Raw genomic sequence first — 288,358 nt, forward strand, 5'->3', positions numbered from 1 at the left:
AGAGCTTGGGAGCAAGTGTCGATCGCAACATGAATGTACTTAAGACGGCCAAATGGCGCGTACTCTGTGATATCCACTTGCCATACCTGGTTCGGAGCATACCCCCGGGGTTAATGCCTGGGTAGTATAAGGGCTGGTTCAGCTTTGCTGCTTGACATGCTGGACAGGCTGCCACTATAGTCCAAACATGTAAGGTGGGCAGTCGGAACTGACGTCGTATGGCGTGCGCGCCCTGATGTAGTATTCTCTGTATCACTTTTGTAGGCATGTGACCAAGCACGGAATGTTAATGATTATACCTAGTATAATGCCTATATCACAATTCCGATTTTAGCCAAGGATAGCAACCACCCAGTTGTGCCACACACAACCTTAGCCAATAAAACTACTGATTACGTTATACATATTCATGACTGCTAAGCAAAACTAAGTTTCACTACCTTCTAGTAATTTTCTACTACAGCATTCTTCTACTATTACAGACATAACAACTCCAGCAACCTTCTTGTCTACAAAGCCAGTGACTAGTTTTTTGCAAGCTTCTGTTGAAACAAGCCAGAAATTCTGCTAACAATGTCTTGTATCTTAAAGCTTCCCTTCTCATTCCATGGCTTTCTTCCAACAAGCATGATTGTATCCCTCTCCCAAGGTAAGTTTGCTTTCACTGACACTGTACTGGCTCAAGAAATACCCACATCTCTCTCTTCTTTATGAGAAGAGGCTTGTTTCAACGCTTTATCTATTAAAGTCTGCACATATTTCAACACACACACGGAATACAGATCAAAATACATATATAAAAAGAATGAATAAGCATCCTACAGCTATTTGTAATAAGCTTATATCAATCCACCAAAAAGATTTCTGAACATATCAAAACCATCACTTTGTTGCAGTTTTTGAACTCCTTTTTGCAAGTTTTGAATACTTTGTGAATATATTCCGAATAATCAGACAGATTCATGCAGCAAAGCCCATCGAAATCCTGAAAACCATGATTTTGTGCTAATAATAAAAAATCTATTGCTGATCTATTCTGTTACCAACCCGACTACGCCAAAGACACCGCCGAGCAAGAGGATGATGATCAGCCGGGTCAGAGCAGAGAAAGGAGGCAGGCGCAGCACCTTCAGGGCGTCTCCTGTTGTAAATAAAGTATCCTCTGGGTCTCCCCTCTCTCCTTCACTCCGAGCCATCTCGGTTTTTACCCTCAGCAGATTCAGTGGCAGAGTACTGACTAGACGTTGATGCATGCGTGGCCAGCACATGCAACAAGGCCTGTCAAATATGTGCTTGTTGACGCGGAAGTAAGGGACACAGCTGACGACCAATATGATCAAGCAAATGTGGATTTATTGTTGATACATCCCGGTTAATATAGCCCTTCTAATTCCGTATCATGCGCAAGCTCTCTACTAATTGGTTAACTATATCATGCACGCGCTCCTAGCTAAAACATGATTCGTTAAGTCTCTTTGTTCATGCTCTCTCCACCTGCACCCTGCTTCATGTTCAGCCCCCAGTCACGTATGCCAGCTGTTTTCCTTCTTCTCAAGGTTGCTTCATTTACTTTCTCACAGGAAGCTTCATTACTTTCTCACAGGCGGCCTAATTATTTTCTCACAGGTGGCTTCAGTACTTTCTTACAGGCAGCTTCAGTACTTTCTCACAAGTGGCTTCAGTGATGTCCTTGAGGCCTGCTGCTCACAAACATAACAATTCCATTCGGTCTGGATTGTTCACTAAGTGCCCCTGGTACTCCAGGTATCCAACATGTGCTCTGCAGGCTAACAGCGGTTCTGTTTTGTGAACTAGCTTAGTGTATAGAATCTACATCAGTTAGCAGCATTGATAGTGCCGATGCAGTTGCGTTTGTTTGCTTAGCAAGCCAACGGCCCAGTTTATTTAGCGTAGCTAACGCCTGGGCACTTGCCACACCAGGTGCAAAGATTGCAGCAGCAATAATTTCACTTGGTTTCCAAAACTCTATATTACCTTGGCAATCAGATTCAAACCTATGTGTACATTCTTTAGGTGCTTTATGCTGTCTGGATTTTGATGTGTTAGTGCTTGCATGATTATACCATGCTGTATCATTGCAATGTATAGATCTTAAAGCATTTACAATCATTACCCCTCCAGAAACATTAGCTCCTGAATAGTTAAAAAAAAAAAAAGACAGAAGTCAGACAGTACGGATCCCAGAAGTTCTATCTCTTGTGGCTTAGCACTCTGCACTCACAGCTGCTGTTGTTTTACACAGAGTTGCTGTCCTACCGTTATCTGGCAGGTCGATCAAGCATGTTCTGAAAGGGTCACATGCAGATGACACAGACAGACAAATGGCACCAGCCATAGTTACCCACATGTTTGTTCCCTCCGTGACCGATGTCCATGGGGCTGCCACACAGCTTGTTTAACAATCCGACGAACACAAGGCAGCTTGGAGTGCTGGCCGTACCCATCGTGCAGGGATCCACTTGGTCACTGCTCCTGTAGAGACACAAGCATATCCTTTCCCCCACATCATAAGAGGGAATGGTCCTTCTCAATTACCTGTTTCCAGATTCTTAACCATCACCGGAGCTTGCCCTCGGATGGCCTCGTGTACGGGAGATGATCCAAAATGTTTCTGTACTGGGGAAGAATTGTCACTCCATCGATTTAGAAAAGTGAGCACATACATTGCTTTTGCTAGCTTTTTGTTTGCAGATGTTCCATCCTTTTTTTTTTGGAAACTGGTCATACAACAAAGGATTATCAATTTCCTTTAACATTGTCCATTTAGCGCACTGTATTACATTGACCACACAGGCAGAATCAGAGACAATACTGAGGGATTAATCTTTCCACTTATACAAAGCTCGTACCACCACTGCAAGTTCTACAATTTGGGTTGAACCTTCTACCAACTGTACGTCATGGTGCCACTTATCATTTTTCTTCCACACAATTACAGATTTGTGCGTTTTTCCTGATCCATCTGTAAATATTGTCAAGGCATTTTTTATGGGAGTGCAACTTAAATGAGTTGCTGGATACAACATTAATTCTCTTAAAAATTGCAGCATTGGTTGCTTAGGCCAATGAATGGAGACCTGTAGCAAAACTGTTTGTAATGCCGTTTGTGCTTCTGGAGTCAGTCTCCTAGAAGAGGTTAAATCTGAGTCTCCCTTAAGTATTTGGAATAGTGGAGAAAGCAATTCTGTAGAGGCCTAATACCGGTCGTACCCAGTTGATAGCTCCCAGCAATTTCTGCAAACCGTTTAAGGTAAACACTGTTTGAGGGATTTTTAACTTTTGCGGCCTAATTGTTCTTTCCATAATTTGCCAGCCGAGATACTGCCAGGGACACACCTTTTGAATTTTTCCTTGAGCAATAACCAATTTAAATTGGGATAATGCACTGGTGATATCATTAAGAACTCTGTCCACCAGAGAATCATCAGGTGCTGCAATTAAGATATCATCCCTATAATGATAAACAAGGCTATTCCTATGCAAGCACCTTACTGGTGTTATGGCCTGTGCGACGTACCATTGGCAGGTGGTTGGGCTATTTTTCATACCCTGGGGAAGTTCCATCCAGTGATATCGCTGATTAGGTTCTCCCATATTGATTGAAGGCACAGAAAATGCCAATTGTGGAGCATCCGATTTTTCTGTATTACAAACACAGGTGTATTCCAGGGACTGTCTGTTGGCTGTATGTGTCCAAGATGTAATCGCTCGTCAGCTCACTCATTCAAATGGTGCAGCTTTTCTCTTGCTAAAGGCCACTGGTCGACTCAGACGGGAGTATCCTTAACCATGGCAGTTTTTGGGTAAGCTGCCCGCGCCCCGCCGGATGGGGGTGGGTGCCTGGCGGCGGCCGGGACCCCGGGCACATAAGAGAGAAAAAAAACCAAACCCAAAACCTGGCGGCGGCCGCGACGAGAGATCCTTAAAGCCACCGTCACAGGCAAAACAGACTCGACCTGGGGAAAATTATTCATTTATTACTAAAACCAAAGCAGAATAATGAGAAACGGAACAGGACAACCTCCTCCCCCGCCCCTCCCTCTTCCCGGGCTTAACACCATCTCCACCTCCTTCCCCCGCCCCCCGAGCGGGACAGGGCGGGGGGGCGGGAAGAGGGAATGGGGGGCCACGGTCGGCCAATCACACTTTGCCTTACGCTGCAGTTTACTAAGAGGAAACCTACAATAATAACAAAATATAAGGACATTAATATATACAAAATGAACAATGTACAATCTCTCACCACTCAATGTCCAAATGAATTATACTCTGGGGGTTTTTTTGTTTATTTGTTTGGTTTTTGGTTTGGTTTGGGTTTTTTGTTTTTTTTTTTTTTGGCCCAGCTTCCTGCACCTGCTCGTTAACGAGACTTGGAAAGCCAGACAGTGTCCTTGGTCTCATTCACAACAACTCTTATCATCAGAGCATTTTATCAACATTCTTCACACACAAAATCCAAAGCTTCTGAGAGGAAAATTAACTCCATCCCTGCTGAAACCAAGACAGTATTCACCCCTTATTTCATACCATTTACTTCATGCTTATATGCACACACACAAACACGCCACCTTTATAACGAGGAAGCTCCAAAGACTGAAGGCTCCTTTTCCAGATCTATGGGACCTGGATCAAAGGGATTTTCCGGCTCGCTGTTAGTCTTTGTTTCCAGGGACGAAGGAGCGGACGGTGTAACGGGTGCTGTTGGATCTCTGTCGTGGTTTTGTTTAGTAGGGGGGGGCCTAAGGTGGTAGCTTCTGTAGGAAACTGCTAGAACTCGCTCCCCTTTGTTCAGGGGACTTGGCCAGGCCTAGGGCGGACCCACTGCTGGCCAAGGCCGAGCCGATTGGTAGCAGAATGTCTCGTGATAACGCCTCTGCGATAACGTATTTAAGAATGGGAAAACAGAAAAAAAAAGAGAGAGAAGAGAAGATGTGAAGAAGTTGAGCGGGGGCAGAGGCGCAGAGGGGGAGGCGCAGGCCTCATGGGCCTTGCATGCCTCACCCTCTGGCCTCTCGCCAGGCAGCCGACTGGGCCCAACTCGGTCCATCCCGGCTGCAAGAAGTGGAGAGGAGATGAGAAGAAGTGAATAAGATGTAAAAAAGATCCTGAGAGACACCTACCAGCCTGTTGTGAGGAACGGCTGCAGACACCAAGGTCAGTTCAGAAGGAGGGGGAGGAGTAATGCGGCTCCTGGCCAAGATTCCCCTGCAGCCTGTGGTGATGACCATGGTGGAGCAGGTTGTCCCCCTGCAGCCCATGGAGGTCCACGGAGGGGCAGAGATCCACCTGCAGCCCGTGAAGGACCCCGTACCGGGGGAGGTGGATGCCTGAAGGCAGCTGTGGCCCATGGAGGGCCCGCTGGGACAGCTGTTCTGAAGGGACTGAACTCCGTGGAAGAGATGACCCACGCCGGAGCAGTTCCACGAAGGACTGTGGCCCGTGGGAGGGACCCCACGATGGAGCAGGGGAGGAATGTGAGGAGTTCTTCCCCCGACCATGAAGCAGCGGTGTGAAACAACGTATGATGAACTGACTGCAACCCCCATTCCCTCTTCCCCGCTGTGCCACTCGGGAGGGGAAGGTGGTAGAGATAATGTTAAGCTTGGGAAGAGGGAGGGGTGGGGGGAGGTTATCTTGTTCTCTGTCTCATTATCCTGCTGTTTGTAGTAATAAATGAATCGTTTTCCCCAAGTCGAGACTGTTTTGCCCATGACGGTAACTTTAAGGATTTCTCCCTGTCCTTATCTCAAACCTCGAGCCGTTTTTCCTTATATTTTCTCTCCCTGTTTTCTCGGAAGGTGGGGGGAGTGAGAGAGAGACTGCATAGTCTGGTCCGATCGGGGCTGAACTACGACAATCTCCTTTCTGCGTGTGATTCTTCAAGGCTTCAAACATTACACGCCACGCCGGTAATAACTTTTGAGCAGCAGGGTCACCCCATGTTGCACAGTCCCACAGTCTAATACCTATGGTGTTCTAGGAGCCCACTGTATAGATATTACAGAGGTTTGCATTTGATACGTGAGCGGACACCCAAGTCAACAAGCTCTTCAGGTCAGTGTTATTAATAGCACAGTTCTGTTCTTCTAACACTTTTGTTAGACTCGTTAAAACTGATTTATGTTCCTTTGAAGCAGTGCTTCTCGTCGTTCTGGTCTGGAGGACCGCGGCTCTATCACCCGCCGCTTTATCCTTGGTCTCGGGGACCGTGGCTCTTTTCCCCACCGGGAAAGCGCTCGGACCACGCTCCGCATCCCGCGACTCCTCGGGTGCCACTTCGAAACTGGCTCCCGCCTCACTATCGCCCCTCCGCGAATCCACAAGCGGTGGAGCCGACGGGGTAGAGGGCACCCCCGCGTCCTCGCATCCGGGGTGTCGCCCCCTTGGCAAGCAAGGCGCAACACACGGGGGAGCACACCCAAACTCCATCGCCCCTTTATCACTGTCAGAGGCTCTTGGCCGAACGGGACCCCACACATGTCACCAACAAAGATGTTGAACAGGGCTGGGCCCAACACGGACCCCTGAGGGATGCCACTCGTGACCCGTCTCCACATGGACATTGAGCCGTTGACCACCACTCTCTGAGTGCGGCCATCCAGCCAACTCCTTATCCACTGAGTGGTCCATCCATCAAACCCATGTCTCACCAGTTTAGAGAGAAGGATGTCGTGTGGGACAGTGTCAAATGCTTTGCACAAGTCCAGGTAGATGATATCCGTTGCTCGTCCCTTGTCCACTGATGCTGTTACCCCATAATAGAAGGCCACCAAATTGGTCAGGCACGACCTGCCCTTGGTGAAGCCATGTTGGCTGTCACCAACCACCTCCTCGCTCTCCATGTGCCTTAGCATGGTTTCCAGGAGAATCTGCTCCATGACCTTGCCAGGCACAGAGGTGAGGCTGACCGGCCTCTAGTTGCCCGGGTCCTCCTTGTTCCCCTTTTTAAAAATTGGGGTTATGTTCCCTCTCTTCCAGTCATCGGGGACCTCACCAGACTGCCACGACTTCCCAAATACAATGGCCAGTGGCTTGGCAACTTCATCCACCAGTTCCCTCAGGACCCGCGGATGGATCTCATCAGGTCCCATGGACTTGTGCACCTTTAGGTTCCTCAGATGATCCCGAACCTGCTCTTCGAGTACAGTGGGCGGTTCTTCATTCTCGCAGTCCCTGCTTGCACCTTCTACAGCTTGGGCGGTGGGACAGGAACTCTTGTCGGTGAAGACTGAGGCAAAAAAGTCATTGAGAACCTCAGCCTTCTCCATGTCCTGGGTAACCAGGACACCAGTTCCCTTCTGGAGGGGGCCTACATTTTCCCTGGACTTTCTTTTGTCCCCTATGTACCTATAAAAGCTCTTCTTGTTGCATTTTATATCCCTGGCCAGATTCAGTTCTGCCAGGGCTTTGGCCTTCCTTACCTTATCCCTGGCCACTCGCGCAGCCTCTTTGTAGTCCTCCCAGGCTACCTATCCCCACTTCCACCCTCTATAGGCTTCCTTTTTCACTTTCAGTTGGTCCAGGAGCTCCTTGCTCATCCACGCCGGCCTCCTGGCCTTTTTGCCCAACTTGTTCTTCATCAGGATGCACCTCTGCTGAGCTTGGAGGAGGTGCTCCTTGAATATAGACCAACTTTCCTGGGCCCCTCTTCCCTCCAGGGCCGCCTCCCATGGCACTTGGCCCATCAGGTCCCTGAAGAGGCCGAAGTCCACCTTCCTGAAGTCTAGGGCAGAGAGCTTGCCACGTAGTTTCCTTGCTGCCCTGTGGATCTTGAACTCCACCATGTCATGGTCGCTGCAGCCAAGGCTGTCCTTTAGTTTCACATCCCCCACCAGCCCCTCCCTGTTGGTGAGCACAAGGTCGAGCATGGCACCCCTCCTTGTCGGCTGCTCTATCGCCTGCAGGAGGAAGTTGTTGTCCACGCATTCCAGGAACCTCCTGGACTGCCTGTGCCCTGCTGTGTTGTCTCTCCAACAGATGTCAGGGTGGTTGAAGTCCCCCATGAGGACCAGGGCCTGTGACCGTGAGGCTGCTCCTATCTGCCTATAGAGCACTTCGTCTGCTCTGTCTTCCTGGCCAGGCGGCCTGTAACAGACCCCCACCATAACGTCCCCTGTCCGTCCCCATCCTCTAATCTTGACCCATAAGCTCTCTGTCAGCTCTTCCTCCATCCCCAGGCGGAGCTCCACACACTCCAGCCGGTTGCTGAGATAGAGAGCGACACCCCCTCCTCATCTCCCCTTCCTGTCTTTTCTAAAAAGCCTATACCCCTCCATGTTGACGCTCCAGTCGTATGTGTCATCCCACCACGTCTCCGTGATGCCAATGAGGTCGTAGCACTGCTCGTGTGCACGCATCTCCAGCTCTTCCTGTTTATTCCCCATGCTGCGTGCATTGGTATAGAGACACTTCAGCTGGGCCCCCAACAAAGCCAACTTGCTGGCTGGAGGTACAGGGGTGCTATTGGACCGCAGTTTAGATTCATTTCAACTTATCTGTGATCCTTCCTCAGCTTCTGGACCCTCGGTGCTGGCACTGGCGCCATGCTGACAGCAGTGGGCTGAACTGTGCTCCCCCTCCCCCAGCAACACTAGTTTAAAGCCCTCCTGATGAGCCTGGCAAGTCTTTGTCCAAACACACTCTTCCCCCTCTTGGTTAGGTGCACGCCATCCGCCCCTAGCAGCCCGGGCTTCTCAAAGCACGCCCCGTGATCTAGATACCCAATTTCAAATTCAGTATTAATATATATTCTCTCATACATTTACCAAGCTCCACTTTCAAAGGAGACAGGTTGCTCACTACCATTTCTGCTATTAGAAAGCTGCCATGAATCTTTGTTTCTTAAATGGTTAGAAACCTCTGATTTTTCTCCTACTTAGTTAATTTTCCATAAATATGGGAGACCAGTCTTGCTTAGAGTGGCCTAGATTATGGCTCATAGTCATCTTTTATTTGTATACTAATTATTCCCTATTGCTGTAGGGAATGCTTTATCTGATCCATGACAGGCTAACTTTTGTCTTTTTCATGGCTGTAATACATAGTCATAATCAACTTTTACATCCTTCTTTTTTATCATTCCAAATTGGTGAGTCTTAAAAGTTTGCCAAACATTTTTGCTGTCAAACTTCATAAGCAAATTCTTCTATTAGCACTCTCTGACTTTGTAGCACTGTCACGCTGAAAAATATTAAACAAGAACAATCCAAGAAGACAAAAAAAACCCAAGAACGCTTATTTAAGAACTTTACCCTTTATCTATTTGCCCCAAACGATATTCTTTAGTCCTCAAATATCATGGTGGTAGTGTAGTTATTTTAGTGTTAACTTTATATTGCATTTCAAAGTCACTGCTGACATATTCTCATTTCTGAGCAACATAATATGCTGAAGATGAGCCTTTTGGAAGGTTTCAGAGGAACTGATCAGGGCATATATTTAATTCTAGTTTTCTCTCCACTGTTAGCTTTTTTGAAGTTGTATAATGTTGGATACGTGGAGAGCCAGGGGCACTTAGTGAACAATCCAGACCGAATGGAATTGTTATGTTTGTGAGCAGCAGGCTTCAAGGACATCAGTGAGGCCGCCTGTGAGAAAGTACTGAAGCCACCTGTGAGAAAGTAATGAAGCCTCCTGTGAGAAAGTAATGAAGCAACCTTGAGAAGAAGGAAAACAGCTGGCATACGTGACTGGGGGCTGAACATGAAGCGGGTTGCAGGTGGAGAGAACCGTGCGCATGAACAAAGAGACTTAACGAATCATATTTTAGCTAGGAGCGCGTGCATGATATAGTTAGCCAATTAGTAGAGAGCTTGCGCATGATACGGAATTAGAAGGGCTATGTTAACCGGGATGTATCAACAATAAAGTGGCATTTGCTTGATCATATTGGTCTTGTGCAGTGTCCGTGACTTCCGCGTCAGCAGTATAGCATGTTGAATTCAGAGTTACCTATTGCTTAAATATTAAAATATTCAGTTCAGGCTTAAACTATTTTACAAATTTAGTATATACTTGTTACAAACAGTATTATAAACCTAAATATTACACAAACACAGATGTGACAGCATAAATATTAGGTATTCATGAGATCTTATGAGATAGGAAGGGAAATTAATGTCTCCATCATTTGATTGACAGGATTCAGATTTATTTTTCAATCAGAGCAAGTCAAAATAAGAATAAAATCCAACTCCCTATTTTAGAGACACTGAACTACTGCAGAGTAACATCTCAGATGTTCTTGGTTGTGGCTTGTGAAATTTCTCAGATTTTTTTTTTTTTAGAAAATATGAAAGATATCCTTGTCTCAGAGACAATCATGGTGAAAGTGCTCTTTGACTATAATAAATTCTCAATTTCAGACTGTATTTAGAGATTTCTTCTCTACTTAGATGATCTACTTAGATGCAAGATTATCTTTCTGGTCCAAAATCCAAGCTTTCCAAACTAATTTTATTATTCAGTGCTCCTATATACCATGCTATATTTTCATGGATGTAACCTGTATCTCAGATAAACAACACCCTTTTAAAAGTACCAGGCCTTTAGAATAAGCACTTAGATAACATGTAAAGAATCAGAGGAAGGAGGAGAAATACTACCGGGGAGTAAGAGCTGTGGAGTAAATCTTTTGTATGCAGCTCACGCTTATAAAATTGTTCAAGTAATGTCGTAGTTCAGCCCCGATCGGACCAGACTACGCAGTCTCTCTCTCACTCCCCCCACCTTCTGAGAGAACAGGGAGAGAAAATATAAGGAAAAACGGCTCGAGGTTTGAGATAAGGACAGGGAGAAATCCTTAAAGTTACCGTTATGGGCAAAACAGACTCAACTTGGGGAAAACTATTCATTTATTACTACAAACAGCAGGATAATGAGACAGAGAACAAGATAACCTCCCCCCACCCCTCCCTCTTCCCGAGCTTAACATTATCTCTACTACCTTCCCCTCCCGAGCGGCACAGGGGGGAAAAGGGAATGGGGGTTGCAGTCAGTTCATCATACGTTGTTTTACGCCGCTGCTTCATGGTCGGGGGAAGAACTCCTCACATTCCTCCCCTGCTCCAGCGTGGGGTCCCTCCCACGGGCCACAGTCCTTCGTGGAACTGCTCTGGCGTGGGTCATCTCTCATCTCTTCCACGGGTGCAGTCCCTGTAGAACAGCTGTCCCAGCGGGCCCTCCACGGGCCACAGCTGCCTTCAGGCATCCACCTCCCCCGGTATGGGGTCCTTCACGGGCTCCAAGTGGATCTCTGCTCCTCCGTGGACCTCCATGGGCTGCAGGGGGACAACCTGCTCCACCATGGTTGTCACCACAGGCTGCAGGGGAATCTTGGCCAGGAGCCGCATTACTCCTCCCCCTCCTTCTGAACTGACCTTGGTGTCTGCAGCCGTTCCTCACAACAGGCTGGTAGGTGTCTCTCAGGATCTTTTTTACATCTTATTCACTTCTCATCTCCTTTCCACTTCTTGCAGCTGGGCTGGACTGAGTCGGGCCCAGTCGGCTGCCTGGCGAGAGGCCAGAGGGTGAGGCCTGCAAGGCCCATGAGGCCTGCGCCTCCCCCTCTGCGCCTCTGCCCCCGCTCAGCTTCTTCACATCTTCTCTCCTCTCTCTCTTTTTTTCTGTTTTCCCCTACTTAAATACGTTATCGCAGAGGCGTTATCACAAGACATTCTGCTACCAATCGGCTCGGCCTTGGCCAGCAGTGGGTCCGCCCTAGGCCTGGCCAAGTCCCCTGAACAAAGGGGAGCGACTTCTAGCAGTTTCCTACAGAAGCTACCACCTTAGGCCCCCCCTCACTAACAAAACCACGACAAGTAAAGAGGATTTTAGTTTGTTTATTTTAAAGAAACTGAAGTTCCACATGTGAGAAAAAAGTATGAGGCTTTGAATTCTCACCAGTTACTTTCCATATGTACCATTACTTTCCCACAGCTCTGTAACGTTCAGTTGCCTAATGTTAATACTATGTATTTTTTTGTTATAAATACCTGTCTTTCTAAATATATTTATAGCTCCACTTTCTCCTGCTGTCTTTACATACCTAAGTCCCTGTATGACAAGCAGTTCCACACACTGCTCTGTCTCATATAACCAAGGCTCTTCCACACAATTATTCATGCCATATGGACTGATAGATTGCTATGTGCTGAATTAAGACATTCTTTTTTAGTTAGGCAAAAGTTTATGATTGATGCCATCTAGAATGTCAACTTTCTAAAATATATCTTCCTCCAAAGTCTCCTAATAAGTTTTGCACATTAGTATTATCACCACACATATTGACATATTATTTTATTATTCAAGATTCAAATACCTCCACTCTCTTGAGCAAGTTCATCCTTCTTGATAATCTTATCATAGACTGTGCTTTCTACATGTCGTAGTTCAGCCCTGATCGGGACCAGACTATGCAGTCTCTCTGCCACTCCCCCCACCTTACGAGAGAAAAGGGGGAGATGATATAAGGAAAAAGGCTCAAGGTTTGTGATAAGGACAGGGAGAAAATCCTTAAAGTTACTGTCACGGGCAAAACAGACTCCACTTGGGGAAAACTATTCATTTACTACTAAAACTAGCAGAAGAATGAGACAGGGAACAAGATAACCTCCCCCCCACCCCTCCCTCTTCCTAGGCTTAACATTATCTATACCACCTTCCCCCCCGAGCGGCACGGGGGGAAGAGGGAATGGGGGTTGCGGTCAGTTCATCACATGTTGTTTTACGCCACTGCTTCCTCCTCAGGGGAAGACCTCCTTACATTCCTCCCCTGCTCCATTGTGGGGTCCCTCCCACGGGCCACAGTCCTTCATGAACTGCTCTGGCATGGGTCATCTCTTCCATGGGGTGCAGTCCTTCCAGAACAGCTGCCCCAGCGGGCACTCCATGGGCCACAGCCTCCTTCAGGCCTCCACCTGCTCCAGCGTGGGGTCCTCCACAGGCTGCAGGTGGATCTCTGCCCCTCCGTGGACCTCCATGGGCTGCAGGGGGACAACCTGCTCCACCATGGTCTTAGAATCATAGAATGGTTAGGGTTGGAAGGGACCTTCAAAGGTCATCTAGTCCAGCCCCCCTGCAAGGAGCAGGGACATCCCCAACTAGGTCAGGTTGCTCAGAGCCTCATCCAGCCTGGCCTTGAACGTTTCCAGGGATGGGGAATCCACCACCTCTCTGGGCAACCTGGGCCAGTGTTCTATAACTCGCATTGTAAAAAATTTCTTCCTAATTTCCAATCTAAATCTACCCCCCTCTATTTAAAAACCATTACTCCTTGTCTTATTGCAACAGGCCCTACTGAACAGTCTCTCCCCATCTTTCTTGTAGGCCCCCTTGAGGTACTGGAAGACCGCTATCAGGTCTCCCCAGAGCCTTCTCTTCTCCAGGCTGAACAGCTCCAACTCTCTCAGCCTGTCCTCATAGGGGAGGTGCTCCAGCCCTTTTATCATTTTCATGGCCCTCCTCTGGACCTTCTCCAACTGGTCCATGTCCTTCTTGTGTTGGGGGCTCCAGAACTGGACACAGTACTCCAGGTGGGGTCTCACCAGGGCAGAGTAGAGGGGCAGAATCACCTCCCTCGACCTGCTGGCCACACTCCTCTTGATGCAGCCCAGGATGCGGTTGGCCTTCTGGGCCACAAGAGCACATTGCTGCCTCATGTTGAGCTTCTCATCCACCAGCACTCCCAAGTCCTTCTCCTCAGGGCTGCTCTCAATCCATTCCCCGCCCAGCCTGTATTTGTGCCTGGGATTGCCATGACCCAGGTGCAGGACCTTGCACTTGGCCTGGTTGAACTTCATGAGGTTGGCACGGGCCCACCTCTCCAGCCTATCAAGGTCCCTCTGGATGGCATCCCTCCCTTCCAGTGTGTCGACAGCACCACACAACTTGGTGTCGTCGGTGAACTTGCTGAGGGTGCACTCTATCCCACTGTCCATGTCACTGACAAAGATGTTGAACAGGGCCGGGCCCAACACGGACCCCTGAGGGACGCCACTCGTGACCGGTCTCCACATGGACATTGAGCCGTTGACCACCACTCTCTGAGTGCGGCCATCCAGCCAACTCCTTATCCACCGAGTGGTCCGTCCATCAAACCCATGTCTCTCTAGTTCAGAGAGAAGGATGTCGTGCGGGACAGTGTCAAAAGCTTTGCACAAGTCCAGGTAGATGATGTCAGTTGCTCGTCCCTTGTCCACCAATGCCATCACCCCGTCATAGAAGGCCACCAAATTGGTCAGGCACGATCTGCCCTTGGTGAAGCCATGTTGGCTGTCACCAACCACCTCCTTGCTCTCCATGTGCCTTAGCATGGTTTCCAGGAGAATCTGCTCCATGACCTTGCCAGGCACAGAGGTGAGGCTGATCGCCCTGTAGTTACCCGGGTCTTCCTTATTCCCCTTTTTAAAAATTGGGGTTATGTTCCCCCTCTTCCAGTCATCGGGGACCTCACCAGACCGCCACGACTTCTCAAATACGATAGCCAGTGGCTTGGCAACTTCATCCGCCAGTTCCCTCAGGACCCGCGGATGCATCTCATCAGGTCCCATGGACTTGTGCACCTTTAGGTTCCTCAGATGATCCCGAACCTGCTCTTTGAGTACAGTGGGCGGTTCTTCGTCCTCGCAGTCCCTGCTTGCACCTTCTACAGCTTGGGTGGTGGGACAGGAACTCTTGTCGGTGAAGACTGAGGCAAAAAAGTCATTGAGAACCTCAGCCTTCTCCATGTCCTGGGTAACCAGGACACCAGTTCCCTTCTGGAGGGGGCCTACATTTTCCCTGGACTTTCTTTTGTCCCCTATGTACCTATAAAAGCTCTTCTTGTTGCATTTTATATCCCTGGCCAGATTCAGTTCTGCCAGGGCTTTGGCCTTCCTTACCTTATCCCTGGCCACTCGCGCAGCCTCTTTGTAGTCCTCCCAGGCTACCTATCCCCACTTCCACCCTCTATAGGCTTCCTTTTTCACTTTCAGTTGGTCCAGGAGCTCCTTGCTCATCCACGCCGGCCTCCTGGCCTTTTTGCCCAACTTGTTCTTCATCAGGATGCACCTCTGCTGAGCTTGGAGGAGCTGCTCCTTGAATATAGACCAACTTTCCTGGGCCCCTCTTCCCTCCAGGGCCGCCTCCCATGGCACTTGGCCCATCAGGTCCCTGAAGAGGCCGAAGTCCACCTTCCTGAAGTCTAGGGCAGAGAGCTTGCCATGTAGTTTCCTTGCTGCCCTGTGGATCTTGAACTCCATCATGTCATGGTCACTGCAGCCAAGGCTGTCCTTTAGTTTCACATCCACAGGCTTCACCACAGGCTGCAGGGGAATCTTGGCCAGGAGCCGCATTACTCCTCCCCCTCCTTCTTCACTGACCTTGGCATCTGCAGCCATTCCTCTCAGAAGAAAAATTCCTTACAACAGGCTGGCAGACGCCTCTCAGGATCATTTTACATCTCATTCACATCTTATCTCCTCTCCACTTCTTGCAGCCAGGCCAGGCCGAGTTGGGCCCAGTCGGCCACACGGCGGGATGCCAGAGGGTGAGACCTGCAAGGCCCACAAGGCTTGCGCCTCCCCGTCTCTGCCCCTGCTCAGCTGCTTCGCATCTTTTCTCCTTTTTTTTTTTTTTCTGTTTTTCCCTTCTTAAATACACTGTCACAGAGGCGTTATCATGGAACATTCTGCTACCAATCGGCTCGGCCTTGGCCAGCAGCGGGTCCTCCCTAGGCCTGGCCGAGTCCACTGAACAAAGGGGAACAACTTCTAGCAGTTTCCTACAGAAGCTACCACCTTAGCCCCCCCTCACTAAACAAAACCAGAACACTACAAAACAGGAAAGAAGTTTGTTTGAAAGTACTTTTAATTGTATATCTAAGAAACTATGCATGAGTGCGCATGTATTGCTTTTTGCTAGCCCATAGGAAATTAACCTGCTATCCTTCAAATAGGGAAGCCGGAGCTTTTCCTCTATCGCCATCTAGTGGGGAAGCAACAAAAAGTGCTGGAGGACCGTACAGTGGCCGTGGACCGGCAATCGGAGCAATTACTTTCTATTGATTCTGCTCCTGTGAACAGCGCTTGGGAATACACTCAGTTCTCCTCACTTCCCACAGACATGCACATAACGTATCTGAACTTCATGAGTGTGAAAATATACATTTTACTGGAGCTACGGTATTTTAGTGTACGTGCTTCCAAACTCCATGTAAACTATTAAAGGGTGGCATTTCTCTCTTCACATGTCAATATAGAGTTTAGAGTTCTTTTTCTGACCTAGCTATGTGTCATGGTTTAGCCCTGCTCTGGGCCAAGCTACACAGTCTCTTACTCACTCCCCCCACCCTCCAGTGGGACAGGGAGGAGAACTGGTAAAGAAAAGAAGGCAAAACTCATGGGTTGAGATGAAAAAAAAAAAAGTTTAAGAGAATAACAGAAGAAAACAAAACAGATGGAAAAGAAACAAAACTAATAACAGAAAATACTGAATCATGTAATTTACGATAGAATAGCTCACAGCAGGTCCTGATGCCTGACTTCCTCCTGACTAAACAGGACACTCCCTTCACCACCCTCCTCATTGATATACTGAGCATGATGTCACATGGGATGGAAGAGCCCTTCGGATAATTTGGATAAAACTTATACCAGCCACGGGGGCCACCAGCTCCAATTCCTCTCCAGGCTCAGGTGAAAATTAACTGTATCCTAGCCAGAACCAGGACATTATCCACCCCTTATTCCATACCATCTACACCATGCCCAGATCTTACACCTTCCAATTAATCATCACCTTGCTTTTATGTCTTTGATATACATATATATACATACAATACAGATATCACTTCCTTCGTCGATGGGCCATCCCTACAAAATGTCTGTTGAGTTCATTTAGTCCATAACTTTGGGCTCCATCTGTAATAACAGTTTCTCAGGGCAGGACAGATGACGCGGTGTTTGCTCAGTTGGTGTATCTGGTGCGACTGGTTTATGTTCATGGTCTGCAGGTTGAAGATGTTGATCTCGAGTTGCTGGGTGCTAGTTGCCAAAGCCAGTTGGGGATCCATCATGGCTGCATTTTGCTCTGTTGTATCAAAGTTCATTCTTTGTTGATCCAGGTGATTCTTACTATAATACCTTTGATATGACATATAACAGCTAGAGAAGTAATGACATGCAGTATTATGTAGTAATTAACATCATACAGTTCAAATTACTGGCTATTTTCACCTAAAATCAAATCCCCTTGAGGTAAACATCAGACTTCTCCATCTTTCTGAATTACCCACCAAGTACACCCAGGTCCTGGAGCAAAAGCAATCCCACAGATGGGTTTGCCTTTGCGCAGGGGAGGAATAACCCAGACTGTCTTTCCTAACATATTCCTTACATGCACCCCAAGGACTTTATTCCCTTCCACAGTACATAGAAGTTCAGATTGGGCAGGGCCAGCTTGATTCGTGGATCCCCGAGTGTTGACTAAACAGGTGGCTCTTGCTAAATGTTTGTCACAATTTTTGAAGGTTCCACCACCCATTGCTCTCAGTGCAGCCTTCAGCAGTCCATTGTACCATTCAATCTTTCCAGAGGCTGGTACATGATAGGGGATGTGGTATACCCACTTGATGCCGTGCTCTCTGGCCCAGGTATCTATGAGGTTGTTTTGGAAATGGGTCCCATTGTCTGACTCAATTCTTTCTGGAGTGCCATGTCACCAGAGAACTTGCTTCTCAAGGCCCAGGATAGTGTTTTGGGCGGTGGCATGGGGTACGGGATATGTCTCTAGCCACCCAGTGGTTGCTTCCACCATTGTAAGCACGTGGCGCTTGCCTTGGCGAGTTTGTGGGAGTGTGATGTAACCAATCTGCCAGGCCTCTCCATATTTATACTTCAGCCATCGTCCTCCATACCACAGAGGCTTTAATCGCTTGGCTTGCTTAATTGCAGCGCATGTTTCACATTCATGGATAACCTGCACAATGGTATCCATGGTCAAGTCCACCCCTCGATCACGAGCCCATTTGTATGTTGCATCTCTTCCTTGATGGCCCGAGGCGTCATGAGCCCACCGAGCTAAAAATAGTTCACTTCTGTGTTGCCAGTCTAAGTCCACTTGGGAAACTTTAATCTTAGCAGCCTGATCCACCTGCTGGTTGTTTTGATGTTCTTCAGTGGCTCGACTCTTGGGTACATGAGCATCTACGTGACATACTTTTACAACAAGCTTCTCTAGCCGGGCAGCAATATCTTGCCACAGTGCAGCAGCCCAGATGGGTTTGCCTCTGCGCTGCCAGTTGCTCTGCTTCCATTGCTTTAACCACCCCCACAGAGCATTTGCCACCATCCATGAGTCAGTGTAGAGATAGAGTTTTGGCCATTTTTTTCCCGTTCAGCGATGTCCAAAGCCAACTGGATGGCCTTCACCTCTGCAAACTGACTCAATTCACCTTGGCCTTCAGTGGCTTCTGCAACTCGTCTTGTAGGACTCCACACAGCAGCTTTCCACTTTCGATGTTTTCCTACAATACGACAGGACCCATCAGTGAACAGGGCGTATCTCTTCTCATCTTCTGGTAAATTATTATATGGTGGGGCTTCTTCAGCACGTGTCACCTCTTCCTCTGGCGGCATTCCAAAATCTTTGCCTTCTGGCCAATCTGTGATTACTTCTAAGATTCCTGGGTGATTGGGGTTTCCTATTCGGGCTCGCTGTGTGATCAGTGCGACCCATTTACTCCACGTGGCATCAGTTGCATGATGTGTAGAGGGGACCTTCCCTTTGAACATCCAGCCCAGCACTGGTAGTCGGGGTGCCAGCAGGACCTGTGCTTCAGTACCAATCACTTCCAAAGCAGCTCGAACCCCTTCATATGCTGCCAACATTTCTTTTTTTAGTTGGAGTATACTGGGCCTCAGATCCCGTACATCCCCGGCTCCAAAACCCAAGGGGTCGACTTCGAGTCTCCCCTGGTGCTTTCTGCCAGGGACTATTGTCAGTAAGGGACTAGTCAATATGGGACTATTAAAGGGTGAGTGAATCTTGATGATCGCTCCCTGGCTCTCCAGTTGATGAATCAGCTTATGGATGGGGATCAGGGAGTGTTAGTTGGTACGATATTGCCACCGGTGCACCGTGGTGGTAGCAATTGGTACCTGGTGTTCTTCGACCCTCAGGAGCTCCACAACAGAAGGATCATCTGAGAGACCAGGCAAGGTGGACAACTATACTATTTTCTCCATTTCCAAAGCACCTACACCAGAAGCCCACCAGTACCCTTTTGGGTCCTTGAAATACCCTCTCCTGAAATAGTCTATACCAAGAATGCACAGATCATCTGGGCCAATCACTATGGGGTGCTTTTGCCACTCATTCCCTGTCAGGCTCACTTCAGCCTCCAATACAGACAGCTCTTGGGATCCTCCTGTCACTCCAGAAATACAAATGGGTTCTGCCTCATTATATCTTGAAGGCATCAAGGTACATTGTACACCAGTGTCCACTAGAGCTTTATACTCCTGTGGTACTGACATGCCAGGCCATCGGATCCACACAGTCCAATAAACTCTGTTGTCCCTCTCCTCCACCTGGCTGGAGGCAGGGCCTCTCTAATACTGGCCACAGTATTCATTGTTCATTCCTTTTAAACATGCATCAGAAGTCCCTTTGAGAGGGTCAGAACTAGGACTATTCCTTCTACTCTGCCTATTGGAGACTGGTACAGCCATTTTCCGGGGAGAACTTCTATTTGCAATTGGTTTTCCACGCAACTCATGTACCCACATCTCTAGGGCAGAGGTAGGTTTCTCATCCCACTCCCTCATGTCCTCCCCTTGGTCACACAATGTAAACCACAGGGTACCTCACCACATGTACAGTCTCTCTTGAGCCGGGTAATGTTTACTCCTAATAGCTGAAATATTGGCCTGTACTGGTGGGGAATAGGACATATCCTCTTTGAATTGCTGGAACTCCTGGGACAGTTTCTCCACAGCTGAGACGCAGGCCCATAGATAGGAAGACAGACTTTCTTCATACTGCCAGAGTCGGCCAGCCAGTTAATCCAGTGTTTCTCCCTCTCCATCTTTCCAGGTCCTAATTGCCAATGAGTTGGCCTAGGACAATGGTACGCTTCAAACAAACCTCCTGACACGCGGATCAAACTCTACAACTCGGAAAGAGTTATAAAGCAGGCATGTTTATTTGGCGCTGGGTGCGTGGGGGATCGCTCCTCCAAAAGCACGCACACTGACAGCACATTTCTCCAAAAATTTATCCGGTGCAGGTATACATATCCATAGGATTGCACAATACAAGCATACATATGCATAAGTGAGGCGGGGTTATTAAAAAAACACTTGTGTTAGCATTTCAGATCTGTCTCTGGTGGTCGTTTACTTCTTCAGAGGTCTGATCTTCCTCTAGATGAACTTTAGTCATTCACCCATGCTCTCCTTTCCCTTGGGGATTTCAGCAGTTTCCCGACTTCTGACCGGATTTGTGGTGGAACTAACACTCCGTCCTTTGCTAGACATATTAGTCCTTGACAAATACCAGTTTCTTGACAAATACCAGTCCCTGATAAGCTTAAGTGAGTTTCAAGGCAAACAGGATTGTTAGGCATTCTCTAGCAGACAGTTAGTCTCCTAAATCAAGCGATATTTAGCAGACCGTTAATTCCCTGTATCACTCCACCACATTGGCCATGTGCACCTGACTTCATCTGGATCCTTAGGGTTGTCCAGGTCACTGTCCAGGTCATCATAAGTGACCTCCAGCACAGCTAATTCCCTCAGGTACTGGATGCCCTTCTCCATGGTGGCCCACTTGCCTGGGTGACACATTACAGCCTCCTTGAAAGGACACCTCTCCTTCACACCTGACAGGAGTCACCTCCAGAGGCTGAGGGCTTGTGTCCCTTTTCCCATTGCTTTGTTAATGCCTCCTTCCCTAGAAATGGATCCCAGCTGCCTAGCTTCTCTACCCTCTAATGCCAGGCTACTGGCCCCATTATCCCAGCACCACAGCAGCCAGCTGACAATGTGCTCATCTGGATGATGGCTGAAGTCTTTTCACATGTCTCGTAGCACGCTCAGGGATAGAGATCGGGTGGTTACAGTATCATTTAGGAGTTATTCCTCTGAGGAAGAGGAGGGGCCCTCCTGCCAAGTTCTTCCTTGGCATGAAGCAAGTAATTCTTCCTCCGGTCTTCATGGTGGCCCTGTGTCGTAGTTCAGGCTCGATCAGGACCAGACTACGCAGTCTCTCTCTCACTCCCCCCACACTCCGAGAGAACAGGGAGAGAAAATATAAGGAAAAACGGCTCGAGGTTTGAGATAAGGACAGGGAGAAATCCTTAAAGTTACCGTCACGGGCAAAACAGACTCCACTTGGGGAAAACGATTCATTTATTACTACAAACAGCAGGATAATGAGACAGAGAACAAGATAACCTCCCCCCACCCCTCCCTCTTCCTGAGCTTAACATTATCTCTACTACCTTCCCCCCTCCGAGCGGCACAGGGGGGAAGAGGGAATGGGGGTTGCAGTCAGTTCATCACACGTTGTTTCACGCCGCTGCTTCATGGTCGGGGGAAGAACTCCTCACATTCCTCCCCTGCTCCATTGTGGGGTCCCTCCCACGGGCCACAGTCCTTCGTGGAACTGCTCCGGCGTGGGTCATCTCTTCCACGGGTGCAGTCCCTCTAGAACAGCTGTCCCAGTGGGCCCTCCACGGGCTACAGCTGCCTTCAGGCATCCACCTCCCCCGGTACGGGGTCCTTCACAGGCTCCAGGTGGATCTCTGCTCCTCCGTGGACCTCCATGGGCTGCAGGGGGACAACCTGCTCCACCATAGTCTTCACCACCACCTGCAGGGGAATCTTGGCCAGGAGCCGCATTACTCCTCCCCCTCCTTCTGAACTGACCTTGGCGTCTGCAGCCGTTCCTCACAACAGGCTGGTAGATGTCTCTCAGGATCTTTTTTTACATCTTATTCACTTCTCATCTCCTCTCCACTTCTTGCAGCCGGGATGGACCGAGTCGGGCCCAGTCGGCTGCCTGGCGAGAGGCCAGAGGGTGAGGCCTGCAAGACCCATGAGGCCTGCGCCTCCCCCTCTGCGCCTCTGCCCCCGCTCAGCTTCTTCACATCTTCTCTTCTCTCTTTTTTTTCTGTTTTCCCTTTCTTAAATACGTTATCGCAGAGGCGTTATCACGGGACATTCTGCTACCAATCGGCTCGGCCTTGGCCAGCAGTGGGTCCGCCCTAGGCCTGGCCAAGTCCACTGAACAAAGGGGAGCGACTTCTAGCAGTTTCCTACAGAAGCTACCACCTTAGGCCCCCCCCACTAAACAAAACCACAACACCCTGCTTCAGAGTAGTTTGCCTCCTGGCTGACAGGGCAGTATGCTGCTTCCTCATGCTCCCTCTTAGGAGAAGCTTCTTCATCCCTTACTAAATGAGCTGACTTCCGCTTCCAAAGGTTTCTTCTTGCATACAAGGGCAACTGATACCAGCACAGGTTCATTCTCTGATTCAGTTGCAGTGCCTGTTGCTGGGGTTTGAGTACCTATAGTGCAGGTCAGTATGTCTTCCCTTTCTTTCTCTGGAGGGTGCTGTATAACATTAAGCAGCATTTGGTAGATACTGGCCAGGGCCCAACACAGTGCAGTAAGTTGTGCTTCTTTGGAGTAGTCACAACATTTTTTCTTCAAATGTTCTCTCACTTCATGAGGGTATTTTAGTTATTCAGGACTAAAATTCCAAACCATTGGAGGTGAAAAATTCTCTAGATATCTGCCCATGTTTTCTTACATACCATGCCACACATTACTACCTCACCTCAGGGCAGATCTCTGGAGGATATTCCTAAGAAGTGTTTTTGTAACCCTAAACAAGACCTGGCACACATTCAAGAGACATTGCAATAACATCATGCTGGCTTGAATATTCCCCCGGATATTCAAAGTTCTCAAAAACTGTTTTAACTACCCTGGAGGTGAAAGGGTTGGGCAAGTCATCCGCATACAGATACCAACTCATCTTTAAGGCCACTGATGTTACCATATCATAAATTGATATTGCATAGTACAACAAAATTATAATTCTCATCATTTTCCCTGAGGTGATAAACAGCATCCCTGGGAACACATAGTACATATAAGAGTGTAAATAACACAATAACATGACCAACCACTGCAACATCATGACCAGCAACTAATAACCGATACAATAAGTGTGTATAATAAATTTTGTTTCAAGCCACTGTCCTGGTTTTATTTAGCGAGCGGGGCTACAGTGGCAGCTTCTGTAAGAAGCTGCTAGAAGTCATTTCTCCTTTGTCCAGTGGACTTGGCTGGGCCTCCAAGCCTAGGGTGGACCCACTGCTGGCCAGGGCCAAGCCAACTGGTAGCAGAATGTTCCCTGATAACGCCTCTGCGATAACATATTTAAGAAGGGGAAGAAAAAAAAAATAAAAAAGATGTGAAGAAGTTGCGTGGGAGGCAGAGAGGAGGAGGCACGAGCCTTGTGGGCCTTGCAGGCCTCACCCTCTGGCCTCCCACCAGGTGGCCGTCTGGGCCCGACTCAGCCCAGCCCAGCTGCAAGAAGTGGAGAGGAGATAAGAGGTGAAGAGAACCTGAGAGGCATCTACCTGCCTGTTGTGAAGAATTTCTTGAGAGAGGAATGGCTGCAGATGCCAAGGTCAGTGAAGAAGGAGGGGGAGGAGTAATGCTGTTCCTGGCCAAGATTCCCCTGCAGCCTGTGGTAATGACCATGGTGGAGCAGGTTGTCCCCCTGCAGCCCATGGAGAAGCAGAGATCCACCTGCAGCCTGTGGAGGACCCCACATTGGGGGAGGTGGATGCCTGAAGGCAGCTGTGGCCCATGGAGGGCCCGCTGGGGCAGCTGTTCTGGAGGGACTGCACTCCATGGAAGAGATGACCCACTCCAGAGCAGTTTCACAAAGGACTGCAGCCCATGGGTGGGACTCCACGATGGAGCAGAGGAGGAATATGAGGAGTTCTTCCCCTGACAACGAAGCTGTGGCGTGAAGCGACGTGTGATGAACTGACCATAACCCCCATTCCCTCTTCCCCCCTGTGCTGCTCGGAGGGGGGAATGTAGTAGAGATAATGCTAAGCCCGGGAAGAGGGAGGTGTGGGGGGAGGTTATCTTGTTCTCTGTCTCATTATCCTGCTTTGGTTTTAATGATAAACAAATAGTTTTCCCCAAGTCGAGTCTGTTTTGCCCATCACGGTAACTTTAAGGATTTTCTCCCTGTTCTTATCTCAAACCTTGAGCCTTTTTTTCTTATATTATCTCCCCCTGTTCTCTCAGAGGGTGAGGGCAGTGAGAGACTGCGTAGTCTGGTCCCGATTGGGGCTAAACTACGACAGGTGCCAAATAACTGTCATAGTTTAGCCACGCTTGGGACCAAGCTACACAGTCTCTCTCTCACTCCCCTCACCCTCCAGGGGGACAGGTAGGAGAATTGGTAAAGAAAAGAAGGCAATACTCATGGGTTGAGATGAAACAAAACATAAATTAAGGAGAAATAACAGAAGAAAACAAAACAGAGATGGAAAACAAATATAGTACAATAGCTCACAGCGAAATCCTGATGCCCAGTTTCCTCCCAAGTAGCAGGAGGCTCCTATCACCCTCCTCACTTATATACTGAGCATGATGTCACATGGTGTTCTGGTTTTGGCAGGGATGGAGTTAATTTTTCCTCTCAGTAGCTGGTGTGTTTTGGATTTTTTTTTTTGTGTGAAGAATGTTGATAAAATCACCCTGATGATATGAGCTGTGAATGAGACCAAGGACACTGTCCTGCTTTCCAGGTCTTGCTAATTTGCAGATGCAGGAAGCTGGGAGAAAGACAGACAGGATAATTGACCCAAACTGGCCAAAGAGAGTATTCCATGCCATAAACATCATGCTCAGTATATAAGTGAGGGCAGGCCAGGGCGGGTATCTGCCTTCCTGGCATCCATCTTTCTCCCTCATTTGCTGCTATTGTTCCCCCTACCTTGCTGGCTCCCTTTCGCTCCTTTGCTTGCTGCTCAGTTTTGTTTCCATGATTGCTTCTCGGGACGGGCTGTATCGGTCATTGGGACATCGGGTGGTGAGAAAACGTACAATGTTCATTTTGTATATTTTAATATCCTTATATTCTATTATTATTGTAGTTTTCCTTTGCTATTCTAGTAAACTGTCTTCATCTCAACCCATGAGTTTTCCTTCCTTCCCAATTCTCTCCCCCATCCCTCTGGGGAGGGGGAGTGAGAAACTGTGTGGTAACTCTGGGTAAACCATCACACATGGGATGGAATGGCCCTTGGGCTAATTTGGGTAAACTTACCCCAGCTGTTGGCTAATTAGTAAACTATCCCAGCTGGGTGCCCCAGCCACAGGGGCCACCAGCTCCAGTTCCTCTCTCAGCTCAGGTGAAAATTAACTCTATTCTAGCCAGAACCAGGACACTATGTATTTCCATACCTAAATTTCTTGTAAATATAATCCCAGTACTGAATTTCTTGACATAAGACCTAAATACAAACTGACAAATACCATGAGGGACATTCAGTTTAAAGCACTGCAAAAAAAGCATTGGTATGGACAACCTTAACTATCAAACAAGGCCAAAGGCAGGCAAGATGCCTTTTACAAGCAAAGGTTTATGGGTGTTCTGAAAGACTGAACTCAGAGTAGAAAAAAATATTTTATATTATCTCCTCATTTATTTCTGATGGAAGAAAAACAAATTGTGGATTTTAACTCCCCTCAAAGAATCATAGCCACTTTTTAGGCTGTAGTGTAAGAAAAAAGAAGTCCTTTCTGGAGTCTAACTGACAAGGAGATCAGGAGGTCAACAGAATCAACCAGAACTTCAGAAGTTCCCAGTGCTCCCAACACTTCCTCATATGAAAAGGAAAGCTCTACATTTGACTGAAGAGAACCAAACAACAAAATTCACTGAGTTAATACAGTACCCTTGTTTATTCTTGTTTTTTTAAACTTGCACAAGTTCTGTAAGAAAAAGCAGACAGACATTCTCATATGTCATAGAAACTCACAAAAATTAAATTAGACAAAGTGATAAACTAAAATGAGATTTATTTGTAAAAAACTGATAATGAATTCAAACTCAGCTCTACTTTAACTGAAAATGCTTTAAGACTCCAATATCACTAACAATCTACAGGTTCAAAATGTTACTTGGGAATTAATACTGCACTCAGGAATTCCAATGATCCAAAATGTGCAATCTAGCAAATGGAGGGCTTTCAACCTCTAGGAGTTTCCTTAGGCAGCATCCCAACCTATGGGGAGAGTTCCCAATTGCAGACCCGCTGCTCCAAGAAAAATTGGCTCAAGCTCACCCTCTGGCAGGCTCCATTTATACCTTAGTCAAATCTGAGCTGTGGTCACATATGGTCACATCAGTTCTCATTGGCTGAAGACTCCACTTTATGACAGCCACATGGTTCTGGAAGCTTCCTAGCTTAGGGCAGGTGTACCTGCCACACAATCCACCCTGTGACCGCAGTCATGATTCGACTGGTCTCCTTGGAGTGGTGGTACAGTCACCTCTTGCTTCCAAGATTAAAAGGGAGTGCAGTCTTGGTGAGTTTGATGCTCACTGTGAATCACCATGTCTCAGTTGCTTAAGGTCATACTAGAACATCAGTCACATGAACAGACTCTATGACTGGCTTAATACAATTCACCATATCACAAACTGCAACAATTATAACCACAACCATTAGCAAAGATTAAAGGAGGCTAGTCAGCCACCCAGAAAGAGAAAATCCAAGCATGTAAAAAAATTTTCCTTCGACAGTATCGGGTCCAATGCAGCTCGGTTCTGGAGGGTCACTCCACTGGCATGCTGTCCTTGCCACAGCACCATTCACGCTCAACCCCGTGGCCCCACTGGTGAGTTGAAGGATATAACTTTGCTGTCCACGTTGGCCACTATCACCACTGCCAGTAGGAGCAGCAGGACAGTTCTCTTCTTCACGGTCCTGTAAGGAAGCACAAAATCGAGCCTCAGATCAGATCCAGCCTCAGTCCGAGAACTAGCGGACCATTGGCAGGAATTCCCTATGCGGAGTAGGCGGTCTGAGCCCCTAATGTGACTGCTAGTTTTTTAACTCTTCCTATTCCCCTCATAGAGTCACAAAAGGGTTAGGTTTTCCTCCTTGAGGGAGTGCAGTTGCCAGCATTTCCCTAGTGTTTTCCTCTAACGATTCCACCAGCTCCTGAATACAATCGGTGGATTGCCGCATGGCCCAGGGTACTCCCAGTGCTAGTGCCTTTCACCCAATGCTAGTGCCTTTCGCCAAAGGTCGTTCCTCTCTGGATCATAGGGTCGATCTGGTTTCCCTCAGGAGGGCTCAGACTCCCAGGAGGGGGGGCCAATTGGACCCTCCTATTCCCATCTGTGCCACTGCCCAGATCAGTCTATCCCAGCTCACGCCCCTGAGTCACAATATCATGTAACATCTCTGCCCAAGTAAGCACGTCCACGGGTGGATTCTGAGGGTTCTGCAGATTTTGTTATATGGCTCTCTGGATCCTTTCTCTAAGGGACTGAACATGTATTTTTAAAGCATCCAGTAGCCCTCTAATGAGAGGTCTAAGGTGGCTGGGGTCCACCGGTGCAGCCATCGGCACTCCTTGCTGCCCTCTCATAGCCTGAATACAAGCGGCTTTTTGCACTCTTTCCGCTAGCTCAAATAATACCTTTACTCTAATAATAACATATTTCCTGTTATAGTTTATCTGTCCTCTTTGTCTAATTAAATGACAGCAATTGGCCAATTAAAAATTTGGTTTATTAAAGCAAGCGACCAGTAAGCAAAACAGCGCTGGGCGGCCAGGGAGTCTCCTGCTCCGCCAACTGCGCGCGCTGAGGTAGCAAACCGCCCCATTCTTATACAGTAAAACAATGAATATTTCGTTGACGCTTATACATATTCATTACCTAAACCCACCTACTCTCGCTTCGTATGTTAATTAGCTTATCAGTCCTTCGCGCTTGCGCAAATTCTCCCAGGAATTGTGGGCGAGGGTCTTCGGGGGTCTTTTGGGAGGAAGGCTGTAGGTCTTCTTCATGGTGTACTTTTCACCTTTGCCTGGAATGTGCTGATCCTACAAGTTGGCAGTGTCCTTATCAGTCTGGGCCGATTCATGTCCTTGTTAACCACCCGTTTTCCTTGAGCAAGGAGATTTATGTGATGGATGCCATCCTATGTTTGAATCCTTGCTCCTCTTAATCACTCCCTCGAGATAATGTGAGACTGTTTCTCACTCCTCATGAAAACAGACTTCCCCCTCCCACTAATTGCTTCTTCAAACTATATGGTTAGAAAGTTACTGGTTTTATACCCTTCGTCTTCATGAGCCCCCCCCTCCTTTTGCAGTCCTGCATGCTGTGTTTACATAGCGGGATGCCTGTGGCCAACCCTGCATATTTTATGTAAATTTCCATTGTTCTGACAAGGTTTGATGAACAAACAGTTCACAGTTTATTACATTTCCCTCACTCTTTGGGGTCCACATCGCCAGCCCAATAAGCCACTTGGGACGTTATCGACTGGTTGCCTGCTGGCCTATCGCTTAAAAGCACTCCGGGTCCCCAGAACCCCCCTGCCTCCTCTTAACAATATCCGATCCCCACCCCCCACTCGTTAAAGAGACATGCCACAGGTATTCAGTCTCCATTTCTCCTGGTCTGCATGAAAACTTAGTTTGCAATTCGCTAAGCTTGAGTCTCGTCCAGGGGGTCGTGCGGACAGTGATTTGGGGGCTCCCACCTTGCAGACCTGTATGCCTTTCTGTTTTAATAAGGGGTCGCACGTTCCTTTCCTCCAGCTCCTCCTCTTCTTCAGAGCTGCTCTCTTCAGAGTCTCCCCAGATGTTCCCATCCCAATCCTCAGGATCTGCGCCTTTGATTAACTTTTGGATTTGGACAATACTAAGGGGGGCTAGCATGTGCTAGCGTGATCTCATTTTTTTGTTCTAATAGACATGTTCGCTCTTGCTCTCTTTTCAGTTCCCCTTTTAAACAGTCTATCCCTAGTTGTTTCTTTAAATTGTCCTTGGCTCGAGTCAAGCAGGCACCTAGGATGGCACACATAAGTAAGCAGCATTGTTCTATCCTCTCTACGATCACTGCTGGGTGGACCACCTAAGCTTCCTAGCTTAGAGTGGGTGTACCTGCCACAGCAACTTATTGTTATTTTGCAAAATAGTTTCCTTCTCTTTTTACTTTTGTCGTAGTTCAGCCCCGATCGGGACCAGACTACGCAGTCTCTCTCTCGCTCCCCCCACCCTCCGAGAGAACAGGGGGAGATGATATAAGAAAAACGGCTCAAGGTTTGAGATAAGGACGGGGAGAAATCCTTAAAGTTACCGTCACGGGCAAAACAGACTCGACTTGGGGAAAACTATTCATTTATTTTCTAAAATTAGCAGGAGAATGAGACAGGGAACAAGATAACCTCCCCCCACCCCTCCCTCTTCCCGGGCTTAACATTGTCTCTACTACCTTCCCCTCCCGAGCGGCACAGGGGGGGGAAAAGGGAATGGGGGTCGCGGTCAGTTCATCACGCGTTGTTTTACGCCGCTGTATCATCGTCAGGGGAAGAACTCCTCGCATTCCTCCTCTGCTCCAGCGTGGGGTCCCTCCCACGGGCCACAGTCCTCCGTGAAACTGCTCCAGCGTGGGTCATCTCTTCCACGGGGTGCAGTCCCTCTAGAACAGCTGTCCCAGCGGGCCCTCCACGGGCCACAGCCTCCTTCAGGCCTCCACCTGCTCTGGCGTGGGGTCCTCCACGGGCTGCAGGTGGATCTCTGCCCCTCCGTGGACCTCCATGGGCTGCAGGGGGACAACCCGCTCCACCATGGTCTTCACCACAGGCTGCAGAGGAATCTTGGCCAGGAGCCATATTACTCCTCCCCCTCCTTCTTCACTGACCTTGGCGTCTGCAGCCGTTCCTCACAACAGGCTGGCAGACGTCTCTCAGGATCCTTTTTACATCTTATTCACTTCTCATCTCCTCTCCACTTCTTGCAGCCGGGCCGGGCCGAGTTGGGCCCAGTCGGCTGCCTGGCGGGAGGCCAGAGGGTGAGGCCTGCAAGGCCCATGAGGCTCGCGCCTCCCCCTCTCTGCCCCCCGCTCAGCTGCTTCACATCTTCTCCTCCTCTTTTTCCTGTTTTCCCCTACTTAAATACGTTATCGCAGAGGCGTTATCACGGGACATTCTGCTACCAATTGGCTCGGCCTTGGCCAGCAGCGGGTCCGCCCTAGGCCCGGCCGAGTCCACTGAACAAAGGGGAGCGACTTCTAGCAGTTTCCTACAGAAGCTACCACCTTAGGCCCCCCCTCACTAACAAAACCAGAACAACTTTTAAGGGTTGTGGTTGCAGTTGTACACCATGTATGCTTTCTAGATTAGAAAACTAAGCCTAATGTTGAAATAAAAACCAAATGTGCAAAACACTTTTCAGAGAAGAAGTTATACAGATGTGTTATACATTTAAATATTCTAATGCCTAGTTTGTTATAGAAAATGTGATACCAGTATTCATGAATTGTCACACCAGTACAAGTAACTCATCTTGCTTGGCCTTAAGCAGTCTAGGAGCTGCAATTCGTACATCCATTCATACAACTTAAGAGGCTTCTGGAAAAAGCTCTCCTGCACTAGCACAGGTGACATTAACTTCTTGCAGAAATTCTTCCACCAGAACACTTTCCACATGATCCCAGCTACCAAGACATGCCTAATAACCTTAATAACTTGGAGTAAAAGTAACAATTTTCTTCTGCATTTACTTTAAGCTATATGCCTCCCTTTCTTCCTAAAAAATGTAAATGTCTCTTACTGTATGGTATGGTTCAGAACAGTATCCTTTGGGAATTAGAGAATAAAAAAGAATGGAAAGAAAAAGTGGTCCAAAGAAGGAACCCTGATCCAGCAAAGATGTCAGAGAAGGAAAATTAAAAAAAAAAAATTAAAAAAAACCCCATTTAATTGCAGCCATTAAGGGCAGGGAAAATTCCAGAGACATACAATGCTATGAACCCAGGAGACAATCTGAGGAAGGGAAATGGGATTTCTAGAGTTCAGTACAGCCAAGAGAGGAAAGAGTCTGAGAACTGAGAAATCGATAGTTTTTTAATACGCTTTATATAGGATAACTGAAGCTTTTTGAGGGATTGAATTGCCACTTGAAGTTGAGGAGAAGCAGGAATAGAGAAATGGAGGAATAGTTGAAGAAAGAGACATTTTATCTAAATGACCCCTCATATGACATTATTTTAAAAAGTAAGTACATTTACTACCATTTTCTTTAATTCCTCTGCAATTCTAATTGGGAAATACTATATATCAAAATACATAACATATTACCATACACTTAAGTGCTTGAATTGAGAAATCATAGAATCATAGAATCATAGAATGGTTAGGGTTGGAAGGGACCTTCAAAGGTCATCTAGTCCAACCCCCCTGCAAGAAGCAGGGACATCCCCAACTAGATCAGGTTGCTCAGAGCCTCATCCAGCCTGGCCTTGAACGTTTCCAGGGATGGGGCATCCACCACCTCTCTGGGCAACCTGTTCCAGTGTTCTACAACTCGCATTGTAAAAAATTTTTTCCTAATTTCCAATCTAAATCTACCCCCCTCTATTTTAAAACCATTGCCCCTCGTCCTGTCACAACAGGCCCTACTAAACAGCCTCTCCCCATCTTTCTTGTAAGCCCCCTTGAGGTACTGGAAGACCGCTATCAGGTCTCCCCGGAGCCTCCTCTTCTCCAGGCTGAACAGCCCCAACTCTCTCAGCCTGTCCTCATAGGAAAGGTGCTCCAGCCCTCTGAGCATCTTCGTGGCCCTCCTCTGGACCTTCTCCAACTGGTCCATGTTCTTCTTATGTTGGTGGCTCCAGAACTGGACACAGTACTCCAGGTGGGGTCTCACCAGGGCAGAGTAGAGGGGGAGAATCACCTCCCTCGACCTGCTGGCCACGCTTCTCTAGATGCAGCCCAGGATGCGGTTGGCCTTCTGGGCCGCAAGGGCACATTGCCTGCTCATGTTGAGCTTCTCGTCCACCAGCACTCCCAAGTCCTTCTCCTCAGGGCTGCTCTCAATCCATTCCCCGCCCAGCCTATATTTGTGCCTGGGATTGCCATGACCCAGGTGCAGGACCTTGCACTTGGCCTGGTTGAAACTAAATGCAAGCTAGGACCCCAGGTCTCAGGTCAGGACACCTCCATGACTCCAGTTTTTGCTCAAGAGAAAAAAAAAATTGTTTCTGAAAGGTGACAACCCACCTGAGAGGAGCAACTGTTCTCCACTGACTGAGGGCAACATATGTCCTCAAGGGATGAGGAGATTGCTGACCTGGGGCAGCAAGTATGCCGCAGGGTCTACAAAGTTTTCCACTGCAAAACTTAAAAAAAGAAAGGAAAAAAATCAATGACACATATTGACACATATCTCCACAACACTTACTAAGGAGAAAACACGATGGATGACTTTACCTAATGACATTTAAGTCCATCTCTCTTGTCAGTAGTCGTTTCCCCCATTTCACACTGCCCATAATGAAACAGTTCTTACAACCTTGACCTGTCTATAGTGTTTAAGTGCGACGGAGCTTGAGGCAGGATCCAAGTCTCTGAGAGAAATAATCTTCTACGGGGGAGGTTGGGATTTGGCAGAAAAGGAGTTAAAAGTTGAGCGTCGGCTACGAGGAGCCCAGCGGACTGTTCCATTACCCGGGGAGGGGGGAATCTACCTCCACGCTATTAATTATTCGCTATAAAATTAATGACAAAATTTCAAAAGGAGACCGATAAATAGTCATTATAAAGCAAGAAGAGGAGATCTATTAATTAAAAGAGGTGAATCTGAGGTAAAATCCTGAGGTCACCTCTCTCCTTTCTCCTGCGTGGGCAAATTCTACTCAGCAGCCGGGTTAGTGTCGCAGCCTGGTTTGAGGGAGGAAGCAGGTTACACCCCGGTAGCGTGTAGGGGGTGGCTGGGCGTTTTAGGAGCTTTTAGATCCACTTTTCTTTCTCCTTCCAGCATCACCAGAGTTTCCCTCCTCACTGGCGCAGTGGCTGCTCATAACAGGCCTCATTTACCTGAACGGTACTGGGAGGAGAGAAGAAAGCACGGGAGAAGTGATGGGAGATGGGGTTTGGAGCGACAAAGGTGTGGGCAGCGGCCACCGCAGGGGCAGTGCGGGGTGCCGCTCAATCAGAAGTCCAGTAGCTTTCTTTAGTGCAAATAATCATATAATCTGACGTACTGAGCCAAAATCTGCTCAGTAGAAGAGGTTTAACAAATACGCTTGGCTAACGGGAGTCCTGCGCATAAATGCAAGTAATTGGACCAGATTTCATTCAACGTGTTTTAAGAACCGGAGGCTGAGTGACTGAGACCCACCACAGGCAGTTCTCAGGAACGTGCTCGGGCATTGAGTGCTTCTCCAGACATTTGATTACACTGTTTTGGAACATTTTAGATATATTGATTCTGTTCTTTAAGATCGATTTAAAATGTAAGTGTATACAAAAATACTTTTTGCTATTAAGTGATTATACTGTGACGTCTTTGATTTAGAGCCCCATAATAAAAATTTTTCAAGAAAATGAGGAATTGGGTTCTTTGATCTGCGCCTAGACAGAAGGAAACTGAGGGCACTTAAAATCTTCATGAAGTAGCTGATGTAAGAACAGCTATTAGTGATAAACATGAGAGCTTTCCATCATATTAAAAATATTTCTTTAGAATCATAAGCATGTGCAGTGCTTCCCAGGCAACTATAAAATGCCATGCCCACTTCCTCTGAGAAATTGAAACTTAAAAGCAAACCAAAACCACACAGAATAAACAAATTAGGAGCATAAAATGAGGTGAATAGGAGGGGTATCTGTCGGGGACGACGAGTATCAGAAGCCATGAGAATGAGAAACAAGAAGCCATGGGAATGAGAAACAAGGGGCTTTCCAACAGAAGGAAAACAAGATAAAGGACACCTGGTGGTGGTTGGGCGATCGGAGGGTATATAAGCACATAAGCTGTAACAATAAAAGATTTTCGCTTAGCAAGCAGCGGGGGTCCGTGACTATGTTCCCGCACAAATGGCGCCCAAACAGGGACTTGTTAGAAGTAGTGAAGATTAGAAGATTGTGATTCTGATGGGAACGCCCGGCCAATTGGTAGGAAGCCTGCGCACTGAGTTTGTTACCTCGAGGAAGGGAGGTAAGCAGCCGGGAACGAGGTGGGGCACTGCTCCAAAAAGAAACCTAGGCGAACTGGGGAAGACTGCGCAGTATCCGTTACCTCAACTAAGGGAGGTAATGCGGCTAGGAATGACAAGAAGCACTGCTTCCAAGGAACATAAATCAATTTTAACGATTCTAACAAAAGTGTTGGAGGAACAGAACTGTGCTATTAATAACACTGACCTGAAGAGTTTGTTGGCTTGGGTGTCCACTCACGTATCAGATGCTAACACCTCTAATATATATACAGTGGGCACCTGGGACAGTATAAGTGTTGAACTATGGGACTGTGCAACATGGGATGACCCTGCTGCTCAAAAGTTATTACCGGTGTGGCGTGCAATGTTTGAAGCCTTAAAGAATCACATGCAGCACCCATTACCCCGTCCATTCCTCTGTCCATGGAAACAAAGACTAAGAGTGAGCCAGAAAATCCCTTTGATCCAGGTCCCATAGATCCGGAAAAGGAGCCCTCAGTCTTTGGAGCTTCCTCGTTATAGAGGTGGCGTGTTTGTGTGTGTGTCCTTTGTGTCGAAGGTGTCGTGCTTTTTTGTGTGTGTTTGTGTGTCCTTTGTGTCAAGGGTGTCATACTTTTGTTACTGTTCAGTGTTGTTGATGTGGACGTAAGCTTATTCCAGCTGATTTATATTTGTGCTACAGCTGAGTGTTCTGGTGTGTGCGGTGTTGCAGGTCGACCCCGTTGGAACAAGTGATACATCCAGGTTGGTATTGTTGCTGTACAAGGCGTAGCATTAAGTTATAAGATCTTTAAGTGGAAACGGACAGGCAGTGCAAACAGAGAAATTAACAGATTACAGTCTGGAGGAAAGTAAAAAAATTTCCAAGACAGGTATAAGCAGTGTGTGTGTGTGTGCATATAAACATGAAGTAAATGGTTTGAAATAAGGGGTGAATACTGTCTTGGTTTCAGCAGGGATGGAGCTAATTTTCCTTTCAGTAGCTTTGGGTTTTGTATGTGAAGAATGTTGATAAGAATGCTCTGATGATAAGGGTTGTTGTTAATGAGACCAAGGACACTGTCTGGCTTTCCAAGTCTCGTTAACGAGCAGGTGCAGGAAGCTGGGCCAAAGGCCGACAGAGTATCGGTCATTTGGACATCGGGTGGTGAGAGATTGTACATTGTTCATTTTGTATATATTAATGTCCTTATATTTTGTTATTATTGTAGGTTTCCTCTTAGTAAACTGCAGCGTAAGTCAACGTGTGATTGGCCGACCGTGGCCCCCCATTCCCTCTTCCCGCCCCCCCGCCCTGTCCCGCTCGGGGGGGCGGGGGAAGGAGGTGGAGATGGTGTTAAGCCCGGGAAGAGGGAGGAGGGGGAGGAGGTTGTCCTGTTCCCTTTCTCATTATCCCGCTTTGGTTTTAGTGATGGGTGAGTGGTTTTCCCCAGGTCGGGTCTGTTTTGCCTGTAGCGGTGGCTTTAGGGATCCCTCCCTGTTCTTGTCTTAAACCTCAGGTTTTGGGCTTGTTTTTTTTCTCTCTTATGTGCCCGGGGTCCCGGCCGCCGCCAGGCACCCACCCTCATCCGGCGGGGCGCGGGCAGCTTACCCAAAAACTGCCATGGTTACGGATACTCCCGTCTGAGTCGACCAGTGGCCTTTAGCAAGAGAAAAGCTGCACCATTTGAATGAGTGAGCTGACAAGCAATTACAACTTGGACACATACAGCCAACAGACAGTCCCTGGAATACACCTGTGTTTGTAATACAGAAAAAAATCAGGTAAATGATGACTCTTACAGGATTTAAGGGCAGTAAATTTGGTAACTGAGGATATGGGACCTTTGCAACAGGGGTTACCATCTCCTTCAATGATACCTCGAGACTGGAATATTATCATTATTGATTTAAAAGATTGTTTTTTCACTGTGCCTTTGCATCCTGAGGATGCTCCACGATTCGCATTTTCTGTGCCTTCAATCAATATGGGAGAACCTAATCAGCGATATCACTGGATGGAACTTCCGCAGGGTATGAAAAATAGTCCAACCACCTGCCAATGGTACGTCGCACAGGCCATAGCACCAGTAAGGTGCTTGCATAGGAATAGCCTCGTTTATCATTATAGGGATGATATCTTAATTGCAGCACCTGATGATTCTCTGGTGGACAGAGTTCTTAATGATATCACCAGTGCATTATCCCAATTTAAATTGGTTATTGCTCAAGAAAAAATTCAAAAGGTGTGTCCCTGGCAGTATCTCGGCTGGCAAATTATGGAAAGAACAATTAGGCCGCAAAAGTTAAAAATCCTTCAAACAGTGATGATTTGCAGAAATTGCTGGTAGCTATCAACTGGGTATGCCTGGCTCTAGGCCTCTCTACTGAATTGTTTTCTCCACTATTCCAAATACTTAAAGGAGACTCAGAGTTAACCTCCACTAGGCGATTAACGCCAGAAGCCCAACAGGTATTAGAAACAGTTCTATTACAAATCCAAGTTACACAAGCCGATCGATGTGACCCCAATTTACCCTTTAATATATATGTTTTTGCTGGAAGAGCACAACCTAAAGCATTGATAGGCCAACAGGTGGAGCAGCAGCTCCTGTGAATAGAATGGATTTTTTTATCCCGTATAGGTAAAAAGACGCTGACTACTTGGGCAGAGCACTTGGCACAGTTAGTGGCCAAAAGTAGGACTCGGCTTTGCCAACTAACAGGGCAAGATGTGCAAGAGCTGTACTTGCCACTCACTATGGAACAATTGAATTGGCTATGGCAGTTTAGTGAACATTTTAACTATGCCATGGCAGGATTCACAGGGCAGATTTCCATTCATCGGCCTAAGCAGCCCATGCTGCAATTTTTAGGAGAATTAATGTATCCAGCAACTCATCAAAGTTACACTCCCATAGAAAATGCCTTGACAATATTTACAGATGGATCAGGAAAAACACACAAATCTATAATTGTTTGGAAGCCGGATGGTAAGTGGCTTCATGACGTACAATTGGTAGAAGGTTCAACCCAAATTGTAGAACTTGTGGCGGTGGTACGAGCTTTGTATAAGTGGAAAGATGAATCCCTCAACATTGTCTCAGATTCTGCCTATGTGGTCTGTTGGATACCTGGAGTACCAGGGGCACTTAGTGAACAATCCAGACCGAATGGAATTGTTATGTTTGTGAGCAGCAGGCCTCAAGGACATCACTGAAGCTCCTTGTGAGAAAGTACTGAAGCTGCCTGTAAGAAAGTACTGAAGCCACCTGTGAGAAAATAATGAGGCCGCCTGTGAGAAAGTAATGAAGCTTCCTGTGAGAAAGTAAACGAAGCAACCTTGAGAAGAAGGAAAACAGCTGGCATACGTGACTGGTGGCTGAACATGAAGCAGGGTGCAGGTGGAGAGAGTCATGCGCGTGAACATAGAGACTTAACGAATCATATTTTAGCTAGGAGCGCGTGCATGATATAGTTAACCAATTAGTAGAGAGCTTGCGTATGATACGGAATTAGAAGGGCTATATTAACCGGGATGTATCAACAATAAATTGGCATTTGCTTGATCATATTGGTCGTCAGCAGTGTCTGTGACTTCCGCGTCAACAGGTGGCGCCCGAACAGGGACCCTCAGATCGGTGTTGGACATCCCGACGGAACCGAAGAAGGAAAGAAGAAATGAGGGGGCGGAAGCCGGTCGAAGGCGAGTGCTGCCCCGGCACTCGGGAAGTCGCTATAGCGCAAAAAGGTACCAAAGGTACGGAGGGAATCTCGTCTTGGCCAGGCGAGCGGCCGGGGAGGAGATGGGGTCCACACTGACCAAAGAGGAGTCAGCAGTGGTTAAGCTCCTCCAACATATGCTCTCTGTGAGAGGACTGAGTTATGACTTGGCCGTCCTAGAAGCTTTGCTGCAGTGGGCAAAGAAAAGGGAATTAATCTCCACAGTTGATGCTGCTTTTGAACTCCCGACATGGGAAAAGACAGGAAAAGAGCTGTGGGATGAAATAAGTAAAGGATCAAAGGAGGCGAGCAAACTCTCCACTGTGTGGAGGCTAATTAATGAAACATTGATAAGCATGAAAGCCGAACGTTCAGTTGCCGCAACCACTTTTGCAGCCTTAACTCCAGCCCACGGGTCCACCTCCGCTACCAGCATGCTGTTCTCGGGTTTAACGAGCCCTGCCGCCGCCCCGGCTCGTGCTGAGGGTGGGGGGGTTCGAGCCCCAGCAAGGACTCCAGGAAATGCAGCCACAGCCCCTATAACTATAGATATGTGGGCACCAGAGGGAAAAACTGCCAAAGGCTTTTCACCACCATCGGACGTACCACCGCCAGGCACCCCGCCACGCTGCGCCAGTGCAGGCTCAGAGTCACGAGCCTTTTCGCTGGCGCCAACAGCTCCGGTTTATCCCCCGTTACCACCTTCTTCCCTGCCATCACGGTAGGAGGAAGAGGGGGATGAACATTCATCCGGCTTGAAGGACGCACAGCTGCAAGAGAAGCTAAAAAGGCTGGAAGCCCTAGAGGTTTGCCTAGAAGCGTCACTGGAAAATTCATCAACTCCTTCGCCTGTGCCACATCGAGACCTGCCAGCATCCAACCTATTCGTTCCGAACGGAGCATCGGGTGAGATCAGTCTTTTTGCACCTTTGCAAGGGATGCCGGCGGGAGGGGCCGGGGATCCGAATCCAACAGCGCAGTGGAAAGGGGTGATTCGAGATGCCGTGATAGAAGGAGAGCCTTTGCCCATGGCATTTCCAGTTGTGACTGATAATACTGGGAAAAGTGTGTTGAAAGCATTAGACTGGAAAATATTGAAGGAAGCTAAAGGCGCAGTTACTCAGTATGGGCTAAAATCATCATATGCTCAATATGTGTTGCAGCATATGTTTTTTTTGTCACAGTTGTTAGCTCCTTATGATATTAGAGTGATTGTCCAGGTCGCAGCAGCTGCAGTTCTTTCAGTACTGGCAGGCTGCTTGTGATAGGGCAGCTGCATCGCCTCGACAACAGGGTGATCCATTATTCGGGATGCAAACTCAAATGCTGATGGGAGCGGGACCCTACACACGATCTGATTGGCAAGCGCAATTTGCTACCGAAGTGTTACAACTGGGCCAAGATTTGGCTTATAGAGCGCTTGCTAGGGTGTACAATGAAAAGTCCGGACCTGCCTTTACATCAATAAGACAAGGTCCCACAGAACCATATGGGAAATTTATTGATCGGTTGCACACTGCAATTATGGCTCACCCTGATCCGGATGATGACATGAAAGCAAAGTTCTTAGATATGCTTGCCTTTAATAATGCTAATAAAAAAAAAAAAAAAACCAAAAAAAACCCAAACAAACAAACAAACAAAAAAAACTAAGAGAGCCCTTAGTGTGCTGCCAAAAGGATCTAGTACAGGGCAACTGCTGGAAGCTTCCGAGCGAATGTTAGAACAAGAAAAGGCTACAGTCATGGCTGCTGCTGTAGGTGCAGCAGTTAAACCGTTGATATCAATAAAGCAGTGCGTGATTAACTGTCTGTAACCCCCATTCCCTCTTCCCGCCCCCTCCGCCCCCCATCCCTGTCCCGCTCAGGGGGCAGGGGAGGGAGGTGGAGATGGTGTTAAGCCCGGGAAGAGGGAGGGGTGGGGGGAGGTTGTCTTGTTCCCTTTTTCCTTATCCTGCTTTGGTTTTAGTGATGGTCTGTTTTGCTTGTAGCGGTGGCTTTAAGGATCCCTCCTTATTCTTGTCTTAAACCTCGGGTTTCAGTTTTCTTTCCTCCTATATGCCCGGGGCCACAGCCGCCGCCAGGCGCCCCCACCCCCCCCCCGCCCCTGACATGGTTAACAGATACTCCTGTCTGAGTCGAGCTTTGTATAAGTGGAAGGACCGTTCCCTCTTATAACATGGGGGAAGGGATACTCATGTCTTTACAGGAGCAGTAAACAGGTGGATCCCTGTCTGTATCATCTGCGGGTAAGCCTTTCAGAACATGCTTGGTTGACCTGCCAGATACCGGTAGGACGGCAACTCTGTGTAAAACAGCAGCAGCCACGAGTGCTGAGTGCTAAAACTACAAAAGATGGAACTTTTTGGGATCAGTAAAGAGGGACTTCTGTCTATTTTTTTTTAACTATTCAAGAGCTAATGTTTCTAGAGGGGTAATGATTGTAAATGCTTTAAGACCTATACATTGCAACGACACAGCATGACGTAATCATGCGAGCACATATCAAAATCCAGACAGCATAAAAGACCTAAACGAAGCATACATAGCATTGAATCTGGTTGCCAAGATAATACAGGGTTTTGGAAACTAAGTAAAATTATTGCTGCTTCAGTCTTTACACCTGGTGTGGCAAGAGCCCAGGCGTTAACTATGCTAAATAAATTGGACTGTTGGCTTGCTAAGCAAATAAATACAACTGCGTCAGCACAATCAACGCTGTTAACTGATGTAGATTCTATATACTATGCTACTTTACAAAACAGAACCGCTGTTAGCCTGCAGAGGACATATTTGACAGGCCTTGTTGCATGCGCTGGCCACGCATGCCGCAACGTCTAGTCAGGCCTTGTTGTATGCGCTGGCCACACATGCAGCAACACCTAGTCAGTACTCTTTCACTGAATCTGCTGAGGGTATAAACAGGGGTGGCTCAGAGTGAAGGGGAGAGGACGGACCCAGAGCACACTTTATTTACAACAGGGGACGCCCTGAAGGTGCTGCGCCTGTCTCCCTTCTCTGCTCTGACCCGGCTGATAATCATCCTCTTGCTCAGCGGTGTCTTTGGCGTAGTTGGGTTAGTAACAGAATAGATCAGCAATAGATTTTTTTTATTATGTTCTGGTTTTGTTAGTGAGGGGGGGCCTAAGGTGGTAGCTTCTGTAGGAAACTGCTAGAAGTCGCTCCCCTTTGTTCAGTGGACTCGGCCGGGCCTAGGGTGGACCCGCTGCTGGCCAAGGCCGAGCCAATTGGTAGCAGAATGTCCCGTGATAACGCCTCTGCGATAACGTATTTAAGTAGGGGAAAACAGGAAAAAGAGGAGGAGAAGATGTGAAGCAGCTGAGCGGGGGGCAGAGAGGGGGAGGCGCGAGCCTCATGGGCCTTGCAGGCCTCACCCTCTGGCCTCCCGCCAGGCAGCCGACTGGGCCCAACTCGGCCCGGCCTGGCTGCAAGAAGTGGAGAGGAGATGAGAAGTGAATAAGATGTAAAAAGGATCCTGAGAGACGTCTGCCAGCCTGTTGTGAGGAATGGCTGCAGACGCCAAGGTCAGTGAAGAAGGAGGGGGAGGAGTAATGCTGCTCCTGGCCAAGATTCCCCTGCAGGTGGTGGTGAAGACCATGGTGGAGCAGGTTGTCCCCCTGCAGCCCATGGAGGTCCACGGAGGGGCAGAGATCCACCTGCAGCCCATGGAGGACCCCACACCAGAGCAGGTGGAGGCCTGAAGGAGGCTGTGGCCCGTGGAGGGCCCGCTGGGACAGCTGTTCTAGAGGGACTGCACCCCGTGGAAGAGATGACCCACGCCGGAGCAGTTTCACGAAGGACTGTGGCCCGTGGGAGGGACCCCACGCTGGAGCAGAGGAGGAATGCGAGGAGTTCTTCCCCTGACGATGATACAGCGGCGTAAAACAACGCGTGATGAACGCGTGGTGGAGTCTCCGTCCCTGGCAGTGTTCAAGAGGCGGCTTGATGAGAAGCTACAGGATATGGTTTAGTAGCTGTGGCAGCAATGGTAGTGGGAAGACGGTTGGACTAGATGATCTTATAGGTCCCATCCAACCATGTGATTCTATGATTCTATGATTCTATGACCGCGACCCCCATTCCCTTTTCCCCCCCCGTGCCGCTCGGGAGGGGAAGGTAGTAGAGATAATGTTAAGCCTGGGAAGAGGGAGGGGTGCGGGGAGGTTATCTTGTTCCCTGTCTCATTCTCCTGCTAATTTTAGAAATAAATGAATAGTTTTCCCCAAGTCGAGTCCGTTTTGCCCGTGACGGTAACTTTAAGGATTTCTCCCCGTCCTTATCTCAAACCTTGAGCTGTTTTTTCTTATATCATCTCCTCCTATTCTCTCGGAGGGTGGGGGGAGCGAGAGACAGACTGCGTAGTCTGGTCCTGATCAGGGCTGAACTACGACATATTATTAGCACAAAATCATGATTGTCAGGATTTTGATGGGCTTTGCTGCATGAATCTGTCTGATCATTCGGAATCTATTCACAAATGTATTCAAAACTTGCAAAAAGGAGTACAAAAACAGCAACAAAGTGATGGTTTTGATATATTCAGAAATCTTTTGGTGACTTGATATAAGCTTGTTACTAATAGCTGTAGGATGCTTATTCATTCCTTTTATATATGTATTTTGATCTGTATTCTGTGTCTTAAAATGTGTGCAGACTTTAATAGATAAAGCATTGAAACAAGCCTCTTCTCATAAACAAAGAAGGGGGAGATGTGGTATTTCGCTGAGCCAGTACGGTGTCAGTGAAAGCACACCGACCTTGGGGGAGGAATGCAATCATGCTCTCAGGAAGAAAGCCATGGAATGAGAAGGGAAGCTTTAAGATACAAAACATTGTTAGCAGAATTTATGGCTTGTTTCGACAGAGGCCTGCAGAAAACTAGTCACTGCTCTTGTAGATAAGAAAGTTACTGGAGTTGTTATATCTATAATAGTAGAAGAATGTTATAGTAGAAAATTACTAGAAGGTAGTGAAACTTAGCTTTGCTTCGTAATCATGAATATGTATAACGTGTGATCAGTAATTTTATTAACTAAGCTTGTGTGTGGCATAACTGGGTGGTTGCTGTCCTTGGTTAAAATCGGAATTGTGATACTAGGCATCATACTAGGCATAATCATTAACATACCATGCTTGCAAAAAATGATTGACAACTCAATACAGACAATCTGGCTCAAAAAAAAAAACAAACAAAAAAAAAACCAAAAAAAACCCCAAAACCCAAACAACCATGAACCTAGTTGATATTGTAGTAAAATAAGGTCAGGAGTACCAAAAAGGGCCATAGGAGGACCATGTTATTTTGAAAAATTGATAATGTTTGCTCCATCTATGAGAACATTATGGAATCATACTCGAGCAAGAAGATCGCTAGAAGTATTGACTCCCCATTGTGATGGCAATTTAACCCTGTTGGGTACAGCTGAGCGGATAGCATTATCTTTATTTGTTCCTTGGGCAGCAACTGCAAAAACTTCAGCTAACTTAAATAAATTAGCTTGTTGGGCACAAAAGCAAATGAATTTAACCTCTAGCATGTTATCAGGATTATTAGAAGACATGGATAGCATGCGTCATGATATTTTTGCAGAATCTAGCAGTCATTGATTTTTTGTTATTAGCGCATGGACATGGATGTGAAGATTTTGAAGGTATGTGTTGCATGAATGTTTCTGATCACTCTAAGTCGATACGCTATCAGTTGGCAGAGTTATGATGCAACATGCATGCAATACAAGTGGAAAGCAGGTTAACAGACTGGTTGAAATCCTTGGGGGTCACAGGCTGGCTAAAAGATTTGATAGTTTATGGGTTGGTATTATTGATGGGTTTGCTGTTGACACTGATGATTTTGGGGTATATTTTAAAATGCTTTGTGAAAGCTATGGAACGTATGATGAAAGTGGGTCTGGATTGTTCAAAACAAAAAGGGGGATTTGTTGGATACCTGGAGTACCAGGGGCACTTAGTGAACAATCCAGACCGAATGGAATTGTTATGTTTGTGAGCAGCAGGCCTCAAGGACATCACTGAAGCCTCTTGTGAGAAAGTACTGAAGCTGCCTGTAAGAAAGTACTGAAGCCACCTGTGAGAAAATAATGAGGCCGCCTGTGAGAAAGTAATGAAGCTTCCTGTGAGAAAGTAAACGAAGCAACCTTGAGAAGAAGGAAAACAGCTGGCATACGTGACTGGTGGCTGAACATGAAGCAGGGTGCAGGTGGAGAGAGTCATGCGCGTGAACATAGAGACTTAATGAATCATATTTTAGCTAGGAGCGCGTGCATGATATAGTTAACCAATTAGTAGAGAGCTTGCGTATGATACGGAATTAGAAGGGCTATATTAACCGGGATGTATCAACAATAAATCGTCATTTGCTTGATCATATTGGTCGTCAGCAGTGTCCGTTACTTCCGCGTCAACAGTGGTCAATGTAGTACAATGTGCTGAACGAAAGGAAATTAATAATCCTTTGTTGTACGATCAGTTTCAACAGCTATTATCGGTGTTACATGTGCGGGATCATCCTTACCTTATTGTACATCTGAGAGCTCACACCTCGCTTCCAGGACCTGTCACAGAAGGTAACAGAAGAGCAGATGCTCTCACTAATGTGGCCCTGGTTCCAAACACACTCATGCAGGCCAAGCTGTCCCATGAATTTTATCACCAAAACTCTGCAGCCCTTCAATGACAATTTAAGCTGACACAGGAACAAGCTCGGGCAATTGTGCATTCCTGTAGCAGTTGCCAGAACACAATTATGCCACCTTTATATGGGGTTAATCCGCGGGGTTTGTGCTCTCAAGAATTATGGCAATCTGATATAACTCATGTCCCGTCATTTGGCCGACACAAATATGTACATGTAACCATTGATACCCATTCCAGCTTATTGTTTGCCTCTGCTCGTACAGGAGAACATGCTCGAGATGTTTGCCAACACTGGATGTCAGCGTTTGCTTTCATGGGGGTTCCCATGCGTATAAAAACAGATAACGGGCCAGCGTATGCTTCTCGTGCAGTCCAAACCTTCCTTGCTCTTTGGGGCATCGAGTATGTTACTGGTATCCCACATAACCCCACTGGACAGGCCATCACTGAACGTGCCCATGGCACACTTAAAAATATGCTGTTAAAACAAGAAGGGGGAATGGAAGGGAAATCTGCAAATGAGAAGTTAGGGAAAGCAATGCATGTGCTCAATTTTCTAAATCGTTGGAGTGACAATTCTTCCCCAATACAGAAACATTTTGGGTCATCTACTGTACATGAGGCCATCCGAGGGCAAGCTCCGGTGATGGTTAAGAATCTGGAAACAGGTAATTGGGAAGGACCATTCCCTCTTATGACGTGGGGGAAAGGATATGCTTGTGTCTCTACAGGAGCAGTGAACAAGTGGATCCCTGCACGATGGGTACGACCAGCGCTCCAAGCTGCCTTGTGTTCGTCGGAGTGTTAAACAAGCTGTGTGGCAGCTCCATGGACATCAGTCACGGAAAGAAGAGATGTGTGGGTAACTATGGCTAATGCCACAGGACAGGACACCATTTGTCTGTCTGTATCATCTGCAAATAAGCCTTTCAGAACATGCTTGGTCAACCTGCCAGATAATGGTAGGGTGGCACTCTGTGTAAAACAACAGCAGCCGCGAACGCTGAGTGCTGAACTACAAGAGATAGAACTTTTGGGATTAATAAAGATGGACTTCTGTCTATTTTTTAATGATTCAGAAGCTAATGTTACCAGAGGGGTAGTGATTGTAAATGCTTCATACATTGCAATGACACAGTGTGGTGTAATCATTCGAGCACTAACATATAAAAATCCAGCACTACTCCAGTGGCCTCCCTGATGGTGTGGGTTTATATATATATGGAGACTGTGCGTGGGCAGGGACACCTTCCCATATAAAAGGGGGCCCCTGCACCATGGGAACCTTGGAGATGTTTATACCCAATAATACAGTGATTTTACAGCATAAAAGACCTAAATGAAGCACACATAGCTTTGAATCTGACTGCCAAGACAATATAGAGTCTTGGAACCTAAGTGAGATTATTGCTGCTTCAATCTTTGCACGTGGTGTGGCAAGTGCCCAGGCATTAGCTACGCTAAATAAACTGAGCTGTTGGCTTGCTAAGCAAACAAACGCAACTGCATCGGCACTATCAACGCTGTTAACTGATGTAGATTCTATATACTATGCTACTTTACAAAACAGAACCACTGTTAGCCTGCAGAGCACATATTTGACAGGCCTTGTTGCATGTGCTGGCCACACATACAGCAACGTCTAGTCAGTATTTTTCTGCTGAATCTGCTGAGGGTGTAGACAGAGGTGACTCGGAGCAGGGAGAAGGGATCCAGAGCACACATGCGAACAACAGGGGACGCCCTGAAGGTGCTGTGCCTGCCTCCTTTCTCTGCTCTGACCCGGCTGATCATCATCCTCTTGCTCAGCGGTGTTTCCGGTGTAGTTGGGTTGGTAACAGAATAGAATCATAGAATCATAGAATGGTTAGGGTTGGAAGGGACCTTCAAAGGTCATCTAGTCCAACCCCCCTGCAAGGAGCAGGGACATCCCCAACTAGATCAGGTTGCTCAGAGCCTCATCCAGCCTGGCCTTGAACGTTTCCAGGGATGGGGCTTCTACCACCTTTCTGGGCAACCTGTGCCAGTGTTCTATAACTCGCATTGTAAAATATTTTTTTCCTAATTTCCAATCTAAATCTACCCCCCACTATTTTAAAACCATTACTTCTTGCTCTTGAATAGAGCAGCAATAGATTTTTATTAGTAGTACAAAGTCATGGTTGCCAGAATTTTGATGGGCTTTGCTGCATGAATCTGTCTGATTATTCGGAATCTATTCACAAAAGTATTCAAAACTTGCAAAAAGGAGTACAGAAACTGTAGAAAGTGATGGTTTTGATATATTCAGAAATCTTTTTGGTGGATTGATATAAGCTTATTACAAATAGCTGTAGGATGCTTATTCATTCCTTTTATATATGTATTTTGATCTGTATTCTGTGTGTGTTGAAATGTGTGCAAACTTTAATAGATAAAGCGTTGAAACAAGCCTCTTCTCATAAACAAAGAAGGGGGAGGTGTGGGTATTTCTTGAGCCAGTACGGTGTCAGTGAAAGCAAACTGACCTTGGGAGAGGGATACAATCCTGCTTGTTGGAAGAAAGCCGTGGAATGAGAAGGGAAGCTTTAAGATACAAGACATGGTTAGCAGAATTTATGGCTTGTTTCAACAGAGGCTTGCAAAAAACTGGTCACTGGCTTTGTAGACAAGAAGGTTGCTGGAGTTGTTATGTCTGTAATAGTAGAAGAATGCTGTAGTAGAAAATTACTAGAAGGTAGTGAAACTTAGTTTTGCTTAGCAGTCATGAATATGTATAACACGTGATCAGTAATTTTATTGGCTAAGCTTGTGTGTGGCATAACTGTTGATTGGACAAGAAGGAATAAGGATGGATTATGTTATTGTTGACCATGGCATGTGTTCTCCCTTGTATTTTACGAAGCCCTCACAAGAACTTTTGATAGAAGCGCATATGCTGTGCTGTTAAAACAAGAAGGGGGAATTGTTGGGGATGACAAGTATCAGAAGCCATGAGAATGAGAAACAAGAAGCCATGGGAATGAGAAACAAGGGACTTTCTGAGAGAAGGAAAACAAGAGAAAGGACACCTGGTGGTGGTTGGGCAATCAGAGGGTATATAAGCACATAAGCTGTAACAATAAAAGATTTTCGCTTAGCAAGCAGCGGGGGTCCGTGACTACATTCCCACAGGTAACGTCTTTGGGAAGCCAAATTATTTTTTTTAATGTGATATTTTCATCTGTATGATTAATAAGAACATTTCTTGTCTGCCCAATTACTCCTAAGTACCAGCTGAGTAGTATAAGCAGTAATACTGTGGTAACATGGTATATATGGAGAGTCCACATACTAAAGAGAAAGATAGAAGAGATTGGACTACATGACAACAATGGTGGTCCCTCTGGGGCACACCAGTGAAAGAGCACCAGGAAGTTTGCATTAATCATTGTTCCTGTGCTATTTGGGGTTTTTTTTGTTTTTTTGGGGTTTTTTTTGTGGGTAAATAGGGACTTTAGTGCACTAAGATAGCAATCCAGAACCTTTCTTGAGCTCTACATTAACACATAACCAAAAATAGCATTTAATTAAAAAAAAAAGTTGCAATATGTTTTTGCAGTCAAAGGGAAGTGTGTATACTGGATGAAACCTATTAGATTAATAGTACTGTAACTTTTTGCTTGGCACATACACAGTTGTAAGAATTTGTCCTTTACATTTCTGCAGATGAAAAGAAAACATATTCCTAAAGGCAATAATTAGCTATTATTCTACAGCTACCAAAATACATGGTTGTATTTCTATAGCCTGATTATTACAGGTCTATAACTTCCCTGAAATTACATGTGAAATTTTCTATTTCAGGCATTTTGGCATCAGTATATAGCATTTTGAATGAAATTTTGGTGAACTGGACAAATTATATTTATTACATGTGAAGAGCACCAGCCATAAAGAAATCTTATATAGACATCTCTGAACTGCTTTTAGAAGAGGGTAAAGCTGTTAATAAGCCTGATAAGAAAAATCTTCATTGAAATATACATATTTGTTTTTATTGTTAGGAGGGAAGATTATTAAAGGAGTGAGAAGGAGAAAAAAGATGTAAGTAACTGCTAAGGATAATCAGTTTGATAGATCGTGAATGTTCAACAGTTACACAGTTTTATGCTAACTTCATAACACTATGAAGGTCATCAGAGTGCTGTGTTCATAATAATGAAACAAAGCCTCACAGGCTATAAAATATGTATGTGACACTCCTTCCCCCATAGGCCATGTTATATTTTTTAGTTAATCATCAACAATACAGGAATACTAAGCATTTTTCTCTTTTCAAGCTCTAGCTGGTATTAATTAGAAGATTTAGAAAATAAGGGGACCATAAAAATATCATGTGACTAACTGTAAAATAAAACATGATGGTTCCATTCAGAGTTCAAATGGACTAGAAAAAGCTGCATTTACCTTTATTAATCTAGATTCTAAAAACAAAACAAAATCCCCAAACTTCTATTAGTACTTGTTTAGATGACCGATTTTTAATGAAACTGCATTCTTAAGGAAAACTCAGATGAGGTTAACATCAAAATACATAGCCTGTACAACTCTACTTAACATGCCCCTACACTGGACAGTCAACTTCAGTACTTCTGAAAATTATGTGGAAGCTCTTCACAGACAATCATAAACATAGCACATTTACATTTTAAATAAAAATTAAATTAAATATTTGCACTCTATAGTTTAAATTAAGTTTCTGAAACTAGATGTGAAAAAACTGAAAATGGAAAGATCATATTTTCAAGTCTGCACATATATAACAATTTTTCTGAAACAGTATTTTCATGTAAGTACTTTTAATGCTATACTATATTTTAAATATAAATTTTATATCATGGGTTTTACAATTAATCTCTTTACTGACAGATTATCTCTTATTTAAGTTACTTTTTTATCCAAATGTTATTCAACACAAATACCTTTTCTATAGTATTAAAATGGCATACCCACCAAAGCAAATTTTACATTCACCTTCTACTCAAAGACATAGTAAATTCTTCTTTTGCCTCTATGGGCTTTTAACTAGTCTGTAAACATGATTATGAGAAAAAATAAAACCAGTAAGATCATTGCTTATAGAGAGATCCCCTTTTAAGCCAGTGGATTCTTTAAGAGAAGCAGGTAGAGATTCATATTTTTGAATATTTTTGCCGTTGAAGAAGAGTCAAAATAGGAAAAGGCGGCAAGTAAGGGCTTTTATATGCTGCCTCTGTCTTTGGGAGCAAGTGAGAAGGAAACAGTCCAAAACATTAGGGAAAACACAGTCTAATGTCAGAGGAAAGATAAATGTTGCCCAAGGAAATGCAGGAGAAACAAGCACTTCGACCAGAAGAGAGTGATCACTAGTGTAGCCTGGAGTAAACACAAGACTGACTTAAGTCTGGAAATGAAGGGAAACAGCAATGGAACCATGGAAGGTATGAAAGTAATGAGTAACTTCAGGAAAATATCTAGTGAATGAAAGTATAAAAAATATTTTATGGGGCATCTGCATATATTTTGCTGTCAGGAAAATTCATATTTTGAATGATGCCAGGTTATTGTAATTTATGGATTCATTTAGAAGGCAACAGTCTTCAAAACCGGAAATGTATTCTTACATGCTTTGACTTGAATGGCTAATAGATTGTCTCTGTCAGAAAAAATATATGATGGCATCAGATATTTTGATGTACTCTATTTATAAAGATTGTGCCTACATTCTTTTCCTCTGAAATCATGGGAAAATTTCACTTGAAGTCTCAAATCCTTTTTGCTTGACAGTGATCTTGAATCTCTCTTGCTCCATTTTTCTTAGAGCTACATTCCTAGTGATTGCTCAGGCCTGTGTATGGGTTTTGGGTTTCTGTCTTCTCTGCATCTATTTCTATGGCATTTTACATATTTTTTTTCTCACACATACTTATCCTCAAAATATCCAATAAAACATGTGCTGCCCACATGTGCCTTTGTTTTGTGTGGTGACATGTACCCATGTTTCTGTGGAGGCTGGTTTTGTTCCAGAAAGTTTAACTACTTCTTACAATGATTTTTAAGAGCACTGTCTATGATAACTAGCTGTAATATGTTTTATCTAACAACAATATTATGGATAACAGGCCACCTTAATGCATTGAACTCTGCGTAGAAAACATACTAGCAAAAGCACAGGTATACATATTACAGCCTCTTTAGTAAAGTAACTATATAATCTTTAATATGAGTACTTGCACTGGATTGAAATCTTTACTGGGAATACAGTAGAGAAAGTTGGAAAACCTACAAAATGTTCAATAGTAACTCAAAACTATAAATTAACATAAATTAACAATGCTGTGCACACTAGTGCTTTCATTATAGTCAAGATTTGTAAAAAATTTGCACTTACCTATAACCTTTAAGAAAACTGCTCATGCTTATTCTGTTATTTATCCAAATATATACTTCTTAAGGCCAAGATTTTCTATGCTGTTCTTCTCTTCAAAGATGAATTATGTTTAGGGAACCTGAGGGAAGTCAGGTTAAAACAGTGGGAGGACAAATAGATACATTTAAACATAAAAAAATAGAACTTAAATACATCATGATACAGAAAAGGACAGTTTTCATAAATAGATCATTTGGACTTGATTTTTAAGTTATGGTGTTATGAGTGAAAAGCTGGTGCAGATCCCCCAGGGATGAGGCACAACATGCAACAAGTGAAAGCTTTGGCTTTAATGAAAGCATAGCATTAGCACTGTGGAAGCCCTGGGACACCGCTGCTGATCAAACAGGGACCCAAAGCAATGGAGCCCTGCTAGGAAGTGAAGCTCAAAGGAAAGCACCGCAGGGGTGCACAATAAAATTTGCGCTGATTAACGTATACATATGCAATGTCTTGTTTTGCTTATTAGCAAACTAGCTGATGTAATGCAGGTGCTTGTGCTGGTTTTAACTGGGATAGAGTTAATTTTCTTCATAGTAGCTAGTATGAGGCTATGTTTTGGATTTGTGCTGGAAACAGTGTTGATAACACAGGGATGTTTTAGTTACTACTGAGCAGTGCTTACACAGAGTCAAGGCCTTTTCTGCTTCTCACATCGCCCCACCAGCGAGTAGGCTGAGGGGTGCACAAGAAGTTGGGAGGGGACACAGCCAGGACAGCTGATCCCAACTGGCCAAAGGGATATCCCATACCATATGATGCCATGCTCAGCATATAAACCTGGGGGAAGAAGAAGGAAGGGGGGACATTCAGAGTGATGGCATTTGTCTTCCCAAGTAACTGTTACGTGTGATGGACCCCTGCTTTCCTGGAGATGGCTGAACACCTGCCTGCCGATGGGAAGTAGTGCATGAATTCCTTGTTTTGCTTTGCTTGCGTGCATGGCTTTTGATTTACCTATTAAACTGTTTCTATCTCAATCCATGAGTTTTTTCATTTTTACCCTTCTGATTCTCTCCTCCATCCCACCAGGGAGGAGTGAGCGAGCAGTTGTGTGCTGCTTAGTTGCCAGCTAGGGTTAAACTATGACAGTGCTGTTGTCCAAATTCCAAGATCCGCAACTGGCTGCCCTCCTTGGTGCAGGGGTATGTGCAGATGTGGGGCAGGGGGACGCGAACTATCCTGGGTTAACGTGACAAGATAAGACGTACTTGGGACTCTACATACTCGGATGGGGGAGGTAAACTATCCTGGGTTACCGTAACAAAATCTTATCGTGCCCTACATATGGCTATTTGAAAATTCCATGTTAACCATTCCTAAAGGGTATATTCTTATCTCAGTCTTTCTTTTTTCTACTGTAACTGAGTTGCACCACCTAGGCAGAGACATTTATCTGTATTTAATTGCATTGTAAAGCCCAAGCAGCTTCTACAAGTCAACAATTCAATTTTATGGACCGCTTTATCTCTACGTGAGGGATCACAGTTCCCTCTTACTTAGTTTCCTTTTGGCTAATCACTCCAAGGACACTGCATTAGATGTGTCTGTAAAATGCAATGTAAATGAAACCACCACAAAACATTCACAGAGATTGGAAATAATTTGTCAAAAAACTATGTATTAAAATGTTAGAACAGATCTTGGCACAGGCTAAAAGCATGCCAGCTAGTACTTTCCCAAACAATTCCTGGGCACAGTTTAGGAGTTAATGTGAGTCAGGAATCATTCCCAATGGGCAGTAGATGCATGTGACTATCCTGTTTTGAAGAATAAAAGGGCTTAATAATAAAGGTATAAAACATTGTACTGCTACCAACCTCAATGCTACGGAACAGTCCCAGGCATGTTAAACCTATTAGTTTATATGTAGCCATTGAATGCTTTGGCTGAGATGGTTAAAGGTAAAGTATCTAAAGACTGGAAAAGTTCTACTTACTTTCAAAGAAACAGTTTTTAAAGGCCTAACTCAAAGAAGCTCTTTTAACATACATAATTTAGATAATGATCTCTCTGTCTTAAATCTTCTTTTTACTGGCAAGTTCATCAAAAAGGGAGTGGCAAGGCAAGGGCTTTAAACTAGTGTTGCTGGGGGAGGGGGAGCACAGTTCAGCCCACTGCTGTCAGCATGGCGCCAGTGCCAGCACTGAGCGTCCAGAAGCTGAGGAAGGATCACAGGTAAGTGCGAGAGAACCTAAACTGCGGTCCAAAAGAACTTCTGCTGCTCCAGCCAGCAAGTTGACTTTGTCGGGGGCCCAGCTGAAGTGTCTCTATACCAATGCACGCAGCATGGGGAATAAACAGGAAGAGCTGGAGATGCGTGCACACAAGCAGGGCTATGACCTCGTTGGCATCACGGAGACGTGGTGGGACGACTCCTATGACTGGAGCGTCAACATGGAGGGGTATAGGCTTTTTAGAAAAGACAGGAAGGGGAGATGAGGAGGGGGGTGTCGCTCTCTACATCAGCAACCAGCTGGAGTGTGTGGAGCTCCGCCTGGGGATGGAGGAGGAACTGATAGAGAGCTTATGGGTCAAGATTAGAGGAAGGGGAGGGACAGGGGATGTTATGGTGGGGGTGTGCTACAGGCCACCTGGCCAGGAGGACAGAGCGGACGAGGCCCTCTACAGGCAGATAGGAGCAGCCTTGTGGTCACAAGCCCTGGTCCTCATGGGGGACTTCAACCACCCTGACATCTGTTGGAGAGACAACACAGCAGGGCACAGGCAGTCCAGGAGGTTCCTGGAATGCATGGATGACAACTTCCTCCTGCAGGCGATAGAAGAGCCAACGAGGAAGGGTGCCATGCTCGACCTTGTGCTCACCAACAGGGAGGGGCTGGTGGGGTATGTGAAACTCAAGGGCAGCCTTGGCTGCAGTGACCATGACACAGTGGAGTTCAAGATCCATGGGGCAGCGAGGAAGCTACGCAGCAAGCTCTCTGCCCTGGATGTCAGGAGGGCAGACTTTGGCCCCTTCAGGGATCTGATGGGCAAAGTGCCATGGGATGCAGCCCTGGAGGGAAGAGGGGCCCAGGAAAATTGGTCCATATTCAAGGAGCACCTCCTCCAAGCTCAGCACAGGTGCATCCCAATGAAGAACAAGTCAGGCAAAAAGGCAATGAGGCCCACGTGGATGAGCAAGGAGCTCCTGGACCAAAGGAAAGTAAAGAAGGAAGCCTATAGAGGGTGGAAGCGGAGACAGGTAGCCTGGGAGGATTACAGAGAGGCTGTGCGAGTGGCCAGGGATCAGGTGAAGAAGGCCAAAGCCCTGATGGAACTGAATCTGACCAGGGATATAAAAAGCAACAAGAAAGGCTTCTATAGTTATGTAGGGGACAAAAGGAGGTCCAGGGAGAATGTAGGCCCCATCCGGAAGGAAACCAGTGTCCTGGTTACCCGGGACATGGAGAAGGCTGAGGTACTCAATTACTTTTTTGCCTCAGTCTTCACCAATAAGGGCTCTTGTCTCACCACCCAAGCTGTAGAAGGCGCAAGCAGGGACTGGGAGGATGAAGAACCGCCCACTGTACTGGAAGAGCAGGTTCAGGAACGTCTGAGGAACCTGAAAGTGCACAAGTCCATGGGACCTGATGAGATGCATCCGTGGGTCCTGAGGGAACTGGCGGATGAAGTTGCCAAGCCACTGGCCATTGTATTTGGGAAGTCGTGGCAGTCTGGTGAGGTCTCCGATGACTGGAAGAGGGGGAGCATAACCCTCATTTTTAAAAGGGGGAATGCTGACGCAGAAGTCATGGACACTGCACACAACAAATATGATCAAGCAAATGCCACTTTATTGTTGATACATCCCGGTTAATATAGCCCTTCTAATTCCGTATCATGCGCAAGCTCTCTAATTGGCTAACTATATCATGCATGCGCTCCTAGCTAAAATATGATTCGTTAAGTCTCTTTGTTCACGTGCACAGTTCTCTCCACCTGCACCCTGCTTCATGTTCAGCCCCCAGTCATGTATGCCAGCTGTTTTCCTTCTTCTCAAGGTTGCTTCGTTTACTTTCTCACAGGAAGCTTCATTACTTTCTCACAGGCGGCCTCATTATTTTCTCACAGGTGGCTTCAGTACTTTCTTACAGGCAGCTTCAGTACTTTCTCACAAGCGGCTTCAGTGATGTCCTTGAGGCCTGCTGCTCACAAATATAACAATTCCATTCGGTCTGGATTGTTCACTAAGTGCCCCTGATACTCCAGGTATCCAACAGGGGAACAAGGAGGACCCGGGCAACTACAGGCTGGTCAGCCTCACCTCTGTGCCTGGCAAGGTCATGCAGCAGATTCTCCTGGGAACCATGCTAAGGCACATGGAGAGCAAGGAGGTGGTTGGTGACAGCCAACATGGCTTCACCAAGGGCAGATCGTGCCTGGCCAATTTGGTGGCCTTCTATGACGGGGTTGCAGTGTTGATGGATAAGGGACGAGCAGTGGACATCATCTACCTGGACTTGTGCAAGGCATTTGACACTGTCCCGCACGACATCCTTCTCTCTGAACTGGAGAGGCATGGGTTTGATGGATGGACCACTCAGTGGATAGGGAACTGGCTGGATGGCCGCACTCAGAGAGTGGTAGTCAATGGCTCAATTTCCAAGTGGAGACCAGTGACGAGTGGTGTGCCTCAGGGGTCCGTGTTGGGCCCGGCCCTGTTCAACATCTTTGATGGCGACATGGACAGTGGGATAGAGTGCACCCTCAGCAAGTTCGCTGATGACACCAAGCTGTGTGGTTCTGTCGACATGCTGGAGGGGAGGGATGCCATCCAGAGGGACCTTGACGGGCTGGAGAGGTGGGCCCGTGCCAACCTCATGAAGTTCAACCAGGCCAAGTGCAAGGTCCTGCACCTGGGTCATGGCAATCCCAGGCACAAATACAGGCTGGGCGGAGAATGGATTGAGAGCAGCCCTGAGGAGAAGGACTTGGGAGTGATGGTGGATGAGAAGCTCAACATGAGCAGGCAATGCACCCACCATGCAGCCCAGAAGGCCAACCGCATCCTGGGCTGCATCAAGAGGAGCGTGGCCAGCAGGTCGAGGGAGGTGATTCTCCCCCTCTACTCTGCCCTGGTGAGACCCCACCTGGAGTATTGCATCCAGCTCTGGAGCCTCCAACATAAAAAGGACATGGACCACTTGGAGAGGGTCCAGAGGGGGGCCACAAAGATGATAAAAGGGCTGGAGCACCTCTCCTGTGAGGACAGGCTGAGAGAGTTGGGGCTGTTCAGCCTGGAGAAGAGAAGTCTCTAGGGAGACCTGATAGTGGTCTTCCAGTACCTCAAGGGGGCCTACAGGAAAGATAGGGACAGACTGTTCAGTAGGGCCTGCTGTGACAGGACTAGGGGTAATGGTTTTAAAACAGAGGGAGATTGATTTGGACTAGATATCAGCAAAAAAAAATTTACACTGAAGGTTGTAGAACACTGGCACAGGTTGCCCAGAGAGATGGTAGATGCCCCATCCCTGGAAACATTCAAGGCCAGGTTGGATCTTCTCTGAGCAACCTGATCTAGTTGGGGATGTCCCTGCTCCTTGCAGGGAGGTTGGACTAGATGATCTTTGAAGGTCCCTTCCAACCCTCACCATTCTATGATTCTGTACCCTCTGCTGGGGTAGTCTATAGCAAGGATGCATGGAGCATCTGGGCTAGTCACTATATGGTGCTTTTGCAACTCATTCCCAGTCAGACTCACTTTGACCTCCAACACAGTTAGCTGTTGGGATCCTCCTATCACACTGTAGTAGTTCAACCCCAATTGGGACCAGACTACACAGTCTCTCTCTCACTCCCCCCACCCTCCAGTGGGACAGAAGGGAGAATTGGTAAACAAAAGGCAGCAAAAACCACATGGGTTGAGATGAAACAAATTTAAAAAAATAAACTTAACAGCAATAACAGAAAAAAAAACCCAACAAAAAAAAAAAAACAGTGATGGAAAACAAATACAGTACAATGGCTTAAAACAAATCCCAACACCCAGGTTCTTCCCACATGGCAGGAGACTCTCCTTACCACCCTCCCCACTTATATACTGAGCGTGATGTCACATGGGATGGAAGAGCCCTTTGGCTAATTTGGGTAAATTAACTCCAGCTGCTGCCTAATTAGTAACCTATCCCAGCTGGGTGCCCCAGCCATGGGGGCCACCAGCTCCAGTTCCCCTCCCAGCTCAGCTGAATATTAACTCTATTCTAGCCAGAACCAGGACACACTCCAGAAATACAAATGGGTTCTGCCTCTCTATAGCTTGATGGCATTAGGGTACACTGCACCGGTGTCTACTAGAGCTTTATACTCTTATTAGTCTGATGTACCAGGCCATCTAATCCACACAGTCCAGTAAACCTGGTTGTCCCTCTCCTCCACATGGGACCCTCTAGTCCTGTTCATAGTATTTGTTACTCACTTTTTCTAAATACAAATAAGAAGTCCCTTCAAGAGGATCAGAAATAAGTTCAGACCTTCTACGCTGTCTGGGGAACTGCCCACTGGAAACTGGAGCAGCAGTTTTCCTGGAAGAATCCCCTTTTTTTGATTGTTTTTCTTTGCAACGCACATACCTGTGCCTCTAGAGCCAAGGTAGGTTTCCCATCCCACTTCCTCATGTCCTTTCCTTGGTCGTACAGGTAAAACCACAGGGTGCCTTGTGGTATGTACCATCTATGAATTCTCTTGAGCAGAGGAACGCTTACTCCCAATAGCTGAAATACCAGTCTGTACAGGTGGGGAGTAGAACTTATCCTCGAATCGCTGGAACTCTCAGGATAGTTTCTTGACTAGCATTTCTGGCAGTTTCTCCACAGCTGAGATGCAGGCCTGTAGTGAGGAAGAGAAATTTCCTTCATATTGCCGGAGCTGGCTAGGCAATTCATCCACTATCTATCCCTCACCTTCTTTGCATGACATTACTGCCAATGAGTTGGCATACAACAATGTTGCACTTTGTAGAAACCTTTGCCACATGGATTCATAGAATCATAGAATCATAGAATCACATGGTTGGATGGGACCTATAAGATCATCTAGTCCAACCGTCTTCCCACTACCATTGCTGCCACAGCTACTAAACCATATCCTGTAGCTTCTCATCAAGCCGCCTCTTGAACACTGCCAGGGACGGAGACTCCACCACCTCCCTGGGCAGGCCGTTCCAGTGCCTTACCACTCTTTGAGAGAAAAAGTTTTTCCTCAAGTCCAATCTAAACCTCCTCTGGTACAACTTGTGGCCATTTCCTCGGGTCCTGCTTGTTGCCTGGAAGAAGAGGCCAAACCCCTGTTCATCACAACCTGCCTTCAGGAAGCTATAGAGTGCAATGAGATCTCCCCTGAGCCTCCTCTTCTCCAGACTAAACAATCCCAACTCTCTCAGCCGCTCCTCATAAGACTTGTGCTCCAGACCCCTCACCAGCTTTGTTGCCCTTCTCTGGACATGTTCCAGGGCTTCAATGTCTTTCTTGTAGTGAGGGGCCCAAAACTGAACACAATACTCAAGGTGCGGCCTCACCAGTGCCGAATACAGGGGGATGATTACCTCTCTGCTCCTGCTGGCCACACTATTTCTAATGCAGGCCAGGATGCCGTTGGCCCTCTTGGCCACCTGGGCACACTGTCGGCTCATGTTCAGCTGAGCATCAACCAACACCCCCAGGTCCCTTTCCTCTTCACAGTCCTCCAGCCACTCAGCTCCGAGCCTATAGCGCTGCATGGGGTTATTGTGGCCAAAGTGCAGGACCCGACACTTGGCCTTGTTGAACCTCATGCCATTCAGCTCAGCCCAGCGATCCAGCCTATCCAGATCCCTCTGAAGGGCCTCCCTACCCTCAGGCAGATCAACACCGCCACCCAACTTGGTGTCATCTGCAAACTTACTGAGGGTACACTCAATCCCCTCATCTAGGTCATCAATAAAGATATTGAACAAGATGGGCCCAAGTACCGACCCCTGGGGGACACCACTTGTAACAGGCTGCCAGCTGGACTTGACTCCATTAACCACCACCCGCTGGGCACGGCCCCCTAGCCAATTCTTTATCCAAAGAAGGGTATACCTACCCAGTCCACAGGCAGCCAGTTTCCCTAGGAGAATACTGTGAGAGACCGTGTCAAAGGCCTTGCTGAAGTCCAGGTAGACCACATCAACAGCCCTTCCTTCATCCACCAGTCTGGTCACCCAGTCGTAAAAGGAAATGAGGTTGGTCAAGCACGACCTGCCCTTCGTGAACCTGTGCTGGCTGGGCCTGATCCCCTGGATGCCACTCATATGCCGAGTGATCTCACCCAAGATGATTTGCTCCATAACTTTCCCAGGATTGTGTGTGTTGGCCTTCATCTGCATCTGTGGGTAACTGCTTGTTATTCTGATCATTATAAATCACCTCCAGCATGGCTAATTATCTCAGGTACTGGATACCTCCTCTCCATGGTGGTCCACTTGCCTGGGTGATATGTAACATCTTCCTTGAAGGCAGACCTTTCCTTCATACTTGACAGGAGTCGCCTCCAGAGGCTGAGAACTTGTGTCTTTTTTCCAGTTGCCTTGTCAATGCCACCGTCCCAATCTACTAGAAAATGAGAAGTGATATACCCTGTTCACTGATGGGTCCTGCCATATTGTAGGAAAACATCGAAAGCGGAAAGCTGCAGTGTGGAGTCATACACAACAAGTTGCAGAAGCTGCTGAAGGCCAAGGTGATTGGAGTCAGTTTGCAGAGGTGAAAGCCATCCAGCTGGCTTTAGATATTGCTGAAAGGGAAAAAATGGCCTGTGCTTTAACTCTACACTGATTCATGGATGGTGGCAAATGCTCTGTGGGGGTGGTTAAAGCAATAGAAGCAGCTATCAGATGCAATGGAAGCAACTATCCCAGCTTAAGCGCCTCTATGCTAACACACGTAGCATGGGGAACAAACAGGAAGAGTTAGAGATGTGTGCACGTTTGCAGGGCTACGATATTGTTGGCATCAGGGAGACCTGGTGGGATGGCGCCTGTGACTGGAGTGTTGGAACGGAAGGATCTAGGCTCTTTAGGAAGGACAGGCAGGGGAGACGAGGAGGAGGTGTCGCCCTCTATGTCAGCAACCAGCTGGAGTGTGTGGAGCTCCACCTGGGGATGGAGGAGGAGCTGACAGAGAGCTTATGGGTCAGGATTAGAGGGAGGGCAGGGACAGGGGACATTACAGTGGGGGTTTGCCACAGGCCACCTGACCAGGAGAATGGAGTGGACAAGGACCTCTATAGAGATAGGAGCAGCTTCATGGTCACAAGCCCTGGTCCTCATGGGGGTCTTGAACCACCCCAATATCTGTTGGAAGGACAACACAGCAGGGCACAAGCAATCCAGGAAGTTCCTGGAATGCATTAATGATAACTTCCTCCTGCAAATGATAGAGGAGCCAACAAAGAGAGGTGCTGTGCTGGATCTTGTTTCTCACCCACAGGGAGGGGCTGGTGGGGAGTGTGAAACTCAAGGGCAGCCTTGGGTGCAGTGACCATGAGATGGTGGAGTTCAAGATCCTTAGGTCAGCGAGGAGGGAGTGCAGCAAGCTCTCTACCCTGGGCTTCAGGAGAGCAGACTTTGGCCTCTGCAGGGATCTGCTTGGCAGAGTACCATGGGATAAAGCCCTGGAGGGAAGAGAGTCCCAAGAAACCTGGTTGATATTCAAGGATCACCTCCTCCAAGCTCAGGAATGATGCATCCCAATGAAGAAGAAGTCAGGCAAAAACACCAGGAGGCCTGCATGGATGAATAAGGAGCTCCTGGACCAATGAAAATCAAGAAGGAAGCCTACAGAGGGTGGAAGCAAGGACAGGCAGCCTGGGAAGATTACAGAGAGATTGTCCAAGCGGCCAGGGATCAGGTAAGGAAGGCTAAAGCCCTGATGGAATTGAGTCTGGCCAGGGACATCAAGGGCAACAAGAAAAGCTTCTTTACATACGTCGGGGATAAAAGGAAGTCCAGGGAGAATGTAGGCACTCTCCGAAAGGAAACGGGTGATCTGGTTACCTGGAACATGGAGAAGGCTGAGGTAATCAGTGACTTTTTTTGCCTCAGTCTTTGCCTGCAAGGGCTTTAGCCACATCGACCAAGTTGCAGAAGGCAAAAAACAGGGACTGGGAGAATGAAAAACCGCCCAGTGTAGCAGAAGAGCAAATTTGGGACCATCTGAGGAACCTGAAGGTGCACAAGCCCATGTGACCTGATGAGATGCATTTGTGAGTCCTGAGGGAACTGGCAAATGAAGTTGCCAAGCCACTGTCCATTATATTTGAGAAGTCATGGCAGTCTGGTGAGGTTCCTGCTGACTGGAAAAGGGGTAACATGTAAACCACACCCTGCCCCACAACAATGTTTGAGACATTAACACACATAAATTCTGTCAGTCCCTCACAGATGCTGAGGGTCGAAGAACAACAGGTAACAATCGCAACCACCACTATGCACTGGCAGCAATATCGCACCAAGACTCCCTGATCTGCATCCATAAGCTGATTCGTCAACTGGAGAACCAGGGAGTGATCAGAAAGACCCACTCACCCTTTAACAGTCCCATATGGCCAGTGACAAAATCTAGTGGAGAGTGGAGACTAACAGTGGACTATTCTGGCCTGAATGAGGTTACACCACCACTGAGTGCTGCCGTGCCAGACGTGCTAGAACTTCAGTATGAACTGGAGTCAAAGGCAGCCAAGTGGTATGCCACCAGTGATATTGCCAATGCGTTCTTCTCCATTCCTCTGGCACCAGAATGCAGGCCACAGTTTGCTTTCCCTTGGAGGGGCATCCAGTACACCTGGGATCGACTGCCCCAGGGGTGGAAACACAGCCCCACCATTTGCCATGGACTGATCCAGGCTGCACTGGACAAGGTTGAAGCTCCAGAACACCTGCAATACATTGATGACATCATTGTATGGGGCAACATAGCAGCAGAAGTTTTTGAGAAAGGGGAGAAAATAATCCAAATCCTTCTGAAAGCCAGTTTTGCCATAAAAGGAAGCAAAGACAAGGGTCCTGCACAAGAGATCCAGTTTTTAGGAATAAAATGGCAAGAAGGACGTTGTCACATTCCAATGGATGTGGTCAACAAAATAACAGCTATGGCTCCACCGACTAACAAAAAGGAAAGACAAGCTTTCTTGGGCATTGTGGCTTTCTGGAGAATGCATATCCTGAATTACAGTATGATTGTAAGCCCTCTCTATCAAGTTACCTGAAAGAAGACACATTTTAAATGAGGCCCTGAACAACAACAAGCCTTTGAACAAATTAAACAAATTAAACATGAGATTGTTCATGGCCTGTGGGCCAGTCCAGACAGGACAAGATGTGAAAAACGTGCTCTACACTGCAGCCAGGGAGAATGGCCCTACCTGGAGTCTCTGGTAGAAGGCACCATAGGAGACTCAAGGTCGACTCCTGGGATTTTGTGGCGAGAATATAGAGGATCTGAGGCCCACTATACTCCAACTCAAAAAGAAATACTGGCAGCATATGAAGGAGTTTGAGCTGCTTCAGAAGTGATTGGTACTGAAGCACAGCTCCTCCTGGCACCCCGACTGCCAGTGCTGGGCTGGATGTTCAAAGGGAAGGTTCTTTCTACACATCATGCAACTGATGCTACGTGGAGTAAATGGGTTGCACTGATCACACAGAGGGCTTGAACAGGAAACCTCAATCACCCAGGGATCTTAGACATGATTATGGACTGGCCAGAAGGCAAAGATTTTGGAATGTCATCAGAGCAGAAGGTGATACATGCTGAAGAGGCCCCACTGTATAATAATCTACCAGAAAATGAGAAGCGCTATGCCCTATTTACTGATGGGTCCTGTTGTATTGTAGGAATACATCAAAGGTGAAAAGCTGCTGTGTGGAGTCCTACATGAGGAGTCACAGAAGCCACTGATTGCCAAGGTGAATCAAGTCAGTTTGCAGAGGTGAGAGCCATCCATCTGGCTTTAGATATTGCTGAATGGGAAAAATGTCCTGTGCTCTATCTCTACACTGACTCATGGATGGTGGCCAATTCCCTGTTGGGGTGTTTAAAGCAATGGAAACAGAGCAACTGGCAGCGTAGAGGCAAACCCATCTGGGCTGCTGCACTGTGGCAGGATATTGCTGCCCAGCTAGAGAATCTGGTTGTAAAAGTACGTCACGTAGATGCCCATGTACCCAAGAGTCGAGCCACTGAAGAACATCAAAACAACCAACGGGTGGATCAGGCTGCTAAGATTAAAGTTTCCCAAGTGGACCTAGACTGGCAACATAGGGGTGAACTATTTTTAGCTTGGTGAGCCCATGACACCTCAGGCCATCAAGGAAGAGATGCAACATACAAATGGGCTCGTGATCGAGGGGTTGATTAGACCATGGACACTACTGCACAGGTTATCCATGAATGTGAAACATGCGCTGCAATCAAGCAAGCCAAGCGGTTAAAGCCTCTGTGGTATGGAGGACGATAGCTGGAATATAAATATGGAGAGGCCTGGCAGATTGGTTACATCACACTCCCACAAACCCACCAAGGCAAGCACCATGTGCTTACAATGGTGGAAGCAACCACTGGGTGGCTGGAAACATATCTCATACCCCATGCCACCACCTGAAACACCATCCTGGGCCTTGAGAAGCAAGTTCTCTGGCGACATGGCACTCCAGAAAGAATTGAGTCAGACAATGGGACTCATTTCCAAAACAACCTCATAGATACCTGGGCCAAAGAGCATGGCATCGAGTGGGTATATCACATCCCCTATCATGTACCAGCCTCTGGAAAGATTGAACGGTACAATGGGCTGCTGAAAACTACACTGAGAGCAATGGGTGGTGGGACCTTCAAAAATTGTGACAAACATTTAGCAAAAGCCACTTGGCTAGTCAACACTCGAGGATCCACCAATTGAGTTGGCCCTGCCCAGACCTTTTACATACTCTTGTTCTGGTTTTGTTAGTGAGGGGGGGCCTAAGGTGGTAGCTTCTGTAGGAAACTGCTAGAAGTTGCTCCCCTTTGTTCAGTGGACTCGGCCGTGCCTAGGGCGGACCCGCTGCTGGCCAAGGCCAAGCCAATTGGTAGCAGAATGTCCCGTGATAACGCCTCTGCGATAACGTATTTAAGAAGGGGAAAACAGGAAAAAAAAGGAGAAGATGTGAAGCAGCTGAGCGGGGGGCAGAGAGGGGGAGGTGCAGGCCTCATGGGCCTTGCAGGCCTCACCCTCTGGCCTCCCGCCGGGCAGTTGACTGGGCCCAACTCGGCCCGGCCTGGCTGCAAGAAGCGGAGAGGAGATGAGAAGTGAATAAGATGTGAAAAGGCTCCTGAGAGGCGTCTGCCAGCCTGTTGTGAGGAACGGCTGCAGACGCCAAGGTCAGTTCAGAAGGAGGGGGAGGAGTAATGCGGCTCCTGGCCAAGATTCCCCTGCAGCCTGTGGTGAAGACCATGGTGGAGCGGGTTGTCCCCCTGCAGCCCATGGAGGTCCACGGAGGGGCAGAGATCCACCTGCAGCCCGTGGAGGACCCCACGCCGGAGCAGGTGGAGGCCTGAAGGAGGCTGTGGCCCGTGGAGGGCCCGCTGGGACAGCTGTTCTAGAGGGACTGCACCCTGTGGAAGAGATGACCCACGCTGGAGCAGTTCCACGAAGGACTGTGGCCCGTGAGAGGGACCCCACGTTGGAGCAGAGGAGGAATGCGAGGAGTTCTTCCCCTGACGATGACACAGCGGCGTAAAACAACGCGTGATGAACTGACCACGACCCCCATTCCCTTCCCCCCCCCCCCCCCGTGCCGCTCGGGAGGGGAGGTAGTAGAGATAATGTTAAGCCCGGGAAGAGGGAGGGGTGGGGGGAGGTTATCTTGTTCCCTGTCTCATTCTCCTGTTAATTTTAGAAATAAATGAATAGTTTTCCCCAAGTCGAGTCTGTTTTGCCCGTAATGGTAACTTTAAGGATTTCTCCCCGTCCTTATCTCAAACCTTGAGCCGTTTTTCTTATATCATCTCCTCCTATTCTCTCGGAGGGTGGGGGGAGCGAGAGAGAGACTGCCTAGTCTGGTCCTGATTGGGGCTGAACTACGACAACTCTAGAAGGGGATAAAGTCCCTGATGTGCGGAAAACAGACTCCACAATCTGTAAGATTGTAAAGTAGGTATGTTTATTCAGCACTGGGCAGCACGGGGCGGGTAGTCCCACCAAAACTGTGCGCGCCTGACGTGGTAGCTCACTTTAAATTTATATAACCAAGTGTTACATATACATAAAGTTTCACAATACGCCTATAGATATGCATGAGTTATCCCCGCTTCATATTAAAATTAGTCCCAAGAGGTCATTTTCATAAACTCCTCCTGTCTGCGCTTGCGCAGTGTCTCCTGGTGGTGGTCGTTGGGGGTCATGGGGATGAAGGCAGGTGACTCCTCTTCATCACCGCTAGTAACCTTTTCTTCTTGTGCAAACTCAGTTATCCCTTGGCTTTCATTCAAGCTGCAGGGTCGGTTTTAGTTGGTTCCTGAAGTGACCCCCCTAGTCCTTACCAGGAACTGTCTTTCGTGAAGAATTGCAAGACTTGCTGCTTCAGATAGTTTGCACAATGGTTAGCAAATTATTAAGCAAGTAGTTAGCAAAACATTAAGCACTATTTATCAACTTGATTCCTTAGGATGCACAGCAATAATTAATCAATGCCATATCTACTAAAATTTCTTTAACTCCTTCTCTCATCCCTGTGGTGCATTTAAGGAATATGTTGGGGAAGACAGTCTGGGTTATTCCTCCCCTGGGCAAAGCAAACCCATCTGTGGAATTGCTTTTGCTCAAGGACCTGGATGTACTTGGTGGGTGATGCAGGAGGATGGGGAAGTCCAATGTGTACCTCAAGGAGATCTGATTTTAGGTGAAAACAGCCAATAATTTGAAATCTATATAATCATTTCTGTAGTTCTTATATGTCATATCAAAGGTATTGCAACAAGAACCACCCTCATCAGTGAAGAATGAGCTTTGATGAAAATGAGTGATGTGCAGCAGTGATGGAACCAGAACTGGCACCCAACAACTTCCTCGAGATCAACATCTTCAACTCGCAGACCATCGACATGATGGACCAGCCATGCCAGATGTACCAACTGTGAGCTCCAGATGAAGTATGCCACAACCCCACAGTGCATTCCATCTCTTCTGCCCTGAGAGACTGTTATGACAGATGGAGTCCAAAGTCATGGACTAAATGAACTCAACAGACTTTGGAGGGATAGTCCGTAGATTGAGATAGTGATATCTGTGTGTATGTATATAAGCATGACGTAAATGGTATGGAATAAGGGGTGGATGCCATCTTGGTTTCAGCAGGGACTGAGTTAATTTTCCTCTCAGTAGCTGGTGTGTTTTGGATTTCATATGTGAAGAATGTTGATAAACATAAACCCTGATGATACCAGTTGTTGTGAATGAGACCAAGGACACTGTCTGGCTTTCCAAGTCTCGCTAATGTGCAGATGCAGGAAGCTGGGAGAAAGACAGACAGAATAATTGACCCAAACTGGCCAAAGAGAGTATTCCACGCCATAAACATCATGCTCAGTATATAAGTGGGGGTTACCTGTGTGTGTGGGGCACCTCTCCCTCTCTCGCTCCTTTGCTTGCTGCTTGGGTTTCATTTCCGTGATCGCTGCTCGGGACGGGCTGTATCAGTCATTGGGACATCCGGTGGTGAAAAATTGTATATTGTTCATTTTGTATATATTAATGTCCTTATATTCTGTTATTATTGTAGTTTTCCTTTGCTATTTTAGTAAACTGTCTTCATCTTAACCCATGAGTTTTCCTTTCTTCCCAGTTTTCTCCCCCATCCTGCTGGGGAGGGTAAGCAAGAAACTGTATGGTGACTCGGACTAAACCACAACAACAAGGATCCCAGCTGCCTGGCTTCTCTACTCTCTAATTCCTATCTACTTGCCCAGTTATCCCAGCATCAGAGTAGCTTGGTGACAATGTGCTCACCTGGATAACGGCTGAAATCTTTTCGCATATCTTGCAGCTCACTCAAGGATAGGGATTTGGTGATTATTTCTCATTCTGCCTCTTCCTCCTGTTCTCACAATGACCCTAGTTCACCATCATCCCTCACTAAGTGAACTGATTTTTTTGTATATTTCTTCTTCTATATAGGGACAACTGATACCAGCACAGGTTGATTCTCTGGTTCAGTTGCAGTGCCTCTTTCTGGGGTTTGAATAGGCACAGTGCCTGTTGCCAGGGTTGGCGTAGCTGTGATGCTTGTCACGAGCATTGGAATAGCTGCAATGCTTGTCGATCTGTTTTCCCTCTCTCCCTCCTGAGGGTGCTGCATAGTATCGAACAGTGTTTGGTAGATACTGTCCAGGGCCCAGCACAGTGCTTTAATTTGTGACTCTTTGGAATAGCCATGGCATTTCCCCTTCAAATATTCTGTCACTCCATCAGGATCCTGTAGTTGTTCGGGAGTGTAATTCCAGAGCACTGGAGGTGAGAAATTCTCTAGATACCTGCCCATATTCTTCCACATGCCATGCCACCCATGACCATCCAGCCTCAGGGCAGATCTCTGGGTAGTATTCCTAAAAAAATTTTTGTAACCCTAAACAAGACCTGGGACACATTCAGGAAACATAGCAATAAGCGCATGCTGGCTTGAACATTCACAGGATATTAAAAATTCTCAAAAACTGCTGTAACTAGCCTGAAGGAGAAAGGAGAGGTGAAAGAGTGGGGGAAATTATCTCCCTCCTCATCTTCCCCATAGATTGCATGCGATTATTAATAAGTTCCAAGAGATGGTGTCCGAGGTACGGGCATGACAGCAATGCTACATACAGATACATACATCATGGCCATTGATGTTATCATATCAGAAGTCAATATTACACAGTACAGCAAAATGATAACCCTCATCATTCTCCCCGAGGTGATAAACAGTACTGCAGGGAAAATACAGTAAATATAAGGATTTACATACTACAACCATGTGACCAACCAAAGGAACATTGTGACCAGCAAATATTTAACTAATATAATAAGTGCATATAACAAACTTTGTTTCAACACACTCTGGTCAGATCTGTCGTTATCCGAACCCTTCAAGCCCCACATTGGGCACCAAAAAAGACTATCATGGTTTCGCCCCAGCCAGCAACTAAGTACCACGCGGCCATTCGCTCACTCCTCCCCTCCCAGTGGGACAGGAAGGAGAATTGGAAAAAAGGCAGGCAAAACTCATGGGTTATGATAAAAACAGTTTAATAGGACAGCAAAGGAAGAGAAAACAAGGGAAAAAAACCAATAACAGTAACAGAATATATTAAGCGTGTGATTCATAGTACAATTGCTCATAGCCTGCAACCCAATGCCCAGTCTGCTCCAGAGCAGAGATTCCCATCCCACCCCCCCACCCCTGTCTCCACTTTATATACTGAGCATGATGTCATATGGTATCAAATATCCCTTTGCTCAGTTTGGGTCAGCTATTCTGGCTGTGTCCCCTCACAGCTTCTTGTGAAAATTAAATCTATCCCAGATTGAACCAGGACAGATGTTCTTAGATTTCTTTAATCCATACAAGTGTGGTTTTCAGCTTGCACTGAATACAACAGTCCATTAGGCCAATTTTTAATTTCTGTCCTTTGCCAGAAGATGAATGTCCACATTAACTTGCTGACCCATCAAGCTGTATTGATTTACCTTTACATCTTAAAAAGTTGAAAAAAAAAAAAAGTCTGAATGTTTTTATCTTCATCTCTCAAAATAATCCATAGAGATCCTCACAGCTCTTGTATGAAATTGCACGGGATTTGTTATGTAACTGACATGCAGTTCTATATCTCTATTATAAAACATAACATTAAGTTGCTTTCCCACTACCTGTCCAAAACAAGACTTTTGAGGATAAAGTCATATGAAGCTCAGAATAAAGAAAAAAAAATTGTGGGAAGTTCAGGAAGTTATAGTCAGAATGGTACCTGCTTCCTTTCTGAAGTTCACCAATAGTGAATCCACAGACAAGAGCCTAAAGAGCATCTTTAGCCAGATTTCAGATTTCTTTCAATGATAATGTATAACAATACCGGGACAGTCTACTTGTCCAGCAGAATAATCTATCACTGACCTCTTTTTCTGTTATATAATGTATTTTATTTATATATTTTATAGTCTAAATTATATTTTACATTATCTATATTCTAACTTTATTCAGAATCCCTAGTGCCTTGCATAATCAAAAACCAACTGTAACATTCAAATGAAAATATTAGAGCTTTGTATTCTATCATTTTTCCTCCATAGAGAACTGTTTTTTACAAATATACGTTTTAAAAGATATATCTGCCATAGAATTCATATCCCTTCTTCATACAAACAGAAGCACATTCTTAACATGGTAGAGATAGTGCAAGTTTGTCATTTAGAAAAAATTAAAAAATGAAATAGTATTATTTCATTCCATATAAAATATTGTTTAGATTAATTAGAATAAGAATAAAACAAAACAACAAAAAAAACAAACCTCCATCTGCCTTACCAGAAAAAAACCCAAAAATCATTAGTCACCATCAAGTTGTAAACTTAGAGCAAGTACCTATACAAATATTTTACTCATCAATCTGTGGGGTTCCTTGGCTTTTTATTTTACCTGTACCACTGAAGGCCTCATCTGATATTTAGGTTGCATACTTCTTACGATGAATATTCCCCAGTGAATTAATTACATGGTGCTACTATTTGCTCCTTTGAACTAAAGTCAATGCAAAGAACATAAGTTTATCTTGCTTGTCATACAGCAGTCATCATTACATTTTTCCGATTCACTGTTGTAGTCCAGCCTTAACACCAGATTCCCAATTATTTGAATACTTAAATTTAGGATGATAGCTATATGATGGCATTACTATATTACATTCAGATAATGAGCTGAGTTCCTTTCAATTATTTTTAAAAAATAAAAAAATATACCATCATAATGTTATTTTTAATATATTTTACTGACACATTACATTTATTTTAAAATTCTGCCCAGAAATACATACTACCTATAAATTACTAACAGGTAAATATAACAATGCTTGTGCATCCCATTAACAACTTAAAATGACAGGTACCTGTATGTTATACCTGCCCTTAAAGAGACAAAAATGGAAAAGCACAACACATTTTTCATTCATTCTATAGAAAAAAAAAATCAAATTACAACAATCAAGAAAACATTGGTGTCAGGTGTGTTTTTACTGTAATATTACATGCTGTCCATAATTTATGAAGCTGAATAACAACATGTAGCTGTCAGGGAAGTTAACATCAGAATGAAAAGGGCAAAGAGGTCTCTCTATTTTCAACAGTGTACACACAAATTCTGTCTTTATAACTAGAAAGCTTTTTATCTTAGTACACAGCTGTAAACAGCAGCAAGAGAGGTAGCTACAACTTAACTTTTTTTTTTGTGAAAATTGCTTGAGAAATAAATTTTAAAAACAGTACTGTCTGCATTAAGATCTTTAATTCCAGTCTTTTAAAGTTACACTAAAAATAGTGAATTACTGGTTCTCTTTGAAGAACAAGAAATTAGTCTCAGAATAACTGACTGTGCAAATAGCTTAGATTTATGGGAGCCCAGTCATTTGTTTAGGGCAAAAGACACATTCTCCCTTGACATCAAAAGGATCAGGATTAGATTATAAAGCTTTACCCTAAAACTTGCAGTTCATTTTCAGGACTATATAGGTGTGGATTTGTCAGGGGAATTTAGAGAGCTTTGCCTTCCTTTGCACTGCCACCAGCTTTGTTTAGTGAAGTGTACACTCCTTAGTGTGCCACAGTCATGGTTGTATGACTGCATAGCTCTTCCTATACAGATTAGGGCCACCTCCATCCCAGAACAGAAATAAGGTTTAAAGTATCTTTTGATATGCTTTCCGGTAATATTCTGAAATACTTTTAAAATCCCTTTTTTTCTGGGCATTTAAGGCATAATGTATGAACCCCATGCATACTAAAATATTTTTTAGAAACATAGCGAGCCTTCATTCAGCAATAAATTGTTGTGAGTGGACCTTTGAAGACAAAAGGAATACAAGGAATCACTTGTCTGAATGCAACTGAAGAATTTGCACTTTCCTTTTTAAAAGTGGATTACAGTAATATCCAATGAAATAAAATATATTTAAGTATTTAATTTCTCTTCATGAAAAAAATCCTTCTAAAACAACTAATGACTTAAATTAGTTTTTTTTCTTGTGCAGGTAATAACATCATAGTACTCAGACAAAATAGCTATTTCTACAAATTCTTTTAGTTGAATGGGATTTTAAAAACATAAAATGATCCAGTGACATTCTCACTAGAAAATTCCAATAGAAACAAAGTAGTCAAATAGGTGCTGTGTCTTACCATTATGTTTGTACTGGTTAAATCATATTTGATACGAAGACATCTAGCATTTGAAAAGTAAAACTTCAGTATTTACATTTTATTTACACACTAAATCATAAATTAAGAAAAAAATTGTTATATAAATAAGTTACTATAATCACATAAAGACTCCATCAACATGAATTGGTAACAATCAGTTAGAAGTAGATCGAAGTAACATTACTGGGCCAACTTTGTCATTTTAGAATCACATTTTCCTTTGAATTCATAGGTGTATATGTCCACATACATATGTGTATGTGAACTCTAAATAGGTAGCTTATTAAACTTTAGTTTGTTACCAAAAAAGATAAATATTTTCCCCCTTGACTTACAGAGTTGTACTGTATTAAATTAAGCACAAAGACTTATGAACATACTTCATTTACTACACCAATTATTTCTCTATTTCAAATGGATAACTTGAAGTTGTGAATGAATCAACAATTACAGGATTGGGACCTTTTATATTAACTTGGAACAAAGGTATATAATACATTGCTTTCAGAGCCCAGTTGTCTGTCTTCATTAAACTTACATAAGCATGTATCCATTAGATATTAGTATTTCCAGTACTGAATTACTGTATTACTCCAGTGCCATCTTAATTTCTGTACTTTCAAATAAAAACACATACACTTGTAAAACGAACTTTGATTCATAAAACATTATGAATTTAATAGTTCTTTAAGATTGAGAGAGGCATTTAAAATCTGTATAAAAGACAGAGCATTATTCAGGAAATCCTAAGACTTGGAAAGATTCAAGTGCATTGGTGTAAGATATTTTCCCTTTGTGCAAATAAAATCCATCCAGAGGTGAAAGGGTGTGCTTATATGTCACAAAATATTTAAAGCTGTGTCCAACTGTATGGCTGAATCCTGAAGTCCATAGACAAGGAAGGCTTCCTCTAAAAACCAAAGGATTTTTGTCCAAGTACTGAGGAGCAAAACAACATGAGTAGGAAAATACATAGTTAATTCATCAGATATAAATGTTATTATCCCGTTCTATGATTATGCACAATTTTACCTGTACAGAGGAAAACCAGAAAGTCTTTCAGACTAGAACATTCTCTTTCACCAAACACTCCTTCACAACCCACAATTAAAATGCTTCCAGTAAATCTGGTGGCGGTGGGGAGCATCAGTCTCCAGCAAAGGGTCCTTCATCTGAACATCAGCATTTTCCCCCGTGCTCGTCCAAAAAGGTTGTTTTTAAAAGCCACTCCAGTTCGGTACGTCCACCTGGAAATTCCTCGCCCCGGCAATGCTTTCAACATTGGATGTTTCAGCTCCTGCGACGCGGCCTATTTACACCCACAGAGACGGACATGAGCGATAACGGTAATCCCAGCAAGCGTCCCAGCTCTGACACATCTCATCCGCTGGGGCGGGAATAGGGGACGGAGTGCCACCTTCGTGGGTTCATTTTAAGACGGATTTTAAAGTCTGCCTCCTGAAAAGTAGCATTTTGCAGTCCTCCTCTGCACCATCCTTAAAGGAAGGCAAAAATAAAACCCAAGAAGTGTGGTTTTTTTCAGCGGTCACTTCATCACAAATCACTGGCTGCCTTCCTCTCAGCACAGGCCTAAGCATAAACTCCGGTCTTGTTCTGCACATCAGAAGAGGAGAGAAAAGAAAAACTCAGGCAGCAGCTGAAGGGGTGGAAAAGGGGAGACATAGCCACGCAGCGGAGACTCATTTGTGCTCACCGCTGCCAGGTGAGGCAAGGCGGAGGGAGCCACTCCAGCTGCAGCCGAGCTGGAAAAGGAGCGACATAGTAGCAGCAGCGGAAGCGGCACGGATTGAGCGAGTGAGAAGGCGGCAGTGGAGGGAAGGGGGAGGCTGTTAGTGTTTGGCGCCGGTGGAGGGAGTCATTCTTGCAGCTGCACTTCCGGTCGGCATTTTGTTCTGGGAGGGAGCGAGAGAGACACACAGGATCCTATCCTTTCCTTTCCCCTCCCCTCCTTCCCCTCCCCTCCTCCACTTCCCAGCTCGGTACCGACTCACTGTGCCCAGGCTGCCACCTCCTCCGCCCTCCTGCACTCGCGCGCAGAGGGAGCGGCGGTAGCGGCCCCTTGGCAGCTGCCTCCCTTCGCCGCTCCCCCGCGGCTCGGAGTGCGTTTCGGAATCGGTTCGGCCCGGCCCGGCCCATGTTGATGTTGTGAAGCAGACTCAGGGGGAAGGGATTTGTCTCGGCCGCTCACCCCCCAGCTCTACATGTTCGCTGCACTGAGGAGGAGACGGAAGAGGAGCCATCCACCCTCCCGGCCCGGATTATTGTTGTTATATTATCTCCCCTCTTCCTCCTGCTCTGCGGCGACGGCCTAGCAGCGGCGGCAAGCTCCTCTGAGGAGGGAGGGGGCGGATTTCCCCCCCCCCCCCCCCCGGATTCTCGTTGGATTCAGACGCCGATTTGCTCAGGTAACCCCCCCTCCTTGTCTCCCTCTCTTCTTCCCCTCCCTGCCCTCTTCAGCAGCGGGCTGGGCCTCCTAGCATAGGCGGCCTAGTGCTGCCGGGAGCAGAGGGGATTAGCTATTATCTAGGGTAGAGGGGAATAAGTGGCAACCAGAGGTGTTTATTTCGCAGCCCTCCTTCATGTTCGTTCGGGTTTGGCGGAGGAGATTGGTTCCTCTTGGGCTGCCGGGAGGCCTAGGCCCGGTGGAAAGCGCAGGCCCGCCGGCCAGCGTCTTTACTCTAGCTCGGGGATTAGAAAGGCGAAGCGGCTTCTCAGTGACAGGCCTCAACCCAGAGAGGAGCAGGAGGAGGAAACAATACGATTAGTCGCAAATTTGCACCGATCCTTTTGTCATATTTACAGCTTCACGAGGGCAAGGAAGGAAGGTCTCAGCGCAGATAGCCTTCTGAAGTGAGGGAGGAGTAAGTGGAGGAATAGGGGATGAGGGACAATGTAAATACCCAGGAACCAAAATACCAGCTCTCTATACTATTACCTTCTTCCTCTAATCAACTTCGTTCTGAACATTCAAAAGTTCGAACGCATATGGATTTGTAATGTGCAGAGGTTTAATCTCTAAATAATACAGTGATTGATTAGTGTTTTAATCACTTAGTATATTTATAGCATAAAACTAGCGCTTATGGAATGATTTGCACAACACAGACACCTGCAGACCTAGGAAATACAGATAGACAAGTATATTGTGTCAGGTACTCCACATAGTCTCAGTGTCTATGTGCTGTATATGTTACAGGAATATGTACTAAATTCAGATGAAATACTATTTTATACTCTAAACAAACAGAAAACGGGAGAGGGGTTGTGTGTAAAGTTCTAAGTTTATGACATTTCAGGGGCCAAGGTGAAGATGAGATCTTACCCTAAGTACTTGAAAATTAAGAGTAAATTTAATTAAGTGAAAAGTGAGGAACACTTAAAAAGTATCATCCTTTCTTGTCAGGCCATATCACTTTGAGATCCTGAGATTGTTATTGACTGTTTGTGTCCATGATATTTGAATATGTAATTATGTGTCATTTTAACAGGTCAAATGTGTTCTGTAAATGACAGTTGATTAAGTGTCAGGTCTTTATTTATAAATGGTATATAATTTACAGTCAAGTAAATCTTGGACTTACTGTGTGGTAGAGTTGAGAGTGTTATTAAAAATTGAGGTAGATTCAAAACAAACACCCTGTGAACTAATAAAAGTACTCCTACAGAAATTACATAATTGAGGGAAATTTTAAGATACCAAGTTTCATCTTTGATATAGAAAGAAAATTTGTAAATGGCAAACAAGTATCAGCATTACATAATTTGTATATTTTTCAGTAGTTTTTTTAGTTGTTCAAGCAGATCTGTTGTAATAATGAGTAGTTAATGTATCTAATAAAGTAACTTTCTGTGTTTAGAGTCTTATAAACTGTGGTATCATGTCTCTGAGTGCCCTGATACATGTTTAAAAGGGTGAAATTAATATAGCTGTCACGTAGAAGGCGTGGTTTCAATGCTGTAAATCCGTGTAGTAGTCAGTAGTATGTCCGTGATTTGTATTGGTCAGGGAACAGTTTGAATTTTAAAAAGCCTGAAGATCCTGCTGAGCCCCAATCCCGGCCTCCCTCCCTCCCTCTAATCTCCCATTCCTGTCTTTGTGCTGCCTGGTCCTGTTAGACACTGTTTGCAACAGGGCCTCAGGCCTATGTGGTGGAGAGGAACCATTTAGACTTCGAAAAAGCAACTTTTTATTTTTAAACTTTGTGAATTGCAGAGGGAGCCACTAGTTGTCTTTAACTGTCCCTATTTCTGTGTGTAGCTGAATTGCTATTTTCTTTTGGTCTGTAGTATGCATAGAGGCCAAGTATAACCCTGCTTTACAGGAAAGGACTGTGCAGAAGTAGTTGTAGTTCTCGGGTAGCTTTCATCATCAGGAAGGGATGTGAGCTCTAGCGTTTCTTTTGTTGTCTGTTTCAAACAGCTCTCATTTCAACAAAAATGGATTTGTTAAGCTAACAGTAGTGAACTTCTCTAACTTACTTCTAATTTAAGGAGATTTGTCTTAAATATACCAGGTAAGAGCAGGAAATATGAGCTACTGCAGTTATGTAGTTCCTGTCAAGTTTATCTTGCCAGTGTTGTGTTTATGGCATGTGCCTTTTTTTTTTTTTTTAATAAAAAAAAAATAAATCAGAAAACATGCACTTTTCTGGCATAAAAATAGACATATTTATAGAGGGAAATTTAAGATGCTGCCTATTTGTAATGAGGTTTTTTTGTGGTTTTGTTCTTTTGAGCCATCTGTGGTTAATCCTGAATTAGTTGCATTATCACAGTTTATGTAGTTGTAAATTTCTTTATCTCAGAAAAATATATTTAGCATACAGAAATATTTAATGTAGAAATGTTTATAAGATTACTTATTTTTGGTTTACATTGTATTTTTTAGCACATCTAAGAGCGTATGTGTGTGGGAAGCAGGACTGTCATTTTCATACTCCTTTTTCCCTAGTGTTAGGAGTTTATACTGGTCCACTGTTTATCACAAGAGCTAGCTGCTTAAGGAGGATGTAGTTTTTATTTATGTTATTGAAATACAAAATTAATTATTTTCAAGGTGTTAGTTGTAAATTATTTTAACTGAAAGAGGAAAATATTTTCTTCTTATCTTATATGTTGTGCTTTATTACCTTGTACATTTTGAATTTGTTTCCTGTGTACAGGTTTTATTTCATTTTTTTTTTTTTTTTTTTAGCCTTTTGCTATCTTTTAAAGCTGTTTTTATACTTTTTTAAACATACCTCCAAAAATATTATTTACATTTGAAATGTTTAAATTTTGATTTAGGAGAAACAGAACAGAATCAGAGAAGCAAAATTATACCACTAAAACCATTTGCAGATCCCTGTTCTACATAAGAGTACATGTACCCCGGTGCAACCTCATTGCTTGTTTGAGACTACATGTACATTAATATTCATATGACTTTTCTTGCAGAATCAAGGCAATAGATAGTTTTAACCCAAGGAAATGACTATGATTTTTTTTTTTGTTGTGTTTATATGATGATTAAGGTAATACAAGCTTAATCCTAAATGTTTCATGAATATATTCCTCAATAATATAAATAAACTATATTTTGGAGGATACTAGATGAAAAATAGTCAAAGCGTGAATTGATTTGAGCCAGGAATTGATATAACAAATTTTCTATTGCCATTTTCTGTGTGTTCAGTGGCAAGTGTGGTACTTTTATGTGTGTATTATATTACAAAGTGTTGAAGTCATTATATGAAATCTATATTAATGTTTACTTCATAACCATTTCACAAGAAATGCAAAGTTAGTGGACAATTGCTAGTAACTAGAAGGAAAAAATATACTTATGTTCTGAATATCTGGATGTAGTAAAGAAATTGTCTTCAAATTCAGAAATTTATGCTTTCTAGGAATTATTCTAGAGAAGTATATAATATACATCAATGTGTGTAGAGTTACTTTACAGCACTTAAGAAGTTCATAACATTGTTTTCTTTGACTTCATTTGTGGTTGTGAGTGCCCTGCATTTCAACATATCAAACTCATTGTTTCTCATGGATTTCTAAGCATAGAATGGATTTTCACTGATGGCCTTAAACATCTATTCAGTTTCAGCTGTCTTGATCATGCCAAGAGCTGGACAAGAATAGATTTATTGTCCTGAAAAATTAAAAAGAATCATCCTCCATATTGTGAAGAAACCAAAATCTCTTAAAGTTTATCAGGAAGAACAGAGACAACGACTAGATAATAACCCAAATCTTGCAAGTAATTAAATGGCTTGCCTGCAATATTGGAGACAGATATTCAATTAGATATTCTGTTAATTTCCAGCAGGAGCTAGCAACCCTGGAGAGCATCCTAAGCATTGATTATTGGCTGTTAAGGATAAAACTCTGCCTCTTAAACTGATAATTGTTGCAGTTGATGTAAACTGGTTGAATGGAAACCTCTGCAGCCTGGTGGTCAGACCATTTCATTGCCATGTCAGTCTGTTGTCCAGCTGCTGTATGGCTCTGTTAGGAAAGCAAGAGGTGAAGTAAGCGTGTTCCTAGCCAGAACATTGCTTTTGGGATGTAGGAAGTCCAGGTTCAAATGCCTGATCTGTATCAGACAGAGAAGTTCTTGAGCTTTTCCTCTCCCATATGACTATTTATGTTCTAATAATATGCTTTAGGCATGACCCAGAGGCTGTGTGGGTATGTTATGGAGCAGGTAGAATTTTTATTTCTTTCTTTCCTTGTGAGGGAAGTTTTATATGAAAATAAGCTGCATTTTTTTTTTTTTAAAGAAGAGTTTGGTGGTTTTTTTGGTGGTGTGTGTGGTGGTGGTTTTTGTGTGTTTTACAAACTGGCAGTTTCCAGCAAAAGATCTCTTGGATGGGAAACTTTTTTTCATTGTCATATGCCATATATGAGGCAGGGATCCTGTGAATAACAAAAACAATATATCATCACTTAATGAATGACTACTGTAATGCACAAGGGACTGAATTATAGGTGTAAGCAACCATAATTCTGACATTTCTTAATACTTTAATGCTTGGTTTTATAGTTATAACATTTTTTTCCCTTTTTTTAATAGTGTAATTTATCAAGCTCCTTGAATGTAAACACGTCTGTGATAGTGCAACCTCTGTGTCTCATGTTTGAGTTAAGTCTCTCCTCTACGTTGACCAGGTACTCAGAAAGGATGAGGTTACAGATATTTTGTTTCTGAAATTTTGTGTTCAGATCTTAGGTTTTAATAGAGGCTGTCCCACTGTCTTGTATGTTATTTTTCCATTCAGATATGTTACTTCCTCTTTTTCTTCAGATATGCTTTCTGGATATTAATGATGGGGGGGAGAATTTAGAGAGCCTTCATCAAATGCTATAGACAGCAACTACCTTAGCACCTGTAGAAAAAATAAACTGGAATAGGCTTTTTGCAGTCTAAAAGCTGGGAAAACTTTGATAACTAATAAGACTGTGGTGAGAACTCATGGACAGTGATTTGTGGAGATCTAAAATCAGTTTAACTTTGATTTCATTTTCTGAAGGGAAAATTAAAAATCTACCTGATGATTTGTTTGTTAAATTCCTAGTTCAAGCTAAGGGGATATGATTGCTTTTTACTACAGTGGATGCTAGGTTTTCTTCTTTTTTTTTTTTTTTTTTTTTTTTTTTTTAAATGGGAAATAAATTTTCTTCTAATAGCATTCTCAGTGATGCTGAGGCATAACCTGTAATGTAGAAAAACTTCACTGTATCCTATTAAAATTTGGCAGTTATAAGCAATTGAAACATTGCTTAACAGAGTTGCTAGTAAACTTTAAGAATGCATGTTGCTCCCTGCTTGTTTTTTTTTTTATAGGTGAGGCTGGTAGTGACTCGTCTGTTTCTTGACACTTATATTTAAAGGCATTGATTTTACTTCTGACTTTGCTAAACTTCAGTAATTTGGGCTGAAATCTTCTATGCTGGGTGACTGCCCTTTATTGACTGACTCTTTTAATAAAGCTTAAAGCCAAAATAGTTCACTGTCTCTGAAGGGTCATGCTAGAGGAAAAAAGAAAAAAAAAAAAAAAGAATTCTGACCTTTTCTTAAAGTTATTTGAACACTCCCATTCTTTGGGACAGGAACTTAAAATTTGAGTGAGGTGACTTTTTTTTGCATTAGGGGTGTGCATTTTGTTGCCATTCTAAAATCTGTCCAAAAATTGGACAAGTTATTAGTGTCTGAAAAATTAGCTGACTTTTCTGATTGTAGGCATTAAAGTTGAAAAACTTTTGTATGCGCAACAGGACTTGCCTAATAAGTATGGTTTGAAGCAGTGAGATGCGGTACAGACTCTTAGTTTTCTCATGTTCATTCTCTGCTTATCCACAGTGCTGATTTGTTTGAATGTGGAAAAGACAACAACTGAGGTTGCAGGTGGCTGGAAGGGTGAACACATGGAGAAGAGTGGTGGACTGGAACCAGACTTATACAGATGGGGAGGGAATGGGAGTTTGAAGGGCAGGAATCAGGAGGAGAGAGCTTGCAGTTCCTAAGGAAGCAATGACTGAACTGAGATGTCTGGATAAAGAAACTGGTGAGGCAGATACAAGTGTCTTTAGTGAAGATACAGGAAGAGCTGTGAAACAGCCTTAGCAAGAAACAGACAGAAAGGTACTCTGGAATTGGGTGTACAGTCAAGGGAAGCAGTTCAGGGACAGGAATGGATGGGAAGTTTGTATTGAGAGAGACCAGAGAGGGGAAGAACAGCAAATTGCCCGAGAAGCCAGAAGTACAAAATGAGAATTGACTGGGCAAAGAAACATTATTTCATGCACAGGAATTGTTGTTTGAATTGTCTTCCCCCTGCCACCCTGTAGTTCAGATTACCTGTGTAGTCTCCATTTGGCATCTTTGTGAATGCATTGTGGTAGTCTGTACCACAGTCTGTAGACTGTGTAGTCTGTTGTCACTATTTTTTTCCTACAACAGGATGCCTATTTTACTGACTATATGGAATTAATGTAACCTCCTTCATAGAGATTAAAAAAAAAAAAAAACCTCCTCCCTCCCCCAATACAAAAATACAGGTTATGTTAATGTCTCCTAGGATTGGCTTTAGATATTGTTGATCCTGCCTTGGGGAAAAGGATAGGCTCTTGAGATTGCTTCCAGTCCTGTCTTCTATGATTAAATATTTTGATTTCTCTTTGGTGTTCAGTGTGTGCCTTAATCACTTCACATCATTAAACCCTACTCCAGAGACAGAATTCTTAATTTCCTCATAGGCTTTTCTGTGATGTATATTGTAATATTGGAATGATTAAAAAAATACTTATTTAAGGAGAGTATGTAATCATGCAGGTTGGGAATTGAGATGCAAAAGTTGGACTTCATAACTTTGCAAGTCCAATTGGAGCAACTGTAAGACCTAAATTTTAAATTAACTTGGCTTTTTTTTTTTGTATCATAATGTGTGTGATAATATTAGAACAGATTTTGTTAATTTTGGTTATAAATATCAGTGCTTCTTCAATTGTACTTCGGAGCATGCAGGAAGAAAGGAACACAGAAATATTTACCATTGGTAATAGAAATAGAATCAGATTCCCAAGAGCGGCATTTTTCTATTTAGTGCTATCTGATCTGCAGCCTCTTTCACTTTGTATTTCTTTCATTTTTACTCAAAGTTGGAGAGTCATATATACAATAGACCATATACAGCCTTATGAATAGCCTCATATTGATTTCCAGAGCAGATCCTTCCTGTAAGCTGAATGAAGATTGGACCTGGGGATGGGAGGGAAATGTTATGCAATTATATAATCCAAAGACTGTGTCATAATTCTTGAGTGCAAGGGACGTCTATTAACTTTTGTTTGACTTTGCAAATGTGATCTTTCATCTGGGGGGTGTGGGATTTCCTGTTAGAAGTCTAGAAAGCTTTGAGTTGATACACAGAAAAAGTAATGTTTGAGTGTTTGTTTGATATCAACTTTCCTGTATTGAATGTTCTGTTTCAGACGGCTTTTAAAAAGTCAGATATTCAACATAATTTTTAATGATATGAATTTTAACATAAGGAAATGCATTTAATATATCTTTTTAAGCATTGCCCTGCAAACCAACTGTCACAGTGCAGTAAGTAAAATTTGTAATCTTGATTTCTGCATCATAAAAAGGAATTGGAGTGAGATCAAAAAGGGACTTGATTGTTGTGATACTGCTGTTCAACAGGTTAGCCCCTGAGTGTCAGTCACAAGTTTGAGATGTATGAGCATGCAAAATGGAATTCACAACTCTTGTGGTGCTGAGCAAAGGATCCATACTGATTAGTCAATAGAAAACCTTGAAGGTATTTTTACATTTCTCTCCTGAAAGAGAGTTTAAAGCAATTGTCGTAGTTTAGCCCTGATCAGGACCAGACTATGCAGTCTCTCTCTCACTCCCCCCACCCTCCGAGGGAATAGGAAGAAATAATATAAGAAAAAAGGCTCGAGGTCTGAGATAAGGACAGGGAGAAAATCCTTAAAGTTACTGTTATGGGCAAAACAGACTTGACTTGAGGAAAACTAGTTGTTTATTATTATTATTAATAAAACCAAAGCAGGATAATGAGACAGAGAATGAGAACCTCCCCCCACCCCTCCCTCTTCCCAGGCTAAACATTATCTCTGCCTCCTCCCATCCTGAGTGGCACAGGGGGGAAGAGGGAATGGGGGTTATGGTCAGTTCATCACGTGTTGTTTTACGCCGCTGCTTCATGGTCGGGGGAAGAACTCCTCACATTCCTCCCCTGCTCCATTGTGGGGTCCCTCCCACAGGCCACAGTCCTTTGTGAAACTGCTCCAGCATGGGTCGTTTTTCCATGGGGTGCAGTCCCTCCAGAACAGCTGCCCCAGCGGGCCCTCCATGGGCCACAGCCTCCTTCAGGCATCCATCTCCACTGATGTGGGGTCCTCCATGGGCTGCAGGTGGATCTCTGCTCCTCCATGGACCTCCATGGGCTGCAGGGGGACAACCTGCTCCACCATGGTCTTCACCACAGGCTGCAGGGGAATCTTGGCCAGGAGCCGCATTACTCCTCCCCCTCCTTCTTCACTGGCCTTGGCATCTGCAGCCGTTCCTCTCTCAAGAAATTCTTCACAATAGGCTGGCAGATGCCTCTCAGGTTCTCTTTAGATCTCATCTCTTCTCCACTTCTTGCAGCTGGGCTGGGCCAGGTCGGGCCCAGACAGCTGCCTGGCAGGAGGCCAGAGGGTGAGTGCTACAAGGCTCACGCCTCCCCCTCTCTGCTCCTCCTTCAGCTTCTTCACATCCTCTTTGTTTTGTTTTGTTTTTTTTTTTTTTTTTTTTCTCTCCTGTTTTTCCCCTACTTAAATACGTTATGGCAGAGGCGTTATCAGGGAACATTCTGCTACCAATCAGCTCAGCCTTGGCCAGCAGCGGGTCCGCCCTAGGCCCGGCCGAATCCACTGAACAAAGGGGAGCAACTTCTAGCAGCTTCTTACAGAAGCTGCCACCATAGCCCTGCCTCACTAAACAAAACCAGGACATCAATTTATTTGATAATCTTATTCTTTCAGGCTTTTTCCCCATTCTAATTAATTTTCTTTGCACTGTGATGTAGTACTCCTTCAACAAGCGGAGAAGGGAATGCTTGCTACCCCATAAAATCTTAGAGCCAATCGAAGACTCTAATGGATAGTGAAAAACGCATATTTGAACCTCCTGATACTGAGGAGGATGTTGGAATCTGAGTGTCTGTTATCCTGAGCAAGTGCCCTTCCTCTGTCCTGCCGAGATTTTGAGTGAAGGGATGGAGACAGTGGCTAGTACGCAGTGCGAAGTACTGTTTTGTGTGTTAGGCATATTCAAAGCATGCATATGTGACTGTACTTTCCTACTCTGAGGATCTTGCCCAGGCTTAGGTGTAAAACAGATGTTGAACTGCTTAGTTCTTCAAAAATAGTGACCATTCTGACATACACTGAAGCAAAGCTGTAGGTGAACTTTCCTGGTGATAATTTAGGTGACTAATGGCTTAGGGAGTTGTAGGAACACACTGTGTACTTTAAGGTCACTATTATAAAAGATTATTTAGCATTATGACTCTGCATATTTATTCACTGTAGTAATTCCCTCTGGTTCTGTTTAGCATGATGTAAAGTTTAGTCATGTTATTTACACAAATAGATCACTTATTTTTACCATGGAAAATATAATTAAAATATTTCAGGAACTGCAATAAAAAGGTATAGTTTAAAAAACTATTTTGTCTGTAATTCTCTAAATATCATTACATGAACAAACCATCGTAATACTGCAAGGTAAATGTTCTTAGTTTCACATCATACTGTAATCTTGGCCTGCAACCTGGAGGAAGAATAATGAAAGCTGCTTATTTAATTTAGTGACATGTTAAATAATTGTATTGAATTAGTAGACTTCAGAATAGGAATTCTCTCTTTTTCTGTAAATGTTTGTGTTTATTTCTGACAAATCCTTTTTCTAGGCTCAAAATAGACATATGATGTCACGAGATTAAGCAAATACTTAATTACATCTTGGTAAATAATTAGCCAATGAAGTCTTATTAAAGGCTCTGTAGATGGACTTCTGAGGATTCAACATAACTTGTTAAGTTCTGGCAATTTGAAGTTATTGCATGCTCAGCTACAGGGAATGTTCAGTTGTATATACGTAGCCTGTGGCAATTGCACATAACTTGATTTATTTTAACCCTGTTTCATTGCTGGCTAAGGAAGGTTGAATTAGTTTGCATTTTTTCATGGCCTAATTGTATATACGCAATTATTGAAAGTCAGCTGATGCACAGTAACTTGAGAGTCTGGGCTAATCAACTTGCCCAAATGTGGCTGCAACTCTGTGTAACCATATGTGACTTCTGGGAGAGAACGATATTTGTATGAATCAAACAAAACTGTTAAAGGTCTCCTACCTGCACCTAATTACTGATACAGATGTAAATTTGAATAAGTATTTTGGGAAGGACAGTAAAAATGGATTAAATAACTCATTGTACAATACACTAATTTTGAAATCCTGTTAGAAGATATCATAAAGCTTGTTATAGATAAATGCAGATAACTATCTTAAGTAAGAACAAAAAAACCTCATCTGTTTTTATGATCATGAGGCTTACACGGTTAAGCTATTTTGTAATGAAAACCAAAGAAAAATTAGAAGACAGATGTAGTTTAGTTTTAAAAGTGACCCTATAGAAATACTGTCAATTATCAAGGACATCAAATTTGTTGTACAGAGCTTGGAGGTTTTATTAGTAAAATGACATTCACCTTGATAGAAAGAATTCAGTTTAGTTTCATGTGCATGGTTATGACAAACATACTGTAAATCAAGTTGCATGCAAGTTTATTAGTGGAGTTGTGTGTCAAATAATATTTTAAAACTATACTTCTGGAAATGCATTGCCTTCAGTGGGTTTACATAGATATAATTACTTGAAACTGATATATATCGACATATTCAAGGCCAGGTTGGATGGGGCTGAGCAACCTGATCTAGTTAAAGATGTCCCTGCTCCTTGCAGGGGGGTTGGACTAGATGACCTTTGAAGGTCCCTTCTGTCGTGGTTTTGTTAGTAAGGGGGGGCTTAAGGTGGTAGCTTCTGTAGGAAACTGCTAGAAGTCGCTCCCCTTTGTTCAGTGGACTCGGCCGGGCCTAGGGCGGACCTGCTGCTGGCCAAGGCCAAGCCGATTGGTAGCAGAATGTCCCGTGATAACGCCTCTGCAATAACGTATTTAAGTAGGGGAAAACAGAAAAAAAGAGAGAAGAGAAGATGTGAAGCAGCTGAGCGGGGGGCAGAGAGGGGGAGGCGCGAGCCTCATGGGCCTTGCAGGCCTCACCCTCTGGCCTCCCGCCGGGCAGCCGACTGGGCCCAACTCGGCCCGGCCCGGCTGCAAGAAGTGGAGAGGAGATGAGAAGTGAATAAGATGTAAAAAGGATCCTGAGAGGCGTCTGCCAGCCTGTTGTGAGGAATGGCTGCAGACGCCAAGGTCAGTGAAGAAGGAGGGGGAGGAGTAATATGGCTCCTGGCCAAGATTCCTCTGCAACTCGTGGTGAAGACCATGGTGGAGCGGGTTGTCCCCCTGCAGCCCATGGAGGTCCATGGAGGGGCAGAGATCCACCTGCAGCTCGTGGAGGACCCCACGCCAGAGCAGGTGGAGGCCTGAAGGAGGCTGTGGCCCGTGGAGGGCCCGCTGGGACAGCTGTTCTAGAGGGACTGCACCCCGTGGAAGAGATGACCCACGCCGGAGCAGTTCCACGAAGGACTGTGGCCCGTGGGAGGGACCCCACGCTGGAGCAGAGGAGGAATGCGAGGAGTTCTTCCCCTGACGATGATACAGCGGCGTAAAACAACGCGTGATGAACTGACCGCGACCCCCATTCCCTTTCCCCCCCCCTGTGCCGCTCGGGAGGGGAAGGTAGTAGAGACAATGTTAAGCCCGGGAAGAGGGAGGGGTGGGGGGAGGTTATCTTGTTCCCTGTCTCATTCTCCTGCTAATTTTAGAAAATAAATGAATAGTTTTCCCCAAGTCGAGTCTGTTTTGCCCGTGACGGTAACTTTAAGGATTTCTCCCCGTCCTTATCTCAAACCTTGAGCCGTTTTTCTTATATCATCTCCCCCTGTTCTCTCGGAGGGTGGGGGGAGCGAGAGAGAGACTGCGTAGTCTGGTCCTGATCAGGGCTGAACTACGACACCTTCCAACCCAAACCATTCTATGATTCTATATTTGCTTCCTGAAATAAGTTAGAATTTCAGTTGGACTTGAAATAGGTTAGTCCGTAAATTTAGGGTATTCAATTACAGTAAAATATTTATTCACTGAACTGAATGATTATAAATTGTTGCACACAAGACTGTTTAAGAAGTATTTTATTTTTCATTAAATAACATATAATAATTTTGTGGATTAAATTTACCCCATTGTCCTGGTTTCAGCAGGGACTGAGTTAATTTTCCTCTCAGTAGCTGGTGTGTTTTGGATTTTGTGTGTGAAGAATGTTGATAAACACCCTGATGATACCAGTTGTTGTGAATGAGACCAAGGACACTGTCTGGCTTTCCAAGTCCCGCTAATGTGCAGATGCAGGAAGCTGGGAGAAAGACAGACAGCATAATTGACCCAAACTGGCCAAAGAGAGTATTCCAGGCCATAAACATCATGCTCAGTATATAAGTGGGGGCAGGCGAGGGTGGGTATCTGCCTTCCTGGCATCCATCCCTCTCTCTTGCTTGCTGGCATTGTTCCCTCTACCTTGCTGGCTCCCTTTTCGCTCCTTTGCTTGCTGTTTGGTTTCGTTTCTGTGCTTGCTGCTCGGGACGGGCTGTATCGGTCATTGGGACATCAGGTGGTGAGAAAACATACATTGTTCATTTTGTATATTTTGTATATATTAATATCCTTATATTCTGTTATTATTGTAGTTTTCCTCAGCTATTTTAGTAAACTGTCTTCGTCTTGACCCACAAGTTTTCCTTTCTTCCCAATTTCTCTCCCCACCCCACTGGGGAGGGGGAGGGTGAATGAGAAACTGTGGTGGCTAGGGCTAAACTGCAATACCCATAAGGAACAACAGTGACATAATCATTAAAGCTATAGTTACTTAGCACTGTTCTTGTGTTTGATTATGACAAAACTCAAATTATTATAAAGCATTTAATGGATCTTTGTGAGTTAAAGATATTTGTATTTTTAGGGGATGGGTTGTTGCCTGGAGTGCTAATTGCGAAGATGTAGTGGTAGGCTCCCACTTGTTGTGATTTCTTTGCAATAACTTTCTCAATTCTGAACGTAGTTTAGTGAATTAAATGCTCATGTAGCTTGCGTACTCATCAGTGGTATGTTAATGTAGATGTTAATTAGCTTCAGATAACTTGAGAGAATTTTTATAATCAACTAGTAAAAGGCTTGTGCAAAGCTTTTGACACTGTCCCGCACGACATCCTTCTCTCTAAACTAGAGAGACATGGATTTGATGGACGGACCACTCGGTGGATAAGGAGTTGGCTGGATGGCCGTACTCGGGGAGTGGTGGTCAACAGCTAGATGTCCAAGTGGAGACCGGTCATGAGTGGCATCCCTCAGGGGTCTGTGTTGGGCCTGGCCCTGTTCAACATCTTTGTCGGCAACATGGACAGTGGGATAGAGTTCACCCTCAGCAAGTTCGCCGATGACACCAAGTTGTGTGGTGCCGTCGACACGCTGGAAGGGAGGGATGCCATCTAGAGGAGGGACCTTGACAGGCTGGAGAGGTGGGCCCGTGCCAACCTCATGAAGTTCAACCAGGCCAAGTGCAAGGTCCTGCACCTGGGTCATGGCAATCCCAGGCACAACTCCAGGCTGGGCGGAGAATGGATTGAGACCAGCCCTGAGGAGAAGGACTTGGGAGTGCTGGTGGATGAGAAGCTCAGCATGAGCCGACAATGGGCGCTTGTGGCCTAGAAAGCCAACCGCATCCTGGGCTACATCAAGAGAAGCGTGGCCAGCAGGTTGAGGGAGGTGATTCTGCCCCTCTGCTCCCTTCTCGTGAGACCCCACCTGGAGTACTGTGTCCAGTTCTGGAGTCCCCAACATAAGAAGGACATGGACCTGTTGGAGGGAGTCCAGAGGAGGGCCACGAAGATGATCAGAGGGCTGGAGCACCTCTCCTATGAGGCCAGGCTGAGAGAGTTGGGGCTGTTCAGCCTGGAGAAGAGGAGGCTCAGGGGAGACCTTATAGCAGCCTTCCAGAACCTAAAGGTTCTAAGTGCCATATGTGCCTGGATAGGTTTGAGGTATCTTTGTTGGTCCTACTCAAGCAAAAGCCTCTGTTCTTGCTGCTCATGCTGATTTAAAGATTAGTATTGTTTTGAATATGTCATGCTGTGGTGGGTTGACCCTGGCTGGATGCCAGGTGCCCACCAAAGCCACTCTATCACTCCCCTTCTCAGCTGGACAGAGTGGAGAAAATATAACAGAAGGCTCATGGGTTGAGATAAGGACAGGGAGAGATCATTCGCCAGTTACCATCATGGGCAAAACAGACTCGACTTGGGGAAAATTCATTTAATTTATTACTAATCAAATAAGAGTAGGATAATGAGAAATAAAACCTGAACCTTAAAACACCTTTCTTCCACCTCTCCCTTCTTTCCGGGCCTAACTTTACTCTTAAGTTCTTTACTACCTACCCTTGAGCAGCGTAGGGGGACAAGGAATGGGAGGTTTTGGTGAGGTCATCACACCTTGTCTCTGCCTCTCCTTCCTCCTCACGCTCTTCCCCTGCTCCAGCATGGGGTACGTCCCATGGGAGACAGTCCTCCACAAACTTCTCCAACATGAGTCCTTTCTACTGGCTGTAGTTCTTCACAAACTGTTCCAGCATGGGTCCTTTCCACAGAGTGCAGTTCTTCAGGAACAGGCTGTTCCAGTGTGGGTCCCCATGGGGTCACAAGTCCTGCCAGCAAACCTACTCCAGTGTGGGTTCCTCTCTCTACAGAGTCACAGGTCCTGCCAGGAACCTGCTCCAGTGCAGGCTCTCCACAGGGTCACAGCCTCCTTCAGGACACATCCACCTGCTGCAGCATGGGGTCTTCCATGGGACTACAGGTGGACATCTGCTCCACCATGGGCCTCCATGGGCTGCAGGGGAATCTCTGCTCTGGCACCTGGAGCACCTCCTCCCCTTCCTTCTTCACTGACCTTGGTGTCTGTGTCTGCAGAGTTGTTTCTCTCACATGTTCTCTCTTCTGGCTGCTTCTGGTTCCCATGCAGGTTGTTGTGTGTGGGGGGGTTGTTTTTTGTGGTGTGTGGGTGTTTTTTTTTTTTTTTCTTTTTTCTCTCCTCCTTCTTAAATATGTTATCACCGAGGCACAACACCATTGCCAATTGTCTCAACTTTGGCCAGTGGTGGGTCTGTCTTGGAGCCAACTGGCATTGTCTCTGTTGGACATGGAGAAAGCTTCTATCAACTTGTCACAGAAGCCACCCTTATAGCCCCCAGCTACCAAAAACCTTGCCATGAAAACCCAATACACATGCTACAAACACTAATGCAGAAAATATAAGCAACTACAGGTTGCTTTATTTTAATAAGTTACTTAACAGGCAAGTCCTTTAAGTAATCAAGTTTTGTTCTGTTATGTTCATAACAAGTATTTGGTACAGTCCTTTTTTTTGTTACATGACCTATGTTAAATGAATGTAAGATGATGAGAATTATGCATTCTATAAATTTATTGTTGAGCTCTATCTGTGCTTGTCAGTCTTGTGCTGAAGTGCTTTTGCTATTCAGAACGTGAGCCTATTTTGAGTGGCAACTGCTAGTGATGTTTAATTAAATGGTAATTTTTAGTTTAGTTATGTGGACAGGCTGCTATCTTTCAAGTAGGATACGATCACTCAATTCTGATTGCTCTGTCATTTGTTAAAAGTGGGATCACTTAGCTATTTAGGTGGAGTGGCAAACTTAGGAGTAAATAATTATTTATGTGGAATAGGTTATTCTTACCTCTGATATTAGTGTGGCTTATGGCTTGACAATTTTAGAGAAAGAACATGAGGAAAATTCTGTTAGGAAAAGAAAAAGTACAAATGTAAACAGACAACCATTCCCAAACCTCGTTATGTTAAATTTTCCTTTATAAATATATTAATTCTTTGACATATTTCCCTGGCTTTTCCTGTCATTGTTATGTTTAAATTTGCATATGTCTTCCCCCCCTCCTCTTTTACTGTCATGATTGAGATGATGATATCATTTCTTCTAAGGCTTCCCCTTATTGGCTCGGGAGAACCTTGCTTTAAGAATTGTTTCCAGTATTTTGTTGTTACTGAATGCGCTTTGAATTTTTAACACCGTGACATTTTAATGTGCAATACTTTTCTCTACTGTTTTTTTTCTTTCCTGAACGGTAAGAATCAGAGAAGTGCTTTTTTTTTTTTTTTTTTTTTTTTTTTTTCATATTTTAATATTATAACTTTCAGATTGCATATGTTGTGTTCAAAATTATCCATTTGTAATTGAGGGGAAGAAAAGCAACAAAACCAAACCATATCAGAAGTTATGGAATTTGAAAATGCTTGTTCTTAGTAAATTTAATCATATGTTTAATTTTGTGATGGTAACTTCCAAAAAGATGGAAAGGAGAGAGAGGTTTAAGGATACTGTCATTGTACGAGCCTTATTCCTTGTTCGTAGAATTCAAGCATAAGAATTTTTTGCTAAAAGCTGGAAAGAACTACCTGCAGTTTAATGGACAAGTGCCTCTTCTTGTCCACCACATCTTATATTGATCAAGCATGTTTGCCTACTACCATCTAAAACCCAGACAAGTTCCTGCCCCTTGACAGGCCAGTGAATAAGTCTGCAAGATCCATAAATATTTCAGAGAAATACTGCTCCTCAAGCCTGAGCCTCTTCATAAAAGTGCTACTTATTTTCTGGTATTTATTAGTGCTGTTATTCATGAATCATAAATCATGTTGGGTGATTAAGCTTTTTGAAGAGGATTACCTGACAGTGTTGGAGGCATTGCCAAAAGTATTCCTGAAGTTTCACCTAGAAGCTGTTACTGCTTTGAAGGTGTGTATGCATAATTTGGAGTTGGAGGTCAGGCTGTCCACTAAATAGAATTCAAGTTAGAGAAGAGCTTACCCTTAATATCTGAAATAGGAATCTGAACAAAACGAGCCATTTTCGGTGGACAGTGAGGATTTAATTCGAAGTATGCTATATATTAATGAGTGCTGTCTACACAATGTTACATAATGGGTTAACTACCTACATATATACAGATGTTTTAGAGGTCAAGTGTGAGGGTGTTTGGTTTTTTTTTTTTTTTTTTCAGTCAATCTATTCAGTAGACCATAACTTCCAATGAACTGCTATGGGTTTGTTGTCAAGTGAAACATCAGCTGGAGTTAAAGTTTGTTAGTTTGGTTCTCCAGAGACCACCAGGGGTAATTCTTGTACAGTATAAAAATAGAAATACTAGTAACTTGGTTAAGTCTTAGATGTGTTTTCTCTACAGTAGTACCAGTGAAAATGGCCAGAGCTCACCAGTGTTATGCTGCTGTATTGCAGAAGGTGTAAGGTAAGATTTTGTGGATTCTGCAAAACAGCATGTTGGAAATTCTTCAATGGCTTAAGTCAATTTGAATAGTGGATGTTATAGTGATTGTATGTCTTTATTTTGATGTGGATAATAATATATGGTGTTATTTTAAAACCAGCTTATTTTACATTGTTCTTGCATGTGATTTTTGACATACTGATGCTTGTCATTATATAATTATCCTGCTAGAGATACAGGTAACCCTAGGATTGGGCTAGAATAGCTGAAGGCTTTTGTCTACACCAGTAGGGTGTTTAACACAGTGGATTGAACGTTTGGATGTGAGTGTTTGAAGTGACCAATTTCCCTGTGTAGACCAAATGGTTGATAAGATGGTAGCTACAAATGAAACAAACAAAAAAAACCAACTACTTTAGATCAGCAGATGGTCTCTGTAGTACTTGGAAATGAGAGGCCTTTCATTAGAGTAATTTTCATTATTGATGATCAAGTTCCAATGACTTTTTTTTTTTTTTTTTTTTTTTTTTTTTCTTTCTTTCTTTTCTTCTTTGTAACTTTTTTCCCATATATGTCTGGGGTCAGGTACACATCTCAAGTTCAAATTATTACCATATAATATTTAAGAATTTGGAAATATTGGCGGACTGGACAGAAGAATTCAGCACATCTGTACTCTATAAGGTTACATCACTTTCTCACCACTGTTTCTATTAATACTTATATTGAGTACACTACAGCGTTGCTCTTCTGTCCTGAGGGAGCAAAAGGAGCAGGACTAATCCTAGTTTTTCTTGATGATTCAGTAGTAATAGTTTTTCTTGATCTTTGCATGAAACAGTGGGGACAGTGTGGAAGGAAACCTGGCTAATAAATAGAACTGAGCGAAAAGGAAAGCAGTAAGACATAGAACACTTGAATTTGAGGAAAGATTTTTGGAAAATAGTATTCTTAAAGAGTTGCCAGTAGCAACAGTAGTAGGAAAGGAGGCATATTTGGTTTTGCTTTAGCGATTGAAAATGCACAGAAGGAGGCAAAGGGAGATAAAGAAACAATTAGTGCTTTTCTCCTGTTTTATCAATTCAACTCTTAATTGCATTAGAAATTTAAAATATAGATTTCTTCTTGAGTACACCCTTTCAGGATAAGATTAGGTCATATCATTCTTACCCTTCTATTTGTTTACTGTATCATCCATTCTTGTTGAAGTGAATAACGAATCAGAGAGAGTGCTGTGAGAGCAGTAGCTTTCATTGGCAGTAAGCCACTGAAACAGTTGAACTGTTACATGGAGCTTTATCCTGTGCTTTGTCTCAGTACCTTTAGTGCTGCTACTTTCACTCAGCATCTCTGATTCTCAGGTTGTCCTGCATTTGTTATATTAATTTTTGTTTACTCTTCCTGTTTCCTGATGCATTAATTTAGAAAAGGTCATGGGACTAACTTGTGTCAACTGATCATGCTACTTTTTGCTCCATTTTTTCTGTTTATGTACACAATACATTAGGCAATTTCGATTCATTTATATTGTGAATGGTATAAATTAAAAATAAGTGAGGTGATTCAAACTCCTGTGTCTCTTCTTTAATCCAAATTTACAATATGAAATACATATTTTAGGGCAAGTACTCTTTAATGTTTTTATAAATGATCTGGATGCAGGAGTCAAATGTACATTAAGTTAGTTTGTCAATGATACTAAACTAGTAGGAGCTGTGGACTTCTTTAAGGGTAGAGAGGCCTTACAGAGAGATCTGGATAGATTAGAGAGCTGGGCAATCACCAACTCTATGAAATTTAACAAGAGAAAGTGCTGGATTCCGCACCTGGAATGGGGTAATCCTGGTTATACATACAAATTGAGGGATGAGAGGCTGGAGAGCAGCCCTGCAGAAAGAGATCTGGAGATTTCGATTGATGGCAAGTTGAATATGAGTCAACAGTGTGCCCTGGCAGTCAAAAGGGCCAATCTTGTCCTGCGGTGCATCAAGCACAGCATAGCTAGCCAGCTGAGGGAGGTGATTGTCCCACTCTACACCGCACTGCTGCGGCTCCACCTCGTGTGCTGTGTGCAGTTTTGAGCATGTCAATATAAGAAGGACATCAAACTATTAGAGTGTGTCTGGAGGAGAGGGACCAACATGGTGAAAGGTCTCGAGGGCAAGACTTATGAGGAGCGATTGAGGTCACTTGATTTGTTCAGCTTGGAGAAGAGAAGGCTGAGGGGTGACCTCATCACAGTCTACAACTTTCTCAAGGAGGGCAGCAGAGGAGGTGGTGCTGATGTTCTCTCTCTGGTGATCAGTGATAGGACACAAGGAAATAGAATGCGAGGAAAATGCTGCATCAGGAAAAGTTCAGATTGGACCTTAGGAAAAGACTCTTCACTGAGAGGGTGGTCAGTCACTGGAACAGGCTCCCCAGGGAAGTGGTCACGGCACCAAGCCTGTCGGAGTTCAAGGAGCGTCTGGACGATGCTCCTTATTCATACAGTTTAGTTTTAGGTAGTCCTGCGAGGAGCAGGGAGTTGGACTTAATGATCCTTATGAGTCCTTTCCAACTTGAGATATTCTATGATACTTTGATAAAATTACCATGCTAATGCAAAAGTAAATGAAACTGAAAGCTTCCTGATATATAAAACATTTTCTAGGGCTAAACTTCAATTGTCTAAGTATGATAGCATATTTTTGTATACTGGCAGAGACATATTTGCACTTTTACTATATATCAGTTGAAAAGCTGCAGGAAGTAATATGCAGTTACCGTAGCTAAGCTGATGCACGGTAGCCTGAAGAGCATCCCTAAGTCAGAATACTAACAATATATGAATACAAGAACTGTGGTCATCAAGATTTTCTCTACTGAACTAAATTTAAACTCATTCAGCGATTCATCAGGAAAATAATAAAATCCATTATTGAAATAAGTAGTTTTCAAAAATTATGTGAGAGTAGCTCATTACCCCAGCTGTGTAATTGCCTTCTAAACTAAAAGTTGCAGTAGCCTTTCTGTCTTAGGAAAGATAGGATAATTTGTGGGTACATGAAGTAGGTAAATAGTTATGTTTACAAGTTTATATAAATAGGATATACAAATTGTACCTTGTGTATGACAATCAACTAGCATTGCATGCTTTTTCAAGGAGAATTATTGTTCACAAGAGTTTTCAGGGTGGAGAATGCAAAGGACTTGTGGTGAATCTAGGAAATGTACTTTGTATACAGAAGACAGAACAAAGCCTTTGTCTCTTAGTGTGAAAGGGGCTAATGGTAGAGGGAGCTGACCTTATTGACAGCATGGAGGAGGTGGAATGGAGCATCATGTGAGACAAAGTGTGTAAGTGACGTTGTCGTAGTTCAGCCCCGATCGGGACCAGACTACGCAGTCTCTCTCTCACTCCCCCCACCCTCCGAGAGAACAGGGAGAGAAAATATAAGGAAAAACGGCTCGAGGTTTGAGATAAGGACAGGGAGAAATCCTTAAAGTTACCGTCACGGGCAAAACAGACTCGACTTGGGGAAAACTATTCATTTATTACTACAAACAGCAGGATAATGAGACAGAGAACAAGATAACCTCCCCCTACCCCTCCCTCTTCCCAAGCTTAACATTATCTCTACTACCTTCCCCCCCCCCCCCCCCCCCCCCCCCCCCCCCGAGCGGCACAGGGGGGAAGAGGGAATGGGGGTTGCCGTCAGTTCATCACACGTTGTTTCATGCCGCTGCTTCATGGTCGGGGGAAGAACTCCTCACATTCCTCCCCTGCTCCATTGTGGGGTCCCACCCCTATGCCACAGTCCTTCGTGGAACTGCTCCAGCGTGGGTCATCTCTTCCACAGAGTTCAGTCCCTGTAGAACAGCTGTCCCAGCGGGCCCTCCACGGGCCACAGCTGCCTTCAGGCATCCACCTCCCCTGGTACGGGGTCCTTCACGGGCTCCAAGTGGATCTCTGCTCCTCCGTGGACCTCCATGGGCTGCAGGGGGACAACCTGCTCCACCATGGTCTTCACCACAGGCTGCAGGGGAATCTTGGCCAGGAGCTGCATTACTCCTCCCCCTCCTTCTTCACTGACCTTGGCGTCTGCAGCCGTTCCTCACAACAGGCTGGTAGATGTCTCTCAGGATCTTCTTTTACATCTTATTCACTTCTCATCTCCTCTCCACTTCTTGCAGCCAGGCTGGACCGAGTCAGGCCCAGTCGGCTGCCTGGCGAGAGGCCAGAGGGTGAGGCCTGCAAGGCCCATGAGGCCTGCGCCTCCCCCTCTGCGCCTCTGCCCCCGCTCAGCTTCTTCACATCTTCTCTTCACTCTTTTTTTTCTGTTTTCCCATTCTTAAATACGTTATCGCAGAGGCGTTATCAGGGACATTCTGCTGCCAATTGGCTCGGCCTTGGCCAGCAGCAGGTCTGCCCTAGGCCTGGCCGAGTCCACTGAACAAAGGGGAGCGACTTCTAGCAGTTTCCTACAGAAGCTACCACCTTAGGCCCCCCCTCACTAACAAAACCACGACAGATATGTAGCATCAAGTGGGGAAAAAAAACTATGCTGAGTCTTGTAGCTGTAACGTAGTGGGATAGAAATGGAAGCTGGTTGAAAGGCCAAGACGAAAAGGTGGACTTGAAATGCCTAGAAGGCAGTTGTAAAAACGAAGTATACTGTAGCCTGTGAGGACAAAATTGATCTGAAACCAGAATGTAAATGACCTGATCAGTTAACAAAACTAAAAAAAAAAAAAAAAAAAAAAATGCTGACAAACTGGAGGGAGTGTGACAGAGGGCTACTAAGATGATTAGGGGGCTGGAGCGTGAAATGTAGAAGAAGAATCTGAGGTAGCTGAGTTTGTTTACCCTGGTAAAGAGAAAGCAAAGAGGGATTGAAATGTTGCATTTAGCTAGCTAATGAGCATTTATATAGAAGACGAAGACAAGCTCCTCTGAGGTGCACAACAAAAGAAGCAACACATGCTGTTGCAGTAAGGGAAATACTGATTGGATTTAAGGGGAAAAAAATTCACAGTGAATCTCTATTCTTGGAGATATTCAGAACTTGACTGGGAAGACCCTTAGAAACCTGATTTAACTTTGAAATTACTCCTACTTTGAGCAGAGGGTTGGACTGGAGGTCCCTCTAAGCCTAAATAGATCTGTGATTTTGCGGTAACTTCTATTTAGAATAACTGTCTATACTTGTGTAGAAACAGGAGTTATTGAGGGAAAGCAGTGTTAAAATATCAGACTGGTTAAATCTTACTTGTATGACATAATCAATATAATCCAAGCATGAACATCAAGTTCACTTAAAGTTGCGAACTGTTGTTAGTAGAAGGAAGGATGGGAATACCTGTCAGGAAAATTTTGTGACCTTGAGAGCTGCAGAAATAGAAATAGAATGAAATTTAAGTGCCAAATGTTGATACATTTAGAGATTTGTTACTAGAATGTCTGCTGTAAGCAGATAGCTTTTTAGCTGAGTATGACAGAGCAAGCATTAGATCATGTATATTAATATTACAAAATACCTAGTCAGTCATCAGTAAAATGAGACTATTAAAAAGCATATGCAATTTTTTAATCCATCAGGAGAGTTATGTCTGTGTAGAGATATTCAAGTATCAGAGTATATGTGTTGAGATTGCATCTGTGTGTGGTTCTTTTGTGCTCAGGAAAAAAATAATCGGATGATATCAAATGTAGAGGTTAGTAAGAAGACTGGGAAAATTTATTTTATGTGAAAACTTATTTTGTAAGAGGAGACTCTCAGCATAATTTACAGTGCAGCAGTCTGAACTAATTTGTTTATGTGGCTTCTGGGCTACAGTTGGCTCATGTCTAACTAGCTCAGAGCGTTTACTGAGTGATACTCTAATATTTCACCAATTCATGCAACAATTCCCAAGCTTTTCTTCTCTCTTGTTCTGTTTCTGAACTTGTGACCATGTGTGGGTCTTGGGTTTTTTGTTTGTTTTTCTTTTCTTTTTTCTTTGGATGGTTTGGGTTTTTTTGTGGTGGTTTTTTTTTTTTGTTTTTTTTTTTTGTTTGGTTTGTTTTTGTTTTTATATGACTGGTGGGGTTTTTTCTGTTTTGGGTTTTTTGGAAGCAATGCTCCCACTACTAAATTTGTCAAATCTTGTGTTCTACATCTCTATCTTTAGGAGGTTGTTGAGGGGTGGTACAAATGAGCTCCCTAAATATTCTGGAAGAGTTCACATTTGGAAAGGAGAGGAACTACAGGCGAAGATGAATATAAGCTGACTCTGAATAATTCTAGTCTGGAGATTTGATATGAAGTTCTAAAATGCAGAAGAAAGAGATACTAGAATTATCTTCCAATAAAAATGATGAAGGCAAAATGTTTAGTTAAGGAAGAAAAGTTGATGAAATTACTAAATACTTGAAATAAATTAGGTGATATTATTGATAAAGATGTGATAAATTGATTAGTAATTTCTGATGTATTTAATGTGAAAAAGATAAAATCTGGAAATAATAAAAGTTACAAGAATCTGAAAATTGCATTACAGGGCTGCTATATTTAGCCATATTCAGCGTCAAGGAATTACTGTTACACCTCCAGCTCCTGGTAGTTTTAGACTGTACTTCTCTTTGAAAAGGAACTTGATATAATATATATATAGGACAAGGGGTAATGGTTGTTCCTTCTAGTCTGTAATAAAACTGAGTCTATAACGGAGAAAAATTTCTGACTCAAATTGTGAAGACATTTATTTCCATTATTCTGGTTACTTTTTTTTACATACAGAATTCTGCTCAATTTGATGAGGTGTTTTTGCATGAAAATCTTGAATGGTGTTGTGGAAACTCACAAAACCTAAATTAGATAAGGTGATAAAATGAAATGGGATTTATTTGTAACGAACTGATAACAAATTTAAACTTAGCTCTTTTTTAACAAAAATTGCTTTAAGATTCTGATATTATTAACAGTCCACAGGTTCAAAATGTTACTCGGGAATTAATACTGCATTCAGGATCTCTGATGATCCAAAATGTGCAATCACTCACTTAAAAGGAGGGCTCTCAACCTCAAGGAGTTTACTGAAGTGGCGTCCGGACCTAAGGGGAGAGTCCTCAACTGCAGACCCACTGCTCTGAGTAGGACTGGCTCAAGCTCATCCTCTGGCAGGCTCCATGTAATACCCGAGTCAAATCTGATCTGTGATATATGTTTGGGTCAGTTGTCATTGGCTGAAGACTCCACTTCGCAACAACAGAATCACTGTTAGATACTCACCGCTGACATTATCATCTGTGCCATCCATGGTTTAGAATCATAGAATAGTTGGAGTTGGAAGGGACCTTCAAAGGTCATCTAGTCCAGCCCCCCTGCAAGGAGCAGGGACATCTCCAACTAGATCAGGTTGCTCAGAGCCTCATCCAGCCTGGCCTTGAACATTTCCAGGGATGGGGCATCCACCACCTCTCTGGGCAACCTGTTCCAGTGTTCCACCACCCTCATTGTAAAAAATTTATTCCTTATATCTAGTCTGAATTTACTCTCTTTTAGTTTAAAACCATTACCCCTTGTCATAGACCAATTTCCATTTCTGAAATCTATCTCAGAAGCCCCCAAACCAATCATCTTTGGTATAAAGATGAGGCAGTTTGAGGCTCTTCATTAGATGCTGATTTAGAAGGTGTGAGCTCAGCTCATAACAATATTTGAAACTGTCTTTCAAGCATTTTCTAAGTAACAGTTATTTAGTTGCAGAGAGGTTATTTATTCCAGATGCTGTTCACACACTTTTTCTGCTACGGATTTGTTTTGACTGTTTAAAATATTACCTATTCTAAGAGTTTAGATTTTCAGTTTTAGTTTAGATTTTTTCAAAACTTTCTTTTTTAAATTCACAGAAGAAACAAAACTTCTTTAGCAATTTAAATAAGATACCTAACCCTTGGGTAGGAGGTTAGACATGTAAACCTTTATTCAGGTGATACTGGGTGAATTCCTTATTGTGAGGAGTCATAGCACTTCTGGGTCGCTAGGAAGGAACTGAGCCTTCCTAGGAAGGAACTGAGCCTTTTTTTCTTTAAATCTTCCTGCAAAACGACACCCTTTGAATTACGGAAAATAAATGTAAATAAAACTTCAAGCTGGTTATATAAGCATGTATTCTCCAATAGTCAGCACACAGATACAATGGTCCCACATATTCCAGTTTAAATGCTGCTCTAGAGTGTTCATTTATGGGTAAAGCCTTTCACCTCTCCATCAAAAATCATCCTGTGCTGGAAGGGATAGAACGTCTAAAGCTCTTGATTTCTACACCTGCAAATAGATGTTAATGATTTAATTTATTCCAGTTATATTTGTTTACTTTTGTAAATAAGTCCATTTAAATGCGAGGTTGAAAACTTTTTTTTTTCAGGAGGGAATTATACATATGATTTTCATGCATCTTTAGCACGCAACATGGAAATGCTTAATTTATTATTGCTGTCCTGTAGTGTGCACCCAACAGAGCCACACAGCATCTTGTGCTTTTTTGAACATACCCCAGTTCCTGGTACAGCAGTATTCCCTAGAATCGTTAGCATTACATAGTCCTGCTAGGCTACTGTCATAAATCACAATCCTTTTCCTGTCCCTCATGGATGTTTGGAAAATCCCTATTATACAGTACACAAATTTCATGCTTGAAGCTGTCGCAGTTCAGCCCCAATGGGGACCAGACTATGCAGTCTCTCTCTCTCACTTGGTGAAACTGCTCTGGCATGGGTTGTTTCTTCCATGGGGTGTAGTCTCTCCAGAACATCTGCCCCAGCGGGCCCTCCACAGGCCACAGCCTCCTTCAGGCATCCACCTGCCCTGACGTGGGGTCCTCCAGGGGCTGTAGGTGAATCTCTGCTCCTCCGTGGACCTCCATGGGCTGCAGGGGGACAACCTGCTCCACCATGGTCATCACCACAGGCTGCAGGGGAATCTTGGCCAGGAGCTGCATTACTCCTCCCCCTCCTTCTTCACTGACCTTGGCATCTGCAGCTGTTTATCTCACAAGAAAAGTTCTTCACAACAGGCTGGCAGATGCCTCTCAGGCTCTTTTCACATCTCGTTCACATCTCATCTCTCCACTTCTCGCAGCCGGTCCGGGCTGAGTCGGGCCCAGTCGGCTGCCTGGCAGGAGGCCAGAGGGTGAGGCCTGCAAGGCCCACGAGGCCCCCCTCGCTCAGCTTCTTCACATCTTCTTCTTTTTTTTTTTTTTTTTTTTTTTTTCTGTTTTCCCCTTTTTAAATACGTTATCGCAGAGGCGTTATCAGGGAACGTTCTGCTACCAATTGGCTCGGCCTTGGCCAGCAGCGGGTCCGCCCTAGGCCCGGCCGAGTCCACTGAACAAAGGGGAGCGACTTCTAGCAGTTTCCTACAGAAGCTACCACCTTAGACCCCCCTCACTAAACAAAACCAGAAGAGAAGCAGAGGTGGAGGACAGAGAGACATTCTTAAATTTACCTTTAAAATGTAAATTTGTATAATGATGGTGTGTTTTGGTTTCATAGTCAAGGAAATCCTCCCTGTAATTTCTTCAAGAAATTAGGGTGACATGGGATTGGTGGGGGCTACCCAGGTCATCAAGTTTAGTTCCTGCAATAGCTATAATGATACAATGATTGTCTACCTTAGAAGCAGCCACATAAAATTCACTCCATGTACCATTTTAATTTGTTTCATAATTTCATTCTGACGGCATTACCATACAGACATTATTATCTGTCTGATATGAAGGCGCAAGCAGGGACTGAGAGGATAAAGAACCGCCCACTGTACTCGAAGAGCGGGGTCAGGATCATCTGAGGAACCTAAAGGTGGACAAGTCCATGGGACCTGATGAGATCCATCCGCGGGTCCTGAGGGAACTGGCGGATGAAGTTGCCAAGCCACTGGCCATCGTATTTGAGAAGTCGTGGTGGTCTGGTGAGATCCCCGATGACTGGAAGAGAGGGAACATAACCCCAATTTTTAAAAAGGGGAATAAGGAAGACCCAGGCAACTACAGGGCGATCAGCCTCACCTCTGTGCCTGGCAAGGTCATGGAGCAGATTCTCCTGGAAACCATGCTAAGGCACATGGAGAGCAAGGAGGTGGTTGGTGACAGCCAACATGGCTTCACCAAGGGCAGATCGTGCCTGACCAATTTGGTGGCCTTCTATGATGGGGTGACAGCATCAGTGGACAAGGGATGAGCAACTGACATCATCTACCTGGACTTGTGCAAAGCTTTTGACACTGTCCCGCACGACATCCTTCTCTCTAAACTGGAGAGGCATGGGTTTGATGGATGAATCACTCGGTGGATAAGGAGTTGGCTGGATGGCCGCACTCAGAGAGTGGTGGTCAACGGCTCAATGTCCATGTGGAGACTGGTGATGAGTGGCGTTCCTCAGGGGTCCGTGTTGGGCCTGGCCCTGTTCAGCATCTTTGATGGCGACATGGACAGTGGGATAGAGTTCACCCTCAGCAAGTTTGCTGATGACACCAAGTTGTGTGGTGCTGTCGACACGCTGGAAGGGAGGGATGCCATCCAGAGGGACCTTGACAGGCTGGAGAGGTGGGCCCGTGCCAACCTCATGAAGTTCAACCAGGCCAAGTGCAAGGTCCTGCACCTGGGTTGGGGCAATCCCAGGCACAAATCCAGGCTGGGTGGAGAATGGATTGAGACCAGCCCTGAGGAGAAGGACTTGGGAGTGCTGGTGGATGAGAAGCTCAACATGAGCAGGCAATGCACCCATGTGGCCCAGAAGGCCAACCGCATCCTGGGCTGCATCAAGAGAAGCGTGGCCAGCAGGTTGAGGGAGGTGATTCTGCCCCTCTACTCTGCCCTGGTGAGACCCCACCTGGAGTACTGTGTCCAGTTCTGGAGCCCCCAACATAAGAAGGACATGGACCAGTTGGAGAGGGTCCAGAGAGGGGCCACAAAGATGATAAAAGGGCTGGAGCACTTCTCCTATGAGGACAGGCTGAGAGAGTTGGGGCTGTTCAGCCTGGAGAAGAGGAGGCTCCGGGGAGACCTGATAGCGGTCTTCCAGTACCTCAAGGGGGCCTACAGGAAAGATGGGGAAAGGCTGTTCAGTAGGGCCTGTTGTGATAGGATGAGAGGTAATGGTTTTAAAATAGAGGGGGGTAGATTTAGATTGGATATTACGAAGAAATTTTTTACACTGAGGGTTGTAGAACACTGGCCCAGGTTGCCCAGAGAGGTGGTGGATGCCCCATCCCTGGAAACGTTCAAGGCCAGGCTGGATGAGGCTCTGAGCAACCTGATCTGGTTGGGGATGTCCCTGCCCCTTGCAGGGGGGTTGGACTAGATGACCTTTGAAGGTCCCTTCCAACCCTAACCATTCTATGATTCTATGATCTGCAGAAACAGAGAATTATTAGTATAGCAAGATATTAAACAATTGGAGATGAAGTATAAAACAGTGAATAGAGAGGTGATGGATGGCTGGGTATTCTTGTAGGTTTTTTTTAACTTATTTTCCAGCTCTTCTCTGTAAGAGCATTGCTCTTGCTGCTGCTTTGAGGCAGAATTGTGTTATACAGCTATGAAAGGTCCTGACTGGTGGTTAGTAGTTCCAGTAGCTATACCAGAACTGTTCTATGGACCAGTAAATCTATTCCTGTTGCAACTGATTGTTCAAGAGACATTTTCTTTACTGATTTTCAAGGATGATGGAAGTTTCTCTTTTGGGGGCAGAATATTTCACTATGTATTTATCCTTCAAGTTTTAAAAATCTATTGTACTACATTGCTGTACTCTAACAGTCATTTAATAATAAATTTATCATCTGGTAGCTCTTGAAGTTAAATTATGTGAAATAACACTAATACAGATTTAAATGCAACTATATGACCTTTTTATTGTTAGCTCCTTTGTTTCAGTAATGTGTAACATTTACTTTTTTAGCTTAATAACGAATTAAAGCAACACTGTTAGCTTTTAACCCTTTTAATTAGTCATCTTTCTTGTTATGGAATAAGCATATTGCAATTCCCAGTTGCATTTAACTTTTTACCTAAGTGGTTACCTCTGCAAAGGCTTATCTAGAGACACAATCTCTGTATATACTAAATATCTCCTTTTAGTTATAACTTTATTTCTTTTGACCTTTTTCTTTCTTTGCTTTGTGAAATTAGATTTCCAAATGGAAAACAGTATTTCGAATAAGGAGACAATATTAATTTGTCATATAGTTTACTAAAACGGAGTATACACTAGAAACTTTTGCAGTCACATTTGTTATGAATTTATGTGTGTGTGATGTTTTCTTGGTGGCCCTAGTAAAGGTGCAGATTTTGCTGATGGGTAATTTCTGTCAGTGAATTGATATAAAATATATAAAATACTTGGTCTTAACAGAAGTTGCTGAACTAGGGAATTGTGCTTTTTTAATAGCTAAAAGCTTAAATGCTGACTGAAGGAGTAATTGGAGAAAAACTGAGTACTTTCTGACTGCCTACTCTTTTATTTGAATATTTTGTAATGATGTGTCTCTCTTCCCTAGTTTGTATTTATTTGTACTAGTTAAAGACAGACTGGGAAGTTCCATACTCTTCAGCAGTAGACTGTGAAAGAGTGAAATGTTGGATTTTAGCAGTAAAGGATAGGCCATTTCCTCTTCACTTTAACCCTCTAATCATTAGTTTATAGAAATAACTTAGTCTCCTTCTGTTTTTGTTGATATTATTATTTTGTATTGATCTCCATCTCCCATTCTGCTAGTTTTCTAGTTTTGGAAAGACATTTAATATTGAATGATGTAGCTAAAGCAAGATAAGGAAGCATTATGGTGCAGTTTTTGATAATACCTTTAGAAGTATTGCTGAGTTTGTGATAAGTGTCTATGCTAAGCTCTGATAATTTACTCTTTCTTCAGTTTTTGTGCCTTAATTAGGTTTTAATTTATTTATCTCCCTCTGCTTGGTCACCAGTTTCTATTACAAAGTCTCTTACAGGTTCTATTAACCATTTGAAATCAGTTGTATGTAAATTATATATTCACAAGCACCATCTATAGTAATACTTACATAATTCTTGCAGTTAAAATGCCATGATTTGGAATCTTCATGAGTTGTGGAGTTTGGCTTTTTAGTATCATAGTTGCATGTTTATTAGTTATATGTTTTAATGGGCATTTAAACTACTTTTTCAGATAGTGAAAGTAGGACTTGGTAGTATAAAAATCAGAAGATCTTTTAGTGCCTTTTTGAAAGAGCTATGCAGTTTTGACCACTACACATCCCTTGAGAGACCTTTTCTTGATTATTTGCATTTTTCAGTTTGTTCTTTGATCTTCAATCCTTTCAAAACTGTCAGATTAATGCCACCAAGTCCTTGTAATTAATCACACTGCTTGAAGCAGCTCCTGTATTTTGGATGGACTCCTGTATTTGACAATAAAATGTGCTAAGAAGTGGGAAACTGTCTTATAGTTCTTGTCAAGACATTAGAATGATGGTGTGAAATTCAGATAGTAATCTAAATTCTTCTGTACCTGGAGATATTTTTTTATTTCCTGATATTTCTGTATAGGATTCATTAGTGCTACTGTTATCTAAAGGCTATAAATGTATTTAGATGTTTTATATTATTCATATAATCGAGGATTTAATTTAACTGCCTCCCTCTTCTTCATCATCAATTTATTTTATAATGTCTCTTATGGGTCATTCTAGATACAACAGATTTCAAATTGTATATAAGTTATACACTCAAAAGCACCATCTGTAATAATACTTTTCATGTTTATGTAATTCTTGGATTTAAAAAGTTAGGAAGAAGTACCATCTGAGACCTTCTTTAGACAACTTAAAGAATCCTCACGTTCCCAGGCCCTGGTCCTCATGGAGGACTTTAACCACCCTGGTATCTGCTGGAGGGACACCATAGTAGGGCACAAGTAATTCAGGAGGTTTCTAGAGTTTATTGACAACTTCCTGATGCAGGTGACTGACTGATGAGTAACGTGCTGTGCTAGACCTTGTCCTTACAAGCAAGGAAGAACTAGTTGGGGATATAGGTTAGGACAGCATTGGCTGCAGCAATATGAGATGATGGAGTTCAGGATACCGAGAGGAGGAAGCAAGGCAAATAGTAGGATCATAACCATGGACTTAAGGAAAGCAGGCTTTGACCTGTTCAGGGGTCTGCTTGGAAGAATCTCTTGGGATACAGCCCTGGAGAGAAGAGAGATCCAAGAAAGATGGTTGATTTTTCAAGGATCACCTTCTTCAAGCTCAAAAACGGTCCATCCTGACATGCAGGAAGTAAAACAAAGGTAGCAGGACGTCTGCAGGGAGACCTGACAAAACTCACATGTAAAAAGGAAATATAGAAATGTAAGCAGATGACCCAAGAACATGCAGGGATGTCTGAGCATGAGGGGATAGGGTTAGAGAAGCAACATCCTATCTGGAGCTGTGTTGTAAAAATGTGAAGGGCAACAAGAAGAGTTTCTACAGGTACATCAGCAACAAATTGAAGACTAGGGAAAATGAGGACCCACTGCCAAATGGGAATAGGGACCTGGTGACAAAGGGTCATGAAAAAGGATGACCTACTCAATGTTTTCTTTGTCTTGTTTTTAACTGGTAAGACTGGCCTGCAAGAATCCCAGCCACTGAGGCCAGTGGAAAAGTCCGAAGCAATGAAGACTTACCCTTCGTAGAGGAGGATTATGCTAGGGAACATTTAAACAAACTGGATGTGCACAAGTCCACAGAACCTGGTGAAATGCATCCGTGAGTGCTAGGGGAGCTGGCCAATGTGAGACTGCTCTCAATAATCTTTGAAAGATCAAGGTGATTGAGGGAGGCACCAGAGAACTGAAAGAAAGCAAATGTCACCCATATCTTCAAGAAGGGCAAGAGGAAGGATCTGGAAAATTAAAGGCCAGTCAACTTCACCTTGATCCCTGGGAAGCTGATGCAAGAACTAATCCTGCAAACTACTTCCAAACACATGAAGCATAGGAAGGTGATCAGGAGTAGTCAGCATAGATTTACGGAGGGGAGATAAGCCTGATAACCTTCTATGATGAGATGACTAGCAGCATGGATGAGGGTATGTTCATTTTTTACTTTAATAAGGCTTTCAAGACTATGTTCCATAACATCCTCATAGACAAATCAATGAAGTATAGACTAGATAAGCAGACAGTGAGGTGGATGAAAAAATGGCTGAACTGCTGGGCTTGAAGCACTGTGAACAGTGGCATGAAGTGCAGCTGGAAGGCAGTCATCAGTGGTGTACCCCAGGGCTTGATACTTGGGCCAGTGCTGTTTAGCATCTTCATTAATGACCTGGATGATGGGACAGAGTGCGCTCTCAGCAAGTTTTCAAACAAAATGAGGAGGAGTGGTTGAGTTTGTAGTGATTTGAGCAGCTACTATTGGAACAGTTTTAGGAAAACACATTATGCTAATACTGATTTAGAAATTATACTAACTTATTTTTTTATCAAATTTTTTAATTTTTCACTTACTTTGTCAGCATCACTCAGATTCCACTGGCTGATCACTTTATGAACCAAACATACAGATTTCACTAGTACACTGAATTTCATCTGGTTTTGTGCTTCTGGGATTTCTGTGTCTCTATTTTAAAACTTAATTTTTTGTAGCCAGTATTGTAGAATGTGAAACTGTTCTGATATGCTGTAAACTTCCTGGTTTTATAAATGCTGATGTGTTTTCATGGGCTTTTATCGTTAATAATGAGTCTTCTGGATTTCTGACCCCCCTTTCTCTTTGCCTCCTCCCACATGCTTCCCCTCCCTCCTTTGTTTTTTTCAGGTTAGATTCATATCAGGTTTCTTGCATTACTATCTTAACCTTAGGCAACTGCATCAGTGATTAATTGCTGTTCACTTCCAATACTGACTTTTTCTGAGATTGAATTAGTGTTAAGATGCTTTATATTGTGAATGTGTATGCTTCTTTTTTCCATGTAACTTAAGTGTTAGACTATGTTTTGGTAACCATATCTCTTCCTTAGTATTTTTTAAGTATTTTAAAAAACATTTAATTCTGGAAACTTGTAGCAGAAGTACTGTTGTTATATCAAACTGTAGCTCTGGTATGGAAATCTGCCCTCTTGTGGGTAAATCTGTATTATGTACTCAGTCACAGTATCTTATTTGAATGAGAACTAGAGGATATTAATTAATTCTCTTTCTACCTCTCTCTTCCTCATTCTTTAAGTGATTTTTTTTTTTTTAGGACAGTTTCTGAATGGATAACTAGCAGAGCTTCATGTAGTATCTAACAAGAAAAGTAGTTTATTGCAAAACGTGGAAGCTTAAAAGTAACTATGAGGCAAGGCTTCTTAAATTTATAATAGCATGTTTGCTGTTTTAAAAGAAAAGTCCACTGCTCACCTAAATTATAAAGTAGCTAATAAATGAGTTGTACTGGTTTACTTTGTGCAGCTGCAGAAATCAACTTTGATCATGGGGCTGCAGTTACATCAATACAATGCTACTCAACATATAAGAAATGAAGACCACTTTTTAAAGTATTTTCATTCTAACTGAAGATTTAATAATCTAAACTAAATAAAACACAACTGTATTTAAAGTATTATATTTAATAGAATACTAAAAAAACACAAAACTATAGAGACCTAATACCCTATCCCTTTTAAATTTTATTTTAATCCACCTGATTTTATCTCTAATCTTTTCAGAAATATATTACGTTAGTCATATATAAGTTACTTTTTAAATCTAAAGATATAATAAGTTAAAGAATACCCTGGAGTATGGGGAATTAAACATTTAAACATACATACTAAATTTCTGAATCCTGAGGTGTGTTACTTATCTTTGCATTACTACTGAGCCTGTGTTTTATTGCACATAAACAGATTTTTCCCTTTATTTTGTTTTCTACCATTCTCATGCATGTACATAGCTAAGCCATGGAAGAACTGGTATTTTTGTTAAGGAGAAAAGAATGTATTTCAACCAAGAGGAATGTTTCATAAATGCAGAGCTTGAACTTTCCTGTGGTAACTACTAGAGGTCAGAGTCCTCTCGTCATTTCATTGATAGTCAGATGTTGCAATATCTGAAAAAAAATTTTTGCAGTTTGTTTATTTTTTTCTTTTTTCTTTTTTTTTTTTTGTGGGGGGGGTGTGTGTTTGTTTTGTCTTCCTCCCTTAATTTTACCTATGCCTGTTCATTCTCTGTAAAAAAGATTTTTTTTTTTCCCCTGTTAGTTTTCCACTCTGCCATTAACCCAGTACTATGGTGAGAAATGCAGTATATATAGAGAGATGAGTTGCTGAGAGGATCTGCATGACGCAGCCCAAACCGTGTGCCGCTGAAGGCAGTCAGTATTTTTCCATGTCCGTGTTATGGACTATATTTACAACATATTTACTTTCTACTTTAAAAAAAAAGAAACAAAAACCCCACAAACCATAAAACAACCCACACTTTAAATTAACATTTTGATAGGAATTTTCTTTGGAATGGTAATTTGCAGTAAAAGAGAATATACATAGTTGACCAAAAAAAAAGGGAAGAAGATATCATACAGAAGTAGTACTTTAAATGTGTAGTTATTATCCATAGCATAAACTTTTTAAATATTACTTTCCTTACTATCTTATTTTGCCTTCACATTTTTATTGTGTATTATGATGATAGCTTTTCACATATTATTCCCAATATATGCTGCCCTTTCACTGTTTTCCTTTCACGAAGGGGTTCTTTGTATCACTTCCTTTGTGCACTGTAGTTTCTTCCTCCCTGGAATGTCTTCTACAATATCCATTGTTTCCTAAAAAGCAGCAAGAGTATAATATGTATATACTAAATATGCAAGACCTCCTTTGCATATATGTAAATTAGGTCTCTACTTCGCTGTTTGAACTGCTACACTCTGGTGCATTGTTTAAAAGCTTTCCAATGCAGCAATACTTTATTTCCTTAATTCAGCTAATATTAAGTAACAGTTTTTTTTTTTTTTTTTAATCTAGAGGTAGAAATGCTGTACTACTGGTAATAGCTATTGTACAAATATGATAATATAAAATTTTCTAAATATTAGAATCATAGATTAGTTTGAGCTGGAAGGGACCTTTAAAGGTCATCTAGTCCAACCCCCCTGCAAGGAGCAGGGACACCTTCAACTAGATGAGGTTGATCAGAGCCTCATCCAACCTGGCCTTGAATGTTTCCAGGGATGGGGCATCCACCACCTCTCTGGGCAACCTGGGCCAGTGTTCCACCACTCTCATTGTAAAAAATTTCTTTCTTATATCTAGTCTGAATCTACCTCCCTCTATTTTAAAACCATTACCTCTCATCCTATCACAACAGGCCCTAGTAAAGAGATTCTCCTTATCTTTCTTATAAGCCCCCTTTAGGTACTGGAAGGTCACAATCAGGTCTCCCCAGAGCCTACTCTTCTCCAGGCTGAACAGCCCCAACTCTCTCAGCCTGTCCTCATAGGAGGGGTGCTCCAGCCCTCTGATCAACTTTGTACCTCTCCTCTGGACTCTCTCTCCAACTGGTCCATGTCCTTCTTATGTTGGGGGCTCCAGAACTGGACACAGTACTCCAGGTGGGGTCTCACCAGGGCAGAGTAGAGGGGGAGAATCACCTCCCTCGACCTGCTGGCCATGCTCCTTTTGATGCAGCTCAGGATGCGGTTGGCTTTCTGGGCCGCATGGGTGCATTGCCTGCTCATGTTGAGCTTCTTGTCCCCCAGCACTCCCAAGTCCTACTCCTCAGGGCTGCTCTCAATCCATTCCCCGCCCAGCCTGTATTTGTGCCTGGGATTGCCCCGACCCAGGTGCAGGACCTTGCCCTTGGCCTGGTTGAACTTCATGAGGTTGGCACGGGCCCACCTCTCCAGCCTGTCAAGTTCCCTCTGGATGGCATCCCTCCCTTCCAGCGTGTCGATGGCACCACACAGCTTGGTGTCACTGACGAACTTGCTGAGGGTGCACTCTATCCTGCTGTCTGTGGCGCCAACAAAGATGCTGAACAGGGCTGGTCCCAGTACTGACCCCTGAGGAACGCCAGTTCCTTATCCACCAAGTGGTCCATCCGTCAAACCCATGTCTCTCCAGTTTAGAGAGAAGGATGTCATGCGGGACAGTGTCAAATGCTTTGCACAAGTCCAGGTAGATGACGTCAGTTGCCCATCCCTTGTCCACCGATGCTGCAACCCCGTCATAGAAGGCCACCAAATTGGTCAGGCACAATCTGCCCTTGGTGAAGCCATGTTGGCTGTCACCAACCACCTCCTTGCTCTCCATGTGCCTTAGCATGGTTTCCAGGAGAATCTGCTCCATGACCTTGCCAGGCACGGAGGTGAGGCTGACTGTCCTGTAGTTGCCCAGGTCTTCCTTGTTCCCCTTTTTTAAAATTGGGGTTATATTTCCCCTTTTTCAGTCAGTGGGAACCTCACCAGACTGCTACGACTTCTCAAATATGATGGCCAGTAGCTTGGCAACTTCATCTGCCAGTTCCCTCAGGACCCACGGAGACATCTCATCGAGTCCCATGGACTTGTGCACCTTCAGGTTCCTTGGATGGTCTCGAACCTGCTTTTCTGCTACAGTGTGTGATTTTTCATTCTCCCAGTCCCTGCTTTTGCCTTCTGCAACTTGGGTGATGTGGGTAGAGTGCTTGCCATTGAAGACTGAGGCAAGAAACTTTTAAATTATTTATTATTGATATTGATAAACGATTTTTTTTTTTTAGTTGCAAGCTGCTACCGTGTATTACTCTTTTTACAGTTCTGGAATGAAAAAATAAAACTAAAACACAACAAAACTTCTCTGTCAGTCAAGTCATTAACTGTTGCGTGCTGTTTGTCGTAGTTCAGCCCCGATCGGGACCAGACTACGTAGTCTCTCCCTCACCCCCCCCACCCTCCAAGAGAATAGGGAGAGATGATATAAGAAAAAGGGCTTGAGGTTTGAGATAAGGACGGGGAGAAATCCTTAAAGTTACTGTCACGGGCCAAACAGACTCGACTTGGGGAAAAGTATTCATTTATTTCTAAAACTAGAAGGAGAACGGGACAGGGAACAAGATAACCTCCCCCCACCCCTCCCTCTTCCCAGGCTTAACATTATCTCTACTACCTTCTCCCCCAGAGCAGCACAGGGTGGAAGAGGGAATGGGGGTTGCGGTCAGTTCATCACGTGTTGTTTCATGCCACAGCTTCATGGTCAGGGTAAGAACTCCTCACATTCCTCCTCTGCTTCTTCTTTTTGGGGTCCCTCCCACAGGCCACAGTCCTTCGTGAAACTGCTCTTTTGGGGGTCATCTCTTCCACGGAGTGCAGTCTCTCCAGAACGGCTGCCCCAGCCTCCTTCAGGCCTCCACCTTCTCCAGCGTGGGGTCCTCCAGGGGCTGCAGGTGGATCTCTGCCCCTCTGTGGACCTCCATGGGCTGCAGGGGGACAACCTGCTTCGCCATGGTTGTCACCACGGACTGCAGGGGAATCTTGTCCAGGAGCAGCATTACTCCTCCCCCTCCTTCTTCACTGACCTTGGCATCTGCAGCCGTTCCTCACAACAGGCTGGTAGATGTCTCTCAGGATCCTTTTTACATCTTATTCACTTCTCATCTCCTCTCCACTTCTTGCAGCCAGGCTGGACCGAGTCGGGCCCAGTCGGCTGCCCGGCGGGAGGCCAGAGGGTGAGGCCTGCAAGGCCCACAAGGCTCGTGCCTCCCCCTCTCTGCCCCTGCTCAGCTTCTTCACATCTTCTTTTTTTTTTCTGTTTTTCCCCTTCTTAAATACATTATCGCAGAAGCGTTATCAGGGAACATTCTGCTACCAATCGGCTCGGCCTTGGCCAGCAGTGGGTCCGCCCTAGGCCCAGCCGAGTCCACTGAACAAAGGGGAGCGACTTCTAGCAGTTTCCTACAGAAGCTACCACCTTAGGCCCCCCCTCACTAAACAAAACCAGAACACTGTTCTGATCTTTTATATGAAGAACTTGTCTTGAGTTGGCAATTTTTTCCCTCACTGATTGATTTATTGAATTCCCTAAATGAATGAGTTTAGTTATGTTCTTGGTGATATCAAAATTGAGTTCTGATTTCACTGGACCTCAGTCTCTAGGTCTGAAATTGAATTGCCAGTTGTATAACAGATGCAGTTTTGCTTCCAACACAACATATGTAATATTTGGACTGAAAATTCCATTTTGGTTTCTTCTTATTGTGTTTGTTCTATATACTACTCCCATCCCTCTCTCTGTCTTTTGTTTAGTCTCATCTGTTTACCTACATTGTCTTACTTAAAAAAACTTTGTAGTGTAAGAGACAGACTTCTTTAATTAGTTCCCAACTGGTGCAGGCAACCACATCCTGTCCCTTCTGTAACATCTGTATGATTCATCTTTAAAGTAATGGTGTTGCTTATGTATGCTTCTACTCTTAATGGGAGGTTGTTCCAGAAAGTAATAGCTCTGATGGTGAGAAGCTCTGTTCTGATTTTCTTCTGGCTTGCATTCATGGTCCCCATTTATTGTTCTATTTGGAGTGCCCTATAACATTCTTCCTTTGTAACCTTCTTTGCCTTAGAGAGAGGAACCACATCCCTTCTTGACCTTTGTTTTGTTAGCTAAGCAAACCAACCCCTTCTACTCTGCACTTAGAAAGCTTATTCTTCCTCTGATCATCCTGGCTCTCTGCCACTCTCAGATCTGAATCTTGCCAGTTCAGGTTTCTTATAATGTATCTGTGGAGAAGGTTTCTAATTTAAGTGTCTAGTTTTGGAGGAATTTTTCCCATTGAATATCTGTATAATTTAATTATTGTGGCAGTAATATCAGGAAGAACTTGCATTAGTAGTGACTCCCTGTGATGTTTACAGCTTTCCCAGGCAATCAGGAAGGGAAAGTGAACAGATTTCCACGCCCCCTCCCCCCTCTTGTTTCTGTGTTACTGTGATGGTTTAGCCCAAATCACCACACAGTTTCTCGCTCACCCTCCCCAGCGGGAATGGGGGAGAGAAATGGGAAGGAAGGAAAACTCAGGGGTCGAGATGAAGACAATTCACTAAAATAACAAAGGAAAACTACAATAATAACAGAATATAAGGATATTAAAATATACAAAGTGAACAGTGTACAATTTCTCACCACCCGATGTCCCAATGATCGATACAGCCCGTCCCGAGCAGCGATCACGGAAACGAAACCGAGCAGCAAGCAAAGGAGCAAAAGGGAGCCAGCAAGGGAGGGGGAACGATGCCAGCAAAAACAAGCAGGAAGGATGGATGCCAGGAAGGCAGATACCCACCCTCGCCTGCCCCCACTTATATACTGAGCATGACGTTTATGGCCTGGAATGCTCTCTTTGGCCAGTTTGGGTCAACTATTCTGTTTGTCATTCTCCCAGCTTCCTGCATCTGCAAATTAGTGAGACTTGGAAAGCAGGACGGTGTCCTTGGTCTCATTCACAACAACTGGTATCATCAGGGTGTTTTATCAACATTCTTCACACATGAAATCAAAACCACACTGGCTACTGAGAGGAAAATTAACTCCATCCTTGCTGAAACCAGGACAGTTACATACAAAATTTCCAATAATACTGACTAGTGATGTGGCCTTAGTCAACTTTGATGCAGTTTTTCTTGTATATGTGTGAACTTATGTGTGAAAGGTGATCTTTGACTACTTACCTTTCAGTGAAAACTTAAACTCTAAAAGTGTTGTTATCACTTGTGGGTTTACTTTTGCAGACTCATTGTGGGAAAAGTTAAGTCTTTTTTTTTTTTTTTTTAAGATTTTACTTATTTATGGAACTAGAGGAACCACTGTATGTTGGTATTTGTTTTGGGTAAAGAAACTCCAGTATCAAGTAGCATTTGAAACTGCTCTGGGTGTTTAAAAGCTGTTTTCTCCTGGATTAAAAAAACCCACAAACACAATGACCTGCACAGCATGTCTATCTGCAGCAGTTTCCTGAGCTAGATTTCTGCACCTGTAGTGTACTCTGTTTTTAATTAACAAATATAATTTAGTGGTGGGAATGAGCCTGTGGCAGGTGCAGCAAAGGAAGTCAACTCTTTTTCAGTTCTGTTTAACCTCATTGTTGGGTGGGATTTTTTTAATGTGTTGGTTGTGTTGTCCCCTATCCCGTGTTCCAGCCCTGAAAGAGTTCAGTTGTGTGTAGATAGGGAAACTTTGAAAAGTTAATTTCAGTGGTTCGTGAACTTTGAGCAGGAAAAAGACTTATAGCATTCAGTTTCCTTGTTTTGCTTGGAAATCTGTACATATGTATTAGCAATGGTATCCTATATGTTGTCATTGGTGTGGTGTAAGAAAGAATGAGAGAAAAATTACTAAGGAAATGACAGTGAGCTTTTGGTTTATATGTATTGTGTATGTAATTTGCAAAAATGTTGGCTTGTAACCTAAGTGTAAGCCAACACAAATCACAATTTCAGCATCTTCAGTAGACAACATAAATGCTGACAGAAGTCTTTACTGTTTCACGAACTGTTAACACAGGAGCCTGTCTATAATAAGTAAAGGTATATATATCAACTTCCTTTCCTTCAATTTATTTTGTTTGTGTTATATATGATTTTAGTCCCAAACAGGATTCCAATTACAGTTTCCAATTTATTGAATAGAGGCAAGCAAACAGCGCTGGGTGCACCGGGAGTCTCCGCTCCACCAAGACGCACACCCCTTTGTTCACAGTTACAGTATTTATAACCTCTCCCGGTCCCCCCACCTTGCCTGTCTCCTTTTGGGAGCTCACAATCTACACTCCATTGGTTACTCACACCGTTCGTGACAGGTGCTGATTGGCTAAGAGCGTGTCTCCGGCCGCTATACAGGTGTTAATTAGCCAAAAGTACCGAAGCGGCTGGTCCCATATTTGGAGTTGTTTACTTGCCTGTGGCCATCAGCCCCCAGCCCAGTTTTCCCGCCTTTTGCTCGCTCCACTGTTCAGTGTCCTTATAACCTTGCAGCAGGTAAAACCTCTAATTATGTTAAACTACCAAGGCAGGAGTGAATCCCGCCAAACACATCTCAATAACTCAAATACATTTACAACAAAACTTATATACAGTTTACAAAAAAATGGGCTTAAAACTATGTCCATATCATCCTGTTTCCCCTAAGCCTGTGGCTATATAAGAACAAACAGGATAATTAAAGATTCCATATACAAAGAGGGTCACATTTCACCATGCAACCCTAGTATTGCTTCACATTAACACGAATCACGTGAACATATCTCACAGTTTGTCTTCAGAAAAATATCATGCTCAATTTCTGTCACTTCATTAGTATAACCGTAGTGGATTGTAATGGGTGATCTTTGTAAATTTTTGTTGTTTTGAAACTGCACTTGAAATTATTATGATGATTTTTGGGGGGTTTTGTTTGTTTGTTTTTTTAAATAGTGTGGATTTTCTTACAATTGGGATCTTTATAGTTAGTGAAAACTGGATTAACAAATTCATTTTCAGTAGCTGAATATAAACTGTGCTGTTTTACAGGAAATAAATGAGCTAGTTCAGTGGTGACTAACATCTTGTATTTGTTACTTTGTTTACTACTTGACTTTTGTATCTGCAAATTTTGGTTTTGGCAAATCTTTTGGTTTTGCTAGCTTCTTATATGAAAAAATATGTCCTTCTCCAAAACTAGGAAGTGAATATAGCAGCTCATTACTTAAACTTGTTATGGATTAAGTGCTGTCCACTGCAGTATGAACCAACAGAAGTTTTGTTACCAGTTTCTGAGTTGGTACTGTACAATCTGAGCAAATTTTCTTTTGATTGCCTTATTTGCATCTTTTTTTTTGGTGAAAGGCTCTGCTTCGGAGACCAAAAGCTTGCCTTTTGATTACTTAATGCTATTTGATATTTAAATTCTACGTTGTTCTACCCACTTTTGACAAAATTTACTTAGTATGCAGCTGAGGTTATGGTCTGTGTTTCATTTATGTTATTGAATTTAAAATTCTTTTAAGTAAACTGAGAATTTTAATTTGGGTTTGTTTTGTTTGTTTGTTTTTGTTGGTGGTGTTTGTTTTTTTTTTTAGTGCTTGGGAGATGGGAAGTAATGATAGCTGGCACCTGAACTAAAATATCTGTGTAGGCGCTACCATTCCAGAACTTCAGGATGAATGGGGATATGCCTCATGTTCCCATCACTACTCTTGCAGGGATTGCTAGTCTTACAGACCGTAAGTACTCTTCTTTTTTTTCATCTTTGCTATATTTCCTTCTACTTCTTCAGTAAATACCTGCATTTTCAAAATACTAAAAATAGTTTTATTTTTAAAGTTCTTAAAAGTAAATCTGTTCAAAATCAGATTTGGTATTTAAAAATGTTAATTTTGTCATTGCTCAAATTTTAAAAATATATTCAAACAAAATATACTAATTTAAACATGAAATGAAATGAAATGTAGGTTAAAATAACTCCTTAAGTAAACCTGTAACATAAAATATAGGAATTCATTGTTTGTTTGAAATATCATTCAGTAACAAATCTGGGTACCCCACAAATAAAGAAAAACATATAAATGATAAAATACTTCTCTATAACATACATCTCATCATCTTCACTGAAGAGATAGAAGATTAGAGTGATGTTCAGCTAGAGATAGTTGTGGAAGATGCTGGATATACTTGAAACCTGGTTCCTTAGTTTTGGACAAAGTACAAAAAAGTTGCTTTAATTAACAGGTGTAAAGAATGACTGCTAGAATGAAAATAAGCAGCTGAACCTATGAGGCTTCTTTCTTGGCTGTTCAGCCTACAAAAGGAGCAGATGAGGTGTGTGTGCTGTCTTATAATATGTCAGGAAGACAAAATGCAAGGAAAGGAAAAGAACTATTAATATTAAAAGCTGATACTGGTGCAAAACCAAATTATTATAATCTGACCAAAAATAAAATTCTAGTGGAAAATAGGAGGAGATTTATTATTACTATAATGAGGTCCTAGAACAACCATTCCAATAAGAGAAGTTGGGGCAATGATGCATCTCGTTTATAAAGTGTAAGCAAGAGTTTATAGCTCAGTTGTCTGTTTGAGGATAATTGGACTCAGTGACTCGAGTACTTCTTCTGAGCTCTTGTTTTTATTATTTTACTGTTGAAATTTGGAGACTTTCCAAGAGACACTGAAAGTATATACCCAGGAATTTATTTTAATTGCCTACAGTGAAAAAAGCAAATATATTTGAGGGGAAAAAAACACTTCTTCATGTCTTTCTGATATTCTGAAATATCAAATTGGAAAATGCTGCTTATGTATTTATATGTGTATATATATCATTATGTGTATCTAATAATGAGCCATCTGGATGCATTCTGGGCTATGGGCAGTTTTCTAGCACTAAGTATTTGCAGGTAAGGTTCTAAAGAAGTCAAATACTTAATTGGTAGAAGTCACAGGTCAGACTTATGGTGCAAGAGTTTCTTGAAACACCGAACTACCTTTGGTGGGATTAGCCCTTGTGTTATGTGCATTTGCTTCTTTATCTGTCCTATTTATCTGATGTTTAGAAACTCAGGAGTAGGTGAAAGAGGCTTGTCACTGCTTCACCTTATTTCTCTCTATGTGAAAAGAAGGAAGTAGAATGGACAAGTCCTGTTGCCCTAAAAACATGGAGGACATGATGACTAGAGGCAGTAGAGTAGGCTCAGTTAACTATCTGAATTTATACAGTTTTAATAAATATGTTTTGCTGATCTTGCTAATTTTTCCAAGTTTCAAGGCATATTCAAGGTAATATAATACAAGTAATGAAAGCTAGATATTTTAATATATGTTTCTATTTGAATTGCAGTTTATTTTTAAATACAGTAATGATATACATTGTATAGGGGAAAAAATACTGGAATTCTGCTCCTCCCCCTTTTTAAAAAAATAATTTCAAAATATAAAAGAGCCAAAAGAATATATTTCACAGTTGTTTTTTTCTGAAGCTATTTCTAATTTAATCAGCCTCAGAACTTGAAGTCAGAGTCAACTTGTTTTCATGGACACATGAAAATGACTTTCCTATGTAGCAGGCTTTTTGGCCTCTTCTGGCTTACTCTCGTCTCTGTAACCCTGCCAAATCATCTGGTCGAGGCTTATTTGGTACACTTCCTTGTTATGCCTGTAGACCTAAGAATGCCCTCTGAAAGTATAGTATGCTTGTTTATAATCTGATTGAAATATTGTGATAGGTGTTTTCATTAAACAAATCTTTTTACCAAGATAATAGATATATTGAATAGATATATTGACTGAATTGACATTTTAGTGATCATTTCAAGCAATGATACTAGCCTTTTCTTGAGAAGATTGCTTACATAAAAATGAGTACAACAGTAGAAGAATAAACTCATAATTTAATTAGTGGCTTAAATTGGTTGTTGAGTTGTTTAGGTTTTTTTTTGGTGTTTGCACTTTTTTTTTTACCTACCCTCACTGTACAAAGTGGAAACACTAATTAAATATGAAGGTCAGAGTAGAAAACTTAAAGTATATGATCAATGCACTTACAGTACTGCATTCAACTACAAGGATTTTTGCATTTCCTTCCTTCCCTTTATCCATGCTTTCAGCTCCAAGAGAAAACTGCCATAACATTAAAGAACTTAATATTTTGGAATGTTTAAAAGTATGTTTTTATTCATAATACTTGCCTTAGCACTGTTAAATATTTACAATAGTATATTACTATAACTTATGGACTTGACTGCATTACTTTGTTTAAAACGGAGTCCAGCCTTTGTGCTTGTGTGTGTTCACAATTAAAAAAAAACATCCAAAAATCTTCCCTATATTTCAAATATAGTTGTCAGGTTTTATTTCTTAATCACATCAGGGAGTAAGGACGTGTCCATGTCTGTGCTTGTGTTTCATGAAATGATTCTGAATTCCTTTCTGTTTTCTGATAACAGTTTTGAACCAGCTGCCTCTTCCCTCACCTTTACCTGCTACAACAACAAAAAGCCTACTTTTCAATGGACGGATAGCTGAAGAGGTGAACTGCCTTCTAGCTTGTAGGGATGAAAATCTGGTTTCACAGCTCGTCCACAGCCTCAATCAGGTGTCAACGGATCACATGTATGTATTTTGAACTTAAACTATATCAGATCATCATCATTATTTCTTGAAATTAAAATGAACTGAATTGAGAAGGGTGTTTGTGAGAATCTGAATATTAGAATGTGCAGGGTTTTTATTAGACTTGCTTAGCAGATTACTACTATATGAGTCAATTGTTTCAGTCAATCAGAATGTTAGTAATTGTCTGACAGCCCTTATGCATAACTGATTTTTTTTTTTTAATAGATCTGCTGCTTGTTCTGTTCTTGCTAGTTAGGAGTGCAAACTGTTAAATTGATTGTGCAATAGTCATTTGTGTTCCACTTTGGTTAATAACGCACATAGAAAAACACCCAGTATTACACAAAAAGATACTTTTTGGAGATACCCATGTAAGACTCATGTCAGTTCTGATTAGATATTGAACTTAAATATTTTAAGAATTGCACCAGCAAGTATGCTAATGTATTCTCTTTTTTAAGATATATTTTGTTTTTTTTCATTTTCCCTAGTGTCCTTTGAATTGTGTCATAGTTCAGCCCCGATCGGGACCAGACTACGCAGTCTCTCTCTCACTCCCCCCACCCTCCGAGAGAATAGGGAGAGAAAATATAAGAAAAACGGCTCGAGGTTTGAGATAAGGACAGGGAGAAATCCTTAAAGTTACCGTTATGGGCAAAACAGACTCCACTTGGGGAAAACTATTCATTTATTACTACAAACAGCAGGAGAATGAGACAGAGAACAAGATAACCTCCCCCCACCCCTCCCTCTTCCCGAGCTTAACATTATCTCTACTACCTTCCCCTCCAAGCGGCACAGGGGGGAAGAGGGAATGGGGGTTGCGGTCAGTTCACCCGTTGTTTTACGCTGCTGCTTCATGGTCGGGGGAAGAACTCCTCGCATTCCTCCTCTGCTCCATCGTGGGGTCCCTCCCACGGGCCACAGCCCTTTGTGAAACTGCTCTGGTGTGGGTCATCTCTTCCACGGGGTGCGGTCCCTCTAGAACGGCTGTCCCAGCGGGCCCTCCATGGGCCACAGCCTCCTTCAGGCCTCCACCTGCTCCAGCGTGGGGTCCTCCATGGGCTGCAGGGGGACAACCTGCTCCACCATGGTCTTCACCACGGACTGCAGGGGAATCTTGTCCAGGAGCAGCATTACTCCTCCCCCTCCTTCTTCACTGACCTTGGCATCTGCAGCCGTTCCTCACAACAGGCTGGTAGATGTCTCTCAGGATCCTTTTTACATCTTATTCACTTCTCATCTCCTCTCCACTTCTTGCAGCCAGGCTGGACCGAGTCGGGCCCAGTCGGCTGCCCGGCGGGAGGCCAGAGGGTGAGGCCTGCAAGGCCCACAAGGCTCGCGCCTCCCCCTCTCTGCCCCCGCTCAGCTGCTTCACATCTTCTCTCCCTTTTTTTTTCCTGTTTTCCCCTTCTTAAATACGTTATTGCAGAGGCGTTATCACGGGACATTCTGCTACCAAGTGGCTCGGCCTTGGCCAGCAGCAGGTCCGCCCTAGGCCCAGCCGAGTCCACTGAACAAAGGGGAGCGACTTCTAGCAGTTTCCTACAGAAGCTACCACCTTAGGCCCCCCCTCACTAACAAAACCAGAATGCAAAGTTATGCCAATATTTCTTTATTTTAAAATAAAAGATTCTCAAAGTGTTGGGCTGCTACTTGAATGTTATGCATTCAGACATGTCTTTTTTTTCACTCCTACAATAATACTTTTTTTGATGTTATGGCAAAGCATTTTTTTTGTGGAGAAGATCACGATACAAAATTGGGCATAAGAAACATTTTGTAGTAGTCTGAAACTGACAACCATGTATATATAAGTGCTTATCAAGAGAAAATAATTTTGAAGGCTAGTAGTAATATGTCGTCTTCCATTCTGTAAACAAGAGAGGGAAAAAAAAAATAGAGACAGGGAACAGTGCTTTGCAGACTTGTTCTTTTTTATATTTTAACAGTAAATTATTGTGTTTTGAGTTTTTTTTTTTTTTTTTTTACTTGGCTCATGGTTTCTTGTAATTAGAAAATGCATTTGCCTCTTTATTCTCTTACTTCCCCAATTCCAGAGAATTAAAAGATAACCTTGGCAGTGATGATCCAGAGGGAGATATACCAGTCTTGCTGCAGGCTATCCTGGCAAGGAATCCTAATGTTTTCAGGGAGAAAAGCATACAGAACAGATATGGAGTACAAAGTGGTAAGGATTTTTTATTATTTATTGATTGTGTTTTATGTTGTTCTGTAAGTTTAGGGGACTGATATTAACCACAAATATATATGGAGCAGAACTGTGATATTTATGCCTTACCTTGTATTTGATAGTGAAATAAAGCGATGTATCTTGATATCTTCTGAGAGCGATTGTATTAGAATAACATGGAAATAAACTCTATTCAGTATTTTTGTAAAAAATAATGTTTAATTTCACTACAAAGTTTAATTTTTAGGATGAGTGATTGGATTTTATTTTAAAGTAATTTTATTTTAATTTCTTTATGGTTACGTTTATATATTTGTCTTACTAAATAATTGAAGTTGGGAAAATATGCCTTGATCTTACTAAAAAATCTTTATGATTATAGTGTATCATTGTAGTGGTAGTTCTTAATAGTTCTAGGGTAAGGAATAAGGTTGAATGAACCATGCTTAACTCCTCCCTGTCATTCCTCTTCTCAGCAATTTGTGTTGCCCTGCAGATTTTACTCTTTCAACAGCTAATTCTTTTCTGAGATTTAGTGAGATATACTGCTGGATAGCAAAGATGGAGAAGGGGAGAGACCAAGCAAAGGATTAATCAGACAGATTCTACTTGCAGGTCTGGAGACTTCTTTATTTGCACCTGAAATCTTTTCTTTAAATACTAAACTATGAAATGAGTAGGAGAATTTCCAGAGTTTTTGCAGTATGAGAATAAATCCTTGCTAGCATTGTAGAGATATAGATAGAAGTGTTACTGGAGTCCACAGGGGATAGAAAGTGTAGGGTGTTTTTGGAGGGGAAAAATAATAAAATGAGATTATTAAGTTTGTTCACCTAGGCTAGTGAGTAAATAGCCATACAATATTTGAAAAGAACTTGCTAAGAGGAGGACACATAATGTTCCTTGAAAGAATGCAGAAATTTCCTGGAATGAAAATATGAAAGGCAGTCCTAAATATTTAGTAGCTCATTGATACATATATCCTGAAATTTAAGCTCTGAAAACAGTCTCCAGATTCTGTGTTTGGTGGTAGCTGTGGCAAAGTATGATTTTTCCAGCTGTGGGAAGAGTTGTGACTGTTCTGACATTTTGTAGAGTGGTTCCACAAAGAACATATGCTTGAATCAGAGTTTTCCACCAGTTTTGTAGAGTAAAATAATTTTTTGCCAGTGCAAAAGGGAGACATTGGTTTAGAAATTATTTGTTCCAGCAGAGATTTTTGAAAGAAAGAAGATAAAATGAGTTCATTTCTATATAATTCTGTGCCTCAGAGGGGGAAACACTTTGGCAGCTTGATTCAACAGATTAAGAATAATCCTTAATGAAATAAAAGCACCTCTATCTTTAGTAAATGTGCTTTGGCCTATGCCTGAAGGAAAGTACTAGTACAGAATTAAAAATAATTCAACATGAAACTTAAAAGACTAGTTTATGTTATTTTAATAAAGTTAACAAAGTGATTTGAGAGAACCAGAAGAGATCAGATTTTTAAAACTTCCTTGAATATTTAATTTTATTTTACATAGTTCTGAATACTTGTACCTGTGCAAACATTGCAATGTAAGTGTGAAATTGGAAAAAATGAAAGAAAGGGGGAAAAGGGGAAAAGCATAGCTGTAGACCAAGTATTTTGAGAAGGCGACGGCCTTGGAATGAATGTTTAGAAAAGCTAGGCAAAGTGTGACTTTATTTTTTATGGAACAAGGCCACACTCTTACCTGGAAATAGGGAGATCTTTAAGCTACGTGCTGGCAAATTGTGGTAGCCATATTAGCTGTTAACACATCCCATTTAGATCTCCAAGGCCAAAGGAGGATATACTGATGTATTCTGGCAGCAAAGATTGAGTTTTCTTCTGCTTTCTCAACATGTTTTGTAATCTGTGTAGAGTCATGATGTATAGAACAGTTGGAGGTTTGGTAGAGATCTTGAGGTAGAGATCACGTGGGCACCAGTGACAGAGCCAGGAGTAGCCTGAGGAGTATCAAGAAGGACTATAGGGCCCTGGGAGCAACAGTTAAGGACTCTGGGGCACAAGTAGTCTTTTCATCTGTCCTCCCGGTCAAAGGGAAGGGGCCTGAAATAGACAGTTGAATCTTGCAAGTCAAAACATGGCTACAGGAATGGTGCCACAGCCGGCGGTTCGGCTACTTGGACCATGGGACTTGCTTTGAGAAGACTGGTCTATTGAGGGCTGATGACAGAGAAGGGGAAGAGTGTCTTTGGCCAAAGGCTTGCCAGACTCATCAAGAGGGCTTTCAACTAATGTTGCTGGAGGAGAGGGAGCACAGTCCATCCCACCACTGTCAGTATGGAGCCAGTGCCAGCAACAGGTACCCAGAACCTGGGGAAGGATCACAGGTAAGTGGGAGAGCACCTAAAGTCCAGCTCAAGGGAATTCCAGCTGCTCCAGCCAGCAAGTCGGCTTCATCAAGGCCTCAGCTTAAGTGCCTCTATGGTAACACACATAGCATGGGGAACAAACAGGAAGAGTTAGAGATGTGTGCATGTCTGCAGGGCTACGATATTGTTGGCATCATGGAGACCTGGTGGGATGGCTCCTATGACTGGAGCGTTGGAATGGAGGGATCTAGGCTCTTTAGGAAGGAAAGGCAGGGGAGACAAGGAGGGGATGTCACCCTCTATGTCAGCAAGCAGCTGGAGTGCATGGAGCTCCACCTGGGGATGGAGGAGGAGCTGACAGAGAGCTTATGGGTCAGGATTAGAGGGAGGGCAGGGACAGGGGACATTATAGTGGGGGTCTTCTACAGGCCACCTGGCCAGGAGGACAGAGCGGATGAGGCCCTCTACAGCCAGATAGGAGCAGCCTCACGGTCACAAGCCCTGGTCCTCATGGGGGATTTCAACCACCCCGATATCTGTTGGAGGGACAATACAGCAGGGCACAAGCAGTCCAGGAGGTTTCTGGAATGTATGGATGACAACGTCCTCCTGCAAGTGATAGAGGACCCAACGAGGAGAGGTGCTATGCTGGACCTTGTTCTCACCAACAGGGAGGGGCTGGTGGGGTATGTGAAACTCAAGGGCAGCCTTGGGTGCAGGGACCATGAGATGGTGGAGTTCAAGATCCTCAGGGCAGTGAGGATGGAGTGCAGCAAGCTCTCTACCCTGGGCTTCAGGAGAGCAGACTTTGGCCTCTGCAGGCATCTGCTTGGCAGAGTACCATGGGATAAAGCCCTGGAGGGAAGAGAGTCCCAAGAAACCTGGTTGATATTCAAGGATCACCTCCTCCAAGCTCAGGAATGATGCATCCCAATGAAGAAGAAGTCAGGCAAAAACACCAGGAGGCCTGCATGGATGAGCAAGGAGCTCCTGGACCAACTGAAAATCAAGAAGGAAGCCTACAGAGGGTGGAAGCAAGGACAGGCAGCCTGGGAGGAATACAGAGAGGTTGTGCAAGCAGCCAGGGATCAGGTAAGAAAGGCTGGAGCCCTGACAGAATTAAATCTGGCCAGGGACGTCAAGGGCAACAAGAAAAGATTCTTTAGGTATGTCAGGGATGAAAGGAAGACCAGGGAGAATGTGTGCCCTCTCCGAAAGGAAACGGGAGACCTGGTTACCTGGGACATAGAGAACGCTGAGTTATTCAATGACTTTTTTGCCTTGATCTTCACCGATAAGGGCTCTTGTCTCACCACCCAAGCTATCGAAGGCAAAAACAGGGACTGGGAGGATGAAGAACCGCCCACTGTAGCACAAGATCAGGTTTGGGACCATCTGAGGAACCTGAAGGTGCACAAGTCCATGGGACCTGATGAGATGCCTCCATGGGTCCTGAGAGAACTGGTGGATGAAGGTGCCAAGCTGCTGTATGTTGTATTTGAGAAGTCATAGCAGTCCGGTGAGGTTACCGCTGATTGAAAAAGGGGCAACATAACCCCTATTTTTAAAAAGGGGAATAAGGAAGACCTGGGTAACTACAGGCCAGTCAGCCTCACCTCTGTGCCTGGCAAGGTCATGGAGCAGATTCTCCTGGAAACCATGCTAAGGCACATGGAGAGCAAGGAGGTGGTTGGTGACAGCCAACATGGCTTCACCAAGGGCAGATTGTGCCCGACCAATTTGGTGGCCTTCTATGATGGGGTGGCAGCATCAGTGGACAAGGGACGAGCAACTGATGTCATCTACCTGGACTTGTGCAAAGCATTTGACACTGTCCCGCACGACATCCTTCTCTCTAAACTGGAGAGGCATGGGTTTGATGGATGGACCACTCAGTCCATCCAGTTCCACTCGGAATTTGCTGCATGGCCGCACTCAGAGAGTGGTGGTCAATGGCTCAATGTCCAAGTGGAGACTGGTGATGAGTGGCGTCCTTCAGGGGTCCGTGTTGGGCCCAGCCCTGTTCAGCATCTTTGTCAGTGACATGGACAGTGGGATAGAGTGCATCCTCAGCAAGTTCGTCAGTGACACAAAGCTGTGTGGTGGAGTTGACACTCTGGAGGGAAGTGATGTCCTCCAGAGGGACCTTGACAGGCTGGAGAGGTGGGCCTATGCAAACCTCATGAAGTTCAACCAGGCCAAGTGCAAGGTCCTGCACCTGGGTCATGGCAATCCCAGGCACAAATACAGGCTGGGTGGAGAATGGATCGAGAGCAGCCCTGAGGAGAAGGACTTGGGAGTGATGGTGGACGAGAAGCTCAACATGAGCAGGCAATGCACCCACCATGCAGCCCAGAAGGCCAACCGCATCCTGGGCTGCATCAAGAGGAGCGTGGCCAGCAGGTCGAGGGAGGTGATTCTCCCCCTCTACTCTGCCCTGGTGAGACCCCACCTGGCGTACTGCATCCAGTTCTGGAGCCCCCAACATAAGAAGGACATGGACCAGTTGGAGAGGGTCCAGAGGAGGGCCACAAAGATGATAAAAGGGCTGGAGCACCTCTCCTATGAGGACAGGCTGAGAGAGTTGGGGCTGTTCAGCCTGCAGAAGAGGAGGCTCCGGGGAGACCTGATAGTGGTCTTCCAGTACCTCAAGGGGGCCTACAGGAAAGATGGGGAAAGACCCTTTAGCAGGGTTTGTAGTGACAGGACTAGGGGTAATGGTTTTAAGATAGAGGGAGGTAGATTTAGATTGGATATTAGGAAGAAATTTTTTACAATGCGAGTTATAGAACACTGGCCCAGGTTGCCCAGAGAGGTGGTGAATGCCCCATCCCTGGAAACGTTCAAGGCCAGGCTGGATGAGGCTCTGAGCAACCTGATCTGGTTGGAGATGTCCCTGCTCCTTGCAGGGGGGTTTTACTACATGACCTTCAAAGATCCCTTCCTAATCAAACAGTTCTATTATTCTGTGATCTTATGTAATGCATTTTGCAAGCTAGAAGAATGAAATTTATGCTCTTTTCTGGTATTTCAAATTCATGTCTTCTGTTGTTTTCCTTACTGTCTTCCTTCTGCACATTGTCCTTCTGCCTTCTGTTGAGTCCAGCATGTGGTGAAGTCAGCACTGGGTACTTTGACCTGGTATTTGTAATGCCCAGAATTGAGAAATAATGTAGACAATGGGACCCCCTATCTATTTACTTACCCTGAGGTGGACCCCTGCACTGTGATCCCTTGAGTGTCAGTTTCTGCATTAGGATGGACATACTGAACTCAAGTTCATTTCTCCTAGCCTTTTTTTCTAATGCCATAACAGAAGGACCACTTAGTTAAAGAATTACATTAAACGTGAAATAAAATTTTTTGTTAAGTACAATTTGTCAGGAAATAAAGGCATCTTCAGGAAGCTAAGTGTTATGTTTTGAATACTTGTGAATATAAGGTAAAGCACAAGCAGAATCCTGTGCTAATTTTTTTTTTCCACAGTTGTATTGATTTGCAGCTCAACACTAAGCTTAGAGAGTGAGTTGTTTTTAGTTATGATGAACAAATAGTGCAAGAAAGATGTATTATGTGGGCAGTTTTTTTACTTTGTGTCCTGGTTGCACACCCCATCTCCCTACCACCTCCATCCCCAAAAAATTGCTGGCATATTTCATTTCAGATAACGTAGCAGCAGTGTTCAAACTCTTATTCCCTGTCTTTTGATAATAGTCTCATTGTTGAAACAGTCTTCATAAAGATTAGATTTTTAGTTAGATTTTTTCCAGACTTCATGTAATACTAGGTTGTCTGAACAGACTGAGTCACATCACCATGCGGCATCAGGCCTAACTTTGTATAAGGGCAGCATGTTAATTTTATTTTAGATCTTTTTCATCAGATGACAGATAAATTTCTGAGTGCCATCTTTCAGCTATATCTGTCTTGCATCTTATAGTGTATGAGTGAAATGATTTCTTTATAATTATGTATATAAAATTAAGATATTATTTAGTTTCAATTTTTATAATACTTTTCTCTCAACGCGTTGGCTTTGTCTTTCAGAAGATATATGTTAGAAGATCAGGTAAAATAGTGTATTGTAATAGGTTAGTATTCATAGCATAGCTTAGGGTGCAGAAAGGACTTAAAATACACTTTAAACTATTTACCACAACTTGTGCATTTTTAAGAATTAAAATCTTATGCATCTTTCCATAAATGTCAGATACTTTGATAATTTTTTTTCATTTGTACAAGAATTCAAGTGCATGTGTGCCTGTAAAAGGGAAAACTTTGTAGATGTACACTTTCAAGAAGAGTGTATATTTAGCTGAAAAATCACCTGTTGGTGAGCAGTCCTATCTTAAACATGCATGATGCTGTAATACAGTTTAATCATACAAGACTTTTTCTGTGATCTCGACCTGTGTTTTTACATAGTGTGTTCTTTGGCATTTAGTAGGAATGCTGAAATGGATTTATGCTTATTACTTTTTTCAAAGCAAAAAAAAATATAGTTAAGACTGGGAGTATGTGTTAAGGAAACTCATTCTACTAATGTTATTGCTAGGATGATGTTTTCTCAAAACTGAACATTACCAACAGTCAAAATTCAAGTTACATTTAAAAGAAATTCTTAAGTATTTTAAGGTATGGAAATGCACAGTGGAGCCATAAATCTGCTGCTTAGTGATATGACAACAATGTCAAAAATGTACAAGAAGATATTTTAGTGTTAATGGCCACAGACTAATTTCAAATCCTTTTTAGACTAAATGTTTGGGGCTTATTTTTAATCCTTCCTCATTATATCATTACTAGGCAGATTTATTATCTATCTGGAAACTTTGGAGACACCGTTGTGATGTGGGTTTTTTTTTTTGTTTGTTTTTGGTTGGTTGGAGTTTTTTGGGTTTTTTAGGGAGGAAGGAGGAAGGAGGAGGATTGTGGGAATTTTGTTTGTGAGAACTGTTTGTCACAGAATAAGTTTTAGGCTTTTTTTTTTAAACGGCATTAAAATGAATTCATTTATTTATTTTCTGTCATTCTTTTAAACCAAAAACTACTGCATCTGTGGTTCAAAAATGTTGTGGTTTTGTTTAGTGAGGGGAAAGGAAGGAGAAAACAAATAGATATGTTTTTCAAGTATTTTTAAAGTACAGTCTTTGCTTTAAGCGTAAAATGAAACTTTGTCTGTATGTTTCATACTCATATGGGCACATTCTGTCAGCTTTCTGTACATGAATGTTAAGGGTTAGTAGTTTGACTACTACCTAGCTCTAGTGAGAGTGGCTGTGAGAGGTGAGTGGGCAATGGGCATGCCGAGTGCTGCCTCCAACACAAAACCCCTTGAGTTTCTTCCTCATTTGCCTCTGTGCAAGGCAACCAGTGTCCATGTAAACAAATTTTGGAGGTCTCTTTTTCTCTTTTTCTTTTCTTTTCTTTTTTTTTTCCCCAACACAACATGGGACTTTCACTCCTGTTCTGGACTAGTTTGTGTATGCTAATGTACTTGGAATGCAGCACTTCATACATACCAGGGAGAGGGAAGGGGGAGAGAAGAGAAAAGAGGGTGTCAGGGAGGATTTCTGAAACTAACTTTGCTTGTGTGAATATTGCAGTAATTGAAATCGGTGATAGTAAATCAAGGACTGATGACTCCCAAACACTCTGGATTGGGAACTACTGTCAACCTTCTGTCTAACCTTTGGTTTAAAATATTTACATTACTGATGTGTTTTTACACATGGCTGTGGATCACTTACTGTGGCTTCCCAAGCTGCAGTGTGCATGTGAATTCTGATGCTATTTTAGCTGCAAGACATTAAATTGTGTCATTAAAATCACCTCATTAAAAATCATATAAGTTTTTGTTAATGTCTGTAAAGTTTATAATCTCTTTGCATATAATAATTTCTGAAATGAGAGACTTCATTGATTAAAAAGGAAATGCATGTAAAGTAATGCTGCTATCTTCTTAATAGGGATGATGATGTCGCAGTTTAATATTTCTCAGAATTCGATGCGAGGTAGTCCTGCATCTTCCAATTATCAACAAACCACTATCTCACATAGCCCTTCCAGGTAACACTTTCTTTTAAATGGGGTGGGATGGGCAGTGAACTGCAAATTCTTTCTACAGTGACAGTCGATTCTTGTTGCAAGTATGTGAATGGAAGATGATCAGTATCAAGACAAATTTTGCATTTGTCTGACAGCAGGGTGAGTTTCTTCATCTGGCAAAGAAACATCTTTTTGTTAGTGAATTAATCTTTGTATTCTAAGGACTAGTCATGATTCCCTGTTCTCTCTCCCTCCCATAATTTTGGCAAACTTTCTTCCCTGCTTAAGGAATCTCCCTGCCTCCTGTCACCCCTCCAGGTGTTTTCTTCCTGTGGCAGAGGCTGAGACTGGTGGCAGAGGACAGGAGAAAAGAGACTGTGTTCTGGCATGTATAACAGTACCAATATGACAGGAGAGTGGAAAAAGTGTAAAAGCATGGAGTACTGCTGTAACAGTTATACAAAAGACTGGTCAGAGAAGCATAGGCTAAATAGTTTGACCAGTCTTCCAGCAGCTTCCTCATCAACTTTCTGGTTCTTTTTCAAACTTTGAGTATCAGCAAGTAGCATGTACCTATAATCCAGACCTTTGTTAATACAGTAATACTCTGGACTAGAGGAAAGAGTTCTGCATGTAGTTTCAACCCAGTTACTGGGCTTTAACAGATTTAATCTCCAATTATTAGATATCGTTATTAAAATAAGCTTATTTCAAGTTAGCGTAATTGTTTTGGCAAATGAAATGCTCTGTATCTGCACAAAAACCAGTACACTTTTTTACTTTTATGTCTAAAAATTATATTGAAGGAGATTTTTTGAATTGTGAATATTACGACCTGCTAAGTCTTCTCAAAATCCTTGCAAAAACCTTGTTATGTACTTTGCTATTTCTTTCTATGGAAGCTTACCTTCGTAGAGTCGTTATCTAGAACTGAGGCATGTGAAAGCATGTATTGTACTTTCTGAATTATTTATTTAGTTTATTTTTATTTTGAAAAGCTTATATAAGAATGTAAGTTATAATGTACATGTATTATTGTCACAAGCCTATTTTATTTTTATTACTTCCTATCTTTAGGATGAGTCCAAGATAAAGCCAGTGAAAAAATAAGTTGTATTCAGTGGACTTTGTGTCAGGTCCTACCTAACTGCCTATTACATTCCTATATCTTGGCAGTAGAGTTCTGTTAGATGAAGTTTTTTAAAAACTTACTGTAAAAATCCTATTTAGAGTAGATGGCTCCTTGTTAATCCTAGTAAGCTAGTTGTTATATGATAATTAAACCTTAACTGTCACTTTCATTCAAACTTCTAGAACTAACTTTTGGAAATTGCATATCTTGTTTTAGTAAATCTACAGATCTTATTTTAATAAATATTTGTGTCATTGTTTCCTTTCCCTAGGTGGTGGTCTTATTCATGCTTTTTATTCTATTATTTACTTTTACTAATGCAGTACCCAAGCTATGACTCTTAAGTAATAATTGAAGTTGCGGAGGTATCAGTAGCTTAAAATACTGCTTTTGGAGGGATTTCTTGATTGCGTTGGAATTTTGTCTCTTACAGAAGTTATAATGTTCCAAAGGTATAATATTCCAAAAGAAATAATAAATTTGTCTAAATTTAACATTCCAACTTTAAAAAACTTTTTAAATTTTATTTTTAGCCGATTTGTGCCACCACAGACAAACTCTGGTAACAGATTTTTGGCACAACAGAACAGTCCAGTGCCTAGTCCATATGCTCCTCAAAGTCCTGCAGGATACATGCCATATTCACATCCTCAGAGTTATACACCACATCCTCAGATGCAGCAAGGTAAGTCTGTGTCGTAGTTCAGCCCCGATCGGGACCAGACTACGCAGTCTCTCTCTCACTCCCCCCACCCTCCGAGAGAACAGGGAGAGATAATAAAAGAAAAACAGCTCAAGGTTTGAGATAAGGACGGGGAGAAATCCTTAAAGTTACCATTACGGGCAAAACAGACTCGACTTGGGGAAAACTATTCATTTATTACTACAAACAGCAGGAGAATGAGACAGAGAACAAGATAACCTCCATCCACCCCTCCCTCTTCCTGGGCTTAACATTATCTCTACTACCTTCTCCCCCTGAGCGGCACAGGGGGGGAAGAGGGAATGGGGGTCGTGGTCAGTTCATCACCCGTTGTTTTACGCTGCTGCTTCATGGTCGGGGGAAGAACTCCTCACATTCCTCCCCTGCTCCGTTGTGGGGTCCCACCCATACGCCACAGTCCTTCGTGAAACTGCTCTGTTGGGGGTCACCTTTTCCAAGGGGTGCAGTCCCTCTAGAACAGCTGTCCCAGCGGGCCCTCCATGGGCCACAGCCTCCTTCAGGCATCTGCCTGCCCCGACATGGGGTCCTCCCTGGGCTGCAGGTGGATCTCTGCCCCTCCATGGACCTCCATGGGCTGCAGGGGGACAGCCTGCTCCACCACGGTCATCACCGCAGGCTGCAGGGGAATCTTGGCCAGGAGCCGCATTACTCCTCCCCTTCCTTCTTCACTGACCTTGGCGTCTGCAGCTGTTCCTCACAACAGGCTGGCAGATGCTTCTCAGGATCCTTTTTACATCTTATTCACTTCTCATCTCCTCTCCACTTCTCGCAGCTGGGCCGGGCCGAGTTGGGCCCAGTCGGCTGCCTGGCGAGAGGCCAGAGGGTGAGGCCTGCAAGGCCCATGAGGCCTGCGTCTCCCCCTCTGTGCCTCTGCCCCTGCTCAGCTTCTTCACATCTTCTCTTCTCCCTTTTTTTTTCTGTTTTCCCTTTCTTAAATACGTTATCGCAGAGGCGTTATCACGGGACATTCTGCTACCAAGTGGCTCGGCCTTGGCCAGCAGCAGGTCCGCCCTAGGCCCGGCCGAGTCCCCTGAACAAAGGGGAGCAACTTCTAGCAGTTTCCTACAGAAGCTACCACCTTAGGCCCCCCCTCACTAAACAAAACCACAACAGTCTGTGATGTTTGTTTTATTATTCTATCTCATGTCAGCTTTACCTTCACGTGCATGTTTCATGACTTTAATTTCTTTGAAGGACTCGCATGCTTAATGCAAATCACAGAATCACAGAATCACAGAATTATTGTCAAGATTGGAAAAGACCTAAAAGATCATCCAGTCCAACCATCACCAATACTTCTCAGCTAAATCATATCCCTCAACACAACATCCAAACGTTTCTTGAACACCCCCATGGTCGGTGACTCCACCACCTCCCTGGGCAGTGCATTCCAGTGCCTGACTACCCTTTCCGAGAAGTAATATTTCCTAATGTCCAGCCTATCCAATCTTTGAGTTGATAGGGAATTTTTTTAGTATGTTTAAACTTTGCTTTCTTGACTGTACAGAGTGGTAGTATATACTTTATTAAAAAAAAAGACAAAAAAATAAAACAAATTTTCATGTTACAGTGCTCCTCCCCTATGTACACCTATTTTGCATAGTTGTCACATATACATGACACTAGAAAAATCAAAACAAAACAAAACTTTTCATTTATTAGCTGTGGCAATCATTTATCTGTACTTGTGAAAACCTAATTTTTGCCAGCGTAATATAAGTTTTGCTGCCAGCTTATTTACCCTTACCAAACCTTTGTAGTGTATACTAGACTAAGTTGGCTGGAATTATGCTCAAGGCATGCAGTAACTGACAAAGATGTAGTTCCTTCCTCTGTTCCTTAACCAAAGATCTTCAGAATGAATGCATTGCTTTTTTCTTACCTTTTCTAAAAACAGTATTGAACAACATGAACACTGTTAAGTATCTAGGTTTTTTTTTCTTGTTTTGGTAAGTAGAATTCTCATTGGATTCTTTTAAATCATCTGTTCCTGAAGTTTAACAGTGTTCTTAGAATTTATATAGCTGTTCTGTATGTAATGTTGTGTGTCTCATGAATACCTTGAAAGTTACTAAAGATAGTGAATACAAATTATATAGAGGAAAATAAAGTTTTCTTTAGCTTCTTAGAATATGATACTGACTGTAATTAGGATAGATGTGGAGAGAAGCTTGGCTAATCTGTACATGGAACTTAGATTTTAAATCCTCTTGAAAATTTAAATCTTAGATACCTAATTTTATTCAAGGTATTTGTGGCAAAAATATTCAATCAAGAAAGTTGGATTCTTGTTCAGATTCCAGACCTCTTGCATCTAACTCATTAATATCCACTGTTACGGTGTTTTCTGTGAAGTTTTTAGAGTTAACTGCTGTGTGAATATATCAGTATAGTTACTTATATTTTTTTGTATTTCAGCTTCAATATCCAGTCCCATTGTCATAGCTGGGATGAGGAATCTCCATGAAAATAAAGTTTCAAGTCAATTGTCTGGAAACTCAGCTAATCATCATTCTGATAATTCTAGACATGGCTCAAATGAAGACTACCTACATATGGTGCACAGGCTAAGTAGTGATGTATGTTAATTAAATCAGTTTATTATGATAAAGCAAATATTTACTATGATAAAACAAGTATGTGTTTAGCTGTCTTAGAAGTCAGATATTTTACTATATTGTCGGTGATGTATAAAACCACTGAAAATATTTCAATTTCAGATGTGTACACTCAACTGTGCAACTTTAATGTGTGAGATTTAATTTTTTTCTAGATCTCTCTTTCCTTTGGAACAGTTTGTACCATTGATTCTGATGAAATTATGAAAAGTAAAAAAATCTTACTCATACGTGAGTTTATTTTAAAGAAATGGTAGAGTGTCTCTGCAATTATTGTAGCAGTATGTTGATGCAAACAATACTAGATTCTAAATAGGAGTATAGTTAACTTGTCTTTCTGAAGATCCCCATAACTGTCAATTAGACTTGGCATATTTGAATAACCTATTGGATAATATAGTAGTGTTGTCAAAGGCAAAAATTCCTTTGGAGACTTTTTAGTACTGGTCTATTATGTGCATTTATGACCTGGTTTCTTTGTAAGAATTTTTCCCTTAGTGACTTTAGTTCATGTGGGAGAAATTCTTTCTGAAATCTTGAATCTAAAGGGAAAAAAAAAACAGCAGCTTTCTCCCACAGTGTTTTGAACGTCTTAATTTTCTTCTTAATGAGCATCTCATCCTGTGGATGAAGCATGTTGGGATTCTTCTTTACAAGCTTGGCACACAGTCTCTTAACAGCTCTTAAGGGGAGAGCACTTAAGTTTCATTTTTGTTTTTTGACTTCAGCTCTTTGAAGAGTGTGGTCATGGTGATGCCTACAACAGTATGCATAACAGTAGTTACAAAACTTCATCAAAATCTGGTGACAAGCAGGCCTTTTTCTTTTTCTTCTTTTTTTTTTGTGTGTCTGTGTGTGTTTTCTTTAGCTTACAAAAGCTGTGGACATCTCTTGTCTTCCTAAATTCACTTGTGGAAGCAAAAAGAAGTGTTGTATTTAACAAGTGTACTGTTAACACCAGGCTCCCTAAATCCCTTACCAGGATTAATACACTAGAACTCCAAGAGAGTTATTAGTTTTATTACTCTTTTTTATTTTTAATGCAAGAATTAAGCTGATTAAAAATAATAGCTAAGAAGTAGTATCTTAAACAAGAGAGTTTTGTAATGAAGGAATCTATCATAATACACAATCATCAGATGTTTTTCTCAGTCTCTACTTCAGCAATGCATATTCTTCAAAATAAGAAGCTCTTCTTGGCATTAAGTGTATATATATCCTCCAACTATATTCAAGGTACACTTTCAAGAGAATCTTGGTTTTTTTAAGACAAGATTTTTTTAAAACTTTAATATTAGGATAATTCATTTCACAATGTTTAAAGAAGAAATATTTAAAAATATTCACCACTAATTTTGTGATCCAAGCAATGCAATCACATCCTAGTTCATGAGAACTTAGAAATGAAACTCATTCAAAACTCACAGACTATGAAAACATAAAACATAGCCTCATTGTTTGGTTTAATTGGAGAAATACTAAAGGTAAAAAAGTAATTATACCTTTAAAAGCTGATTTTAGTAGCTATCATGCAGAAAACAGTTTGAAGAATTTGGATTCATTGAAGTTTTGCATCTATGTATGAATAATAAGCTTAATCATAGTGTTGCAGCCTTTTCAGAAGCAGCGTGGCCTTTGGCACAGATAGTTATGAATGAGGATTATTAAATCATAAAACTTAAAACCTTTAATTATTGTTTCATCTTTTTCTTAGTTTTAGGAATTTTTTGCTTTAAAAATTATGAGTAGTTATAGGACATTGTGTATTTGCAATATATGATTTTACAAAATCAGGAAGTATACCCTTGAAGGCTCACTGCACATATGCTCAATTTAAAGACCATTTTTTATAAACTTGAGAACATTTCTAGAATATAAGTTCATGCTTACATTTCACCATTTGATGAAGTTCTGAGCTAGGAAACAGTAAATGAGCACTTCTCAAAATTTGTCAGCTATGGTAGGAATGGCATGTGTACCTGAAAGGTCATCTACCTAGTTAGTCTGTTTAGTTAATTTAATAAAAGGCACCTTTGCCTGTGTCTTTGGCAGTCATGGTAGAGGACGTCTCCTGTCCTAATAAAACATATGTGCTAAAAAGTTACTAAGCTTTTTTTTTTTCTTCCCCCCTCAATATTTGTGGATTTTTGAGATTTATTACAATTCAAAGATAAGTCATGTTTGAATAAAATCAGCTCCATAATTTCAATGTATTAAATAAACAAGTAACTCGTACATCAATAAATTAATTCATTTTGACTTGCAATAAAAAACATGTAAGTTTAAGATAGAGTTCTTTTTATTGCACTGAGTCTGAATATTGGATTTCTTTGCATATGAGACTTTCCTCATGTGAGGCAACAAGTCTTTTTGCAAGCACTGGTGCAAAAATAAGTGTAATTAATAGCACGGCATGAGTTTTAGATTAATTTTACTGTGGGAGGGGAAAAAAAAATTGAATACAATTGAATACAATACAAGTCCCCACGGATGGTGAAACTGATGAAATCTGGTTCCTTATGGATTTATATTCTTTGCCTTGTAAGCACCTTCAGTCCATAAATATCAAACTTTTTTTTTCCTTTTCCCTAAGCAGTGTGAGCTACGCCTTCAAAAGGCGTAAAATGTATGGTGGCTAGTCTACTACTGTGCATGTGGAAATTGATTGTTTGGCCATTGTCAGAGGGAGTGTGTAGTTGCCATCCATCTCTCTCAGCTGCTGCAATGGGAATACTACAGATTTTGTTCAGTCCTGACGTGTGTATGCTGGAGGATATAAATACAAAGTGTTAGTTTACTTAACTGTAAAAGTAAGATGACATTCTAATAAACTTGAAGGGTAGTTTAAGTGAAAAAAAATGTGAGTTTTTTTTTAAAAGATCTACTTTTTATGCTCAATTTCTTTCAGTTGGTATTGTATAGAGTTCATCTTTCTGCTTTTCAGCTCTTTACGAGTGCATGTAACAAGAAAATTCTAAATGGAATCTTAATGTCAACCAAAAGTGCTTATTTTGCTAGAAGACATATACCTAGATTTATTTTTGTGTGCATGTTATACTTCTAGATTCTTAAGGCTGACTGTGCTCTGAAATGTTGCCTATATAATAGTCTAATAGCAGTCAAAATTACAAAGATTTTTATATAAATAAATATTTTTCTAATATATTATATACTTTTTCATCCAATCCATTTTATCAGTATACACGCTAATTTAAATCTTTATTTTATCAAGTTCATAATGTTAATTTTTTATCATTGTCACTTTAGGATGGTGATCCTTCAGTAAGGAATGCTGCATCTTTTTCCTTGAGGTCACCACAGTCAGTCTGCTCTCCAGCTGGAAGTGATGGAACTCTTAAAGGTAGTCTAGTAGTCATATATATAAATGTATTTTTTTCCCCAATTTTAAAGAACAGAGAGTTTAAAGAGATATTTAGTTAGTTCTTCTGACTTCTGTATTCAAATAGCACTAAATAGTATGTCATTAAGTTTTGGATACAAAATTATTTCGAGCCCTGATCGAAAAGAAATTTCTGAAGGTCCCAAAATTGACTAATCATACTTCAAAACAAAGGTCAAATTAATGGAGGACATAAGAATTTTAAATCCTTTCCAATATGAGGATTAAATTCTTTATAATAATGGTTTCAGTTGCTCTACATAAGAAATGGTTTAGAGCTAGCATTATGAGTATTGAACTCTTAACCAGCTCAAAAGTGTTTTAACATGCAACGCTTGTCTTGATTGCAATCATCAAATTTTAAGAATGTGAAATTAAAAGTAGTTCAATGAACACTATATATATATATATCTCGCATAAATGAAGCCTGAAAACTTTAGCTGTGGAGAAGGCATAGGGTGAACGCTCAGTCAGCTGAGAAAATATTTCTTTATGCTAAAATCTGGAATGAATACTGCTGTTTTTAATATTATCCCTAAGAAGCGATGACTGAGATACATGAGACTTAGCAAGGTAAGGATTTGGGCATATTCTTGGTAATTTAGGTTTTCAGTGCTTATGTATTTACATGGCAATGGTAAAAAGATGCAACAGTGCTTTCTTCCCTTTAGCCCTGAAACAGAATTAAGTCTTTTTGTATGGTCAGGTTAGGTGGAGAGGAAGAACAGGAGATGGGGGAGATTCCAGACAAGGTGAGGATATTGGGCTTGTGCAGCCTGGATAAGAGAAGTCTTTGGGGGGAAGAGGGGAGGGGAATAGATGGGACAACACACAGTGGATGGACATGACCTTAGAGCAGTCTTCTCATACCTATGAGGAGGTTATCAGGAAGACTCGAGACTTTTCACAGTGTTGTGGAGGAAGGGTGAGAGACAATGAACTTAAATTGAAATGGGAGATTCTGACTAGGTATAAGGAAAATCTTTTTCACTATCAGAACAGTCGAGCACTGGAAAAGCTCAGAGAATCCTTGGAGGCTTTCAAGACCAGGCTGGGTAAAGCCCTGCATAATGTGGCCTTGTTCACCCTGCTTTGAGCACGAGGATCGACTAAAGACCTCCTGAGGTCCCTTCTTAATTGAATTATCCTATGATCCTGTGATTGCTAAATTATTTATGCGGTTCATCTTCTGTAGGCATATATTGTGTTAAACAGTGATAGAAGAAATGTGACTCAAATGCAAGTGAGAAGTACTTGTATAGCGTGCCAGCAGCATCAGTATTTTAGGAGGTCTTGTGCTAACGGACTTGTTCAAAGACTTGTGTAAATGGCAAAAACTAAATGTGGTTGTTTTTCTTTAACTCAGTACACAAAATCCATGTTTGTTGAGCTTATCAGTTTAATAGCATTGTGAATCTAGGCTACTTCCACTCAAATATATGATTACCACTTGGCGAGAAGAATACTTGAATTTTTTTTTTGTTGTTAAAGTTGCTGCTGTTTCAATTGATTGTCTCAGAACCCATTTTGAAGGGATACCTTTTCAGATTATGTCTGAAAACAATCTGATTGTACAATTCTGATTATAATATTTCAGCATTAGAGGGACTGAAAAAGTGCAAGAGGAGCCTTTGATTTATTTACCTGTATGTTAGCTTTGCTTTTCTCATTGAAAAAGCACACAACTGAAATACTGTTACTAATGGTACTACCATTTTGCCTTCTTAAAGAGGTTAATGAAACCTGATTGAGACAACTAGTTCTTGATGCTCCAAAAATCTTGCGAGACATTTACTTCTTCTAATCTTACATTTTAGAAATGTATTGAAGAGGTGTGGATAATTACAGTGACAATGTTATTTAGAATTTGTAAGTTCCCCTTAAAAAGGGGAACAAGGAGGACCCAGGCAACTACAGGGCGATCAGCCTCACCTCTGTGCCTGGCAAGGTCATGGAGCAGATTCTCCTGGAAACCATGCTAAGGCACATGGGGAGCAAGGAGGTGGTTGGTGACAGCCAACATGGCTTCACCAAGGGCAAATTGTGCCTGACCAATTTGGTGGCCTTCTATGACGGGGTGACGGCATCGGTGGACAAGGGACGAGCAACTGACATCATCTACCTGGACTTGTGCAAGGCATTTGACACTGTCCCACACGACATCCTTCTCTCTGAACTAGAGAGACATGGGTTTGATGGACAGACCACTCGGTGGATAAGGAGTTGGCTGGATGGCCGCACTCAGAGAGTGGTGGTCAATGGCTCAATGTCCAAGTGGAGACGGGTCACGAGTGGCGTTCCTCAGGGGTCCGTGTTGGGCCTGGCCCTGTTCAACATCTTTGTCGGCGACATGGACAGTGGGATAGAGTTCACCCTCAGCAAGTTCGCCAGTAACACCAAGCCGTGTGGTGCTGTCGACACGCTGGAAGGGAGGGATGCCATCCAGAGGGACCTGGACAGGCTGGAGAGGTGGGCCCATGCCAACCTCAGGAAGTTCAACCAGGCCAAGTACAAGGTCCTGCACCTGGGTCGTGGCAATCCCAAGCACAACTCCAGGCTGGGTGGGGAATGGATTGAGAGCAGCCCTGAGGAGAAGGACTTGGGTGTGCTGGTGGATGAGAAGCTTAACATGAGCAGGCAATGCGCCCTTGTGGCTCAGAAGGCCAACTGCACCCTGGGCTGCATCAAGAGGAGTGTGGCCAGCAGGTCGAGGGAGGTGATTCTCCCCCTCTACTCTGCCCTGGTGAGACCCCACCTGGCGTACTGCATCCAGTTCTGGAGCCCCCAACATAAGAAGGACATGGACCAGTTGGAGAGGGTCCAGAGGAGGGCCATGAAGATGATCAGAGGGCTGGAGCACCTCTCTTATGAGGACAGGCTGAGAGAGTTGGGGCTGGAGAAGAGGAGGCTCCGGGGAGACCTGATAGCGGTCTTCCAGTACCTCAAGGGGGCCTACAGGAAAGATGGGGAGAGGCTGTTCAGTAGGGCCTTTTGTGATAGGACGAGCGGTAATGGTTTTAAGATAGAGGGAGGTAGATTTAGATTGGATATTAGGAAAAAGTTTTTTGCAATGTGAGTTGTAGAACACTGGCACAGGTTGCCCAGAGAGGTGGTGGATGCCCCATCCCTGGAAACGTTCAAGGCCAGGCTGGATGAGGCTCTGAGCAACCTGATCTAGTTGGAGATGTCCCTGGTCCTTGCAGGGTGGGTTGGACTAGATGACCTTTGAAGGTCCCTTCCGACCCTCACCATTCTATGTTCAGCCTGGAGAAGAGAAGGCTCCGGGGAGACCTTATAGCAGTCTTCCAGTACCTCAAGGGGGCCTACAGGAAAGATGGGGAGAGGCTGTTTAGTAGGGCCTGTTGTGACAGGACGAGGGGTAATGGTTTTAAAATAGAGGGAGGTAGATTTAGATTAGATATTAGGAAGAAATTTTTTTACACCGATCGTGGTGGAAGACTGGCCCAGGTTGCCCAGAGAGGTGGTGGATGCCCCATCCCTGGAAACGTTCAAGGCCAGGCTGGATGAGGCCCTGAGCAACCTGATCTAGTCAGGGATGTCCCTGCTCCTTGCAGAGGGGTTGGTCTAGATGACCTTTGAAGGTCCCTTCCAACTCAAGCCATTCTATGATTCTGTGATCTCTGACAGTGAGTTTCTGGCCTGTGATTTGGAGTGAAAGTGATTGGTTATGCTGAAAAATTTTCCAGTGATGAACAAACAGCAAGTATCTACGCTGAGGTTTTTTTTTCTGCTCTCATTAGTCCTTGAAAGTTTGGTTGAGAAGTCACAAACTTTGATAAAGAAAACTAGCAAAATATTTAATTGTTTTTTTTCGGAGGACAAAAAGAATGGCACTAGACATCATCAGTCCAGAGAAAGATCACAGGAAGGATGTTATAATATCTAAACTTTTTTATATAGCATAGAAATGTGAGGCAATTACTGAAGGTATGAGTACACACTGCATTTCTGTACTTTTTACATGGAAGTAGCAAGGATTTCTGAAAACTTGGAGAATGTGATTGTACAGCCTTGAATTACTTTGACTGAATGATAGCTGTCTGATTGACAGAATCTGGATGAGGAAGAAGTTTTATTTGCAACTCAGGCAAATATTTGAGAGATGACAGAAGTTATATTTGTTCTTTTTGTTGATTATTCATTTATTCAATGGAGTAAAATTTCTCTGTTACAGAAATTATGGCCTCTCTTCTGCTCCAGTAAAGGTACCAGAGCAGCTGAAGTTTTATCCAGAAGTTCTAGACTGGTCTTTATCCTTTCTTTTTTATGTAAATTTTATGTTTTTATCTATGCAAACAGAATAGTGGTTCTGCTTTCATGCTATTGTCTGTTAGCACATCTGCTTTCATAGAAAATTTTTCTGTTAATTCATCTACAAAGAATTAACATTAAATATTTTCCTTCTGTTGAGCTCATAAAATATTCTGTGGTATCCATTGCCCAAGATCAATTACTCATCAAAATGCTTTATCCATTTGTTCTACTTTCCCAGTACTTTGGAATTTTAAGAATTTTTATTTATTTAAGACAGTTTCTGAAGATCTTTATAAAGGAAGCCTTCCACAATGTTTTTAGTCTATTGCTTTCCAAAGAGAAGAATTAATATATTTACAGTCCTGTTTCCATACAGTTTCCTAAACCTCTGGGAAAACATCTGTAAGGAATAGCAACAACCCTTATGGAACTATATAATTTTACATTCTTTTCCAGAAATAAATTGAATGCCCTCCAGAAATTGTTAATGAGTACTTGATTATTTTCTGAATAATTTGGAAAAATTACTTTTATTTTCTTAGGGATTTATAGGACTTCTCCAGAGAGATTTCTTTACACTTGGTCTTTGAATGTATAGTGAGTGGCAAGAAGAATTAGGAATCTTCTCAAATCTGTAGTACAGATTTCACTGCTCTCAAAGGTACTTGTTAAGAAAAACTATCATCTCACCCTCTCTCCTTCAAAAGAAAGGTGGAAGAAGTTTATTCAAAGATACTTTCTGACAGGGCCAAAATAAACATTCATTTTTGTTTCTTTCTTCAAGTCTTAACATTTTACTCAAGGATACTTTTGAATACAGCAGTTCTAAGCTAGAACAGTCAAAGCTGCAATTTTCCATGAGGCATTTGAAGCTCTGGAGAAAGTGGTGAGACTCTTCCCTGAAAATTATTGAAAGAGTATGTGGAAAGTGAATACAGTCTGTCCTGAAAAACCTCCCAAATGTATGTTGTTCTTTGTCTCATATTCTATCCCTTTAAGTTTGAATTTTAAATTGTGTTCTTTGAAAACAAATATCAATATAGTCTGTTAATCAAAATAAGTAATAATTTCTTTATATCTAGTACAAAACTTGGGAAGATTTCCAGAGGAAGATTCTGTGATTTTTAGAAAATACAGCAGGAAAGGGCTTGAGGTCTTCCCATCTTCTTACCCTCATGTTGGATGAGCTGTACCAGTATCACTCCCAGTAACTTCCATCTGTTTTTTTTTGCTAAAATATCAGTAATGGAATTTCCTTACTCTTGTCATGCAACCTGTTCAAATTCTCAGTGCTAGAAAACTTTTCTCCTAATGCTTTGCCTGAATAATTTTTGTTGCAGTTAGAAATGACACTTCTTGACTTCTTTCCAGCGGGCAAGGAAAAACAGTTCACAGGGGTGTTGGTTGTGGGTTTTTGTTTGTTTGTTTGTTTGTTTTTAATATAGCAATCATTTACATGTCAAAGAATGCTATCGTGTCTTGCACTAATCTAATCTTCTGCAGACTGAACAGTGTGGTTTCTTTCTGTCATCTTTACATAAATAATAATTTCTGAGCTTTTAATTGTCTTGGATGTTTTTATCTGAATTCTAATTGATCTGCATTTGTCTTGATGTTGTACTGCCCTAAGTCGTAGATAAAACTCTATTTGAAGACTTAGAAGGATGAGTAGTCAGAAAAGTACTGTAGATGACCTTGATACTACTGTTATATATGAATGTAGCTGCTCTTTGGTGATAACTTAGATTCGTGTTGCAAGTTGTTATAAACATATTGCTATCTTTCTGTAGAGCTTATCTATCTTATTCTCATGTTGTTACAATTGCTCTTTCTCGGATGAATAAAAAGTTTATACTTCTCCATACTAAATTTCTTTTGTTTCAAAAGGTTTTTCCAATTAGTCAAGAAAACTGTAAATTTTGATTCTCATTTAAAAGCAGTTGTGGGCCTCTGAAACATTCAGCACCAAAAGCTCATTCTGATCTTTAGATTAATAAAATACTCTCAAATTCTGTTACACGAAAAGTTATTAATGACAAATATTTTTATACTACTATTCTTAAGACAGTGCTCTAGAAAGCTGCACTTGTTCACCTATACTCCGTTCACCCATTTTTAGCAAGAACAACTGATACTATGAACACAGTTTTGCAATAGTGTATACTGCAATCGTGCAGTATTTTTCTCTAGACCATATTTCCTCAACTTGTAAGTTAAATTGTTATGAGAAGCTATATAGAAAGCCATGCTAAAGTCCAGGCATGGCATTCAGCTCTACCTAATCCACAAGAGCTGTTGCTCTATGGAATAAAATTATTCTGATTTGATTATACTTATTCTTAACAAATTCACTATGGAATACTACCTCTTTGTTATTATCTCAATCCTTATAGAGAAATTGTTCTTCTAGTATGTACTTAAATCATACAGACTATATATAATACTCTGGACAGTCCTTTGCCATCCTTTTGAATGGACTGGTTTTCCCTTTTTGAATCGGCTAGAGGCACAAATTCTCATGATGATTATTACCAGTTCTGAGATTGGTTTAGCCAGGGTTCCAGGGTGAACTTGTCTCATCTTATTTTCACAAAAACACTCAATTTATGTGAAGGTGGTAAATAAGATCATGTTAAATTAAAGAAGATGAGACTTTTCAATTTACACATTGTAACTGCAGTCTCTTAAAATATTTGGCAGTACTGTGTGAATATTTCTCAGGATCTGTCATCATCAGGTTCGCACCTTTTTCCAACAGACAAACATCAGTATGAGTGCAATATGGATACTCTAGTCCTCTCCAGCTTCTACCTTCAAGAACTTATTTACAGAATAATTACTCAGATGTGAAGTCTAATAATCCACATGTAGAAAACATGCATTCATTAAAGCCTCTCTTTCAAAAGACTTTTTCAGTAAAAAGTCTGGAATGCTGTGTCCAGGTGTGATGAACAACAATTTGGTACCTACATAAATAATGTTTCTGAAGTCTCTAGGATGACTTTCCTATGGATTTGTTGTCCCAAATCTGTGTTCTTTTACCCAGTGTGCAGTACACCAATCTTTACACACAGAGCAGAGGGATATATTTATTTCATTTCTGTGCAGAGATGGGTGCTAGGTGGTAAATCCACGAAGCTAGCACACTTGGTTACAATCACATTACATATTTATACAATTCAGAATAACAGTTCTGCCTTTCGGTCACACCTACTTATCTATAATTAGTTAGTTCTTTTCTTAGGTTAGTTTAAAGACACAATGCTACTTAAATTTACTACGCATGCTCAGTAGGAGTAGGAGTCTTTACCTGAGGAAGGGGTGATTTTAGCACTAGAGGTGTGGTTTTCATATTATAATGAGAGTGCTCACTTTGAGGACATTAGTGGAATTTTGTTGACCATTCACAACCTCTATCGATGTTATGCACCTGCAAGGATATACATTCCCTTAGTTTAATAAATGTTTTAATGTTCTGGATCCCTCCTTATCTGTTTGGGCTTCTCTAGCAGGTCTGCTCTCCTTGAGCCTGTCTTGATGTTTCTTTGTTCTGGCAGATTTACGGCATAATCCTGCTCTTTCAGGGCCGTGTCTGCCCTGTTGCTCTTTGCTTATCTTGGTTCTCCCTTTCCCATGCAGATCCTTGCTGACTTCATGCTCCTTTGACAATCATCCAGCTTTTGACACCTTCTGGGGCAAGATGTTTCTTTTTTAATCAGTCTTTCAGTTTCCCTTCAAGGATATAGTCGTTAGCAGGGTATGCATTGTTTATGCAAAGTAACTTGGCTTGCTCAAGTAAGATTCTGTTTCACAAGATATTGATTGTCTAATGGAAAATTTCATAAAAACTCATTCATGTAAATTTTATAGACTCATAGAGTCATTTCGGTTGGAAGGGACCTTTAAAGGCCATCTAGTCCAACCCCCTGCAAGGAGCAGGGACATCTCCAACCAGATCAGGTTGCTCAGAGCCTCATCCAGCCTGGCCTTGAATGTTTCCAGGGATGGGGCATTCACCACCTCTCTGGGCAACCTGTTCCAGTGTTCCACCACCCTCACTGTAAAAAATTTCTTCCTTATATCAGGTCTAAATCTACCCCCCTCTATTTTAAAACCATTACCCCTCGTCCTATCACAACAGACCATGCTGAAGAGTTTCTTCCTGTCTTTCCTGTAGTCCCCCTTCAGGAACTGGAAGACCACTATAAGGTCTCCCAGGAGCCTCCTCTTCTCCAGGCTGAACAGCCCCAACTCTCTCAGCTTGTCCTCATAGGACAGGTGCTCCAGCCCTCTGATCATCTTTGTGGCCCTCCTCTGGACCCTCTCCAACAGGTCCATGTCTTTCTGATGTTGGGGGCTCCAGAACTGGACACAGTACTCCAGGTGGGGTCTCACCAGGGCAGAGTAGAGGGGCAGAATCACCTCCCTCAACCTGCTGGCCAAAATTTTCTTTCATGTATATTATTTCCTTCCTTTGAGACTATCGGACCTTGTGTTAGTCTTTTATGTCTCACTGTTCCTTTTCATCACCAGTACGTAGCTTGCTGAAACTTGTCTTATTATCATATTCTTAATACATCCAAGTAAAACACAAACAATTATAATCATAATAACGTCTCAAGCACAGAGATAATTTGCCTTGTGAACACTCAACCTCTACGTAGGCAAGTCCTGTTTCCCAGGTGCAGTTCATTGAGGGTCCCTTGTTAATCGAAGCTTAATTTCTCCTGTTGGCATGGAGGTCCACTTATCTTGATCTAAACAGTGTCTCCTGGTTGGAATGGGTGAACGGGTATGTCCAAAGAAAGAGAAATCTTTCGATTCAGGTACCTGTGTAGTGAAGATAAGGTCTATGGAAAATAAGTCAAATATTCTTTAATTGCAACCTGTCCTTTTATATGCATTTGAGCTCCTTTGACATTTAAAAGTTTTCTGCGATATGCTTTCCCATATAAGATCTCAAAGGGACTTACTCCTTCCCTAACCCTAGGGATTACTCGAATTTGCAAAAGAGCTAATGGTAAGGCTTCTGTCCACTTAAGGTGTGCTTCCTGACAAAGTTTAGAAACTTGTCTTTTGAGAGTCTGATTCATTCTTTCTGCTTTCCCACTAGATTGTGGCCTGCAGGGGATATGTAGTTCCCACTTAATCTGTAAAAACTTGGAGTTTCCTTTTATTACTTCTGCAATAAAACGAGGCCCATTATCAGAGGAGATACTCTCTGGAATACCAAATCTGGGTATAATTTCTTTTAACAAAATCTTAATAACCTCTCTAGCTTTGTCGGTATGACAAGGGAAAGCCTCTGGCCAACCAGAAAAGGTATCTACTAATACCAACAAATATTTATATTGGTTACATCTAGGTAATTCTGAAAAGTCTATTTGCCAGTGTTCTCCAGGGGTTATTCCTTGCTTTGCAATTCCTCCCATAATCTTTTTCCCGATTTTTGGACTAGGCAATACCTTAGTTTCTAATGTTTGGGTATTTGTTACCACTGCATATCTGGTTCTTTGTTTTCCTACCAACATGTAGCTACTTCTATCAGTGAAGAGCTCCACTTCTGCATCAAACAGGGGTTTATCCCATAGCTCTGGCCTGCTGGAATATACTTGTTCGACAGTGGTTAGACAATCATGCTGCAGTTTAGACTGAGATTGGGAGCAAGGTAGCAGGATTCAAGGTGGAGGTTAAAGAAAGTGTGACATCATCCTGTTCTAGTAACACAGCTTGATATTTAGCTAACCTATTCAGGGAAATACAGTGGTGTCCCTTATTTCCAAGGAGAGATGATACAGCATAAGGTATGAACACAGTATGGCCCAGTGTCAGTTTTTGAGATTCTTCAATTAGGGTTACAGTTGCTGCTGTTGCCCTCAAGCAGGCGGGCCAACCTTTACTGACCTCATCCAGCGTGGGTCATCTCTTCCACGGAGTGCAGTCTCTCCAGAACGGCCGCTTCAGCGCAGGCCCTCCACGGGCCACAGCCTCCTTCAGGCATCCACCTGCCCCAGTGTGGGGTCCTCCATGGGCTCCAAGTGGATCTCTGCTCCTCCGTGGACCTCCATGGGCAGCAGGGGGACAACCTGCTCCACCATGGTCATCACCACAGGCTGCAGGGGAATCTTGGCCAGGAGCAGCATTACTCCTCCCCCTCCTTCTTCACTGACCTTGGCGTCTGCAGCCGTTCCTCTCACAGAGGCCAAGTTGGGTCCGGATGGCCGCCCGGCGGGAGGCCAGAGAGTGAGGGCCACAAAGCCCACAAGACTCGTGCCTCCCCCTCTCTGCCCTGGCTTCAGCTTCTTCACATCATCTTTTTTTTCTTCCTATTTTTCCCCTTCTTAAATACGTTATCGCAGAGGCGTTATCAGGGAACATTCTGCTACCAATTGGCTCTGCCCTGGCCAACGGCAGGTCTGCCCTAGACCTGGCCGAGTCCACTGGACAAAGGGGAAACTTCTAGCAGCTTCTTGCAGAAGCTGCTATCGTAGCCCCCCCTCACTAAACAAAACCAACACACCAATAAACAACATATTAAACAATTTGATGTTACTATCATCCTCTGGATCCAAATCTGTCCATTTTCGAGCCACTTGACATAATCTTTCATAAAAAGCAGACAGAGTTTCCTTGTTTCACTGCCTTATTTCATACAACTTAGGCAATTTTTTTGGCTTTTCCACCCTACTTTGAATTCCATATAGAATCAATTTTTAGTCATCTTTCACACTCTTTAATGCTTTATCTATATTAGAATCCCATCCTGGATTCTGCTTTGAGAGATATGTGTCAGCATTAGGTACCCCTCCATGTTGCCAAACTGATCCTTCCCTAGCTTTTTCTAACACTACTCTCCTTTCCTCATGGGTAAACAAGTATTCTAAAAGAGCTTGTATATCTCCCCAATTAGGATTATGAGTCATCATCACAGTTTTAACAGTACTATACATTCCCTCTGGATTACTCCAGTAAAATCCGACTGCTTGTTTCCAGTTTAATAGGTCGGAAGTGGTAAACGGTACATGTACATACACCGGTGTTCCCTCAGGTCCTACAGCCTGTCTGAGGGGCTTGTGGATTACATGTCTCTGTCTCTGTTCCCTAGTCCTTCCAGAAATAGGACCAATAATTTTATATTCTTCACTTGAAGAATAAAATTTTAATTGTTTCAGAGGGGCCACCAATAACTCTGTGTGTTCTTCTGTGTCTTCTGACCTAGTGTTTCCAGTTTTACAATCAGTACAACAGAAATTCCCTTTCTCCTTTTTTTTCTTTTCTCTCAGTCAATGAATATATCCCATACTGATATTTCATATCCGACAAACCACACTTCTTTCTAGCAGTTCAATAATTTTGTAATGCAATGAACAAGTCTACATATGATATTTCATGCCACTTCTCGTTTCTCTGACAGAATAACATTAGTTATAATATAGTGTTGTATTTCAAAGACCCATTTTCAGGCCATTTTTCACTGTTCTCCAATTGATATTGTGGCCACCATTGATTACAATACCGTTTTAATTTATATTTAGTAATGGGATCCACTCCAAATTTACTCCAGTTCTTTAGGATGCATCCTAAGAGAGAGCAAAGGGGAGCCTCCTGAGAAGTAGCACTTCCCATATCTGTACCGATAAATGTAATACAATGTTTCACACACAACTCACAAATTCAAATAAAAAATGAGGGACATCTCCCATCGTTAAAACAACATGTGGAAACAATTGCTATGCTACTGCCACCTATCTACTCCCAATGCGTCTTATGCAGAGTCCAAATGGGACAAAAATGTCCCCAAATGCTTGCTACTCCCCAAAAGACTTTTCCCTTTTCCCTTACTTATCTAGCAGAAAATACCTCTTTTCCAATAGCGTTGCACTGTTGTTGCTTACTGCCCGACTGCAGGAGAGGACCCGATGGAGTCCCTGATCAACAGGTTGGTGCATGCTGGAGTCCAGTCGGGCCGCTTCTCCCCGTTGGGTACAGCAAGATGATCCGGGCAAGGCTGTCAACGTGGTCCCATCTAGGGTGCCATAAAACTGTTGTCCCAAATCTGAGTTCTTTTACCTAGTGTGCAGTATGCCAATCTTTACACACAGAGCCAGAGGGATTTATTTCATTTCTGTGCAGAGATGGGTGCTAGGTGGTAAACCCACAAAGCTAGCACACCTGGTTACAATAGCATTACATATTTATACAATTCAGAATAACAGTTCTGCCTTTCGGTCACACCTACTTATCTATAATTAGTTAGTTCTTTTCTTAGGTTAGTTTAAAGACACAATGCTACTTAAATTTACTACGCATGCTCAGTAGGAGTAGGAGTCTTTACCTGAGGAAGGGGTGATTTTAGCACTAGAGGTGTGGTTTTCATATTATAATGAGAGTGCTCACTTTGAGGATACTAATTAGTGGATGAGTGAAAGACTTTATTTCAACATCTGGGAACTTTTACCTCCAAGGGATTTAAAGGAGTGAATCCTAAGTTCCTGGTAACCTTAATAGTTGGTTTTTAACCATGTGGATTACAACAAAGAATGTGACCAGTGGTGGGACTTCAGTGCATCAGCTTTAAAAGGTGAGTGGTCTTTGCTCTGAAGAAGCTCAGAAATGATCAGAAAAAGTATCATAAATGTTTAAATAAAATGTGAGTAGAATAGAATAGAATATTTCAGTTGGAAGGGACCTACAACGATCATCTAGTCCAACTGCCTGACCATTTCAGGGCTGACCAAAAGTTAGATCAAATTGTTAAGGACATTGTCCAAATGCCTCTTAAACAACTGACAGGCATGAAGCATTGACCACCTCTCTAGGAAGCCTGTTCCAGTGTTTGACCAACCTGTCGGTAAAGAAATCCTTCCTAATGTGAAGTCTGAACCTCCCCTGATGCAGCTTTGAGCCATTCCCATATATCCTGTCACTGGGTACCAGGGAGAAGAGATCAGCACCTCCCTCTCTACTTCCTCTCCTCAGGAAGCTGTAGAGAGCAATAAGGTCACCGCTCAGCCTCCTTTTCTCCAAACTAGACAACCCAAGAGTCCTTAGCTGTTCCTCATAGGACATTCCTTCCAGCCCTTTCACCAGCTTTGTTGCCCTCCCCTGGATCCATTCAAGGACCTTAACATCCTTCTTAAATTGTGGGGCCCAGAAGTGCACACAGTACTCAAGGTGAGGTCGCACCAATGCTAAAGACAGTGGGATAATCACCTCTTTTGACCAGCTGGTTATACTGTTTCATGCACCCCAGGATGTGGTTTGCTCTCTTGGCTGCCAGGGCACACTGCTGACTCCTTTTGAGCCTGCTGTCAACCAGCACCCCCAGATCCCTTTCTGCAGGGCTGCTCTCCAGCCACTCCTCTCCCAATTTATACTTTTGTCCATTGTTACTCTGTCTCAGGTGCAGAGTTCGGCAATTGTTCTTGTTAAATTTCATGCCATTAATTGATTGTCCAATGCTCCAGTCTATCTAAGTCCCTCAGCAAGGCCTCTCGTCCCTCAAGAGAGTCAACAGCATCTCCATGTTTGGTATCATCAGCAAACTTGCTAATGGTGCATTCTACTCCTGCCTCCAGATCATTGATAAAAATATTGAACAGAACCGGCCCTAGGATTGAGCCCTGAGGAACACCGCTGGTGACCAGTCACCAGCCAGATGTATCTCAATTCACTACAATCCTTTGAGCCCTGTCGTTCAGCCAATTCTTCACCCAGCGCACTGTGTACCTGCTCATCTCACAGTTGGACAGTGTGTCCAGAAGGATGTTGTGAGGGATAGTATCAAAAACCCTAATAAAATCCAGAAAAAACTACATCCACTGCCTTCCCTTCACTTGCTAGGCAGGTGACCTTATCATAGAGGGACTTTCCCTTTGTCAACTCATGTTGAATGTGTCTGATAATTGCATTTTCCTTTAAATGCTTTTCAATAGCACCCAGTATAATCTTCTCCATGATTTTTTTCCAGGTACTGAGGTCAGGCTAACAGATCTGTAGTTTCCTGGGTCTTCTCTCATGCCCTTCTTGTAAAGTGGAATAATGTTGGCTAGCTTCTAATAAGTGGGGACCTCCTCAGACTCCCAAGAGCCTTGGTAGATGATGAAGAGATTTCCTGCTGTAATATCCACTAGCTCCTTCAGTACTCTGTGATGAATCTCATTAGGCTCCATGGACTTGTGAACATTCAACTGATACAATTGATCCCTTACAATTTCAGTGTCCACAAATGGAAAGTCACTGTTCCCACAGTCATGGTCCTCTGACTCAGAGGACTGGGCAGCCCAAGGTCTATCAGTATTATTAAGCACTGAATGCTTCCGATTTTCTTCATCCCTATTAGTCAGGTGACCATCTTCAACAAGTATTAGTCCAATGTTTTCCTTAGACATCCTCTTGCTATCAACGTGCTTAAAAAAGTCCTTCTTGTTGTCTGGCACAAGACTGACCAGTTTCAACTCTAGTTCAGCTTTGGCCTTTTGTGTCTTTTCCCTGTATATGCGAACCATGGCTCTGTAATCTTCCTGCGAAGCCTGACCTTGCTTACAGAGATCATACAGTTTCTTTTTCCTCTTTTTCCAGCTACTATCACATCTCCCATGAGTCCTTCTCTATTCACAAACAGCAAGTCTAGGAGGGAATCATTCCTAGTTGGGTCACTGAGTACTTGTGGCAACAAGTTATCTTCCAGAAAGTTCAGGAATTTCCCAGACTCACTTGTCACAACAGTATGACATTCCGAGTTGATTTCTGAGAAGTTGAAATCTCCCATAAGGACAAGGGCTACTGATCCAGAGATTTCTCCTAACTGCCTATAGAATAACTCATCAGTGCTATCATCTTGGCTGGGTGATTGATAGTAGACACCCACTATGAGATCTTCCTTGTTTTCCATCCACCTAATCCTCACACAGAGGCTCTCAACTACGTCATCCCTTAGATACAGTGCCGCTCCTCCAACTCGTCTGCCCTGCCTATCCCTCCTGAACAGCCTGTACCCCTCCATACCAGCACTTCAGTCATGGGACTCACTCCACCACTGAGGAGGGGTGCCATGCTCGACCTTGTGCTCACCAACAGGGAGGGACTGGTGGGAGATGTGAAACTCAAGGGCAGCCTTGGCTGCAGTGACCATGAGATGGTGGAGTTGGAGATCCTCAGGGCAGCGAGGAAGCTACGCAGCAAGCTCTCTGCCCTGGACTTCAGGAGGGCAGACTTTGGCCCCTTCAGGGACCTGATGGGCCAAGTGCCATGGGAGGCGGCCCTGGAGGGAAGAGGGGCCCAGGAAAGTTGGTCCATATTCAAGGAGCACCTCCTCCAAGCTCAGCACAGGTGCATCCCGATGAAGAACAAGTCGGGCAAAAAAGGCCAGGAGGCCCACGTGGATGAGCAAGGAGCTCCTGGACCAACTGAAAGTAAAGAAGGAAACCTATAGAGGGTGGAAGCGAGGAAGGTAACCTGGGAGGACTACAAAGAGGCTGTGCGAGCGACCAGGGATCAGGTGAGGCAGGCTAAAGCCCTGACGGAATTGAATCTGGCCAGGGACATCAAGGGCAACAAGAAAGGCTTCTATAGGTACGTCGAGGACAAAAGGAGGTCCAGGGAGAATATAGGCACCCTCTGGAAGGAAACAGGTGTCCTGGTTACCCAGGACATGGAGAAGGCTGAGGTACTCAATTACTTTTTTGCCTCAGTCTTCACCAATAAGGGCTCTTGTCTCACCACCCAAGTTTTGGAAGGCGCAATCAGGGACTGGGAGGATGAAGAACCGCCCACTGTAGCAGAACAGCAGGTTTGGGATCATCTGAGGAACCTGAAGGTGCACAAGTCCATGGGACTTGATGAAGTGCATCCGTGGGTCCTGAGGGAACTGGCAGATGGAGTTGCCAAGCTGCTGGCCATTCTATTTGAGAAGTCGTGGCGGTCTGGTGAGGTCCCTGATGACTGGAAGAGGGGGAACATAACCCCCATTTTTAAAAGGGGGAACAAGGAAGACCCGGTAACTACATGCTGGCAAGGTCATGGAGCAGATTCTCCTGGAAACCATGCTAAGGCACATGGAGAGCAAGGAGGTGGTTGGTGACAGCCAACATGGCTTCACCAAGGGCAGATCGTGCCTGACCAATTTGGTGGCCTTCTATGACAGGGTGACAGCATCAGTGGACAAGGGACAAGAAACGGACATCATCTACCTGGACTTGTGCAAAGCATTTGACACTGTCCCACATGACATCCTTATCTCTAAACTGGAGAGACATGGGTTTGATGGACGGACCACTCGGTGGATAAGGAGTTGGCTGGATGGCCGCACTCAGAGAGTGGTGGTCAACGGCTCAATGTCCAAGTGGAGACCGGTTATGAGTGGTGTCCCTCAGGGGTCCATGTTGGGCCCGTCCCTGTTCAACATCTTTGTCAGCGACATGGACAGTGGGATAGAGTGCACCCTCAGCAAGTTTGTCAGTGACACCAAGTTGTGTGGTGCTGTCGACACGCTGGAAGGGAGGGATGCCATCCAGAGGGACCTTGACAGGCTGGAGAGGTGGGCCTGTGCCAACCTCATGAAGTTCAACCAGGCCAAGTGCAAGGTCCTGCACCTGGGTCGGGGCAATCCCAGGCACAAATACAGGCTGGGTGGAGAATGGATTGAGAGCAGCCCTGAGGAGAAGGACTTGGGAGTGCTGGTGGACGAGAAGCTCAACATGAGCAGGCAATGCACCCTTGGGGCCCAGAAGGCCAACTGCACCCTGGGCTGCATCAAGAGGAGTGTGGCCAGCAGGTCGAGGGAGGTGATTCTGCCCCTCTACTCTGCCCTGGTGAGACCCCACCTGGAGTACTGTGTCCAGTTCTGGAGCCCCCAACATAAGAAGGACATGGACCAGCTGGAGAGGGTCCAGAGGAGGGCCACAAAGATGATCAGAGGGCTGGAGCACCTGTCCTATGAGGACAGGCTGAGAGAGTTGGGGCTGTTCAGCCTGGAGATGAGGAGGCTCCAGGGAGACCTTTTAGCAGTCTTCCAGTTCCTGAAGGGGGCCTGCAGGAAAGACGGGGACAAACTCTTCAGTAGGGCCTGTTGTGACAGGACTAGGGGTAATGGTTTTAAAATAGAGAGAGGTAGATTTAGATTGGATATTAGGAAAAAATTTTTTACAGTGAGGGTTGTACAACACTGGACCAGGTTGCCCAGAGAGGCGGTGGATGCCCCATCCCTGGAAACGTTCAAGGCTGGGTTGAACGGGGCTCTGAGCAACCTGATCTGGTTGGAGATGTCCCTGCTCCTTGCAGGGGGGTTGGACTAGATGACCTTTGAAGGTCCCTTCCAACCCAAACTGTTCTATGATTCTGTAAGTCAGATGAGTCACAGAAAAAAAAGTGTTTACAAATTGCTACAGCAGTTCATATAATTTCTATACTCAGTGTCATCTACCACTAGGAACCAGTAGGAAAACTAATTAGTACAGAGAACCACTTTCACGATTATCATGGGTGGTCAGGATGACTTTTACTGAAAGCTGATGGAGGTATCGTTGATGGGTGTATTTATTCTCTGTAGAGGCCTTGTTTCCTATGATATTACATGCTTCACAGCTACATTTGGCATTATCTTTATGACCATCAGTATTTGCTGATCAGTAATGATACAATGACCTTCCCAAATCAATGGAGAATCTGTTTTGATCTCACAATTTTTACATGTTCCTGGCATACAAAAAGAGTTTGGACAAAGTTCTTTTACCGATGCTGTGGAAGATCAACTACAGAAAGTCAGTAATTTTTTTCCCGAATTACCACACAGCCTTAGATTTAGATTGAAAATCTTCCTATGTATTTCTCTATTCTAGAAGAATATTCTGAAGTTCAGTTCATTCTCAAAGATTATTTCGAAGATTATTGTATGATTTACTACATTGATAGCATTTTTTAGAACAGACCTTCTCAACCTTGGTATGTTGACTGGTTCTGCAGACAAGATTATACCTGTCTGTCTGTGTATTCTTTCTATAAAACATGTCTTCTGTTATCAGCATGTCTTGTAAGAGCTTTTTTCTCAGACATATATTGATTCAAGCCTTCTCCCACAGGAAATATTCCAGACTGACTTCAACAGTAATAGGCACAACTCACTCTGTATAATGGGTGATATTTTGTCTGAAGTCTAAGCATCCATGTGGTACATCTTCAATATGTGATACTTGTTCAAAACTGTTAATGTCTGTGGTAGAATATGACTGTTACACAATGCTTAATCTTTTTCAATTTCTTTTCACCTCAGTACATAGGTATTGTAGCTTCTAAGCCCCCTTTTTTTTTTTTTGCCAGAGGCTTAGCCATCATTAGACATCTTGGAAATATGTGAAGTTATTTCTAGAACATATACTCTTAAAATGCAGCTTATAGGCCTTACTATCAACACCTTTCAGGAGTTTCATTCAGGAGGAAGATACTTTCAAATAGCTATTTGTAGTGCTGCCTAGGAGAGGGAAAACTTTACTTTTGTTTTTTGATTTACTGGATTCTGAGTACATTCAATGGAATGCATTGAAATCCTTCTTACTTCCTCTAGTCTACCCAAAGATAAAATCAGCCACCTTATCTGTTGCTGTAGTGTTGTTTTTCAGCATGAGAAATACCAAACAAATACAAATCAGAACAATCTCATCAAATTTACTTAAAAGTTTAGGACAAGGGAGAATCAAATCTGTGTCCTCTATTTGAAGTGTAACTGTGAAAAATGGTAAATGTTCTATTGTTGCAATTTCAGAAGTATTCTTTTAAGAGATAATTCAAGAGTAAGATGTCAGTAAGATCTCTTTGAAAAGTTTTGAGCTGCCTCTAATATTTGTAGAAATAAAAATGCAGCCTGTATTTCCAGTGTCATTGCCTTAAAAGAAATTAGTAGCTAATAATACATTATTACAGTGAGACGATCTTGTAAATTATTGTCTGAAGAGAGAGTAATTAGGAAAAGCATGTGTGTATGGACGTAGCATCACAAGAATAGGAATCTCTAGTGGAAGGCAAGTGAGAGATCTTCATAGGGTGTAGCCAAGTCTTCAGTTCTAGTGATTGAGTGTGATGTCTAATTTGAGGATGGGAAATGGAGTCGTGAAAAGATCTTGAGAATCAGGATGAGTCAAAACAGGGCTTCCCAACATTGTGGATTTTACTGGCAGAACATGGAGTTGTTGCTGATGGTCAAGAAAGGGTAAGATAAATGCGTTTTATACCCTGCACTACACACAGAGGTTATGGAATCATAGAATCACAGAATTGTTAGAGTTGGAAGGGACCTTCAAAGGTCATCTAGTCCAACCCACCCTGCAAGGACCAGGGACATCCCCGACTAGATCAGGTTGCTCAGAGCCTCATCCAGCCTGGCCTTGAATGTTTCCAGGGATGGGGCATCCACCACCTCTCTGGGCAACCTGGGCCAGTGTTGAACAACCCTCATTGTAAAAAATTACTTCCTAATGTCTAATCTGAATCTACCTCCTTCTATTTTAAAACCATTACCCCTCGTCCTGTCACAACAGGCCCTGCTGAACAGCCTCTCCCCATCTTTCCTGTAGGCCCCCTTGAGGTACTGGAAGACTGCTATCAGGTCTCCCCGGAGCCTCCTCTTCTCCAGGCTGAACAGCTCCAACTCTCTCAGCCTGTCCTCATAAGAGAGGTGCTCCAGCCCTTTTATCATCTTTGTGGCCCTCCTCTGGACCTTCTCCAACTGGTCCATGTCCTTCTTGTGTTGGGGGCTCCAGAACTGGACACAGTACTCCAGGTGGGGTCTCACCAGGGCAGAGTAGAGGGGGAGAATCACCTCCCTCGACCTGCTGGCCACACTCCTCTTGATGCAGCCCAGGATGCGGTTGGCCTTTTGGGCCACAAGGGCACATTGCCTGCTCATGTTGAGCTTCTCGTCCACCATCACTCCCAAGTCCTTCTCCTCAGGGCTGCTCTCAATCCATTCCCCACCCAGCCTGTATTTGTGCCTGGGATTGCCATGACCCAGGTGCAGGACCTTGCACTTGGCCTGGTTGAACTTCATGAGGTTGGCACGGGCCCACCTCTCCAACCTGTCAAGGTCCCTCTGGATGGTATCCCTTCCCTCCAGCGTGTCGACGGCACCACACAGCTTGGTGTCGTCAGCGAACTTGCTGAGGGTGCACTCTATCCCACTGTCCATGTCGCCGACAAAGATGTTGAACAGGGCTGGGCCCAACACAGACCCCTGAGGGATGCCACTCGTGACCGGTCTCCATTTGGTCATCGAGCCGTTGACCACCACTCTCTGCAGCCATCCAGCCAACTCCTTATCCACCGAGTGGTCCATCCATCAAACCCATGCCTCTCCAGTTTAGAGAGAAGGATGTCGTGTGGGACAGTGTCAAATGCCTTGCACAAGTCCAGGTAGATGATATCCGTTGCTCGTCCCTTGTCCACCGATGCTGTCACCCTGTCATAGAAGGCCACCAAATTGGTCAGGCACGATCTGCCCTTGGTGAAGCCACGTTGGCTGTCACCAACCACCTCCTTGCTCTCCATGTGCCTTAGCATGGTTTCCAGGAGAATCTGCTCCATGACCTTGCCAGGCACAGAGGTGAGGCTGTTTATAGGACTTCTCATAGAATCTACTGGGGACAGAAGATAAGTATAGTAGTCTGTGCAAAGAAGTCATCGGTAAAGGCACACCTTTCATTTGAATTGAAGCTTTGCTAGAGGTATGCATTCTTTTTTTCATCTACAGGTCAGTACATTGCTTAATGATTCTTAATATATTTTTTTTAAATCTGATAGAACTTTAAGCTTCAGAATAAAGCTACTTTCTTGTTCAGTTATGTGTCTTGAATTAAGCACATGGTGACTTGTATTCCAGTTAGATTTTGAGTGTTGTTAGAAGTATTGACCTATGATGACCTAAAAGAGAATGACTAATAATAATCTCAGTCACTGCTTTCTAAAGATCAATATTCCCCAGTGGATTAATGGAATCAGATAAATGTTTGCTTTTTTTAACAAGAGGAGGCTGGCCCTATTGGTCCAGCCAATAGGCTTTACTTTTTATTTTTCTCTATACCAGTATTCCTTTTTAAGCCAAAAATTGTAGCTCAAAATTATAATTGGGACAGATTGAAAAGCTTCTCTGTTTTTCAAAGCTTTTTCTGAGCTAACAGTTATGGGGAGCTGGTTTAATTTGAGGAACAAAAAATTTATTGTGATTAACTGGAGAATGTTTTTAATAAAAAATGTCCTTTTTTAAAAATTTCTCTAGATATTCTCAAAGCCTGAAATGGGTGCATGTAGAAGTAAAAACTAATATGTTAAAAAAAAAAGAGATGAGGTAAGGCAGGGAATGATAGAAAAATGCTCTAAGACAATTAGTGTTTTCTAGATAGTAATGAGTGGGGGAGGTTGGAATGAGTTTACTAAAATTTAAAAACAAACAAGCAAAGAGTTGAAAATAACAAAGTTAAGGAGGTTGTGTATGTTTTGATTTTTTACTATATATATATTTTAATTACTTTAAAAATGTGTGGCTGAAATGGCTAATGCCTGTACACTGATACATTAAGTCTTCATCACTGGACCTTATTAAGAATCTTTTTGATATTTCCTTTTTCTATAGACAACTTGATTTCATTTACTGTTTTCTAATAGTTGATATTCTGAACCTGCAGGTGCTACTTTTATTTATTCTTTTTTGGTGATGGGTTTTTGTTCCATCTTCTCTGAAATGATCCCTTCTCTACCTGTATTGGATGCCTAAAATTCCTAGGAAATACATTGCGAGTATCTGGATTACATCTTGATCTAGGAATAATGTGCTTCCTACCAGTCTTATTTTGACCTTTTGTGAACACAGATATCTGTACAAATACATATTAAAATTATGTAGGTTATATTTAGTGTATTTTTATATAAACATGGAACAACATAACTGTTCAGTTTTTCTGAATTATTATTCTAGGATCAAGACAACCTTTAATCCAGCAGTCTCAACCTCCACCTTATTCATCACCTAGAGATGTTCCCTCAGACATATTGTTAGATTCTCCAGAAAGAAAGCAAAAGAAACAAAAGAAAATGAAGTTAGGCAAGGATGAAAAAGACCAGACTGAAAAAGCTGCAATGTATGATATCATTAGTTCTCCTTCCAAGGACTCCACTAAGCTTACATTAAGACTCTCTCGTGTAAGATCTTCGGATATGGACCAGCAGGATGATATGCTTTCTGGTTTGGAAAACAGCAGTATGTCAGAGGGTGATATTCCTTTTAACATGCAGTACCCAGGACAGACTTCCACAACACCCGTTACTCCACAGGATGTTAACCGCCCACTAAACGCTGCTCAGTGTTTGCCGCAGCATGAACAGACAGCTTTCCTTCAGGCACAACAAGTGCCTGTTTTACAACAGAATACTTCAGTTGCTGCAAAACAATCTCAAACACCTGTGGTACAGACACAGCAACAGGTTTCGCAACAAGGAACTATAACGTCATATGATGCAGTAGAATTGGATGCATTGGCTGAAATTGAGCGGATAGAACGTGAATCAGCTATTGAAAGGGAGCGATTTTCAAAAGAAGTGCAAGATAAAGGTAAAAGGATTATGTGTGTGTATACACTATATATATTATATAAATATATATATGTATATAAAAACCATATATATATATATATATAAACCTTCCTGTCATTGTCATATAGTTCAATTCTGTTTACTCAGTGTAGGTGGTTCTATGTCATTCATCTCCATTCCCCTCCAACAATGAACTGTAATCTCTCATATATGCATATTTTTAATATCTGGTATTCTTTATTTGGGATCTTAATGGATGGAAAGTGAAGTCCTTATGTTTCAAAATTCTTTTTAAGTTACTCTTATTTTGAACCATGAGACTGAATGAAGTACAATTGATGTTGTTTATAGTTTCTAAAATGCCAGCAGTACCATAAGTAAAAATTTGTAATAAGTTTTGGTAGCTGAATTATCAATTAACTATCTATGTTGCCTAATTTAAGAAAATACAGGAAAGCTCTTCTATGCCATTTCCTTTCATATCCCGGTTTGAATTTAATGTCAAGGAGATGTTAGATTAAAATCAGATTTATTCTTTTAAAGGCACTGTAATAATTGGGTAATATCTACTACTATATTGTCTCCAATGTTTGTTCTACTGGATATTCATTATTATGTAGGTATTACAAGTTTTAGGGAACTACCATATATCTACATGGTCTCTAGCACAGAACCAGATGAGCCTCTGAAATGTTTGCTCTTCACTTCAGTAGCTGTACTGGTTGTCTTAACTGATTTCACTGACTCTATCCTCTTTGATTTTTTTTTCTTTTTTTTCTTTCCTTTTTTTCTTTCTTTTTTTCTTTCTTTTTTTTTTCCTGTTGTTAACTGGTTTGAAGGTCTTAGGCTTCAGACATATCAAAAATAGGATGCAAAACCCACATGTAAATTTTGAAGATAAAATGTAGTTTATAAAGTAGATAGTGATAGGTTAACATAAGTATTTTTCAGAAGCTTCCTCTGCACTGTGTTTAACTTCTGAGAAAAAAAATCTTTTATAGTATAATGCTAATTTATTAGATACAAGAAAAATCTTGCAGAGTGGAAAACGGCTCAGATTCTGATTTTGGAAGTTCATAGGTGAAAATGATCGATTTTGGACGTACTTCCGTGGAGGCAACTGACTATACATATAGTTTTGGTCTTTAACTAGCAGAGAGAGCACAAGTTTTTTCCCTATTCAAAGATTTTTTTTCTGTTTTTAAAAATGCCTGGGGGAGAGAGAGAGAGTGAGTTTGTTGTGGTTTTGTGTGTGTAAATGTTCTTGTTGCAGTTACTAAAAGGATTCACTTTTTAGATATTTCTTATTTGGTAACTAAATCAAGTCTAGCTAGAAAACATTATTTGTGACTGTACAGAGAAAATGGGTGCTCACCTCAAAAGACATCTCTACTACCTTTAATTTTAATTTAATGAAATGGCAGAATTTGTTAATTTGCTTACATCTCTTCTAATTTTAAATTTATTTATGGAGAGCTTGTGGTTTGTCTCCTGCTACTTAAGAAGCTACTTTTATATCCTCACACTTAGAATAGATTCTCCAGCACATTTTAGCTGAGAAGCATTTAAAAAAATGCAGTGTATTTTTGATGGTGCACAGCAGCCTTCAAACACTTAGAGCAAGACTAAGACACGCTTTCTCTTTTGTTCTGGCTTTCAGGAGATATTGAACATTAGTTGTGAAGTTTGTTTACTATAATTATGTAGCCATGAGCAGACTCAGATTTGTTTCCTTTGGGGAAAGGAGTGATTTTTATTGAATGTGATCTCTCCCTTTCGCCACCACTCAATAACCATCTTACCAAATAAGAATTCCAACCTTATGCTTCCCTTCTACCTGCATCCTCTGCCAGGTCTCAGTTCTTCCTAAGTTCCTGCAATTGCTATGGATCAGGTACAAAAGTTACTGCCTTATACTGGGACAAATGATCACCATTTATTCACTGGTGGTAAGTTGCCCCTATGCTAGACAGCAACTCTTTTCAATTTAGCTGCTGAGGTTTCAGCCATGCATGAATAGTATTGAGTAGGAGGATTTTTAGCAGTCTTGGGACAGATTTCCTGAAAAGCTGTTACCTTGAAGAAATGTAATTCTTATTTTTTGGTCATAGAATCATAGAATCATAGACTCTTTAAGGTTGGAAAAGACCTCCAAGATCATCAAGTCCAACCATTAACCTAACACCATCATGTCTACTAAACCATGTCCCAAAGTGCCACATCTACACGTTCTTTGAACAGAATCACAGAATTACAGAATTATTATCAAGATTGGAAAAGACCTAAAAGATCATCCAGTCCAACCATCACCAATACTTCTCAGCTAAATCATATCCCTCAACACAACATCCAAACGTTTCTTGAACACCCCCATGGTCGGTGACTCCACCACCTCCCTGGGCAGTGCATTCCAGTGCCTGACTACCCTTTCCGAGAAGTAATATTTCCTAATGTCCAGCCTGAATCTCCCCTGGCGCAGCTTGAAACCATTGCCTCTAGTTCTATCACTGTCTACACGAGAGAAAAGGCCGACCCCTAGCTCACTACAACCTCCCTTCAGGAAGTTATAGAGAGCTATAAGGTCTCCCCTGAGCCTCCTCTTCTCCAGACTGAACAATCCCAGCTCCCTCAGCCGCTCCTCATAAGGCCTGTGCTCCAGACCCCTCACCAGCTTCGTAACCCTCCTGTAATTCTGTAGCCCTTCTGTAATTCTGTAATTCTGTAATTCTGTAATTCTGTAGTGCTAGCTGATGCTGTACATAGCAAGCGTCCCTCTAGAGATCTTACTCTAGATGCTACCATATGCTAAAATCTCCATGAAAGCATCTTTACTGCTTTTGTAATTGAGGCATGAGAATACATATTACAGTCACACTACACTTTCTGTGTAGGCACATATTGTGTTCCATAAATTACTTGGAGTAGAATTGTACTCACAAGTATTGATAGAAGATTAGTGGTCTCTTCTGTCCTTTTTTTTAGACATGAAATCTCTACAGTACTATGCTTCATCAAAGGTTTTCAGATGCTTCTTTTTAATAGTAAGGCTTTGGATGGATATGACATGTTCTTTCTGAGGTTGGGAACCAGTAGTGCATTGGGACTGTTTATTCCAGAGGAGAGGCGGAGATGGTTTTTAATTATATTGTTTTTAAAATTATGCAACTACTACACTTGCCTAAGGCAATGCTAAGGTAATTTTTTTTTTTTTTTTAATACTGATGTCCTTTTATAATGTTTGGTACAGGTAGGAAATGGAGATTGGAGTCCTTTAGAAATTATAGTGCTTTCTGTAATGAATTCCTAATTCTAACAAAACTATTAAAATATTTAGCTTCCACTAAACAAAGTCTCTCAAAGTAGGAGGCAATCTCCATTCCACAGGTGGAACTAACACAGGCTTTTGCAGAAGTAACACTTTCTTTGAAAAGCAGCATATCTTCCTGGAACCTGATTGTCATGCTTTTGCTTTCTGAAAAAGGAATTCTTAGTGCAAAAATCACTAATGCAATATCTGACAGATTTGACATAATGTCTATCAGATATGCATAAGCAGAGATTTTATATTATAGACCTTTTGCCTCCATATCTGAGTGCTTTTCAGAGCTCTGTTTTTATAATTCTATCCTTTTGGTCTATTTGGATCTTGGATTAAGTGGATTGTATGGTCTTTTCATCATGATAGAGAGGTGCAAAATTTGAAAAAAATTGTTTTGTCCTTGTCCTCTGTACAGAAGGGCAAGAGTCCATCTCCTCTTCCTACTTTTTCCATCAAGGAAGTCTCTCTCTATTAATTTTGCAAGTAATTAGTCTTTATCTGTTAATGAAAGGAATAATTGGCGATTTTGGAGATCAAGGCACTCAGCATTGAAAGTTACATTCTAATACATCTATTATGTTTAGTAGCCTCAGAACAAACAAATAAGTCCATGGAACATGACAAGCCTCAGGTTTTCAGTTCCCATTTCCTCCCTCACAATGCCCTCTATACCCTCATCAGATACAAGTTGTCAATCAATACTAGATCATATATTCTCTTTTGAAAGGATGTGTAATATCACAGATAGATCCAGCTGTTGTTTATCAAGACTCGGATTATTTGAGTTGAAAAAAGTTATTCAGAAGGGTTAATACAGAAAGGGATTATCTTTTTCCATGACACTTGACAATAAGTGAAACGTCCTCTTCTTAGGTACATCAAGGATACCTTTCTAAAGAAATTAGAAATAATGAAGCTTCACGCATGCTTTCTTCTAATCACTGTCAGTAGTCACATTTCCTGTACTACTTGGTAGTACACTAGCCATTTCATTGGGAGTCTATTTTTCTTTTCTTTAAACTTAAAAGCATTAGAAGCATTTTTTAAATGAGACAAACTTATTTGTTTCTGTGGGTTTTTTCCTCTATATATTTTACTTCTGAGGATCCATTTTACCCATTTTGGAATCTTACTGTAGATTCTTTGAAGTAGGAAGAAGGGAACCTGTAATAACTTTATTTCCAATAATTTGATCAGTTAGGGGGCATATGGATGCCTGCTGTGGGCCCTTCTTGTTTTAGTTCATTCCAAGCCCATAGCAGCAGACACACACATCCCAAGAGTGTGAATCTGCTGGAGCAAAACTCAAAACTACAGTTACAGGTAAGTAAACTTTTTCTCTTACCTTTTAAGTTCTTATCCAGTTCCTCTCCCTTTCTCCCCGTTACTCATCTCCCTCTAAAAGTCCCCCAAAGAGGAGACTAACAGAAGAACACTATTAAGAATTAATAGTTTGTCTAATTTTATGTAGCCAATGAATGAAATGACAGAATGTGTAATTATAACCAGTATATTACTATTTGTTTCAAAAAATATGTTATAGGGGGTTTATTTACTTAAAAATGGAGATACGAGTGTAGTCATTTGTACAGTAATCTTGCAGAAGATTAAAGTCACTAATACCAGAAGATTAAATGAGACAGTATAAAATATAAATTATTGTATCTTTGTGTAGTAGAACAGTGTGAAAATCAGGTATCGTGTATTTTGTGTATACAAACTTTCATTAGGTCTGCATTTTGTAGTGTTATGTAATGGATGAAACCGGCACCTCATGTAGCTTTCCCAAGAAAAAGCAGATTTGCAATGTCCAGTTCCTATAGATGAGAAACTTTTTTTTTGTTTTGTGTTCAGACATGTTTTAAGAAAAGTAAGAGGAAGAAATTCCTCTTCTATCTAGAGACATTGCAATGAAGTGTTGCAATGTTTCCATCTGTCTAGGAAAAATTGCTTTCTTTTATATTTTTTTAAAGGATGAAATACTGATTGAGTGAATAACACGTTTTTAAAAAATAGCTGCATATTTTTTAATGGTGTTTACTTTCTTTTGGTGCTCTTGTGTAACATGAAAGCAAATTCCCATGTTTATCCCAGGTTGTGTTTTAGGTAGGGTAGTGCAGAAACCTACAGTTGTAAGCAGGTGTAGAAAATAACTAAAACCCAGAAGTTTGGTAATAACTATATTTTGTTTTTATCTGTAGTGTAAACTAAGATTAGAAAATTAAATATAATTTGCATGTAGCATATGCCCTTGATTGTACCTCTTAAATGAATCGGAGGATTTATAATATTACTTACGCAGTAATTAATTTATTTTTTTCTGGGACAATCACTTCTCTATAATGAATTTAAATATTGATAAAGAAATGACATGTATAATTAATAAAACTTATTAACCATTTAAGCCCATCATTTCTATAGTTCATAGTCACTAAGTTCACTCTGACATTAACCTAAGATGACATAGATTTTTTTTCATTATCGTCCCATATAAATGTTACTAGATCTAATTAATTGAAGAAAGATATTTTGAATGCAAGGTATGATGTCAGAATGAAATCAACATCTGGAAGGGAGATTAAAAATGTTCACTAATAAATGTCAAAGTAATTTGCTTATTTCTGAAGTTTGTTGCTCCTACAAATGAATTTGAAACTAATTGGATATGTTAATCTGTAAGTGAAACATAAAATAAGTAGTTTTCATTAAGTCTGCTGTTAGTGTGTTGCATTTTTCTTGTGAAATTAGATGCTGCACTGTGTATTTCAAAAGTAATTGCACTTCAGATTTTGCTCAGGTTTTTTAACAATTTACAAAACTATAATTCTTCACAAAGCAATCACATGGACAAAACCCAGAATTTGTGTCAGAAAAATCTATCTCATAAATAAATTGAAATCATATTGTTTGTAAAAGCAATATTAAATTCAGGGAGGTTAAATTACAGCTTCCAGTCTCTAAACAAGTGGAGATGCTTGATTATAATTTGCTGTAGTTCAATTCTTGCTATTTTCTAGTGTAATATTTCTTTTGTATTACTATAGTTGACAGGGAATGAGTTATCAAACACCCTTAAGTAGAAAAATTTGTAAGATCATATTTCATTCTCCAGTTATGCTGATTAAGTTATTGTCATATTTAAGAAAACAAGCAGAACTTTATGAAAATGAAGATTCTGAATTCTGCTACACCCTAAGGCATGTCAGAAACTCATGTATTCTTTTGGGGGTTTTGGGGTTTTGGTTTGTTTTTGTTGGTTTGGGTTTTTTTCTGAATGAGTTTGGACATCTGTCCTGATAGGCTTTCTTTTTTGCATAGTGACCAGAAGTTTGATAGTGTCTCTTGACAGATTGCTAAAAAATTAGCAACTGTTTCTGTTCAGATTCTCAGAAATCCCTTCCTCTGAACTGCAGCAGCTGAAAGTCCCCTAGTCTCTACTTTGGAGCCTTTGGAATTATATTCTGTTCTATAAAGTTTCCTATACCAGGATCATGACTGTACTTTCTTAGTTTCTTCTGTAAGGGAACAAGCAGTGAGACTAAAATTTTTGACCTATGTTTGCTGAGTCTCTCCTTCAACAGGAGGAGCTAGTGCTGTGGGAATCTCTTCTACTGATAGGAAGAGGTCTCTTTGATTGTTTAATTCTTTGCTTATTGGAATATGGCTTTGGGGGGAGGTCAGGTGATAGCAAACTCTCATGGCCAGTAATGCTGAACGTTCATGAAAGAGTAGAAAGATAAGAATGGATATTTGCCCTCACTCCATTGATAGGTCATCCATCAATACCATTAAAGTAATTTTAAATCTTCCTTGTATCCAGATTATATTGATTGGTTTAGATTCTTATGGTCTGCATAGCACTGTTGGTTGGGGGGTACAGGGTGCTTGGTCAACTTTGAAGAGATCTGTGAAAAATAACTAGGAAAAGAAAACAGTTGTCAGTAAACATAGATTTGTTATTTAGATGTATGGCTATGTGTTATTTGTAAAAAATTCCTAGTCTTGACTGTTAGCTTAAATAAGGTAAGCTTGTAATTGGCCTCTGACTGACTTGTTTTTGATGTTGTTCAAAAATGGAAAATTCAACAATAAGTAATAACTGCTTATTTGGTATAAATTTATTCACTGCTTATCTAAATAATGCAAATAAGTGGTATTTCAAATGAGTGGAGGCATATCCCAATCTCTGAAGAGTGTTAGAGCTTTAAAATATTACAATGTTAATTGTTATATTTTAAAAAAAGAAAGTTTGTACTGGAGTAATCAAAATGGTTCATCCAGAATTCAGCATTAGAGGATCAATCTTCTTTGTGGTTCTGAAGAGGAGTACATTCACATTTAACCATCTTGGATATGAAGTCTCCAACTTAATCCCTTACAAGGTGTAAATGGGGAAGTGGTAATTTATCTGTTGTGTCTTCAAGATCATTCAGAAATCTCTGGATTTTAAAATCTACCAAACAATATTAATAGAGCAGAGTGTTACCATTCTGCTAAAACAAAGCTCAGCAACCATGCATGTGGTTCTTATTTAGACTTATTACCTTTTCACAGCTATTTAGAAAAGACCCATTTCAGTTTGCTAGGACAAGCAGTTCTAGAAGTTTTTAGGCTATCATCCTATTATACTAATTTGTTGAAAGAGTTTAATCTGGGACTTAAGACAGTCATCGGCTTTGCAAGAAAGCAGTAACGTCGGAGACTTCAGCACTAGTGTTGTTCTGGCTGCTGCTTTGGAAAGATTTCAGATTAAATGGAAGAATGAAGATACTTCTTTAATACAGCTCCCCTCATCCAGCTGCTGTCCCTAACACTTGCTCAGCTTCCAAGTACATCCATTTTCAGGATGGATATTCTTCAAATCACAATTGACTTGCAGTTTCAGCAGCAATGTATTCGAAGATATCTGTGGTTATTCCAGTGCAGTATGGTTTTGCACAAAGGTTCTGCAGCAATTAATTAATTTCTAAATCTGAAAGTACTCATTGTTTTGACATGCAGATATTTCCAAAGATGAAGGCCACAACCTGTCTCCAGGAATACTGTTCATAACAGGACAGGTGAGACATAACTGCTTGGAAATCCAGCTAACCTTTTTTTCCATTTCAAATTTGTGGATCCTGTAAAATTTTGTTTCTTGCACCACAGTGACCCATTTAATTTGACAGAACATCTCTGCTATTTTTTAGAATAAAGTAGCTTATGATCTTGCTTTGAGTACCAAGTTACTGCCTTTTGGTGAGCATGTTGCAATGTAAAGAGAACATCCATGCAAATCTACCAAGCCAAAAGAATGCATACATAGGAGAATAACTGGGATCAGACTGTACTCTGAACTGTCATAAATTTGTTCAAGGAATTGAACAAAATGTAGATATGTTTTGAATGTATCTACATTCTTGGGGGGGGGAGTGAATAATGTTTCTAAAAGGAAAATAATCAACAAACAAACCCAAGAAACTTGGACACTTGTTCTCTAATATAGTCAGAAAACTCTTCTGTGGCTTACTACATATTCCTGTTATTACAAAAACTGTTACAAAGAGTGAAGCAAAAAGATCCTGATCACACTTTATTGGTCTCAAGAGCCTGTGAGCCTACTTGTTCAGAACTGTAGCAAGCTTTGAACTCAGGTCTGCAGGATTTGAAAGAAAAATATTAGTCTGATATTTTGGCAAAGTCCTAGATCCTGATAATAAAAAATCCTGCTATCTGTGGAATGAAGTGGACGAAGCTTGGATACTGATGCCTTGAAGGATATGAAGTATATTTGAATGGATATTGTTAATTTCCTTAGTTCATCTGTTCGTTAAAACCCTTAAGGGGTCTTGGGAAGCATGCCTTAACAAGGCAGATTTATGCAAACTTGCATATATTTGATTGTAAAAGAGAAGACCTGAAGACATCTGTTTTCAGAAGTTAATTACTCTCTTCTCACTTCTTTGATATTCTGTTGATTATTCTCATATAGTTCAAAGTGAATTCAAGATTTGATAAAGCCGTTGAATCCCAATGGTGTTTTTCATCTTTCATATATCTGCAGCTATGATGGCAACCTAAACGTTTTTGTGCTCATTCAGTGGAGTTTTTCCATTATGCTCGATGAAGATAATGATACTATGTACTCATCCTACCTTTAATGCCCTAGTTCAACCTGATATTTTCATATGCTTGGACCAGCTTTTTTGTCCTAGATCCAGAAATCTCATAGAGTCTAGTTCCGAGGATTGCCATCAAGATGCACTGGAAATATGAAGAAATCGGAGTAGTCTTTAACTCTGTCTGCAATCACCTTACTATTTAGGAAAAGAAAACTTTGAGGGCATCCCTTTCTTCTCTGATAAGATGTCAACAGGTTGTGGTTATAACTTACTAAACTATCACTGCTCAGTTGTCAAGAGAAAATGAAAAAGGTGCATCAGAAGAGCTCTGTATTTAGAGGGAATATGCCAAGTTGTGATGTGATCATCTATTTATATGTTCTCAACTTACAATTTGACGTTTTGGATGATGATGAAGAGCAGCATTTTGAGCCTGGTCAGTTATGGAAGTTCAAGAGAGAAAATTGATCCTACTTGAATTGTTTTAATTGTTTAATCTTGGAGCCCTCAGCATGAGGACTCTGAAAGGTGAGTTTTGGTTGATCCAGCTACAGCAGTTTAAAGCATCACAGCTCCTGGCCATTTGCCTTGCTCCTGTAGTAGGGGTAGCAGAAGGAAACATTTGCTTGGCTCTTAGCTGACTTGTTCAGTCTGGTAGGTTAATGCAAACCATCTTCACTAGTGCCTTAAGCTGATGCACTGGACAATGAAACTCACTTATGGAAATGTGAATGTTTGTTCCCTTCTGCTACAGGTGATAACCTCAGCTAAAGGAATGGGACAGATAACTAGTAACAGTAATGTCTTAAAGGCTACTATTAGATCCACCATTAGAACTTTACAGGACTTTTTCAGTGTGACTGACATTTCTGGGTTAAAATGAAAAAGATGACTGATTTTTCCAAAGAACACAAGTTTCTCAATTTATGTTTCAAAATTTCAAGAGTTTAAATTGAGAAATAAGGTAGTGATATGTATGTGTGTGTATGTATATTAATGTATATGTTTAAGAAAAAAATCAAAATTGAAATCTAGCAGTCTGGAAGTTTCTACTTCATGGCCATTCCTAAGACCTGCCATGAAGCTCAGTGAGGTCAAAGCCCTCTTAGTCACAGGGAGAAAAAGAATTTTTGTCACTGCATGAAAGTTTCAAAAAAATACATTTGTTTTAAGAAGTAGTGTAGAGAAGTTAATCTGTATAAGCACTCATATGAATCCAACAGTAGTTGTTGTACAGAAAAAGCAAAAATCACCATGCTAAAAAGCTGCACCTTTGATTCAGCATTTTTTTTTTTGCTTCACATACCTACCATAAAGTTGACAGATGTTCCTACAGGTTTTTGTTGAACTCTGAAAAGTTCATTATTTGCAGTTGACCAGTTTCTGCATGGAGTTTATTGTATCTGTCTTTACTGTCTTCCAGTCATTAAATGTTGTACATAATTTTGGAGTTTTAGGAAGTTAGAGATGTACAAATAGATTTGAGAATGAAAATGAAAGAAAAAACCCACAAACCTATTCACATCACTGGAATTGACCATGTTACTACTTGTTACTGTGTTCTAATGTTAATTTTGGAGATGATCCTTCAAAATTTTAATTCTTCTGAATAAGAATCTTCTACAAGTATAGAAGAAATTAGAAGTCATGTTATAATTCTGGTTTACAACTTGAGAGTGGGTTTTTTTTTAATTCCCTCTTTCTTGATTGCATCCTCCCTGACCTTCCCCTGCTCCCAAAAAGAGAACTGGCTCATTGCATCTGGTGATAAGGCACCACAAATCTAGGCACAAAATAAGTTATTTTTCTTATATTGCATTTGTGGTCTAGATATTTTGACAATAGACCTACAACAGAATTTCCAACCTATGTTTGGTCATTACTTAGACTTAAAATCATATTCCCTGATTACAAAGAAAATCATTGCTTTTTTTGACAAATCACAAAATGATAGTTGAGAAATGAGAATATAAGCCTTAGTGCAGGTAGGACTTTTGGGTTTCATGGCAAAAATTAATTTTTGTTTAGAGTACCATGTTGGTACTATTTAAGGTTGTATTTTAAATTAATAGAACATACTCTTTTTGATATTTCCATGTGCTTCTCATTTCTATGAATTTTATCAAATTACAGGGTGTGTGGTTGGCTCACTTTTTATTTTTCTGTGTTCTTCTCTTAATGTTTTCTTTTTTTAGTGTAAACTGAAAGGATTATTGCAGAGTCAAGCTCTTGACACTACATAAAATTATCACCGAACTTTTTATTTCATCCATGAAAAGCAATATGGTTGAAAAGAGAAAATACTTAGGCTTTTAAGTGTGTAGTTGCCCCTCACCTAATACATATGTGTTATGATATAGACTCCAACTCTGTATATACTCCTTGTTTCAAAGAGAAGCATGGAGTGTTCAAATTATTTTAATCATTTTTGTTCATTGCTTGTGTGTTCCCTGGCTATAATATGTGCAAAGTTCAACTGACGCACTGAACCAAGTAGGGAGAACCTCTCTCTTAATCATTGCAGATCCTTGCTTAGCTCATGTATAATGAAGCAGGCTGAATCTGCAGAAGAGAATCTTTTATAGTAGTATTCCTCAAAACTTACTTCAAGTGTAAATTGATTTTTTTTAATCATTATGTATTGTAACTGCTTTATTACATTATTCTCTTGGGAATTTTACAGGGACTTTGATTTCATATGTTTTGAGGGTGTTTTTTTAATGATTAATTGGCACATGTGGTAGACTGACAACGAATGATACTCTGAATACATTAAAAAGTATTAGTTAGAGAAGTTATATTCTTGATTTTAAAATCAGTGGGTTTTGTTGTGTGAGCACATACATGCTGAGGAGGATTAATTGGTGGAGATGGAGGGGAATGGACATTTTTGCTTTGACATTTACCTGTTTCTATATATAGCATTTGTGATATTTCTCTTTTAATTTTCAGATAAGCCTCTGAAGAAGCGAAAACAAGAAAACAAACCACAGGAGACTGGAGGTGCTACTGGAGGAAATAGAGCAGCTTCTCAGGAGACTAGTTCTGCAGGAAATGGGGTGAGGCCAGCGTTGATGGTTAGTATTGATTTGCAGCAAGCAGGCAGAGCGGACTCTCAGGCAGCAGTAACTCCGGATTTGGACACCATGAAAAAACCTGAAGAAATTAAGCACTATAATGATGACTTTGTGTGTATTCCTCAAGAAGACACTGCTGCAGTTCTTAAATTTAAACCTGAAAACCATCCCGAGATTTGTAGGAAAAAGTCAGACTTTGAGGATCAAAAGATAGATATTCAGCAAAATGAAAACAGACAAATAGAATTTCAGCAAAATGTGAGCAGGCGGTTGGAAAGTAAACACAATGAGAACAAACAGGTAGAAGCTAAACATGAAAGCAAGCATGAAAACCGACAAATGGAAGTGAAACACAATGAGAACAGACAGACAGAATCAAAACAAAACGAGAGCAGGCAAATGGAGATGAAACAAAATGAGGGAAAACAAAATAATGTCAAGCAGGAAATAAGGCAGAGGCCCGAAATGCCAAAACAGAAGAGCGAAGGCAGGCCCGAAACGCCGAAACATAGACATGATAACAGGAGAGACTCGAGTAAACCATTGTCAGATAAGAAAATTGAAATATCTAGGCATAAACTAGATGAGAAATCTGATCCTTCAAGGATAAAATCTGAAAGTAAATCTGATCCAACAAAACAAAGACCTGATGGACATTCAGTTTCTGATACACCGAGACGTGACCACGATAGCCTTAAACAAAGATCTGAGGACAGGGAGGAGTCAGAGAGATACAGAGGAGATCCATCCAAGATTAGAAGGCCTGAATATTTGAGACCCTCAAATAAAAATGAACATGACTCTAAGCATGGTATTAAATCTGATGGTCCAAAAATTGAGAAATTTGAAAGGAAACATAGACATGAGTGTGGTGAATCAAGGGAAAGATTTTCTTCTGGGGATCAGAAATCAAGAGCTGACAGCCCTCGCATTAAACAGGAAGGTAAAGCAGATTCTAGTAAATCAAGACCTGATAAACCTGGCTTTAAGTCACCTAACAGCAAGGATGAACGAAGGACAGATGGTAATAAGAGTAAAGTAGATAGTAATAAAGCACATGCTGACAATAAAGCAGAGTTTCCCAGTTATTTGTTGGGGGCAAGATCTGGTGCATTGAAACATTTTGTCATTCCAAAAATCAAGCGTGATAAAGATGGCAATGTCACTCAAGAGTCAAGGAAAAGTGAATTTAAAGGTGAACAGAAGGACAAAGTAGAGAAGATTGGGCTAGTTGAAGATTTAAATAAAGGAGCTAAGCCCGTAGTTGTCCTTCAAAAGCTTTCATTGGATGATGTGCAGAGATTTATTAAGGATAGAGAAGATAAATCAAGGGGCTCTTGTTTTAAACCTAACAAGAACAAGTCATCCAAATCTAATAAAGGTAAGATTTTTTTAATGTCAGTTGCATTATATATTGTACACTCCTGTTCTTTTAGATTTGCTACACCTGTGATTAAAAATTAAATGCAAACATCTAGTAGTTTATATACTTGCTTATATGGTGATTTTCAGGAACAAAGTGAAACTTGTCTATGGCATTGTCATTATTGGAAATCTTGCTACAGTGGAACTGAAATTATTTGTTTACTCCAGTGCAAGTTCCTAATGTGGGAACACTTAAATAGTCTTAAGCTGTACTTCAGCTACATTAGTTTAATGTGATAATTTATCTAGTTAAACATAACTGCTATATGAATGATTTAAACTGGTTTAAGTCTAAGATACTGGTACTACTGTAACTAAATCAGTGTAGCTGGAGTGGTGGGAAATACTGTGTATACAAGCTCTAAAATTCTTTAATGTTTTTAATTTGAAATGAACTGTGATTTTCCAAGGAATGTTTTGACATGATGAAATAAGAAGGCGGTTACAAAGTCCCATCTGCCTCTTTTGCACTATAAATACAGTTCTGTTGGGAAGCCTCCACACTTTAGGCTGTGTGACAATAAGCTTACAAAAAAGAGCTTACAAAGAAGTCTTTAGGAGAATTCAGATATTGTTGTCTCTAGGGTCCAGTGTATGCGGAAAGAGGAGAGGAACTGGTAAACAATGGGCTGGCATTTTCAAATTAGTAATATGAACAGGAAATTATTCAGAATAGTTTGTAGGTTTACTATTTGATTGATTGTCTCTTCTGCAGATTTAACACTTTTTTTATAAGATTGCTTTTCTTCTTGGTGCTATAATTTTAGCTTCTTTGGTTTCAGACTGAAGTAGATCATTTCACATTGTGAAATCAATGTTACTACCTGGTCAGAGTTCCTTTCTTTTTTAATATTTATCATTTAAAGCATTTACATTTCTTAGATAGTTATGTTTATAGAGCTATCATGTCTCAAAAATAGAAAAACAAAGTGGCAAGGGAGAGGATTTCAGCTGTATACAGGATTATTTATGAATGCAGTTTCAGGTATATCATTGCTCATGTATTTGAGATTAAAATGTTTTCTTATAAAGTTGATCTGATAAGAAATGATGTAGAAATCATCTTTGTGAATGTATAACTATGTTTATGTGCATGTGTATAGAATTTATATCTGTATAATGAATTTATTCTGCTACATCTGTTCTCTATCTATCTACTAACCTGATTTTATTGACTCTTAAAGACTTAATAATTCAGGATGAGTCTTACGTATTTATAAAATATTATCCTCCCTGTTAAATATTTTCTCTTTATCCTGGAAATATGAACATTTCCCCTCTCCCTTTTTGAGGTTCAGAACAGGCAAAATTTCCATTTTTAATAATAATAAGTATCTAGAGTCAGACATAAAATTATGACATCTTTGCTGTCAGCTTAGTCTAAAGATTTCAGGTGAAACTTTATGTTCTTCGTACGGAATACTGAAAACTTTCTGATGGAATTCAACTCTAGTCTCAAAAGGATAGACTTTGAATCCACACAATTCTGTGTGCAGAAAATCAGTAATTTTTAGAGCTCTCAGAGCCATTTACAGTACATGTATGCTTTGTAAAATGTTTCTGAAGTAGACTTTTTTGTAGTCTGTATTGTATGTGGTTATTTATATACTATATTTTAGTAATGTGTAAAGGTTTTAATGACTTATCTGATTGGTGTGACTCTAGTAGCTGTAACACGTGAGCAATGCATTCATTTCAAACTCAGGTTTCTAACTTTTCTGCAATGTTTTTGTGTAGTTTGTGTTTTCTGAAGTCATATATTTCTTACGTATTCTGAAATAATTTGAGATATATTTTCCAGGGGAAAAAATGTTTGAATCTCATATCAATCTCTTTGCTTTTGTATCATAGAATCATAGAATGGTTAGGGTTGGAAGGGACCTTTAAAGGTCATCTAGTCAAACCCCCCTGCAAGGAGCAGGGACATCTCCAACCAGATCAAGTTGCTCAGAGCCCCGTCCAATGTGACCTTGAATGTTTCCAGGGATGGGGCATCCACCACCTCTCTGGGCAACCTGGGCCAGTGTTCCACCACTCTCATTGTAAAAAATTACTTCCTAATGTCTAATCTGAATCTACCTCCTTCTATTTTAAAACCATTACCCCTTGTCCTGTCACAACAGGCCCTACTGAAGAGTTTGTCCCCATCTTTCTTATAAGCCCCCTTTAGGTACTGGACGGCTGCTATAAGATCTCCCCCGAGCCTCCTCTTCTCCAGGCTGAACAGCCCCAACTCTCTCAGCCTGTCCTCATAGGAGAGGTGCTCCAGCCCTCTGATCATCTTTGTGGCCCTCCTCTGGACCTTCTCCAACTGGTCCATGTCCTTCTGATGTTGGGGGCTCCAGAGCTGGACGCAGTACTCCAGGTAGGGTCTCACCAGGGCAGAGTAGAGGGGGAGAATCACCTCCCTCGACCTGCTGGCCACACTCCTCTTGATGCAGCCCAGGATGCAGTTGGCCTTCTGGGCCGCAAGGGCGCATTGCCTGCTCATGTTAAGCTTCTCATCCACCAGCACTCCCAAGTCCTTCTCCTCAGGGCTGCTCTCAATCCATTCTCCACCCAGCCTGTATTTGTGCCTGGGATTGCCCCGACCCAGGTGCAGGACCTTGCACTTGGCCTGGTTGAACTTCATGAGGTTGGCACGGGCCCACCTCTCCAGCCTGTCAAGGTCCCTCTGGATGGCATCCCTCCCTTCCAGCGTGTCGACGGCACCACACAACTTGGTGTTACTGGCGAACTTGCTGAGGGTGCACTCTATCCCACTGTCCATGTCGCCGACAAAGATGCTGAACAGGGCCGGGCCCAACACGGACCCCTGAGGAACGCCACTCGTGACCGGTCTCCACTTGGACATTGAGCCATTGACCACCACTCTCTGAGTGCGGCCATCCAGCCAACTCCTTATCCACCGAGTGGTCCATCCATCAAACCCATGTCTCTCTATCTTAGAGAGAAGGATGTCGTGCAGGACAGTGTCAAATGCCTTGCACGAGTCCAGGTAGATGATATCTGTTGCTCGTCCCTTGTCCACCGATGCTGCAACCCCGTCATAGAAGCCCACCAAATTGGCCAGGCACGATCTGCCCTTGGTGAAGCCATGTTGGCTGTCACCAACCACCTCCTTGCTCTCCATGTGCCTTAGCATGGTTTCCAGGAGAATCTGCTCCATGACCTTGCCAGGCACAGAGGTGAGGCTGATCGCCCTGTAGTTGCCCAGGTCCTCCTTGTTCCCCTTTTTAAAAATGGGGGTTATATTCCCTCTCTTCCAGTCATCAGGGACCTCACCAGACCGCCATGACTTCTCAAATACAACAGCCAGCAGCTTGGCAACTCCATCTGCCAGTTCCCTCAGGACCCACGGATGGATCTCATCAGGTCCCATGGACTTGTGCACCTTCAGGTTCCTCAGATGTTCCCAAACCTGTTCTTCTGCTACAGTGGGCGGTTCTTCATTCTCCCAGTCCCTGCTTGTGCTTTCCATAGCTTGTGTGCCGAGACAAGAGCCCTTATCAGTGAAGACTGAGGCAAAAAAGTCATTGAGTACCTCAGCCTTCTCCATGTCCCAGGTAACCAGGACACTGGTTTCCTTCCGGAGGGGGCCTACGTTCTCCTTGGACTTTCTTTTGTCCCCTACGTAACTACAGAAGCCTTTCTTATTGTTTTTGACATCCCTGGCCAGATTCAATTCTGTCAGGGCTTTAGCCTGCCTCACCTGATCCCTGGCCACTCACACAGCCTCTCTGTAGTCCTCCCAGGCTACCTGTCCTCGCTTCCACCCTCTATAGGCTTCCTTCTTTACTTTCAGTTGGTCCAGGAGCTCCTTGCTCATTCACGTGGGCCTCCTGGCCTTTTTTGCCCGACTTGTTCTTCATCGGGATGCACCTGTGCTGAGCTTGGAGGAGGTGCTCCTTGAACATGGACCAACTTTCCTGGGCCCCTCTTCCCTCCAGGGCCGCCTCCCATGGCATTTTGCCCATCAGGTCCCTGAAGAGCCCAAAGTCTGCCCTCCTGAAGTCCAGGACAGAGAGCTTGCTGTGTAGTTTCCTCGCTGCCCCATGGATCTTGAAGTCCGTGTCCTGGTTGCTGCAGCCAAGGCTGTCCTTCAGTTTCACATCCCCCATCAGCCCCTCCCTGTTGGTGAGCACAAGGTCGAGCATGGCACCCCTCCTTGTCGGCTCCTCTATCGCCTGCAGGAGGAAGTTGTTGTCCACGCATTCCAGGAACCTCCTGGACTGTGTATGCCCTGCCGTGTTATCTCTCCAACAGATGTCGGGGTGGTTGAAATCCCCCATGAGGACCAGGGCCTGTGACTGTGAGGCTGCTCCTATCTGGCTATAGAGCGCCTCGTCTGCTCCGTCCTCCTGGCCAGGCGGCCTGTAACAGACCCCCACCATAACGTCCCCTGTCCGTCCCCATCCTCTAATCTTGACCCATAAGCTCTCTGTCAGCTCCTCCTCCATCCCCAGGCGGAGCTCCACACACTCCAGCCGGTTGCTGAGATAGAGAGCGACACCCCCTCCTCGTCTCCCCTTCCTGTCTTTTCTAAAAAGCCTATACCCCTCCATGTTGACGCTCCAGTCGTATGTGTCATCCCACCACGTCTCTGTGATGCCAACAAGGTCGTAGCCCTGCTCGTGTGCACGCATCTCCAGCTCTTCCTGTTTATTCCCCATGCTGCGTGCATTGGTATAGAGACACTTCAGCTGGGCCCCCGACAAAGTCAACTTGCTGGCTGGAGCAGCAGGATTTCTTTTGGACCACAGTTTAAGTTCACTTGCACTTACCTGCGATCCTTCCTTGGCTTCTGGACGCTCGGTGCTGGCACTGGGACCATGCTGACAGCAGTGGGCTGAACTGTGCTCCCCATCCCCCAGCAACACTAGTTTAAAGCCCTCCAGACGAGCCTGGCAAGTCTTTGTCCAAGCACACTCTTCCCCTTCTCAGTTAGGTGCATGCCATCCGCCCCTAGCAGCCCGGGCTTCTCAAAGCACGCCCCGTGATCTAGATACCCAAAGCCCTGGCTGTAGCACCACTCCCTGAGCCACGAGTTGACCTGCCAGATATGTCTGGCCCTTTCAGGTCCCTGCCCTTCGACATGGAGGATTGATGAGAAGACCACCTGCGCCCCAGAGCCTTTGACTGTTGTACCCAGAGCCCTGAAATCCCTTTTGATGTTTCTCAAGCTGCTGCCTGCTATCCCTGAATGTCTTAGTATGCGATTGTTAAGATCAAACCACCCCAACAGTCGCTTTTGGCATTTACAAGAAAGAAGCAACGTTTTCTCTCTCTGTCTCCTTATCTTTGAGCATTTTTCAGAAAGATGCACTCTAGCTCTGAGGGAAATTATGGCAGATTTTTTCATTGTTCCATAGAGTCTTATGGTGAAATTTTATGGTCTGTTTTGTCCAGGTCAGAATGAATTGTAACACTTTTTTTCTTCTTGTTTTAACATCTGTGAATTCTTTTTATCCTGGTTTTAATGCAGATGCGTTGTTGGGGAATCCATGAAAATTTAGCCTTTGAGTTTGTGCCTACAATAAGGAGATCATGTTTACTATCCTTTCTTTTCAGAGCTTCAGCAAATACATTCTCTGCTGCTTCTTATAGCTATACTGATCAGCTACATTGAGATAGGAGCTGTTACCATTTTTACAGTTACTGCATTCTGAACAAGGCAAATTTTACTTTGTTAAGTTATGAAACAGATATGAGTAGTGAGAGAAACTGTAACTATCTGTGTTAAGGAAATGTCTGAGTTTGTTTACAATATATTTGAAGGAGTGGCTTTCCAAAATAAGCACCACATATGTAATGCAAATTTTAGTTCTAGTACAAATGAGTGCACGTTTTTTAAGACTTGTGCAGAAACACCTTTTCTGTCTTCAGATATCATCTAAAAAGACTTGTTTAAAAGAAAAAAAAAAAGAAGTGATAATATCAATACAGAATCTAATGCAGAATGCTACTTGTTCATTGCGTAGATTATTATTATATATTGTTATTCATTATCTGTACACCACAGAACTTTAAACACAGGTTTTTATTGCTCACTACAAGTTTTCCAAAATATACTGTTTTCTCTGCTGCTATGACCTGAAATTTGAGTGAAGATTTGACATTTCTTCAAAGGTCCTCTTCATATTTTTACAGATGCAACTAAAAATTTACTGCTGCTTAATAATCTTTGTGTGTCGTAGTTCAGCCCTGATCAGGACTAGACTACACAGTCTCCCTCTCACTCCCCCCACCCTCCAGTGGGACAGAAGGGAGAACCGGCAAACAAAAGGCAGCAAAAACACATGGGTTGAGATGAAACAAAAAAAAAAAATAAATTTAACAGCAATAACAGAAGAAAACAAAACAGTGATGGAATACAAATACAGCACAATGGCTTACAACAAATATTAACACCCAGGTTCTTCCCACATGGTAGGAGACTCTGTTCACCACCCTCCTCACTTACATACTGAGCATGATGTCACATGGGATGGAATGGCCCTTTGGCTCATTTGGGTAAACTTACACCAGCTGTTGGCTAATTAGTAACCTATCCCAGCTGGGTGCCCCAGCCATAGGGGCCACCAGCTCTGGTGAATATTAACTCTATATATAACTATATATTAACTATCCTAGCCAGAGCCAGGACAATGTCGTAGACTTAAAACAATCCTTCTAGATTTTCCGGTGTTCTATGCTTGTGTGGTTGGTTGTTTTTTTTTAATTCCAGATTACTTTTTCAGAGCCTATAATAAGTGTAATTTGTAGTCAGTGGTAGGTTGTAGCAGTGTAAATTTCCATGGCATTTGTGTAACATGATAGTCCATCTTTGAGTTCTAGAACTTCTGGAAACAGTCGCACTTGTGAAGCAGAGTAATCAATTAGGTGCTTATCTTCTAGATAGGAGTGACAAGAAAGGGAGTATTCCAGGATGAAAAGTTCTATCCAGATTGTGTTGGCTCAGTGAGCCAACTTCTGATGCTTCTCACAGTCTTCTTGGCAGCACAGCAGAGCTACTCAGCAATATTTTTCGTACAGCTGAAAACTGTAAACAAAAAGGGAGTATAATTTTTAAACATTTGTTTAAATCCTTCATGTATAGGACTTCTACAAAGACAAAGTTGTCAAACCTTTGAGAAAAACAGCTTATGGATATTAACTCATCAAGAAAAATTTAGAGTTCAACTAAAACTTATTTCCAAAATAGCAATCTCTTAATGCTGAAACAGACATACTGTTGTACTCACTGAAATCAATGGGGCAAGCAGCTGTGCTGCAAGGAAATAACTGGAGTAAAAGCATATTTCCTTTGGAAAGGAAAAAGCTGCAACTTAGCTTGCTTACTACAGATTTTGCTTTTGTAAAGATAACCATTGTGAAAGTCTGTAATTCCACAAATCTGAAATTTGGAATCACTGTCTTAGAGTTCCTGGTAGCAACTGTATTTGCATGTGGGAAGGCCAGAGTAGTTACCCACTAAACACCTTGCATGTGCATGCACTGCCAGGTGGATCAAGCATGTCATAACTTTCTCTGAAGTTCTCTAATAAATTATGCCACATTTTAGAGAAGTAAAGGATATATTTCATGGTTTACAGCAAGGAGCTTATCATGATTCTTCTCAGATAAGTCTTTAAAGCTTCTCTTAAACTCTCAATTTAACTGAATTTGTAGGAAAAAAAACCCATCACTTTCATAAGAATTTTGCAGTCTTCCTGATTTTCCTGGTTTTCCTCTTTTCTGAGATATTAGTGACTACCTCTTTTCAACTTAACTAGTCTAGAAGAGGAGCTGATTGTCCCTTGTGGCATTAGACGTATTTAAAGATATGTTGGGTTTGCAGAGGATCCATTTTAATATACACTTTGTCCATTTAGCCCAAATTTTTTTTTCTCCTTTCTGGACTGAACAGGTTCACAGTTTGAAAAATATTCCAGGCATTGTTTAGTTAAAAGCCAAAACCAAACTGTAAATAACCAGTTCAATCCAATAGTTTAGGAAGATCTCAGTTCTCTAGTATGGTTCGTTCCTACTTGAAGGGATTTTTTTTAGGCATAGTGCGTCTGTCCTATCCCAAAAAGTATGTTGGGATGTGCGTGGACATTGTACGTACTCTCTGGGACCTTCATTTTTGGTGTTAGTTTTTCAGAAGTAGATGTTGAATAAACTGATATTGGTAGACAGCAGAAATTCAGCAGTTGCACACTGGAGTCCTTTCTTGTGTTGATCTGTTACCAGTACAATAGGAGACATTTTCAGCACACTGCTCTGCCTGGAGTCTGCTTGAGTTATTTCCTATTTTTGTCTTTGCCACTAAGGTAAATATTTTGATTCTTGCTCTCTGTCCTAGTTTAGCCCTGCTCGGGACCAAGCTACGCAGTCTCGCTCTCGCATCTGAGGGAATAGGGAGAGATAATAAAGGCTTGAGGTTTGAAACAAGGACAGGGAGAGATCTCTAAAGTTACTGTTATGGGAAAAACAGACTCAACTTGGGGAAAACATTTTATTTCTTATTATTATTAAAACCAAAGCAAGGTAATGTGGAAGAGAACAAAGTAACTTTACCCCACCCCTCCCTTTTCCTGGGCTTAACTTAATTTCAATTATGTTTACCTCCTTCTCCCTCCCCCTGAGCGGCACAGGGGGGAAATAGGGAATGGGGGTTATGGTGAGTTCATCACTTGTTGCTTTACGCCGCTCCTTCCTCCTCGGAGGAAGAACTCCTCACATTCCTCCCCTGCTCCAGCGTGGGGTCCCTCTCGTTTGTTTTTCCACGGGGTGCAGTCCCTCAGGAAACAGCTGTCCCAGCGGGCCCTCTACAGGCCACAGCCTCCTTTGGGCATCTGCCTGCCCTGGCGTCGGGTCCTCCACGGGCTGCAGGTGGATCTCTGCTCCTCTGTGGACCTCCATGGGCTGCAGAGGGACAGCCAGCCTCACCATGGTCTTCACCACAGGCTGCAGGGGAATCCTGGCCAGGAACAGCATTTCTCCTCCCCCTCCTTCTTCACTGACCTTTGCATCTGCAGCCGTTCCGCTCTCAAGAAATTCTTCACAGTTGGCAGGCAGACGCCTCTCAGGATCTCTTCACATCTCCTCTCCTCTCTATTTCTTGCAGCCAGGCTGGGCTGAGTCGGGCCCAGATGGCCGCCCAGCGGGAGGCCAGAGGGTGAGGCCTGCAAGGCCCACAAGGCTCACACCTCCCCTTCTCTACGCCCCGCTTCAGCTTTTTCACATCTTCTTCCTTTTTAAAAATTATTTTTCCCCTTCTTAAACACGTTATCGCAGAGTCATTATCAGGGAACATTCTGTCACCAGTTGGCTTGGCCTTGGCCATTAGCGTGTCTGCCCTAGGCCTGGCCAAGTCCACTGAACAAAGGGGAACAACTTCTAGCAGCTTCTTACAGAAGCTGCCACTGTAGCCCCCCTCCTCACTAAACAAAACCAACACACTCTCACAGTTGTTCTTGAGTCTTCTCTGGATAATAAGAGTGAACTTTACGTGTTGCACATATAGTTCTTAGCAGCAATATTAAACTTGACCAAATCTACTGGTTTCATTGTACTTTGGTTCATCCAAAATATGATGCTTTGTCTGCTTGCAGATTTAGGAGTGCATTGTTTAATTAGTTCACTTCTGAAAAATTACTTTGGCACATGTAAGTGATACAAATTTATTATCTAATTTGTCAGAGCAATTTGTTGAAAGTATGAAACTGCCATTGGTTCATGGGCTTGGATGCTTGATCAGGTTCCTCTTATTTCTGAGAAGAGCTAAAGCTATTTTGCATAAATGATTTTTGCAACAATGCTTTGCAGTATGTAAAAATGTGGGCCAAAAATTTTTTTGACATTACAATATGCAGACCTGTTCGTGTGTCTAAGTATCTAAATATGGATGTTATTTCTTGGCTCATGTACAGGGATACGTGATCAATTTTTTTAATTTGAATTTTCTTCTCAACAAAGGGTAAATTTGGCAAAATACAAATAGGGGAAAGCCTCACATTTGCTTCTGGTAAATGAACTTTTCTGTTGCTCGACATTTTAAACCGTCTTAGGTGATTGGTTTTGTGTAAGAAAATTTAAACTATTTACTTGAAATTTGCAATTTATTTTTGCTCCATGGGAATATTACCAGTGAACATAAAAGAAAAGGATGAGCCCATTTTGTTCTTCAAATTACTGAACTGTTGTTTGCATCAAATAAAAGTTATTTAAATATACTTACTCTTTAATTATCTTCTGAGCAACTTTCCTGTGGTATTTTATATTAAAAGCTAAAATATTAGCAATTTTTTGTTCTTGTTGTTAATGTAATTAAATTACTTTGAAGAAATAAATCAAGAGTACCTTCATGTGATATTTTCAGCGATAAAGGCTGAGAATCTTACCATGATAGAGCGAGGTAAAAGCAGATCTTCTTGATGTGCCTGTAGTCACAGATCAGATATAAATAATGGTATTTGTTTTGCTTGTTCTCTGCAAAGATTATATTGATTATATATGAGTTTTATGAGAAGAAAAATTGAAGTTTAATTTGATTTTATTTAATGAAGGTCTATTACTGAGGCCCCATGTCTCAGTTTTTACATTAATCAGAATACATGGTTGGGAAAATGCATCAATCATACATTTCAGATTCCAAACATTAATAGTAATGGAAAATTACATGCTCTGTATTACAAACTTTATAAAGCAACTTAACTTTTTAGTACAGTAAATTGACTTGACTTAAATTTCAATGCATATGTTCAAAAGCAGTGACAATGAAATCCAAAAGCAGTCCCCTGACTCTCTGATTCATAAAAGTGAGATTCTTTGTGCAGCACTGCATTTATTTCAATTGCTGATCTTGCTCCATTTTACTCTGAGTACTTCTATATTTTTTGTGAAGTATCTCGCAAAACTAGACTGCTCTAGCCTTTTATTGATTTTTTTATAAAGACCAGAAGTCAGTGAATACCAATAAGGAATAAAATAACTTGTGGCTATAGTTGCTACAGCAATCGAATAGCTTGAGGAAATAACTGATACTGATTTATCAACTGACATCTTTGGAGAGTGTGCATTGGATATATTCCTTACTCTCTCTCTGGATCCTTGAGGGTGCTCTTTGGAAATTTCTTCCATCTGTCAAAAATGTTTCTTGCTTCCAAGAGTATTTTGTGCTATTGTAAAATCCTTTTTGAATCTGTGCTGCTTAGCCGTGGACAATGATGACCTCTACTACATCGTGAAATTATTCAGTTGCTGTGTTCAGATTCTTCTCTGACCCACCAACCTGGCTGGGTCCCGTTTCTCAAGGCCAGAGCTAAGGACTGGAATATAAACAGGGAACCTGAACCTCTCCTTTTGTTTAGCCCGAGGCTGAGCGCCTTCCCTTTGTGCCAGAATTGGGGTACATGAGGAAAAATTATTTTGAAAGATGTGTTCAAGCAGGTTCTATGGAATGATTTAGGACATACTTCTTTCTAACACTACTTCTCTCCCTCCCGCCAAATCCATTGCAGCAGAGAATCCAGTGGGTGCAGTCCCTTGGGCGGTGGTGAGGGCATCTCAGCCTCCTGCCATCTTTTAGCCATGTGTGTGTGAGATGAGCTCAGGAGTTATCCCTTCATGGATGTAGTCAAAAGGTGAGGGTAAGAGGCTCAATAGAGGATTATATCCTGTTTATAGACTGTAGCTTTATACCCTTCCACAAGCTTTAAGGCAGAGGATGGGAGAGGAAAGAGGAAAGCCACTGAAGTAAATGGATGACTACTCAGATTATTGTAATCAATATTCATCTTGATGGTGTGCTTTTTCAGCTGATTATATGGTACTGAGGTAAAAGTGGAACTTCTGTCTTATGAGCAGATGTACTTTCCTCATACTTAAATTCCTCTTTGAGAAAAGAATTGTGATTTCCCTGTGTTTCCCCTTCTGGTCTTAAAACTCTCCAGGGCACAGAATTATTTGGAGGAGTGTGATGTTGGTGGGCAAGGGACTCTTATCACCAAGGACTTAGATATAAAGAACATACTGGAGCATTTTAAGGGAGAGCACAGTGGAAAGGATATAATTAAATTAGCACACTAATGGATAGCTGAAAATTTTCAACTTTAACCAGTAAGCTGTTCATCAATCACAGGTAGTCATGTGTCCCTTTGCACTGTAGTGCCTGAGTGCTATACTGTAACAGTACTTGACTTTTATAAAAGGGTGATTATTTTCCAAGCATCTTTATAAAGTAGGGAAGCACTTTTATCCCCTCTTTTTTCTTTTAGTTCTTAATCTAAAATAGAATCTTGTCTGCATGAGTGGTTGTAGTAGAATTAAGCTGTGAGTCTGTGCTGTTGTAGTTACAATGACATGGCTATCCAACAACATGAAAGAAGGCACTCTTGTTATGGAGTAAGAGTGTATTTTATTCAATTTAGCACAGAGTTTGAAGGTTGTTTGAACTAATACAGAAAGAAACTACTTTCGTTCCTGTATAGATGTCTGACACAGGAGGTTTTATCAGTGTAGTTATAGCGGTGACCCAAAATGACTTCAGAGAGTTAGACAATAAGCTGGTGATACATAAGGGAGGTAGACCCAAAACCTCTATCAAATGTTCAGAGAGGACATGTAAGGAAGGTGAGCTTGGCCTCTGTGGAATAACAGCAAGACTGGATCTTTGTGCATAGTATAAGGAAAATAATGATCAAATTCTGTTCTAACAGTTCCTCAAAGCAATTATCACAATCTTAAAATTACATAATGAAACATTCAGGCATAGTTTTGAAATTGAATTGAATTAGAATTTGGTCATGGAACTCTTGCCAGGCTAGGTATACACTCCATTACTGATTTGTTTCCTTTTCTGATTTCCTCTCCAAGCAATCTGTCTTACTAGTTATTCTGTTTTTAAATTTACTTTTCATTGTAGACTAGGAGAGGCTTAAAGATATATTTGTAGAAAATACTCCTGTTAGTGTAAGCGCATCTAGCCCATCTAGCTTTTAAGCATCTATATGAATCTTAATGCAACTTTTGTTCCTTTACTTGCATCTGTTTTTTGCAGTGTCTTTGGCCAGATTTGCTGTAGGCTTTTATGCTCGGTGTGTTGTCCCGCTGATTTCAATGAAATTACCAACAGTGTATGAAATTGAAAATATGCGTTAAAAAAACAGGATCTGAGGCCCTTTAGCGATTTCACCAGTGGAAGTTGTCTTAAAACATGTATATGCAAATTTTCCTCTAGTCTGAGGCTGAATGTAAGCTAACTCTCTTCAGATACTGTATAGGCGTACAAAGAGACATGGAGTATTAGTGTGGGGACACCACTGCTCAGACATGGCTATGCAGCATCCAGATTAGATCTGGCTGGCATCCTGGCTGGTGGTACACACAGAGGAACTGGTCTGTCCGTGCTGTCATACTTCTTCCTATCTTTAATCAAGTGCCCAGTCCACAAAGAATAACCATTTCACGGTGCCATGGTAAACCACACTGTGAAATGTTTTCTAGCATTTTTGAAAGCAATATTGAGAATTTATGTAACTTTGTCAGATGGTGATTAGCAAAAGATGACAACTAAAATCAAATAAATAAGAGTGACCGCAGAATGGGGGAAGCAGGGATAATTTTTGCTATCAGTTTTACTTTATAGATATTTCCCTACTGCAGTTCGAAAACCCTAATATTTTAAGTTAAATCTTTTAAAAAATGCACTTAAATGAGATCACTTGCTGAACATACCTGTGAATTATAGAAAAATAACTTTCTGATCATTAATTTCATTGCTTATAGGCAGTTTTTATGGATGTAGAGATATGTGAAACCAGTAATGTATGAGACTTTAAAAAATTTTGTTGCTGGAAACTATTTTCTCATATTAAGACACTTCTAATTCCAATTAAAGTTGTTTAAAGGGAGGAGGAAGACTAAGCTTGGTTTAGAAGATGGAATATTGGTGTAAAAATGGAAATAAATTTTAGAAAGTTATGTTACTGATATAGTGAATTCAATTAAAAAGTGAATTATCATCCAGAAGATGATTTCTTGGAGGTTTTTTTTTTTGTGTGTGTGTGTATAGCAATCGGCAGGTGATTTCCTCTCTATCTAAATAATATAGTATGCCTTGGAAAGGAGAGAGAGGCACTTATGAAAAAGGCATTTGTTCTGTTGTTGGAAAAAGGTTAACAGTTTAGTCCGATAATCTTAAAATCTGTGCAATAGGTTCTTTGATAAATAAAGACATCAAATAAACAAAACCCCAAGAAATACTTTTAAATTAGTTTGGTTTCCTTGTGTCACTTGTAAAATATTTTTACTCTAAATCTCCTTCATACTGACTGTATATGGGCCTAGTATTTGTAGTTTCAAAATGTGATGAGCATTGTATGATGATGTCTAACTATTTACCTCTGTGGAAATGAAACCTAATGTGGTCCAGCTTGTTGTATGTCTATATTAAATAAAAATCTTTCAACTATGCTTTGTAACAAAATCAAGAAAAATTTGGGTTGCATTATAAAATGACTAGTAGGAGGTAAGAAATAAAATCTGAGGCAGAGGTTGGGATGTCAATGATTTGGTCTGTATTTATGGATAAAACCCCAGAGACTCTGCCACAGATTGTCTCTACCTACTGGAAAAGGGAAGATTACTGTCTTGTGTACACTAAGTAATATGAATGAGAATAAACAGAACTGTTTATGAGGCATAATGAATCCTTAATTTAGCTACACTGTTAGAAATTCTATTGAATTCAGAGGGTGAACCAAAATAAGACTAAATTTTGTGGAAGTAGAACAAAGGAAATTCACCAATTTGAATTTGTTTATATGTCTGGCAAAATATTTTATTGAAGGAAATGTGTATACAATTTGTTATGTTAATTTCTAATTCCAGTGTGAACAATAATTGCAACTTTAGAAAAGGCTGTCAAATACATCCAAATATATATAGCTGTGATATTATTTATTAGTGGATATACTGTAAGCAGTTCCTGAGAAAGGACTGTAGTGTTGGGCCCTTATTATTATCTTCAGATTCACATTTACTCTTCTTGCTCTCCATTAATAGGTAGCATAGATCAGTCAGTGTTAAAGGAGTTGCCTCCTGAGCTCCTGGCAGAAATTGAATCCACTATGCCACTTTGTGAACGTGTGAAAATGAACAAGCGCAAACGTAGCACAGTTAATGAGAAACCAAAATATGCTGAAATCAGTTCTGATGAAGACAATGACAGTGAAGAAGCTTTTGAATGTAAGTAGTACATCGTTCTGTTCCTACTCCTAAGGAAGGCTAATATTTTGCTTTTAGAAAAAATATAGTTTTTTTTTTATTGGCTACCCTAAAATATAAGAAAACAAATTTACTGTCCAGACAACTACTTGGCCAAGAACCTTTTTTTCTTTCAAAAGAAAAATTACTCTATTTCAATTTGTCACTCAAGATGAAAAGCAGCTAGTTGTTAAATTTCTTTCCTTAATTACCATATGGGAAGCCACTGCCTAGATTTTTTTTTAGTTGTACAATTAAATATTTTTAGCCAATCAGATTAAAGAAAATATCCTGTAAAGCAGCTCAGAAAGTTTGCAAACAAAGCTATGCTATGAAAAATTTCAGTAAATAAATTTTAAATTATTCTGAGTTTCATTGATAAGAAAAGCAAAAGATCCTCTCCTGAATTTTTCTGACATGATAAATTAAGAATGTTAGTGCCTAGAAGTTTCTTAAAATATTTTTTCTTCTTTTATTTCCATGGTATATTGCTTGAAAAACTGTAATTATTGCTGATGGTTTCTCAAAATAGCATTTGTTGATGATGCTATTTTTGAATTAAGTGATTTCAAAGGAAGAGAGGAAGCTTGTAGTTAGAATTTGCTGTGCAATCAGCTAAAGTTCATAAGTTTCAAAAAATCGTAATATGCATCTAAGTTAGGAAGGGATTTCCTGCTTGTGAATAAGAGCATAGTTAGTTTTTCTCTACAGTAGTTCAGTTAGCCAACACTGAAAAGAAACTCCATTAAAATGGAATGAATCAGTTCAGTCTGAGTAACATCTTAGCTGTCTTACCTATTCAGGGCTACAGGAGAAGTGCCTATTGCTGTTAACCTGAGAAAGCATTTTGCTTATAATGATTTATTCCAAGTTTAGATTCTCCACCTTTGCTTATCTAAACATCTTACTGAACTTTTGTAAAATATGTTTTGCTTCTTAGTCTTTCTTAGAGTCCAAAAGAGAAAGATTTATTTGTCCTGCTTTTAAAATATGTTTCAAGTTCTCATCCAACAGATACACAGTGTGTATGCACACATACACATAAAAATTATAATAGCGATACCTCTGATCTTTATCAAAGAAGCAGAAAAGAATGTCTTTTTGTTTGGGTTTTATTTAAAATATAACTGAATAATGCTGCTTTGACCGTGAGTATGAGATCTTGAGGTAACTTGTAATCAGATTATTTGCTTCATTCAGGATTCTATAGTCTCTGTTTACCATATCATTTCACCTGTTTATGATGTTAATAATTGTAACAGTGAATTAAAAAAAGAAGAAGTAAAGTTGGTTGGGATTGGAGAGGATTGTCAGAAATTTCAGAGAGATCTTAATCTACCTATTAACCACAGTGGCTGTTGAAATTCTTAAATGCAAAGTGAAGGAAATTAAGGAAAACTTTCACAGTAATTATATGCTTTAAGGGATTCTAGATTCACTATATCCACTCAAGAGATCTGGACATCATTCTAAACAATTCATTGAGGACATCTTGTTTAAAAATAAATTATAATATTTCTCAAAGGATACTGTAGAACTGAACTGAGTTAAAACAAGAGACAAAACGATCAAGAGAATGAAAGATTAGTGACAAGTACACTGAATAGATTTTGTACTGTTACAAATATGTATTTCAGAATTCTTTTGGTTGTCTAAAATCAAACTTTAAAAAATACTAATTAGTGATTGTTATAGAAGAAGATAAATTTGTTTGAGTATCTCATGAAGAAGAGGCATTCCGTTAAATTAAATGATGAGAAATTAAAAATTGATTAAACCATTCTCATACAATAAGTGCTAAATGTGTTATTGCATAAATGTTTGGCAGAATTCAGAAGGAAATTGGGTGTTTATATTCTGGATAGTCTTTATTTATGTATAAAATGAATAATAACTCTTGAAATATTATTAATACTTACATTTTTAGTCAATTTTATCTACTTCAAAATAAACTTTGTAGAGCAATGACTGATTGTGAATAGCTGTTCCCATGTTCAATTTATTTGCCTTGCAGAGCCAGCACAACTGTAACACATTCTGTTTTGTTATGCAGCATTGATAAACTGTTCAATTTAAATTTCTGCTGGAAAGCAATATTGGAAGTTACTTTTCTCATGGAGATGTAGCTGAGGTCAGAAATCATCCTACAGATCTTAAATTGATACTGATGATTTGTAAACTGTGAAGACAGATTTCATCTACCTCCACAAAATACTGTCTCATGGGAGGAAAAGAATCAGTTAAGATGTGTAAAGTCTTTTCCCATAAATCCCCTACTTTCTTCTCCAATATGCTCACTTCAGGTATCCCAGACAGCTCTCCATTTCTTCAGTTGCAGTTAAGTCTTAACCATTTTAGAACTGACAGTGTTAGTAGCTCAGGCTTCGTGAATATGACTGTAGTGCCTCCAGAAGCAAGTCTGATCCATATGAACTAAGTTATTACCTTAAACACTCAGACCACCTCTGTGCAGAAGTTTTGTACTATGTTTTCAGAAGTGGGAGCCCTCTAGGGTGCAGTGTAGAGCATTAGTATCACCACAGGTTCAATGTTGTTCTTTTTATTAGTTCTGAGCCTGGGCTGACTATTGACTATATCCTGGTACTATACTAGGTGTGACTATATCCTGATATGTTTCCTTTGCTTCTCAATAAACTGGGGGTTGTGGAAAGAACTTGTCAGTTCTGTTCCCGTTCTGTATGAATGCTTGGAGTCATTTTGCTGAGAAACATCCCTACATACAGTCATACCTCTCTAAACTTCAGGATACTTTGATAGAGATAAATAGATGCCAGGGCTGTTATATGCAAGTTCACAAGAACATAAACTCTGCTAGTCTAGAGTGTAATGTTTTGGAGCCATTTTGGTCTTCACAGCACAGTCTGTGATAGAGATCTCTTTGCTAGCCCGTTTATCCTGTTACCTTAGATAATGGAGAGTTGACTGATTTCATGGATGAAATTACCTCCTCCTCCATATCCTTTTTCTATTACATTTTAGCACCCTCTCCCCTTCAAGACTGTCTTTGAAAACAACAGAAAACTCTCCATTCCTCCCTCATGTGCATGCACTTTATTTCCACCAAGTCTCTGTTTCTGTACAGAAAATTTATCCCAGTTTTTCAGTATTCAGTTCTGTAGGGCTTTTTGGTCCTGACTGAAAACTGGTTATAATAACCTTCTGTGATATATACTCGCTGCCTGGCCCAGAATTTTGACTTCAGCTTTTTCCTTTACACTGAATTTCCTGCAATGTATATCAAGACAAAATTTTAGTTGTCTTGGCAGAAGAGAATATCTTTAAGCAACTAAATTGCCAAGTCTCATTGGAAGTTGCTGTGTTAGACAAAGCAATCACTGAATTGGAACATGGACACCCAGTAATAGTCACAATTTAGATAACTGAAGAAATTATCTCAGTGTTCTCTCATGAAAGGATGAAACTTATCTTGATTTGTTCTGCTTCCCTTACTTTGTTTAAAAAGGATAAATGCCCTGTAAATTTGTAGTTTTAAATGTTTGCTGGTGTCTTTGCCAGTTTCAGGCACAGTTTTCATGTAACTCAAAAGAAATTGTTAGAATAATGCCATAACAGAATTTTATATGATAGTTTTAGAGTGTTCACTTGTTTTACAGAACACCTATACAATAGTGTTTAACTTGCAAATGTATAGTTTTGAGCTATTAAAAGTAGAATTTTTCTACTTAAAATGCATTTCATTTCTAGCTTCTCGTAAAAGACATAAAAAGGATAGAGATGAAGCTTGGGAGTATGAAGAACATGACAGAAGAAGTTCTGGTGACCATAGGAGAAGTGGTTATTATCATGAAGGAAGGAGGACTTCTGGTAGTAGCCGTTACCGTAATCGCAGTCCTGATGACTCTGATATGAATGATTATTCTCCTCCTCCTAGCTTCAGTGAGGGTAACTGATTTTAAAAATTTTATTTTCTTCCATAATACTAGTGCATTTTTAAGGGATATATTAAACATTTTAAAATAAACATATTTACATGCAGTATTGAATATAAGCATAAGAAATGTAAACAATCCTTTATCCTCTTAATTAGTAGCTAGAAAAATGAAGAAAAAAGAAAAACAAAAGAAGAGGAAAGCTTATGAACCTAAACTAACACCTGAAGGTAATTTTAGAAGATTTATTTTCTACAGTTTGTATTTTCTGTTTTGTATATAAAATAATTATATATACATTTCTTTTTTTTCACCAGAAATGATGGATTCTTCAACTTTCAAAAGATTTACTGCTTCAATAGAGAATATTTTGGAAAATTTAGAAGACATGGATTTTACAGCTTTTGGTAATATGTCAGAAATTTTCAAAATGCTTCCCCCAGTTAGAAACACAAGAAACAAAAAAAATTGCATCTCAGTATTTCCAAACTTCCTTCTTTGTGATTTAATTGCCTGTGATACATGCTACGGTATACTGCATTTATATGGCTTCTACCTTGATTGGAGGCCTTTACCTTTCCAATTTCACTTGCTGCTGCAGGAAGAAGATCCTCTTTCTTCCTCCCTGCAGAATCCCAAAGGGACATAAATCACAATGAGACAAATAATAGTCCCCTGTAGTGGAAAGGATACTTCTTTGGGATGTCATTATGGTGTTATCTTCTGTCAAAAATATATTTGTAAACAATACTAACGTAAGATGATTCTCTTGCCGATAGTGTCTGAGGCACATAATTTTGCTTCTGTTGTGGCCTTTGGCCCAACAGAGCTTGATTACTCAATTCAGCAGCAGAGTGCTTATGTACTTATGGGTGGGGCATTGAATCACTGTATGCTCCTTATCAATCTCAGTGGAAAACAAGTCAGTTTAGCATAAGTGTCTGATGAAGTAGTTCAGGTTGACCAAGATTTTGTCACCATTTCAATAGATAATGAAGCATTCGTTAATTTTTTTAAATGTGATTAAGACGCAGTGTATCCCAAGGTGCTTAATTTCCTGTGTGTTTTTCATCTATTACCCTTCCTCAGATTTGAACTTTAGAATTAGGACTACAATCATTTAAGATTTCTTTTACTGAAATGTGAGTGATGGCACAAGAGCAGCAATAAATGGGTTTTTTATATTAAAATTTTTTTTAATTTATGACTTTTAGTCATATTTAACAAGTAGTCGTTTTAACACAAACAAAAGTTGTAATCATCAGTCTTCATTAGATGGAGCTATTAGATGCTAACTATTTGGAAAATCAGTTCTTTTTCTTCAGTTGGCATTTTCATATTGGCTGTAAAATACTGCTTTCCTTGAAGTCTTATTAGAAATATGATTGTTAATTTTTAATTTTTTTTTTAAGGCAATGATGATGAGATTCCACAGGAATTGCTGCTGGGAAAGCATCAGCTTAGTGAGTTGGGTAGTGAATCTGCAAAAATCAAGGCAATGGGCATTATGGACAAGGTACATCTTCATAGTATTTAACTCTTTTTGAACATTTAATTTTGCTAAATATACAAAAACTTGTATCCCCTGTAATATTCCACCCTCTTCAGGTGTGTATGTGACAGATATTTTGAACAGTTGTGCTTCTGCTGACTTAGCTGAAATGCTTAAAAAGTTACCACATCTTAACTGTTACTGTCTCTGAAGCTGTTTTTGTTGAATGGTCCTTCTCTCTGTTAGCGCTGACTCAGAGCACTATATGCCAATAGGTAACACATGCCTGAGCAGTAAAATCTAAAATAATTAATCTACTTTCACAAAAGCACATCAGCCTGTAGGCTTTGCTCCTTACAGCTAATGTGGAACAACCACGGTAAAACAGAACCTGCTGGTAAAGTAAAGAAATCCACCCTTTCTGATATATGCTGTTAGTGCAATGTAAATGTATGATGTCCATCCAGCATCGCACTGAATTGCCTACTTCCTTCCTCTCTCCAAAGTGCCCTTTCAGACTTAGAAGTTTTAATGCCTCAGATGATAAGAAGATTAATTTTCTGTAGACTGCATATTGTAGTATCTTTGCCATACTCTTCCCGACTTCAGTTCAAGGGAACTTTGTGTTGGTGCAAACTGTTGGTATCACATCTCTAGAAAAAAATTTCTTGCTTTCCTTATCTTCCTAGAACTCTTGACTTTGGGCAGTCTTGTGTTAAATTCTTACTCTTCCTGCTAATGACCACTTACTATGTTTATGAAGTGTCTGTGAAGCCACTGATTATACAAGTCACTCTGAAGGGTTTTCTTTAATCCAAGATTTAGATACTCTTCCTGGCCTTTTCTTTGATCTCCCTACCTTCCTTTGTAGCATGTTATCAGCCTGAGTGTTTCTCTTTCCTGATAGTTCTCACCCTTAACCTCTGTTCCCTGTTTTTTTCACATACATACATACATGTATACATAAAATCTGAATTTTGTTGCTTCTGAAGGTGAGCACCAATAGTATCCGGATGAATGAAACTGACTGTCCTGGAGTTTAGTATATTCTACAGATTATTTAATCATAATTCTGTAGAACATCAGTGAGTTGGAGTTACTTTTTTTCAACATGCTAGGTTTTCAAAGTTAACACTGTTATTAAGAATATGTTTTGTTTTTATTAGCATTCAAGTATCAGGGAATTTTATTTCTACTTGTCCATAGAATTTGGATTCTCTCAATAAAGCTCTATATGGTCAGTTAGAATTTGTGATTGATACTTGGATTTGATAAACTTCTATTTCTAGAAACAAAAGTTTATAACTATATGACATTAATTACAGATATGTAGTTTTAAATACATTTCTGTGGATTTTGCTGGTTGATAATGCAGTTTGCTAGCAACCTTAGAACATATTTCACCAGTTTAATTCTATTATCAGCATTCTCAGTCATGCTGTGTCAGAAACCAGACAAGTCAAGATTCAATCCTTATCTCAAATTACTTAAAATTTAAGTTTGTCAGATTACATAACATGTTCTGTCCTTCATCCATGGACTTTTTTTTCAGCAATGTGGAAGCCTTTATGTTCCTACAGTTGTTTGATGTGTTTTGTTTCTTGTTTTAGCTCTCAACAGATAAAACAGTAAAAGTCCTGAATATTTTGGAGAAGAATATTCAAGATGGATCAAAGCTTTCTACATTACTTAACCATGTGAGTTTCAAATTATATCTTTTCGCACAATTGTGTAGAATAGGGTTTTCTTCACTTGAGTCCCATATAGTGATAGTTTCAAATACTGTATGTGATTAAGAGATTGCCAAATTTTAAGATTTGAAGTAAAATTCAATTGATTATATTCTCTCAGTACTATACATGTTTTACTATAGTACTGGTAACTAACAGATGTATTGGGAGCAACTGAGTTGTCTTTTGAATTAAGTTTAAATATTACAGTTTCATCCTGAAATATAAATGGTAACTGGTGTAACTTGCACCATTGGACATTTCTTTACTACTTTTCTACGTGTCCATAAAACATCCCTTACACAATGGAAGAAGTATTACAGCTTTCATGTAGAGCATATTCTTCTCCTGAGCATTAAGAACTGAGGGAGTGCTTTATTTAGGTCTGCTCTTATGCTGCAAAGTTGAAGTTATCAATGTAAACAAAATTAACAGGAAGTTTAAGATTTTAGGTTTTTTTTTTTCTGATATACTACAGAACAACTACATGGGAGTTTGGAGTTTTTTATGAGACTGAAATGTGATATTACACATTTTATTTATTTATTTCTACTCTTTCTAGTCAAAACAATATTCTAGCAGGAATAGAGTTATTGAATTTTATGGGAAAAAAATCTTGATCTGCAGAAATAGAGAGTAATTATGTATATTGGAAAGGAAGAATTTGAACTTAAATTAAAACCAGAGAGACATTATTTGTAACTAAATATTTTAATCTAGATAGTTTGTTGAGTTTTCAAAGTTTCAGTATATGGTTCTGAATGTCTTTAGCAGTATGAAAAATAAGTTAAAAGATGTTGCTGGTTTACCTGCTCTAATTCAATATGATTTAGTCTTTATGCCAGTGCCTTTAAAGTGATATTTTTCTTTTAGCTTTTTGTAGTAAAACTAAAGATAATTAAGCAGTTAATTAAATTGTCCAATGATTGCAATTCAGAGACCAAGCTTTGATTAAAAAAGAAGCAATTTTTATCCAAACAAGCTTTAGATTTTTCTTAAAACCCATTAAACGTGATTCAGGTCATTATGGCAAAGAAAGCCTCTGCTAAAGAGTAAGCCCACTTCTTTTACAGTGCAGTGAAAATATCCTACCTCCATGTCAGGATAATTTTCAGAGGCAGATTGCACTTGCAGATTCTTTTTATTTCCAAGATTAATGAGCAAAAAAAAAAAAAAGAAAACATTTAAAAGTACTTGGGTTTTTTGTTTGTGGGGATTTGGGGGTTGGAGTTTTTGTTTGTTTGTTTGTTTGGGGGGGGGTTTTAAGCCTCCTTTGTGTAAGGAACAAATAATTTAAAGCCATTCTATGTAGGGATCTTCCGATTTCTGTTGATTTTTCAAATATATATATATACATCTCATATTTATAAAATGCACCATGATATTTTTAGATTCTCTTACCCCAAAGGGAAAAAGTTGTTATGGTTTCACCAACCCCTTATTTTTAGAAGGAAAGCCAACAGTGTTGAACTGTGCTGTTATACAGGCAAGAAAGATTCTTTTTTCTCTGTAGACTATATCTGTACCAGAGAAGTTATTAAAAATTCCGCCTGGTTTTGTTATTAATAACGTTACTGCAATATTTCAGTAGTGCTGGGTGATCATAATTAGCCTCATGTATGTTTGTTTTTATAAGTTGTACAAACACATAAATACAGAGATCTTATACTTTGTGCTAAATCTAAATGGTTATTTTTGATAAGACATGTTTTAAACCCATTGATAATAGATGAGTCTGTCTGTGAAGTGGAGAAAGTTGAATTCTCATGACTTTTGTGTGACTTAACAGTCTTTTTGTGTAAGAATTCCCTCTAGCGGCAAAATTTAGACTGATCGAAGCAGCAACTGGTGCACATAGGCTTCTGAAGAAATCACTAGATGAATGAGTTTAGATTTTGATTAAGATACATCATTCTTAAGCAGAGAAAGTGGCAATCTTCCTTCATAGTGCTTTCCAGTGATACACAGAAAGCTTCTTTGTGTTTTACCAGAAGAATAGAGTGAAACATTGAAGATTTGTACCTTAGGATTACAAACCTGTTGCTAGTAAAACAAACATTAGTTGATTTCTAAAACAAACTATTTTTGTATCATAAAGGAAATACATCATTTTGTATGTGTGCATATGTAAGTATATGTGTTGGTTTAGGTGGGGACGGGGGGGAGCTACAGTGGCAGCTTCTGCAAGAAGCTGCTTAGAAGTTTCCCCTTTTGTCCAGTGGACTCATCTGGGCCTAGGGCAGACCCGCTGCTGGCCAAGGCCGAGCCACTTGGTAGCAGAATGTTCCCTGATAACGCCTCTGCGATAACGTATTTAAGAAGGGGAAAAATTAATTTGAAAAAAAAAAAAAAAGAAGAATATGTGAAGAAGCTGAAGTGGAGGGTAGAGAGGGGGAGGTGTGAGCCTTGTGGGCCTTGTCTTGTGGCCCTCACCCTCGGGCCTCCTGCCGGGTGGCCAACTGGGCCCGACTTGGCCCAGCCTGGCTGCAAGAAGTGGAGATGAGATGTGAAGAGAACCTGAGAGGCATCTGCCTGAGTCAATTGTGAAGAACTTTTCTTCTGAGAGGAACGGCTGCAAATGCCAAGGTCAGTGAAGAAGGAGGGGGAGGAGTAATGTGGCTCCTGGCCAAGATTCCCCTGCAGCCTGTGGTGAAGACCATGGTGAAGCAGGCTGTCCCCCTGCAGCCCATGGAGGTCCACGGAGGAGCAGATATCCACCTGCAGCCCATGAGAGCGAGAGACTGCATAGCTTGATCCTGAGTGGGGCTAAATTACACAGTATATTAAAATAATATTATCTTTTACTTGGTAAGGATAAAAAAATTGACTTCTTGTTCATGCTATCTTGTTTTTTCTTGCCTGTTACAGAACAATGACACTGAAGATGAGGAGAGATTATGGAGAGATCTTATTATGGAGAGAGTGACAAAATCTGCTGATGCTTGTCTTACTGCTATCAATATTATGACATCACCAAATATGCCTAAAGCTGTATATATTGAGGATGTAATAGAAAGAGTTATTCAATACACAAAATTTCATTTGCAGAACACTCTCTATCCTCAATATGATCCTGTGTATAGAGTGGATCCTCATGGTGGTTAGTATGCTAAATGTTTTGCATTTAGCGTTTTGTTATCATATACATACCTTTAGATGTGAGTGTCCAAATTCAACAACTGTTTTAAAAATCTTGGATCCAGAATTCAGAGCAATTATGAAAATATGAAATTGTTGCTTTCCAGCTGATTACACTAAATAGTTTTTCTTCTGTAAGCAATTGCATTTACAAATCTGTAGTCATTAAGTTGTTTTGGGGACATTTTTTGAGGAAGATGATCATCTTTCCAATATTTGATGTAAGTGAATCACTGAAAAAATTAATAAAGATATTTTTTATTTTCTAGGTGGTGTTTTAAGTTCAAAAGCAAAACGTGCCAAGTGTTCCACCCACAAGCAAAGAGTTATAGTGATGTTGTATAACAAAGTTTGTGACATTGTCAGCAGTTTGTCAGAGTTGCTGGAGATACAGCTTCTTACTGATACAACTATTCTTCAGGTAAGTTTTATCAGAATAATTTCTGTCTGCGAATGTTGTTTTTTCTTTTCCCAGAGAGACTGTAAAGTGTGATTGTCTCAATGACATGAAGTATGAAATCATTACAAACTTCTGAATTATTAACATCAGTGACTAGTTTGTTGTGTAGTATGTAATCTGCAGAAGTGCATTTAATGTTCCAATCTTTAATGGTTTTTATTGTACACTTAAGAAAATATAACCTGATTGTATTCAAATACACTTCAATAACTTTATTTGCAATTAATATTAAGTAATACATGTTGTTGAATACCTTATCTGCTGAATAACCTACTTGTGAAACTGGATAAATATCAGTTTGCTAGTCAAATGTACTTACAATAACTTCTTTCCTTTGATAGGTATCATCTATGGGAATAACACCTTTCTTTGTAGAAAATGTCAGTGAACTACAGTTATGTGCCATCAAATTAGTGACTGCAGTAAGTAATTTTTAATTTGCAGTTTCGTATTCCTGTACTTCTGAGAGTTATTAGGGCATTTACATAGGCTGTATTTTTGCTGGTAGAGAATTGGAGTTTAGAACTAATTTTATTCTTGCATGTTTTTACAGTTTGGTATCATGTGAAAAAATCATGGGGCAGATAAAATATTATTTCAGGAAAACTGCAGTGCAACACAGATCTGCTTGTTCAAGTGGAAGTTTTCCTTCTTTGTAAGGATTATGTATGTACTCCAGTATTTATAAAAGTAATTCTGCCTAAACAAAAGGAGAGGCAGACTTTACAATCCTGATCCTGTAAACTGAAAGAATATTTCATGTCAGGCAAACATTAAAGCTTAGGATATGAAGTAAAACTGGTTTCTCAAATGTGCTCTAAAACCACACGTGTTCATGTTAATTTATGGCACCAGAGAGTTTTGCTCTATACTGGAGCCTGAAAGCTTAGCATTACACTGTTTGACTTTCTTATACAGTATATTGTACCATTGGCAGAAATGTTTAAAACATATGGTACTTTTAAGAGCTATTACACATTTATGCTATCTGAAGATTTTTAAAAATCTATATTTGGAAAAGTTTTTATGTATTTTATAAAGAAATGCTTGCTTTGAAAAAACAAAGCAATGCATTAAAAATAAGATGCATTAAATATAATTTATTTAAATGTCATGTAAAGTGGATGTTTCTATATATAATTTTTAACAATCTATTTAACAAGCGATATTTTATGTAATGATAAATGATTTTTTAACAATCCTGTAACTGTTAAATAGGTATTCTCCAGGTATGAAAAACATAGACAGTTAATACTAGAAGAAATTTTCACTTCCCTTGCGAGACTACCAACTAGCAAGAGGAGTTTGAGAAACTTCAGGTAATTTCTGACATAGATTGATAATTTGTAGACAGTAGCATTTACAGTTTTGTAGATGTAGGATTTTAGGCTTCAGTATTGACAACTTCTTTAAAAATCTGTGACTCCACAAGCTGTGCTTTGTTAGAGGTTGATATTTCAAAACCTCTAGCGAGAGCAGAATTTCCTGACAAATATATTTTGTATTAATCAGTTTCCTATGCCATCATATTTATGCCTGCTTACAAAACAAAATAAATATCTTATTATTTGTCTCACTAAGGATGTAAATGAGTGTGATGTTTTTTGTTGAAAAATTCTTTGGTTCTGTTTTGTATGGCTTTTATATAATTTTGTCATTGCTAAAGCTTAATAGGAAAATGCTGGCTGAATTTCTATGAGTACACACTTGGGGCACTCTTTCCAGGGATTCAATCTAATACTCTTTTGAATGAGTTTCATTTAGGAACTACTCAGTTCACTTTAATTGTCTTTTAAGCACTTCAGCTGAATTTCAGTGCATCTTCTGAATAATAGTATAGGTTCAGGTTCAGTTTGAGAAAGAATCTGACCTGAACTGGATTTCAGTTAAAATTGAGGTTGGACACTAAATGATTCTAAACCAGTTGTTGTTGGCATTGATTTTGTTCTTTGCTTGCATACATCTTTTCCCTGGAGACAGACAAATTGTCAATGAAATAGGTTGTCTGATCCAGGGTGGGTGAACAGAAAGTATCCAGGAATTCACTGAAACTTTGAAGTTGAATTGAGCAACCTTAATGTTAACATGAGTGCTTGTTCCTACTATTTCCTATTGTTTTGGTTATAAACATCAGAGAGATCTAGCAAATAGGAAGGTGGTAGGCATAGGAGCATAAATGGTAGATACCCTCTTTGAATTAGGACCTTTACTAGAAGGAAGTCACTATCTCAAGGCCACAGTGACTGCACTGTTTATCTCTAGAGTCCTAGCTCTGATCTGTTGAAGGACATTCCCTGTCTGTGGCTACAGTCATGAAGGGTACAGCTTACCTAAAATTTGACATGAAAAGATTTTCTCTGTACAAGTAGTCAAAGATAACTTCATAAAGATAATAATTGCAGTCTGTTTTGTGCCCAGTTATTATTTTGATAATTTGGGGATAATTATGTCAGAGATTGTCACCTTTTAGAATCATAGAATCATAGAATGGTTAGAGTTGGAAGGGACCTTCAAAGGTCATCTAGTCCAACCCCCCTGCAAGGAGCAGGGACATCCCCAACTAGATCAGGTTGCTCAGAGCCCCATCCAACCTGGCCTTGAACGTTTCCAGGGATGGGGCATTGTCGTAGTTCAGCCCCAACGGGGACCAGACTACGCAGTCTCTCTCTCACTCCCCCCACTCTCCGAGAGAATAGGAGGAGATTTGACAAACAAAAAAAAACCAAACACGCGGGTTGAGATTAAACAAAAAGTAAATTTAACAGTAATGACAAGAAAACAATAGAGTGATGGAACACAAATACAGTATAATAGCTCACAACAGATCTCCACATCCAGTCTCTTCCAACTAGGAGAGCCTCCCTTCAGCACCCTCCTCACTTATATACTGAGCATGATGTCAGATGGGATGGAATAGCCCTTTGGCTAATTTGGGTAAATTAACCCCAGCTGTTAGCTAATTAGTTAACTATCCCAGCCATAGGGGCTACCAGCTTCAGTTCTCCACCCAGCTCAGGTAAATATTAACTCTATCCTGGCCAGAACCAGGACAGGCATCCACCACCTTTCTGGGCAACCTGTTCCAGTGTTCTACAACCCTCATTGTAAAAAATTTGTTTTTCCTAATATCTACTCTAAATCTACCTCCCTCTGTCTTGAAACTCTATCTTCATATTGTAGCATTAAGTGCTGTTGATGTACATATGGATAGTAAACACTATACTATTTGTCAGGTTAAATCACTTGGAAGGGGAAAAATGTGAGGTGGAGTGTATTCATACTGGTCATACCAACTTAAAGACACTCTTGCATGCTGAAGTTTAGAGTCTGTTACGCTACCTGAAATTACCATAGGTGTAACTCTTGTAGAAGTCAATCCAGGTCATGGTCACTATTTTCTCTTGTTTAAAAGTCCTGCACATTTCACATACATTAAATAATATACAAGTAATAAATTAATAGGACCAGTTTGGTGTATTTTTTAAAGTTATGTTGGAAATGGATATGGCATTGTACATAATAAGCCTATTAGTAAGTGCCTTAGTATGTAGGTATTTGATTTATTAAATATTTCTGTAGATTTTTCATCTGTTGAACTTCACAGATACTTTCATAGCCCATCTGTGAGCTGTTTCAGTTCATCTCTTTGACCTGAGAATAATACTTACCTTTTTTGTTAGACCAAATCTTTCACTGCATATGAGAGAAGCAAATGACTAGATAAATGTCTAGAACACAGATTTCTAGCTGTGGTAATAATTTTAGAAAGATGTTATTTAGGACCAAAAATTTTTTGTTTTGTTTTTTTTTGTTTAGTTTTAGTGTTAATGCTGTCTTTTCTTATTAACAGGTTAAACAGCAGTGACACTGATGGAGAGCCTATGTATATTCAGATGGTAACAGCACTAGTTCTGCAGCTTATTCAGTGTGTGGTGCATTTGCCATCAACAGAAAAAGATTCTAATTCAGAGGAGGAATCAAACAAAAAAGTAAGAAGTTTTTTAGAGCCGTAATTGTGATGGTTTAGCCCGAATCACCACACAGTTTCTCGCTCACCCTCCCCCTCCCCAGGGGGATGGGGGAGAGAATTGGGAAGGAAGGAGAACTCGTGGGTTGAGATAAAGATAATTTACTAAAATAACAAGGGAAAACTACAATAATAACAGAATATAAGGATATTAAAAATATACAAAGTGAACAATATGTGTTTTCTCACCACCCGATGTCCCAATGACCGATACAGCCCGTCCCGAGCAGCGATCACGGAAACAAAACCGAGCAGCAAGCAAAGGAGCAAAAGGGAGCCAGCAAGGTAGAGGGAATGATGCCAGCAAAAACAAGCAGGAAGGATGGATGCCAGGAAGGCAGATACCCACCCTCGCCTGCCCCCATGAGCATGACGTTTATGGCCTGGAATGCTCTCTTTGGCCAGTTTGGGTCAATTATTCTGTCTGTCTTTCTCCCAGCTTCCTGCATCTGTAAATTAGCGAGACTTGGAAAGCAGGACAGTGTCCTTGGTCTCATTCACAACAACTGGTATCATCAGGGTGTTTATCAACATTCTTCACACACTAAATCCAAAACATACCAGCTACTGAGAGGAAAAGTTAACTCCATCCCTGCCAAAACCAGGACAATAATATTTCTTTTTTTTTGTACAGGAATGACTTTGTACATATAATATTTTACGATGGTGCTCTAGTAATTAAGCATTGTATTTTTATGTCTGCTGTAATTATTTGATGAATGAGAAATGCTGATCTGGAAATTATTTCTGTGTATGCTAAAATATTAGACAAATAAATCTTGTTATTTTTAGGTGGATCAAGATGTGCTTATTACTAACTCGTATGAAACAGCCATGAGAACAGCACAAAACTTCCTTTCTATTTTCCTTAAGAAGTAAGTACTGTTGCATTCTTTAGTATATTGATGAAACCAACTCCGAATAAAATCTATCACACCTTAAGACAAACCAAACCACTTTGCAATGCTAAATGCCTATTAATGCAGTTACTTATAACAATGTACTTTATAGATCCCTAAGAGAGCTACCTGTCTGGAAAAAAAAAGATGGAACAGAAATTCTGCAGGGAGTTCTTTACACATTTAAGAATCTGTCTGATCGTTTATGTAGGATCCTTTTATCAGAGGTCTTTTACTCATCTGAAGCATGAAAGAGAAGACTAAGTAAAATATTTAAGTGGTGAAACCAGATTTTTTCAGTCGTCAAAATGACAAAGATATAAAAAACCTAAAATTAACTTTCATTTAGATAGTTAGGAATGTCAGTAGCTCAACAGGGGAAGAAAAATATACCTGAATAACCAAAGGATTTGTAACAAAAAGTCCTGAGGTTTTTATCATGTTAATTTCTATTGTTAAGCCAAAAGGCTATTTACAAGCCATTTAGCCATATCTCTGCATACTTCTGGTATCATTAAAGTTAGGGGTGCAACGTATAAGTGAAACACTATCAGATATGTTATCTTTTGATTTTTTTGCATTCTGATTTTAAGCTTTGTGGAGCATAATACTGAGATGTCTTATCACTGTGAGATAAGTCAGACCAGATCTAAGGACACAACACCTCCTAAATACCCCACTCTAGCTTGAGCTTTAGCATTTTACCTATTTTGTCCATCCAAGTTAATGCAGACTTTAACTCTAAACAATAAATAAAAAAATCTTAGGAACAAAATTATAATATCCTGTATTAGCTGCTTTACTTGCAGTGCAACTTGAAGTGATAACTTTTTAAACTATTTGTCCATAAATACATAAAATCAAATTTTCTGCTAATAATTTGGATTTTTTTAGAATTGCATAAAACTGGTTTTCTGGTTAAACATAGGATTACTTCTGTTTACATCAGAAGAAAAGATTAAATGGCTCTTAAATTAACTTACAAAATGCATTTTCTTTTGAACAGGTGTGGCAGTAAACAAGGGGAAGAAGATTACAGACCACTGTTTGAGAACTTCATTCAAGATCTTCTTTCCACAGTCAATAAACCAGAATGGCCAGCTGCAGAGTTGCTACTTAGCTTATTAGGACGGCTATTGGTAAGGGATTCTTGTTTTTAACTATTATATAAATTTATTTCTCATTGCAATTAAACTTGTTTATTTCAGCTCAAACTATTACAGGAATGCTTTCTTATTGTTGACACACATGTAGCATTTCAGGATTTTCTTACATGTATCGCTATTATCTAATGCATAGAAAATAAAATTTAGGTCAGAAGATCATTGATATGGAACTTAGTAAAGGTCATATATATATATACAGTTTCTCATGGAAGTCCACATCTACTATTCCATGACATTTTCCACATTAAAAAATGCCATTGTATAGCATCTAATAAGTGTAGATATTCATTGGGAATAAAGTCAGAGTAATAGTTGTAATTATTCATGTTAAATACTTCTCTGGACTATTCCTTTAGCACAGAACCTGAAAACAGTTAAGTTGTTTGGTCTTTTACCAATAATAGTACATTTATTTATGGAATGTGACATTTTACAGAATGCGAATATTTTCGTTGATGTGTTTTTGAGAATTATTCTTCAGTATTACAATGTAATTAACACAGTAATTTGAGCTGTTTCTTGGAAAAATATTTTATGGTCTTGTTCCTGGTAAAATGTAGCTTTCTTTATACTTTTGTGTATAATGAGGAAGTTGCATTATGTTGCTTAAGATCTATGCTATTGCAAAGGATATCTGCTCTACTAGATGTCCAGTTTATTTTATAAAAATATATATTTAAAAAAACCTCTAGCAGGCATATTTGTAGAAAGAGAGACCCAAAAAAGGAAAAAACATTAATGTAAAGTAAGGAGTGTATCTGTTATGTAATAGTAAATTACATAATTTTATGCAAGCTAGGTAGAATTTTTAATAAAGTCAAGCAATGTGTTGTTAGAAGAATCTCAGTTGCATAAATAAATATTTTTTAAAAACGGTTTATTCTACTTTTCTTAGGTTCACCAGTTCAGTAACAAATCTACAGAAATGGCATTAAGAGTTGCATCCCTTGACTATCTTGGAACTGTAGCTGCAAGACTCAGGAAAGATGCAGTCACTAGTAAAATGGATCAAGGATCTATAGCCAGAATCCTCAAACAGGTGTGTGAGAGATCCCGTGCCAGCTGGATCAAAATGTATCCATTTAAAAATTTGAACGTTTTAAAGATATGTGAAAAACTGACATTGTGGAGAATGAGTTTTCATTGTTCAGATTTCTGAATCAAATATACTGAATTTATAAGTATCACATTTGTTAATTCATGTATTTCTCACACCATCTCCCTAGTGATCATATTAAGTGGTTAATTACAATGGTAAAACCAGTTTTCTTGTGACAATATGGAGGAAATAATGGAGCGACAGTTCGATTCTATCTTAAGAGGCCTTAAAAATATATATATGTATGTGCATTTGCTATTTCAAAGTGGTAATTGGGCTTATGGCACTCATATACAGGCTTTAGAGAGGTAAACTGTTATGCTGTTTTTATGCTGTCTTGTAGATGTTGAGAAAGTTAGTTTTTGATTCATTAACAAATTAATTGATACTGATTTATTCTCTATACCCCCTATATGGGGAGAAATACATTGTCTGATGGTCATATACAAAATCGTTATTCAATTTACATAGGCTAGAACTATTTAAGAGATCAGGATATACATATTTCCTATAAAATAGCCTCTTGGAAAAAATACAGTCTGTTTCTAACATTCGTACAGTTTAGATATTTACAAATCTGATACATAGTCTCCAGCATATGTTCTCAGATTCATATTTCATAAATAATCCTTTTTGTGCATCTTAAAACTGCTTCACAGGAAAATATTATCCTATTCTATAGATAGGCTTTATGCACTAGATGGCATTTTTATAAAATGTATGTTTGTTCTCAAGCTTTTTGACTGATAGAAACTTAATTGAGTCTCAGAGAGCGTGATTCTTTAGTGCTGGAGTTCAGGGGTGTTTGGGAACAGCCTCTATAAGTTCTTTCCTAGATGGATTGAGCATACTTGCTGCACTTTCTCTCTATGGATGCTTTGTCCCTGAAAACAGTTATACCAATTATTTTTACAAAGGGACAAGTTATTTTTATTTCTTTAATGCTTCCCATATGTTTTTACTCTTGTCTGTTTCATATTTATTTTCATTTGACTTTTTTGCCTTTTATCCCTTTTTCACCTGAGAAGTCACAGTTTCAGTATTTAATATTAGTGAGAGAGCTAACAATGACTTTTATAGGTTAAACTTTGTGTCAGTCTACTGTGTGTGATTTCAGCCCTTTTTTTTTCCTCTGGGACAGAGGATCTTCACACAAGATCATAGAATGAAAATTAATCAAATCAGTCAATCTGTTTTAAAACCAGTCTTATTCTGCTGTTAATCTTTTTTAGACTTTCGAGCCACAGTCTAATTTGGTTTAATCTGTATAAAGTTTAGAAGTAATTGATTAAAAAATTGTTAGATGTATTGATAATTGCAGAACATTAACTTCGGTGTATTTTATATGTGGACATGCAGATTTACAGATGATAATTACCACTGTGCAATATTCTATTTTATAACTATCTTTCTATTTCTGATAGGTTTCAGGAGGAGAAGATGAAATTCAACAGCTGCAAAAGGCTTTGTTAGATTATCTGGATGAGAACACAGAAACTGATGGATCATTAGTGGTAAATTTCAGCTTTCTGATGTCAAGTGTATATAAAAATAATTTTAGCAACATGTACTGAATAAAATGATTTTTGGTCATGCATATTAGTGCTTCAATGAAATTGTCACCCTAATATATACTGTTGATTGTATTTTCCAAAATGTGGTTGATGCATTAGACTCGCTTAATCTCACTACAAATCTGTTAATTTCACTCTTCTCTATCTGTTGTTTTTGTTTGTCTCCAGTTTTCTCGGAAGTTTTATATAGCACAGTGGTTCCGTGATACAACTATGGAGACAGAGAAAGCAATTAAATCTCAGAAGGATGAGGATTCATCTGAAGGAACTCATCATGCAAAAGATGTTGAGACCACAGGACAAATCATGCATAGAGCGGAAAGTCGCAAAACATTTCTTCGCAGCATCATTAAAACTGCTCCGTCTCAGTTCAGTACATTAAAGTACGTTTCAGCACCACTGATTTCTTTATGAACCATGCATTTGACGTTTTTAATATTTTTTTATAAACATGTCCTAATTAAAACATTGGTTTTGTGGCAGGATGAATTCTGATACTGTGGACTATGAAGATGCATGTTTGATTGTTCGCTACTTGGCCTCTATGAGGCCATTTGCCCAGAGCTTCGATATTTATTTGACACAGGTAAACTGTGCTGGAAGTCTTAGTACAGTTAAACACAGTTGGTTTCTGATTCCAAACAGTTTTGTGGTAGTGTGCAATATCTGTTCATTGTTGAGCACAGGTATTTAACAGGCCATAACACCATGTGCTTTCATATTCTGTATTGATGACAGAAGTGCTTATATTTTTTTTTCTTGCATGCATTTCATATGTCATATTGTACATATGTTATTTTATTTGTCTGTGTATGTATATGGCAAAATCATTATCTCAGATGTACACAGTAAAAGGATAATTATAAAAAGTTAAAATATTTTTTTACAGTTTCTGTAAGATGCATGCTCATTTGGTAATATTAACTCATTAAATTGATCTTAATTTGATTTGAAAACACAAGCCAACTTGGTTAATTGCTTGCAGTGCGTGTTACTGTCACTTTGGAAGCTGTTGTTTGACCAGTGTGGTTTATTTCCTTTTTCTGGAGAAGAGCACTAACATGTTGTCATGGTGACATGTTTGAACTCCAGTACTGGTTTAGTTGTTTAGTTGTTTAGTTTAGGTTGTGTTACTTATATTGAGCCATTCTTAAAATTATAGTGCCCAAATCCAACGCTCCTGTTGAAAGAACCATGGTGAAAGTCAGAACCGAATGGCAAAAGTAGAGTTTAAAATGGACTTAAAGTGAACATATGGACCCTGTGTAAATCCTGTTTGGAACAGTCTTAGAGATGTAGCAAATCCTAGTAAATATCCATGCTCAGTTATCAGTGCCACGAAACATAACTTGCATGCACCTTTTTACTATCTGAGATGATCTATAGAATTTTTAGTAGACAGATATTCCTATTTTAGTTAAATCACTTGCATGTTATTCTGCTGCATTTTTGCCTGTTAAACATTGTTTGCTACCTTCCCAAAGCAATTGAATTGTTATTTTTGTTCTCTTATTAGATTCTGCGTGTACTTGGTGAAAATGCAATTGCTGTTCGAACAAAAGCCATGAAGTGTTTATCTGAGGTTGTTGCTGTAGACCCCAGTATTCTAGCCAGGGTAAAAAAAAAATTAAATATCCATCATGCACATGCGTTCTTCTGTCATGCTTGAAAGAAATTTTTATTTCTTATTTTGGATCTGTGTTTATTTGTTCCTTTTAGTTGGATATGCAACGAGGTGTTCATGGACGGTTAATGGATAACTCCACTAGTGTACGAGAAGCAGCTGTGGAGCTGCTTGGCCGATTTGTGCTCTGTCGTCCTCAGCTTGCTGAGCAATATTATGACATGCTGATTGAAAGAATATTGGTATGGTGACTTGTGATAGTTATGATAAGTATCATTGGAAAATTTGTTTTCAACTGAGTTTATATGTTTAATAATATGGAATGATGATCCCAAGAGTAAATTATATCTTATTATTTTAATGGGAAGCATCATGCTTTTAAGACCAACCTTGTAAAATGCATCACTTGTTTCCAGTGAGGCTTTGTTACATCAAAAGGAGAAAGTTATACTGCATCAGAACCAGGATTATATTCCTTTTGATTCCTTTATTAAGGCACAAATTAGGTGAAATGAGGAGTTTTGACACATCTCTGAAGTCTGAGATATGGGTCACTGAGGGTAGTTCAGTAGTGTGGGTGATGAAGAAAGATCTACAACACAGTAATCTAAAGTTGCAACTTGTAATCCAAAAGAAAAAAAGATAAAACTATTTTGTTTTTCTATGCTATGTTTTAGTGTTCTAAAAGACTTATTAGACTTTTTGTATAAAAAGTGTTTTTGCCTGAATGTTCAGATAAAATACAATGTTAATTTAACTGTAAGATAACACTAGCTTTTAGCATCCATGTCAGGTTTTTAGTTAAATACTACTCATTTGCTATAGTTACATGATAAAACATGTTCGTGAAGGGTTTTGGAGATGTGTATATGAGCATGCATAAAGCTATTCATTCTGACATTCAATTTAAACAAGTTTTGAATAAGGTAATATGAAATGAAGCTCCTCATCCATCTCCTTAGATGAAGCCTAGGAAAATGGAAAAGATTTGCTGCACGTATCTTATCCATAAGCTTTATCCAAAGGCTTTTGAAGTATTGCAGTCCAGATCTGCAAAGGATCTTGTGTGTTCCAACAAAATAGCTAAAGCATCATCACATCTAGCTTGTAAACTCTTGAAGTAAGAAGTGGAATTATCCATTTGCAACATCATGAGCTCTTAAATGGGAGGGTACAAATGGAGGAAGCATTTCAGTGTTCTGGGGACTCAGCCAGAACCTTTAGAATTGTTGCAAATAAAGTGGTATAAATTATGCTGACCTTTTGTATAAATGCACTCCAGAATATTTTAGCTGCCTTCACTAAATATGTTTTGCAGGTCAGATTGGGTGATCTTTAAATATTAATTCATATAATATGAAAATTAATTAATATGTCTGATTTGTTTTCAAGAGCGTAATGCTTTTCTCCTCACAGGATACTGGTATCAGTGTCAGAAAAAGAGTCATAAAGATACTTAGGGATATCTGCATTGAACAACCAACATTTCCCAAAATTACGGAGATGTGTGTGAAAATGATTCGGAGAGTCAACGATGAAGAAGGCATTAAGGTAGAATGAAACATATCCTTCAGGATTTTCATTATCATAATGTGTTTCTATATTTTGACAAAAAAAAAAAAAGTATTTCATTGCATCTTTGTAATTTTTATTATTTTTATTCACTTTTAATTTTTGAGGGCAAATATTTTGGCTTTCTACATTGTTGTCTGACTTGGTTTTATTTCTTTTGTTTATTATATTGTCTTAAAGTTCTTGCTGACAATCAAAAGATTTTTAAAAGCTATTGTCTAGAGTTTTTTTTTTTTTTCTTCTTGCAAGTGTTGTCTCTGGTACTTCTCTTTTCTAACAAGTAAAATTGGCATATAAAACTCCTTTCTGTAAGCAAAATAAACTTTAAGTCAAAATTAAGTACTTGATGTTAGTATATGCCAGTTTTGTAAGTTCTGCATATTAAAAATATAAAGTATTAATCTGTGCTAATTTTGCATTAATTCTGAATTTTTAATGAATCAGTTATTCCCTCTAAAATGTTACTTATGTGATCATATTCTACTCTTTGTGCAATGTATATGCAGAAGGGCATAAAACGAAGATTATGTGTTGAATCATAAACCTGACACTGATTTTTTTTTTTTTTTTACAAAAATAATTTTTTAATTGCTGGGTATTTAAGAATACACCTGTAATAATTTTGGATCACACTTTCAGTGGTATCTGAAATCTGCAACTTTAAAGCTGCAGCATATATTTTTACCACTTGAGATACGTTAATGCCAAGTGGCTTTCAGAGAAAACTGTTAATCATGAAGTAGATGAACAGCTGGATCCAAGATGCTGCTAGGAAAGGAGGATAACCTTGTTCTCTCTCCTCCTTTCCCTTGCCTTTCCAACAACCTCAGATAGATGAGGCAGTATCTGCAATGTATTTTTTTATGTCTCTATGGATGAGGAATGCTTTTACAACCATATGCTTTATAAGTAATTCAAGAATAATTAGCTCACTTTCATTCTATTCCATCTTTTCCTCCATCCAAAAACATTGGAAGGGAACTGACTTTCTATGTTTGGGTAGGGAGACTTGGCTTCTCTCTCTTCTTCACCTTGTCACAGCTGTTCCGAAAATTGTAATCTACAATTGCTGCTGATTCTGCTGTAGAAATTGTAATCTTGTGTTCAGTTGTCAGCTTCTCAGGGCACTATGTTTTTCTGAGGAATGCAAATTAGTGCAGGAAAGTGGTAACTCCATTTTCTGTAGCATCAGTTCCCAGTGATCATTTTATTGAAGCTTGCTTAGAGGCCAGTATAATTGCTGTAATAGTAGATCTGGGTCTGTCTCAGATAACATTCTCTGCAAGTGTCTCGCTTAGGTTGAATAATTCCTTACGACATGGCACGTATCATCAACAAATCTATTGTATGGATTTATTAGAAATAATACCTACATGCCAATATAAGCTTATTTATTTCTGCTAACTTTTTTTTCCTTCAGAAATTAGTAAATGAGACATTCCAGAAGCTCTGGTTTACTCCAACTCCACACCATGACAAAGAAGCAATGACCAGAAAAATACTAAACATCACTGATGTGGTATGTTAAACAAATTTGAATTAAGTTGCATGCAAAATTTGATTATGTTTTTAGAATCTTTGAAATATTGTCTGTAGTCTTTTAGAATACAAAAAATACGCAGATAATTTAATTATCAGATGGTTTTCTTTGTATGTCTCCTGACATTGAATATATGCTAGAATTATTCATCTGATGGAACAGGCTGGAGTAAACTTTAAATGCTCACTAATCTGTTGGCAGTGATAACTGAGACCACATTATATCCAGGTTGCATAAAATACTTGTTCAGTTAAAATACAACAAATTTCTGTTATATTTAACATGTTCCAATAAATGCTAGTAGCAGCATATAGTTAAGCCTAACTAAGAAGTTGTTTCTTAAAAGAAAAATTTCCTCAATTGCTAACATTTATTTTGAAAGATTAATAAGATGTTTTAACAAATACAGGGCCATGTTCTCACCCAGGTGTTCTGGTTTTATTTAGTAGAGGAGGGGCTATGGTGGCAGCTTCTGTAAGAAGTTGCTAGAACTCGCTCCCCTTTGTTCAGTGGACTCGGCCGGGCCTAGGGCAGACCCACTGCTGCCAAAGGCCGAGCCAATTGGTAGCAGAATGTTCCCTGATAACGCCTCTGCGATAACGTATTTAAGAAGGGGAAAACAGAATAAAAAAAGAAAGAAGAGAAGATGTGAAGAAGCTGGAGTGGGGACAGAGAGGGGAAGAAGAAGGGTGAAGAGAACCTGAGAGGCATCTGCCTGCCTGTTGTGAAGAATTTCTTGTGTGAGGAACGGCTGCAGACGCCAAGGTCAGTGAAGAAGGAGGGGGAGGCAGGCCATGGAATCCATGGAGGAGCAGAGATCCACCTGCAGCCCCATGGAGGACCCTACGCCGGGGCAGGCAGATGCCTGAAGGAGGCTGTGGCCCATGGAGGGCCCACTGAGGCAGCCATTCCAGAGGGACTGCACCCCGTGGAAGAGATGACCCATGCTGGAGCAGTTTCACGAAGGACTGTGGCCCGTGGGAGGGACCCCACGCTGGAGCAGAGGAGGAATGCGAGGAGTTCTTCCCCCGAGGAGGAAGCAGCAGTGTAAAACACTGTGTGATGAACTGACCGCAACCCCCATTCCCTCTTCCCCCTTGTGCCACTCAGGGAGGGGGGAGGAGGTAGAGATAATGTTAGAACCGAGAAGAGGGAGGGATGGGGGAAGTTATCTTGTTCTCTTTCTCATTATCCTGCTTTGTTTTTAATAATAAATGAATAGTTTTTCCCCAAGTGGAGTCTGTTTTGCCTGTAAGGGTAACTTTAGGGATTTCTCCCTGTCCTTATCTCAAACCTCGAGCCGTTTTTCTTATGTTATCTCTCCCTGTTCCCTTGGAGGGTGAGGGGAGTGAGAGAGAGACTGTGTAGTCTGGTCCGGATCAGGGCTGAACTACGACACCAGGGTAAAGTAGTATCTGCATAATTTTATCTCCTTTTTAGGAGCAGCAAATTAAATAGCATGTCTCAAAAAGAAAATCTATTTAAAATAAAATGCTTATACATTTGTAGTGAAAATGCGTTGGGTAAAACCACTGTGATGAGAAGATATTTTAATATCAGTTATACTAAGATGTACATATCAAATAAAAATAGTCACTTCACTACTTAAAATTATGGGTTTAAACTCCATCCTGCTTTTCAATATTTTTAGTGAATGATAGTGTAGTGTGCATTTTTCCAGACTGAGAAGTCAATCAATTTGACTTCAGCTAAATTCTCAGTTCTCCTGCCAATTCTGTTTTGGAGCACCTGTGAGCCTTTCCTGACATATTATACCAATGAAGGCTTAGTTTGTTTGTATAAATATATATATATATATATGCATATATACATACACATGTTCATTTTTAATATGTCAGACTTGTATTTGTGCATTAATCTCTACAAATTGTTGTTCTACAAAAGCAAAATTTGGTTTATGTTAGAGCCATCAATCTCCAGTAAAATGTGTAGGCCTTGTGTTGTATGGGATACAAACTCTGGGATCACTTAAATGGTGAGAACTACTCTTCAAATGCAGAAGACAGTTTCTGATCTCCAAAGATATTGTACTGAATGTTTACAAAAATATATCTATGCATATTTACTTGTCTTTTAAGATGACATCTGCATTGAAGTATTTTTTTCTTTAGATGCCGTTTTAACCAGTTTATTCTTAAAACTACTTTTAGGTTGCAGCTTGTAGAGATACAGGATATGATTGGTTTGAACAGCTTCTTCAAAATGTAAGTACTGAATTTTGAATGTATGGCACAATCACTGTAAGAATTTTAACATTTTTTTTGTACTAAAACACATTGAAGGGAGCCTACAAGAGCAGTCCTTTACAGTAGACAAATTCAATTCATGCCCTTTAAACATCTGACTTTTTAAAAAATCTTCATTGGTGTAATTTTCTTTGTCTCCAACATTAGTTTCTTTCTTTCCATATGATCTATTTTAAAAATACTTCACTTTTTGTTTTGAGGAGAGTTTTTGTTTATTTGGCTTTAATTTCATGGTCTCTTCAATAATAAGTGACATAACATGAAGTCCACAGCTAAGATACTTAATTCTGAAATGAGGCCTCTAGCATAATGTAGATCTTTTAAAATGGTAGATAAGTGTATTTTCACATCCAGTATGTTTGTTACACAGTTTATAGAAGCAGTGAATCTTCAGAGTATAGCTTATTTCTCCATTATATTTTACTCTGATTTTTCTAAGAAATTAGCTTGGTTTGTTTATATCTCTTAGCCTGTGTTATCTTTCTCCTCTACAACTTGTATGCACTCATTAATTTTCAAGCAAAATTAACAGAAGCATGCATGGGGAATTAGAGGTCTCCAAAGATTTTACTTTAGCCTGGAATGCCATTAAAATAGGTAGCCAAGTAAACCAAAGTGCCTCTTAATGCCTGCACTGAAGAAAAAGCTATGGTACGGCCTCAATTAAATTAACTGATTTAAATGTTCATAGAACTGTTTCATCTTAGTTTGATACTTTTGCTTAGTGTCAAAAACAACGTTCCTTTTGAATTTGCTCTTTTTTTTTTTTTCTAAGCATTTTAAAAAGCCATCTAACTCCTATTAGTTACTGCTGGCAAGTATGACTACATTATTGTTTTCTGCATTATTTCATTAAGCACAAAGTTAACTTTCATCCCAATGCAATAATCAGTAGAACTGTTCTATTCTGTCTTTTTGTTGCAGTTAATTTTTCTTTACTTCTCTTACATTTTAGTTTGATTTTTTTTTTAACTTCCCTTGTTTTTTCTTCACCATGTAACTTTTATGGAGAAGTTAAATGCTTTAGTAGTTTAAAATCCTTGTGTATCTGTAGTAATTGTTATAAAACTAGCATGTATCCAATGTAAATGAATGCATCCTTAATACTAAATAATTTTCTGTTGCATCTCCTGTAGCTGTTGAAGTCAGAAGAGGATGCGTCATATAAACCTGTGAAGAAAGCCTGTACTCAACTTGTTGACAATTTGGTTGAGCACATTCTTAAATATGAGGAATCCTTATCAGGTAATATTGTTTACAACCCAGTAGCTACTTTGAATTTTATATGTTACTGTAACAGTGTTGTTCAAATTATTATAGAGAAAAGTTACTTTTACAGAATTCCTATTACAAAAATGAGTAATGAATTATTGCATTTAAGTTTATTATGAACTTTGAGTACTGTATAATAATAAAGCTTCCCTAATTTTCTCTAGCTAACCACAATAACAGAATTACTTTTAAAATAATTTGTTCAGACTTTTAGATCACTAAAACCAAAACAAATGTGGCAAGCTTTATTTGCATTAATATGTTCTACAGTTGTAATAGGAATCGTTGACTGGGCCAGTGTTCTGTGTACACTAAGTAGTTTAAAAACTAGTGATGTCTTTGAAGCATCTTTGCTTCTTACTTCACATTTTTGTAATCACATACAAATGTTAACACATTATGTTCTCATCTCTAATCTAATAAGAATATTCTGTATTGATCTTGAAAGATATGTTATGAAAGAGAGATTCATATGATGATTTGGCCATATATTTTTCATTGCTCAAACATTACTTTGTGTATTTTCTAATTTTTTTTTCAGATACTGACAACAAAGGTGTGAATTCTGGTCGCTTGGTTGCTTGCATAACCACTTTGTTCTTATTCAGCAAAATCAGGCCCCAGCTAATGGTCAAACATGCCATGACCATGCAGCCGTATCTGACCACTAAATGTAGTGTAAGTAGAGAAAATTAGAAAATCAGTCTTTTTTTTTTCCCGGATAATTAAGCATAGAAATTAATAGCTGTCTTGTATGCTTGATGAAATTGTGTTTCTATTTAATGAGCATCATATCTTCTGAAGATATTAGGTCCTTTTGATGATCTCTGTAGCTTCTAAGATGCTATTCCTCACCATCTGCCTCCACATTTTACAGCCAAATGAAACTGAAACCTGTGCTGCCTCTTTCCCTTGAGGACAAAAACCCTATGTTTCACCTGTTATTAAATATTTTTTTAAAATTGTTTTATTTTGTAGTCACAGTCTTAAAGTAGTTAAGATTTAACATATGAATCTTAAGACTAAAGATATGGTTCCATAAGATAGAGTCATCTAACATATAGCAAATATATCAGAAGGAAAATGTCCTGCTCTATCCTCTTCAGCACTTCACCTCTCCCTTCCCTAGCTCTGGTGTTTTTGTATTCCCCTGTAAGACAGTTTAGCTCACAAAAGAGCACTATAATGCTGAATCCCCATCCCTGGTAAAATAGCCCCCTCCTCTGAAACATTGCATTGCTTTCTGCCATTTTGATTAGCACAGTTGGGTCAGTGAACATTGTGATGAACCCCTGATCTGGCAGAAGGAGCAGGGCAGGATCATGCAGCCATGGCTCAAGGAAGAGCTTGGCTGGGTGAGTGGCAGCAATCCATTACATTAGGTCAGCTGCCCAGGGAACGGTAGGCTTGAGAACACTTGTTATCAGCTTAGCTTGTAGGTATAGCTTAGCATTTTACAGGTTCAGCCCTGCAGCATTCTCTAGGCACATCTACAACAGACTTAGAGCTACTTCTGATGAAACAGTATAGGAAAGAGTTATCTATTTACTTGCTGCAACATCTCTTTAGTGTGTTCCGTAAGTTTTGTACTTATACAGGTTGAGATGAATTGTAGAATTACCACTGTCAGCTCGAATATGTTAAATAGCTTGATAGTGGCATTTGGGAATTATCCTATTGTGATTAGTGAGCTTGATTTGTCAAAAAAGTCAATTTTTAGCAGGATATATATTTAATATGTAAATGTTTTCCACAGATTCCTCACTTACAATACATATACAGTCATGATCATGTAAACCAGTAATCATTTCAATTGTAATTTCTATATTTTTGCACATTATTAACTATTTTGTTTAAGCCACATTCAGCCATAGCACAACACCATTTGTTGCCAATACCTGTTGCCAGGTGTTGTGTGTTCTCTTGTGTGCATGTGTCAGGAAGAGTTCCTAGATTTGTTGTAGGACTCAAAAAAACTATCAGGACCAAGTTTTCAGGTTTGTCACAACCTTGATGAGAAGTGAAGTTCTGCTTCTACAGATTTTTTTTTTCCCGCAATTTCTGTAGAAGGACTTACTTTCAAAATAATATGTAATTTAAAAGCAGATGTAAACCAGATAAATATTCTTTTAATTCTTTACGAAATATCTTACATAAGATACATAATTGTATTATACTATTACATAATTGTATTCTATTAATATGCATTGTTAATATATTATTTGTATTAATATTATTGTGTTGTGTATGATATGTATAATACATATATTATTATGTATTTGTATTATATCAATATGTATTATGTAACATTAATACATATGTATTACATAATACATATTAATAATACTTAGCTTATAGGTAACACAGCCCGAAATGTTAAATGTTATAAATACTGTTGTTTCAGACCCAGAATGATTTCATGGTGATCTGCAATATTGCAAAAATCTTAGAACTTGTAGTGCCACTAATGGAGCACCCAAGTGAGACATTTCTTGCCACTATTGAGGAAGACCTCATGAAACTCATCATCAAATATGGCATGACGGTAAGCTTTTAATTGCTACTCTTCAGTTGATTCCATTTCACATTGTGAAATACATGGTTTTGATTTAAAGAAAGTCTGCCTTCATTGTAAAGATAACTTTTGAGCCATGAAAAATCAATATTCTTGCTTTACTGGTGTTTGTATGTGTTATTGCTATATTTTAACAATTATGAGTTTGGGCAGGTTTTCAGAACAGTCTAGGAGATGGACATTACATTTGTTAGATTGTTAGTTTTAGTTGTATATAGCTTTTTCCTACATAACTTCACAAAAATCTATGTTTTAACTTCTAAATATATAACTCATTTGTTCTTTCTTGATCCTAGGTTGTTCAGCATTGTGTGAGCTGTCTTGGGGCTGTTGTGAACAAGGTCACCCAGAACTATAAATTTGTGTGGGCTTGTTTTAATAGATACTATGGTAAGTAAAATCACAACATATAATTGTCCCTTTTCAGTTTTGGCTACAAGTCTTGTCTTAGGGATACACTATGATTAAATACTGTGATCAAAACTTTTATCTTACTGTAGGTGCACTTTCAAAATTAAAAAGTCAACATCAAGAAGACCCTAACAGTACAATACTTACTGCCAATAAACCAGCACTCCTTAGATCACTTTTCACTGTTGGAGCATTGTGTCGGCATTTTGATTTTGATCAGGAAGATTTTAAGGGCAACAGTAAGGTAAAATAACTTGTATTTACTCTCCATGTCTTATGTATATTGAATGCTCCACTTCAATTTGAAAGCACAGTATTCCTAGTTCCTCAAAGTTATGTATTTTTTCATAATGCATACAATATAACTTTTTGATTTGTAAATACATGGTTTTGCAAAGACCATGCAGTAAGACTGTGTTTCTCCTTTTTGATATTTATGTTTTTTATAAGAGATTAAAAACAATGTTTAATCTTCAAATAGCTATTATTTTTTGTTTTATTTCTTCAGGTTAACATTAAGGATAAAGTACTTGAACTGCTGATGTATTTTACAAAGCATTCAGATGAAGAAGTACAGACAAAAGCCATTATTGGCCTTGGTAAGAAATATTAATAGTTTTTATTATTCTGCTATAGTAAAAATCCATGCATTTCACCAGGAATTCATTTATTTGTGTAATGACAGGGGAGTTTGTTTAAAATAAAAGTTCACTGCATGTTTTATTTGAGAACTAGCTATAGAAATGTAGTCAAAGGGATGCTTTGAATTTGCATACTTCTGCATCAGAGTGGATGCTTTTGACAGTGAATGCCTTTTTGATGTGACCAAGTCTTAAAAAGCATCAGATTTCCAAAGTAATGGAGATGTTATTTTTTTCCCCCACATGCAAGTATGTTGTAACTCCACATCTTGTTTTTCAGTTCTTGTGGTTTTGTTTAGTGAGGGGTAGCCTAAGGTGGTAGCTTCTGTAGGAAACTGCTAAAAGAAGTTGCTCCCCTTTGTTCAGGGGACTCGGCTGGGCCTAGGGCAGACCTGCTGCTGGCCAAGGCCGAGCTGATTGGTAGCAGAACGTTCCATGATAACACCTCTGTGATAACGTATTTAAGAAGGGGAAAACAGAACAAAAGGAGAAGAGAAGATGTGAAGAAGCTGAGCAGGGGCAGAGGCAGAGAGGGGAGGCGCAGGCCTTGTGGGCCTTGCAGGCCTCACCCTCTGGCCTCTCGCCAGGCGGCCAACTGGGCCCGACTTGGCCCAGCCTGGCTGCAAGAAGTGGAGAGGAGATGAGATGGATGATGTGAAGAGAACCTGAGAGGAGTCTGCCAGCCTGTTGTGAAGAACTTTTTCTTGTGAGAGGAACGGCTGCAGATGCCAAGGTCAGTTCAGAAGGTGGGGGAGGAGTAATGCTGCTCCTGGCCCGACTTCCCCTGCAGCCTGTGGTGACGACCATGGTAGAGCAGGTTGTCCCCCTGCAGCCCATGGAGGTCCACGGAGGGGCAGAGATCCACCTGCAGCCCGTGAAGGACCCCACATCGGGGCAGGTGGAGGCCTGAAGGAGGCTGTGGCCCATGGAGGGCCTGCTGGGGCAGCCGTTCCAGAGGGACTGCACCCCGTGGAAGAGATGACCCATGCCGGAGGAGTTTCACGAAGGACTGTGGTGTATGGGTGGGACCCCACAATGGAGCAGGGAAGGAATGCGAGGAGTTCTTCCCTCGACGATGAAGCAGTGGCGTAAAACATCGCATGATGAACTGACCGTGACCCCCATTCCCTCTTCCCCCCTGTGCCGCTCACGGGGGGAGAAGGTAGTAGAGATAATGTTAAGCCTGGGAAGAGGGAGGGGTGGGGGGAGGTTATCTCATTCTCTGTCTCATTCTCCTGCTAGTTTTAGGAATAAATGAATAGTTTTCCCCAAGTCGAGTCTGTTTTGCCCATAACAGTAACTTTAATGATTTTCTCCCTGTCCTTATCTCAAACCTTGAGCCGTTTTTCTTATATTATCTTTCCCTATTCTCTCGGAGGGTGTGGGGAGTGAGAGAGAGACTGTGTAGTCTGGTCCCGATCGGGGCTGAACTACGACATCAGTCCACAATGTATGATTAAAGAATAACTAAAAAAAATGCTGGAAAAACTTGTTGGAGAATTTTACGTGTAGGGGCAGATATTCTGCAGGAGTCAAGGGAACTCTTGCAGTTTATACCAACTAGGGGATGCTCTGTGAGATTCCACGAGGCATTGAGATGATGTCATAGTCTAAATATTACAGCTTGTTTGGGGATTTGGCAGTATTTCAGTTTTAAATAGATTCTTTATCTGAAGGCATTGGTATGGTATCTCAGTGACTTGAACTGCCATTGAGTGGTTTCTATCACATTCATCCTCTGCTCAAGGATAGTAGCTGTACATATGAGAGAATCATGTATGGGCAGAAAGACCTTGGTTTCTGGAAGAGTTCAGTTCATGGTTATGGCTTAGTCTAAAGAAAGTTGTCTCCCATGCGTGTGAGCTTGCATTGTATGATTTAACTGTGGACAAGAGTTTTCCTCCTTATACTGCTGTTTAGGTGGCTTTTTAGATATCCTGTTTCAGTTCAGGCTAGGGAGGGCCCTGAGAATAAGGACTGAGACTGAATCTTGATTTGATATTCTGTGAGGAAACCATTTCAGACAGCTGAGTGGGATTAATGGCTTTAGAGTTGTCCCTGTTGCAGGAGCAATCTACAGTATTCTGGACTAGCTGGAGGTTCTTCTAGACATTGTATCAAGATGCACAACACTTACTTTAGTCCATTCTAGTTTGATTGTCCTCTACAGAATATTGCACGTGGGATAGGAGCTGTCTTCCTAACCATAGACATGATTGCTTTACTCATGGATGCTGAGAATGTTGCATTCATCAAATATGTTTCTAAATTACAGACTGAACTGTGATCAGTTTGGGGAAAGAGGAGAAAACAGGAGTGGCTATCAGTAGTCATTCTTCAGATTTTTATTTTTTTTTTCCTCTGCCTGTAAGCATGTCAGTCTTAATTTTAATTAAACTTCAGACAACTGTTTTCAGTGATATATTAATCTCATCTAAGTACTGGTTCCATTTTGAGGGTAGCTGCTGAATGTACAGAGATGTGGTAGGCAGTGCAAAGTTCTACCTTACAGGCTGGTAACTGAGCCAAGTTGTCAAATCCATTCAACATTTGCAGGCAGAAATAAGGTGAAAATGACTAGCAAGCTAATTCAACATTTATATACAGTGAAGGCATCACGTGAAGAGTGTGTGCTTTCCTATCGGTAATAATTAGCGTGTCCTTTCAGTAAGGACACTCAACAGTTTTAGCCTTTGCTTTGGGATATGTCACTGCTGTTGAGGGATTAAACTTAACCATAAGCTTAATGATTATGGTTATGGTTACACTTCTCTTCCAGATGTGTACTTGCAAGGCAGATTGAGGATACAAAATTTTGTTAGTAAATTTAGCTAAACGTGTAAGTATCTAACAGGTAATGTCTTACTCAACCAAGTTCAGTGCTTACTCTTAACAGAGTGAAAATAAAGGTATGAAGAGAAGTGGTGTGAGGGCAGCCCTGAGATGTGAAGTCAGTCTTAAAAGAACACATCAGATGCCTTTTTCCATCTCCTATGACAAATTGTTACGCTAAGTAAGATTTCTTCCCTGCTTACAGGGGATGTAAAAATAAGAATTTCCTTGAGAATACTGGTGGGTTTAGACTCTTTTTAAGTAAGTAAATGAAGGAAAGAAAGAGTTATGGATTCTTACACATACATGCAAGTGCTTTTCATTTTGAAAATTAACCTAAAGAAATTAATTGGACTTTCTTAGAGGTGGTCAAGTTATAAACATCAATATGCAGTCAACGGCTTGATGTCCAAGTGGAGAGCAGTGACGAGTGACGTTACTCAGAGGTCAGTATTGGGACTGACCCTGTTTAACATCTTTGTCGATGACACGGAGAGGGGGATTGAGTGCACCCTCAGCAAGTTTGCCAATGACACCAAGCTGTGTGGTGCCGTCAACACACTGGAGGGAAGGCATGCCATCCAGAGAGACCTTGAGAGGTTTGAGAGATGGGCCGATGTAAGACTCATGAAGCCCAACCAAGCCAAGTGCAAGGTCCTGCACCTGGGTCATGGCAATCCCAGGCACAAATACAGGCTGGACTGAGAGCAGCCCTGCAGAGAAGGACTTGGGGATGTTGGTTGATGAGAAGCTCAACATGAGCAGGCAATGCACCCTTGCAGCCCAGAAGGTCAACTGCATCCCGGGCTGCATCAAGAGGAGCGTGGCCAGCAGGTCAAGGGAGGTGATTCTGCCCCTCTACTCTGCCCTGGTGAGACCCCACCTGGAGTACTGTGTCCAGTTCTGGAGCCCCCAACATGAGAAGGACATGGACCAGTTGGAGAGGGTCCAGAGGAGGGCCACGAAGGTGATCAGAGGGCTGGAGCACCTCTCCTGTGAGGACAGGCTGAGAGAGTTGGGGCTATTCAGCCTGGAGAAGAGGAGGCTCCGGGGAGACTGTATTGTGGCATTTCAATATTGAAAGAGGGGTTATAAGAAAGATGGGGAGAAACTCTTTAGCAGGGCCTGTTGTGATAGGACAAGGGGTAATGGATTTAAACTAAGAGAGGGTAGATTCAGACTGGATATAAGGAATAAATTTTTTTACAGTGAGGGTGGTAGAACACTGGCACAGGTTGCCCAGAGGTGGTGGATGCCCCATCCCTGGAAACATTCAAGGCCAGGCTGGATGGGGCTCTGAGCAACCTGATCTGGTTGGAGACGTCCCTGCTCCTTGCAGGGGGGTTGGACTAGATGACCTTTAAAGGTCACAGAATCATAGAATGGTTAGGGTTGGAAGGGACCTTCAAATGTCATCTAATCCAACCCCCCTGCAAGGAGCAGGGACATCTCCAGCTAGATCAGGTCACTTCCAACCCAAACTATTCTATGATTCTATAGAGTGCACAATTATAATATATACTCCAAAGAGGAGCATCATTCCTTTTCCTTTCCCTTCTTTCCCCTTCATCTCCCCTGCCTTCTCTCCTCTTCCTGTTTTGAGACTGAAGTGGGATCTTAAACACACTGAGGTCTTGCCTTAGACTTAGCCTTTACCTACACTGTCTTTTCTGTGTGCACAGAGCCAGTTTTAAAAACCTGACTCAGTCTTCCCTTTGTTACAGCCACTTTTATACATTGCTTTTGCATAATTTTATTTGTTTTCATTTTTCCCCCTATTCTTCATTTATGTTCAGGCTGTTCAGTAGGGCCTGTTGCGATAGGACAAGGGGTAATGGTTTTAAAATAGAGGGGGGTAGATTTAGATTGGATATTAGGAAGAAATTTTTTACAGTGAGAGTGGTAGAACACTGGCCCAGGTTGCCCAGAGAGGTGGTGGATGCCCCATCCCTGGAAACATTCAAGGCCAGGCTGGATGAGGCTCTGAGCAACCTGACCTAGTCGGGGATGTCCCTGCTCCTTGCAGGGGGGTTGGACTAGATGACCTTTGAAGGTCCCTTCCAACTCTATCCATTCTATGATTCTATAATAGAACTCCTTATAAGCTTTTAATGTTGTCCATATGAAAAAGAAATACTATTTGTACTAGAAAAAGCTAGGCTATTGGGAGTAGATAAATTTCATACCTCTATTTTGAAGAAAGACTTAAAAGCAGAAATACCATTTCTAGATAATATCATGGAATATTTTATAATTTTTATATATCTTTTCTTGCACCCTTAGGATTTGCATTTATACAACACCCAAGTTTAATGTTCGAACAGGAAGTGAAGACTCTGTACAACAGCATTCTTTCAGATAAGAACTGTTCAGTGAACTTAAAAATTCAGGTGTTAAAAAACCTCCAGACCTACTTGCAGGAGGAGGATACACGTATGCAGCAAGCAGACAGAGATTGTAAGTGTTGAGTAGTTCTGTGCTAATGAGGCATGCAAAACCTAAACTTTCTTGCATACAGTTACTATATACATGAATGGACTCACTTAAGAATGTTATCTAATCAAGAATATTGTACACAAAGTATCTTAGAATAATTTCCAAAAATTCATTATGTGCATAGGTATATTGAGAAGTGTAGCTTATTATTTACTTTCATGATATATAAATCCTGAAAGCAATCAGGAATGCATAATCGCTATAATGATGGTAGTAATACTTTTTATCAAAATCTTCTCCAAGTTTAATTTGCAGATACAAAATAATAATTTTTTTAAATTAAAACCTTTATTGAGGAATGAGACTTTAAAGTCATGTCTCTTTAGTTTTTTGAAGTATTATTTACCATCAGGCTGTTATATGTTTCATGAGATCATAAATCCATTTTAAGACATCTGAAATGTGTATGTATTGTAAAGCTTAAAGATTGATACGCATCAAGTAGTGGCAAAGTAAATTATTATACTGTGGTGAGTGTGCTCTTGCTTTTGTCCTTTTTACAGGGAAAAAAGTAGCAAAGCAGGAGGACCTGAAAGAAATGGGTGATATTTCCTCAGGGATGAGTAGTTCCATCATGCAGCTATATCTCAAACAGGTTCTTGAGGCTTTCTTTCATACCCAGTCCAGTGTACGCCACTTTGCTCTAAATGTCATTGCACTGACGTTAAACCAGGGTCTCATCCATCCTGTTCAGGTATGGTGAACTTTTATGTTGGGGGCTTTTGTTATTCAAGTTTTCAGAGGTTTTTACGCTTGCTAGACACATTTCTAGTTTTTCTCTTCCAGCTATGTTACAGTAATTTTTTACTGTAGCAAGGGGCCTTTACAGAAAGCATATTTTGAAATCTATTTTATGTTGTTTAGCCAGTGAGATTCCAAATGCTGTATTTTCCTGTCTTTGGATCAAGATGTAAAAGCCCAGCCAAGTGCCTAAAGAGCACTTACAAGTGTACATTGGAGCATATTTCTGTCATAGTTACAAATTTCAGGTGTATGCCAAGCTGTTTTCTTTATTTAATTCTTTATCCTGAGAACTGTGTCAGCTTCCCTCCACCTCAGTCCCCATGTCCTCCAAAAACTATGGAATTCCAAAGTCAATGTCAGAACTTCAGTTATTATCTTCTTTTTTTTTTTTTGCTTACATAATATTTTTGTTATTATTTTTTATACCATAGCCATTGTGCATGTTTAGTCATAAATGGTGTTTTCCTTTTTCTTTAAATGGTATTTTTTTGTAGTGTAAATCGACTTTAGAGTTTAAGAGAAATGGAAATATTACCCGAAACCTCACACAACTTCTGTCATTTATAATGCTGGTTTCTTGTGTATTTTGTACTATTTGCTTGCAAAAAGTAGTCAGGTAGTAAGTTGCATAGAGCTTCTATTCTAGTTTCTGCAGTAGTCAGGATATAAAAAGAACAACAGTGTAATAGAAGAACAAAGAATGAGAAAGCAGAGGTACAATGACTGAATAATCACTTCATTTGTTTTTCAAGTGTGTGCCATACTTAATTGCTATGGGCACAGATCCAGAGCCCTCTATGCGAAACAAAGCTGACCAGCAGTTGGTGGAAATAGACAAAAAATATGCTGGATTCATTCACGTAAGTAATTCTAATTTATCATTTTACAAAATACCATTACATTCTCTGGTGACCTAACACTTGAATAGGCCTCAGCTGCAGAAAAAGAATATAAAGTAACAAGTAAACAATAACTATAAGCAGTTGTAAAGAAGATCCCGACTCTTTCCTCTGTTTAGAGATTTCTGTTCTTAGAAATAGAAAGGATATAATAATTTGAAGCGTCTCTTTCAGTCTAAAATTTCCTTTAATTTATAATTCACAGTAGTGTTTTCCTCACTGAATAATACATAAGAGCATTTATTTGATAAGAGGTAAGGACAGCTGTTTCATAATGTTTAGCAATGATTTTCCTGTATTGGTAGACTAGGGAAGAGAACACCTTGTAAAAGTAGAGGTCCTTATTGTATATGTATTAGAACATTAAGTCATCAAGGCTTTATAAATTTTAATCTAAGCAGAAGCAGCATAGGAAGGTGTTAAGAACTGAGGGATCTTGCTGAAAGGAAAATCTGAGGTTGAAATGAGGACTTGTGGAGTTGTGGCATAGTGCCATTAATTCTGCTTAAAATCTAAAACTGAGCTGCAACACCGTCTCCTTATTTCAGAAGGCCCCAGTCTTGATTCAGTCTGTATACTACATTGTGGACACTTCCCAAATCTGATTCTATTCTGCTGAAATTGGAGCATTGCACTGTTCACGGCATCCAAACAGATACCCAGTCCAGTAGGTGAAGACTAGCAGATGAAATTTGCTATGCAGGCAGCTGGGATTTAAGACAATGTATATAGATTAAGAGACAACTATACTGAACAGAAGCAGAGGTAGTATGAGGAGAGTTGGATATGCATCCTAGCTAGAGATTGTTTCTTCTGAAAGTAGAGCAGGAGCCTTGAAGTAAGTAACATCAGCTAGAAATTACAGAATATATGCAATAAACCTAATTTTCTATTTGTCAGTCCTATTGTACTAATATGGACTCAGTTGTTGGTTTCACTACAAGTGACATCAAGCATACACATTTGGTGAAATATTCTGTTCATGTATGAAAACATTTCAGTATTCTTGAAAATTGTTTAAATTGGAATACCTGGCTTCAGTGGGTAAACAGATTAGCTGTATGTTTCTAACATAGAATTTACAGTGAAAGCAGTTCAGAAGACATTTTGATCTCTGCCACAAATTCTGTTTTAATCTGTTTGCCAACTCAAAAGGTAGTAGTGCACCACTGCACGTTTGAAAGTTAAACTTCAGATGAGCATTCACTTAAAAGGAAATAAGCTAAAAAATGAGCTAGCAGTTTCTGTTGACAGGCATTTGTTTAATTTTCCACTTTCAGTTTTACTGTTTGAAAGCAATGGTTTAAATAAAAATAAATACTTATCAATTTCAGATGAAAGCAGTGGCTGGTATGAAGATGTCTTACCATGTACAACAGGCAATCAATACCTGCCCAAAGGACCCTGTAAGAGGTTTTAGACACGATGAATCATCCAATGCGTTGTGTTCACACCTATACTCCATGATCCGAGGGAACCGTCAACACAGACGAGCGTTTTTAATTTCTTTACTGAACCTCTTTGACGATACTGCAGTATGCATCACGTTTCCTTCACTTAGAAAATAAAATATAGCATTACAAGCTTAAATTCTCTGTTTACAATGTATTTTTATGTCAGAATTATTGATAACTTTATTTCCCTAAGGTACTTTCTTTTGCTTTGTGATATAAGGTATTTACCTATATAATAGAATGCATTTGTTACTCTTGCGTTATTCTGTACCTTTCTGTACTCAGTTTGGATTGATCAGAAATAATGTATCTTCAGGTATGACTAAATTTTGCATTTATACATGTTGTTTAGAGTGAATTTGGGGAGTATGTAGAATAAAATTTGTGGTCATGTTTTTGCTCTAGACTGTTAGGAACACAGGATAAGTGTATAAATCTAAGATATCTGTATGTATATTTATATGTACTTTTTATTTTTTTAACTTCCAGAAAACAGAGGTGAATATGCTTTTGTACATAGCAGACAATCTAGCCTGTTTTCCTTATCAAACGCAGGAAGAGCCACTGTTTATAATGCATCATATAGACATTACACTATCAGTTTCTGGTAGCAACCTACTACAGTCATTTAAAGAGGTATGTGCATTTATATTTTAGTATATTTATTATGGTGGCAACATAAGCTTCTGTATAATTTAGTCTTTTTTCAGTGAAGACAGTACCATTATTATGATATCGACCAGTAGTGTTGCTTTGTAACCGGTAGTTAAAAAACAAACAACCCTTTCTCTTCTGGCCTGAACATTCTTTAGATGGAGGACCAGTGTGTAGCACCAGCACATAGAGGATGAGATCCTACTTGGGACATGTTAAGTTCTGTTATGAAAAATCATACTACGTGCAGTAATAATGCAAGTGTGAAATTCTGTAGCTCTACAAGTAGTAGAACTGATTATTGGTAATACTGTATATGATGACTTGGGGGGTTTCTGTGGTCAGTAGTGTAATTAGTGTCATAGAATTTTAACAGAGACAAGGATTAAAACCAACTTGGACTAGTCTGTACCAAAGTACCTATGGAAATATATGCAACACACAAAAATTATATTCAAGTGAAACAAAAATGGAATTTTCCTGATTTATTGTATTTGGCCTTCTACTGCATTTTACTGTCTCTGCTAACAAACTTGAGCAGTTTTTTTTTTAAGATTAACATGCCATTGGAGTACAGATTGCTTCAGTTCCTTCTGTAACCACCTTGCAAAAACATGTGGACTTTGGATCAATTTTTTAGGGGCCCTGGGTTATAATTCAGCATTTTTTTTGCCATAAATAATTTTAGTCTTGGAATATCAAATTATGAATTAATAACATTGTTCAGGGAGTTCTTCCTAATTTAAGCCAATAATGATTTTGGAAAGATTTTTTTAGAAACGTACATGATGCTACTTACCCTAATTTCGGAATGTGTGTTATTTTCTCTGTCTCACAGTCTATGGTGAAAGACAAAAAAAAGGAAAGAAAGCCTTCATCAGATGAAGAGACTGAAAGTGACAGTAACAGTGGTAGTGAGAGTGAAAGTGAGGAGGAAAGTTCTAAGCCTCGGAGGTTACGGAAACGAGTAGACTCTGATTCAGATTCTGATGAAGAAAATTATATAAATGCTGTGATGAAATGTTTACCAGAAAATTCAGCTCCTTTAATTGAATTTGCAAATGTCTCCCAAGGCATATTATTACTTTTGATGCTGAAACAGCATTTAAAGAACCTCTGTGGATTCTCTGATAGGTAAGGATATTTCAATAATAGGCCATCTTGGTTTTTAGTGAGTTCTTTGTAAGGATTAAGTTTGGAAGTTTTGGGTTTTTTTTTTTAAAAAAGTTGATTGTCGATAATTGTTTAATCAATAGATTTGTATAAGAGAAAAAACATAAATGTAATAGGTTGAACATAATGAAAGTTTGGCTTAGAAAAAGAATTATTTTATTTATTACCAGGTTGTCTATTGTATACAAAATTATTTTTTGCTATATTGAATACATAAATATATTTAATATTTGATATATTAAAAGCTTTTCCTTGAAATTGCTTTGGACTTTCCTTAAAAGCTCTTCCCTTTTGTTTTCTTTAAACAGTAAAATTCAGAAATATTCTCCATCTGAATCTGCAAAAGTTTATGATAAAGCGATAAACAGGAAAACAGGAGTGTATTTCCATCCAAAACAAACTCTGGATTTTCTGCGAAGTGATATGGCTAATTCCAAGATCACTGAAGAAGTGAAGAGGAATATAGTAAAACAGTACTTAGATGTAAGTAAAGTTGCTTTGCAGAAAATCTGAAATCCTTTCAAACTAGGCAACACAGTATAAACTTAAAAGTAGATGCTGATGTACTGGATGAACATTTCAAAATGCTAAGTTCCTGGTAATCTTATGCGATATACTGATAACTCACCATTTTCTTTCAGGATGTTTAACAGGATTAACTTTCAAATTCTTCTAATAAATTTAAACACAATAAAAATTAATTTCAACTAAAGGATATTCATCTTTACAGAGTATTTTCTAATTTCTGGTATCCATCTTGTATACCTCTGCCGTGTAACTTGTTCATTTTATAGGAACAGAGACTAGATCTAGTGTATTTACCTCTCCCCCTCCCACCTATTAACTTGAGAAAACTTGCAATTTTGGAAACACAGGAAGAAAGCTTTTACATATCTACTAGAAAATGAAAGTTAAAAGTTTTTAGAACAAAACACAAGCTGTTGAAGTTTGAAGTTGTCTGCCATTTGTTTTATCCTGTTTCTTTATCTTTTCATTTGGTTTTGATTTAATGTAGTGTGATATGAATGTCTATTTTTAAAGTTAGAATGTGGACTGATCTGATTTTTTTAATAGTTCAAGCTCCTTATGGAACATTTGGATCCTGATGAAGAGGAAGAAGATGGAGAGGTGTCAGCTAGCACAAATGCTCGGAACAAAGCAATTACCTCGCTGCTTGGAGGAGGCAGCCCTAAAAACAATGCAGCTGAGACAGAGGACGATGAAAGTGATGGGGAGGATAGAGGAGGAGGCACTTCAGGGGTGAGGCGGAGGAGGAGTCAACGTATTTCGCAGCGTATTACGTAAAATTATTTTTATGTGCTTATAAATGTCAGTCTATTATATTAAATGTACACCAAGTAATGTAATCCACATGAAAGAAAGAATTTTGTAGATAGAGATTCTCTACTTAACCATTTATACAACTTTTGTAGAAAGTTTAACAGAAAAGACAATAAAAAAATCCAAACTAGAAAATGAGATTTATCCCATACAAAAATTTATTAATTTTCCTTTGGAATGTACTGTGTGTTATCCTTTTTATTGTTGCCAAGTTTTTATGTAGCTTTATGATTCGTGTGTATATATAATTTTATATATCAATAAGAGATAAAGACACGGGTACAAATTAAGAGTATGTGGTTTTACAAGGATATGTTAACCCCTTGGCGCTGGCGATCGCGGTGCGTCTCATTGCCGGCAATGGAATGTGTGCCGGGAAATCCCAACTCCCGGCGTCAAGGGATTAAAAGCAATAAAAGCAATAATTTCACTAAAGTTCTTTTGTGTAACACTTGGTCTTTTTTCCCCCCAATGTTTTAGTCATTGAGAAGGTCAAAACGAAATTCAGACTCTACGGAGTTGGCAGCACAGATGAATGAAAGTGTTGATGTCATGGATGTCATCGCTATTTGCTGTCCAAAGTACAAAGACCGACCACAAATTGCAAGAGTAGTACAGAAAACCAGCAATGGCTTCAGTGTTCAGTGGATGGCAGGCTCCTACAGTGGCTCCTGGACTGAGGCTAAGCGCCGTGATGGCCGCAAACTGGTGCCTTGGGTAGACACTATTAAAGAATCAGACATTATTTACAAAAAAATTGCTCTAACGAGTGCTAATAAGCTGACTAATAAAGTCGTTCAGACTTTACGATCGCTGTATGCTGCCAAGGATGGAACTTCCAGCTAATGAATTTGTACATACAGCCAAATTTACAGGAATTGAAATAACAGAAAAACTTGAAATATCAACTTTCTGGCAAAAAAAAAAAAATCAGTTAAATGAAGAGTAAGAATGGAACCTGGGATGCAGGAAAAAAGGAGGAAATGTTTGGTAAACATTTATGTGGGAGCTTCCTTCGCTGTTGTGCAGCAGAAACTTCTCAGTTCATTTTTACCCCCACTGTATTATAGTTTAACAAAAAATTGTTTATATCTTGAAAAAAACCTTTCTGTTTAAAAAAATAAACAAGTGAATGTTGGAAATTAGTCTGTTAATGTTCTTAATAAAGTGTTCTTGGAGTTTAACCTAGCAGCGGATGGCTTTCTTTAGCTTAGCCCAGTTTACAGGGAAGCATTGTTTTTCCAGGCTGAAAATGGCAGAATCTCCTGGATATATAATTTATTCTGTTGAAGGAGGGAAGAAGAAAAAAAAAAAAAAAGGGGGGAAAAAAAGCATGCAGTATCTATGACCTATCTGCAGGAGGATTTTTTGTAAATGTAGATTTTGGTGTATTGGGTCACCCTGAAATAATACAAGAAAAGGGATCCCCAGCAAATCTGGTGGAATGAATACTGCAATAAATTTTTTTACTTCTCTTTGTTACTTGTCTGTTTCTATTTGAATTTCTTATTGTAAAGATCTGTTTAAATCCATTTATATTATTTTGCAATCTTTTATGTAAAATTTCCTATATTAGTGGTTTTCAAAACAAGACATAAAATATTGTTTATACAGTTTGTATAGGCTGACTTCTGAATAATTGGTATCTTTTTATTTTTATCCCTTAAAGGGTGTAAACACAAGTTAACTCCAGGGTTTTATTGTATCCTGCAATATTTAGTATTAACTCTGATTTAGCACTGTGCCAAACACATTTTCAAGAGTACATTTTGATATAAAAAGAAACTATAGTTTATTCCTTGTATGCTTCAATTTCTTTCTAACGCTGTCCAAATGGTAATTTATGATAGTTTAAATTTGGGGAAGGCTGAATGAGTATTCTACTTGGGCTAGCTGGCCATGTATGCATTTCTCTAGGTTAATATAGAGAGGTTTGTGTGAAAATTAAATAGCTACCAGTATCTGAGGAGTGAATGGGTATGAATCTGGGTAATTACAATACATTCCTTCACAAATGAATTTTTTTAAAAGTTTGTATATTAGCCTATTTTTTTTACTAATTGAAAGATGTTTTCACATTTTGTAAATTGAAAAATGCTATTGAAAGCTTTCAGAAGCATTTGTTTTGACTACATTGCCACAAGCCTTTCATAAGCAGTTCGCCTTTCTAGAGAGTAACAAAAGCAGCAGATTTACACACAGAAAAAATCTAAAACAGCTAAACTTTTTAGAGGAATATTAAACTGTGCAGTGTTTTCAAATGTGTTTATCTAAAACAAGTGTTCCTCAATAAGTAAATCTTTCTCTTATGTTTATTTTCTTTTATTAATTTAATTTATGGTAGGAGGCTGTTTTTATTAAACGAGCTTGCAGAATTCTAATGCATTATTTGATTTGTGAGGAATAATAACAGTATTCCAAAATATTCTCATGTACAGGAAAAACATTAAACTGAATTGATTAGTAACTCCTCAGAATCTAGTTAGTAATTGTTCCTATGGGAAATGCCTTTTTGCTGTTTCACCACTGGAATTTTTCTGAACATGAATATCTTCTCACCTTTTTGTTTTCACTGTTCATGGTATTTTCTTCACTGTACGAAAAGCTATATCTCGTTCTAAGATAGGTATTCTTAAAGTAGGAAGAAGTATAAAAAGCAGAAGTCACCCCTGCAGCTCTGGACTAAGGATATTTTTGTAGCAAATTATGAAATACTGTATTTCTGAGGGCCAGGAGCAGCTTTTATAGTGGGAATTTCATACTTTGAGACTAGAGGGGTTGTATGACATGTCACATGTTACTAGTAGAAAGAGTTCAAAATACTTCACAAGGAAACTCCTGAATGATAAAACAAATAATTTCATACAGATGCAGTTTAAAATGAAGTTGTCACTAGCCTGTTAGCCATTTCTGATACTATTTATATTAAAGAATCTTGTTTTTAATAGGTAATACAAATGTTTCCTTGTTCATAAACAAATTGTTTCCTGGTCATGTGGTTTTCCCAGTAGCAAAGAGGGTTTTTAATTTCAATTTGTTTGGTATTCATTAGAATAAAATTATCATTAAAAATTATAATTAAACAATAGAAACCTGAAGTCTAAAGTTGTCTTCGTTGAGAGGATGTGGACCATTACTATATTGTGTAATATGCCAAAGGGCATACATGCTCCTTGATAGAATATGTTGACTATAATATAGACTTATAAAATTAATTATAGATTATTGAATAAGATTCTCACTAGTTTAGAGTTGAATTTTCCCCTTTTGTACTACCCAGAGTACAAGAGCCTAGTTTTGTTTTGTGTATCACAAACATTCAGATTACTTGCTGTGAAAGAAAAAGGTAGCAGAGTTCATTTTATGGGAAACAAATTCCTTGTTAGCTGTGTATAACATGGGCTGATGATTTTGAGAGATATGAAATAGAAAGCCCAAGACCGCAGCTGTAATCTGTGCAGTGCTCAGTCTCTGAGCAGCAATCACAGGTTTACCAACATGAACTACATAATTGGTAACAGCATGTACCAAGATAAGGGGTTTTTTAACATTAAAAAAAGTTTAAAAAAAAAAAAGAAAGTGCTGCAGTGCAGTAATTGATACAGTAACAGAATTTTACTCCTTTGTGTTGACATAGCTTTGTAGTATTTTTTTCACTGTATGGCTATAGATTTTTGCATGCATAACTATAATGATTATTGAATTTTTTAATTCTTACTGCTTTCTCCCTTTGAGTACAAGTTCTGTACATGGAAACTTGTTGCAAGAGCTTGTCTAACAAAGGGATATTGTCAAGCTTTTAGAATTAACACTAACCATATTGTACTCTTTAAGAAAACATGGACACTTCCACAATCTAAATAAATAAGAATTAAATTATTATTTTTAATTTTCCACTTCAATACTGTAAAATTGCAGAATAATTCTTGAGTATTTTCATTATCTGCAGCTATAAAAGATCATAATAGTTTTTGACAAAACTTTAATTACAAATATGTATTTTTTTTAAATGATTCAGTAATGTCCTTTTGTATTTTTTTGAAGTTGTCTGTTGCTTATATTAACGACTCTAACATGTATGGGCAATATTCAGCATAAGTATTTTAGTGAGGTGTGGCCATTAAAAAGCTATTTAAAATTTAAGAAGTCAAACTTTAGCCTCTATTTTGCTGTTGTGGTATCACTAGTGAGAATATTGTTACTGTCAAATAATTGAATTGTGCTAAACATTAGCTCTAACATGAAATACCTTGTAGCACTGATATAGTTCTTAAATGTATATTTGTTGGCTCATAACAAAAAAAAAATTGTAATCAAGTCTGATTTATCTGATGCTAATTAAACAGCAGGATGTTCTGCCTAAATGCAGGTGTTAATAATGTTCCAGGGTAATGAATGGATCAGTTGAACTGATCCTTACTGTAAAACTAACACATTTTAACTCTGAGCCCCAGACAGATATTAATGGAGTTGAACTCAAACAAACACCTAATGCTTTTATTATGTGCCTGACACTCCTAAGTCTCACACGCTAGAAATAGCGAGAGCCCAAGGCGCAAGTTTGCTTCCACTCACCAAAGAGTCACACCATAATAATACAAGTGTTTCCATATCCTTCAGAGAATTTGTCATCTTATCATTAAAGTACTGAGTTGTAATGGGTGAGTTCTTAATGTAAGTAGTGAGTTTTTAGATTTCATGGTTCCTTGACTAAATATTAAAGTGTTATTGTTATATACAAATAAATTCATAGTATTTTCATATCTCATTTATTTAAAATAAATGTTGTAAGAGTTCAGTTTGGACCCTTCCAAAATGAAACTTGCAAATTTTTATCCTAGAATGCGCATACGCTTCGTTGATCCCTTTCTTATTGTGCTCACAATGCTCAAATTATGCCTGGGGCATCTACAAGGCAGCCAGGGAATCAATTTTTGGATTATTCTGAGAGAATTCTTGCCAGTCTATGTTCAACCCATCAGACATAACTGTAGTTTCTAGTTTCTACATCATTCAAATGCAGTTTCCCACCTATTTTTTTACTTTTCTGTATTAGGAAGGAATACTTTTCATTGGCATACATGCAGCTGCATACACTACTTGCAGCTATCATCAATCACGTTAAATGTCTCTTCTAAACATCCTCTTCAAAAACATCCTTAACCTGAGGATTGGTTTGGGGGGGAAGTGATGGGGTTGGGAGGAGTGAGTTTATCCTGGTGCAGAACAGCAGTAGCTCGGGCAATCAAACACCAGTGTAGTGTTTGTACAAGTGTGTGGTATGTATTTTAGCAATCATCTGTCCAGGCAAGGGAGTCTGCACACTGGAGTTGTGAAAGTATGTTACCAAATAACTGACTGTCCCAGTTACAGTTTGTGACACAGAGTGGCAAGTGTTTCTCAGTATTTCAGTGACTATTTAAAGAAAATTTTTGTTTTGATTTCAAGAGAGCTTTTCTCCATAACTGTACTTAGTGAAGCTGGGTTGAAAGGCTCATATTTTTGTTTTGAAAACAAGTATCCTGGTTCCTAAAAGCTAGAATGGTGATTTAGCTGATTTCTATCCTCACCTCCCCAGACTATTAAACAGGATACTACTACTGTGTTTGTAATGTAGCCTCTGTCTTTTGGAAGCTGTAGTTATGAGCACTAAACCATGTCATATGGGACACCTCTTCAACTGCTAGGTTTGGATGTAACCCTCTCCTTTTTTTTTTGTCAATCAGCTCATTTTCAAAGCACTTCCTCCTTACCCTTCCTCCAAAATAGCTTCTGAATTTGTTTTACCTATCCCTTATTTGCTATACTCCTCCCAATTATAGAGGACTACAAAATTTGTTGGAAACAACCCAAGTCTGTCACTACAGTTAAGTTAGTTTTGAGAAACCATACAGGGAATCATCTGTTTCTTTCTCATTTTGACTTCACAAGTACAGACTGAAGACTCGCACTTTCTTTGGACAATAGCCGCCTTTCTATCTCTTTTACTTGTTTAGTTCTCTTGTTAGGGTTTATGCTTGTACAGAAATAATACAGAACCTGAACTGCACTTAAATTGCTATAAGCCAGAAATACATGCATAGAGGAGAAATTCAATGGATTTGTGCATCCTGATTAGACTAAATGTGCTCTGTGAGCACAGGCAAACAAAGTGTAATAATTCCATGAGAAAATCCATTTGTTTCAAATTCATGACAATTTTTTGATTCTGAAGAGTTCTGTGTGGAGATGAATTTTCAAATTCAAGGTCAGCCTTGAACATCTGTATCCCTGCAGTTCTGAACGCTACCACTTCATCTCCACATACAAATCTGCAGGTCAGATTCATGTAATACCAGATTCTCTGTGATTTGGATCACTCCTCATCAGTTCTTTTTATTTGCTATCCAAAAGTACTGTTTGGAAAAAAAATAATAATGCACATCATAGTGGGATTTTCTAAAAATCCAACAGCTGTTACACATTTTATAAAATTCTCAGTTCTGACCAACTCAGTAGCAGGTCAGAAAAATCAGAATTTTAACAAAAAATTATTTTAGATTTTTTCAAAATCAGCATCTGTGATGATTTGATTAAATGTGTGCCCCGTTGTCAGAGATTTCTAGAAAGGCAGAAATTTATTCCTTAAAGAATTTAATTCCTCAAATAATTTATTCCTCCAAAAGATCTGTCTGCTATGTTCTCAAAGTATCACTGGTATTTTAAAACCAAAACACCACAAGGAAGGGAGAGGATTATGTTCTGAACTAGAAAGCAAATTTCTTTTGAAGGCATTGCTCTACTTGAGAGAGAGAGAGGATTCCTTTCCTTCATATTGAAATCCATGTGAAAATAATTGGGGGCAGAAGTTGTCAATAAGTCTGTGTTCAGCCTTCAAGTAATCCAGATCAAACTTTCCAGACCAACCATGTACAGTCTTCTACACACCTGCTCTTTGGACAACTCTAATACTGGATGCTCCAGTTAGTGGAACTTTTAGTTAGTTCCACTGGTTAGTGGAACTTTTTCCTACCTTCAATTCTAAATGTTGGCTGAGAAACCCACTCAAACAGGCCACTTCCTTAAATGTCATATTAAATACTTTTAGGAGGGTGCACATAGTTGGTCACCACAAGGAGTGTATTTCTCTCAGAAGGTCCTTTTCAACTTTTTATTTTATGAACTTACCTTCCTTCTATTTGTTGTGTCTTTATACATCAGAAAAATAAAAACTTTTCCATTATTTCAGCTTATTTTCAAATATTCCAATTGATCAGAGTAGTCTGTTGATGCCTTATCTCTTCTGCCTTACATAGAGCTGTGCAATGTGATTTCAAAAGCTAGTTTCAGGGTTGTATTTATTCTCTGGGTAGTAGCTATTAATGAATACTTGTTCCTTTTTCTTACAAAATTTTACAAATTGTAGTGCAGACTTCAGCACATGTTCCAGTGACAAGTACAGTTTTTTGAAGCCTGTGCAGAATCTTTAAAGTAGCTTGTTCCACAGCTAAATAAACTCTCTTCCATCTTCAGACGGTGTGAGCATGACTTTCAGGAGCTAGGAAGCCCAAAATGCACTTACCTTTCCTTGTATGTTCCCTGTGAATGATACCTGTTTCTCTTTCTTTACTAAGGCAGTATTTTTGGAAATAAAACATAGATGCTAGCCCTGTGTATATTAAGCTGTCTTTTCACATAATTTGACATATCTTTAGTAATCCCTTAGTTTAAATATTTCAGCCAGAGCTCTGACAAAGAGACAGACTTCTGAAGGTGTATAGCTGTCCTGGTTTTGGCAGGGATGGAAATAATTTTTCTCTCAGTAGCTGGTGTGTTTTGGATTTTGTGTGTGAAGAATGTTGATAAAAACACTCTGATGATACCAGTTGTTGTGAATGAGACCAAGGACACTGTCTGGCTTTCCAAGTCTCATTAAAGTCTCGTTAACGTGCAGATGCAGGCAGCTGGGTGAAAGACAGACAGAATAATTGACCCAAACTGGCCAAAGAGAGTATTCCATGCCATAAACGTCATGCTCAGTATATAAGTGGGGGTTGCCCATGGGAGGGGTCATGCATCCATCTTCCTTCTTGTCTCTCTCTCTCTTTTGCTTGCTGGCATTGTTCCCCCTACCTTGCTGGCTCCCTTTTGCTCCTTTGCTTGCTGCTCGGTGTCGTTTCCGTGATCGCTGCTCAGGACAGGCTGTATCGGTCATTGCGACATCAGGTGGTGAAAAATTGTGCATTGTTCATTTTGTATATATTAATGTCCTTATATTCTGTTATTATTGTAGTTTTCCTTTGCTATTTTAGTAAACTGTCTTCATCTCAACCCATGAGTTTTCCTTTCTTCACAATTTCTCTCCCCCATCCCACCGGGGAGGGGGATGGTGAGCGAGAAACTGTGGTGACGAGGGCTAAACCACCACAGTCTTTTTGGTGCCCAACGTGGGGCTCAAAGGGGCCTCACTAGATCAGTTGGGAGATCATCAGACTTTAATCTGAGGATCCAAGGTTCGAGCCCCCGGTAAGTCCCAAAGGCTTGAGATAAGGACAGGTTTGAACACAGTGTGTTGAAAACAGATTTGTTAAAAGCATTCACTATGTGGGTTTGGTCATCGCTGGTCACAATGTTGTTTTATTTGCTCTCGGAGTTGTTTTTAGAGCTGCATTGGGCAGCACCCTACTTGCTGCTGTTTGTCAGTGTTTATGCACGGTTGATCAGTGCTGTGTGTTAGATCAAAGGTATCGCTCTGCTGTGCTGTGTGGCACTGATTGGTTTGATGAGATCACCGGTAACGGAACCGGTTTTATATTTGTATTCAATGGCGGCGGGCAGTGTGCAGAGCGAGGAGGCAGACGCAGCTCCACCCGGGTATTTTGGGAGCCATCTCGTGAGTGTTTTTTGGAACTATACCTGTTGTTTTGTTCCGGGAAGCCAGGCTGCGGGGGGAACATCTGTTTACAGCTTCCCCCACTTTGCCAAGCTAATTTCAATATCTTTTGAGAATTTTGAATACCCTTGGGATACCCCAACCACTGTGTGCGTGTTGGCAGGTCTCTTGCAGCTCTCTCAGATCTTGATCTCGATATTGATTAAGTATAAACAACTATTTAAGAATACTGCAGATACTCCAACCCCGGCAACAGACACTGTGGCTACTGCAACTCCTGCTGCAGATGCTGCAGTCACTTCAGCCCCCATGACAAGCACCACAGCTACCCCAACTCCTGCTACGAGTACCGTGGTTACTTCAGCCACTACAGTAGGCACTGCAGCTACCCCAGCCCCTGCTACGGGCACTGCGATTGCTTCAACCTCTATGACAGGCACTGTGGCTACTCAAACCTCAGCAAGCAGTACCACAGATAAACCAAAAAACCAATCCATGCCAGTATCAGTTGCCCCTGTACAGAAGAAATACACCAAAAAAAATCAGTTTGCATCATGAAAGACAATGAGGAACCAGGGACATCTCAAGAACAGGGAGAGGCAGAAGCACCGGTAGTCACCCGATCCCTATCCCTAAGTGAGCTGCGAGATATGCAAAAAGATTTCAGCCGTAATCAAGGAGAGCAACTTGTCACCTGGTTGCTCTGATGCTGGGACAGTGGGGCCAGTAGCCTGGAATTAGAAGGCAGGGAAGCCAGGCAGCTGGGATCCCTGTCTAGGGAAGCGGCCATTGACAGGGCGATTGGAAGAGAGTCAGCAGCCTGCAGCCTCTGGAGGCGACTCCTGTCAGGCGTGAGGGACAGGTATTTCTTTAAGGAAGATATTGTATGCCACTCAAGCAAGTGGACCACCATGGAGAGAGGTATCCAGTTTCTGAGGGAATTATCTGTTCGGGAACTAATTTATCGTAACCTGGATGACCCACGGACATCCGTGGATCCAGATGAAATTGAATGTTCCCGACTCACGTGGCAGAAGTTTGTACAGAGTGCACCATCATCATATGCCAACTCATTGGCAGCAATGAGTTGGAAGGATGATGAAGCACCACCAGTACGTGCAGTGGCTAACCAGCTCTGACAATACGAAGGCAATCTCTCTTCCCCGATATGGGCCTGTGTCTCGGCTGTAGAAAGACTGACTGAGAAATCCAAAAGCCTTTTTGAAAAACTGTTTGAAAGACTATCCGAGGGGTTTCAGAAACTTGAAGAGGATAGGTCTTACCCCCCACCTGCATGGACCAATATCTCAGCTATTAGAAGAAGACCTCATCCTCCTCCTGCTCAAGGGAGACAGTACACGCGATGAGGTGACCTATGGTTTACCTTGCGTGACCAAGGAGAGGATATGAGGAAGTGGGATGGAAAACCCACCTTGGTCCTAGACACAGGTAAGTGAGTTGTGAGGAAAAACAATCACAAAAGGAGGTTCTTCCAGGCAATTTGCTGCTCCAGTCGGCAGTTCCCCAGACAGCGTAGAAGGCCTGATCTCACCTCTGATCCTATGGAAGGAACTTCTGATTCATACTCACAGAAAGTGACTAGGAAATATTATAAACAGGACTAGAGGGGCCCTGCCTCCAGCCAGGTGGAGGAGAGGGACAACCGGGTTTACTGGACTGTATGGATTAGATGGCCTGGCACATGAGACCCACAAGAGTATAAGGCTCTAGTAGAGAGCCATCAAGCCATGAAGGGGCAGAACCCATTTGTATTTCTGGAGTGACAGGAGGATCCCAACAGCTGACTGTGCTGGAGGCTGAAGTGAGCCTGACAGGGAATGAGTGACAAAAGCACCCCATAGTGACTGGCCCAGATCCTCCATGCTTTCTTGGTATAGATTACCTCAGGAGCGGGTATTTCAAAGACTGAAAAGGGCACTGGTGGGCTTTTGGTATAGCCACCGTGGAGACGGAGGAAATTAAACAGCTGTCCACCTTGCTCAGTCTCTCGGAGGACCCTTCCATTGTGGGGATGCTGAGGGTCGAAAAACAACAGGTACCAATCGCTACCACCACAGTGCACTGGCAGCAATATCGCACCAACCGAGACTCCATAATCCCCATCCTCAAGCTGATTCATCAACTGGAGAGCCAAGGAGTGATCAGCAAGTCCCGTTCACCCTTTAACAGTCCCATATGGCCAGTGAGAAAATCTAGTGGAGAGTGGAGGTTAACAGTGGACCATCGTGGCCTGAATGAAGGTACGCCACTGCTGAGTGCTGCTGTGCCGGACATGCTAGAACTTCAGTATGAACTGGAGTCCAAGGCAGCCAAGTGGTATGCCACCAGTGATATCACCAATGCATTCTTCTCCATCCCTTTGGCACCAGAATGCAGGCCACAGTTTGCTTTCACTTGGAGGGGTGTCCAGTACACCTGGAATCGACTGCCCCAGGGGTGGAAACACAGCCCCACCATTTGCCATGGACTGATCCAGACTGTACTAGAAAAGGGTGGAGCTCCAGAACATCTGCAATACATTGATGACATCATTGTGTGGGGCAACACAGAAGCAGAAGTTTTTGAGAAAGGGGAGAAAATAATCCAAATCCTTCTGAAAGCCGGTTTTGCAATAAAACAAAGCAAAGTCAAGGGGCCTGCACAAGAGATCCTGTTTTTAGGAGTAAAATGGCAAGATGGACGTCGTCACATTCCAATGGATGTGGTCAACAAAATAACAGCTATGGCTCCACCAGCTAACAAAAAGGAAACACAAGCCTTCTTGGTCCTTGTGGGTTTCTGGAGAATGCATATTCCAAATTACAGTATGGTTGTAAGCCCTCTCTGTGAAGCGACTCGAAAGAAGAACGATTTTAAATGGGGCCCTGAGCAATGATAAGTCGTTGAACAAGTTAAACAGGAGATTGTTCATGCAGTAGCCCTTGGGCCAGTCCGGACAGGACAAGATGTTAAAAACATCCTCTACACCACAGCCGGGGAGAATGGCCCTACCTGGAGTCTCTGGCAGAGAACATCAGGGGAGAGCCGAAGTTGACTGCTAGGATTATGGAGCTGGGGATATAGAGGATCTGAGGTCCGCTATACTCCAACTGAAAAAGAGATACTGGCAGCATATGAAGGAGCTGCTTCAGAAGTGATTGGTACTGAAGCACAGCTCCTCCTGGCACTCCGACTGCCAGTGCTGGGCTGGATGTTCAAAGGGAAGGTCCCCTCTACACATCATGCAACTGATGCTACGTGGAATAAATGGGTCACACTGATCACACAGTGGGCTTGAATAGGAAACCCCAATCGCCCAGGAATCTTAGAAGTAATCACAGGCTGTCCAGAAGGCAAAGATTTTGGAATGCCACCGGAGGAAGAGGTGACACGTGCTGAAGAGGCCTCACCATATAATAATTTACCAGAAGATGAGAAGAGATATGCTCTGTTCACTGATGGATCCTGTCGTATTGTAGGAAAACATCAACAGTGGAAAGCTGCTGTGTGGAGTCCTACACGAGGAGTCGCAGAAGCCACTGATTGCCAAGGTGAATCAAGACAGTTTGCACAGGTGAGAGCCATCCAACTGGCTTTGGGCATTGCTGAATGGGAAAAATGGCCTGTGCTCTGTCTCTACACTGACTCATGGATGGTGGCAAACACCCTATGCAGGGGGTAAAGGAATGGAAGCAGAGCAACTGGCAGCGCAGAGGCAAACCCATCTGGGCTGCTGCATTGCAGCAAGATATTGCTGCCCAGCTAGAGAATCTGGTTGTAAAAGTATGTCACGTAGATGCCCATGTACCCAAGAGTCGAGCCACAGAAGAACATCAAAACAACCAAAGGGTGGATCAGGCTGCTAAGATTAAAGTTTCCCAAGTGGACCTAGACTGGCAACACAGGGGTGAACTATTTTTAGCTCGGTTGGGCCCATGACACCTCGGGCCATCAAGGAAGAGATGCAACATACAAATGGGCTCGTGATCGAGGGGTGGACTTGACCATGGACACTATTGCACAGGTTATCCATGAATGTGAAACATGTGCTGCAATCAAGCAAGCCAAGCGATTAAAGCCTCTGTGGTATGGAGGACGATGGCTGAAGTATAAATATGGAGAGGCCTGGCAGATTGGTTACATCACACTCCCACAAACCCACCAAGGCAAGCGCCATGTGCTTACAATGGTGGAAGCAACCACTGGGTGGCTGAAAACATATCCTGTGCCCCATGCCACTGCGTGAAACACCATCCTGGGCCTTGAGAATCAAGTTCTCTGGTGACATAACACCTCAGAAAGAATTGAGTCAGACAATGGGACTCATTTCCGAAACAACCTCATAGACACCTGGGCCAAAGAGCATGGCATTGAGTGGGTATACCACATCCCCTATCATGTACCAGCCTCTGGAAAGATTGAACGGTACAATGGACTGCTGAAAACTACACTGAAAGCAATGGGTGGTGGGACCTTCAAAAATTGGGATAAACATTTAGCAAAAGCCACCTGGTTAGTCAACACTTGGGCCATGCTCAATCAGACCTTTTAGATACTGTAGAAGGAGATAAAGTTCATGTGGTGCATTTAAGGAATATGTTGGGGAAGGCAGTCTGGGCTATTCCTCCCTTGGGCAAAGACAAAGCCATCTGTGGGATTGCTTTTGCTCAAGGACCTGGATGTACTTGGTGGGTGATACAGAAGAATGGAAATGTCCGATGTGTACCTCAGGGAGATTTGATTTTAGGTGAAAATAGCCAATAATTTTATCTGTATGTCATCACTTCTATAGTTGTTATATGTCATATCAAAGTTATTACAGTAAGAATCACCTAGATTAATGAAGAATGAACTTTGGTAAAACCGAACAAATTTCAACAGTGTTGGAACCAGAACTGACTTTAGCAACTGGTGCCCAGTAACTTCCTCGATATCGGCATCTCCAACCCACAGACCATGGATGTGATATACCAGTCTGTGCCAGATAGACCAACTAAGCAATCTCCGCACCATCTCTCCTGCCCTGAGAGACTGCTATGACAGATGAACTCAACAGACATTTTGGAGGGATAGTCCATAGACTAAGGGATGTATGTATTTGTATATATATATATATATCTATCAAAGACAGGAATGGTGGTGATTAATTAGAAAGTGTAAAATCTGGGCATGAAGTAGGTGGTAGAGAATAAGGGATGGATAATGTCCTGGTTGTGGCTAGGATACAGTTAATTTTTGCCTAAGCTGGGAGAGGAGCTAGTGGCACCTGTGGCAGGGGGACACAGCTGAGATAGTTTACCCAAATTAGCCAAAGTGATATTCAATAACACATGATGTCGTGTTCAGTATATAAAGCAGGGACAGGGCTGATGGATGGGTTTTGCTACTTGGGAGCAAGCTGGGTGTCAGGATCCACTGTGAGCTATTGTACTGTAAAGTATGTGCTTAAATATATTCTCTAATTGCTTTTAGTTTCCATCTCTGTTTTCTTTTCCTTTGCTGTTCTGTTAAACTATTTTTATCTCAGCTCACAAGTTTTGCCTTTCTTTCCTGATGATTCTCCTCCCCATCCCACTGAGGGGGAGTGAAGGAGTGATTGTGTTGTATTTTAGCTACTGAGTGGGGGTAAACCATGACAGCGAACTACTCATTTCTTTCAGATAGCATTATTCAAGTATCTGTTATCAGAAATAAATAAAAATATGTATAATCCATCAAAATTGTATAAAAGTTTACCTTAGTACCTGTATTTCCATCATTGGCTTTTGAAAAGGGAAATAATCATGATTGATACACCACAGGATCTTATTATCCTCGTTTTCTGAAGCTGCCATCAGCAGGACCCCTAGGAAGAACAGTGATATTAAGTTTGTATTAGAAGTAATAACCATGCATTAGATGCAAATTCATTAATTCATTATTTAGTAAAAGTCAGTCTTAAGTCTTCATCATACAATTTGAATACCAAATAAAATCTCCTGAGTTTCTATGTCATGGGGTTCTTCAGGTAACCTTTAACACCATCTTGCTATCTACTATGAAAGGTACAAGCAAAAATGAGCCTAAAGTAAATAGATCATGCCTCAAAAATGAGATTAAAAAAAAGGTTGGAAATTACTTCAAGGATAGAAATCAGAATGTATGGCTAAAAGTGTCAGCAACATAGAGATGTTTCCCTGTATTTCTACAGCACTTAAAAATTCAGCCTACAATCAGAAGTGACATAAAGCTGGAACTGTCTGGCAGCTGTTTGGTAGCTTATGTTGTATGAGTAGCTAAATGAGTTTAAAAAAAACCAGTCAGCACACTTGGTAAACTCAGCAAAGATGAGAGGTGTTGAATAAGTAAGAAACCTATTCTATCCCCTGCTTTGCAGAAGTAATAGCACATGGATAGACATATAGGCAAATTTGCACCACATTGAATTCATTTTACGGGGAGATAAGCAATTGCAAGAAGAAAAGTTTGATCAACACATGAACAGAGTTCTCTGCTCAAACACTGTACCTTGCAGAAGAACTAAGTTCTGAAAAATACGACAACCTTCCACTTCCAAGAACTATCCCATTAATACACAGAAGCCATGTTTAGTTCTCAGTTATTCCCATTGCTTCAAACTTGCCAATGTAAAATAGTGCAGTAGTGACTATTAACAACAACAAAAGTCTTATCTGAGCTGTGTTCCACTGCTTACCTTTGCTGTAAATAGCTCTGTGAACCTTTGAGGGCTTCTCCACATCAGAAGCAGTTGAAAATCCAGGTGGCAAACAAATGAACTAAGGTTAACATAGAGGGATGAGCTGTTGGATGCTTAAATTGTGAAGTACTGAAATACAGCCAAACACCTGAACAAAAGGGGAAAAAAAAGTCATAATTTTTAAAAAATTGTGCAGATGCTGTTTATCAGTTTAAAAGGGGGGCAATTAGCATTGTTTTCTTACCTGCATGTGTGATTGCTAGTAGTTGACAATATATGGATTCAGAATTGTCAATCACTGCTATTTGAACGATAGGCTTAAATACAGAATGATCTATTGTCCTAAAACAAACAAAAATAACCCATACACTCTCAATCCAAAGAAATAAGCAAACAACATTCTTCAAAAATATACTGTGAAACTATTGGCCTTATAGGAATCCTCTTACATTATACTTAATTAATATACCTGTGTTCTGGTTTTGTTTAGTGAGGGGGGGGCCTAAGGTGGTAGCTTCTGTAGGAAACTGCTAGAAGTCGCTCCCCTTTGTTCAGTGGACTCGGCCGGGCCTAGGGCGGACCCGCTGCTGGCCAAGGCCGAGCCGATTGGTAGCAGAATGTCCTGTGGTAACACCTCTGCGATAAAGTATTTAAGAAGGGGAAAACAGGAGCTACCACCTTAGCCCCACCCCCCCCCAAACAAAACCAGAACACCAAAACAAAAAACAAATAAAACAAATTAGCAGTTATATTTTTAAAGTTGTTAACAGAGCAAGTATGAAAACAAGTAAAAATCTAACTATGCTCCATTGATTTAAGTGAAGTATATATTATTCAATTGAAAGCAGTAGATGATCATTTAAAGAAAAAATTTACATGAAAAAGGGTGTAAGATATCATGATTTTAATTTTATTTTTTAAGTTGACCAAAGTCGCATTGCTATTCTCCATATAATTACTACTTCTTCAAACAAAATGCGTCTATGCTGAGACATCAGAGCAGTTGTGCTTCCATAATTATGGAATAAAGAAGATGGCAAATCTGACGTGTTTTAGAGCTCTTAGCGCCTAGACCCCATAACCATGAAACAATGAAAAATGCCTTTGTGTAAAACCTACAGTCACCTGGTAAGCTACTTCATATAAGCAGCCATCCTTTCCAGCCAAAAAGATACGCCCGTTATCAGTGGATGTTATTGCCAGAATGTAAGTATTGTCAGTAGGGAGTGAATAGAGAGGGTCTGGTAGCAGCTGCATTCCACCAGATATACTGTCATCGAGCGATCCAGTACCTTAAATAAACAAACAAATAAATAAATCTTCTTCAGTTTTTAGGTTGTTTTAATAAATATTACAGGTCTGTGATTAGAAGTGCGAGTGACGGAGGAACGTACGACAAAAGACTCAATATGAGTAATAAGCGTAGTTCGATTTATTAGTCCCGGGTGCGCATATTTATATTGCTAAGATAAAATATGCCTACTAGTCATTGCGTGATTGGCTTAAGCTCTAATGGTTACATTTGCATATCCCTCCTACTTGCAGTTAGTTAACCTGGAAAGTCCCGTACTTTTCATGTTTTCACTTTCTCAAAGTTATTTACGATCTTCTTCAAGGTTGCTTCATTTACTTTCTCACAGGCGGCCTCATTACTTTCTCACAGGTGGCTTCAGTACTTTCTCACAGGTGGCTTCAGTGATGTCCTTGAGGCCTGCTGCTCACAAACATAACAATTCCATTCGGTCTGGATTGTTCACTAAGTGTCCCTGATACTCCAGGTATCCAACAAATCCCCCTTTTTGTTTTGAACAATCCAGACCCACTTATGCGCTAATAACAAAAAAATCAATGGCTGCTAGATTCTGCAAAAATATCATGACGCATGCTATCCATGTCTTCTAATAATCCTGATAACATGCTAGAGGTTAAATTCATTTGCTTTTGTGCCCAATAAGCTAATTTATTTAAGTTAGCTAAAGTTTTTGCAGTTGCTGCCCAAGGAACAAATAAAGATAATGCTATCCGCTCAGCTGTCCCCAACAGGGTTAAATTGCCGTCACAATGGGGAGTCAATACTTTTAGCGATCTTCTTGCTCGAGTATGATTCCATAATGTTCTCATAGGTGGAGCAAACATTATCAATTTTCCAAAATAACATGGTCCTCCTATGGCCCTTCTTGGTACTCCTGACCTTATTTTACTACAATATCAACTAGGTTCATGTAGGCCTCTACTGAATCTCCCTTTTTTTTTTTTTTTTTATGAGCCAGATTGTCTGTATTGAGTTGTCAATCATTTTTTGCAAGCATGGTATGTTAATGATTATGCCTAGTATGATGCCTAGTATCACAATTACAATTTTAACCAAGGACAGCAACCTCCCAGTTATGCCACACACAAGCTTAGTTAATAAAATTACTGATCACACGTTATACATATTCATGATTAAGAAGCAAAGCTAAGTTTCACTACCTTCTAGTAATTTTCTACTATAACATTCTTCTACTATTATAGATATAACAACTCCAGTAACTTTCTTATCTACAAGAGCAATGACTAGTTTTCTGCAGGCCTCTGTTGAAACAAGCCATAAATTCTGCTAACAATGTTTTGTATCTTAAAGCTTCCCTTCTCATTCCATGGCTTTCTTCCTGAGAGCATGATTGCATTCGTCCCCCAAGGTTGGTGTGCTTTCACTGACACCGTACTGGCTCAGCGAAATACCACATCTCCCCCTTCTTTGTTTATGAGAAGAGGCTTGTTTCAACGCTTTATCTATTAAAGTCTGCACACATTTTAAGACACAGAATTATAGATCAAAATACATATATAAAAGGAATGAATAAGCATCCTACAGCTATTAGTAACAAGCTTATATCAAGTCACCAAAAGATTTCTGAATATATCAAAACCATCACTTTGTTGCTGTTTTTGTACTCCTTTTTGCAAGTTTTGAATACTTTTGTGAATAGATTCCGAACGATCAGACAGATTCATGCAGCAAAGCCCATCAAAATCCTGACAATCATGATTTTGTGCTAATAATAAAAAAAAAATCTATTGCTGATCTATTCTGTTACTAACCCAACTACGCCAAAGACACCGCTGAGCAAGAGGCTGTTTATCAGCTGGGTCAGAGCAGAGAAGGGAGACAGGCGCAGCACCTTCAGGGCGTCCCCTGTTGTTAATAACGTGTGCTCTGGGCCCGTCCTCTCCCCTTCGCTCCGAGCCACCTCTGTTTATCCCCTCAGCAGATTCAGTGAAAGAGTACTGACTAGGTGTTGCTGCATGTGTGGCCAGCACATGCAACAAGGCCTGTCAAATATGTGCTCTGCAGGCTAACAGCGGTTCTGTTTTGTAAAGTAGCATAGTATATAGAATCTACATCAGTTAACAGCGTTAATAGTGCTGATGCAGTTGTATTTATTTGCTTAGCAAGCCAACAGTCCAATTTATTTAGCGTAGTTAATGCCTAGGCACTTGCCACACCAGGTGTAAAGACTGAAGCAGCAATAATTTTACTTAGTTTCCAAAACCCTGTATTATCTTGGCAACCAGATTCAATGCTATGTATGCTTCGTTTAGGTCTTTTATGCTGTCTGGATTTTGATATGTGCTCGCATGATTACGTCATGCTGTGTCGTTGCAATGTATAGGTCTTAAAGCATTTACAATCATTACCCCTCTAGAAACATTAGCTCTTGAATAGTTAAAAAAAATAGACAGAAGTCCATCTTTACTGATCCCAAAAAGTTCCATCTTTTGTAGTTTTAGCACTCAGCACTCGTGGCTGCTGCTGTTTTACACAGAGTTGCCGTCCTACCGGTATCTGGCAGGTCAACCAAGCATGTTCTGAAAGGCTTACCCGCAGATGATACAGACAGGGATCCACCTGTTTACTGCTCCTGTAAAGACATGAGTATCCCTTCCCCCATGTTATAAGAGGGAACGGTCCTTCCACTTATACAAAGCTCGACTCAGACAGGAGTATCTGTTAACCATGTCAGGGGCGGGGGGGGGGGTGGGGGCGCCTGGCGGCGGCTGTGGCCCCGGGCATATAGGAGGAAAGAAAACTGAAACCCGAGGTTTAAGACAAGAATAGGGAGGGATCCTTAAAGCCACCGCTACAAGCAAAACAGACCATCACTAAAACCAAAGCAGGATAAGGAAAAAGGGAACAAGACAACCTCCCCCCACCCCTCCCTCTTCCCGGGCTTAACACCATCTCTACCTCCCTCCCCTGCCCCCTGAGCGGGACAGGGATGGGGGGCGGGGGGGGCGGGAAGAGGGAATGGGGGTTACAGACAGTTAATCACGCACTGCTTTATTGATATCAACGGTTTAACTGCTGCACCTACAGCAGCAGCCATGACTGTAGCCTTTTCTTGTTCTAACATTCGCTCGGAAGCTTCCAGCAGTTGCCCTGTACTAGATCCTTTTGGCAGCACACTAAGGGCTCTCTTAGTTTTTTGGGTTTTTTTTTTTTGTTTTTTTTTTCATTAGCATTATTAAAGGCAAGCATATCTAAGAACTTTGCTTTCATGTCATCATCCGGATCAGGGTGAGCCATAATTGCAGTGTGCAACCGATCAATAAATTTCCCATATGGTTCTGTGGGACCTTGTCTTATTGACGTAAAGGCAGGTCCGGACTTTTCATCGTACACCCTAGCAAGCGCTCTATAAGCCAAATCTTGGCCCAGTTGTAACACTTCGGTAGCAAATTGCGCTTGCCAATCAGATCGTGTGTAGGGTCCCGCTCCCATCAGCATTTGAGTTTGCACCCCGAATAACGGATCACCCTGTTGTCGAGGCGATGCAGCTGCCCTATCACAAGCAGCCTGCCAGTACTGAAAGAACTGCAGCTGCTGCGACGGTAGCAAAAGCATCTGGACAATCACTCTAATATCATAAGGAGCTAACAACTGTGACAAAAAATATGCTGCAACACAGATTGAGCATATGATGATTTCAGCCCATACTGAGTAACTGCACTTTCAGCTTCCTTCAATATTTTCCAGTCTAATGCTTTCAACACACTTTTCCCAGTATTATCAGTCACAACTGGAAATGCCATGGGCAAAGGCTCTCCTTCTATCACGGCATCTCGAATCACCCCTTTCCACCGCGCTGTTGGATTTGGATCCCCGGCCCCTCCCGCCGGCATTCCTTGCAAAGGTGCAAAAAGACTGATCTCACCCGATGCTCCGTTTGGAACGAATAGGTTGGATGCTGACAGGTCTCGATGTGGCACAGGTGAAGGAATTGACAAGTTTCCCAGCGACGCTTCTAGGCGAACCTCTAGGGCTTCCAGCCTTTTTAGCATCTCTTGCAGCTGTGCGTCCTTCAAGCCGGATGAATGTTCATCCCCCTCTTCCTCACGCCGTGATGGCAGGGAAGAAGGTGGTAACGGGGGATAAACCGGAGCTGTTGGCGCCGGCGAAAAGGCTCGTGACTCTGAGCCTGCACTGGCGCAGCGTGGCGCGGTGCCTGGCGGTGGTACATCTGATGGTGGTGAAAAGCCTTTGGCAGTTTTTCCCTCTGGTGCCCGCATATCTATAGTTATAGGGGCTGTGGCTGCATTTCCTGGAGTCCTTGCTGGGGCTCGAACCCCCCCATCCTCAGCACCAGCCGGGGCGGCAGCAGGGCTCGTTAAACCCGAGAACAGCATGCTGGTAGCGGAGGTGGACCCGCCGGCTGGAGTTAAGGCCGCAAAAGCGGATGCGGCAACTGAACACTCGGCTTTCATGCTTATCAATGTTTCGTTAATTAGCCTCCACACGGTGGAGATCTGTTGGATACCTGGAGTACCACGGGCACTTAGTGAACAATCCAGACCGAATGGAATTGTTATGTTTGTGAGCAGCAGGCCTCAAGGACATCACTGAAGCCTCTTCTGAGAAAGTACTGAAGCCACCTGTGAGAAAATAATGAGGCCGCCTGTGAGAAAGTAAATGAAGCAACCTTGAAGAAGATCGCAAACAACTTTGAGAAAGTGAAAACATGAAAAGTACAGGACTTTCCAGGTTAACGGGACTTTCCAGATTAGCTAACTGCAAGTAGGAGGGATATGCAAATGTAACCATTAGAGCTTAAGCCAATCACGCAATGACTAGTAGGCATATTTTATCTTAGCAATATAAATATGCGCACCCGGGACTAATAAATGGAACTACGCTTATTACTCATATTGAGTCTTTTGTCGTACGTTCCTCCGTCGCTCGCAAATGGCGCCCGAACAGGGACTACTAGAAGACACTGCTATCGGAGCGGCAGAGGCAGAGAAGCACTGGGAGCAGCAACCGCGGGGCAAGATCGACTACGCATTTGTCCTTCAGATGCGACGATCCGGAGCCTGAACCACTGAAACAGGGGTTCACCGTCTGCCAGGGCTACAGGACAAGCTGCAAAAAAGGGGTGCCTTAATCAGGGAGCACCAATCGTGAGTACTTAATCAGGGAAAAAGGGGGTGCCTTAATCAGGGAGCACTAATCGTGAGTACTTAATCAGGGAAAAAGGGGGTGCCTTAATCAGGGAGCGCCAGTTGTGAGCACTTAATCAGGGAATAAAAGGGGTGCCTTAATCAGGGAGCACCAATTGTGAGCACTTAATCAGGGAAAAAGGGGTGCCTTAATCAGGGAGCGCCAATTGTGAAACTGCCGGCAATAATGGAAAAGGAGGTAGCCCTAGAATTATTATGCTCTCTATGAGAGGACTGAGTTATGACTCGGCCGTCCTAGAAGCTTTGCTGCAGTGGGCAAAGAAAAGGGAATTAATCCCCACAGTTGATGATCCTTTTGAGCTCTCGACATGGGAAAAGATAAGAAAAAAGCTGTGGGATGAAATAAGTAAGGGATCTCCACCGTGTGGAGGCTAATTAATGAAACATTGATAAGCATGAAAGCCGAACGTTCAGTTGCCGCATCTGCTTTTGCGGCCTTAACTCCAGCCGACGGGTCCACCTCCGCTACCAGCATGCTGTTCTTGGGTTTAACGAGCCCTGCCGCCGCCCCGGCTCGTGCTGAGGGTGGGGGGGTTCGAGCTCCAGCAAGGACTCCAGGAAATGCAGCCACAGCCCCTATAAGGCAAGGCAAGGCCAGGCCAGGCCAGGCCAGGCCAGAACAGGCAAGGCAAGGCAAGGCCAGGCCAGGCCAGGCAAGACAAGGCCAGGCCAGACAACGCAGGGCCAAACCAGGCCAAGCAAGGCAAGGCAAGGCCAGGCGAGGCAAGGGAAGTCCAGGATAGGCAAGCCAGACAAGGCAAGGCAAGGCAAGGCCAGGACAGGCAAGGCAAGGCAAGGCCAGGCCAGGCCAGGCAAGGCAAAGCAAGGCCAGACAAGGCAAGGCGGGTCATTGCAAGGCAAGGCAAGGCAAGGCCAGCCCGGGCAAGGCAAGGCCAGGCCAGGCAAGGCCAGGCGAGGCAAGGCAAGCCAAGGCCAGGCAAGGCAAGGCAAGGCCAGACAAGGAAGGCAAGGCCAGGCCAGGCCAGGCAAGCCAAGGCAAAGCAAGGCAAGGCAAGGTAAGGCCAGGCCAGACGAGGCCATGCAAGGCAAGGAAAGGCAAGGCCAGGCCAGGCCAGGCAAGGCAAGGCAAGGCCAGGCCAAGCAAGGCCAGGCAAGGCAAGGCCAGGCCAAGCAAGGCCAGGCCAAGCAAGGCCAGGCAAGGCAAGGCAAGGCAAGGCAAGGCAAGGCCAGGCCAGGCAAGGCAAGGCCAGGCCACGAAAGGCAAGGCAAGGCAAGGCAAGACAAGGAAAGGCAGGGCAGGGCAAGGCCAGGCAAGGCAAGGCAAGGCCAGCCCATGAAAGGCAACGCAAGGCCAGGCCATACAAGGCAAGGCAAGGAAAGGCCAGGCCAGGCAAGGCAAGGCCAGGGAAGGCCAGGCGAGGCAAGGCAAGCCAATGCCAGGCAAGGCAAGGCCAGGCAAGGCAAGGCAGGGCAAAGCAAGGCCAGGCAAGGCAAGGCCAGGCCAAGCAAGGCCAGGCAAGGCAAGGCAAGGCCAAGCAAGGTAGGGCAGGGCAAGGCCAGGCAAGGCAAGGCAGGGCAAGACAGGGCAAGGCCAGGCCAGGAAAGGCAAGGCAAGGCAAGGCAAGGCCAGGCAAGGGAAAGGCAAGGCCAGGCCAGGCAAGGCCAGGTCAGGCCACGCCAGGCAAGGCAAGGCAAAGCAAGGACAGGCCAGGCCAGGCAAGGCAAGGTAAGGCCAGGCAAGGCAAGGCAAAGCAAGGCAAGGCAAGGCCAGGCAAGGCAAGGCCAGGCAAGGCAAAAAAAGGCAGGGCAAGGCAAGGCCAGGCCAGGCAAGGAAAGGCCAGGCAAGGTAAGGCCACGCAAGGCACGGCAAGGATAGGCAAGGCAAGGCCAGGCCAGGCAAGGCCCGGCCGGGAAAGGCAAGGCAAGGCACAACAAGGCAAGGCCAGGCCAGGCCAGGCCAGGCAAGGCAAGGCAAGACCAGGCCAGGGCAGGCAAGGCAAGGCAAAGACAGGCAAGGCAAGGCCAGGCAAGGCCAGGCAAGGCCAGGCAAGGCAAGGCCAGGTTTAGGCCAGGCCAGGCCAGGCAAGGGAAGGCAAGGCAAGGCCAGGCAAGGCCAGGCCAGGTAAGGCAAGGCCAGGCAAGGCTAGGCAAGGCAATTTCAGGCAAGGCAAGACCAGTCCAGGCCAGGCAAGGCAAGGCCAGGCCAGGCAAAACTAGGCAAGGAAAGGCAAGGCCAGGCCAGGCCAGGCAAGGCAAGGCCAGGCAAGGAAAGACAAGGCAAGGCAAGGCAAGGCCAGGCAAGGCAAGGCCAGGCAAGGCAAGGGAAGGCCAGGCCAGGAAAGGCAATGCCAGGCCAGGAAAGGCAAGGCAAGGCAAGGCCAGGGAAGGCAAGGCAAGGCCAGACAAGGCAAGGCAAGGCAAGCCAAGGCAAGGCCAGGCCAGGCTGGGCAAGACCGGGCAAGGCACGGCAAGGCCAGGCCAGGCAAGGCAAGGCAGGGCAAGGCAAGGCGAGACCAGGCAAGGCCAGGCAAGGCCAGGCCAGGTTAGACAAGACAAGGCCAGGCAAGGCAAGGCAAGGCAAGACCAGGCCAGGAAAGGCAAGGCAAGGCAAGGCCAGGTAAGGCAAGGCCAGGACACGTCAGGCCAGGCAAGGCAAGGCCATGCAAGGCAAGGCAAGGCAAGGCCAGGCCAGGCCAGGCCAGGCCAGGCAAGGCAAGGCCAGACAAGGCAAGGCAAGGCCAGGCAAGGTAAGGCCACGCAAGGCAAGGCAGGGATAGGCAAGGCAAGGCCAGGCGAGGCAAGGCCCGGCCGGGAAAGGCATGGCAAGGCAAAACAAGGCAAGGCCAGGCCAGGCCAGGCCAGGCCAGGCAAGGCAATGCCAGGCTAGGCAAGGCAAGGCCAGGCCAGGCAAGGCAAGGCCAGGCAAGGCAAGACCAGGCCAGGGCAGGCAAGGCAAGGCAAGGCAAGGCAAGTCCAGGCAAGGCATGGCAAGGCCAGGCAAGGCAAGGCAAGGCCAGGCTATGCCAGGCCAGGCAAGGCAAGGCAAAGCAAGGTAGGCAAGGCAAGGCAAGGCAAGGCCAGGCCAGGAAAGGCAAGGTAAGGCAAGGCCAGGCAAGGCCAGGCAAGGCAAGTCCAGGCCAGGCCAGGCCAGGCCAGGCCAGGCAAGGCAAGGCCAGGCAAGGCAAGACCAGGCCAGGGCAGGCAAGGCAAGGCAAGGCAAGGCAAGGCAAGGCAAGGCAAGGCAAAGACAGGCAAGGCAAGGCTAGGCAAGGCAAGTCCAGGCTATGCCAGGCCAGGCCAGGCAAGGCAAGGAAAGGCAAAGCAAGGTAGGCAAGGCAAGGCAAGACAAAGCCAGGCCAGGAAAGGCAAGGCAAGGCAAGGCAAGGCCAGGCCAGGTAAGGCAAGGCCAGGCAAGGCCAGGCAAGGCAAGTCCAGGCAAGGCAAGGCTAGGCAAGGCAAGTCCAGGCTATGCCAGGCCAGGCCAGGCAAGGCAAGGAAAGGCAAAGCAAGGTAGGCAAGGCAAGGCAAGGCAAAGCCAGGACAGGAAAGGCAAGGCCAGGCAAGGCCAGGCAAGGCAAGTCCAGGCAAGGCAAGACCAGGCAAGGCAAGACCAGGCCAGGCCATGCAAGGCTAGGCAAAGCAAGGCAAGGCAAGGCAAAGCCAGGCCAGGCAAAGCAAGGCAAGGCAAGGCAAAGCCAGGCCAGGCAAGGCAAAGCCAGGCAAGGCAAGGCCAGGCCAGGCAAGGCAAGGCCAGGCCAGGGAAGGCCAGGCCATGCAAGGCAAGGCAAGGCCAGGCAAGGCCAGGCCAGCAAGGCAAGGCAAGTACAGGCAAGGGAAGGCGAGACCAGGCAAGGCCAGGCAAGGCCAGGCCAGGCAAGGCAAGGCCAAGCAAGGTAGGCAAGGCAAGGCAAGGCAAGGCCAGGCCAGGAAAGGCAAGGCAAGGCAAGGCAAGACAAGGCCAGGCAAAACCACGCCAGGCCAGGACACGTCAGGCCAGGCAAGGCCAGGCCAGGCCAGGCCAGGCAAGGCAAAGCCAGGCAAGGCAAGGCAAGGCCAGGCAAGGCAAGGCAAGGCCAGGCAAGGCAATGCAAGGGCAGGCCAGGGAAGGCCAGGCCAGGTCAGCCAAGGCAAGGGAAGGCCAGGCCAGGCCAGGAAAGGCAAGGCAAGGCAAGGGCAGGTCAGGCAAGGGAAGGGCAGGCCAGGCAAGGCAAGGCCAGGCCAGGCAAGGCAAGGCAAGGCAATGCAAGGCCAGGCCAGGCAAGGCAAGGCCAGGCAAGGCAAGGGAAGGCAAGTCCAGGCAGGGCAAGGCAAGGCCAGGCCTGGCAAGGCAAGGCAAGGGAAGGCAAGGCAAGGCAAGGCAAGGCAAGGCAAGGCAAGGCCAGGCCAGGCCAGGCCAGGCAAGGCAAGACTAGGCAAGGCAAGGCCAGGCAGGGCAAGGCAAGGCCAGGCAAGGCAAGGCCAGGCAAGGCAAGGCAATGCCAGGCAAGGCGACGCCAGGCCAGGACACGTCAGGCCAGGCAAGGCAAGGCCAGGCAAGGCAAGGCAGGGCAAGGCAAGGCAAGGCCAGGCCAGGCAAGGCAAGGCAAGACAGGGCAAGGTCAGGCCAGGCAAGGCCAGGCAAGGCAAGGCAAGGCCAGGCAAGGTAAGGCCACGCAAGGCAAGGCAAGGCAAGGGAAGGCCAGGCCAGGCAAGGCAAGGACAGGGAAGGCAAGGCAAGGGAAGGCAAGGCCAGGCCGGGAAAGGCAAGGCAAGGCAAAATAAGGCAAGGCAAGGACAGGCCAGGCCAGGCCAGGCCAGGCCAGGCCAGGCCAGGCAAGGCAAAGCAAGGCCAGGCCAGGCCAGGTAAGGCAAGGCAAGGCCAGGCCAGGCAAGGCAAGGCAAGGCCAGGCCAGGCCAGGCAAGGCAAGGCCAGGTAAGGCAAGGCCAGGCGAGGACACGTCAGGCCAGGCAAGGCAAGGCCAGGCAAGGCAAGGCAAGGCAAGGCCAGGCAAGGCCAGGCCAGGCAAGGCAAGGCAAGGCAAGACAGGGCAAGGCCAGGCCAGGCAAGGGAAGGCCAGGCCAGGCAAGGCAAGGACAGGGAAGGCAAGGCAAGGCAAGGCAAGGCAAGGCCAGGCCTAGAAAGGCAAGGCAAGGCAAAATAAGGCAAGGCAAGGACAGGCCAGGCCAGGCAAGGCAAGGCAAAATAAGGCAAGGCAAGGACAGGCCAGGCCAGGCAAGGCAAGGCAAGGCAAGGCCAGGCCAGGCAAGGCAAGGCAAGGCCAGGCAAGGCAAGGCCAGTCAAGGCAAGGCCAGGCAAGGCCAGGTAAGGCAAAAAAAGGCAGGGCAAGGCAAGGCCAGGCAAGGCAAGGCCAGGTAAGGCCAGGCAAGGCAAGGCAAGGCCAGGCAAGGCAAGGCAAACAAAGCAAAACAAGGCAAGGCCAGGCAAGGCCAGTCCAGGCAAGGCACGGCAAGGCAAGGTAAGGAAAAGCCAGGCCAGGCCAGGCAAGCCAAGGCAAAGCAAGGCAAGGCAAGGTAAGGCCAGGCCAGTCCAAGCCATGCAAGGCAAGGCCAGGCCAGGCAAGGCAGGGCCAGTCCTGGAAATGCAAGGCAAAAGAAGGCAAGGCAAGGCAAGGCAAGGCAAGGCAAGGCAAAGCAAGGCCAGGCAAGGCAAGGTAAGGCAAGGCAAGGCCAGGCAAGGCAAGGCCAGTCAAGGCAAGGAAAAGCCAGGCAAGGCAAGGCAAGGAAATGACAGGCAAGGCAAGGCCAGGCCAGGCCAGGCCACGCCAGGCAAGGCCAGGCCAGGCACGGAAAGGCCAGCCAGGCCAGGACAGGCCAGGCCAGGCAAGGCAAGGCAAAGCAAGGCCAGGCCAGGCCAGGTAAGGCAAGGCAAGGCCAGGCCAGGCAAGGCAAGGCAAGGCAAGGCAAGGCCAGGCCAGGCCAGGCAAGGCAAGGCCAGGTAAGGCAAGGCCAGGCGAGGACACGTCAGGCCAGGCAAGGCAAGGCCAGGCAAGGCAAGGCAAGGCAAGGCCAGGCCAGGCCAGGCCAGGCAAGGCAAGGCAAGGCAAGACAGGGCAAGGCCAGGCCAGGCAAGGGAAGGCCAGGCCAGGCAAGGCAAGGACAGGGAAGGCAAGGCAAGGCAAGGCAAGGCAAGGCCAGGCCTAGAAAGGCAAGGCAAGGCAAAATAAGGCAAGGCAAGGACAGGCCAGGCCAGGCAAGGCAAGGCAAAATAAGGCAAGGCAAGGACAGGCCAGGCCAGGCAAGGCAAGGCAAGGCAAGGCCAGGCCAGGCAAGGCAAGGCAAGGCCAGGCAAGGCAAGGCCAGTCAAGGCAAGGCCAGGCAAGGCCAGGTAAGGCAAAAAAAGGCAGGGCAAGGCAAGGCCAGGCAAGGCAAGGCCAGGTAAGGCCAGGCAAGGCAAGGCAAGGCCAGGCAAGGCAAGGCAAACAAAGCAAAACAAGGCAAGGCCAGGCAAGGCCAGTCCAGGCAAGGCACGGCAAGGCAAGGTAAGGAAAAGCCAGGCCAGGCCAGGCAAGCCAAGGCAAAGCAAGGCAAGGCAAGGTAAGGCCAGGCCAGTCCAAGCCATGCAAGGCAAGGCCAGGCCAGGCAAGGCAGGGCCAGTCCTGGAAATGCAAGGCAAAAGAAGGCAAGGCAAGGCAAGGCAAGGCAAGGCAAGGCCAGGCAAGGCCAGGCAAGGCAAGGCAATGCCAGGCAAGGCGACGCCAGGCCAGGACACGTCAGGCCAGGCAAGGCAAGGCCAGGCAAGGCAAGGCAGGGCAAGGCAAGGCAAGGCCAGGCCAGGCAAGGCAAGGCAAGACAGGGCAAGGTCAGGCCAGGCAAGGCCAGGCAAGGCAAGGCAAGGCCAGGCAAGGTAAGGCCACGCAAGGCAAGGCAAGGCAAGGGAAGGCCAGGCCAGGCAAGGCAAGGACAGGGAAGGCAAGGCAAGGGAAGGCAAGGCCAGGCCGGGAAAGGCAAGGCAAGGCAAAATAAGGCAAGGCAAGGACAGGCCAGGCCAGGCCAGGCCAGGCCAGGCCAGGCCAGGCAAGGCAAAGCAAGGCCAGGCCAGGCCAGGTAAGGCAAGGCAAGGCCAGGCCAGGCAAGGCAAGGCAAGGCAAGGCAAGGCCAGGCCAGGCCAGGCAAGGCAAGGCCAGGTAAGGCAAGGCCAGGCGAGGACACGTCAGGCCAGGCAAGGCAAGGCCAGGCAAGGCAAGGCAAGGCAAGGCCAGGCAAGGCCAGGCCAGGCAAGGCAAGGCAAGGCAAGACAGGGCAAGGCCAGGCCAGGCAAGGGAAGGCCAGGCCAGGCAAGGCAAGGACAGGGAAGGCAAGGCAAGGCAAGGCAAGGCAAGGCCAGGCCTAGAAAGGCAAGGCAAGGCAAAATAAGGCAAGGCAAGGACAGGCCAGGCCAGGCAAGGCAAGGCAAAATAAGGCAAGGCAAGGACAGGCCAGGCCAGGCAAGGCAAGGCAAGGCAAGGCCAGGCCAGGCAAGGCAAGGCAAGGCCAGGCAAGGCAAGGCCAGTCAAGGCAAGGCCAGGCAAGGCCAGGTAAGGCAAAAAAAGGCAGGGCAAGGCAAGGCCAGGCAAGGCAAGGCCAGGTAAGGCCAGGCAAGGCAAGGCAAGGCCAGGCAAGGCAAGGCAAACAAAGCAAAACAAGGCAAGGCCAGGCAAGGCCAGTCCAGGCAAGGCACGGCAAGGCAAGGTAAGGAAAAGCCAGGCCAGGCCAGGCAAGCCAAGGCAAAGCAAGGCAAGGCAAGGTAAGGCCAGGCCAGTCCAAGCCATGCAAGGCAAGGCCAGGCCAGGCAAGGCAGGGCCAGTCCTGGAAATGCAAGGCAAAAGAAGGCAAGGCAAGGCAAGGCAAGGCAAGGCAAGGCAAAGCAAGGCCAGGCAAGGCAAGGTAAGGCAAGGCAAGGCCAGGCAAGGCAAGGCCAGTCAAGGCAAGGAAAAGCCAGGCAAGGCAAGGCAAGGAAATGACAGGCAAGGCAAGGCCAGGCCAGGCCAGGCCACGCCAGGCAAGGCCAGGCCAGGCACGGAAAGGCCAGCCAGGCCAGGACAGGCCAGGCCAGGCAAGGCAAGGCAAAGCAAGGCCAGGCCAGGCCAGGTAAGGCAAGGCAAGGCCAGGCCAGGCAAGGCAAGGCAAGGCAAGGCAAGGCCAGGCCAGGCCAGGCAAGGCAAGGCCAGGTAAGGCAAGGCCAGGCGAGGACACGTCAGGCCAGGCAAGGCAAGGCCAGGCAAGGCAAGGCAAGGCAAGGCCAGGCCAGGCCAGGCCAGGCAAGGCAAGGCAAGGCAAGACAGGGCAAGGCCAGGCCAGGCAAGGGAAGGCCAGGCCAGGCAAGGCAAGGACAGGGAAGGCAAGGCAAGGCAAGGCAAGGCAAGGCCAGGCCTAGAAAGGCAAGGCAAGGCAAAATAAGGCAAGGCAAGGACAGGCCAGGCCAGGCAAGGCAAGGCAAAATAAGGCAAGGCAAGGACAGGCCAGGCCAGGCAAGGCAAGGCAAGGCAAGGCCAGGCCAGGCAAGGCAAGGCAAGGCCAGGCAAGGCAAGGCCAGTCAAGGCAAGGCCAGGCAAGGCCAGGTAAGGCAAAAAAAGGCAGGGCAAGGCAAGGCCAGGCAAGGCAAGGCCAGGTAAGGCCAGGCAAGGCAAGGCAAGGCCAGGCAAGGCAAGGCAAACAAAGCAAAACAAGGCAAGGCCAGGCAAGGCCAGTCCAGGCAAGGCACGGCAAGGCAAGGTAAGGAAAAGCCAGGCCAGGCCAGGCAAGCCAAGGCAAAGCAAGGCAAGGCAAGGTAAGGCCAGGCCAGTCCAAGCCATGCAAGGCAAGGCCAGGCCAGGCAAGGCAGGGCCAGTCCTGGAAATGCAAGGCAAAAGAAGGCAAGGCAAGGCAAGGCAAGGCAAGGCAAGGCAAAGCAAGGCCAGGCAAGGCAAGGTAAGGCAAGGCAAGGCCAGGCAAGGCAAGGCCAGTCAAGGCAAGGAAAAGCCAGGCAAGGCAAGGCAAGGAAATGACAGGCAAGGCAAGGCCAGGCCAGGCCAGGCCACGCCAGGCAAGGCCAGGCCAGGCACGGAAAGGCCAGCCAGGCCAGGACAGGCCAGGTAAGGCAAGGCAAGGCAAGGAAAGGCCAGGCAAGGTCAGGCAAGGCAAGGCAAGGCCAGGCCAGGCCAGGCCATGCCAGGTAAGGGAAGGCAAGGCCAGGCAAAGCAAGGCAAGGCAAGGCCAGGCCAGGCCAAAAAAGGCAAGGCAAGGCCAGGGCAGGCCAGGCAAGGCAAGGCAAGGCAAGGAAAGGAAAGGAAAGGCCAGGCAAGGCCTGGCAAGGCAAGGCAAGGCAAGGTAAGGCCCGGCCAGGCAAGGCAAGGCCAGGCCAGGCCAGGCAGGGCAAGGCAAGGCAAGGCAAGGCAAGGCCAGGCAAGGCCAGGCAAGGTAAGGCCACGCAAGGCAAGGCATGGCAAAGCAAGGGCAGGCAAGGCAAGGCAAGGCCAGGCAAGGCGACGCCAGGCCAGGACACGTCAGGCCAGGCAAGGCAAGGCCAGGCAAGGAAAGGCAAGGCAAGGCAAGACAGGGCAAGGCCAGGCAAGGCAAGGCAAGGCAAGGCAAGGCAAGGCAAGGCAAGGCAAGGCCAGGCAAGGCAAGGCAAGGCAAGGCCAGGCAAGGTAAGGCCAGGCAAGGTAAGGCCAGGCAAGGAAAGGCAAGGCAAGGCCAGGCAAGGCAAGGCAAGGCAAGGCCAGGCAAGGTAAGGCCACGCAAGGCAAGGCAAGGCAAGGCCAGGCAAGGGAAGGCCAGGCCAGGCAAGGCAAGGACAGGGAAGGCAAGGCAAGGCAAGGCAAGGCCAGGCCGGGAAAGGCAAGGCAAGGCAAAATAAGGCAAGGCAAGGACAGGCCAGGCCAGGCAAGACCAGGCCAGGCCAGGCCAGGCCAGGCAAGGCAAGGCAAAGCAAGGCCAGGCCAAGCCAGGCAAGGCAAGGCAAAGCAAGGCAAGGCCAGGCCAGGCCAGGCAAGGCAAGGCCAGGAAAGGCCAGGTAAGGCCAGGCAAGGCAAGGCAAGGCCAGGCAAGGCAAGGCAAACAAAGCAAAACAAGGCAAGGCCAGGCAAGGCCAGTCCAGGCAAGGCACGGCAAGGCAAGGTAAGGAAAATCCAGGCAAGGCAAGGCAAGACCAGGCCAGTCAAGGTAAGGCAAGGCAAGGCCAGGCCAGGCCAGGCAAGGCTAGGCAAGGCCAGGCAAGGCAAGGCAAGGGAAGGCAAGGAAAGTACAGGCCAGGCAAGGCAAGGCAAGGCCAGGCCAGGCAAGGCAAGGCAAGATAAGGCAAGGCCAGGCCAGGCCAGGCCAGGCCACGCCAGGCAAGGCCAGGCAAGGCAAGGTCAGGCAAGGCAAGGCCAGGCAAGGCCAGGCAAGGCAAGGTAAGGCAAGGCAGGGCAAGGCAAGGCCAGGCAAGGCAAGGCCAGGTAAGGCAAGGCAGGGCAAGGCAAGGCCAGGGAAGGCAAGGCCAGGCCAGGCCAGGCAAGGCCAGGCAAGGCAAGGCAAGGCCAGGCAAGGCAAGGCAAACAAAGCAAAACAAGGCAAGGCCAGGCAAGGCCAGTCCAGGCAAGGCACGGCAAGGCAAGGTAAGGAAAAGCCAGGCAAGGCAAGGCAAGGCAAGGCAAGGCAAGACCAGGCCAGTCAAGGTAAGGCAAGGCAAGGCCAGGCCAGGCCAGGCCAGGCCAGGAAAGGCTACGCAAGGCCAGGCAAGGCAAGGCCAGTCAAGGCAAGGCCAGGCAAGGCAAGGCCAGGCCAGGCCAGGCCAGGCCAGGAAAGGCTAGGCAAGGCCAGGCAAGGCAAGGCCAGTCAAGGCAAGGCCAGGCAAGGCAAGGCAAGGCAAGGCAAGGCAAGGCCAGGCCAGGCAAGGCAAGGCAAGGGAAGGCAAGGCCAGGCAAGGCAAGGCAAAGCCAGGCCAGGCAAGGCAAGGTAAAGCCAAGGAAGGCAAGTCCAGGCAAGGCAAGTCAAGGCAAAACCAGGCAAGGCCAGGTCAGGCAAGGCAAGGCAAGGGAAGGCCAGGCAAGGCAAGGCAAGGCCAAGCAAGGCAAGGAATGGTAAAGCAAGGGAAGGGAATGCAAGGCAAGGCAAGGCGAGGGCAGGCAAGACCAGGCCAGGAAAGGCAAGGCCAGGCAAGGCCAGGCCAGGCCAGGCAAGGCAAGACAAGGCCAGGCCAGGCAAGGCAAGGCCATGCCAGGCAAGGCAAGGCAAGGCAAGGCCAGGCCAGGCAAGGCAAGGGAAGGCCAGGCCAGGAAAGGCAATGCCAGGCCAGGAAAGGCAAGGCAAGGCAAGGCCAGGGCAGGCAAGGCAAGGCCAGACAAGGCAAGGCAAGGCAAGGCAAGGCAAGGCAAGGGAAGGCCAGGCCAGGCTGGGCAGGACCGGGCAAGGCAAGGCCAGGCCAGGCAAGGCAAGGCCAGGGCAGGCAAGGCAAGGCCAGACAAGGCAAGGCCAGGCCAGGCAAGGCAAGGCCAGACAAGGCAAGGACAGGCAAGGCAAGGTAAGGCCACGCAAGGCAAGGCAGGGATAGGCAAGGCAAGGCCAGGCCAGGCAAGGCCCGGCCGGGAAAGGCATGGCAAGGCAAAACAAGGCAAGGCAAGGCCAGGCTAGGCAAGGCAAGGCAAGGCCAGGCAAGGCAAGACCAGGCCAGGGCAGGCAAGGCAAGGCAAGGCAAGGCAAGGCAAAGACAGGCAAGGCAAGGCTAGGCAAGGCAAGGCCAGGCCAGGCAAGGCAAGGCCAGGCAAGGCATGGCAAGGCCAGGCAAGGCAAAGCCAGGCAAGGCAAGGCCAGGCTATGCCAGGCCAGGCCAGGCCAGGCAAGGCAAGGCAAAGCAAGGTAGGCAAGGCAAGGCAAGGCAAGGCCAGGCCAGGAAAGGCAAGGTAAGGCAAGGCCAGGCAAGGCCAGGCAAGGCAAGTCCAGGCAAGGCCAGGCAAGGCAAGTCCAGGCAAGGCCAGGCCAGGCAAGGCAAGGCAAGGCCAGGCAAGACCAGGCCAGGGCAGGCAAGGCAAGGCAAGGCAAGGCAAGGCAAGGCAAGGCAAGGCAAAGACAGGCAAGGCAAGGCTAGGCAAGGCAAGTCCAGGCTATGCCAGGCCACGCCAGGCAAGGCAAGGAAAGGCAAAGCAAGGTAGACAAGGCAAGGCAAAGCCAGGCCAGGAAAGGCAAGGCAAGGCAAGGCCAGGCCAGGTAAGGCAAGGCCAGGCAAGGCCAGGCAAGGCAAGTCCAGGCAAGGCAAGTCCAGGCTATGCCAGGCCAGGCCAGGCAAGGCAAGGAAAGGCAAAGCAAGGTAGGCAAGGCAAGGCAAAGCCAGGCCAGGAAAGGCAAGGCAAGGCCAGGCCAGGTAAGGCAAGGCCAGGCAAGGCCAGGCAAGGCAAGTCCAGGCAAGGCAAGTCCAGGCAAGGCAAGACCAGGCCAGGCCAGGCAAGGCAAGGCCAGGCCAGGCAAGGCTAGGCAAAGGAAGGCAAGGCAAGGCAAAGCCAGGCCAGGCAAGGCAAGGCAAGGCAAAGCCAGGCCAGGAAAGGCAAGGCAAGGCAAGGCAAGGCCAGGCCAGGTAAGGCAAGGCCAGGCAAGGCCAGGCAAGGCAAGTCCAGGCAAGGCAAGTCCAGGCAAGGCAAGACCAGGCCAGGCCAGGCAAGGCAAGGCCAGGCCAGGCAAGGCTAGGCAAAGGAAGGCAAGGCAAGGCAAAGCCAGGCCAGGCAAGGCAAGGCAAGGCAAGGCAAGGCAAAGCCAGGCCAGGCAAGGCAAAGCCAGGCAAGGCAAGACCAGGCCAGGCCAGGCAAGGCAAGGCCAGGCCAGGGAAGGCCAGGCCATGCAAGGCAAGGCAAGGCCAGGCCAGCAAGGCCAGGCCAGGCAAGGCAAGGCCAGGCAAGGAAAGGCGAGACCAGGCAAGGCCAGGCAAGGCCAGGCCAGGCAAGGCAAGGCCAAGCAAGGTAGGGAAGGCAAGGCAAGGCAAGGCCAGGCCAGGAAAGGCAAGGCAAGGCAAGGCAAGGCAAGACAAGGCCAGGCAAAACCACGCCAGGCCAGGACACGTCAGGCCAGGCAAGGCCAGGCCAGGCCAGGCCAGGCAAGGCAAAGCCAGGCAAGGCAAGGCAAGGCCAGGCAAGGCAAGGCAAGGCCAGGCAAGGCAATGCAAGGGCAGGCCAGGGAAGGCCAGGCCAGGTCAGCCAAGGCAAGGCAAGGCCAGGCCAGGCCAGGCACGGCAAGGCAAGGCCAGGCCAGGCCAGGCAGGGCAAGTCCAGGCAAGGCAAGGGAAGGCAAGTCCAGGCAGGGCAAGGCCAGGCCAGGCAAGGCAAGGCAAGGCCAGGCAAGGCCAGGCTAGGCAAGGCAAGGCCAGGCTAGGCCAGGCAAGGCAAGGCCAGGCCAGGTCAGGCCAGGCAAGTCAAGGCAAAGCAAGGCAAGGCAAGGTAAGGCCAGGCAAGGCAAAGCAAGGCCCGGCAAGGCAAGCAAGGCCAGGCAAGGCCAGGCAAGGCAAGGCCAGGCAAGGCAAGGCCAGCCCAGGCAAGGCAAGGCCAGGCCAGGCCAGGCCAAGCAAGGCCAGGATAGGCCAGGCAAGGCCAGGCAAGGCAAGGCCAGGCAAGGGCAGGCAAGGCAAGACCAGGCAAGGCAAGGCAAGACCAGGCAAGGCAAGGCAAGGCAAAGCAAGGCCAGGCCAGGCAAGGCAAGACCAGGCAAGCAAGGCCAGGCAAGGCCAGGCAAGGCAAGGCCAGGCAAGGCAAGGCAGGGCTAGGCAAGGCCAGGCCAGGCAAGGCAAGGCCAGGCCCGGCCAGGCAAGGCAATGCAAGGCAAAGCAAGGCAAGGCGAGGCCAGGCAAGGCAAGGCAAGGCAAGGAAAGGCAGGGCAGGGCAAGGCCAGGCAAGGCAAGGCAAGGCCAGCCCATGAAAGGCAAGGCAAGGCCAGGCCAGACAAGGCAAGGCAAGGCCAGGCAAGGCAAGGCAAGGCAATGCAAGGCAATGCCTGGCAAGGCAAAGCCAGGCAAGGCAAGGCCAGGCAAGGCAAGGCAAGGCAATGCCTGGCAAGGTAAGGCCAGGCAAGGCAAGGCAAGGCCAGGCCAGGCCAGGCCAGGCAAGGCAAGGCAAGGCCAGGCAAGGCAAGGCCAGGCCAGGCAAGGTCAGGCGAGGAAAGGCAAAGCCAGGCAAGGCAAGGCAAGGTAAGGCCAGGCAAGGCAAGGCCAGGCCAGGCTAAGCAAGGCAAGGCCAGGCCAGGCAGGCAAGGCCAGGCAAGGCAAGGCAAGGTAAGGCCAGACCAGTCCAAGCCATGCAAGGCAAGGCCAGGCCAGGCAAGGCCAGGCCAGGCCGGGAAAGGCAAGGCAAGGCAAGGCAAGGCAAGGCAAGGCAAGGCAAGGCCGGGCCAGGCAAGGCAAGGTAAGGCAAGGCCAGGCAAGGCCAGGCAAGGCAAGTCCAGGCAAGGCAAGACCAGGCCAGGCCAGGCAAGGCCAGGCAAGGGTAGGCAAAGCAAGGCAAGGCAAGGCAAAGCCAGGCCAGGCAAAGCAAGGCAAGGCAAGGCAAGGAAAAGCCAGGCCAGGCAAGGCAAAGCCAGGCAAGGCAAGACCAGGCAAGGCCAGGCCAGCAAGGCCAGGCAAGGCAAGGCAAGTACAGGCAAGGGAAGACGAGACCAGGCAAGGCCAGGCAAGGCCAGGCCAGGCAAGGCAAGGCAAGGCCAGGCCAGGCCAGGAAAGGCAAGGCAAGGCAAGGCAAGGCAAGGCCAGGCAAAACCACGCCAGGCCAGGACACGTCAGGCCAGGCAAGGCAAGGCCAGGCCAGGCAATGCAAGTGCAGGCCAGGGAAGGCCAGGCCAGGTCAGCCAAGGCAAGGCAAGGCCAGGCCAGGCCAGGAAAGGCAAGGCAAGGCAAGGGCAGGTCAGGCAAGGCAAGGCCAGGCAAGGCAAGGCAAGGCCAGGCAAGGCAAGGGAAGGCAAGTCCAGGCAGGGCAAGGCAAGGCCAGGCCTGGCAAGGCAAGGCAAGGGAAGGCAAGGCAAGGCAAGGCAAGGCAAGGCAAATCAAGGCAAGGCAAGGCAAGGCCAGGCAAGGCAAGACTAGGCAAGGCAAGGCCAGGCCAGGCCAGGCAAGGCAAGGCCAGGCCAGGTCAGGCCAGGCAAGTCAAGGCAAAGCCAGGCCAGGCAAGGTAAGGCCAGGCAAGGCAAAGCAAGGCCAGGCCAGGCAAGGCCAGGCAAGGCAAGGCAAAGCAAGGCCCGGCAAGGCAAGCAAGGCCAGGCAAGGCCAGGCAAGGCAAGGCAAGGCAAGGCGAGGCCAGGCAAGGCAAGGCAAGGCCAGGCCAGGCAAAGCAAGGCCAGGCAAGGCAAGGCAAGGCCAGGCCAGGCAAGGCAAGGCCATGCCAGGCAAGGCAAGGCAAGGCAAGGCCAGGCCAGGCAAGGCAAGGGAAGGCCAGGCCAGGAAAGGCAATGCCAGGCCAGGAAAGGCAAGGCAAGGCAAGGCCAGGGCAGGCAAGGCAAGGCCAGACAAGGCAAGGCAAGGCAACGCAAGGCAAGGCAAGGGAAGGCCAGGCCAGGCTGGGCAGGACCGGGCAAGGCAAGGCCAGGCCAGGCAAGGCAAGGCCAGGGCAGGCAAGGCAAGGCCAGACAAGGCAAGGCCAGGCCAGGCAAGGCAAGGCCAGACAAGGCAAGGACAGGCAAGGCAAGGTAAGGCCACGCAAGGCAAGGCAGGGATAGGCAAGGCAAGGCCAGGCCAGGCAAGGCCCGGCCGGGAAAGGCATGGCAAGGCAAAACAAGGCAAGGCAAGGCCAGGCTAGGCAAGGCAAGGCAAGGCCAGGCAAGGCAAGACCAGGCCAGGGCAGGCAAGGCAAGGCAAGGCAAGGCAAGGCAAAGACAGGCAAGGCAAGGCTAGGCAAGGCAAGGCCAGGCCAGGCAAGGCAAGGCCAGGCAAGGCATGGCAAGGCCAGGCAAGGCAAAGCCAGGCAAGGCAAGGCCAGGCTATGCCAGGCCAGGCCAGGCCAGGCAAGGCAAGGCAAAGCAAGGTAGGCAAGGCAAGGCAAGGCAAGGCCAGGCCAGGAAAGGCAAGGTAAGGCAAGGCCAGGCAAGGCCAGGCAAGGCAAGTCCAGGCAAGGCCAGGCAAGGCAAGTCCAGGCAAGGCCAGGCCAGGCAAGGCAAGGCAAGGCCAGGCAAGACCAGGCCAGGGCAGGCAAGGCAAGGCAAGGCAAGGCAAGGCAAGGCAAGGCAAGGCAAAGACAGGCAAGGCAAGGCTAGGCAAGGCAAGTCCAGGCTATGCCAGGCCACGCCAGGCAAGGCAAGGAAAGGCAAAGCAAGGTAGACAAGGCAAGGCAAAGCCAGGCCAGGAAAGGCAAGGCAAGGCAAGGCCAGGCCAGGTAAGGCAAGGCCAGGCAAGGCCAGGCAAGGCAAGTCCAGGCAAGGCAAGTCCAGGCTATGCCAGGCCAGGCCAGGCAAGGCAAGGAAAGGCAAAGCAAGGTAGGCAAGGCAAGGCAAGGCAAAGCCAGGCCAGGAAAGGCAAGGCAAGGCAAGGCAAGGCCAGGCCAGGTAAGGCAAGGCCAGGCAAGGCCAGGCAAGGCAAGTCCAGGCAAGGCAAGGCTAGGCAAGGCAAGTCCAGGCTATGCCAGGCCAGGCCAGGCAAGGCAAGGAAAGGCAAAGCAAGGTAGGCAAGGCAAGGCAAGGCAAAGCCAGGCCAGGAAAGGCAAGGCAAGGCAAGGCAAGGCCAGGCCAGGTAAGGCAAGGCCAGGCAAGGCCAGGCAAGGCAAGTCCAGGCAAGGCAAGTCCAGGCAAGGCAAGACCAGGCCAGGCCAGGCAAGGCAAGGCCAGGCCAGGCAAGGCTAGGCAAAGGAAGGCAAGGCAAGGCAAAGCCAGGCCAGGCAAGGCAAGGCAAGGCAAAGCCAGGCCAGGAAAGGCAAGACCAGGCCAGGCCAGGCAAGGCAAGGCCAGGCCAGGCAAGGCTAGGCAAAGGAAGGCAAGGCAAGGCAAAGCCAGGCCAGGCAAGGCAAGGCAAGGCAAGGCAAGGCAAAGCCAGGCCAGGCAAGGCAAAGCCAGGCAAGGCAAGACCAGGCCAGGCCAGGCAAGGCAAGGCCAGGCCAGGGAAGGCCAGGCCATGCAAGGCAAGGCAAGGCCAGGCCAGCAAGGCCAGGCCAGGCAAGGCAAGGCCAGGCAAGGAAAGGCGAGACCAGGCAAGGCCAGGCAAGGCCAGGCCAGGCAAGGCAAGGCCAAGAAAGGTAGGGAAGGCAAGGCAAGGCAAGGCCAGGCCAGGAAAGGCAAGGCAAGGCAAGGCAAGGCAAGACAAGGCCAGGCAAAACCACGCCAGGCCAGGACACGTCAGGCCAGGCAAGGCCAGGCCAGGCCAGGCCAGGCAAGGCAAAGCCAGGCAAGGCAAGGCAAGGCCAGGCAAGGCAAGGCAAGGCCAGGCAAGGCAATGCAAGGGCAGGCCAGGGAAGGCCAGGCCAGGTCAGCCAAGGCAAGGCAAGGCCAGGCCAGGCCAGGCACGGCAAGGCAAGGCCAGGCCAGGCCAGGCAGGGCAAGTCCAGGCAAGGCAAGGGAAGGCAAGTCCAGGCAGGGCAAGGCCAGGCCAGGCAAGGCAAGGCAAGGCCAGGCAAGGCCAGGCTAGGCAAGGCAAGGCCAGGCTAGGCCAGGCAAGGCAAGGCCAGGCCAGGTCAGGCCAGGCAAGTCAAGGCAAAGCAAGGCAAGGCAAGGTAAGGCCAGGCAAGGCAAAGCAAGGCCCGGCAAGGCAAGCAAGGCCAGGCAAGGCCAGGCAAGGCAAGGCCAGGCAAGGCAAGGCCAGCCCAGGCAAGGCAAGGCCAGGCCAGGCCAGGCCAAGCAAGGCCAGGATAGGCCAGGCAAGGCCAGGCAAGGCAAGGCCAGGCAAGGGCAGGCAAGGCAAGACCAGGCAAGGCAAGGCAAGACCAGGCAAGGCAAGGCAAGGCAAAGCAAGGCCAGGCCAGGCAAGGCAAGACCAGGCAAGCAAGGCCAGGCAAGGCCAGGCAAGGCAAGGCCAGGCAAGGCAAGGCAGGGCTAGGCAAGGCCAGGCCAGGCAAGGCAAGGCCAGGCCCGGCCAGGCAAGGCAATGCAAGGCAAAGCAAGGCAAGGCGAGGCCAGGCAAGGCAAGGCAAGGCAAGGAAAGGCAGGGCAGGGCAAGGCCAGGCAAGGCAAGGCAAGGCCAGCCCATGAAAGGCAAGGCAAGGCCAGGCCAGACAAGGCAAGGCAAGGCCAGGCAAGGCAAGGCAAGGCAATGCAAGGCAATGCCTGGCAAGGCAAAGCCAGGCAAGGCAAGGCCAGGCAAGGCAAGGCAAGGCAATGCCTGGCAAGGTAAGGCCAGGCAAGGCAAGGCAAGGCCAGGCCAGGCCAGGCCAGGCAAGGCAAGGCAAGGCCAGGCAAGGCAAGGCCAGGCCAGGCAAGGTCAGGCGAGGAAAGGCAAAGCCAGGCAAGGCAAGGCAAGGTAAGGCCAGGCAAGGCAAGGCCAGGCCAGGCTAAGCAAGGCAAGGCCAGGCCAGGCAGGCAAGGCCAGGCAAGGCAAGGCAAGGTAAGGCCAGACCAGTCCAAGCCATGCAAGGCAAGGCCAGGCCAGGCAAGGCCAGGCCAGGCCGGGAAAGGCAAGGCAAGGCAAGGCAAGGCAAGGCAAGGCAAGGCAAGGCCAGGCCAGGCAAGGCAAGGTAAGGCAAGGCCAGGCAAGGCCAGGCAAGGCAAGTCCAGGCAAGGCAAGACCAGGCCAGGCCAGGCAAGGCCAGGCAAGGGTAGGCAAAGCAAGGCAAGGCAAGGCAAAGCCAGGCCAGGCAAAGCAAGGCAAGGCAAGGCAAGGAAAAGCCAGGCCAGGCAAGGCAAAGCCAGGCAAGGCAAGTCCAGGCAAGGCAAGGCTAGGCAAGGCAAGTCCAGGCTATGCCAGGCCAGGCCAGGCAAGGCAAGGAAAGGCAAAGCAAGGTAGGCAAGGCAAGGCAAGGCAAAGCCAGGCCAGGAAAGGCAAGGCAAGGCAAGGCAAGGCCAGGCCAGGTAAGGCAAGGCCAGGCAAGGCCAGGCAAGGCAAGTCCAGGCAAGGCAAGTCCAGGCAAGGCAAGACCAGGCCAGGCCAGGCAAGGCAAGGCCAGGCCAGGCAAGGCTAGGCAAAGGAAGGCAAGGCAAGGCAAAGCCAGGCCAGGCAAGGCAAGGCAAGGCAAAGCCAGGCCAGGAAAGGCAAGGCAAGGCCAGGCCAGGTAAGGCAAGGCCAGGCAAGGCCAGGCAAGGCAAGTCCAGGCAAGGCAAGTCCAGGCAAGGCAAGACCAGGCCAGGCCAGGCAAGGCAAGGCCAGGCCAGGCAAGGCTAGGCAAAGGAAGGCAAGGCAAGGCAAAGCCAGGCCAGGCAAGGCAAGGCAAGGCAAGGCAAGGCAAAGCCAGGCCAGGCAAGGCAAAGCCAGGCAAGGCAAGACCAGGCCAGGCCAGGCAAGGCAAGGCCAGGCCAGGGAAGGCCAGGCCATGCAAGGCAAGGCAAGGCCAGGCCAGCAAGGCCAGGCCAGGCAAGGCAAGGCCAGGCAAGGAAAGGCGAGACCAGGCAAGGCCAGGCAAGGCCAGGCCAGGCAAGGCAAGGCCAAGAAAGGTAGGGAAGGCAAGGCAAGGCAAGGCCAGGCCAGGAAAGGCAAGGCAAGGCAAGGCAAGGCAAGACAAGGCCAGGCAAAACCACGCCAGGCCAGGACACGTCAGGCCAGGCAAGGCCAGGCCAGGCCAGGCCAGGCAAGGCAAAGCCAGGCAAGGCAAGGCAAGGCCAGGCAAGGCAAGGCAAGGCCAGGCAAGGCAATGCAAGGGCAGGCCAGGGAAGGCCAGGCCAGGTCAGCCAAGGCAAGGCAAGGCCAGGCCAGGCCAGGCACGGCAAGGCAAGGCCAGGCCAGGCCAGGCAGGGCAAGTCCAGGCAAGGCAAGGGAAGGCAAGTCCAGGCAGGGCAAGGCCAGGCCAGGCAAGGCAAGGCAAGGCCAGGCAAGGCCAGGCTAGGCAAGGCAAGGCCAGGCTAGGCCAGGCAAGGCAAGGCCAGGCCAGGTCAGGCCAGGCAAGTCAAGGCAAAGCAAGGCAAGGCAAGGTAAGGCCAGGCAAGGCAAAGCAAGGCCCGGCAAGGCAAGCAAGGCCAGGCAAGGCCAGGCAAGGCAAGGCCAGGCAAGGCAAGGCCAGCCCAGGCAAGGCAAGGCCAGGCCAGGCCAGGCCAAGCAAGGCCAGGATAGGCCAGGCAAGGCCAGGCAAGGCAAGGCCAGGCAAGGGCAGGCAAGGCAAGACCAGGCAAGGCAAGGCAAGACCAGGCAAGGCAAGGCAAGGCAAAGCAAGGCCAGGCCAGGCAAGGCAAGACCAGGCAAGCAAGGCCAGGCAAGGCCAGGCAAGGCAAGGCCAGGCAAGGCAAGGCAGGGCTAGGCAAGGCCAGGCCAGGCAAGGCAAGGCCAGGCCCGGCCAGGCAAGGCAATGCAAGGCAAAGCAAGGCAAGGCGAGGCCAGGCAAGGCAAGGCAAGGCAAGGAAAGGCAGGGCAGGGCAAGGCCAGGCAAGGCAAGGCAAGGCCAGCCCATGAAAGGCAAGGCAAGGCCAGGCCAGACAAGGCAAGGCAAGGCCAGGCAAGGCAAGGCAAGGCAATGCAAGGCAATGCCTGGCAAGGCAAAGCCAGGCAAGGCAAGGCCAGGCAAGGCAAGGCAAGGCAATGCCTGGCAAGGTAAGGCCAGGCAAGGCAAGGCAAGGCCAGGCCAGGCCAGGCCAGGCAAGGCAAGGCAAGGCCAGGCAAGGCAAGGCCAGGCCAGGCAAGGTCAGGCGAGGAAAGGCAAAGCCAGGCAAGGCAAGGCAAGGTAAGGCCAGGCAAGGCAAGGCCAGGCCAGGCTAAGCAAGGCAAGGCCAGGCCAGGCAGGCAAGGCCAGGCAAGGCAAGGCAAGGTAAGGCCAGACCAGTCCAAGCCATGCAAGGCAAGGCCAGGCCAGGCAAGGCCAGGCCAGGCCGGGAAAGGCAAGGCAAGGCAAGGCAAGGCAAGGCAAGGCAAGGCAAGGCCAGGCCAGGCAAGGCAAGGTAAGGCAAGGCCAGGCAAGGCCAGGCAAGGCAAGTCCAGGCAAGGCAAGACCAGGCCAGGCCAGGCAAGGCCAGGCAAGGGTAGGCAAAGCAAGGCAAGGCAAGGCAAAGCCAGGCCAGGCAAAGCAAGGCAAGGCAAGGCAAGGAAAAGCCAGGCCAGGCAAGGCAAAGCCAGGCAAGGCAAGACCAGGCAAGGCCAGGCCAGCAAGGCCAGGCAAGGCAAGGCAAGTACAGGCAAGGGAAGACGAGACCAGGCAAGGCCAGGCAAGGCCAGGCCAGGCAAGGCAAGGCAAGGCCAGGCCAGGCCAGGAAAGGCAAGGCAAGGCAAGGCAAGGCAAGGCCAGGCAAAACCACGCCAGGCCAGGACACGTCAGGCCAGGCAAGGCAAGGCCAGGCCAGGCAATGCAAGTGCAGGCCAGGGAAGGCCAGGCCAGGTCAGCCAAGGCAAGGCCAGGCCAGGCCAGGCCAGGAAAGGCAAGGCAAGGCAAGGGCAGGTCAGGCAAGGCAAGGCCAGGCAAGGCAAGGCAAGGCCAGGCAAGGCAAGGGAAGGCAAGTCCAGGCAGGGCAAGGCAAGGCCAGGCCTGGCAAGGCAAGGCAAGGGAAGGCAAGGCAAGGCAAGGCAAATCAAGGCAAGGCAAGGCAAGGCCAGGCAAGGCAAGACTAGGCAAGGCAAGGCCAGGCCAGGCCAGGCAAGGCAAGGCCAGGCCAGGTCAGGCCAGGCAAGTCAAGGCAAAGCAAGGCAAGGCAAGGTAAGGCCAGGCAAGGCAAAGCAAGGCCAGGCCAGGCAAGGCCAGGCAAGGCAAGGCAAAGCAAGGCCCGGCAAGGCAAGCAAGGCCAGGCAAGGCCAGGCAAGGCAAGGCAAGGCAAGGCGAGGCAAGGCAAGGCCAGGCCAGGCAAAGCAAGGCCAGGCAAGGCAAGGCAAGACCAGGCAAGGCAAAGCAAGGCCAGGCCAGGCAAGGCAAGCAAGGCCAGGCAAGGCCAGGCAAGGCAAGGCCAGGCATTGCAAGGCAAGGCAAGGCCAGGCCAGGCAAAGCAAGGCCAGGCAAGGCTAGGCAAGGCGAGGCCAGGCAAGGGCAGGCAAGGCAAGACCAGGCAAGGCAAGGCAAGGCCAGGCAAGGCAAGGCCAGGCCAGGCCAGGCAAGGAAAGGCCAGGCCAGGCAAGGCAAGGCCAGGCAAGTCAAGGCAAAGCAAGGCAAGGCAAGGTAAGGCCAGGCCAGACCAGGCCATGGAAGGCAAGGCAAGGCAAGGCCAGGCCAGGCAAGGCAAGGCAAGGCAGGGGTAGGCAAGGCCGGGCTAGGCAAGGCCAGGCCAGGCAAGGCAAGGCAAGGCAGGGGTAGGCAAGGCCGGGCTAGGCAAGGCAAGGCCAGGCCAGGCCAGGCAAGGCAAGGCCAGGCAAGGCAAAGCAAGGCAAAGCAAGGCAAGGCGAGGCCAGGCAAGGCAAGGCAAGGCAAGGAAAGGCAGGGCAGGGCAAGGCCAGGCAAGGCAAGGCAAGGCCAGCCCATGAAAGGCAAGGCAAGGCCAGGCCAGGCAAGGCCAGGCAAGGCAAGGCAAGGCAATGCAAGGCAATGCCTGGCAAGGCAAAGCCAGGCAAGGCAAGGCCAGGCAAGGCCAGGCAAGGCAAGGCAAGGCAATGCAAGGCAATGCCTGGCAAGGCAAGGCCAGGCAAGGCAAGGCAAGGCAAGGCCAGGCCAGGCAAGGCAAGGCCAGGCAAGGCAAGGCAAGGCCAGGCAAGGCAAGGCCAGGCCAGGCAAGGTCAGGCCAGGAAAGGCAAAGCCAGGCAAGGCAAGGCAAGGTAAGGCCAGGCAAGGCAAGGCCAGGCCAGGCTAAGCAAGGCAAGGCAAGGCAAGGCCAGGCCAGGCCAGGCCAGGCAGGCAAGGCAAGGCAAGGCAAGGCAAGGCAAGGTAAGGCCAGACCAGTCCAAGGCAAGGCCAGGCCAGGCAAGGCCAGGCCAGGCCGGGAAAGGCAAGGCAAGGCAAGGCAAGGCCAGGCCAGGCCAGGCAAGGCCAGGCCAGGCACGGAAAGGTCAGACAAGGCAAAGCAAGGCAAGGCAAGGCAAGGCAAGGCAACGCAAGGAAAAGCCATGCAAGGAAAGGCAAGGGAATGACAGGCAAGGCAAGGCAAGGCAAGGCCAGGCCAGGCAAGGGAAGGCCAGGCCAGGCAAGGCAAGGCCAGGCCAGGATAGGCCAGGCAAGGCAAGGAAGGAAAGGCAAGGCAAGGCAAGGCAAGGCCAGGCCGGGAAAAGCAAGGCAAGGCAAAACAAGGCAAGGCAAGTACAGGCCAGGCCAGGCCAGGCAAGGCAAGGCAAGACAAAGCAAGGCCAGGCTATGCCAGGCAAGGCAAGGTAAGGCCAGGCAAGGTAAGGCCAGGCAAGGCCAGGCCAGGCAAGGCCAGGCAACGCCAGGCAAGCCAAGAAAAGGCAAGGCAAGGCAAGGCAAGGCAAGGAAAAGCCACGCAAGGGAAGGCAAGGCAAGGCAAGGCAAGATCAGGCCAGTCAAGGTAAGGCAAGGCAAGGCCAGGCCAGGCTAGGCAAGGCCAGGCAAGGCAAGGCAAGGCAAGGCAAGGCAAAGCAAGTCCAGGCCAGGCCAGGCAAGGCCACACAAGGCAAGGCAAGGCAAGGCCAGGCAAGGCAAGATCAGGCCAGTCAAGGTAAGGCAAGGCAAGGCAAGGCCAGGCAAGGAAAGGCAAGGCCAGGCCAGGCCAGGCAAGGAAAGGCAAGGCCAGGCCAGGCAAGGCAAGGCCTGGGAAGGCAAGGCAAGGCAAGGCAAGGCCAGTCCAGGGAAGGCAAGGCAAGGCAAGGCCAGGCCAGGCCAAGCAAGGCAAGGCAAAACCAGGCCAGGCAAGGAAAGGAAAGGCCAGGCAAGGCAGGGCCAGTACAGGAAAGGCCAGCCAGGCCAGGCGAGGCCAGGCCAGGTAAGGCAAGGTCAGGCAAGGCAAGGGAAGGCCAGGGCAGGCAAGGCAAGGGAAGGCAAGGCAAGGCAAAGCAAAACAAGGCAAGGCAAAGGCAATGCAAGGCAAGGCAAGGCAAGGCAAGACCAAGCAAGGCAAGGCCAGGCAAGGCATGGCCAGGCCAGGCTAGGCAAGGCAAGGTAATGCAAGGCAAAGCAAGTCCAGGCCAGGCCAGGCAAGGCCACACAAGGCAAGGCAAGGCAAGGCCAGGCCAGGCAAGGCCAGGCAAGGAAATGCCAGCGAGGCTAGGCCAGGCTAGGTAAGGCAAGGAAGGCAAGGCAAGGCCAGGCCAGGCAAGGCAAGGCCAGGCCAGGAAAGGCAAGGCAAGGCAAGGGCAGGTCAGGCAAGGCAAGGCCAGGCCAGGCAAGGCAAGGCCAGGCAAGGCCAGGCAAGGCAAGACCAGGCAGGGCAAGGCAAGGCCAGGCAAAGCAAGGTAGGCAAGGCAAGGCAAGGCAAGGCCAAGCAAGGCAAGGCAAGGCCAGGCCTGGCAAGGCAAGGGCAGGCAAGGCAAGGCAAGGCCAGGCCAGGCAAGGCAAGGCAAGGCCAGGCCAGGCCAGGCAAGGCAAGGCCAGGCAAGGCAAGGCAAGGCCAGGCCAGGCCAGGCCAGGCAAAGCAAGGCAAGACCAGGCCAGGGTAGGCGAGGCAAGGCAAGGGAAGGCAAGGCAAAGACAGGCCAGGCCAGGCCAGGCAAGGCAAGGCTAGGCAACGCAAGTCCAGGCCAGGCAAGGCAAGGCCAGGCAAGGCAAGGCCAGGCTAGGCCAGGCCAGGCCAGGCAAGGCAAGGCAAGGCCAGGCAAGTCAAGGCCAGGCTAGGCCAGGCCAGGCCAGGCAAGGCAAGGCAAGGCCAGTCAAGGCAATGCCAGGCCAGGCCGGGCCAGGCAAGGCAAGGCAAGGCCAGGCCAGGCCAGGCCAGGCAAGGCAAGGCCAGGCCAGGCAAAACTAGACAAAGCAAGGCAAGGCAAGACAAGGCAAGGCAAGGCCAGGCCAGGCAAGGAAAGGCAAGGCAATGCAAGGGCAGGCAAGGCAAGGCAAGGCCAGGCCAGGCAAGGCAAGGCCAGGGCAGGCAAGGAAAGGCTAGGCAAGGCAAGGCTAGGCAAGGCAAAGCAAGGCCCGGCAAGGCAAGCAAGGCCAGGCAAGGCCAGGCAAGGCAAGGCCAGGCAAGGCAAGGCCAGCCCAGGCAAGGCAAGGCCAGGCCAGGCCAGGCCAAGCAAGGCCAGGATAGGCCAGGCAAGGCCAGGCAAGGCAAGGCCAGGCAAGGGCAGGCAAGGCAAGACCAGGCAAGGCAAGGCAAGACCAGGCAAGGCAAGGCAAGGCAAAGCAAGGCCAGGCCAGGCAAGGCAAGACCAGGCAAGCAAGGCCAGGCAAGGCCAGGCAAGGCAAGGCCAGGCAAGGCAAGGCAGGGCTAGGCAAGGCCAGGCCAGGCAAGGCAAGGCCAGGCCCGGCCAGGCAAGGCAATGCAAGGCAAAGCAAGGCAAGGCGAGGCCAGGCAAGGCAAGGCAAGGCAAGGAAAGGCAGGGCAGGGCAAGGCCAGGCAAGGCAAGGCAAGGCCAGCCCATGAAAGGCAAGGCAAGGCCAGGCCAGACAAGGCAAGGCAAGGCCAGGCAAGGCAAGGCAAGGCAATGCAAGGCAATGCCTGGCAAGGCAAAGCCAGGCAAGGCAAGGCCAGGCAAGGCAAGGCAAGGCAATGCCTGGCAAGGTAAGGCCAGGCAAGGCAAGGCAAGGCCAGGCCAGGCCAGGCCAGGCAAGGCAAGGCAAGGCCAGGCAAGGCAAGGCCAGGCCAGGCAAGGTCAGGCGAGGAAAGGCAAAGCCAGGCAAGGCAAGGCAAGGTAAGGCCAGGCAAGGCAAGGCCAGGCCAGGCTAAGCAAGGCAAGGCCAGGCCAGGCAGGCAAGGCCAGGCAAGGCAAGGCAAGGTAAGGCCAGACCAGTCCAAGCCATGCAAGGCAAGGCCAGGCCAGGCAAGGCCAGGCCAGGCCGGGAAAGGCAAGGCAAGGCAAGGCAAGGCAAGGCAAGGCAAGGCAAGGCCAGGCCAGGCAAGGCAAGGTAAGGCAAGGCCAGGCAAGGCCAGGCAAGGCAAGTCCAGGCAAGGCAAGACCAGGCCAGGCCAGGCAAGGCCAGGCAAGGGTAGGCAAAGCAAGGCAAGGCAAGGCAAAGCCAGGCCAGGCAAAGCAAGGCAAGGCAAGGCAAGGAAAAGCCAGGCCAGGCAAGGCAAAGCCAGGCAAGGCAAGACCAGGCAAGGCCAGGCCAGCAAGGCCAGGCAAGGCAAGGCAAGTACAGGCAAGGGAAGACGAGACCAGGCAAGGCCAGGCAAGGCCAGGCCAGGCAAGGCAAGGCAAGGCCAGGCCAGGCCAGGAAAGGCAAGGCAAGGCAAGGCAAGGCAAGGCCAGGCAAAACCACGCCAGGCCAGGACACGTCAGGCCAGGCAAGGCAAGGCCAGGCCAGGCAATGCAAGTGCAGGCCAGGGAAGGCCAGGCCAGGTCAGCCAAGGCAAGGCAAGGCCAGGCCAGGCCAGGAAAGGCAAGGCAAGGCAAGGGCAGGTCAGGCAAGGCAAGGCCAGGCAAGGCAAGGCAAGGCCAGGCAAGGCAAGGGAAGGCAAGTCCAGGCAGGGCAAGGCAAGGCCAGGCCTGGCAAGGCAAGGCAAGGGAAGGCAAGGCAAGGCAAGGCAAGGCAAGGCAAATCAAGGCAAGGCAAGGCAAGGCCAGGCAAGGCAATACTAGGCAAGGCAAGGCCAGGCCAGGCCAGGCAAGGCAAGGCCAGGCCAGGTCAGGCCAGGCAAGTCAAGGCAAAGCAAGGCAAGGCAAGGTAAGGCCAGGCAAGGCAAAGCAAGGCCAGGCCAGGCAAGGCCAGGCAAGGCAAGGCAAAGCAAGGCCCGGCAAGGCAAGCAAGGCCAGGCAAGGCCAGGCAAGGCAAGGCAAGGCAAGGCGAGGCCAGGCAAGGCAAGGCAAGGCCAGGCCAGGCAAAGCAAGGCCAGGCAAGGCAAGGCAAGACCAGGCAAGGCAAAGCAAGGCCAGGCCAGGCAAGGCAAGCAAGGCCAGGCAAGGCCAGGCAAGGCAAGGCCAGGCATTGCAAGGCAAGGCAAGGCCAGGCCAGGCAAAGCAAGGCCAGGCAAGGCTAGGCAAGGCGAGGCCAGGCAAGGGCAGGCAAGGCAAGACCAGGCAAGGCAAGGCAAGGCCAGGCAAGGCAAGGCCAGGCCAGGCCAGGCAAGGAAAGGCCAGGCCAGGCAAGGCAAGGCCAGGCAAGTCAAGGCAAAGCAAGGCAAGGCAAGGTAAGGCCAGGCCAGACCAGGCCATGGAAGGCAAGGCAAGGCAAGGCCAGGCCAGGCAAGGCAAGGCAAGGCAGGGGTAGGCAAGGCCGGGCTAGGCAAGGCAAGGCCAGGCCAGGCCAGGCAAGGCAAGGCCAGGCAAGGCAAAGCAAGGCAAAGCAAGGCAAGGCGAGGCCAGGCAAGGCAAGGCAAGGCAAGGAAAGGCAGGGCAGGGCAAGGCCAGGCAAGGCAAGGCAAGGCCAGCCCATGAAAGGCAAGGCAAGGCCAGGCCAGGCAAGGCCAGGCAAGGCAAGGCAAGGCAATGCAAGGCAATGCCTGGCAAGGCAAAGCCAGGCAAGGCAAGGCCAGGCAAGGCCAGGCAAGGCAAGGCAAGGCAATGCAAGGCAATGCCTGGCAAGGCAAGGCCAGGCAAGGCAAGGCAAGGCAAGGCCAGGCCAGGCAAGGCAAGGCCAGGCAAGGCAAGGCAAGGCCAGGCAAGGCAAGGCCAGGCCAGGCAAGGTCAGGCCAGGAAAGGCAAAGCCAGGCAAGGCAAGGCAAGGTAAGGCCAGGCAAGGCAAGGCCAGGCCAGGCTAAGCAAGGCAAGGCAAGGCAAGGCCAGGCCAGGCCAGGCCAGGCAGGCAAGGCAAGGCAAGGCAAGGCAAGGCAAGGTAAGGCCAGACCAGTCCAAGGCAAGGCCAGGCCAGGCAAGGCCAGGCCAGGCCGGGAAAGGCAAGGCAAGGCAAGGCAAGGCCAGGCCAGGCCAGGCAAGGCCAGGCCAGGCACGGAAAGGTCAGACAAGGCAAAGCAAGGCAAGGCAAGGCAAGGCAAGGCAACGCAAGGAAAAGCCATGCAAGGAAAGGCAAGGGAATGACAGGCAAGGCAAGGCAAGGCAAGGCCAGGCCAGGCAAGGGAAGGCCAGGCCAGGCAAGGCAAGGCCAGGCCAGGATAGGCCAGGCAAGGCAAGGAAGGAAAGGCAAGGCAAGGCAAGGCAAGGCCAGGCCGGGAAAAGCAAGGCAAGGCAAAACAAGGCAAGGCAAGTACAGGCCAGGCCAGGCCAGGCAAGGCAAGGCAAGACAAAGCAAGGCCAGGCTATGCCAGGCAAGGCAAGGTAAGGCCAGGCAAGGTAAGGCCAGGCAAGGCCAGGCCAGGCAAGGCCAGGCAACGCCAGGCAAGCCAAGAAAAGGCAAGGCAAGGCAAGGCAAGGCAAGGAAAAGCCACGCAAGGGAAGGCAAGGCAAGGCAAGGCAAGATCAGGCCAGTCAAGGTAAGGCAAGGCAAGGCCAGGCCAGGCTAGGCAAGGCCAGGCAAGGCAAGGCAAGGCAAGGCAAGGCAAAGCAAGTCCAGGCCAGGCCAGGCAAGGCCACACAAGGCAAGGCAAGGCAAGGCCAGGCAAGGCAAGATCAGGCCAGTCAAGGTAAGGCAAGGCAAGGCAAGGCCAGGCAAGGAAAGGCAAGGCCAGGCCAGGCCAGGCAAGGAAAGGCAAGGCCAGGCCAGGCAAGGCAAGGCCTGGGAAGGCAAGGCAAGGCAAGGCAAGGCCAGTCCAGGGAAGGCAAGGCAAGGCAAGGCCAGGCCAGGCCAAGCAAGGCAAGGCAAAACCAGGCCAGGCAAGGAAAGGAAAGGCCAGGCAAGGCAGGGCCAGTACAGGAAAGGCCAGCCAGGCCAGGCGAGGCCAGGCCAGGTAAGGCAAGGTCAGGCAAGGCAAGGGAAGGCCAGGGCAGGCAAGGCAAGGGAAGGCAAGGCAAGGCAAAGCAAAACAAGGCAAGGCAAAGGCAATGCAAGGCAAGGCAAGGCAAGGCAAGACCAAGCAAGGCAAGGCCAGGCAAGGCATGGCCAGGCCAGGCTAGGCAAGGCAAGGTAATGCAAGGCAAAGCAAGTCCAGGCCAGGCCAGGCAAGGCCACACAAGGCAAGGCAAGGCAAGGCCAGGCCAGGCAAGGCCAGGCAAGGAAATGCCAGCGAGGCTAGGCCAGGCTAGGTAAGGCAAGGAAGGCAAGGCAAGGCCAGGCCAGGCAAGGCAAGGCCAGGCCAGGAAAGGCAAGGCAAGGCAAGGGCAGGTCAGGCAAGGCAAGGCCAGGCCAGGCAAGGCAAGGCCAGGCAAGGCCAGGCAAGGCAAGACCAGGCAGGGCAAGGCAAGGCCAGGCAAAGCAAGGTAGGCAAGGCAAGGCAAGGCAAGGCCAAGCAAGGCAAGGCAAGGCCAGGCCTGGCAAGGCAAGGGCAGGCAAGGCAAGGCAAGGCCAGGCCAGGCAAGGCAAGGCAAGGCCAGGCCAGGCCAGGCAAGGCAAGGCCAGGCAAGGCAAGGCAAGGCCAGGCCAGGCCAGGCCAGGCAAAGCAAGGCAAGACCAGGCCAGGGTAGGCGAGGCAAGGCAAGGGAAGGCAAGGCAAAGACAGGCCAGGCCAGGCCAGGCAAGGCAAGGCTAGGCAACGCAAGTCCAGGCCAGGCAAGGCAAGGCCAGGCAAGGCAAGGCCAGGCTAGGCCAGGCCAGGCCAGGCAAGGCAAGGCAAGGCCAGGCAAGTCAAGGCCAGGCTAGGCCAGGCCAGGCCAGGCAAGGCAAGGCAAGGCCAGTCAAGGCAATGCCAGGCCAGGCCGGGCCAGGCAAGGCAAGGCAAGGCCAGGCCAGGCCAGGCCAGGCAAGGCAAGGCCAGGCCAGGCAAAACTAGACAAAGCAAGGCAAGGCAAGACAAGGCAAGGCAAGGCCAGGCCAGGCAAGGAAAGGCAAGGCAATGCAAGGGCAGGCAAGGCAAGGCAAGGCCAGGCCAGGCAAGGCAAGGCCAGGGCAGGCAAGGAAAGGCTAGGCAAGGCAAGGCTAGGCAAGGCAAGGCAAGGCCAGGCCAGGCTGAGCAAGACCGGGCAAGGCAAGGCAAGGCAGGGCAAGGCAAGGCGAGACCAGGCAAGGCCAGGCCAGGTTATACAAGGCAAGGCAAGGCAAGGCAAGCCAAGGCAAGGCAAGGCAAGACCAGGCCAGGAAAGGCAAGGCAAGGCCAGGCAAGGCAAGGCAAGGCCAGGCAAGGCAAGGCAAGGCCAGGACACGTCAGGCCAGGCAAGGCAAGGCCAGGCAAGGCAAGGCAAGGCCAGGCAAGGCTAGGCCAGGCCAGGCCATGACACGTCAGGCCAGGCAAGGCAGGGCAAGGCAAGGCCAGGCAAGGAAAGGCCAGGCAAGGCAAGGCAAGGCCAGGCAAGGTAAGGCCACGCAAGGCAAGGCAAGGATAGGCAAGGCAAGGCCAGGCCAGGCAAGTCCCGGCCGGGAAAGGCAAGGCAAGGCACATCAAGGCAAGGCCAGGCCAGGCCAGGCAAGGCCAGGCCTGGCCAGGAAAGGCAAGGCCAGGCCAGGCCTGGCCAGGCAAGTCAAGGCTAGGCAAGGCAAGTCCAGGCCAGGCAAGGCAAGGCCAGGCAAGGCATGGCAAGGCCAGGCAAGGCAAAGCCAGGCAAGGCCAGGCCAGGCCAGGCCAGGCAAGGCAAGGCAAGGCCAGGCAAGGCAAGGTAAGGCAAGGCCAGGAAAGGCCAGGCAAGGCAAGTCCAGGCAAGGCAAGACCAGGCCAGGCCAGGCAAGGCAAGGCCAGGCCAGGGAAGGCTAGGCAAAGCAAGGCAAGGCAAGGCAAAGCCAGGCCAGGGAAAGCAACGCAAGGCAAGGCAAGGCAAGGCAAGAGCAGGCCAGGCCAGGCAAGGCCAGGCCAGGCAAGGCAAGGCCTGGCCAGGCCAGACCAGGCAAGGGAAGGCAAGGTCAGGCCAGGCCAGGCAAGGCAAGGCAAGGCCAGGCAAGGCAAGGGAAGGCGAGACCATGCAAGGCCAGGCCAGGCAAGGCAAGGCCAGGCAAGGTAGGCAAGGCAAGGCAAGGCAAGGCAAGGCAAGGCAAGGCCAGGCCAGGCCAGGCCAGGCAAGGCCAGGCAAGGCAAGGGAAGGCCAGGCAAGGCAAGGCAAGGCCAGGCCAGGCAAGGCCCGGCCGGGAAAGGCAAGGCAGGGCAAAACAAAGCAAGTTAAGGCCAGGCCAGGAAAGGCAAGGCAAGGCAAAGCAAAGCAAGGCCAGGCCAGGCCAGGCAAGGCCAGGCCGGGCAAGGCAAGGCCAGGGCAGGCAAGGCAAGGCAAGGCCAGGCCAGGCAAGGCAAGGCCAGGCAAGGCAAGGCAAGGCAAGGCAAGACCAGGCCACGGCAGGCAAGGCAAGGCAAGGCAAAGACAGGCAAGGCAAGGCCAGGCCAGGCCTGGCCTGGCCAGGCAAGGCAAGGCTAGGCAAGGCAAGTCCAGGCCAGGCGAGGCAAGGCTAGACAAGGCAAGGCCAGGCAAGGCCACGCCAGGCCAGGACACTTCAGGCCAGGTAAGGCAAGGCAAAGCAAGGCAAGACCAGGCCAGGCCAGGCAAGGCCAGGCAGGGCAAGGCAAGGCCAGGCAAGGCACGGCCAGGCATTGCATGGCAAGGCAAGGCACTGCAAGGCAAGGCAAGGCAAGGCAAGGCCAGGCAAGGCAAGGCCAGGCCAGGCCAGGCAAGGCCAGGCAAGTGCAGGCCAGGCAAGGCAAGGCCAGGCAAGGCAAGGAAATGCAAGGCAAGGTAAGGCAAGGGAACGCAAGGCAAGGGAACGCAAGGCAAGGCCAGGCCAGGCAAGGCAAGGCAAGGCCAGGCCAGGTCAGGCAAGGCTAGGCTAGGCTAGACAAGGGCAGGCAAGTCAAGGCCAGGCAAGGGCAGGCCAGGCCAGGCCAGGCACGGCCAGGCCAGGCCAGGCAAGGCAAGGCCAGGCCAGGCAAGACAAGGCAAGGCCAGGCAAGGCAAGGTAAGGCAAGGGAAGGCAAGGCCAGGCAAGTCAAGGCAAGTCCAGGCCAGGCAAGGCAAGGTAAAGCCAAGCAAGGCAAAACCAGGCAAGGCCAGGTCAGGCAAGGCAAGGCAAGGGAAGGCCAGGCAAGGCAAGGCAAGGCCAAGCAAGGCAAGGAAAGGTAAAGCAAGGGAAGGGAAGGCAAGGCAAGGCCAGGCCAGGCCAGGAAAGGTAAGGAAAGGCAAGGCCAAACAAGGCAAGGCAAGGCAAAGCAAGGGAAGGGAATGCAAGGCAAGGCAAGGCCAGGGCAGGCAAGACCAGGCCAGGAAAGGCAAGGCAATGCAAGGCAAGGCCTGGAAAGGCAAGGCCAGGCAAGGCAAGGCAAAGCAAGGGAAGGGAATGCAAGGCAAGGCAAGGCCAGGGCAGGCAAGACCAGGCCAGGAAAGGCAAGGCAATGCAAGGCAAGGCCTGGAAAGGCAAGGCCAGGCAAGGCAAGGACAGGCCAGGCAAGGCAAGACAAGGCAAGGCCAGGCAAGGCAAGGCCAGGCCAGGCAACGCAAGGCCAGGGAAGGCCAGGCCAGGAAAGGCAAGGCCAGGCCAGGCAACGCAAGGCCAGGCAATGCAAGGGAAGGCCAGGCCAGGAAAGGCAAGGCAAGGCCAGGAAAGGCAAGGCAAGGCCAGGCCAGGCCAGGCAAGGCAAGGCCAGGCAAGACAAGGCAAGGCCAAGCCAGGCCAGGCAAGGCAAGGCCAAGCCAGGCCAGGCAAGGCAAGGTAAGGCCACGCAAGGCAAGGCAAGGATAGGCAAGGCAAGGCCAGGCCGGGCAAGGCCCGGCCGGGAAAGGCAAGGCAAGGCAAAACAAGGCAAGTTAAGGCCAGGCCAGGCCAGGAAAGGCAATGCAAGGCAAGGCAAAGCAAGGCCAGGGCAGGCCAGGCAAGGCCAGGCCAGGAAAGGCAAGGCCAGTGCTGGCAAGGCCAGGCAAGGCAAGGCAAGGCCAGGCCAGGCAAGGCCAGGCAAGGCAAGACAAGGCAGGGCAAGGGAAGGCGAGACCAGGCAAGGCCAGGCAAGGCCAGGCAAGGTAGGCAAGGCAAGGCAAGGCAAGGCCAGGACACGTCAGGCCAGGCAAGGCAAGGCCAGGCAAGGCAAGGCAAGGCAAGGCCAGGTCAGGGAAGGTAAGGCCACGCAAGGCAAGGCAAGGCCAGGCAAGGCAAGGCAAGGCAAGGCCAGGTCAGGGAAGGTAAGGCCACGCAAGGCAGGGCAAGGATAGGCAAGGCAAGGCCAGGCCAGGCAAGGCCCGGCCGGGAAAGGCAAGGCAAGGGAAAACAAGGCAAGTTCAGGCC

At 43.7% G+C, this 288,358-nt stretch overlaps 1 protein-coding gene across 1 annotated transcript; it reads left to right on the forward strand.

Annotated features, from left to right (window-relative positions):
* Positions 1-116,752: 116,752 nt before the first annotated feature.
* Positions 116,753-234,660, forward strand: LOC147596585 (nipped-B-like protein). Its single transcript, XM_086769681.1, has 46 exons — positions 116,753-116,816; positions 119,535-119,700; positions 121,764-121,894; positions 130,210-130,309; positions 131,954-132,105; positions 134,563-134,723; positions 138,030-138,123; positions 160,397-161,029; positions 173,383-174,888; positions 189,984-190,166; positions 193,911-194,108; positions 194,254-194,325; positions 194,413-194,502; positions 195,508-195,611; positions 197,198-197,284; positions 200,186-200,417; positions 200,725-200,876; positions 201,257-201,337; positions 202,134-202,234; positions 204,766-204,904; positions 205,735-205,817; positions 206,848-206,980; positions 207,903-208,046; positions 209,531-209,620; positions 209,849-210,063; positions 210,164-210,266; positions 211,197-211,295; positions 211,400-211,546; positions 212,721-212,855; positions 214,297-214,395; positions 216,588-216,641; positions 217,820-217,928; positions 218,497-218,633; positions 220,360-220,500; positions 220,827-220,920; positions 221,031-221,185; positions 221,450-221,540; positions 226,698-226,871; positions 227,414-227,604; positions 228,407-228,514; positions 229,888-230,088; positions 230,497-230,643; positions 231,500-231,795; positions 232,143-232,317; positions 232,909-233,094; positions 233,656-234,660. The coding sequence occupies exons 1-46, from the start codon at positions 116,753-116,755 to the stop codon at positions 234,019-234,021; spliced, it is 8,319 nt and encodes a 2,772-aa protein (XP_086625807.1). The 3' UTR covers positions 234,022-234,660.
* Positions 234,661-288,358: the final 53,698 nt, after the last annotated feature.

Source organism: Chlamydotis macqueenii, chromosome W (assembly GCF_036417535.1).
Source record: "Chlamydotis macqueenii isolate bChlMac1 chromosome W, bChlMac1.mat, whole genome shotgun sequence".
Lineage (NCBI taxonomy): Eukaryota > Metazoa > Chordata > Aves > Otidiformes > Otididae > Chlamydotis > Chlamydotis macqueenii.

Excerpts from the sequence above, each read along its gene's own strand:
- LOC147596585 (XM_086769681.1), top strand. The coding sequence starts at position 116,753 with ATGAATGGGGATATGCCTCATGTTCCCATCACTACTCTTGCAGGGATT. Across the intron at positions 211,296-211,399 it reads ACCCCAGTATTCTAGCCAGG|TTGGATATGCAACGAGGTGT; the intron begins GTAAAAAAAAAA and ends TGTTCCTTTTAG. Across the intron at positions 216,642-217,819 it reads TTGAACAGCTTCTTCAAAAT|CTGTTGAAGTCAGAAGAGGA; the intron begins GTAAGTACTGAA and ends CATCTCCTGTAG.